This window comes from Hemibagrus wyckioides, linkage group LG17 (assembly GCF_019097595.1).
Source record: "Hemibagrus wyckioides isolate EC202008001 linkage group LG17, SWU_Hwy_1.0, whole genome shotgun sequence".
Taxonomy (NCBI): domain Eukaryota; kingdom Metazoa; phylum Chordata; class Actinopteri; order Siluriformes; family Bagridae; genus Hemibagrus; species Hemibagrus wyckioides.
This window is the reverse complement of record NC_080726.1, coordinates 16,874,590-17,162,947: the sequence shown is the minus strand read 5'-3', so window position 1 is coordinate 17,162,947 and position 288,358 is coordinate 16,874,590. Positions and strand designations below refer to the sequence as shown.

At 40.7% G+C, this 288,358-nt stretch overlaps 16 protein-coding genes and 1 long non-coding RNA gene across 27 annotated transcripts; 11 read left to right on the top strand and 6 right to left on the bottom strand.

Moving 5' to 3' along the window:
• Positions 1-3,568: 3,568 nt before the first annotated feature.
• On the top strand, positions 3,569-11,222 carry slc5a2 (solute carrier family 5 member 2). Its single transcript, XM_058413073.1, has 15 exons — positions 3,569-3,913; positions 4,006-4,077; positions 4,330-4,434; positions 5,033-5,092; positions 5,195-5,299; positions 6,295-6,400; positions 7,362-7,442; positions 7,607-7,836; positions 8,028-8,163; positions 8,257-8,364; positions 8,864-9,014; positions 9,260-9,428; positions 9,824-10,039; positions 10,142-10,277; positions 10,697-11,222. Exons 1-15 carry the CDS (start codon positions 3,806-3,808, stop codon positions 10,909-10,911), a joined length of 1,998 nt encoding a protein of 665 aa, XP_058269056.1. The 5' UTR covers positions 3,569-3,805; the 3' UTR covers positions 10,912-11,222.
• Positions 11,223-11,288: 66 nt separating this feature from the next.
• On the bottom strand, positions 11,289-17,386 carry fbxo46 (F-box protein 46). The gene is made up of 2 exons (XM_058413070.1): positions 16,960-17,386; positions 11,289-14,269 (listed from the first exon to the last, which is right to left on the bottom strand). The coding sequence occupies exon 2, from the start codon at positions 14,161-14,163 to the stop codon at positions 12,133-12,135; it is 2,031 nt and encodes a 676-aa protein (XP_058269053.1). The 5' UTR covers positions 14,164-14,269; positions 16,960-17,386; the 3' UTR covers positions 11,289-12,132.
• Positions 17,387-18,753: 1,367 nt separating this feature from the next.
• coq8b (coenzyme Q8B) lies at positions 18,754-28,233 on the top strand. Its single transcript, XM_058414396.1, has 15 exons — positions 18,754-18,910; positions 21,600-21,778; positions 21,893-22,207; positions 22,778-22,844; positions 23,956-24,027; positions 24,119-24,238; positions 24,420-24,505; positions 25,187-25,327; positions 25,610-25,691; positions 25,787-25,880; positions 25,966-26,107; positions 26,688-26,795; positions 27,079-27,144; positions 27,316-27,402; positions 27,771-28,233. Exons 2-15 carry the CDS (start codon positions 21,602-21,604, stop codon positions 28,062-28,064), a joined length of 1,851 nt encoding a protein of 616 aa, XP_058270379.1. The 5' UTR covers positions 18,754-18,910; positions 21,600-21,601; the 3' UTR covers positions 28,065-28,233.
• Positions 28,234-30,597: 2,364 nt separating this feature from the next.
• On the top strand, positions 30,598-84,754 carry numbl (NUMB like endocytic adaptor protein). Of its 5 annotated transcripts, none has more exons than XM_058413951.1 (9): positions 30,598-30,864; positions 73,044-73,191; positions 75,449-75,523; positions 76,503-76,577; positions 78,128-78,268; positions 78,782-78,986; positions 79,306-79,572; positions 80,747-80,920; positions 81,651-84,754. In XM_058413951.1, the coding sequence occupies exons 2-9, from the start codon at positions 73,066-73,068 to the stop codon at positions 82,457-82,459; spliced, it is 1,872 nt and encodes a 623-aa protein (XP_058269934.1). In that variant the 5' UTR covers positions 30,598-30,864; positions 73,044-73,065; the 3' UTR covers positions 82,460-84,754. The 5 variants fall into 5 exon arrangements, with proteins under 5 accessions (XP_058269934.1, XP_058269933.1, XP_058269931.1 ...); XM_058413950.1 differs by having other exon boundaries at positions 73,041-73,191; XM_058413948.1 differs by lacking the exon at positions 30,598-30,864 and adding an exon at positions 50,210-50,344 and having other exon boundaries at positions 73,041-73,191.
• A 7,246-nt stretch (positions 84,755-92,000) lies between these two features.
• si:ch211-11n16.2 (zinc finger FYVE domain-containing protein 1) lies at positions 92,001-103,711 on the bottom strand. Its single transcript, XM_058413620.1, has 11 exons — positions 103,445-103,711; positions 97,896-98,400; positions 97,214-97,425; positions 96,486-96,592; positions 95,968-96,076; positions 95,781-95,878; positions 95,230-95,347; positions 94,780-94,950; positions 94,258-94,447; positions 93,955-94,053; positions 92,001-93,271 (listed from the first exon to the last, which is right to left on the bottom strand). The coding sequence occupies exons 1-11, from the start codon at positions 103,556-103,558 to the stop codon at positions 93,039-93,041; spliced, it is 1,956 nt and encodes a 651-aa protein (XP_058269603.1). The 5' UTR covers positions 103,559-103,711; the 3' UTR covers positions 92,001-93,038.
• Positions 103,712-106,098: 2,387 nt separating this feature from the next.
• dpf1 (double PHD fingers 1) lies at positions 106,099-146,620 on the top strand. Of its 2 annotated transcripts, XM_058413621.1 has the most exons (12): positions 106,099-106,220; positions 119,674-119,703; positions 123,023-123,183; positions 124,276-124,383; positions 124,570-124,697; positions 127,962-128,051; positions 129,665-129,743; positions 130,461-130,592; positions 141,287-141,406; positions 143,400-143,512; positions 143,607-143,688; positions 144,340-146,620. In XM_058413621.1, exons 1-12 carry the CDS (start codon positions 106,099-106,101, stop codon positions 144,408-144,410), a joined length of 1,236 nt encoding a protein of 411 aa, XP_058269604.1. In that variant the 3' UTR covers positions 144,411-146,620. The 2 variants fall into 2 exon arrangements, with proteins under 2 accessions (XP_058269604.1, XP_058269605.1); XM_058413622.1 differs by lacking the exon at positions 119,674-119,703 and having other exon boundaries at positions 106,109-106,220.
• An 8,988-nt stretch (positions 146,621-155,608) lies between these two features.
• Positions 155,609-157,183, top strand: si:dkey-243k1.3 (endonuclease domain-containing 1 protein-like). Its single transcript, XM_058413021.1, has 3 exons — positions 155,609-155,955; positions 156,165-156,321; positions 156,624-157,183. Exons 1-3 carry the CDS (start codon positions 155,659-155,661, stop codon positions 157,010-157,012), a joined length of 843 nt encoding a protein of 280 aa, XP_058269004.1. The 5' UTR covers positions 155,609-155,658; the 3' UTR covers positions 157,013-157,183.
• Positions 157,184-158,676: 1,493 nt separating this feature from the next.
• On the top strand, positions 158,677-172,928 carry pnkp (polynucleotide kinase 3'-phosphatase). Its single transcript, XM_058413015.1, has 18 exons — positions 158,677-158,802; positions 159,090-159,222; positions 160,410-160,456; positions 160,564-160,818; positions 160,920-161,180; positions 161,818-161,897; positions 161,986-162,043; positions 162,202-162,309; positions 162,426-162,497; positions 163,744-163,792; positions 164,097-164,167; positions 164,371-164,463; positions 164,651-164,747; positions 164,847-164,908; positions 165,539-165,648; positions 165,766-165,853; positions 171,401-171,468; positions 172,027-172,928. The coding sequence occupies exons 2-18, from the start codon at positions 159,102-159,104 to the stop codon at positions 172,145-172,147; spliced, it is 1,761 nt and encodes a 586-aa protein (XP_058268998.1). The 5' UTR covers positions 158,677-158,802; positions 159,090-159,101; the 3' UTR covers positions 172,148-172,928.
• A 137-nt stretch (positions 172,929-173,065) lies between these two features.
• On the bottom strand, positions 173,066-182,024 carry LOC131367613 (calcium-activated chloride channel regulator 1-like). Of its 2 annotated transcripts, none has more exons than XM_058413012.1 (14): positions 181,711-182,024; positions 178,364-178,501; positions 178,094-178,247; positions 177,842-177,947; positions 177,581-177,743; positions 177,246-177,476; positions 176,507-176,731; positions 176,167-176,347; positions 175,955-176,061; positions 175,669-175,875; positions 175,309-175,579; positions 175,036-175,200; positions 174,085-174,303; positions 173,066-173,650 (listed from the first exon to the last, which is right to left on the bottom strand). In XM_058413012.1, exons 1-14 carry the CDS (start codon positions 181,858-181,860, stop codon positions 173,109-173,111), a joined length of 2,859 nt encoding a protein of 952 aa, XP_058268995.1. In that variant the 5' UTR covers positions 181,861-182,024; the 3' UTR covers positions 173,066-173,108. The 2 variants fall into 2 exon arrangements, with proteins under 2 accessions (XP_058268995.1, XP_058268997.1); XM_058413014.1 differs by lacking the exon at positions 181,711-182,024 and adding an exon at positions 180,664-181,219.
• On the top strand, positions 179,632-187,684 carry LOC131367616 (bifunctional polynucleotide phosphatase/kinase-like). Of its 2 annotated transcripts, XM_058413020.1 has the most exons (9): positions 179,634-179,875; positions 184,822-184,870; positions 185,200-185,270; positions 185,474-185,566; positions 185,754-185,850; positions 185,942-186,003; positions 186,628-186,737; positions 186,855-186,942; positions 187,171-187,677. In XM_058413020.1, exons 1-9 carry the CDS (start codon positions 179,852-179,854, stop codon positions 187,225-187,227), a joined length of 651 nt encoding a protein of 216 aa, XP_058269003.1. In that variant the 5' UTR covers positions 179,634-179,851; the 3' UTR covers positions 187,228-187,677. The 2 variants fall into 2 exon arrangements, with proteins under 2 accessions (XP_058269002.1, XP_058269003.1); XM_058413019.1 differs by having other exon boundaries at positions 179,632-179,875; positions 186,855-187,684.
• Positions 187,685-189,029: 1,345 nt separating this feature from the next.
• LOC131367734 (calcium-activated chloride channel regulator 1-like) lies at positions 189,030-195,688 on the bottom strand. Its single transcript, XM_058413208.1, is given in 12 exon segments — positions 189,030-189,169; positions 189,172-189,231; positions 189,340-189,610; positions 189,708-189,764; positions 189,796-189,990; positions 190,150-190,374; positions 190,891-191,121; positions 191,225-191,387; positions 191,486-191,591; positions 191,738-191,891; positions 192,008-192,145; positions 195,355-195,688. Coding segments are annotated over 12 exon segments (1,890 nt in total). The 5' UTR covers positions 195,505-195,688.
• Positions 195,689-198,420: 2,732 nt separating this feature from the next.
• LOC131367615 (bifunctional polynucleotide phosphatase/kinase-like) lies at positions 198,421-212,365 on the top strand. Of its 3 annotated transcripts, none has more exons than XM_058413018.1 (10): positions 198,421-198,514; positions 198,847-198,917; positions 199,121-199,213; positions 199,401-199,497; positions 199,589-199,650; positions 200,276-200,385; positions 200,503-200,590; positions 200,819-203,269; positions 203,364-203,435; positions 211,861-212,363. In XM_058413018.1, exons 1-8 carry the CDS (start codon positions 198,436-198,438, stop codon positions 200,873-200,875), a joined length of 657 nt encoding a protein of 218 aa, XP_058269001.1. In that variant the 5' UTR covers positions 198,421-198,435; the 3' UTR covers positions 200,876-203,269; positions 203,364-203,435; positions 211,861-212,363. The 3 variants fall into 3 exon arrangements, with proteins under 3 accessions (XP_058269001.1, XP_058269000.1, XP_058268999.1); XM_058413017.1 differs by having other exon boundaries at positions 200,503-201,125; positions 201,859-203,269; XM_058413016.1 differs by having other exon boundaries at positions 200,503-203,269; positions 211,861-212,365.
• Positions 212,366-222,262: 9,897 nt separating this feature from the next.
• On the bottom strand, positions 222,263-226,197 carry LOC131367733 (calcium-activated chloride channel regulator 2-like). The gene is made up of 4 exons (XM_058413207.1): positions 226,123-226,197; positions 222,848-222,985; positions 222,578-222,731; positions 222,263-222,444 (listed from the first exon to the last, which is right to left on the bottom strand). Exons 1-4 carry the CDS (start codon positions 226,195-226,197, stop codon positions 222,263-222,265), a joined length of 549 nt encoding a protein of 182 aa, XP_058269190.1.
• A 10,739-nt stretch (positions 226,198-236,936) lies between these two features.
• Positions 236,937-242,110, top strand: trappc6bl (trafficking protein particle complex subunit 6B, like). Of its 2 annotated transcripts, none has more exons than XM_058414202.1 (7): positions 236,937-237,206; positions 238,769-238,876; positions 239,561-239,628; positions 239,879-239,996; positions 240,080-240,163; positions 240,251-240,344; positions 240,615-242,110. In XM_058414202.1, the coding sequence occupies exons 2-7, from the start codon at positions 238,784-238,786 to the stop codon at positions 240,644-240,646; spliced, it is 489 nt and encodes a 162-aa protein (XP_058270185.1). In that variant the 5' UTR covers positions 236,937-237,206; positions 238,769-238,783; the 3' UTR covers positions 240,647-242,110. The 2 variants fall into 2 exon arrangements, with proteins under 2 accessions (XP_058270185.1, XP_058270184.1); XM_058414201.1 differs by lacking the exon at positions 236,937-237,206 and adding an exon at positions 237,799-237,939 and having other exon boundaries at positions 240,615-241,884.
• Positions 242,111-242,709: 599 nt separating this feature from the next.
• LOC131368215 (uncharacterized) lies at positions 242,710-250,230 on the top strand. Its single transcript, XR_009207019.1, has 3 exons — positions 242,710-246,426; positions 246,675-246,758; positions 247,357-250,230. It is a non-coding gene; the product is annotated as an uncharacterized LOC131368215 (long non-coding RNA).
• A 3,114-nt stretch (positions 250,231-253,344) lies between these two features.
• zgc:114130 (uncharacterized protein LOC570332 homolog) lies at positions 253,345-255,989 on the top strand. The gene is made up of 2 exons (XM_058414200.1): positions 253,345-253,540; positions 254,220-255,989. The coding sequence occupies exons 1-2, from the start codon at positions 253,487-253,489 to the stop codon at positions 255,219-255,221; spliced, it is 1,056 nt and encodes a 351-aa protein (XP_058270183.1). The 5' UTR covers positions 253,345-253,486; the 3' UTR covers positions 255,222-255,989.
• A 14,027-nt stretch (positions 255,990-270,016) lies between these two features.
• zgc:162730 (uncharacterized protein LOC564559 homolog) lies at positions 270,017-272,298 on the bottom strand. The gene is made up of 2 exons (XM_058413845.1): positions 272,139-272,298; positions 270,017-271,926 (listed from the first exon to the last, which is right to left on the bottom strand). Exons 1-2 carry the CDS (start codon positions 272,166-272,168, stop codon positions 270,886-270,888), a joined length of 1,071 nt encoding a protein of 356 aa, XP_058269828.1. The 5' UTR covers positions 272,169-272,298; the 3' UTR covers positions 270,017-270,885.
• Between the last annotated feature and the right edge of the window lie 16,060 nt (positions 272,299-288,358).

Here is a 288,358-nt window from a genome sequence, read left to right as displayed (position 1 = left end):
AAGCAGAATCTCCTCCCTGAACCCCACCAGTAAATATTCTCTTCATCTGCTTTTATTCAGTGCATCAGCAGCACCAGGGAGTTATGCATCATCAAGCTTCTCTGAAAGTATAGGAACAGCGAGAGCAGATCTTCTGTTTTTCACTTCACACATCAGAAGACCATAAGACTTTGATAGAACACACAATTTTTGTAGGTGAGCAAAATTATTGGAACAGTCTCAATGTAATGAGACCAAGGATCATAAGCAGATCCTTCATTTCTCCTCACTTTGGCCGTGGTTCATCTCAGTTTCAGAACTTTTGTGGCTTTTCTCTGTACCTCCAGGTTGTGTCCAGTGCTTGTGTTATGTCTCTATTCATTTTTTTCCCCTTTACTCTCTGCTTGCAACGGAATTTAAAATCGCTTAACCTGGTTAAATATCAGGAAATGAAAGCTGGAATTCCGGTCTTCCTTCTTATATTTCATCTTTAGATCTTAAGAAATATCTATAGCCACAACAGAAGAATGGCCTTGCTGTTCCAATACTTCTGGATGGTCCTCTGTAACCCATGAAATCATGAAAGTATCAGACGGCTGATTTTCTGTATTTTCTTCTTATGTATATGAACATAACAGAGCACGTTTTACCAGAGCCAGAAGAATGAAAACTCCTCATCGAGAACAGGTCGCAAAATGGACCTGGTTTGTGATACAGTGAGCTTTTTTTGAATTGATTATATGCTACTTTGCATCACAATAAATCATTTTTACTGCAGGTTGATGTTGTGGCATCATTCAGCTTCATATTCAGAGCTAAAATGATCACTAACCTCATTTCATTGTAGTTTTCAGTAAACATCGTTAAGACCCAGTTGTCTATACTGGTGCCTTTAGGTATTTATTGAAGCAAACTAACGGCCCATTATAGTGAACGAGACACAAAAAAGAAGTGTCATGTTGGTTATATTGTGTTAATGTTAACTTGACCTCAGAGTTTTATCAGCACTCGGACCCTTCCCACGTCTGAAAGCGCACACATTCGATTAACTTTACACACTGTGAGTGTTTATCAGTAACCCTTTTATCTCCTAGTGATGGTAAAGACTGTGTAGAATTTTGATTGTCCAGTTAAGAAAGAAGTACACAAACAAACTCATTTCTGAGTGTATATTTCACAAGAGAGAAGTACCTGTACATTTCACTACACCTTTCCTTCCACTCTCTCCTGGAGTACAGACTGGGACCTGACTGTATTTCACACTTCACCACTAAAACACTCCAACGCTGTACCTGCATCTGGAAGATATTCAAGGCTCAGCATCCTGTCAGTGGCTAAATGATGTTAAGCGGCTAAGCTTCAACTCGACGCAAAACGTCCAAATGAACCTGTAAGAAACTACAGCTTTAATTTTTTAGGCCTATATGAATTAGGCCACAAAGATCAATTAAAAACCAGGAAAATCTAACGGCAATCATAAATGGTCCTGTAAATAAAAATGTGTGTATTGCATGTGTTTGTAATGTTTTCTGTCTTCTGTGGATAAAGGGGTGGGGCTAAATCCATTATATTTGCAAGTATTTTTCAGAGATTCCCTAACAAAGAAATAAAGATGTGGTGATGGACTAGGATGGCGGACCTCCTGACAGCAGTAAAGATACAAGACTGCCCAAAGCATCAATTAACCCCATCCATCATGTGTGGTGACAAGACCCAATCCCAAAGCGCTAATCAATGACCTACACTGAATCCATGTTCCAGTTGTGGTGAATTTGCCTAGTGGAATGGAGCCATAACCAGTGTGCATGAGGTGATGTCTTGATGACGGGCAATGTTCTCTGAGGGCTGAAGGACGACAACCTACTGCAGGGCTTCACTGCCCCTGGGCACCTGTCTGAGATGGGGGGGTGTAATCTGTGTAAAGGAAGTGATGTGATGCTTCAGGGCCAAAAGCATCAAAGGGGGGGACTGTAAGAAACTACAGACTGCCTCAACCCAGATACTACTCCTACACAGTACTTCATCAGAAAGAGCTCATTCCCAAAAAGGCTTACATATCATATAGAAATATGTTCAGTTCAATTCAGTTTATCTGTATAGTATTTTTATATTAGCTTAAAGCAGCCTTACCAAACATTTAGAACACTTAATCCAATCAATTATTAGTATGGGAGCGGCAGCAAGACATCAAGGGCCATCACTAAACAAAGGGTAAACGTGAGCGTGATTACCATTTAGTATCGCCTGATCATTTGGGTGATAACACCTGTAACAATACCAAGTCAAGGTGTACGTGACTGTAATTACCATTTAAAGACATCTGGCTAGACAGAGCATCAACTGGCCATTCGGGTGATACTCAGTTCTTACACTCAATTTACATTTAAAGTGAAACTCATTTAAATTACACATGGGAAACAGTGCATAAAATGTTTGAGCAGGATCTGTCCTATGTTCTTTTTGACTCTGATGAACCCAAAGTACTTCATGTACTATATGATTTTTGACATCCTCATCGTTTTATTTTCCTTACAAACCCCAGTGCTGGACCCAGTGACCTGCAGAGTTTGATGTTTTCCTCCTGTTGGAACACCTGATCCAGCTCATAAAGAGTGTGATAATTAGCTGATCAGGTTTATTTGTCAGTTGGGAATAATTTGCAAACTTCACTAATCAGCCAATCAATAAAAGGTTATAATGGCTTGTATTTTATAACACAAATCTACAGTATTTAGCTTTGATTGACAGAACTCTAGTTCTTGATCACTGATATGGCATCATGACCCACTGCCCCACTATCCTGCCCCACCACACCGTTCTGCCCCACCCCACCGTTCTGCCCCTTGAAACTGGGTTTGATCCTGAGTTTGGGTTACTGCTTGGAAGGAATTTCATATGTTCTGTGTTTCCTCCAACCTTTCAACCACATACATGGTAGATGGACTAAGTGTGTGTGTGTTTTGCCTTGTAATGAATTTGCTTCCCTTCCAGGGTGTGGAAGACCCAGTGCTCGATATGATCACCTCTGGATTTATCTGAGTTTAGATGAATTGATGAATGTGTGTGAAAGCTTGAGAAACAGAATGTATGTTTAGGAGTCTATACGTCTCTAAGTCTACAATTATAGTTTACTCAGAGATAAATCTGATGGTTTACACTGTGGCTTTATCACTGCAGTGTCTCTCACACTGACTACGCTCTGTCTGCTGGAATGGTTCAGATGATTAACTGAGTGTTCCAGTGATGACTGCAGTTGACTCATGTTCCTCACCTGACCTTTCCTCTCTACATTTCTCTAAGAGACTCCTATTAAATCATTAGTGAATCATGATGATTAACAAGATCAATGAAAAAGTGCAGGTTTTCCCCAGAAATTTCAAAATTAAGTTTTCTTCATAAAACCTAATCATAACCTTGTTCACTACTTCGTGAAAATGATTTATGGATCGAGAGTGATAAGAATTTGACAGGAATGTATGCGCTTCTGGATAAATGTACTTTGGAGCTCCTGTGCAGACCCTCATGCTTAACCCGTGACTTGTGTTGTGTTGCTTTGTGTTCTACTAATTAACTAAGAGCTAACGTATGTTGTCCTTCAGATTATTCCATAATAGTTACACACTTCACTAAACTGTTGCTCATCGCGATGGAAAATGTTAATTATTATTTTCACTAATATCCTTCTTTAGCCCAAAACGAAGGTCTTACCTTCCCAGCCTCAGATTTCGGCGCTGCTCCGGAGACGTCTGTATTTCGTGAAGCAACACTAAATTGGGATTCAGAAATAAGATTAGGTTTAATCTTATAATCTAATTGGGGGGGGAAAATGAATAAATCAGTTGAGAATTCAGGAAGACATGTCACCATCAACAACCCAGCAGACATCGTCGTAATTATTGCCTACTTTGTGATTGTGATTGGAGTTGGAATTTGGGTATGTGTTTCGTTTTTCATTTTAGTTTTTATATTAAATCATTTTAATAATCTAAACTCATTAATCTAATCATATTTCTTCTCTGTTTTCAGTCTATGTTTAGGACAAATCGTGGCACAGTAGGTGGCTACTTCCTCGCAGGGAGAACCATGGTGTGGTGGCCAGTAAGTTATTTATTTATTTCACTGATTCTTCAACTCTATTTAACTCTAGTCCTGGGGACCTGCTTTGCTAGGGTTTTTGTCTGAGTTTTCTACACCATTTGCACCATTTGTTAATCGATTGGTTCATGTGTTGGAATTAAAAACATCAGAAACTTGCTACATACTAGATGATCATCTTTGCTTCTATCCAGTATATAAAGTCTCAAAGTAAATGTTGTAGGTCTTAACCATTCTGCTAATCTAACATTACAGGTCGGAGCTTCTCTGTTTGCAAGTAACATAGGCAGTGGGCACTTTGTGGGTCTCGCAGGAACCGGTGCTGCCAGTGGGATTGCTGTCGGAAGTTTTGAATGGAACGTGAGTTGAAGCAGAAATGTTCTCTTTCTGTAATTCTGTCTGCAGTTTGAAGATTTGTTTGTCTCGATTCTCTGTTCTGGGATTAATCCTGTGTCCCATGCTCACTTAGATCTTCCCATCAAAAACAATTCTCCAGGTTCCTTAAAGGCAATAGCCGGAGCATTTTTTGTTGTTTTTGTTGTTCTGGGGCAAATCCGAAGCCAGGGTTCTAATGTGACACAGTTTCTGACCCCAAGGTAAACAGGAGCGAGTTAATAATGAACCACAAACAGCAAAAACTAATTTCATTACTGATAACTGACAGATCAATCAGTCTGAACCTTGATAGCTGCGTCTGATTTGGAAATACTGGAGGCCAATTTACAAACACTGAAAATGTAGAATCCAGTGTATTCATGTAAATATTCATGGACTCCCACATGGAATCATCTTCTGTTTGCTCTTTTAGAGTATGTGAAGCTCATGAAAAGCTACTTTAACTGGACACTTTCAGTAGCCTTTACTGGTTGTAGATGGAGAAATACAAGTTACAAATGGAACCCAGCGTTAATATGACCCGAAGTGTCAGCTCTGCTCTGATCAATTCTTCTTCTTTCAGGCTTTATTCATTGTGCTGCTGCTGGGATGGCTGTTTGTACCAGTGTATCTGACCGCTGGAGTGAGTTCCTTTTATACTGAATGAACTGTTAGAGAGCGTCTGAGTGACTGAACGCTGTAGATGTGCTTTTTGAGAAGTTATGTTGGATGATGTTATTAACAGGTGATCACTATGCCACAATACCTGAAGAAGAGATTTGGTGGGACTAGAATCAGTTTGTACCTGTCGGTCATCTCGCTTTTCCTCTACATCTTCACAAAGATCTCTGTAAGTACACATGCAAATCAAAGCGCTTTAGTGTTGCCGAAAATGTTTATAAACAGTGTATGAGCTTCGGTTGTGCAAAAGATTTTTTGAAATGTTCAGGGTCACTGGCATTTGGTCTTTTTTCATTAACATGTTTGTCTCTGGGCAGCACGGTGGCTTAGTGGTTAGCACTGTTGCCTCACAGAAAGAAGGTCCTGGGTCTGAATCCCGGGTTTGAACAGGCAGGGGCGTTTCTGTGTGGAGTTTGCATGTTCTCCCCGTGCCTGCGAGGGTTTAATCCAGGTACTCTGGTTAAAAACATGTTAAAGTCCAAATACATGTACATGAGGTTAATTCTAAATTACCCATAGGAGTGAGTGAGTGTGTGTGGTTGTCTGTCTATATGTGTGGCCCTGTGGACTGGTGACCTGTCCAGGGTGTACCCCTGCCTTTCGCCCAATGTGTTCTGAGCTCCAGCAGATCCCCGTGACCCTAATTTGGAATAAAGCAGGTATAGAAAATGGATGGATGGATGTTTGTCTCTGTTCATGATTTCCTATATTACCCACTTGACTTCTCAGGAGTTGGAATAGACTTAAATAGATCAATGCAGCAGCACTTTAGTCATTTAGTCTGTGCAGCTCTCTCACCTTCTCATCTCTGTACACTCTGCTCAGACAGATCAGCTTCCAAATCTTTCAAAGTAATACAGAAATCACTGGTATCACGCCCGTCATATTGTAGATGCGCTTTGTATCCAACATTTGCACTGCCTCTAATTCGTATTTCTCAATTTACAGGACATTAAACACAGTAAGTGAAAATAATTAATAAAAAATAACTTGCTTTAACAGAGAACAGTGAAACCTGTTTGTTCCTCATGAGATTTTTGTGAGACATTTTCTCCTGTTGAACTCCAGTGTAACTGTGTTAACCTAACCTACACACACACTGCGTCCTCCAGTCCAGCGCTTAACTCTGTACTGTTCTCTGTGTTTGCGAACCTCCTTGTTTAGGTGGATATGTTCTCAGGAGCAGTGTTCATACAGCAAGCCCTCGGATGGAACATCTACGTCGCGGTCATCGCTTTGCTTTCCATAACAGCTCTCTATACTGTGACAGGTGAAACTCATCAGTCACAGACAGGAGCTGAAAAACAGATCAGGAAACACAACATAGAAAGGATCTGAGGTCATAAAATGCACTACCATATGTGCAGATAAACAAATGATCTTTGTTATTATAAATCTATTTTTAATATTCATGAATGGAGTTCAACAGCTGCCAGTAGATTATAAGATGGTTCTGTATCATGTTCATTTGATTCTTACAGTACAGATCATGTGAAAATTGTTGCTTGCAGTAAAGACTCAGTGCTGTAAAGAATACAAAACACACTGAGTTAAGGAAAGGCACAGAAAATCACTCGATTAAGAGTGAAAGTCGTCAGATAAAAAAACAACAACATACTGGACTACTTACTCTGCAAATGACTTTTTATATGTCTACAGTTGACACTGTAACTAATCCAAAAAGATTCAGTCGCTGAGGAATGTATTTTGTCCACTACATTAGGAACACCTGCTTATTTCTGTAGTCCTCCAATGGGCCAATCACAGCACAATGTAAAGCATGCAGGTCAAGAGCTTCAGTTAATAATCAAACATTTGAAAATTCCAGCTCAAGATCAGCAGTTTCTCTATCCAGCCCATCCGACACCGGCATCCATGTGATGGTTAAAGTTACAGAAATAAGATTTTTTCTTCCTTTTGTTCGATGTGAACATTAACTGAAGCTCTTGATCTGTATCTGCTGGAAGTTATTAACTGTGATGCTGCATCATGGTTGGCTGATTAGATACCTGCATGAACGATGTACCTAATAAAATGACCAGAGTATGTTTCAGCAGCTTGCAAGGATTGTTAGCTGGCATATGTAAATGTATACATGTCTCTATCTAACTCACTAGCAAAGATGCCTCTTCATCCAGAGCTTAACCCTGTAGTAGCACAGATACATTTAACATGTTATACACTAGAGGTTTGGTTAAACGTATGAACGTGTAAACGTATCTGCTGTGTAGGAGGTTTGGCAGCTCTGATGTACACAGACACGGTCCAGACCTTTGTGATCATTGCTGGAGCCTTTGTCCTCATGGGATTCTGTAAGTTTGGGGTTATTCTTTTGGGGGCTAATGGAATTACATATTATATAAAATACATTACATGCAAACTGCAGCATCAAACCCGACACCTAACACCACTGTCATGTGATCCTAAACATCAGTATCTCAAATATTTGATTTCTTCTCTATTCTCCTTTTAACAGCCTTTTATGAGGTGGGAGGCTACAGTGCTTTAATAGAGGGATATAGCTCAGCTTTACCATCGATAAGCTCATCTCCTGACCTACAGCATCTTAATATCTCTGCACACTGTTACATGCCGCGCGAGGACGCCTTTCACCTGCTGAGGGATCCTGTGAGTGGAGACCTGCCCTGGCCTGGTGTGTTATTTGGCATTGCCATTGTAGGAGGATGGTACTGGTGCACTGACCAGGTGAGCTGTGACTCTTCAATCATTCCTTTTGTCCTCATTTTTCTGTCTTAATTTATGGATTTGTTTTAGACTGTTTTTTTTTTTTCATTAATAAACAAAAAGCTGGATTTCACCAGCTTTTCATTAAATTAGATAAATGAGGAGCAACATTCCTTCCTCACAGGCAACATCTCTCTCATTCTGTGGTGTAGGTGATTGTTCAGCGCTGCTTGGCTGCACGCAGTCTGACTCATGTCAAGGCTGGATGTATCTTGTGCGGCTATCTGAAACTGCTGCCGATGTTCCTCATGGTGTTCCCAGGCATGATCAGCCGAGTCCTGTACCCTGGTAAACGATTTCATATAAACCCTTTATTACGTGAGCACATTTGTCTAATTGTAAATGCAGCATAACGCAGTAAATTGTGGCTCTTCTTATTAGATGAGGTCGGGTGTGTGGTGCCACACGAATGTAAGCGAGTGTGTGGGACAGAAGTTGGCTGCTCTAACATCGCTTACCCCAAACTGGTGGTCTCTGTCATGCCCAATGGTGAGAGATACAGATTTGTACTTCTATTGCTCATTCAGCATTGCCATGACAACAGTATCACTTACAGGAGGTGCAGTTGCAGCCGTGTTGCATCATATTCGTGTAAAAAACTGAAATTATATTATTTACAGCACTGCATGTAAGAATAAGGCATGAGCTTCACGATGTGTAGACCAGTGACTCCAAATGATGGTCTGTGAATGTTTCAGTGGAAATAATCACAGATTATCAAAGTTATTATCTTTACTGGATTCCTGTAGTTATTGGTCATTTTGACACGTCAATTGAATTGGTTTAAGTCGGATTGAATAATGTCATCTTCAACCTTGGTGTAAATTTCCAGAATTGCAGACATCACAAAAACAAAATAAATAATGTCTAATAGAGAAAGCATAACAATGTTGACAGCTGATGCTCTAGATGATGTCTTTCAGTATCATAACCTTCTGTGCTGTTAATTTTGTCTTATATATTTTACTGATGCCACACTTCTCTTCAGGACTAAGGGGATTGATGCTTGCTGTCATGCTGGCAGCCCTCATGAGCTCTTTAGCCTCCATCTTTAACAGCAGCAGCACCTTGTTCACCATGGACATTTGGACACGCATCAGGCCTCAGGCTCGAGACCGAGAGCTGATGATAGTTGGCAGGTCTGGACCACTCTACCTCATCCCTCTGTTGTATTTATTTTAAAATCGATCATGAAGCCAGGTTTGTTTCATACATACAAACATAAATATATAATCCAGTACTGTTTATAACACACTTCTTGACATTCCATGTTATCTCACGTCTGGGTTATCCTTCACGTCATGGTTTCGGGTGGAGCCTCAGCTCTCATAATCCAATAAAATCTTCAATAAGTTTATTTTAGATGTTTTTGTTTCTCTAACAGGATTTGGGTGCTCTGCATTGTTGCAATCAGCATTTGCTGGATCCCTGTGGTCCAGGCCGCCCAAAGTGGTCAGTTATTCGACTATATCCAGTCAGTAACAAGTTACCTGGCCCCACCCATATCAGCTGTCTTCTTTCTGGCTATTTTTGTGAAGAGAGTTAATGAGCCGGTAATTTTTTCCTACATCCAATGTCATATTCACAAAGGAGCAACAAATTGCATATATGCTATATTTATTTTGCTGACTTGATTTGGGTCCACGACTGGAGTGGTCTAGTGTAGAATGGCCCTGTCCACACCAACAAAGCACAAGATCTGTTTGAATGGTTTGATAAAAAATAAAATTATGTGTATCTTATTCTACTGCCTTCACAGTCAGGTAATCGCAACCCAACTGAACCCTGAACATTACCACCATCAAAACACCAACTGATGGAATATCTTTTGGGGGAACAAGGCTAATGCCTCTGATCCAGTGCTAACTAGTTAGACAAGTAAATCTAGTCAGTCAGAACACAGGGAACTGATCATTCTGATCTTGACACTCTTTATTCCTTTTGTCAGGGGGCTTTCTGGGGCCTAATGGGTGGCCTGGCGATGGGTTTGTGCCGCATCGCTCCTGAATTCTACTTTGGATCAGGTAGCTGTCTCGTTCCTTCCAAATGCCCTCGACTTATTTGTGGGGTCCATTACCTGTACTTTGCAGTGCTGCTCTTTTTCTGCACTGGCATTCTAGTGCTCCTTGTAAGCTACTGCACACCACCTATAGACGACAAACACGTAAGTGGATCCTCAGCTCTAGACTGTTTATGATTTATATACTTGTTCTGCTCTAGTAACATTTATACTCACTTTCAATTCACACAATTCTCTTCCACCAAGCTTCATCGGCTTGTCTTTAGTATGCGATACTCAAAGGAAGAGAGGGTAGATCTGGACTGGGAGGAAGAGGAACGAGGAAGGAATGCTCGCAGAGAAGCAGAGGAAAAGAATAAAGCTGTTCGTGACACGGGCACAAGTAAGACATGCAATAAACACGTAGGTATATGAAGTAAAACACAGCAGGGCATGATGCTTCTCTTCAGCACCTGCCCAAGTGTTCTATGACTCTTATACTACAGAGGTTTGACTAGTGTCATGGTGTAAATTTATACTTACATTTAATGTACTGCAATGTGTGAAACAAGTTCCTGTTAACATTCATGACATCTTATGTTACTGAGGGTCTTTCATCCTACAGCTCCCTGAATACATTACTACAGACATGAGAACAAGCTTGATATTATAAACCCTGCATCCAGAACTACTGCACTGATATAGAAAATTCAGATTTGAGTATTCAAGAGCACTGTGGCAGTCAACAAAATCAGTAGCATACGAATCGTAGAAAACAAAAGACAAATAACCAAACTAAACCAAATCCGTTTCTTTCTGTAGCTGGAGATGGGAGTAAATCTGGATTTGCTCATTTAATTGCCTGGTTCTGTGGCTTAAGTGGCTCTCAGGCCCCTGAACCTACTGAAGAAGAAGTCAGAGAAGCATCAAAAGAACTTCCAGATATAAGCGAAGACCCAGTGTGGAAGCACTTTGTCAATGCTAATGCGCTGATTATGATGGCAGTGGCTGTCTATTTTTGGGGTTTCTATGCATGAGGGAAACTCGTTATGTAGCACTTTAACTGTTATGTAAAAACCATCTACATCAGCAAAATAAACAGGGGCAATTACAGGTTATACAAAGTAGTTATGTATACAGAAATGTAGGCAATACCTTATACTATGTGATTTTTGGTCAGTCTGAATTAATTCAGTACCATGGCCGAGTGCAGACTGTAGTTCTGTCATTATATTATTTATTATGACATTAAAAATCCCCATCAATCATCTCACACTGCATTAGAGCCCAGTGTACAGTCTCCTTTACCTACTTGCAAATCAATAAAATAATCTGACAAGTGGCTCTCTGGCACTGACGTTTGAAACATTTGCACTTGTTGAAAGGAAATGACAAAGGTAACTTGATACAGACACCAGTTTTAAATAACTTTTATTTACTTTAGAGGCAAAAATTCCCTAGAGCATATGCTGACTGCGAAACCTACAACGGTCTCCCAAACCAAAGGGCATCAGCATCAACATTTGATTCTGTTTGAAAGATTGTGGATGGAGTGAGCAGATGGAATGGGCTTAAGGCTGGAACCTGATGTGTTTTTTCACCAACAGAAAGCAAAGACAGGTTTTGAGTGACCGCGCTGGTGCAGGGGCACGACCGAGAAAAGAGCTGAACAAGAAATAGATTTCCATATTCATCTTAGTTTTTGCAAAACATTGAAACCCAAAAAGAAAGGAAAATAATTCACTCATTCACTCACACGCACAAGAAATTAAACAAACGAGAAAAAAACAAAGCAGTAGAACTGTTGATTACAAAGTGACATCAGGTATTTGTAAAGTGACATCATTTTCACCCCAGGGTCAGTAAAGAAAACATGGCATCCAACCTCAATACATTTAATGACTCTAGTAAGACAAGTCAATGCCTAGCCTGCAGGTTTGGCAAGGTTGGGTTTGGCTCCAGTGCTGGTTTTAAGAAAACACTGCCAAGCCAGAAATAATTTCTAACCAATTTACAAATACATGTAAAGATTTAGTCCCATGCAGCAGACATTAACCTCATTTAATCAGCGCCGGTATTCACACTCAGCATATTATGGCCGTAAGGAGTATGCTGCACTGCTAAGAACTGATACTGACATGATAGCAAGGTTAACAAGCTGAGGTGGGGAGGGAGGCTCAACCATAAATATTACACTGTCATGAGGTTTAGACAACATGAGAGTAAGAAAGGAACCCAGAATCACCCTACTCTCATCTTTACCTCCCATCTTCTCTCTTGGCGCGGGCCTGAACCATGTCACATGGTTGGACCCAGTTGTTGTCATGCAGTCCAACTCTACAGCCAGGCGTGTCCTTGTCCGTGCGCCGGCAGCACATCCAGTACGATCGTCCATAAGGCAGGTCGTGGTGGTAAGGTTTGGGGTGCCAGCGGCAAAGCGAGACGTCCCCCCGCTCGTACTGCCGCTTGCACTGCTTGCAGGGGTCATCGCGATACAGTGGGTCCTGGTTCCAGCGAGAGTCTGTGGCACGCACACCATAGGTCTCAATTAGGGCCTTAAAGTCATGGCAGGTGCACTTCAAGGCTGCAAGAGAGCGGGTGGGCAAGTAGCTGAAGATGTTCACCATGATGTGGTCAGGAAGCATGAGCATATACTGCCGTGGCTCCAGAAGTCGCTGGATCTGGAAACGGATCTCCAGAAAGTCATGGGAGACGTGACGGTAGAGGCGGCAGAGAGATTTATCAGCGCAGTCCTCTACGTTGGTGATCGGGCTGGCTGGTCTCTCCACTGCATTCCCCACAGAGCCATTTTTATTTGCACGATCCAAAGAGCAAATTCCGCTGGGGATCCCAGAATCACCTTCGTCTTCAGCAGACGGGCTTTGGAGAAAGAAAAGCTGGCCAGGTGGAGGCTCTTCTAAAACATCGGCTCGGTTAGCTCCACTAGGCACAGCTATGCAAACAGTCTCTTCTTGGACATTCTCTGTGCTGTCCTTACCATAGAAGACACACTGGTCCACAGCTCCTGTGACTACAACTTCAACATGGAAGCCAGTCACCCGCTCACGAGCCACAGCTTTTTTCTCTCCCGTGCAGTGGTCTGGGGTATGGTCTGTAGTTGTGGTGGGAGGCCGCTCAGTGATGTCTTCTCCTGTGGAATCTGATTTTGATGACCCAGCCAGGACAGTACTGGAGTCTCGAGATGAAGGGCTAACCAGCTGGTAAAGGTCACACGTGATCTTTTCTTTGGCCCTGGTTGCTGCCTGCCCTGCTCCAGTACCACAACTCATAAACATGCACCTGGGGCGACCTTCAGGCTCAGACTGGGATCGGGGATCCAAACTAGACACTCGAAACGCAATCCTAACTTCCCCTCGACCATGGCTTTGGCCGTTTGCCCCGGGCTCACCGGCACAATCCCGATCTTTACCAGAGTCATGTATCTGAGGCCGCAGTATTGTACTTTCAAGATTTTGCTGCTGAGACTCAAAGCGTGCTACTGCCTGAGCAACACGCCTGGATTCTTGCTGCTGCTGCCTTTCAAAGTCACTTTTTGAGGTTGGGGCAGGAGGAGAGGATTCTGAAAGAAATACAACAGGTGGAGAATCTGAAACAGAATTGTGGAGGACTGTATGCTGCTGGTTGCTTGAGGTCATTTGTCCTTGAGCTGCCATGCCTTGCAAGGCCATAGCTGTGCGCTGCTCAACAAGGGCCACCATCTCTGCCACAGACAGCAGATCGGTCTCGCTCACACCAACACTGTCCTCCAGGCAGCTGGGCTCTGATGGTAGCTCTGAGGTCACATTCTGAGCTCTTGTAGAAGGGTCATATGAAGAGCAGCGGCGACGGCGCTTAGCCTTGGTACAGTCAGTGCCCCAGTTTCCTTTCACCTTCATGGCACTAGGTCTCGGAATGCCTGCTCCTGTACACTGGTGAGCCACAAAAAAGGCAATTTTCTCCTTGGTATTGCCTGGTTTGATGACATACCATGTATCAAGCAACACCCTTCCATCTTCCATTTGTGGAGCAGTCGAGGGTGGTGCAGGGGGTGTGGGTGCCAGGAGGTTGGACGATGGGGCAGGAGGAGTGTTCTCAGTGCCCACATCCTCATCATGCTCCTCAGCAACTCCACTATCATCTATGGATGGACAGCCAGCAGTGTCGGCTTTACAGAGAGCAGATGACGTCCCACTGCCAATTGTGCCATTACTGTAAGGCTTGTTTTGCGTGTAGGTGCCAAACGGACGTGGGCACCACAGCCGGATGTGGGAAAAGGTGTCGCGGTTCATCGTGAGCCCATGGAGAGCATATCTGCCACTATGCCGGGCAGTTTTTTTGTTCTTCACCACTCATTGTCGTTGTTCACGGCCTGAAGTCTCCATCAAAAGTTTTAATCTGAGGAATAAGGGGAAAAAAAACAAATAATTTTATGATTAAATATTACATCTTGTATAGAACCCATATTAATATAACAACTAAATAAAACTTAAAATAACCTCATGTAATAATTTTGTCTGAACAGAGTTGTATTATTACATAATAACATGACAAAATTATTGCTAATTTGAGCGTCTGGCAAATCTGATGTTTAAAACGGTCAAAGCCCTATCCAAACAGGATTACATTTACATGAGGTCCTGTGGTCATTTCCTATTTTACAGCTCTACTGTGATTTTTTTTTCTATCTGGATCAGCCATGTCTATGATTTTGTCTGTCTTCCTAAGAGAAAATTACAGGTTGAATAATCTTCTGTAACTTTAGTCTTGAATCATAGGTCTGTGATTTTCTATGCACGTCACCTTGCATTTAGAAAAAAAATGTTCGCCTGCTGCTACCGCTACCTGCAATATTTAGTCCTGCAGCAAGGTTTTTTTTTTTTGAAGAACCTGTGTGTTTGTTTTTTGTTGTATTTTTAATGCTGAATGTTAGGTTCCCAACTGAAATAAATCCAGTGTCTATTCTCTACTCCAGCGCCTTTTCGACCGCTTGGACATCCTGTGGTGAATATGATCAGATGACCAAGCGACGCAAACATCCACATTCATAGGAAATACAGTTAGCTATAAACTCACTCCTTCTGTGATCATTTTGTCAGATGTGAGAGTTTTATCACAGAGGGGATGTGTAAGAATGCATTACAGATGACCTGCTGATAAACTAATTGAATCCAAATAGGGATGAAGACCACTTTCAAAAGGAGAAAAGAATTCCACACGTTAACTTTATGAAAATAATTCAGTTGTATGCGCAAACATTATTCTCATTAGCCACACTTCTGACATCATAAGTACACTATATTGCCAAAAGTTTTGGGACACCACTCCAAAATGACTGCATACCAGTGCACAAAGCAAGGTACATAAAGACATGGGTCCTGACCTCAACCTGATAGAACATCTTTGGGATGAATTAGAGCGGCGACTGTGAGCCAGGTGAAAACCGAGATGTCTGCCTTTACATGCACATGAATTTACTATGGATTTGGTCTGGCCTTTGCAGCTATAACAACTTCAACTCTTCTGGAAAGGCTTTCCACAAGGTTTAGGAGTGTGTTTATGGGAATGTCTGACCATTCCTCTAGAAGCGCATTTGTGAGGTTGGGCACTGATGCTGGATGAGAAGGCCTGGCTCGCAGTCTCCGCTCTAATTCATCCCAAAGGTGGTCTCATCTAGTTGAGGTCAGGACTCATCTCACTCATCCATGTCTTTATGGACCTTGCTTTGTGCACTGGTGTACAGTAATGTTAGAACAGGAAGGGGTCATCCCCAAACTGTTCCCACAAAATTGGGAGCATGAAAATGTCCAAAATGTCTTATGCTGAAGCATTAAGAGTTCCTTTTACTGGAACTAAGGGGCCAAGCCAAACCCCTGAAAGACAATACCTGAATTCAATGAGTTGGAGCAGTGTCCCAACACTTTTGGCAATACAGTGTATATATTTTTCCCACCTTCAGAACCAAAGACAGTTACACTGGATAATAATGAGGACATGGAACATATTAACCAATTTTCTGACTTAAATATGCAGTAAATTACGTGTGCACATACCAAAAACAAACATTTATAACAAAAATTGGAATAAAATATGTTCCAGACCCAACTGTGAAAACTGATCCCTCCGAGACACAACTGAACAACTCTAAATGGTCAAGTATTCAGTGTAAGAATTAAAAATTTATTGATCAGACGTGACAAAGAAGCGGACTATTTTATGGTTCTCTCACCACAGGAGTCATCTAGTCAGCTATTAACTAGCTAGCTAAGCTTAGGTAACTGCTAAAATTGCAGACAAACTACGGTCATTTACAGGCTCTTTGATCTACGGTCAGTCTGATGACTGCCGTGAACTGTAGATTAGATTATGAAATATCAAACACGCCGCAGAGACTTCACTGCACTGATAAACAGCTAGCGTTAGCTACGTGCTTCAAGTGGTTAAGCCAGGCACATTAGCTCTGACATGCTCATTTGTAACCTGTAGCACGCTGACAGTGTAAAAATCAAGTCGCCCGTTCACATTATATTATAGATAGATAATAGATTTTTCAGATTTACGGGTAATACACTTAAATCCCAACCAAAATAATGCACTGACTGCTAGCTAGCTAGCTAATTTTGTCCTAGCCTAGCCTAGCCTGTTCAGCAGCCTAAGAAGTAAAAGCATTTGACAATACTGCTTCGTAGGTTTTAGAAACACAACAGAGTTCACTTAGAATATAAATGAATTATTTTGTGTGTGAGTTAACAGTTCTGTTTAAAGTGTTTAAGCACAATCATGTCTTCCAAACTGCAGGATAAAACCAAGCGTTTGGGCCCAAATCGAGTTAGCTTGTCAATATTATTTAGTTAGCTAGTTAAATAACTAGATGAACAAACCAAGTTGGCTGAACACTTAAAGTGAGAGAGATATAAACCCCTCAAATCTCCAAGAGCACTTATTTTCATCGCATTCGCGTGGCCGTCATGAGCTCGAGCTGGCGCAGGGTTAGCCTGTTAGCATCATGGCTGTCTCGTTACCTTCACTGACTTGCTTCCAGCTAACGTTACATAAATGTTCCTCGCGCCGTACCTTCAGCTTCTTACCTTTCAAACAACGTGTTTGGGCTCCGACCAGCAGCTCTCCCAACAACAACAAGGACAAAAACTATCGACTAACGTCGACTAAAAACGTCTCTAAAAACATCCATTAAAAAAGAAAAAGGGAAAAAAAAAAACAAGGCCGGAGTGTCAGAGGTCTGCTACCTCAACATCAACATCAACATTAGCCTGTGACCTATAGTGTAGCTGGAGAGTCAGTGAAGCCGTCCTGCCTCACTCTCCTCCTCTTGCTCTGTTCTCGACAGCTACAGAATATCTTAATCGCGCTTTAACTCACTATAGTGCTGTAGTTGTATATCTTTTTAAAAAACAGTGACGTCGTATTAAAATAAATGCAGTTTCGTTGTCTTCGAAAGGCAATTGAGGAAGGCCATCTTGTTGACAGGCAGCTGCACAACGCCAGCAGCCAATCAGAGAAGCGAGCTGATGGCATGTCCATATATGGAAGCTCCAAACTGTCCTCTCAGAGCCCTGAGCAACAGAAACCATCTTCACACAACACTGCGCTTATAGCGTTTAAAGGAAAAGTCCAACCTCACACACATATATCATATTTTTATGTTGTGTTTGTGATGCATTTAGTGATTCTACTGTTACTTTTTGGTTGCTGCCGTATTTTCATTAATCCTATGAGATGTTTTTTTAATTAATTAATTAATTAATTATTTAATAATTATTTATTATAATTATTGAAAATAATTTAATTATTTATTATTTTGTTAACATGACATAGGAACCAAGAAAAAAAAAACAGGGATACAGGTATAGACAAAAATTCCACAGCATCTGTGACAATAAACAAAACAATGAAATTAACCACAAAATAAGTAAGCAATTAAATTAATTAATTAATAATTAAACAATAAATTAATAATACATAGATAATAAATACATACATACATACATACATACATACATATAAATTACATAAAAACATTAAATTGCGAGCATATTCTTTGTTTTGTCAGCTTTTCTGTTGCAGGAAGTGGACAAAGAGTTAATACAAATTCTAATATCTTTATGAAAGTGAGAGAAAGGGGGTGGGGTGACTTTTAATACCTTACATTTGTGGATAAAATATTTTGCTAATAAAATAATTAAGTCACAAAGAAAAAAAAAGCACTTTTATATCGCGTCTCAAAAATAAACAATCCAAACAAAATGTCTTTAAAATGACGTGTGATTTTAAAATGTTTTAAAATCCACCTCAACTCTGATCACTATAAAGCACTTAATGGAAATGAATGAGTATTCCCACATGTGGGTTCGTGGTCTAGGAGATTTAATAGTATGATGTGTTATTGGCGCAAGAGTCAGCCCTTTTGGACTGACATCTAATAACTTTTTCCTCTTCTTTTAGACGTAAGCAATAATGATTCATGCTTTCAACGAAACCTTGATTAATCAGCATACACAAACACAACAGCGTTAATGCAGCTAGGCTTACTCTATGCACTGTTGCAGTGCCTTGCTCATATAACATCTTAAATAGATTGTATAAAATGCAGTGCAAATTCATATTATTTCGTTCATTAGGTAGAGTAAGCTTTAGTAAAACAATTTCAGCCCCAAAAAGGACGATCGTTGACCAAAAGAACGCAAACTTATTGACTGTGAGTCGACTGACTATGAACTAAGAGTCGACTCCTCAATGTGACTCAGGTAAAAAGATCCGAAATGGCTTTTACAATAAGGTTGTTATTTTCACTTAATCCCGCCCCGTCTCGGAGCTCCACATTTAATTGCCCGCTCTGTTTCTAATATCATTGGTCAGTTGTTGTTGTTCTTTGTCGTCACGCGGATTCGTATGGATTTTATTGGCTATGGGGCACGTCCATCTCCACAGCCATTTCCGGGTCCGGTGGCTGTTATCGCACCCGTGGCGAGTCGGACTCGGGAGCGTTAGAAGGACGTCGCTTAATATTTATAAACAGCGGTAAGTCATTTTCTGTTATTTCTATTGTAGTTATTAATTGTTGTTGGTATGTTTGTGTAGTTGGTCAGTGTTATCTTTTGTAGAAAATCAGTAGGTGACGCGATGCACAGAAAGTTGTTTGCCGCTAAAAGCTAAAGGAGAAGAAGGCGAACTTTTGCCTTTTTGATAAACCAGATGTTATTAATGCACCATATTTCAGAATGACCACGAGATCACTCACAGATCTCCAACACAACATGTGGCCACACTCATATTTCTGTATTTCTCATACTCTGTGTGTAGCATGAATATTTCCCTAAGAGCTAAACCGTGATCCAGCATGACAATGTTCCTGTGCACAAAGCAGCTTCATGAAGACATGGTGTGTGAAGATTGGAGTGTCCTTCACAAAGCCCTGACTCTGACTCAATCTCAATCTCACTGAACACTGACTGAACCCCAGACCTCCTCTGTCTTACATCAGTGTCTGATCTCACTAATGCTCTTGTAGCTGAATGAATCACTAATCCCCACAGCCACACTCCAACATCTAGTAGAAAACCTTGTAGGAGATTGGAGCTCATTAGAACAGCAGAGGGAATCAATCTGGAGTGAGATGTTCAACATGCACATACAGTGAGGGGAAAAATTATTTGATCCCCTGCTGATTTTGTACGTTTGCCCACTGACAAAGAAATGATCGGTCTGTAATTTTAATGGTAGGTTTATCTGAACAGTGAGAGACAGAATAACAACAAAAAAGATCCATAAAAACACATTTCAAAAAAGTTATACATTGATTTGGATTTTATTGGGTGAAATAAGTATTTGATGCCTTTGCAAAACATGACTTAGTACTTGGTGGCAAACCCTTGTTGGCAATCACAGACGTCAGACATTTCTTGTAGTTGGCCACCAGGTTTGCACACATCTCGCATCTCAAGGAATTTGGGCCCACTCCTCTTTGCAGATCCTCTCCAAGTCATTAAGGTTTTGTGGATGACCCTTCAGCTCCCTCCACAGATTTTCTATGGGATTAAGGTCAGGAGACTGGCTAGGCCACTACAGGACCTTAATGTGCTTCTTTTTGAACCACTCCTTTGTTGCCTTGGCCGTGTGTTTTGGGTCATTGTCAGGCTGGAATATCCATCCACGACCCATTTTCAATGCCCTGGCTGAGGGAAAGAGGTTCTCATCCAAGATCTAAAGGTACATGGCCCCGTCCATCGTCCCTTTGATGCGGTGCAGTTGTCCTGTCACCTGGGGATGGTGTACTTGGGGTCATAGGCAGCATTCCTCCTCCTCCAAACACGGCGAGTTGAGTTGATGCCAAAGAGCTGGATTTTGGTCTCATTTGACCACGACACTTTCACCCAGTTCTCCTCTGAAGCATTCAGATGTTCACTGGCAAACTTCAGATGAGCCTGTACATGTGCTTTCTTTAACGGGGGACCTTGCGGGTGCTACTGGATTTCAGTCTTTCACAGCGTAGTGTGTTACCAATTGTTTTCTTGGTGACTATGGTCCCAGCTGCCTTTAGATCATTGACAAAATCCTCCAGTGTAATTCTGGGCTGATTCCTCGCCATTCTCATGATCATTGAAACGCCATAAGGTGAGATCTTGCATGGAGCCCCAGACCGAGGAAGACTGACCTTTTGTGTTTCTTCCATTTGGGAATAATCACACCAACTGTTGTCACCTTCTCACCAAGCTGCTTGGCGATGGTCTTGTAGCTCATTCCAGCCTTGTGTAGGTCTGCAATCTTGTCCCTGACATCCATGGACAGCTTTTTGGTCTTGACCATGATGGAGAGTTTGGAATCTGATAAATTGTTTCCTTCTGTGGACAGGTGTCTTTCATACAGGTAATGAGCTGAGATAAAGAGCACTCCCCGAGAGTGCTCCTACTGTAATCTCATCTCCTTACCTGTATAAAAGACACCTGGGAGCCAGAAATCTTTCTGATTGAAAGGGGATAAAATACTTATTTCACTCATTAAAATGCAAATCGATGTAAAACTTTTCTGAAATGTGTTTTTCTGGATTTTTTTGTTGTTATTCTGTCTCTCACTGTTCAAATAAACCTACCATTAAAATTACAGACTGATCATTTCTTTGTCAGTGGGCAAACGTACAAAATCAGCAGGGGATCAAACAAATTTTTCCCTCACTGTATGGGTGTGATGGTCAGGGGTGCACATACTTTTGACCGTATAGACTTATTTTTAGGCCTCACAGAGTGCTCTGGTAACTGCAGCTTGAAGTCTTTGCAGTAAATTTTCTGTTCTTTCTGAATAAACACACTGTAGATGTGTTGGGATTGTTTTATAGACATATAAGTTATTTTTAACTTATTCTTATATTTGTACTTATTGTCCAGGTTTTTCATTTACACCCGAAAGCTTTTGCTGGCTAAATTTATACTGTTAGTTCATGGATTTTTATCATACAACCATGTGCCTTTATTAGATTAGGTTAGATTCAACTTTATTTTCATTGCACATGGGTACAAGGTGATGAAATGCATCTAACCAGAAGTGCAAAGCAGTAGTAAAGTATAGACGTATGTAGAGATACATAAGTGAAGTATAAATGATTGTGGTTAAAGTTCTCCTTTCTCCATTGTGATTTGAAGCTTGCTCTCAAAGAACTTTTAATAAAAAGTTGACAGTTTACCCCATAGACCTTAACATTGTTTTCTCTTCACAGTGATGCTGTCAGAGGTGCTCCAGGTTGTGCGGGGTGCCGGCAGGGTCGGTGCCGCCTTCGCCACCACGCAGGCAGAGCAGCTGCGGTTGATCGCCTGCAACTCGACACTGGGAGCCGGAATCAAAGCTGCACAGGATGCAGTTGGGGCTTGGAGTGGCACCATGATAAAAGAGGACAAGGTGATTTTGACAGTATGCTCTTGTATTTGGATTTTTCTCTTGCTCTTTTGCTGTGGTCCAGTTCTGCCACACCATTTACTATACATCTCTTCATGTTGCTTGTATTTCTACCAGACAACCAAATCTGAGGAGTTCCCAGACATTGAAGGATGGGACCAGATGGAGGACCATGAGGCAGCTAAATGGGCCGTGGGCTCAGATCTCGCGCCGGATTTCTCGGGCAAGGAGGAGATTTACCCTCCAGCAGGAACACCCAAAGGAACACCAGCAGGGACCGGCAGGCCTGGGCAAAGCACTCGGTTCTTGCACGTTTTAGCACCTCATCACGTGAGGTTTGTTCATGACTCCGTTGTGGCCAGGCTGAGTCCAGAGGACATCAAAAAGGCCCGGGAAGTTAAACAGAGTGCCAGCCGGCCTGTTCGCCAGAAGGTGAGGAAAGATGTGTATAGTTCATAGTTTGTCAAGGTGAAATTAATTAATTGGTCCATATTTTACAAGTGAATTACAGCCTGTCACTTTCCTGTGAACCATGGTGATTAATTTTAGAAGTTTATCCACGTTATGTATATTTTTTTTCTCTCTAGCAAAATTAATTACATTAAGAGCACATTACCTAACTGACTGGAATTCAGCGTAGTCATTTTTATCCCTCTTTTATAATCCCATGCTAAGAATCAGTGCTGGATAAATGGAGCTTAGTAATTTACTGCTGAATCTAGCAAATGAAAACGTGATGAACTGTTAAGTCTGAGTTTATTTTTCTCTCCACTTTCTCTAGATAGGTTGCTGGAAAGGCAACATCAGTATTCGATCAGAAAATGAGACTACTTTTGTTTGATCCAGTTCTCAGACTGTTTAATTAGTGCCTGTAAGGTTATTTTGGATATAAAGAGAGCAGCTCTTCTTCACAATGTAAGGTTACATTAGAAATGCAGTCTTGCAGTAGAGTTAGGATGTTAGGATGTCGCCATTTCACTGAATTGTCTGATTTCCTTTCAGCTAAGTGAGCGAGCTAAAGAAAGGAAGGTTCCTGTCACACGGATTAGCAGACTTGCAAATTTTGGGGGTGAGTCGTCTAATTCAGGGTGGAGACGCTCTTGGTCTTGGAAGGTCTTGAACTGGAACTGTGGAAAAACAAAATTTTGCTAAGCTAATAGTTTTGTAAACATAAAAGATTGCGACTGATTTCAAGAGTGGGAAAAGCATAAGTTTTTTTTATCAAGACCACTGGGCTAGTCCCAGGGTTTGGTTGTCAGGCTACAAAGTGGTAGCTAGAATAAAGCAGTAGTTAAGCAGTTAACCAAATCCTAACCCTAACCCAGATTAAAGGAAAATAATATGATCATGTTTACGCTCATGTCAAAAAGTCAGCAAGTCGTTGGAAACTGTTTCAGTTTTGCTTGTAAGTTTGTTTATTTATTTTTTAATGTGTTTTTATATTTAACCACAAGTGCTTGCATGTTGTATTGATATGAGGATTATATGACCGCTTCATTTCCATAATAGACATAGCCTTTATTTGTCACACATACATTACATATCCCATATCCCAGCCTTGAAGGGTGGGGTCAGAGCGCAGGATCAGCCACGATGCAGCGCCCCGGAGCAGAGAGGGTTAAGGGCCCAACAGTGGCAACTTGGCGGTGCTGGGGCTTGACCCCCCGATCTTCCGATCAACGACCCAGAGCCTTAACCGCTTGAGCCACCGCTGCCCGGTTTTCGCATATCCCAGCTTATTAGGAAGTTGGAGTCAGAGCGCAGGGTCAGCAATAATACTGGGTCCCCTGGAGCAGCAAGGGTTAAGGGAATTGCTCAAGGACCCAACAGCAGTAGCTTGGCAGTACTGTGGTTTCTCAACTGTGCACACTGAATAAAAACTGTTCTGCTTTCAGCTAATGTGTGCGGTTCAGCAGGCTCAGGGTTCAGAAACGCACGTTATATTTAGAGTAGCGAGGCATTCAGCACCACAGTAAATCTACTGCACTTTCACGCAACCTGCTAAATGTCTGTTTTGCAGAAGTCAAAGTTTCTTCTAGTTATTAAGCTGAGTTAATACTCTAAATTCCTAAACATGAATGTGAAATTTGCCTGTTCTGGTCTGCTTCATCATCTGCTCCTATATTGTACAGTAGCCTTCGACCCCATACAGCCCCTGTACTCATTCTAGACTCTTGCAGGTTTAGCTGTTGGACTGGGAATTGGTGCCATTGCGGAGGTCGCAAAGCAGTCTTTTGGAGGCAAAAAATCAAGTATGTTTTTTTTTTTCTTCCACTCCTCTCTATAGTGCTTTTGTATTTTTGTTGTGCTGCGTTTTAAGATTTTGGATGGGATTTGTCTCAGATAGCGGTGCGGTGATGGATTCTCCGCTCCTCTCCGAGGCCAATGCTGAGCGGATTGTTAACACGCTGTGTAAGGTGCGAGGAGCAGCGCTGAAGATTGGACAGATGCTGAGCATTCAGGGTACGGCGGTCAGAACTCTTACTCACCTGCTCTTTTAACCTGAACTTGATCATGTATCGAGCTTGAATTTGTCCCAGTGTGATGGGGTTTTAAGCAGTTGGGGCCGCTGTGGTACAGTCAGCATTAGCAGCAGTCATGGTAGAAGGTCTAGTGCTAAAGCAAGCAATGTTTTGTTTTTTAGATAACAGCTTCATTAATCCACAACTACAGAAGATCTTTGAGAGGGTCAGACAAAGTGCGGACTTCATGCCGGCCTGGCAAACCACTGTAAGTTCCTTTCCTTAAGCTGGTGTTATACTGTACAGTTTAATGTAATAGAATTTCAAAGAATTGTTTTTGTTGGGAAATGAGGCACTGATTAATGCCACAGTCTATAAGACACTAACACGAGGACGGTGTACGATGATGGGCAGCTACAGATACGGTATCAGCAACAAAACCTGCTGAAACACAGGAAATAACCTTACTGCCTCACGTTCACTGTGTATTCATCTTAAAGCAGTGGAAATATTTGGAAAAAGAGCAAATTCATCTATTATCGTAAATCGGATGCTTCTAAATGCCGGTGTATATTTCACACTTTAATTATTGTTATTCTGTTGGCAGGTAACTTTGCTTCTTTCTAGAGATTTATGCGTAAACATGAAGGAATGATCTGCAACTAGAATGAGAGTATTTCGCTATGATGTCACTATTTCAGATTTATAAAACTCCTACACTCATGGCATGCATTTTTGTCTGTGCTGCAAAGGTTTTGACAAGACTACTATATGCAACTATTAATTCCATCTCCTCACCTCACCCTTACCTGCTGCAGCTCACTGAGGGTTTAATAATCAGTCTGATCAGGCGTGTCAGCAGAAGAGAAACCTGCAGTTCAGTTGTTCAGGTTTCTTTGTTTGGTGTTTCTGAGACTGAAGAGTGTTTTGTGTTCTGTCGTGTTTGTAGAAAGTATTGGAGGAGGAGTTGGGCCCTGGCTGGAGGGACATGCTCCTGTCATTTCAGGACAAACCCTTTGCAGCTGCCTCCATTGGTCAGGTGCATCTCGGAGCCCTGCCTGATGGAAGAGAAGTGGCTATGAAGATTCAGGTACAGAGCAGGAGAGAATGAGGAACTGTGTGTGAATTACACAACCTCATGTATTGCCACTACTGAATTCAGACGATATCAAAACTTAATCTTTTTTAATAGAGAGAAGGTCAAAGATTAACCCATGTGTTCTTACTCAAGTAATTACCATAACAAAATATTTTATGTGCACCCCTGCTTGCTTATTTCTAAAGAGTTTATATACATTAATAAGTGAATAAGTAAATGCTTTGAGATTATTGTAAATGACTAACCTGCAGACTCTGTCTGTCCTCTTGACAGTATCCAGGAGTTGCAGAGAGCATTAAAAGCGACGTGAACAACCTGATGTCCGTGTTGAAGATGAGTGTGCCGCTTCCTGAGGGTAAGAGAGGAAAACACTTTCACATCGAACATGACCGCGTGTTTCGCACAAACCTCAGTAAAGGATAGCTGTGTGATTGTGGCGACTTGCGTCAGGTTTATTCGCAGACAGCAGCCTGGAGGTCCTTCACAGGGAGCTCGCCTGGGAGTGCGACTACAAACGAGAGGCAACATGTGCCAAGCACTTCAAGTAAGCCCGGTGACGCAGAACAGCCCGTAATGTCTGCAGTAATCCAGCATTCAGGGCATTGAAACCTGTTATTTGCCTCCTACAGGGCCCTAATGGAAGGAGACCCGATATTTAAAGTACCTGAGGTCATCGATGAGCTCACCACCTCTCGCGTGATCACCATGGAGTTGATTAACGGAGTCCCACTGGACAGCTGTGTGGATCTGGATCAGGAGACCAGGAATAAGGTGAGAGTCCGTGTGGGAATTGAGCAGTGCAGCAGAAATAAAGGGTAGTTCATTATTTAATTATTTATTTTTATTTAGTCATGTAAGCCTGCTTTTTTTTTTTTTTTTTTTTTTTTTTAAATTATATTTGGTAAATAAGATTTTTTTCTCGTGCATACCCTCTTAGATTTTTTTTTTTTTTTTTGTACAAACATCTTGTACCTTGGCAAGAATCATACTTCATGTTTCTGCTATTTAAAAACAACAAAAAACATTATGCAGTTTGGGATTTTTGCACAGAGACAGAAGAGCAGATGTTTTCCCACCCACCGTTCTTGGGATCGGCTTCAGATGTTATTCCTGCATCGACTACAGTCTATTCACGTATATTAAGTTTAAAGTGTTTACATGCCCCTGTTAAAATGGCAGGATTAGTTAAATAAAACACAAATAACTAAATAAATCATCAGGGCATAAGTTTTATACTCGATGTACATGTCCAGTTCCTCTAAAGATCTTTGTGAATAAGGCTTAAAGATGAGGATCTCTCTACATCCTAGCGGCATTTTGATCCGAATTCTTCTGAACCGCTTCTCCACAGATATGCTTCAGCATCTTGCATTTGTGTCTGCGAGAACTTTTTGAGTTTCGCTTCATGCAGACGGATCCCAACTGGTCCAACTTCTACTATAATGCCGAGGAGGACAAGGTAAGCAGTTTACCAAAGAAAGATTGGTTTTTCTTTTGTCCTTCTGCCTCTTGTTGTTTATGCCTCTGCAGACTATGTTCGTCTCGTGTTTGGCTAAACACACAGATCTGGTCTTTGTTATGAGGAGAGCTCTTGCAGTGTCGACGTTCCTCTGGCTCAGTAATCATACGCAGTGTAATGATGCGACTCGTGATGTGCATGATGGCGTATTTCTTTACTCCACAGCAGTGTTATGCTACAGGAACATCAAATACTCAGTTAACAGTCGCTTCGTGTTTCACAGATTTACCTGTTAGACTTTGGAGCCTGTCGAGAATACCCAGAAGCCTTCACTGATGACTACATCGAGGTGATGTTTTTTTCCCCCCTCTTTACATCTGATTAAAATGATTTATTATTTTAGTAGGAAATCACAATATACATTGATTATTATAATTTTTTAATTAAACTATATTTTTATTATTCTCTCTTTGATTAAAATCTGTTCACTTGCATAAAACCTGTGTGTGTAAACCACTAGGTGGTGCACGCAGCCTCAGTAGGTGATCGGGCCAGAGTTCTCCAGAAATCCAAAGACCTGAAGTTCCTCACTGGCTACGAAGCCAAGGTCTGAGATCTCATTACATTCTCCTCACATGTTCAGACAGCAGCTGAGGACTGAATCCAGAAATTGGTTGCTAATAATGATACTGTGGAAGAAATCAAATAATATATAAACGTGTGACTGTGATAATGTGTGACATTATCTTTAACACATGAGTACCAGATGTGAATTTTTGCCAATTAGAAGAGGCATTCAGATACAGACAGACTGCCAGACACTGACCCAGAGACCAGGCTCACCTATTTTCCTTGTTTTAGTCTAACAGTAAATAGACAGAGTTCTAGCTTGTCCAGCAAACCCATATTGTTTCTGCAAGATTAGGATTTTAGTCTTAATCTATGTACACACCCTCTCACCTGTCTCCCTCGCAGGCGTTTGAGGAAGCTCACGTGGAGGCGGTGATGATCCTGGGAGAAGCATTCGCCTCTTCGGGCGCTTTCGACTTCAGCACTCAGAGCACGACGCGTCGGATCCACAATCTGATCCCGGTGATGCTCCGTCACCGTCTCGCTCCTCCTCCAGAAGAGACGTACTCGTTGCACCGCAAGATGGCCGGCTCCTTCCTCATTTGCTCCAAGCTACAGGCACAAATTCCCTGCCGCGAAATGTTCCTCAACATCTATAACGCTTATAAACAACGTCACCAGGGTGCAGGTGGAGAATAGACTCAGCCAAGGACCGTCTGGAGTCTGGGGAGATGAACTTGTTTAACGAGTAACGAGTTTTAGATGAACTTGAGTTTTCAGAACTGTGTGGTGTTTTTTTTTTGTTTGTTTGTTTTTTTACTGAGTGTCCTGACTGACCAAGTTTATTCACAAATAAAGAGAAATCATATCTGTGTGAAATGAAATTTTTTAATATTTTATATGTGGATTATATTCTGTAATATCTTGTTTCATTCATTACAGCTAAGATCAATTATCATATTCCCCTTTTCCATCTGTCCCTCTCTCTTCTCCCTTTCTGTTTTTGATTTTGTGATTTTTTTTTTTTCTTTTTTGCCACCTTTGCTTGTCTTTTTTAGTTCTTCTTACCTTTTCTCCTTTTTGAATTTTGTTTTATTAATTTGTTCTCTCTCTTTGCTGCTTTTTCATGTACTTATTTTTCCCATTCTTTTCTTTTACATTCCATCCCTTCTTCCTTTATCTCTTTTTCCTGTTCCTGTCTCTCACCACACACTGTGTATTTCATTCAGGAAGTATGAATCTAGTTTAACAGTGAGCTTGAGGTATCTGTGTGTGTCTCGCAGAACAAATGATGAGTTACTTTCAGCTGAATATCTGAGATGATGTTCAGAAGGATTGTTGAGTCTCAGTCTCATGGTTCTTCTTCTACTCATCTTCAGTAAGCTCTTATCCTTCTCAGACTCATGCTGTATCCGGAGCCTATCCCGGGAATGCTGTGTGTGAAGTCTGAATACACCCTGGACAGGACACACAACCATCTGAGCCATAACCCGAGAATTAGAGACTGGAGGATGTCCCTGTGAGATGACAACAGAAGTAAAATCCCGTCATTTACTTAATTTATAATTCTGTATGTCTAAGCATTAGTGCTCATATTCAGTTTTCAACCATATTCAAATTTTAACATGACAAAACCTTTAGCTGACCATTGTAAACAGTGTAAAGGTTCATGGTAGGTCTGACCTCCTGGTTACTCTTTACACCTGCTCTGCATTAGTCTGGTCCATGTGGTGGTATCACACACCTCTACATTATTCATCTCCTCAAACACAAACACACCTTGGCTTCATTGTAAATGGAAACCTGATCACACTCTCGTTTTTCTGTTCACTGATGATCAGCATATGACTCGGACCACCACTGCATTTTAAAAGCGTAGAGTTAAAATGTTAAATACACAATAAATCACTTTCCCTTCTGTTAAAACAGTAAGGAGGAGACGGGAATTCTATCTATGAGATTTTGGTATTGTCCTGCAGCCAGATGGTTCACTACGAGTGGAAATAAGTGATGTTTATCATGTTTAATACACATCCGAGAACTTAATAAGAAAATTGTGCTTAGTCGTAAGTGTCATTAGTGAGCGATGCACTCTTGTGACAGAAAGATGAAGACTATTAAGATAAAGATTGCAGCATTTTATATTCAGTATTGGAGATGGTGTGAAGAATAACTTACTTGCTCCTTAGGGGGTTAAAATTAGTATGTATTTATAGTGTACACTTGACTTTTTTTCTGCTGAAACCTGCATGTGGATGTAGATTTATTGATATGCTGACGCTCCCTGAGACGACAAAAAACCTTGAATCAGATTTAAATCATTCTCCTCTGGTCTAGACTGGATAGTGGGATTAGAAAGCAGACAGAACTGCACTGAGATAAACACAAGACAGATGTTATGATTACAGCAGCAGATCTGCAAAATCCAGGTGAGACTTGAGAGTAAAGTGTTTTGGGTGTCTCTGTGGACAACAGCAGATGTTGAGTTAAAAAATCCATTCATTGACTCATCGTTGAATCTGATTTTACTCCTTTTTTTTGAGCTTTTAATAATGGACATTGTGACTAAGCAGCTTTACAGATATCCAGATCTAGATTGAACAAGCCTGATGTTATCTATTGTACTGCTGACACATTATTAACAGATTATATGTATGAATGAGGGGGCAGCACGGTGCCTCACAGCAAGAAGATCCTGGGTTCGAATCCCGGGTTCGAACGGACAGGGGCCTTTCTGTGTGGAGTTTGCGTGTTCTCCCCGTGCCTGCGTGGGTTTACTCCGGTTTTCTCCCACAGTCCAAAAACATGCACATTAGGTTGATTGGTAATTCTAAATTGCCCATAGGAGTGTGTGTGAGTGTGTGTGGTTGTCTGTCTATATATGTGGCTCTGTGATGGACTGGTGACCTGTCCAGGGTGCACCCCTGCCTTTCACCCAATGTGTGCTGGGATAGGCTTCAGCAGATCCCCGTGACCCTAATTAGGAATAAAGTGGGTATAGAAAATGGATGGATGGATGAATGAGCAGGTGTACGGGTGTTCCTAATAAAGTGGACGTCGGGTGTAAGTGTGGTTATTCTCTAGCGCAATCATTATTATGTCCACTAGGTGGCAGTGTGCTGAGCTTGCCGTGAACCACCACACGGGATCAAAGGGAAGAGGTTAATTTGCATGGGAGTGTTTCTAAGCCAATGGGGTTGCGAGGAGGGTGGGGTTTGGCGGTAGGCGGAGCCTCTGCCGGAGCCTAGATTCTGCGCCAGTGGCCGCTTCAGCAAAATAACAAAAGCCGTTGAATCGAAATCGGAGAAAAAACAAATCAGCCGGTTTATTATTTTTTTTTATTTTAAGTTATTATCAGATGTGTTTAAGTCAGCAAGTCTCGTTAACTCGGTTTATGTTCACTCCAATCTGATCTAGATGTGCTGAAATCATCTCTCCTTTGGATTACACAAAAGGCAGTGTGTGTGTGTGTGTGTGTGTGGAGTACCCTTCAGTTCGGGTAAGTCTTCTGGACTGCAGTACACATTGACCTATCATTGTGCATGTGATTTGTGCTGTGTGACATTAGGCTGAAGGTTTGAGGAAGTGCAGGTGTGTGTGTGTGTGTGTGTGTGTGATGGAGGAAACACTGCATCCCATTCAGGAGCTCGTGCATCAGTAGATTTCCTTCAGGGAGCATCAGCATCACTGCAGCAAGTGCACTTGACTGTGATGCTTTTAATGCTGAGCGATCTTGCTGGGAATGCAGTGCCTAATCTATAATGTGTAGATGAATAGTGTGCCATCATCATCATCATCATCATCTAACACACTGTTTGTAGTCTGCTCTCTTCCTGTGTTCCTCTACAGAACTTTTCAGAACTGATCGTGGAGACATGATGCTTTTTATTGTTAGTTTTTAAACCTGTAACAACAGATACATCACACTTTAATAACCACTTTGTTAACAGTATGTTCATTGTGGTGGATCCTGAGCTGATCCCAGGAAACATTAGGAATGAGGAGGGAATACACCTTGGATGGGACACCGGTCCATCACAGGACACTATTCAATCACCCAGCAGACATCTAGAGACACTTTTTAGGAAATGTTTTTGGGAGGTTGGAGGAAAGCCACACTGACATGGGGAGGATGCAGAACTTATATTAACAAGATTATATTTGCAAGTATGGATTTTTTTTTGAGTATTTAAGCCAGAAAGTGAAAGAGAGAGAGAGAGAGAGAGAGAGAGAGAGAATGGAAAAAATACCGAATAAGAAAAAATACAAAAAGAAAAATTTGGGAAAATAATGCAACGTGACGATATGGAATATAAATATATATAAGTAAATATGAGAAATAAAATGAGTATTAAATATAAAACGAGTGTGTTTCCCCATTAACGATCCAACAGGAAGTGTGAAATATAATCTGTGGTGAAATGCAGTAGACGATGCAGTAGCAAATATTCAGTGGTGTACGTTACATGCCATGTGTAGATCCAACAGCGTCTGATCATCAGCGCTGAACCTCCGAAAGGAAAGCTGGCGTGTAAAGTTCATGAGGATCTACACAAACTCCTGGCACTTTATCTGAGACGAAACAGTAAGCTGTGTGTCGTCGTCTTTCACTGGGGTCTGAAGTCTTTGTTCGTCTGTGGAGAACGCTAGAGGACGTAGCAGCTGGAGCCACAAAAGCTCGGGGTCAAAGGGCAAGCAGGCAGTGGAGGAAGATGTCGCTCCCTTTGTAGCAATCTGGGTGTGACCTTCAGGAATGAGCAGTTGGCTGAACCATATTGCATCCTGACCTAAACCACAGCAAAGGAAAACTGAGGTGATGGTTGCTTAGTTGTGTCAGAAGTTAACGGTTTTGTATCACTGTGATGTCACCGAGTGGAAATGTTATAGTTAGTGTCAATGTCGGCAGTCTCTAATAGAAGAGATAACAGTCAGGTTTTACTGTCTGCGCCTAAAAACAAGAGAGTGAGAGAAATAAGAAGTCCGATGTCTAAGTAATGGACACTCAGTGTGTATATAGAGCACAGTTCCACTGTGTTAATGACTGGCGAGTGAGCTGGAGGTAACGAGCAAGATGCTGCTGAGGGTTGTATTAGTGTGAAGGTTGCTAAACTCTGGAAGCTGATCTGTTGGTCAGAGTATATAGATGAGGAAGTGAGAGAAGTGGACTTTAGCTAGAGATGAATTGTGGACTGATGCCGTGTTCATCTCCGGATCTTCTACTTCCCACCTGATAGCGTTCGCATAGACTCAGCCATCTGAAATCAGGCGTAAAATGAGTACTGGAGATAAAGTGGAATTAAAGTGTGGATTGATTAGAGCTTCATTTATTTGTAAAGCGTGGAAGATGTGGAAATACACCGATCAGGCCAAACATTATGAGCACTGACAGGTGAAGTGAATAAGACTGATGATCTCCTCATCATGGCACCTGTTAGTGGGTGGGATATATTAGGCAGCAAGTGAACATTTTGTCCTCAAAGTTGATGTGTTAGAAGCAGGAAAAATGGACAAGCGTAAGGATTTGAGCGAGTTTGACAAGGACCAAATTGTGATGGCTAGACAACTGGATCAGAGCATCTCCAAAACTGCAGCTCTTGTGGGGTGTTCCCGGTCTGCAGTGGTCAGTATCTGTCAAAAGTGGTCCAAGGAAGGAACAGTGGTGAACTGGTGACAGGGTTATGGGCGGCCAAGGCTCACTGATGCACGTGGGGAGTGAAGGCTGGCCCGTGTGATCTGATCCAACAGACAAGCTACTATTGATCAAACTGCTGAAGAAGTTAATGCTGGTTCTGATAGAAAGGTGTCAGAATACACAGTGCATGATGGGTCAGGGCTGTTTTGGCAGCAAAAAGGGGGACTGACACAATATTAGGCGGGTGGTCATAATGTAATGCCTGATTGGCGTATTTGCTGTTTATTGAGCTGAAAGTACTTTGATTAAAAAAAAATCCAATTAAAATAGACAGAAAGTCAAGACTGCTTTAAAAAATAAATCTGTGATGCCACTGAAGATCACGTGTTCATTTTAAAGATTAATCTTATTAGTCATTCAGGGAGGATTTTTCCTTTAATATGAATAACCAGACACAGTGAGAAGCAGATGTTCTTCATTATTCAGTTATCTTCTGGAAGCACTTCATCCTGGAGCTGTGGACCTGAGCTGGGAATGATCTGGGGCTTCTCCCTCATGCTTCTGTGCTGAATGCTGACTGATGAAAACCTTCTGCTTCCATATCTACACTTCCAGTACCGCTGAACAGCCCAGAGTTTTAATCTGTGCTTTCCTTTAATGAGCCGTTGAATCATTACTGCTAATAAGTGTCTATTTTTGTGCCTATTATCTGAGTCTATTTTTGTTCCTGCTGAAATTACAGCTTTATACTGTAGTAGTTACAGAGTTACAAAAAGAATTCAGAAATGTAAAATAAAGCTCTTGAAAAGGAACAAACAAAACCATGTTATGGAAACTAGCAGACCAATAGCTTAATTGGTTTATAAATACTTGCTAATATGCTAACACAGACATCATTTACCTTAACGGCTAATATGCTAACACAGACATCATTTACCTCAACGCTAATATGCTAACACAGACATCATTTACCTCAACAGCTAATATGCTAACACAGACTGCACTTTCCTCAACAACTAATATGCTAACACAGACTGCACTTTCCTCAACAACTAATATGCTAACACAGACTGCACTTACCTCAACAACTAATATGCTAACACAGACAACATTCATGTCTACAGCTAATATGCTAACACAGACAACATTCACCTCAACAGCTAATATGCTAACACAGACATCATTTACCTTAACGGCTAATATGCTAACACAGACATCATTTACCTCAACGCTAATATGCTAACACAGACATCATTTACCTCAACAGCTAATATGCTAACACAGACTGCACTTACCTCAACGGCTAATGTGCTAACACAGACAACACTCACCTCAGCAGCTAATATGCCAACACAGACTGTACTTACCTTAGAAGCTAATATGCTAACAAAGACAACACTTAACTCAAAAGCAAATCTGCTAACACAGACAACACTCACCTCAGAGGCTAATATGCTAACACAGACAACACTTAACTCAAAAGCAAATCTGCTAACACAGACAACACTCACCTCAGAGGCTAATATGCTAACACAGACATCACTCATCACAGCAGCTAAAATGCTAACATAGACATCATTTACCTCAACAGCTAATATGCTAACACAGACAGCACTTGCTTCAACAGCTAATATGCTAACACAGACAGCACTTGCTTCAATGACTAATATGCTAACACAAACAGCACTTGCTTCAACAGCTAATATGCTAACACAGACAGCACTTGCTTCAACAACTAATATGCTAACACAGACTGTACTTATCTCAACGGCTTATATGCTAACACAGACAGCACTTGCTTCAATGACTAATATGCTAACACAGACAGCACTTGCTTCAATGACTAATATGCTAACACAAACAGCACTTGCTTCAATGACTAATATGCTAACACAGACAGCACTTGCTTCATCAGCTAATATGCTAACACAGACAGCACTTGCTTCAACGACTAATATGCTAACACAGACAGCACTTGCTTCAACGACTAATATGCTAACACAGACAGCACTTGCTTCAATGACTAATATGCTAACACAGACAGCACTTGCTTCAACAACTAATATGGTAACACAGACTGTACTTATCTCAACGGCTAATATGCTAACACAGACAGCACTCACCTTAAAAGCTAATATGCTAACACAGACAAGACTTAACTCAGAAGCTAATATGCTAACACAGACAGCACTCACCTCAGCAGCTGAGACTCGAGACAATAAGCATTTCTACGTTTTGCTTCATTATGTGTTAGCTTGTTAGCGTATGTATGAGACCTCAGTGCTGACATTTTCATAAATATTGAGAGATGAGGGATATTTCACCGTGTGTATCACAGGAACACAAAACTTTCAGTGTTTCATGATTAAATTGTTGATGAAAACTATGTGATATTATTAGACCTGGCTGTGAAAATTTCGACCCAGCGCCAGAAATCCCACACATAAATAGACTCAAAGTGCTAGTGAATTATCTGTTTTATTTCCGTAAGTCATGTCAGGATGTACGTTATTTCAGTGTCTGTGTGGATTTCTGTCCCCTTCTCAGGGTTTCCTTCCAACCCAACAACATGTAGAATAAGGGGTTAAGCTTAGGGTTAGAGTTAATGTGTTTTGAAAGACTGGAGATTTTTCCTAAACCTGGCAACCCAACCCAGCTACTCCAAATGACTCTCTGTGTGAATGAATGTGTTTATGGTGTTCTGTGATGGACTGGGGTGTCATTCAATGATTCCCATCTTCCAGTCAGTATTCCAGGGATCCACCACGACCCTAAATAGGATAAAGTGCTTAATGATGATAAATAAATGAAAGCATGTAGAGACCATTTGACTTATTTGATGTCAGCAGACACAATAATGGAGATGAAGAAAGGAGCTGTAGTGATGTGTGTGTGTGTGTGTGTGTGTGTGTGTTGTGTATTTGGGCGTGTACAGTGCTGCTTCAGTTCAGAGGACACCATTTAAAAACAAGAGATTCCCAAGAGGGCCTAGTAAGCCTCTGATCACACTCGCAGCAGCACTTGGAGCTGTAGCTTTGTGTTCCATCCATCTGTCGTGTCACTGAACCACCCACTTTCATCTGACGTGTGGCCGCCGTACAGCCAAACTCTTCGTCTTCTCCGTTTAGCGAGCCGAACACTGAATGCACATGAACACAGTCTATTTAGGAAGGTTGAGGTGATGATTGTGGAGATGGAGATATATGTGCGTAGTTAAAGCTCGAGGTGTGGAAGTGAGTCATGGCTGTTCTCTCAGGATCATTTCCCGTTATCGATCGCCGTATCTGATCATAAGGTTTCTGAGAGTTCTTGCGCTGCGCTCTCGCTCCTCTCCTAATATGCAGGTCTGCTGGCCAGATGTGGTAAGAATGTGAGGAAAGTTGTAGAGGAAATGTGATGAATGGTAGATACTCAGATGGACAGATAATGTCCTGAATGAGAGAGAACTGATATCTCTTATGGCCTGATGTGACATTTGTTTGTTCTGCATCAGTGCCGCCCTTTTCTTATGTGTGATTACTCACTAACAAACAGATTCATTGTGTGTGTGTGTGTGTGTGTATGTGGTATGTCCGGGGTGATGAAGCTGTGACATCTCAGTACAATTAGAACTGATTTTTTACACAAAACACTTCACTTAGAGCCTCTATATAAACTGTACAGCATTTTAAAGCTATTTGTAATGTTATGTAGTTTTGTATAGCACAATATAGATAGAGCCAGGAAAACTGTATCATATTTGTTTACATTCCTCACTGTTCGGTCCCATCGTGCAAATCCATGATATAGTCCTCACATCATGCGTGAAAACCTGCTGCTAACTGCTTTATTATCATGATCAGATAAATATGGATGAATATCACTGTGCAGTAAAATATCCAGACTCCTCACTGGAGTCATTTAAGCTCTGTCTGTAATCCATATCTGATGAACGATTCATAATCTTAGTCTCGTGAGACTAAATTGATCACTTGATCCCTTTTACTCAAAGCTAAAGTCTCAGAATAGTTCTGCACCACCATGTAAAGTAGGTGACTAATTAGGTGCTTTTATGAACCGAATATACAGAAAATAAACGTACAGTAAAGTTTTCTGTTGAACTGTTTGTTTGCATGTTTCACATTTCAATCTTTGTGATTATCTAAAATCAACGCATGAGTTAGCAAACACAAGGTTAGCATAAGTATACATGGCTAGCATAACACAAAGCTAGCATGGCTCAAATTTTCCACAGGAATTTACTTCTGCATGAACTAGATTTTTCAATTTTGGTTGGTCTTACTTACATTTTTTTACACGGTAATGTAGTTTGCCGGTGGTGGTTCTGGGAAGGTGAATATTGAATTGCTATGTGATCACTTGAAGAAACACAAAGTTCACTTCTTTTTTCATTAAGACCATGATAGTCATCCATCTATCCATTTTCTAAACCCGCTTTATTCTTAATTAGGGTCACGAGGATCTGCTGGAGCCTATCCCAGCACATATTGGGGGAAAGGCAGGGGTACACCCTGGACAGGTCAGCATCCATCACAGGGCGAGGAAATACATGAAATGGTTATTTTACTAGAAATTTTTTTGTTTTTTTCTCCTAGCAGCACCAGACAGTCAACGGTTCAGGAAACGGCTCTAGGAATCTTCACGATTTTTTAAATGACGTCTCTATGATTTGACAATTTAAAAAAGTAACAGCTTACATCTGGACATTGCCGCAGCCCTACTCGGCTCTGCTCTCAAGGGATTCAGTGGTCATGAAAAGGTTTGCGTGAGAAGAGAAATCTACTGTGCAGTGGTAGAAGAGACGAGAGCGGCCTGGAGGAAGCTGCAGGCCTGATATGAAGACAATTTAAGAAAGAAGAGAGAGTTAGGATAAAAGCAGCTGCAGAGCTCTCAGGAGAATCTGACATTCTTCCCTTTCCTCGTCTGCATCCCGCCTCTTTCCCCCGCTCCCTCTGTTTACCCCACAATCAATACTTTTTTGTGAGCCGCTCGTCTCTGAGATGATCCTATCCATTTTTTCCCCTCCTTTTTTCTCTCCCAGAAAATGGAGGAATTTCTTTCCATGAAAAAGGAACCAGAACGTGAGAATGCTGGATATTGGAAACGTCCTGGAAAGTTTATCATTAACAGAGATGAAAGACACATTAAAATGGCTGTATGGAAACCGGATAAAGTCACTGACCGTGGATTTAATAGACAGTATCTGGTGTTACGTCCTCATTTACATTCCTAACAGATCATATGCTTAGGTTACTGACATACCACCGTGCAGTCTGTTTATACCACACACCATGATGAGGCCGCTTCGTATTAGCCTGCATATTTGTGGCCCAGACAGTCAAAATCTAATGAGTCAGTGAAGAAAATGAAGACAAAAAAAAAAAGACTGTTATGGCTGCCATCGGTGAAGCATTGTATCTGGAGGCTATGCTCTTTCTTTGTATGCAGACAGGTTACGCTTGATGAACGAGTGCAAATGAGTCCATTTTTTATTATCGGATTCATTTTCAGCACTTAGCTCTGTTCAGAAAAGAAAATGAGATTTGTGGTGATGTTCATGGCTCATGCTGTGTATTCATACTGCTGCTTGGAGCTTTGTGAACTTGTGACTCATCTTCTGCGCTTGTTTACGGTCTCACATGTATACCCTAAAGATTTCTAAAAACAGGTTTACAGGTGTCTCACCTCTGCCTCAGTGGATAATCTCATCTTGATACTGTATACAGCTGCTGCTGTAATCATAAACACTGTCCTGTGCTCATCCCAGGACCTGAACATCCTGTAACTCACTCCTGTAGAGGATTATTTGTTTTCTTGGCAACATTCAGGCTCATAAAAGTCCTGTAAAGAATAAACAGCTTTCTACAGCCTTTTGTTGATTAATGAAAAGTTTTAGGGTAACATCTGGTCAGGATTTGATTTGATTTCAGTCAATAATGTAAAATAATCTCTTCTATCAGGAGGTCCAAGTCTTCTTTTTCATGCTAATTGTAAATCATTATTGGTTCCTAATGGAGCAGAAATCGGGCATTTTAGCTGACTTTGGAGCTCTACTTGGAGCTCTATTGATCATATTTCCTGGTTCAAAGACTGTATGTATACAATTCAGTCAAAATTGTGAGTTATAAGTAAGATATAGTGAAGGTATAGTACCTATATTTACAGTATTAAACTTCTGTTCATAGTAGTTGATTTGTTTAGATTTTTACATACAGAAATGCACATTCTTGAGTATTTTCATTCCAGATTTAAAATTGAATTGAGCAGAAAGATTGTGAATCTGGTATCATGAATCAAATGGAATGGTGACTGGAGTGAACAGAGTGTTACTGTAGATATTATAGCACAGCCAGTGCTTTTTATATAATGGCCTTTTGCAGGCATTCCCATCCACTCACTCTGTAACCAAACACCCGATTATTTGTGTAACTTCACATCAGACTCCTTTGAGAGGTAATATGTTGGCGGATTAGTGTAAGTGCATAACAGTCATTTGAACGATTAAGTCGGTGGCCTCAGCAGTTGGTCTGTTCAGGCTGTGGACAGCTTGTAGTATAGAGAAGTTCCTGCTGTGAGATGATGACTCAAAGGTACGTGAGCTACACTCCGCATCGCACCATAAAGTCAGTACTCTCATGGATCTGACAACTGTTCAGCCACAAGCCAGACTCTTTTAAATACAGGAGTGTGTTTATGTTCCTCCTTATAAAGGATTGAATTCTTCTAGTTCAATGTAGGTGTGAACTCGCAAAGTGTCACTACTGTTGATATTAGAGTAGGAGCAGACCATGTTTAGCTCCCTTACTGCCACTGTTCAGAGCTCCTAAGCCTGAACACAGGGTAAAGTGATTGTGGCCTCCTCATGGCCTCCTCAGCGTCGCCTCTTTTATCTACAGCTGGCTGTGTTTAGCAGGAGGAGCAAGGGGAAAGAGGGTCAGTGGAAGCACAGCTGGTCTGACCTTCCCCAAACCAGCTGCCATAACAAAGGACCCCAGTGAGCCTTCGAAAATGATGGCTGACCGGAGCGTCTCTTTCTTTCTTTCCCATTTCCCCTCAGTCTGCCCTTCTCTCTGACTCCATTTTATCCCTGTAAATGTGCCCCAGCTGTTTAGGCACACACATAGGTACATGTGTATGTGCCAAGTGTCTATGTGCTACACCCTTTTATACAGGAGTGAAAGGATATGTATCAGGTTAAGGTCTTAAAAGAAAAATCCACTCAGAACAATTTGTATATTAATCTTTAGAATTAGTTTTAATGACATATTGGTTTCCTGTATTACCCACAATGCTGTTCAACTACCTGCTGGTAGTTTCCTAATGGTGGGTTTAGTCCTTGCTTTATCTCTACCTAAAAGAGAGATGCAGCTGAATCTGTAGGCTAATAGCCCCGTCAGTGCATTAGTGGAACTGAGTTCAACATTCGCTGTCTCTACTAATTGGATCTATGTTAGAATTTTTCATTAATGTGTCACTGCGGAAAAATGATGAGAGAGAAAATTCAGAATCAAGCATCAATCAGGCACCAGAATCATGAAGACATCACACACATTTCAAGAGAAACATATCTTCATGTGCTTCTGAGTGGGGTTTCCCTTTAAGACTACAGGATCCAGCGCAGGACCGCAGCTGAGGCAAATCTGGAATCACAAGAATCGTAGCATCATATCAGTCTGATTCCACATGGTCCCTTTCTGTCCTATTATTCCACCAGTCAGAAGCAGCACGTGCCTTACTATTCACAGTGACTGGGACATGGGGGAGTGATGGAGGGGTGGAGGGGTAGAAGGGTGGAGGGGCTAGACATGCCTTTGTGCTCCTTTCCATTATGGCCACCACACGCTCCTGCTTGACAGACACGCGTGCTGACAAAAGCGAGTGGAGCATACCATTGTCAATTATTTTCTGGGGGTTGGGTAGGGGGTTGGTGGGGGTTTGGTGGGGGTTTGGTGAAAAGATGAGATGCAGTCACCATCTGTGATTAATGCTTTAATCCCTTCACACCCACCCAACAACCTTCCCCTCCTTCAGTCTCTGCTTTTGTCTCGACACACTTTCTGGATCAGTGCCATTGTTTTGCTTGGCTGTCGAAATGTTCCTGAAAGTGCTCCCAGAGGGGTCCGGCCACTGCCCCTGCCCCTGCTCACCATATTCCACTCGTCTTTTACTGTTCCTTTTCATGCTTTTGTTTGCGAGGAAACTTTGGTGACCTCGGGAAGCCTCCTTGCCCTAGTCAATGATCCAGATTGTCTTTGAGTGCGGCATCTTTGTTTTAATGCGGCCCTGCTGAAACACTCGTGCTGAAAGTCGAGCCAGAAGGCCAGCACACATGCTCGTCTTTATGCCTGTTTAAATGTTACAGACAGCTGGCCTCCAAACGTCCGACGTCCATCACGGCTCTCCTGCTTTCTCTTTTAGTACGGATCAATAGGTCTCCAATATCTACAGCACGAAAAGGATCCATTAGACTGTACAGATAGAAGCTATCGTCATGTCCCAGTCAATCCGCCGCAAATAACCTCGCTTGTTCAGGTGTGTTAAAGCGCTCAGGGTGTTTGCTGTGGATTGATTATTATGTTGGATTTTGGTGGTTATTTCAAGGTGATGTGAACAGTAGAAGATTTTTGGCCATGTGAGCTGCTATAATGGCTTGCTGAGATATAAGTTGCTGTCAGACTGCACAATTACGGTAGATACTTCCTGGTGACTTGCAGGCTCTTTGGAAGTATCTTAAAAGCTCTATTGATTTTGCTGAACCTTTCTTGCCTCTCACATTGGATAGTAAATGGTGCCCATATTATAAGCTTATAAGGCGGGTTTGTATTTTCTGATTTACTGAAAACTTTTATGATGCTGTAACCCAAGTTGAAAGGCTAAGTAGTAAGTTTTTGAAGCATTACTGTGTAGCTCCACTCCAACGATTTTCTGCTTTCTGTAGCATAACGCAGCAGCAGCTAATCTGTAGACACAGAGTCATTCGTTTTTTAATGTTTTACGTTAATATTGTGTAGAACATGCAGGTGTAGTCAGGACATGGAGCCTGATCTGCTGCATTAGGGAAGGTTTGTTCAAATGCTTTGTACATGGAATAAGCAAAGTCTTTGTGGCACGAATACTGCCAGAGGTCGGGCTAGTAATCGGTTCAGCAGTTGTTTGTTGCGTCTCTGTCCTGCGTAGTGACGTTTACTGTGTCACCACATGGCCGAAAGCAGCTGTCCCCTTCCATTAGCATGACAAAGCTGTCCGCCCCTGCTGCTCGCACCGGACGTCACGACACATCAAGAAGGAGCCATGTGGCATGTCCCAGCAGTTCTGTGGGCCATCTGTGGGCTTGTACTCGTTTTCTCTCCCTCTCACGTGTAGTAATGCTGTGCTGCTGGAGTGTAGCTACAGGCGTCAGACAACAGAACAGAATCAGACCAGGACAGATTTGTACCTTTACCTGTTAATTACTCACATACTGCATGTATTGCAGTTACTGAGTAATACTGTATGCTTGACTATGGATAACTGAATAACACGCAGTGATATAACAGGTCAAACCCCTGTTGAGTCGTGTTAAGACGAGGGTGAAGAGTTAAAAACAAAGTTGTTGTAATTTGCATAGTTGTATTTTGCGTTTAAAATGTTATTTTACTGTTAGATTGATTCTGCTGTTCTGTTGGTGCTGTTCTGCAGAAAAGGGTTAACATGTCCAAGTTTATATCACTTAATATTAGACGTCTCAGGAACGGATCTTGATGACATTCCGTTCCAAAATACAGCCACCGTGTGGTAACATGTACTAAGCCCTTCTCAGGCCACATACTATAACGCTGTATGATTGCCGCTTTGTGAGTTAATGATGAATGAATTCATGAAGTTTGAAAGGTCTGAACTCAGAGGCATGAAGCAGTGACGCTGCACCAGTCGACGTCTCCTTCAACTGAGACACTCAGCCATAAAACCCCTGATAGCAGCGGTTGCTATGGGAGCTGGTTGCCATGCAGTGCACAGGAGGATGTGTGTGAGTGTGTGTGTGTGTGTGTGTGTGTGTGTGGTCTTTGGGGGTGGTTGTTGTTGACACCAAAGTGACAGACTTCCGATCCTGTTCACAGGACACAGGGCGAGTCCCAGAAAGAAGAATAATGGCAAGAGATAGCTGGATAGAGCTCATCAAATCACACTTCCACTCTTTTAGTTTTCATAATCATAATAATTCATACAACAGCTAGACTTACAGATGGAACGGGTGCTGTTCAGAATCTTATTCTCAGAAGAACAAATGAGCTTTCAGAAGAGTTTCGAAGATGTGTTAGATTCTCACCAGGATTGTGTAAATGTGAGACAGTCAGGCTGGACGGGTTGTCGGGAGGTCGTGTTTGTGCCGGTATGAGCTGGGAGTTTCCCTCCATGGTGAATGCAGACCTGAGAAGGAACGAGAGGTGATCAAGTTTTCATCGGGCTATCGGAGCACTCTCGCTCCACTCAGCACCACTGGCCAGAAAAACAGCAGAATGAAAGGACGATCTGTTCATGAATTCAAGTCAGAAGGAAGGACTTGTTATGACATAAATAGTGTGTGATAAAATGTATTGTTTGTACCACCAGAGCACAGCTGAATTCTCCAGTCTGAAGATGTCCATTAGTATTTTCTTCAAGCAGCAGCTGCCTCGGGTTTTAAAATAAATTATATGTTCATATTCATGCTTATCGTTCCTATAGTAACAGCTACATGAGGGCAGAAAGTCCACATAATTTAAGGCTAATAATAAACTAAGGTAACATGAAGTTGTGGATGTGGTGAGGTTCAGTTCATCAGGACAGGCTGTGTTCTCATTAAACATCTCCTGGTTCTTTGTGAAGTTCCTGATTCTTTTAACATTTGGTCTATAAGATATCCACCATACTGATCATCCTTCAGCTACATTTGTTCTGGAAGAAACTCTTGGGGTTTATATAATTTATAAACCTATTTTGTTAGAATAGTTTGTGTCATCATTTCAGTTTCAAGATTAATTTCAAGATTAAAACACAAACTTTTTAAACTCTGTACCAGTTGTGCCAGTTGTTCTGCGTCACATCACCTTGGACTTTGTCCAATCTAAACTGTTTAATTTTGGTGAGGCTGTGAGCTCAGATTCCTGTTCTTGGCAGACTGGAGTGGAATCTGATGTGTTCTTCTGCTCTTGTAGCTCATCAGCTTGAGAGTTTAATGTCTGCTGCATTATGAGATGCTTTTCTGCTCAGCACACTTGTAAAGAGTGATTGTTTGTATGACTTCAGCCTTCCTGTTCTATGATCCTCTCTGTCCGTTCACCTCTGACTCTCTCATCTACAAGGTGTTTCCACTCACATTAACTGCTTTCAATGAGATGATTAGTTTTGTGTTGATGATGGCCTGGGCACTTTCAAATTTATTTCCATTTTTTGTTTACTGTTGAGACCGGGCTAGTTTTCCTGACAACCTGTACTGCAAGCATTTCAATGTAATTGATGAGAATTTAGAGGAAATGACATCACATAGCAAGAGTTTTTGTCACAAATCCACCAACAATTTTTTTACAGTTTAATTTGGACCAGCTGTGGACAGTCCCTTTATTTTGGAATAATGTCAATGCTTACATGTGTGTGTGTGTGCGTGCGTGTGTGTGTGTGTTTGTGTGTGTGCACGGCTGTAATTGTGTTTATTTCATTCTTCCCTGGAACTGTCACAGCAGAAAAAAGGAGTAATAACTGGCAGAGATTTGTTTTAAGCTAAAAGACCTGTGTGTGTGTGTGTGTGAATGAGTGAGTGTGTGTAAGAGTGAGTGAGTGAGTGAGTGAATGAGTGAGTGTGTGTGTGTGTAGGAGTGAGTGAGTGTGTGTGTGTGTGTAGGAGTGAGTGAGTGAGTGTGTGTGTGTGTAGGAGTGAGTGAGTGAGTGTGTGTGTGTGTAGGAGTGAGTGTGTGTGTGTGTAGGAGTGAGTGTGTGTGTGTGTGTGTAGGAGTGAGTGAGTGTGTGTGTGTGTAGGAGTGAGTGAGTGTGTGTGTGTGTAGGAGTGAGTGAGTGAGTGAGTGTGTGTGTGTGTAGGAGTGAGTGAGTGTGTGTGTGTGTGTAGGAGTGAGTGAGTGAGTGAGTGAGTGAATGAGTGAGTGTGTGTGTGTAGGAGTGAGTGAGTGTGTGTGTGTGTGTGTGTGTGTAGGAGTGAGTGAGTGAGTGTGTGTGTGTGTAGGAGTGAGTGAGTGAGTGTGTGTGTGTAGGAGTGAGTGAGTGAGTGTGTGTGTGTGTAGGAGTGAGTGAGTGAGTGTGTGTGTGTGTAGGAGTGAGTGAGTGAGTGAGTGTGTGTGTGTGTAGGAGTGAGTGAGTGAGTGTGTGTGTGTGTAGGAGTGAGTGAGTGAGTGAATGAGTGAGTGTGTGTGTGTAGGAGTGAGTGAGTGTGTGTGTGTGTGTGTGTGTGTAGGAGTGAGTGAGTGAATGAGTGAGTGTGTGTGTGTAGGAGTGAGTGAGTGAGTGTGTGTGTAGGAGTGAGTGAGTGAGTGAATGAGTGAGGGTGTGTGTGTAGGAGTGAGTGAGTGAGTGTGTGTGTGTGTGTGTAGGAGTGAGTGAGTGAGTGAGTGAATGAGTGAGGGTGTGTGTGTAGGAGTGAGTGAGTGAGTGAGTGAGTGAATGAGTGAGTGAGTGTGTGTAGGAGTGAGTGAGTGAGTGAATGAGTGAGTGTGTGTGTGTAGGAGTGAGTGAGTGAGTGTTTGCGTGACTGAGTGAGTGAGTGTGTGTGTATAAGAGTGAGTGAGTGTGTGAGTGAATGAGTGAGTGTGTGTGTGTAGGAGTGAGTGAGTGAGTGTGTGTTTGCGTGACTGAGTGTGTGTGTGTGTGTATAAGAGTGAGTGAGTGTGTGAGTGAATGAGTGAGTGTGTGTGTGTAGGAGTGAGTGAGTGAGTGAATGAGTGAGTGTGTGTGTGTAGGAGTGAGTGAGTGAGTGAGTGAGTGTTTGCGTGACTGAGTGAGTGAGTGAGTGTGTGTGTATAAGAGTGAGTGAGTGTGTGAGTGAATGAGTGAGTGTGTGTGTGTAGGAGTGAGTGAGTGAATGAGTGAGTGTGTGTGTGTGTAGGAGTGAGTGAGTGTTTGCGTGACTGAGTGAGTGAGTGAGTGTGTGTGTATAAGAGTGAGTGAGTGTGTGAGTGAATGAGTGAGTGTGTGTGTGTAGGAGTGAGTGAGTGAGTGAATGAGTGAGTGTGTGTGTGTAGGAGTGAGTGAGTGAGTGTTTGCGTGACTGAGTGTGTGTGTGTGTATAAGAGTGAGTGAGTGTGTGAGTGAATGAGTGAGTGTGTGTGTGTAGGAGTGAGTGAGTGAGTGAGTGTTTACGTGACTGACTGAGTGAGTAAGTGAGTATATGAGTGAGTGAGTGAGTGAGTGAGTGAGTATATGAGTGAGTATATGAGTGAGTATATGAGTGAGTATATGAGTGAGTGAGTGTTTTTGTGAGTGAGTGAGTGAGTGAGTATATGAGTGAGTATATGAGTGAGTGAGTGTTTTTGTGAGTGAGTGAGTGAGTGAGTGAGTGAGTGAGTGAGTATATGAGTGAGTATATGAGTGAGTGAGTGTTTTTGTGAGTGAGTGAGTGAGTGAGTATATGAGTGAGTATATGAGTGAGTATATGAGTGAGTGAGTGTTTTTGTGAGTGAGTGAGTGAGTGAGTATATGAGTGAGTATATGAGTGAGTGAGTGTTTTTGTGAGTGAGTGAGTGAGTGAGTGAGTGAGTATATGAGTGAGTGAGTGTTTTTGTGAGTGAGTGAGTATATGAGTGAGTGAGTGTTTTTGTGAGTGAGTGAGTGAGTGAGTATATGAGTGAGTGTGTGTTTTTGTGAGTGAGTGAGTATATGAGTGAGTGAGTATATGAGTGAGTGAGTGTTTTTGTGAGTGAGTGAGTGAGTGAGTGAGTATATGAGTGAGTGAGTGTTTTTGTGAGTGAGTGAGTGAGTGAGTGAGTATATGAGTGAGTGAGTGAGTGTTTTTGTGAGTGAGTGAGTGAGTATATGAGTGAGTGTATGAGTGAGTGAGTGTATGAGTGAGTGAGTGTTTTTGTGAGTGAGTGAGTGAGTGAGTATATGAGTGAGTATATGAGTGAGTGTATGAGTGAGTGAGTGAGTGTATGAGTGAGTGAGTGAGTGAGTGTTTTTGTGAGTGAGTGTTTTTGTGAGTGAGTGTATGAGTGAGTGAGTGAGTGTATGAGTGAGTGAATGTATGAGTGAGTGAGTGTATGAGTGAGTGAGTATATGAGTGAATGTATGAGTGAGTGAGTGAGTGAGTGTATGAGTGAGTGAGTGTATGAGTGAGTGAGTATATGAGTGAATGTATGAGTGAGTGAGTGAGTGAGTATATGAGTGAGTGAGTGTTTTTGTGAGTGAGTGAGTGAGTGAGTATATGAGTGAGTGAGTGTTTTTGTGAGTGAGTGAGTATATGAGTGAGTGTATGAGTGAGTGAGTGAGTGAGTGAGTATATGAGTGAGTGTATGAGTGAGTGAGTGAGTGAGTGTATGAGTGAGTGAGTGTTTTTGTGAGTGAGTGTATGAGTGAGTGAGTGAGTGAGTGTATGAGTGAGTGAGTGTTTTTGTGAGTGAGTGTATGAGTGAGTGAGTGAGTATATGAGTGAGTGAGTGTATGAGTGAGTGAGTGAGTATATGAGTGAGTGAGTGTATGATTGAGTGAGTGAGTGTGTGAGTGAGTGAGTGAGTGAGTGTATGAGTGAGTGAGTGAGTATATGAGTGAGTGAGTGAGTGTATGAGTGAGTGAGTGAGTGAGTGAGTGAGTGTATGAGTGAGTGAGTGAGTGAGTGAGTGTATGAGTGAGTGAGTGAGTATATGAGTGAGTGTATGAGTGAGTGAGTGAGTGAGTGTATGAGTGAGTGTATGAGTGAGTGAGTGAGTGAGTGTATGAGTGAGTGAGTGAGTGAGTATATGAGTGAGTGTATGAGTGAGTGAGTGAGTGAGTATATGAGTGAGTGTATGAGTGAGTGAGTGAGTATATGAGTGAGTGTATGAGTGAGTGAGTGAGTGAGTGTATGAGTGAGTGAGTGAGTGAGTGAGTGTATGAGTGAGTGAGTGAGTGAGTGTATGAGTGAGTGAGTGTATGAGTGAGTGAGTGAGTGAGTGAGTATATGAGTGAGTGTATGAGTGAGTGAGTGAGTATATGAGTGAGTGTATGAGTGAGTGAGTGAGTGTATGAGTGAGTGAGTGAGTGAGTGAGTGTATGAGTGAGTGAGTATATGAGTGAGTGTATGAGTGAGTGAGTGAGTGAGTGAGTGTATGAGTGAGTGAGTATACGAGTGAGTGTATGAGTGAGTGAGTGAGTGTATGAGTGAGTGAGTGTTTTTGTGAGTGAGTGAGTGTGTGTGTGAGTGTATGAGTGAGTGTATGAGTGAGTGAGTGTATGAGTGAGTGAGTGTTTTTGTGAGTGAGTGTATGAGTGAGTGAGTGAGTGAGTGTATGAGTGAGTGAGTGTTTTTGTGAGTGAGTGTATGAGTGAGTGAGTGAGTGAGTGAGTATATGAGTGAGTGTATGAGTGAGTGAGTGAGTGTATGAGTGAGTGAGTGTTTTTGTGAGTGAGTGAGTGTGTGAGTGAGTGTATGAGTGAGTGAGTGAGTGTGTGTGTGAGTGTATGAGTGAGTGTATGAGTGAGTGTATGAGTGAGTGTGTGTGTGAGTATATGAGTGAGTGTATGAGTGAGTGTATGAGTGAGTGTATGAGTGAGTGAGTGACTGAGTGAGTGTATGAGTGAGTGAGTGTATGAGTGAGTGTGTGTAGACTATGTACCGTATGGGGTTGTGTGTGTGTGTATGTATCTAAGTCCCATCTGCTCACTGACTCTGGGCGATGAGGCATCGAGGACACAGTGAGTCTGGTTAATTGTCCATATGAACACAATAAAGCATCTCTGCTGGTGGCCTCGCATTTGGGTCAGGAGAAACTGGGACGGAACGCCGTCAATCCACTGCCTACACCGGTCCGTCTGGACGAGTTTCAATTAGCAAGATGATATGATCCTCCTCCCAGCGTGCTTCATCATAACTCACATGAAACTCCACATACACCTCTGTACCAGGTGCCTCGACTCTAAGTCAATATGAATTACTGAATAAAGTGAACATCTATTCATGATGGTTCATAAAATAAACAAAGCATTTAAACTTATCCATAAGATTCTATAAGATAAGTGTGAGCAGGATGGTTGTAAGGATTTCAGTTCTATAACTCTGTCATGGTGGTGCAGTGGGTAGTGTTTGTCCCTCTCAGCTCCAAGGTTCAGTCCTGAGCTCAGGTGTGGAGAGTTCTTGTTCCCCCACTGCAGGTTTCCTCTGGGTTCCTGGTTTCCTCCCACATGTCGTAGCAGTAGGTGTTTGCTGGTGTGAATAAATGTACTGCACTGAACTGGCAACCCGTCCAGGGTGTGTTCCAAACCTCACTCCCGAGTGTTGTCTGGGTAGGTCATCTATATGAGGTGTCCTCCTGCCCTACTCGCAGTATTCGAAGGATAGCTCCCATGTGGTGGACTGATGTCCAGTCCAGGATGTGTTGGCATGTATCCAGCATTCCTGGGATAGGCTTCTGATCTACGACAATCCTGAACAACCCAGGATAAATCCGTTGCTGAAACTGCATGAAGATTAATAGGCTTATGGTTGCTTGCATTAGCAATGCATCTTATCAGACTGCTCTGACGCCTGGTGATTTTTTATTTTTTTTGGTTTGTTGTTCGTTGCATTGCAACAGCGTCCCAATGCACATTTATCCATTAAATCCTCATATCAGAATTGTTTACTTCATTCGTCATGGCGTGTGTAGCATTTATGAGTGCGCTCCTGCAGCTGTGCTAAAGGAAACAGAGGGAATGTGAGACTCGGAGCTCAGCGCTCTGCCAGTCAGAGGCTGAGAGCTGGGTACGGCCCACTGTGCTGTCGCTCTGAGAGACGGACGGAGTGGAAGAAAGAGACGAGAACTGTGTCATTACTGTCCCCAGCTTTATCACCTTCACACTCCTCCCTCTCTCTCTCTCTCTCTCTCTCACACACACACACTCTCTCTCTCCACACGCTCACACCGGCTCTTAACACATACTTGTTATGAAGAAGCGAGCGGTTGATCCGTTCCCCTGAGGTGTGTGGGTGAGGACTCACGTGCTGATGGGGAGGAACACGTGTGTCTTTGTCGCCTCCTCAAAGTTAATCCCTCCAGAAGGGGCGTGGCCACGTCCATCTCTTCCAGGGAGTAGTGGAGTTGCAGCCATCGCTTCACCTCCAGCGTCTCGTCCACTCTTTTTGTTATGTCAGTCCATCCGTCTGTGTGTCTGGGATGAGTTTCAGCTGTGGCATGGATGAGGCAGGGGAGGGGAGGTGAGTGATCAGTCCAGGACGGAGCCACGGCACAGGCACAGGCTGATTTTCTGTTTGTTTTTTGCTTTTGCTGTTGTTCCGTAGTCGCTGTAGCAGGATGAAAATAAGTGACCGAGTTTGTGCTTCTGTCTGGAACTGATTAATGGCTAAGGTTTTATATCAAATCACTACATTAGTTAAGCTGAGGCAAAGCTGTGGAGTGAATATGGAAGATGTCAGTTGCAGATTTTATTTTGTTCCTAACCGAGTAACCTGAAGCTGGACTCTGTGTGCTTGATTTGTCGCTTTATTTGATAAACATTGATTTTGTATCGGTGAGTAGTGCAAGATGGGATATCAGGTTCGAGGAAATTGTTTCGTTCTGCCCTTTCGGTGACCCTCAGTGTGTCCTTAATTTAAAAAAGAATAATAATAATTGTGTTCAGAGCTCAGGGTGATGAGCAGCTCACAGGAGAATCCGATCTGCTGCATGACATCGCAGTGTTTTAGAATCTGATTTACTGCACAATATAAACTGCATAGTGTTTTACAGCTTCCTCACTTTTTGATGCTGTTTTCACTTCCTGCAATTCACAACATCCTTTAATACAGATTTCTCGTTTTTATCGAGTGCGTCACTAAGCTGTGGAGTCTTACAGATAGCTAAACAGCCCCAACTTATCTTATAGACCTGAATTACAAACCGTTCAGCCTGGACTAAAGAAAACTGAGACGGGATATTATATAAAATGTTGTTTTTTTTTTTAAAAATGCAGAAGTGTTTTATATCTAAACTCATATAAAATAAATGTTTACATTCTAAAAATATGTATTATTTTATGAAAGTAAAAAGGAGAATTTAAAATCTGTAGCAAATCAGCTGTTCAAGTCAGTAATTCACAATATCTCAGAAAATCATGTTGTGGCATCGTTTATAACAATGTGGATATCATCATATCACTCAGTGCTGTTTCAGAGAATGAACAAGAAATGAAATAAATTAATGTATCTTATACAATTGTCAAACAAACAAGTTTTTCTGTTTTAAATTTAGCCAGAGGTTTTCCTTTTTGTGCATTAAACTGAATTCTGGTAATGGACAACACAAAACAACATAACACAACACGGGACATCACAACACACCATGTCACAACAGATAACATCACATCACAACACAACACAACACATCACATTGCATCACAACACATCACAACACAACACATCACAACACAACACATCACAACAGATCACAACACAACACAACACATCACAACAGATCACATCACAACACATCACAACACAACACATCACAACACAACACAACACATCACAACACAACACATCACATCACATCACAACACAACACATCACAACAGATCACATCACAACACAACACATCACAACACAACACAACACAACACATCACAACACAACACAACACATCACAACAGATCACAACACAACACAACACAACACATCACAACAGATCACATCACAACACAACACATCACAACACAACACATCACAACACAACACAACACAACACAACACATCACAACACAACACATCACAACACAACAACACATCACAACACAACACAACACAACACAACACATCACAACACATCACAACACAACACAACACATCACATCACATCACATCATAACACAACACAACACATCACAACACATCACATCACAACAGATCACAACACAACACAACACATCACAACACAACACATCACAACACAACACAACACAACACATCACATCACATCATAACACAACACAACACATCACAACACATCACATCACAACAGATCACAACACAACACATCACAACACAACACAACACATCACAACACAACACAACACATCACAACACAACACAACACAACACAACACATCACATCATAACACAACACAACACATCACAACACATCACATCACAACAGATCACAACACAACACAACACAACACATCACAACAGATCACATCACAACACAACACATCACAACACATCACAACACAACACAACACATCACATCACAACACAACACATCACAACACAACACAACACAACACAACACATCACAACAGATCACATCACAACACATCACATCACATCATAACACAACACAACACAACACATCACAACACAACACATCACATCACAACACAACACAACACAACACAACACAACACATCACAACAGATCACATCACAACACATCACATCACAACACATCACATCACATCACATCACATCATAACACAACAGATCACAACACATCACATCACATCACATCATAACACAACACAACACAACACATCACATCACAACACATCACAACACATCACATCACAACACATCACATCACATCACATCACATCACATCACAACACATCACATCATAACACAACACAACACAACACAACACATCACATCACATCACATCACATCTCATCACAACACAACACAACAGATCACATCACAACACATCACATCACAACACATCACAACACATCACATCACATCACATAACATCACAACACAACACAACACAACACAACACATCACATCACATCACATCACATCACATCTCATCACAACACAACACAACAGATCACATCACAACACATCACATCACAACACATCACAACACATCACATCACATAACATCACAACACAACACAACACAACACAACACAACACATCACATCATAACACAACACAACACATCACATCACATCACATCTCATCACAACACAACACAACACATCACATCACAACACATCACATCACATCACAACACATCACAACACAACACAACACAACACATCACAACACATCACATCACATCACAACACAACACATCACAACACAACACATCACATCACAACACATCACATCACAACACATCACAACACAACACAACACAACACAACACAACACAACACATCATAACACAACACAACACAACAGATCACATCACATCTCATCACAACACAACACATCACATCACAACACATCACATCTCATCTCATCTCATCTCATCTCATCACAACACAACACAACACAACACATCACATCACAACACATCACATCACATCTCATCATAACACAACACAACACAACACATCACAACACAACACAACAGATCACATCACATCACAACACATCACATCACAACACATCACATCACATCACATCACATCACATCACAACACAACACAACACATCATAACACAACACAACACAACAGATCACATCACAACACATCACATCACAACACATCACATCACATCACATCACATCACATCACATCACATCACATCACATCTCATCACAACACAACACAACAGATCACATCACAACACATCACATCACAACACATCACAACACATCACATCACATAACATAACATCACAACACAACACATCACATCACATCACATCACAACACAACACATCACATCATATCATATCATAACACAACACATCACATCTCATCTCATCACAACACAACACAACACAACACAACAGATCACATCACAACACATCACATCACAACACATCACAACACAACACAACACATCACAACACATCACAACACATCACATCACATCACAACACAACACATCACAACACAACACAACACAACACAACACATCACATCACAACACATCACATCACATCACATCACAACACATCACAACACAACACAACACAACACATCATAACACAACACATCACATCACAACACAACACAACAGATCACATCACATCACATCACAACACATCACATCACATCACATCACATCACAACACATCACATCACATCACATCACATCACATCACATCACATCACAACACAACACAACACAACACATCATAACACAACACAACACAACAGATCACATCACATCACAACACATCACAACACATCACATCACATCACATCTCATCACAACACAACACAACAGATCACATCACAACACATCACATCACAACACATCACATCACATCACATAACATAACATCACAACACAACACAACACAACACAACACAACACAACACATCATATCATAACACAACACATCACATCTCATCTCATCACAACACAACACAACACAACAGATCACATCACAACACATCACATCACATCACAACACATCACAACACAACACAACACAACACATCACAACACATCACATCACAACACATCACAACACAACACAACACATCACAACACAACACAACACATCACATCACAACACATCACATCACATCACATCACAACACATCACAACACAACACAACACAACACAACACAACACAACACATCATAACACAACACAACACAACAGATCACATCACATCTCATCACAACACAACACATCACATCACATCACATCTCATCTCATCTCATCACAACACAACACAACACAACACATCACATCACATCACATCACATCACAACACATCACATCTCATCATAACACAACACAACACAACACAACACAACACAACACATCACAACACAACACAACACAACACAACAGATCACATCACATCACATCACAACACATCACATCACAACACATCACATCACATCACAACACAACACAACACAACACAACACAACACAACACAACACAACACAACACAACACAACACAACAGATCACATCACAACACATCACATCACAACACATCACATCACATCACATCACATCACATCACAACACAACACATCATAACACAACACAACACAACAGATCACATCACAACACATCACATCACATCTCATCACAACACAACACAACACAACACAACACAACACAACACAACAGATCACATCACATCACAACACATCACATCACAACACAACACATCACAACACATCACATCACAACACATCACAACACATCACAACACATCACATCACAACACATCACAACACATCACATCACAACACAACACATCACAACACAACACAACACAACACATCACATCACAACACATCACATCACATCACATCACAACACATCACAACACAACACAACACAACACAACACAACACATCATAACACAACACATCACATCACAACACAACACAACAGATCACATCACATCACAACACATCACATCACATCACATCACAACACATCACAACACATCACATCACATCACATCACAACACATCACAACACAACACAACACAACACATCACAACACATCACATCACATCACATCACAACACAACACAACACATCACATCACATCACATCACATCACAACACATCACAACACAACACATCACATCACATCACAACACAACACAACACAACACAACACATCACATCACATCACAACACAACACAACACAACACATCACAACACATCACAACACAACACATCACATCACAACACATCACAACACAACACAACACATCACAACACAACACAACACATCACAACACAACACAACAGATCACATCACATCACAACACATCACATCACAACACAACACATCACAACACATCACAACACAACACATCACATCACAACACAACACATCACATCACATCACAACACATCACAACACATCACAACACATCACATCACAACACATCACATCACAACACAACACAACACATCACATCACAACACATCACAACACATCACATCACATCACAACACATCACATCACAACACATCACAACACAACACAACACAACACATCACATCACAACACAACACAACACAACACAACACAACACAACACAACACAACACAACACATCACATCACAACACATCACATCACAACACATCACATCACATCTCATCTCATCTCATCTCATCTCATCTCATCACATCACAACACATCACAACACATCACATCACATCACATCACAACACAACACAACACATCACAACACATCACAACACATCACATCACATCACATCACAACACATCACATCACAACACATCACATCACAACACATCACAACACATCACATCACAACACATCACATCACATCACAACACAACACATCACATCACATCACAACACATCACAACACATCACATCACAACACAACACATCACATCACATCACATCACATCACAACACACCACAACACATCACATCACATCACATCACAACACATCACATCACATCACATCACATCACATCACAACACATCACATCACATCACAACACATCACATCACATCACAACACATCACATCACAACACATCACATCACATCACATCACAACACATCACATCACATCACATCACATCACAACACATGACAACACAACACATCACATCACATCACATCACATCACAACACATGACAACACATCACAACACATCACATCACATCACATCACATCACAACACATGACAACACATCACAACACATCACATCACAACACATCACATCACATCACAACACATGACAACACATCACATCACATCACATCACATCACAACACATGACAACACATCACATCACATCACATCACAACACATGACAACACATCACAACACATCACATCACATCACATCACATCACAACACATGACAACACATCACATCACATCACATCACAACACATGACAACACATCACAACACATCACATCACATCACATCACATCACAACACATGACAACACATCACAACACATCACATCACATCACATCACATCACAACACATCACATCACATCACATCACAACACATGACAACACATCACATCACATCACATCACAACACATCACATCACATCACATCACATCACATCACATCACAACACAACACATCACATCACATCACATCACAACACATCACATCACATCACAACACATCACATCACAACACATCACATCACATCACAACACATCACATCACATCACATCACAACACATCACAACACATCACATCACATCACAACACATCACATCACAACACATCACATCACATCACATCACAACACATCACATCACAACACATCACATCACAACACATCACAACACAACACAACACATCACATCACATCACAACACATCACATCACATCACATCACAACACATCACATCACAACACATCACATCACATCACAACACATCACATCACATCACATCACAACACATCACATCACAACACATCACATCACAACACAACACATCACAACACATCACATCACAACACATCACATCTCATCACAACACATCACATCACATCACATCACAACACATCACATCACATCGTCACGTCACGTCACGTCACATCACATCAAATCACATCACAACAAAACACAAGACAACACAACACAACACATCAAATCACAACACATCACAACAAAACACTACACAACACATCACAACACAACAAAACACAACATAACAAAACACTACACAACACATCACAACAAAACACTACACAACACATCACATCACAACACAACACATCACATCACATCACATCACATCACAACACATCACATTTACAACACAAGAAAACACAAGACAACACAACACATCAGAACACAACATTATGAGGTGCAGTGAGGAGACGTGGAGGTGTAGTGAGGAGACGTGGAGGTGCAGTGAGGAGACGTGGAGGTGCAGTGAGGAGACGTGGAGGTGTAGTGAGGAGATGTGGAGGTGTAGTGAGGATACGTGGAGATGCAGTGAGGAGACGTGGAGGTGTAGTGAGGAGACGTGGAGATGCAGTGAGGAGACGTGGAGGTGTAGTGAGGTGACGTGGAGGTGCAGTGAAGAGACGTGGAGGTGCAGTGAGATGATGTGGAGGTGCAGTGAGGAGATGTGGAGGTGCAGTGAGGAGATGTGGAGGTGCAGTGAGGTGATGTGGAGGTGCAGTGAGGAGATGTGGAGGTTGGAGGTGCAGTGAGGAGATGTGGAGGTGCAGTGAGGAGATGTGAAGGTGCAGCGAGGAGATGTGGAGGTTGGAGGTGCAGTGAGGAGATGTGGAGGTGCAGTGAGGAGATGTGAAGGTGCAGTGAGGAGATGTGGAGGTGCAGTGAGGAGATGTGGAGGTGCAGTGAGGAGACGTGAGGTTGGAGGTGCAGTGAGGAGACGTGGAGGTGCAGTGAGGAGACGTGAGGTTGGAGGTGCAGTGAGGAGACGTGGATGTGCAGTGAGGAGACGTGAGGTTGGAGGTGCAGTGAGGTGACGTGGAGGTGCAGTGAGGTGATGTGAAGGTGCAGTGAGGTGATGTGAAGGTGCAGTGAGGAGACATGAGGTTGGAGGTGCAGTGAGGTGATGTGAAGGTGCAGTGAGGAGACGTGAGGTTGGAGGTGCAGTGAGGTGATGTGAAGGTGCAGTGAGGTGATGTGAAGGTGCAGTGAGGAGACATGAGGTTGGAGGTGCAGTGAGGTGATGTGAAGGTGCAGTGAGGTGATGTGAGGTTGGAGGTGCAGTGAGGTGATGTGAAGGTGCAGTGAGGTGATGTGAAGGTGCAGTGAGGTGATGTGAAGGTGCAGTGAGATGTGAGGTTGGAGGTGCAGTGAGGTGATGTGAAGGTGCAGTGAGGTGATGTGAAGGTGCAGTGAGGAGATGTGAGGTTGGAGGTGCAGTGAGGTAATGTGAAGGTGCAGTGAGGTGATGTGAAGGTGCAGTGAGGTGATGTGAAGGTGCAGTGAGGTAATGTGAAGGTGCAGTGAGGTGATGTGAAGGTGCAGTGAGGTGATGTGAAGGTGCAGTGAGGAGATGTGAGGTTGGAGGTGCAGTGAGGTAATGTGAAGGTGCAGTGAGGTGATGTGAAGGTGCAGTGAGGTGATGTGAAGGTGCAGTGAGGTGATGTGAAGGTGCAGTGAGGTGATGTGAAGGTGCAGTGAGGAGATGTGAGGTTGGAGGTGCAGTGAGGTAATGTGAAGGTGCAGTGAGGTGATGTGAAGGTGCAGTGAGGTGATGTGAAGGTGCAGTGAGGTAATGTGAAGGTGCAGTGAGGTGATGTGAAGGTGCAGTGAGGTGATGTGAAGGTGCAGTGAGGAGATGTGAGGTTGGAGGTGCAGTGAGGTAATGTGAAGGTGCAGTGAGGTGATGTGAAGGTGCAGTGAGGTGATGTGAAGGTGCAGTGAGGTAATGTGAAGGTGCAGTGAGGTGATGTGAAGGTGCAGTGAGGTGATGTGAAGGTGCAGTGAGGTGATGTGAAGGTGCAGTGAGGTAATGTGAAGGTGCAGTGAGGTGATGTGAAGGTGCAGTGAGGTGATGTGAAGGTGCAGTGAGGAGATGTGAGGTTGGAGGTGCAGTGAGGTGATGTGAAGGTGCAGTGAGGTGATGTGAAGGTGCAGTGAGGAGATGTGAGGTTGGAGGTGCAGTGAGGTGATGTGAAGGTACAGTGAGGAGATGTGAGGTTGGAGGTGCAGTGAGGTGATGTGAAGGTGCAGTGAGGTGATGTGAAGGTGCAGTGAGGTGATGTGAAGGTGCTGATACTGACGTGAGAAAACACACAGAGAACACGCTGCTCCAGTGTCTGATTTCCACATTACAACCATCGTGTGTTTCCTGTTCTCTGACTCAGCTGTCTCTGTGTATTACTGCCTCCAGCCATGACCTTTAGCATCACACACACAAACACACACACACACAAACACACACACACACACGTTTACAAATACTCACACAGCATTACTGGCAGAATATCCGATAGGACTGCAATCACAGAAATAAAGATACACTCATGTTTACTGGGACTGACCTACATACTGTATTCATACACCAGCAGCGAGGGAATTAATTTCACAGTGTGGGGGTGGCGGTGGGTGGGGTAGGGGGGGTGAATCTGCCAAATAACTACATCACCAAGCGATCTATAGAGTTTGGGTGGATGTCAGAGCATAGAAGTAAAAGTCTTATTTAAAAATCGTCACATAAATACTGAAGGCGTGATTTAACCGTGTCTGATTTATGATTCCAGTAACATGTCGCAATAGAGAAATGATATCTGACTCACAGACCCACACTTCTCTCTCTCCTCCTGTAATCCCCTGATATCTTATATAACATGTATATAATCAGCTGTGTGTTGTGTTAATTTGAACCACCTAAAATACCCCTTTATGCCTCAAACTACACCTCAGTCACACACATGTGGAAAGAAATCTAACGCTGTTAGCACCTGCTGGTCACTCCCTTCTGTTTGTTGTGAGCAGACGAGTTGTGTTTGTGTGTACATGTGGGTTTTTTAAGCAAAAAGAAAAGTTTTTAGCCAAAAGCTTTCATGAGATTGTATTTGTAGATGCATTAATTTGCCGATTTAACAATTATGTCCAAGGAATGTCCTCACAAAGATAGTAAGACAAACGTGTGTGTGTGTGTGTGTGGTCTGATATCAAAGCTCAAGTTAGTTCTTGTCACAGAACCAAAAACTCCCTGTGGTGGAGCTGGAGCTGGAGCTGGAACTCCTTCTACACACCTAACTTCTACATCCAAACCAACACAACACCGTACAGCATGAAGCAACACCTTTAAAAACATGATCCAGCATTAACACTCTGAGATGTCTCCACTACCTGGACCTTAGGCTAGACTCTGCCCACTTAGGAAGTGCTGGATCAGGTCTGACTCAATCATGTGGACTTTTTGTTCTGCAGTGAGGGGAACACTGGGATCTCTGGGAATTGGGTTACTCACGGTGAACTGGTCGATTTCTGCACATCAGAGGCTTCGTCTGTACTCTCACCTACAGAGTCAGTAACAAATCTACTGACTTCAAACTCATCTGTTTAACAGAGAGAGTCTTATTCTTATCTTTTTTCTTCTTATTAGCACTTTAAGGCTCAGCGGAGGAGGTTAAAGCTCAGCTACAGCGTAATTCTCTTCCTGTCATGCTGATGAAAGCCACCATTACCCCCTTCACCCACAGTGCTGGTGTTAATGCTAACCTGCTCTGATTATACGGGCAGCAGACGTGAGCGTGAGGAGGCCAACTGAACGGCTAAATTGTCAGTAGAGGCTTTTACCAGCAGCTTGATATAAAAAGTGGATAGAATTGGATACGGTTAAGAGTTATTCCGGTTGGAGCTATCTGACTCAGGCTCCTTATTTAGAATCAGATGCTATCCTGCGCCTCATCCTCTCTCCCTCAATCTTTCTCTCTCTCTCCCTTCCACTCTATCTCCCTCCCTCTCTCCCTCCCTCTCTTTCTCCCTCCCTTATTCTGTATCACCCTCCCTCTCTCTCTCTCTCTCTCTCTCTCTCTCTATCTCTCTCTCGCTCTCTGTATCTCCCTCCCTCTCTTTCTCTCTCTGTCTCTCTCTCTCTGTATCTCCCTCCCTCTCTTTCTCTCTCCCTTTCCCTATCTCTCTCTCTCTCTCTCTCTCTCTCTCTCGGGCTTACATAACCCTTCTTCATCTAGTTCTCTCACTCTGTCTTTTTCTCTCTTTTGTCTTTCTTGCTTGTGTGTAGTTTCCTTTTTTACAGTCATGAGAATATTATGCGGTACAACTTACAACTTTCTTTTAACATTTTTGCTGTAAAAAAATTATATATATAATATAAATATATATAAACAATATTACAATTAGCTATAAATATGACCAAAGCTAATTACTCCAAGACAGAATATCCTACCTTTGGTCTAATTATTAAAGCAGATAATTAAAGCTGACTATACTCTGTACTCTCTTACCCTAACCTCAACCTCAGGGAAACTTTCAGGTCTGGATTTTGGATAAAAGCAGCAATTTTACATGCCAAATGTCCCCACAATGTCAGAACAGATATTTCTTCTCTCCAAACACACACACACACACACACAGATTGTCCTTCTTCATTATTTGTTTTGTCCAGGAGCTAGGGGCATGAGGTGTGTGTGTGTGTGTGTGTGAGTGTGTGTGAGTGAGCAGAATGTAGGGACAGATGGAAAAGTGAGCCAGCCAGAAAAACAGGTGGGAAGAGCCGTACTGCTACTTGATAGTTCACACATTACTGCACTCAGTGTAATACTTCCCCCAACAGTGTAGTGTAAAGATGTTCTGACTTGTGTAGTGTAAATCCGTTCTGTTCTGATTTGTGTAGTGTAACACTGTTCTGTTCTGAGTTGTGTAGTGTAACATTGTTCTGTTCTGAGTTGTGTAGTGTAACACTGTTCTGTTTTGATTTGTGTAGTGTAACACTGTTCTGGTCTGAGTTGTGTAGTGTAACACTGTTCTGTTCTGAGTTGTGTAGTGTAACACTGTTCTGTTCTGAGTTGTGTAGTGTAACACTGTTCTGTTCTGAGTTGTGTAGTGTAACATTGTTCTGTTCTGAGTTGTGTAGTGTAACATTGTTCTGTTCTGATTTGTGTAGTGTAACACTGTTTTGTTCTGAGTTGTGTAGTGTAACACTGTTCTGTTCTGAGTTGTGTAGTGTAACACTGTTGAGTTGTGTAGTGTAACACTGTTCTGTTCTGAGTTGTGTAGTGTAACACTGTTCTGTTCTGAGTTGTGTAGTGTAACACTGTTCTGTTCTGAGTGTGTAGTGTTACACTGTTGAGTTGTGTAGTGTAACATTGTTCTGTTCTGAGTTGTGTAGTGTAACACTGTTCTGTTCTGAGTTGTGTAGTGTAACACTGTTCTGTTCTGAGTTGTGTAGTGTAACATTGTTCTATTCTGAGTTGTGTAGTATAACACTGTTCTATAATGAGTTGTGTAGTGTAACATTGTTCTGTTCTGAGTTGTGTAGTGTAACAGTGTTCTATAATGTGTTGTGTAGTGTAACACTGTTCTGTTCTGATTTGTGTAGTGTAACACTGTTTTGTTCTGAGTTGTGTAGTGTAACACTGTTCTATAATGAGTTGTGTAGTGTAACACTGTTGAGTTGTGTAGTGTAACACTGTTCTGTTCTGAGTTGTGTAGTGTAACACTGTTCTGTTCTGAGTTGTGTAGTGTAACACTGTTCTGTTCTGAGTTGTGTAGTGTAACACTGTTCTGTTATGAGTTGTGTAGTGTAACACTTCTGTTCTGAGTTGTGTAGTGTAACACTGTTGAGTTGTGTAGTGTAACACTGTTCTGTTCTGAGTTGTGTAGTGTAATACTTCTGTTCTGAGTTGTGTAGTGTAACACTGTTCTGTTCTGAGTTGTGTAGTGTAACATTGTTCTGTTCTGAGTTGTGTAGTGTAACATTGTTCTATTCTGAGTTGTGTGGTGTAACATTGTTCTATTCTGAGTTGTGTAGTATAACACTGTTCTATAATGAGTTGTGTAGTGTAACATTGTTCTGTTCTGAGTTGTGTAGTGTAACACTGTTCTATAATGAGTTGTGTAGTGTAACACTGTTCTATAATGAGTTGTGTAGTGTAACATTGTTCTGTTCTGAGTTGTGTAGTGTAACACTGTTCTATAATGAGTTGTGTAGTGTAACACTGTTCTATAATGAGTTGTGTAGTGTAACACTGTTGAGTTGTGTAGTGTAACACTGTTCTGTTCTGAGTTGTGTAGTGTAACACTGTTCTGAGTTGTGTAGTGTAACACTGTTCTATAATGAGTTGTGTAGTGTAACACTGTTCTGTTCTGAGTTGTGTAATGTAACACTGTTCTATAATGAGTTGTGTAGTGTAACACTGTTCTATAATGAGTTGTGTAGTGTAACACTGTTGAGTTGTGTAGTGTAACACTGTTCTGTTCTGAGTTGTGTAGTGTAACACTGTTCTGTTCTGAGTTGTGTAGTGTAACACTGTTGAGTTGTGTAGTGTAACACTTCTGTTCTGAGGTGTGTAGTGTAACACTGTTCTGTTCTGAGTTGTGTAGTGTAACATTGTTCTATAATGAGTTGTGTAGTGTAACACTGTTCTGTTCTGAGTTGTGTAGTGTAACACTGTTCTATAATGAGTTGTGTAGTGTAACACTGTTCTGGTCTGAGTTGTGTAGTGTAACACTGTTCTGTTCTGAGTTGTGTAGTGTAACACTGTTCTGTTCTGAGTTGTGTAGTGTAATACTTCTGTTCTGAGTTGTGTAGTGTAACACTGTTCTGGTCTGAGTTGTGTAGTGTAACACTGTTCTGGTCTGATTTGTGTAGTGTAACACTGTTCTGTTCTGATTTGTGTAGTGTAACACTGTTTTGTTCTGAGTTGTGTAGTGTAACACTGTTCTGTTCTGAGTTGTGTCGTGTAACACTGTTCTATAATGAGTTGTGTAGTGTAACACTGTTCTGTTCTGAGTTGTGTAGTGTAACACTGTTCTGTTCTGAGTTGTGTAGTGTAACACTGTTCTGTTCTGAGTTGTGTAGTGTAACACTGTTCTGTTCTGAGTTGTGTAGTGTAACACTGTTCTGGTCTGAGTTGTGTAGTGTAACACTGTTCTGTTCTGAGTTGTGTAGTGTAACACTGTTCTGTTCTGAGTTGTGTAGTGTAATACTTCTGTTCTGAGTTGTGTAGTGTAACACTGTTCTGTTCTGAGTTGTGTAGTGTAACACTGTTCTGTTCTGAGTTGTGTAGTGTAATACTTCTGTTCTGAGTTGTGTAGTGTAACACTGTTCTGGTCTGAGTTGTGTAGTGTAACACTGTTCTGTTCTGATTTGTGTAGTGTAACACTGTTCTGTTCTGATTTGTGTAGTGTAACACTGTTTTGTTCTGAGTTGTGTAGTGTAACACTGTTCTGTTCTGAGTTGTGTAGTGTAACACTGTTCTATAATGAGTTGTGTAGTGTAACACTGTTCTACAATGAGTTGTGTAGTGTAACACTTCTATAATGAGTTGTGTAGTGTAACACTATTCTGGTCTGAGTTGTGTAGTGTAACACGTTGAGTTGTGTAGTGTAACACGTTGAGTTGTGTAGTGTAACACTGTTCTGTTCTGATTTGTGTAGTGTAACACTGTTCTGTTCTGATTTGTGTAGTGTAACACTGTTGAGGTGTGTAGTGTAACACTGTTCTGGTCTGAGTTGTGTAGTGTAACACTGTTCTGTTCTGAGTTGTGTAGTGTAACACTGTTCTATAATGAGTTGTGTAGTGTAACACTGTTCTGTTCTGATTTGTGTAGTGTAACACTGTTCTGTTCTGAGTTGTGTAGTGTAACATTGTTCTGTTCTGAGTTGTGTAGTGTAACACTGTTCTGTTCTGAGTTGTGTAGTGTAACACTGTTCTGTTCTGAGTTGTGTAGTGTAACACTGTTCTGTTCTGAGTTGTGTAGTGTAATACTTCTGTTCTGAGTTGTGTAGTGTAACACTGTTCTGTTCTGAGTTGTGTAGTGTAACATTGTTCTGTTCTGAGTTGTGTAGTGTAACACTGTTCTGTTCTGAGTTGTGTAGTGTAACATTGTTCTATTCTGAGTTGTGTAGTGTAACACTGTTCTGTTCTGAGTTGTGTAGTGTAACACTGTTCTGTTCTGAGTTGTGTAGTGTAACACTGTTCTGTTCTGAGTTGTGTAGTGTAACATTGTTCTGTTCTGAGTTGTGTAGTGTAACACTTTTCTGTTCTGAGTTGTGTAGTGTAACACTGTTCTGTTCTGAGTTGTGTAGTGTAACATTGTTCTGTTCTGAGTTGTGTAGTGTAACACTGTTCTGTTCTGAGTTGTGTAGTGTAACACTGTTCTGGTCTGAGTTGTGTAGTGTAACACTGTTCTGTTCTGAGTTGTGTAGTGTAACACTGTTCTGGTCTGAGTTGTGTAGTGTAACACTGTTCTGTTCTGAGTTGTGTAGTGTAACACTGTTCTGAGTTGTGTAGTGTAACACTGTTCTGTTCTGAGGTGTGTAGTGTAACACTGTTCTGTTCTGAGTTGTGTAGTGTAACACTGTTCTGTTCTGAGTTGTGTAGTGTAACACTGTTCTGTTCTGAGTTGTGTAGTGTAACACTGTTCTGAGTTGTGTAGTGTAACACTGTTCTGTTCTGAGGTGTGTAGTGTAACACTGTTCTGTTCTGAGTTGTGTAGTGTAACACTGTTCTGTTCTGAGGTGTGTAGTGTAACACTGTTCTGTTCTGAGTTGTGTAGTGTAATACTTCTGTTCTGAGTTGTGTAGTGTAACACTGTTCTGTTCTGAGTTGTGTAGTGTAACACTGTTCTGTTCTGAGTTGTGTAGTGTAATACTTCTGTTCTGAGTTGTGTAGTGTAACACTGTTCTGGTCTGATTTGTGTAGTGTAACACTGTTCTGTTCTGATTTGTGTAGTGTAACACTGTTTTGTTCTGAGTTGTGTAGTGTAACACTGTTCTGTTCTGAGTTGTGTAGTGTAACACTGTTCTATAATGAGTTGTGTAGTGTAACACTGTTCTACAATGAGTTGTGTAGTGTAACACTTCTATAATGAGTTGTGTAGTGTAACACTATTCTGGTATGAGTTGTGTAGTGTAACACGTTGAGTTGTGTAGTGTAACACGTTGAGTTGTGTAGTGTAACACTGTTCTGTTCTGATTTGTGTAGTGTAACACTGTTCTGTTCTGATTTGTGTAGTGTAACACTGTTGAGGTGTGTAGTGTAACACTGTTCTGTTCTGAGTTGTGTAGTGTAACACTGTTCTGTTCTGAGTTGTGTAGTGTAACACTGTTCTGTTCTGATTTGTGTAGTGTAACACTGTTCTGTTCTGAGTTGTGTAGTGTAACATTGTTCTGTTCTGAGTTGTGTAGTGTAACACTGTTCTGTTCTGAGTTGTGTAGTGTAACACTGTTCTGTTCTGAGTTGTGTAGTGTAACACTGTTCTGTTCTGAGTTGTGTAGTGTAATACTTCTGTTCTGAGTTGTGTAGTGTAACACTGTTCTGTTCTGAGTTGTGTACTGTAACATTGTTCTATTCTGAGTTGTGTAGTGTAACACTGTTCTGTTCTGAGTTGTGTAGTGTAACACTGTTCTGTTCTGAGTTGTGTAGTGTAACACTGTTCTGTTCTGAGTTGTGTAGTGTAACATTGTTCTGTTCTGAGTTGTGTAGTGTAACACTTTTCTGTTCTGAGTTGTGTAGTGTAACACTGTTCTGTTCTGAGTTGTGTAGTGTAACATTGTTCTGTTCTGAGTTGTGTAGTGTAACACTGTTCTGTTCTGAGTTGTGTAGTGTAACACTGTTCTGGTCTGAGTTGTGTAGTGTAACACTGTTCTGTTCTGAGTTGTGTAGTGTAACACTGTTCTGTTCTGAGTTGTGTAGTGTAACACTGTTCTGTTCTGAGGTGTGTAGTGTAACACTGTTCTGTTCTGAGTTGTGTAGTGTAACACTGTTCTGTTCTGAGTTGTGTAGTGTAACACATTTCTTTTGTTTTTTAGCTTTAGCATATCTCATTTCTTCTCATTCCCAGGATTACAGTGTAAAGCAGTTCTGCATTGTCTCACTTGTGTAGTGTAACATTGTTATTTCTGCTCTGTGTAGTGTAACGTTGTTATTTCTGCTCTGTGTAGTGTAACATTGTTATTTCTGCTCTGTGTAGTGTAACATTATTTCTGCTCTGTGTAGTGTAACGTTGTTATTTCTGCTCTGTGTAGTGTAACGTTGTTATTTCTGCTCTGTGTAGTGTAACATTGTTATTTCTGCTCTGTGTAGTGTAACGTTGTTATTTCTGCTCTGTGTAGTGTAACGTTGTTATTTCTGCTCTGTGTAGTGTAACATTGTTATTTCTGCTCTGTGTAGTGTAACGTTGTTATTTCTGCTCTGTGTAGTGTAACGTTGTTATTTCTGCTCTGTGTAGTGTAACGTTGTTATTTCTGCTCTGTGTAGTGTAACGTTGTTATTTCTGCTCTGTGTAGTGTAACGTTGTTATTTCTGCTCTGTGTAGTGTAACGTTGTTATTTCTGCTCTGTGTAGTGTAACATTGTTATTTCTGCTCTGTGTAGTGTAACGTTGTTATTTCTGCTCTGTGTAGTGTAACGTTGTTATTTCTGCTCTGTGTAGTGTAACGTTGTTATTTCTGCTCTGTGTAGTGTAACATTGTTATTTCTGCTCTGTGTAGTGTAACATTATTTCTGCTCTGTGTAGTGTAACGTTGTTATTTCTGCTCTGTGTAGTGTAACGTTGTTATTTCTGCTCTGTGTAGTGTAACGTTGTTATTTCTGCTCTGTGTAGTGTAACATTGTTATTTCTGCTCTGTGTAGTGTAACGTTGTTATTTCTGCTCTGTGTAGTGTAACGTTGTTATTTCTGCTCTGTGTAGTGTAACGTTGTTATTTCTGCTCTGTGTAGTGTAACGTTGTTATTTCTGCTCTGTGTAGTGTAACGTTGTTATTTCTGCTCTGTGTAGTGTAACATTGTTATTTCTGCTCTGTGTAGTGTAACGTTGTTATTTCTGCTCTGTGTAGTGTAACGTTGTTATTTCTGCTCTGTGTAGTGTAACGTTGTTATTTCTGCTCTGTGTAGTGTAACGTTGTTATTTCTGCTCTGTGTAGTGTAACGTTGCTCTTGAGTTGTGTAGAGTAACACTCTTCTTTGTCATCAGCTCTCTGCTGTCAGCATCTTGTTGTATTTTCCAGTAAGGGCTGTGAGGGACTTTCTCTGAATGAGGTCATCGTGACTAATGGCCCGGCTGCGTAATGCTGAGTTTATATTTTCTTGAAAATTCACTTGCTGATGCAAGAAATTGTTTGTCTTATTTTGTTCTCTTGAAGACATCAAGCAGTTCCCATGTCGAGAAACCTCTAGTGTTGAACATTTTACAGGCTCTGTGTGTGTGTGTGTGTGTATGTGTGTGTGTGTGTGTGTGTGTTGTTGAAATGAGCTGCGGTCGTTTTTCTCTCTCTTGTACTGCAGTAACTCGCTTCACTGATTCTGTGGAAGTTGTCAGAGTGAGAGTTCATTTACCCCTCCTACTATTGCGTGTGTGTGTGTTGTGTGTTTGTGTGTGTGTGAGAAAGAGAGAGAGAAAGAGTGATTATTTAAGTAACAACAGTGTTTTCTTGAGATTCAGTCCGTTGTAACCCACAGTGTGGCTGTCTTGGCCCGTATCCTCTCTTCCCTAGCCAGAGTCTTCACGGTAAACGTAAAGGATCATTCAAGTGATACTTACTAGAACCACAGCAGAGATAAACATCAGGTCATTACAGAGAGAGAGCGATCAATAACGGACTCTAACATATAGGATGTGACACAAATATAACTTGCTGCATCACTGTCATTTGAAGAGGAGATAAAACCCCAAGGAGCAGATTTACACACAGCTAATGGAGAGAGAACACGCAGTGAATCTCCACACTGTGAGCTGGAGCGGCTAATGTACAGGACACTTAGCTGAAGTGGTTTTACACGCCGCTAACACACGACACTGTGGAGAAAAAGGCACTGAATAAATAAATAAATGTGATGTGATGATGTATTGACGGATCTGCTCTGTACGCTGGATAACATCAAGATGAATAAAAATCGGAGACTGTCAGCTTAAATTTCAGGGTGCGTTTAGTTCACTATATATATATATATATATATATATATATATATATATATATATATATATATACCAGTGAACCGTCTAAGAAAAGTGATAGAAACTGAAATAAAATGGTCCTTCAAATCAAATAATCTGTTGCAGTTACATCTCAGCATGAGAGGAAGGAAATGTCAGTGTGGGTAAAGCGACTGTCCTCAGGCTACAGTGTCAGAGAATCGATTAGCTGTGTAAAAATCAGTTACTGAAGCAAAAACACCAGGAAGAGATATTCACGTAATCAATCACCGTAAAGCAAATCACTGTCTGATCCCATTCATTTCTGAGAAACAGGATTATCTGAGTGATTAATCATTGAATTTCTCAGCTAGAAAGGTTTGCTTGGCTGAAACTCGATGCCTGTCTCTGTCTCTGTGTTTAAACCCAAAGCGGGCGTGGCACAAATCTGATCATTTTATCAACTGTATTTCTTCAGGACTTTTTCTACAGAGAGACATCTCACGAGTTATTTCTAAGCACAAGCTGTAGCACAGCACTAGTACATTGTTTATTTAGTTTATTCATTATTTATTACAGTTTAGTGTAAATGTCATCTTATTATTTATGATTAATTGTCTCCTCTAGTTAATTTGGATTTTTTTGTTTTTGTCCAATGGGCAAGTGTAAGGATTTAAGCGAGTTTGACAGAGGGCCAAATTGTGATGGCTAGACCTCTGGATCAGAGCATCTCCAAAACTGCAGCTCTTGTGGGGTGTTCCCGGTCTGCAGTGGTCAGTATCTATCAAAAATGGTCCAAGGAAGGAACAGTGGTGAACTGGCGACAGGGTCATGGACGGCCAAGGCTCATTGATGCTCGTAGGGAACGAAGGCTGGCCCGTGTGATCCGATCCTACAGACGAGTTACTGTTGCTCAAACTGCTGAAGAAGTTAATGCTGGTTCTGATAGAAAGGTGTCAGAATACACAGTGCATGACGGGTCAGAACTTTTGGCAGCAAAAGGGGGTCTAACACAATATTAGGCAGGTGGTCATAATGTTATGCCTGGTCAGTGTATGTTATTATATGTGTCATCACACTTCTGCTGTGTTGATAAGAGGTTTATGAGTTGAGTATGTTAATCACAATTATGTTGAAGTTTTAGTGTACTGACGGCGCTTTATTGGGGGCTGTAGGGTTGTTACATTTGACATAAAACAACAACAAGCGGAGATAATTGAACAACAACCAATCAGTTGCTATCTGAAGGCTTGTGTATCTGGTCATTCAGCAGGATGTGAGTGTGTTCACAGAGACCAAATGAAGTGAAAACACTGTGTGTACATTTTGTTGTTGTCTCTGAGTGTACAGTCTGCTGTTGTGTAGTTTTTATATTCATTAGTAAAGACTGTTGGCTCTGGTGAAGGCGTGTGCTGTCTGTGCCTGAGAGATGTAAAGTTGTGTGATTGCCAGCTCTCATTCCTTCATCTGTTGTTTTGTGATTCTTCCCAGACTCCAGCTGGTTCCCATTTGGTGCTGAGCTCACGTCTTTGGGTGGCGCTGGTGAGCGCAGTGACGTGTTTTGAGCGAGTTTTCCTCCTCAGTGACTCACTCTAACAGTAAATAGCTAGTTTCTCATGAGATTTGCTTTTGGCTCCTGCTACTTTGCGTAGTCGATCCTGCACCCTGCCGCCTGACTCTAGCAGAGTGTGGAGATGTTTCACTCGTCGTTGATGAGGGTCTGGCATCACAGCAGAGAGCAGGCCAGGAATTGAGGAACAGTGACCTCAATCAGATCAGATGGACTGCTGCCCACTTCTCCTCCTGTCCTAATTTGTTTATTTATTCCCTCTCTCTTTTTCTTTCTTTCTTTTTCTTCTTCCTCTCTAGATCTCTCTTTCTTCAAGCCAACTCTGTGCTCAGCTCGTGTGTTAAAGTAGAGAGTGGGATTAGTACAGGAAGTGGTGTTTTAGTGTGAGTGTGAACACACTCCTCCACACGGCTTCACAGACATGCGCGTTGTGAGCTGAGTGTGTGCAGTAAGACTGCTGTAGTGCGGCTTTTCATCGAGGTTTATCAGCGTTTCCACAAACCTGTCGGAAAAGCTAATCTATTTCCTGGAATTTCTCAGAAAAAGAAACTTGGAATTCCGACTTGACAGGTCTCCCCATATGATGGGGTTAAATCTGTACCGCTGACTGTATTTTATTTAGTTCGTTGTTGTAAGGAAGTAAATACACATCGATCCTCACAGTTAGCTGCTGACATTTCTGCTAACAAAACTCGTAAATGAAATAAATTTTATCCCCTGTTTATTTATGTAGCTCAAACACAAAGAAGACAAAAATGCTGTAATTCCAAGTTCTGACTTCCCAGAGTTAATCCAGCTGGTAAAATCTGTTGGTGTGTGTGCGTGTGTGTGTGTATGTGATGCAGTCAGTGGGGTTCAGAATCCTGCCGCAGCGAGGTGCATTGCAGCAGTGTGTGAACCATACATGGAAACTTTAAAAAGAAAAAGTCGGATTTTTGTGTCCTGCATGTCCGATAAAAGCTTGGACACGATGGCTGCTGCTGCTGATTTTTCCGCTCATGCAGAAGTCTGATTTAAAAACAGATTTGTGATGGAAGTGGGACGCGTGTTGGTCTGTGTGCACGGGAGCATTTGCTGTAATTTTTACTACACAACAGTGTGTGTGTCCACTGAAGGAAGCCTGTGTATTTGGACTCAGAGTGTGGTGCAGTGTAAAAGCATACGAGCAAAAAAAAAAAACATTGAACAATGTGAGCAGACAATAACGACATCGCTAACATCAATGACACCAATTAGCATCGACTGCTTGTGACTGTGTTTTCTGTAAAAGTGTGTGTTTTGTTTGTCGTTTTTTCTTCATGTTTATGTGGCTTTGGTGCGGAAATCGCCTCAGTCAGCATTTTTTACAAGGAACTGTTTGGAATTTGTCGTGTTTTATTACACTTGAAATTACCAACACAAATGAAAGGACAGTATGAAAGGCCTAATTATAGTGTTTATATAGAAAGTGTTTTCTGATGGAAGGCACTGAGAGTGAGCAGCTAGCAGCTAAAATATCATACATGAGGTTGTAGAAACTTAGAATTGAACAAAGAGACAATAAAGTGTGAAGCGGCATAATGGGAGCAACAGACAAAACATTACAAACTCCATCTGATCATGAAGAAAGTCTTTTTTCCCCCCAAATACCATTCAGGGTTTGAAACAATAGGTGTGACAGGGTGTGACAATAACAATCATCAAACCCTCCATTTCCACCACTCCAGCACAGAATCATGAATTAATATCAATATGTGGTGCAGGAATTATGGCAGAAAAACATTGTACAACATGTTCAGGAAATTGTATGACTTGTGACCTAGGCTTAGAGACGAACATGACTAATCTCTCGCTCCGTTTCCCTCCGCAGCAGCAGGGAGCCTGAGAGTTTGGAGATGAATAAGCTGCGTCAGAGTTTGCGCAGAAAGAAGCCGACCTACGTGCCTGAGGCCAGCAGACCACACCAGTGGCAGGCCGACGAAGAAGCCGTGCGCAAGGGCAAATGCAGCTTCGCTGTCAGGGTAGGAACCTGAACCCTCCTTGTTTTTTCGGCTGACAGACTCGCTTTGCTGATGAACCCTGATAAAACACAATAATGTTATTGTTATCTAGCCTTCACTTCTCAGAGCGCTTCATTAGAGGAGAGGAAGTGCAGTGTAGGATAGTCGGATAGACAGAAGGACAGGAGAGTGATAATTTAATGGGCATGTCCATGAGGCTAAATGGCCTTGTGTTGAAGTAGGTCAGCTATAGTCTGTGCGGTAAAAGCTTTAAAAGTCAATAACATGCTTGCAGTGCTGGGACGAGGGCCAAAACCTCCACACGGCCAGAACTGTGCATACACCCATTTTAGTAATAGCTATAATAGCAAGCACTCATGCTTACAACCGGTTTCTTTATATTCTTTATGTATTTAAGACAGGTGCCAATATTTATGACACAAGCTGACACTTGAACATGGAATATGTGAAACAGAAAAAAGGAATCCAGAAGAGAAGCTGAGCTTCAGTACCATTAATGAAGGTCTCACTGTAGAGAGATAAACATAATTAAATTCAGCCTGGTTTTCATCAGTAGCTCGAGGCTTCGCGAGTCTCAGGGAGACACAGATGTAATTCTCTAATGGACCTTCTCCTCAGTGCTCACATCATCTCATAACATAAAACACACCTTTTCCAAATGAATTCTGCCCCTAAAGGTGCTTTGTTCCTCTCTCAGGTTAGACAGAGTTCTGTGTCTGAATCTGAGATTTATATTTTACTGTGTGGGTTTTTCTGCTCCTCACTTCAGGATGAATATTAGATTATTGTGTAATTGTGGTGCAGCACTAGGTCAGGGTCACTGAACAGAAGCTCAGGGGTTTAAGCTCCTGTATTTCCATAATTCCATAATTTCCACTGTGGAGCTGTTTCATTGCTGACCTCTGGCGCCTGACCCTGCGCTCTGACCGCAGCTTCGTAACAAGCTGGGATATCTTAAGAAAGGAATTTCACTGTGCTGTGACGTTTATGTGATAAAATAACAGCTTCTTCTTCTTCTGGTTATTATATAAGGCTAAAATATGCAAACATTTCACAAAACAACACTCTAAAATAACCCGAGGAGAAATCTACACCAGAGCACAGTTCACTCTACTCAATCCCCCAGGACCAGTCAGTACCTGGGAATGAATAAGTGTGAACACAAGCCAGAGTTGAAATCCTGGGAACATGTGTGGCTCATGGGATCATGGATCATGGGACCAGGGGCTGAGACATTCCTGGGAAAGATGTGCTGGGATGCGTTTACAGAGAGGAGGAAAGGCTAAGAAACTGAATATGAGAAGAAATGTCTGATTCAGCTCTTGGCCGTCTGTGCTGAAGAACTGATTTATTTTTGAAGAATTTATTCAGTCACTTAGAAGCAGACATGTTCTGTAGCTCTGCAAACGATCCTGCCTAGAAGTTCCTCCTTTTGTTTTACAAAAACATTTGAAGGTATGTGGTAGCTTAGTGGTTAAGTTGTTGGACTACTGATTGGAAGGTTGTGGTCCACCAAGCTGCCACTGCTTGGCCCTTGTACAAGGCCCTTAACCCTCAATTGTAAGTAAATTTTAAGTTGCTCTGGATAAGGATGTCTACCAAATGCCAGAAATGTAAATGCATAAAATATTGCAGGCTGCATAAATATTCAAGCCCCTTGAACCAGATCTAGAACCTTCTACCAGCTGTGCACATCTGGACCTTGTTATAATTGCTTATTCTTCATGCACTTACTCAACACTAATCTTCAGGTTCTTGATCAGACTGAGGTCTGGGCTTTGATCGATCTATTCTAACATGTTCTGAATCAGTGCAGTATAAATCTGTTGTCCTTCTGGAAGCTGGACATCTGCTGAAGAGTCTCTAGCAAACTTAAACTGGCTTTCTTCTCAGATTGTCCTGTATTTGGCTATATCCATCATGCCTTCAGTCCTGGCTAGTTGTCCAATCTCTGCTGAAAAAAAGTTTCTCCACCACATGATGCTCCCATCACCATGCTTCAGTGTTCTGTTCTCACCACAGCTCCCAAGGCGGAGCTGCCAACCTTCATGTCTTTTGCATCGGCTCACCATGTTTTATGATTAATAGGAAATCAAATCTGTCGGTGCTAACAAACTTGCACCAGTTTGACGTGTACCTGTTGCGTTCATCTGCCAGCTCCTGACACTGTAGATCTGTTGTTAAGTATTTCTACAGCAAATGATTCCTGCTATTTAGTGTCTCACTCTCTTCCTCCTGCTCGTTCTCTCCTCTGCAGTATCTGGGTTTGGTGGAGGTGGAGGAGTCCAGAGGGATGCATGTGTGTGAGGAGGCTGTGAAGAAACTGAAAGTGGTGAGTATTTTCCTTCCTCTTCCTTTTCAATATGACCAGATTCCAGATAACAGCTGCTGATGATCTGAGACCACTAGCCTTCCACCTGAAACCTCAAATACAGTCAATAAGATGAAATTAATACAGCAGGCTCTCAAGGACGTCTTTTTTTTGCTAGAGCTTACATTGGTGGAGCTACAGCTATGATGCAGGTTTCCAAATCTATTTACTAAAATAAAGCAACACATCAGTGAACAAGGCGTATGTGATAGTCTGCTCTGTTTTATTAAGAATTTGTTTGATGGTTGCAGAAAGTAATCCTCTGATCATGTACCAGATCTGCCTGAATATGTGGCATGCTGCAAACAGATTCCATGAAGACATGTTTTAACTTCTAGATTTGAGACTCTAGTTTACTAGGAACTAGAAATGTGCAGCTAATATTCAAAGAACTCAGGGAAAGTGTTATAGTGTGGTCTGGATCCTGTGTGTGTGTGTGTGTGTGTGGTCTCTTTCTTGTTTCAATCCCTCAGTCCTTTTGTCTTCAGTATCCCAGCTGAGTTCTCCAGCTGGTTCTAGTGGTTCCCTCCCCTCCTCAGTGTCCTGATTGTTCTCTCATTCTCGTAGTTTTACACTATAATTTCCTTTTCTGCTGCTGTAGTAGATTTGAAAAGTGGCTGGAATTCCTCTAGGTCCTTCTTCCCTATCTGTCTCCTCCATGATCCTCATTTCTTTTGCTGATTTACATACCGTTCCTCTTTTTCCTTTCACAGAGCCCCTCACCAGGTCCTGCTTTCTTCTTTTTAACCTTCTCATCACTTCATTACAGCTCAGCATCTGTGGGACGACTTCACTAATCAAAACCCATAGCAGACTAAATTTGTTTGTTTTGTACATGAACACAATCGTACACAATGCACTAAAAAACAGAATTAAGTGCTGAGGTGAGGTCAGAGAACTGCTCTGTAGCCTAATGCTGTTCTGTTGGTTTTCTTCTCAGAGCGGAAAAAAGACAGTAAAAGCCATGCTATGGGTGTCGGCTGACGGTCTCCGAGTCGTGGATGACAAAACCAAGGTAAGCATTTTATTGTCTTTGCATTTATTGTAATATTTGCCCAAACAGGAAATCAACAGGAAAACAGGGACCTCTTGAAAACTTTTCACTTGAATGGTCCATGCTGACAGTGTTGTGTCTTGGCCTGAGCATACAGACGAGGCTTTGAACACGAGGGAAACTGCAGAAAAAAGCACAGCAGGGGAAGATGGCAGCTCTCCAAAAGCCAAATCCCACGACTAACTTTACTTAATGTCCAGCTCGTGAAGCCGTCCCAGAAGCCATACATGGGTCTGGGAGCTGCTTGTTGGCAATGATGCCATATTTGTCATTGTGTAGATTCTTTCTTAATAAGATGTTTGTTATTTTATATCCTGGACTGGACCAAATGTCCTTACAAAGATAAAAATATCTGACAGTTTGTCTTTGTGTCACTTGTCTGCTCAGATATTCCTGTCCTTTTGGGACATTAGGTCCCCACCAGGGTATAAATACACACCCATAAACACATACGCACAGTCCTGAAAAGGTGATCAGGGGCCTCACTACATTACACTCGTCCTGTTCTCTTCCAGCCTGTGAAAAGCGAGTGGAAAGCACAAAGAACCCTCTTTTTTGTTGCCTGTAACCCCTCCCCCAACACAACCAGCCATCCATCGCTTCTGTCCTTCTCTCTCTCTCTCTCTCTCTCTCTCTCACACACACACACACACACACACACACACACACTTGCTTTCTCCCTGCCCTTCTGCTAATCCCTCTGCTTTGCTGTGAGTCAGCACAGAGGACTAATCCCCTTTTACCACTGTCCATATGGCTCCGGAGCATCCTGCTGCATGCAGACACTCTGATCTTGGACAAGTGTGTCTGGGGTCCCGCCCTGACATTTAACAAGCCTCATGGCCTCCTGTTTTCCCAGAAGTGTGAAGTGAGTCAGCGGCCCCTCCCCTTTCCTGACTGCTCCTGTCTTCCGGCTTTTTTCTTCCAGAACACAATTGGCCATTGAGCTGCCTCTCAGAGCGCTGGCCCACTCCAGCCCGTGAGGAGGCTCGAGATGAATGAGCTCCTCACCTGACACACCACACACTGTGAGAATCCACCACTTCTGTCCTCACCGGCTGATTTACGGCACAGTCATTGTGCCTTTAAACAGTGTCTTTAATAGTGTTAATGTGGTGCCTTTTGTCTTGGCCATTCTGGGAATGTGACTCTGAATGAGATCAAGGTCTGTGCTTCCAGAAGTAAGCGGGTCTCAGTGCTCAGTGCTTGCAGGATTGAAGTGCTCTCAGCAGTGTTTCTGCATGCTTGTCTTACTGAGTTATGGCACCTTGTGGTTAATGTGCACTGATACTGCTTCATGCGCTCAAGTCAGCCACCATCATACTTTTTTATTAAAGCTTTTGGGGTTCTGTATTTAAAACTTGCAGTCACGTCTGAAATCTATAATTGTAGTTAGAGCAAAAGGCTTCAAATTGACAAAACACTTTAGAGACTATGGGAAAACAGTTGTAATTTCTGTTGTAGCTGAAACGTTTGAACATATTCCCTTCCTGTCTTGTTTCACCTTGTAGGACCTCATCGTTGATCAGACCATTGAGAAGGTGTCGTTCTGTGCACCGGACCGCAACTATGACAAGGCCTTCTCCTACATCTGCCGGGACGGAACCACTCGCCGCTGGATGTGCCACTGCTTCATGGCTCTGAAGGACTCGGTGAGAGCAGCTTGCATTTTACATTCATCCTGTAATTCCAGTAAAGCAGGAACGTGATAAGGACTGTGCTGCAGTTCTCTCAACTGGAACAAGCCGCCTGCTGCATGCTGCTGTACTTGAGGCACTTGAGGAAATGAGTTATGATGTTAGAGAGCAATCTGACAGTCACAAGGACAATCTTTGGTTAGAGTGTTTAATCATTCTCTTGAAGATCTTAAACCCTGATTAGAATTAGCGCTAATCTACCATACTTGTCTCTAATATCTGATGGTTTTCTCACAAATCATATTTTTAAGAGGATTGGAAATAAACGTGTTCTTCACTTATTGGTAGTATTATGCATATACAATATGCACATTTGGGTGCTGCTGAAAGACTTTATTAGCTGGATAATGCCTAGGATTATCCAGGCTGTGCCGTTTCCTGTTCTTTAATAAAATAATAAAAGCCTATACTTACAGGCACCGCGATTTGGTGTGACATTTTTGACATTCAGAGTTTTGTCCATGGCAGGGTGAGCGTCTGAGTCACGCAGTAGGATGTGCATTTGCTGCGTGTTTGGAGCGAAAGCAGCGGCGGGAGAAGGAGTGCGGCGTCACAGCGTCGTTTGATGCCACCCGCACCTCATTCGTCCGCGAAGGCTCGTTCCGCGTCTCCTCGGCCGGTCAGCAGGGTGAGAGGGAAGACATCATGAAGCAGCAGCAGGATAAAAAGAAAGGTCACTAAACCAGTACACTGCAGACTCCATTCTCTTCCAGAAACTTCCATAAGGAGAATATTACAGAGAACAACCAGGGCTCATGAGGCTCAGTCATATGGTTATATGGTATTGTGTTAAATTGCAGTCTTGAAGAAGTAATAAAAAACATTTCATCCAGAAGCAATATAAAAAAAAACTTGTGCATCATGAAAATAGGACAAGATAATAAAAAGAGAGCATGTAGATATATTCAGATTTATTCAATTTCACATATTTTAATATGTGCTGCATTTTATGAATTGGCCCTACATAATGTTAATGTCATTCCTCTGTGCAGAAGTCTGCTCCGTCCCTGCAGTGCCACCAGGTAACGCCTCACCTCCAGAAGGTGCAGCCACACAGGCAGAACGAGCCGAGGGCGGAGGGCCACACGTCATCCCTCGCCGCCATGCGCCCCTCGAGCAGCTTGTACGCCAGGGCTCATTCCGTGGTTTCCCTGCGCTCAGCCAGAAAAACTCGCCTTTTAAACGCCAGCTGTCTTTGCGCCTGAACGAGCTGCCATCCACCCTGCAGCGCAAAACAGACTTTCAGAGCAAGAACCCAGGTCAGTGTTATGCGCACACACACAACACACACACAAATACAACACAAAACACAACTCTCAGCAGAATCCATCACCAATTTCACCACCAGAGAAATTCCATTCTACTTCTACTTGTGCTATCTTAATTATATTCAACAAGGCATTACTTACTCAATAATAATAATTATATTATATAATTATAATAACACACAGTATAATAATAATAATAATAAGAAGAAGAAGAAGAAGAAGAAGAAGAAGAAGTCAGAGATGCTCTAAATATGACTGAGAACTAGGCAGAACCTTTAACCTGATATAAATGGGATTTGTTTGTCATTAATAAAATCTTAATACTTATTTCATATTTTTGTGCAGTTTACTATAAAATACATTTGTGAAACAGTTTACCAAATGTGAACTGCACATATACTCTGAAACAAACTTTTCACATAAATCCTCCTACATGTTTATGCTCTGCTATTTAATATTTCTACAATTCTTTTTTTTCTTTCTTATTTTTTTTACTATCCCAGGCCTTTTATGTATTTATAGAAAGCTGCTGTGGCTCTGCTGGTGTGACCCTGCTGGTTCTCCTGCTGTGTTTCCCTGCAGTTACATGTATTTTCAAAAAACTCTATCTCCAGAGAATCTCAGAGGGCGAAAGAGAGAGAGAGAGAGAGAGAGAGAGAAATAGGCAGCCCTTACTGTTCTCTGCTTTAATCCCTCAGGTCAGATTTGACACTGATAAGAGAATTATGGATAGTGTGCTATTTGTAGCATCAAGACAGGTCAAGGATTTCCTAAGTTTGTTGTTTCAGTGGCATAAGAACTCAGTGTTGACTAAACTGGTGGCTTATTACTGTAATCTTCATGTCCATGATATGCTAATGAAGGACTGAGCAATGCTTTACATGCCATCTGGAATGTTTCTCACATTTTATAGTGCTATTAGGTTTCTCAAGGCTTAAATTCACTCCCTGTTCAGTTCAGTAGTATGATAAAGAAACAGGACATTCTATATCGACACTAAAAAAAGTTCAATTTAAACATGCAGTCATGCGTCCCAGACCAATTCCACAAGCTCCACTGGACACAGATTATTTTATTCCACTCTGCCATGTACACGGTCTCTGTGGTCCCTCTGCGTGACTTTTGCTTTGCGTCATTGACCTGCTCCATTGATCCTCTCCCCCAGTTCCTGAGATGGACCTGTCGGTGGCTGCTGAAGCAGACAGCATCAATGCTCTGTGCAGCCAAATCAACAGCTCATTCACCAAACCCTCGGAGGACCTCAGTGGCCAAGCCACCAGCAACGGCATGCCAGCATGCAGTGTTCCTCCTGCCATCCCGCCTCCACCTGCGCCTCAAGGTAGAGGTAACACACAGAATCAAAGTAGTACAGAAAGTTGGTTAAACATACAGACAGGCAGCTGAGGTAAGTCAGGCAAACTGCAAAAACATGAAATTCAAGAAACTGGATAATCAAGATAATAGTAATGTAATAAAACACATGTATCTGTGATCTGAACTGGACGTGAGACGTAATCAAGGGCTAATACAGGACCAGTTGTTGGTACAGAAACTGGAACTGGATCTAATTAGGTCCGAGATTAGAACAGAATCATGAACTGAGTTTGGAATCAGATCTGAGACTGAGCCAGCATCTAGGACAGCCAGAAACTGGAATTGGCTTTGACAGAATCAGGGGCTGGAACAGTGCCTGCAGTAATTACTGGAGCTGATACAAGGACTGTACCTGGATCCAGGGAAGGGGGGAGGACCAGTGCTGAGACTGAGCCAGTGGCTGACATGGGAGTTGAAGTGGCATTACAGACTGACCTGGGTAGCAGCAGTACACAGGGACTGAGAATGGATCTGGAGAAGGCACATCATTAAGAATTAGGCTAGAAGAAGCAAAGCACATATTTAGGACCTGCAGAGGCAGGAATGGCTGGTCACATTCTCAAGGATGTCAGATGGCTCGCACTATTGTTACATGCTACACGATGGTTCAGTGACATAGAAGTGTTTTTTGCCCACTTAAAATAAAATAACCTGATTATAAATACTCAACAGGTGTTTTTTTTTGCATTTTGCAGGTACCAGCTCGTGGGTCCAGACAGAGCCCCCTGTTCAGTCTCCACCTTCAACTGGCCACAGGCGCACTCCATCGGAAGCTGAACGCTGGCTGGAGGAAGTCTCCAAGGCAGTGAAAGCCCAGCAGCAGACTCCACCCATCCTGCCACCACCATCCACCCAGCAGCCCCCACCAGTACCCACCGTACCCCTCGCTCCAGGCTCTCTGCCCACGTCCATGCAGCCCTTCCCTATGGCTTTTGACACCACTCCAGCACCGGTGGGCATGTATGGCCAGGTGCCTCTACAGCCCGCCTATGTGCCTATGCAGCCCTACATGCCTGCCATAGCTAACAGCATGACGTACCCCAACGCCAGCATGCCTGTGGTGGGTATCACACCCTCGCAGATGGTAGCAAATGTCTTCTGCAGTGCCACTGGTTCTGCAGGCGGAAGCACTATGGGGGTTGGCATGGGGTCCAAGACTAGCACACTCAGCGGCGGTTCTTCGGCTTTTCCCAGCCTGGCCGGGAGCTTTGCTAGCTCTGCGTTCATCAACCAACCAGCCTCCCATGGGCTTGCACAAAACTCACTCCCCTCCACCACCAGTGTGGCTTCCAGCAGCGTTACACAAAACGGCACCATGACAAGTGGGAGTGGCAGCACCACCAACTGGCCAATGGAGAGTCTGCAGCAGTCCAGTCTCCCAGCTGATGCCCAGGAAGCAGAGCGCTTTGAGGCCAAGTGGGCAGCTCTGGAGTCCAAATCACAACCCAAGGCACCCAACCCTTTCTCCAACGATTTACAAAAGACCTTTGAAATAGAGCTCTAATTGCATTCATATGGGCATTGATTTAGAACCTGACATGAGAAATGAAATCCTGTTGCTTTTGGCTTGTTTTTTTTCAACTCTTTCATTCCTTTAATTCTTGCACTTGCTCTTCAGGGTCACTCCTACCCTGTAGGCAAGTGTCCACTTTTGCATTTTGTGTCATTCCAAATGCAGGCATAAAACTGTTGACCTGGGAACATGACCGTATCCCTGAACCCAACAAACATAGTCACTTAATATTGAAGACTGGAACAACTTCTGGGTTTGAGGTTGCTGTTGCTGCGAAGGCCCAGTCAAGTCAATCACGTGACCTCCAATAAAAACCTGCAAAGGGAGCAAAACATTCGTTATGATGCGGCCAAAATGTTTATTTATTACTTCATTTGTTTGCGGAAAAGATTTTGAATCTAATTTGTGCTCATTGAATTAGTTGTTTCTCTGTATTTTTTTAACATTAACCCTCTGTGGCAGAAGATCACGTATAATTTGGGAGTAATCAAGACGCTCTGACTCAATAGACGAGAACTGAGGCTGCATGATTGGAGACTTACTAATGGAACTGCTAGCAAACGAGAGTGTAAATAGCATGTTTTTTTCCTCACCTCTTATTTATCACGCTGTTTGTGGATGTTCATTATTATTCAAGCCCTGTGAGTCACAGCTGAAGCGTCATATCGGCACCTCGCCAGCAACACATGGACATCACACTGGGAGGCTGATTATGCTGATAAATCTCTTAGCACAAAGAGCTACAGAGCTAATTTCAAACTGACACCAGAGCCCCGGCAGTGTAGTAGGAGACGAGTCTAGAAGCTGTAATGTAAATGATGCAAAAACAGAGAAGGTAAAAACGTGCCTGATTAGACCTGAGCCTGATTCCCAGTCAGGACTCAGTCACAGTCTGTAGCTACACAAAAGCCTGGTGTTGTTAATGATACAGTCAGTTTGGATATTTTAACACAGAAAATATGTGAACAAGATCATGGTGGTTAGTGCTAATAGGCGTAACACTAAAAGGTGAATGAAATGTCATTTCTCCTGCAATTGCATTTGGAGAGTTTGGTTTGAAAACGTTGGTAACGAGGTCAAATTCAGAGTGCACTGTGTAGTGAAGTGAGGAAGTAAACGGAAAATGTACGTGGAAATAATCATTTCTAAGCATGCTGGAGAGCAACTTTGTGACTGATTGTGTCGAGGTGTTTACAGAAAGCTTGGAATGTGACGGACTGGACTTGGATTAGAAATCCTGGAACGTCGTGAACATCGTCACTTACCATGAAGGTCGCTTGTTCAAAATATGTTCTTTGGATTCTGTTATCGTAATAAGAACACGCTTATGTTTCCTGGCTTTTTAACTTTCAGTTTAAACTCTTTAACCATCCTGGAGAATAACTAAACTAATAATCATATATCGAAGGCTACAGTATATTCAGGCGCGTACATACTCTGGTTTCAGTGCCGGTTCTGCCCCAGACCTTTATCTTTCCAGGGAATTCTTCATTCCAGTGCATCATACGTGTTTTAATTATAGCGATGGAGTTCTCACTCTGCAATAATGCTCCATGCTTTCTGGTCATTTTATTTTTCTGAAGTGATATAAATGAACGTGCTGAGTGACTGGATTTGATCTGACTCTGGGGTCTGGAGTTTCTCAGTGAACAGGATAAAAGCTAGATATTCAAAGCCAGACTGCACACTGTGCTTTACAGAATGCCCAAGGTAATAATAATAATAATAATAATAATAATAATAATAGGCACAATAGATTTACATATTGCTTGACAGAGACCACACAGTTTTTCACATCACAAATCTGCTGATTTTCATCCAGTCTGTCGATCACCAACCACTAATCTCTAACGTACAGGGTTAACCGAGCCTGTCGAGGCTGCACAACGGAATCTGTTTCAGTTTCTTTTTCCCAAAGCGACTGTGTTTTTAACGTGGCCGAGCTGCAGGCCTCGCAGGGGAAACGTCCCCTCTACACGAGCGTATCCGTTCTCGGTGCTCTGTGTCTCACGTGTAAAGAAGCCAGGTTGAAGAGATACACACTGACTAACCTGCGCTCCAGGCCACACGTCCCCACACAAATGTAGATCTCTTTTTGAAAACAAGGAAACTAAATTACCTCATAAACTTGATTGTAAACTGTAATCTAGCGATAAACGAAACAAAATGAAAAAAAAAAGACGGTGGAGTTTATTTTTAATCTTTATTTACAGAGTTTTGTATTTAAACCTGCATATTTGTATTGTAATTACATTGTACAAAGACAAATAAATAATATAATATTAAGAGCCATTTGTTTGTCTCCTGTGTGTAATAAAAGAAGAGATAAAAACAGATGGATTGTTTGGTCCAATTGTGGAATTAATAAAGGGAAATATATCAGTCCAAGGTGTGGCATTATGACAAAACCAAACGGAGCAATAGCTAAGGTTGAAGAGGAAAGATAAGTGAGAATACAGTGCACCGGGTCATGCTATTGTAGGAAAATAAAAATGTTGTTTTCTGATACCACTGACTAACGAATGTATTAAATGAATGACACAGCAAACCTTTAAAAATATATTACAGACGCCATTTTTTCTCTTTTAAAGTTAATAGACTATCTCACAGTGTACTGACACTGGAGACTCCTTCCATAAATGATAAATACATGTCCATTTACATTCATCTGTTTACAAAGCGTCCAGCATACACGCCCCTGTGAACGAGCTGTTACTCCAGAAACCATAACATTTTAGAAACAGCTGGATTAATAACTGAAGTGTGAATTGCTGCTAATATGAGCTGCATGTAATTAATGAATCAACCAATCAGGATTGAGGATTCAGTAAGACAGAATTTTTTGAGAATTATTTGTCCCTGATTTGAAACAATGATCTACTGACCACGGGAAATCTTCTGCCTAATCTTCTTCCGTCTTTTAATAGAGCTGTTAGAAACCGAGGCAGGAAGCAATGTTTTCATCTGATCATATATTTACACAGTTAATTCTCCAGATATTCAGCATTTAGAACCAAAAAAATCCCCCCCTAAAACCCCCAGATAAACAGTGTAGAGAATTTAAAAAATGGTGGGATAAATAACTGGAACTTATTTTCACCAGTGTGTGTCTCTGGCATGGTCTAACTGCTGCTCAGAACAGTCAGGTTTATGTAATCAGAGTAAACCAGGAACAATATGTTTAAACCACGAGGCACAGACCACATTTGTGACTAATCTGCCTGGATGCCGTCACAGAGCTTTTCTTTCTGTGGGGTTTGTGGGAAGCTGCAGATGAAGTGAGGACAGCAGTCACGTCATGGTCCTCTTCCACATCCATCACACTGCAGCTGGAGAGGTTCTTATTTTCTCTCATATTAAATCTCCCAGAATGCAACTGGTTTAATTCATCAGCTGAGGATGCAGTGCTTCAGGAGTTCATCCTGTATGTTGCTATAATACTAATAATAATAATAATAATAATAATAATAATAATAATAATAATAATAATAATAATAATAATAATAATAATAATATATACCTGGTAAGCTATCTGTTGAGTACAAGTTTACAGTCATCTCAAATCCCACAGTTTACTACAAACTGATGTATACATCTGTGTTGTTCTCGTTTATTTTCTGTTTCATGAAAATCTGTACATTAATGTTCGTCTCATTTTTAGTTATCTGTACGTTTTCATTTTAGTTCATCAGGCAAGAAAAGCAGCTAAAGGTGAAAATAAGGAAACAGAAATGAACCAGAATCAATTGGATTTTCAGGCAGAACTTCCTCTTAAAAATCAGATATTAATACCTCATAGGTCCTTTTTTATTTGTCTCATATGTGTTAGCAGGAGCTTGTGAAAGCATTAAGCATTGCCTACTAGCTAGTATAAATCTTGCTAACTAGTGATGTCAAATCTTTAAAACAGGAAATGGGATGGGGGTAGTTCAAGTGGCTAAGGCTCTGGGTCATTGACCGGAAGATCAGGGTTCAAGCCCCAGCACCTCCAAGCTGCTGCAGTTGGGTCCTTGAGCAAGGCCTCCAATCCACCCTGCTCCCGGGGCGCTGCATCATGGCTGACCCTGTGTTCTGACCCCAACCCCTAAGGATGGGATATGTGAAGAAAGTTGTGCAGTAATGTGTATGTGACAAATAAAGACAACTTAACTTCTCATAACTGAAATGAAACCATCAGTGGAGTTCTCAGTAATAAATTCCATTTGTTCAATTTATCCAATAATAGAATGTTCCATCATGGTTTATTACAGACACATTCAATGATCAAATAACAAAAGAGTATTTTACCGGTAGCAGGATTACTGCTGTCCCTGAAGTTAATATAAAGGAGGTTTTCATTTTCCAAAAAATGTCAGTTTATTGAAAACATACAACTTTATTTAATAAAAGCCGATATATTTATTGGATATTGCTTTCCAGTTTTCAGATCACAGCATCACCACAGCTATGGGTCACCATGTGGTCAGAGAGGGCTGAGTCCTACATCGAACAATATTTTGGATTTGTCTGACATCTAGTGGTGATTCAGCCTCATCACTGTTCTGACTCAAAGCTGTGCAAAATATAAACGGGTAACAGGAGCAGGGTTATGAGTTCTGTCTTTTTAATTTATTTTTTAAATCAGCATAATAATAATAATAATAATAATAATAATAATAATAATAATAATAATAATAATAATAATTCTTCTTCTTCTTCTTCTTCTTCTTCTTATTATTATTTATCCTTATTATCTTGTTCTTTTTTATAGACTACATGTTGTCTTCCCTACTTAAACAGGAACATCTGTGTGGTTGATGAGTTCCTTCACCTGCCTCTGAAGCCTCAGGCACATTTAAAGCTCATGAAGTGTGCAGACAGAGGAGAATTGAACTGATTAATAGGAAACATACACTATGTTGCCAAAGGTTTTGGGACACCCCTCCAAATCATTGAATTCAGGCTTCCATGGCTACTGGTGTATAAAATCAAGCACCTAGGTATGCTAGGTATTTTATAGACTGCTTTTACAAATATTTGTGAAAGAATAGGTTGCTTTCAGGAGCTCCTTGAATTCACCTGCACAATAAGTCCATTCATGAAATTTCAACTGTTAGTGGTATTACAACAAAGTGGAAGCAACTGGGAACAACAGCAACTTGACCACGTAAAATCACAAAGAGGGATCAGCGCATGCTGAGGCACACAATGCCCAGAAGTCTCCAATTTTTGGCAGAGTCAATACATTGACATTTGGGCATACCAAGACATTTTGGACAATTTCATTCTCTGAAATTTGTGGGAACAGTTTGGGGATGACCCCTTCCTGTTCCAACATGACTGCACACCAGTGCACAAAGAAAGAATGATATGGAAAAAAACAAACAAACACTTGGATGAGTGAGTTTGGTGTAGAGGATCTGGACTGGCCTGCACAGAGTCCTGACCTCAGGTGATAGAACACCTTGAATGAATTATATTAGATGGGATGAATTAGAGTGGAGACTGCAAACCAGACCTTCTCCTCCAACATCAGTGCCTGTCCTCACCTCACTTCTAGAGGAATGGTCAAAAATTCCCAGTAACACATTCCTAAATCTTGTGGAAACCTTCCCAGAAGAGTTGAAGCTGTTATAGCTGCAAAGGGCAGGCCTATGCCATATTAAATTAATGTGCATGTAAAGGCAGACGTCCCAAAACCTTTGGCAATATACTGTACCTGTAGTCATGCCATGTCCAGCTGCAGCAGTTGTGTACTATAAACACTGAGCTCCGCCCAGTACAGTAGGTGTGCAGGATGAGAGAGGAGCCTATAAACATCAGCGTGACCCACAAAAAAATCCTTTCTGTGACTTGATTTGCAAAAGCTCCCACAATTCCAAGTAATTAGTACTCAGTGGTGTCAGTGATTTCCCCTATTCATCAAAGTTGCCTAGAAACGAGCGCAGAGTCGAGGGGCAAGTGATGACACATGAACAAATTCGTGTTTGATTCCTGCTCAATGATCTGAGAATGAAGGAAGCAGGCGGTTCATCTGTCCACGATTTCACAAAACTGTCCATGCAGCCTGTACAAATCTGTTCCAGCTGTTCCACTGAGTGACCAATGAGCTGAGTTCAGTTATACTGGAGAAGCACATCTATCTATCTATCTATCTATCTATCTATCTATCTATCTATCTATCTATCTATCTATCTATCTATCTAGTCAGTTATTTTTGGTCTAAGAAAATGGTTGAATATTAACAGTGCAGTTATTAAAGACTCTTGAGCAGTGTAAGCTGGTTAGTGTGTGAAATTTCTGCCTCAGTGTTTAATCTAAACAGATGAGACTCGTATGTAAAAAACAATTTAATTAGTAAATGTAGAAAAGGCCAGCAGATTTTCCCAGGGTCTCGACACATCCTTGCAAAAGTGTGAAATTCTAAGTCAGATATAATGGCTTCACTAATTAGCACAGGTGCAGGCTTTGTGGGGCAAAGAGGCAAGAGACAGGCGGTATCTGTCTGTGTGTTAAATTCTCTCATGTTCTGAGGATCATGTTTTGAAAAATATGAGTGTTCCATCTCTCTTTATTTATTCACACTCAGACATTTCGTCTCCTTCACACGTAGCCTGTCGGTGTAAAACAAAGGGCACGATCCTCACTGTTCCTCACTGACCGTATCAAAGCTGTGCTAAACAGAATTCTGACCTTTCATTAGTGCGGCAGAGGCAGGCGTCTCCTCTGGCATTTCAACTGTCCACTTTAATAACCAGTGTAATTTCCAATTCCATCACAAGCCTTCGGAACGCTCTTTTGTAGAAGAGCATCTTTCCTCTGATGAAAATCTAAACACAGATGGACAAACCACAGGCCTAGATTTATTTTACATGAGCAGCCTAGGGACAGGGACACGTTCTCTCCGAGCGAGACACAGCAGAGAAAACCTGCTTAAGGAGGTGTAATGCTATAAGCTGAGGAAATGCACAAGGTCTTTAATCAGATTCTGGACTCCTAGAACATCTACACCATCTTTCTCCAGCTCTTGATTAGACGCTGGCTTTCTACATGATCCTTCACTCTGTTCCCAGTAAGAACTGATCAGATTCTCAAGGAACATAATTTTAAAGGCAACAATAAATAAAAAAAGGATCTTTTACTGCATCGTTCGTTCAAAAGACTCGTATTGTAACTTTACAGCATTACATAAGCAGTTGATGAAAGGAACGCGTTAGTACAGCCTCCAATTCCCTCTGGTTCCAAAAGTATTGGAACAACACCTTCCCTTCAGTTCTAGGTTGTTTTGTTGTTTGTTTGTTTTGTTTTTTTTTTTGTTTTTTTATTAATCAGGGCCTAAACAACACCTCAACTTCTATTAAACAAAATAAACTCAGATAACATTCTCTTCTGTTTCTATAGTTCTGTAAAGCTGCTTTGAGACAATGTCTGTTGTTAAAAGCGCTGTACAAATAAATTGAATTGAACTGATAACAAAACACCACAGATTTTATTTTCCTTCATGTGGCCATTTTTTTCCCCAAAACGCAAACCAACATTCAGAAACCAGGGAAAGAATAAGTTATATATAATTATACACACTATAATTCAGTAGGATGTAGAAGCAACGATAGCAGCAGTAACTGGAAGGAGATGTTTTCTGTAGAAGTTGAAATCAGCTGCTCACATCATGTTGTAGATTTTCTGCCACTGAACTGAACGGTGCTCAGGAGAAAATGAAAGTTGGTGATGTTGACAAATTTACGCGTTTATAACAAGTGAATAGTGTGAGCTAACGACCAAATCTTTAGTTATAAACAGTTATAACACATTGTTTTTGTTAATAAATGTAAAAATTGTTGCAAAAGTTAACAAATTGCTGTGGTATAGGAGGAATAAATTAAAAGGTTAAACACACACACACGCGACAGCTGCATAAATAAAGACAGGTCGTCTTATTCGATTTCATCGTATTCTTTAATATTCTGAAAAGTTGAAAGGATTATAAAACAGGATTATTAATACATGACCACCAACAGAATTATTTGGTTAAATTACTTCATAAAAGTCCAGTAGGATTTGTTCCAGTCCACAGGTTGGAAACTAAAAAAAAAAAAAAACCCAAAAGTCTCAAATATTCCCTCATAAACTGCTTGAACAGATAAAGTGCTACAAGTCAGCTGAATGAAGACCATTTCAAACAAGTCCAGAAGGTCTAGAGACATTCTGTAATCACTCTTCTCATGAAATCCACTCACTCTGGTACTTTGGTGTTGGTCAGTAAAAAAATCAGCCACAAGTGTGTGAGAATCTCCAAAGCAGCTGATGGCTTGTGGAGAGGATGCACCCTGTTACTGAAGGAGTAACTGACCGCTTTTACTGAATTATTATTTGTTATATGATTGCTGATTGCTTCATACTATGCTTTTATGTTTATGACATTTCGCTCTATAATGGCGGAAAAGATTAAATATCTAGATAAAGTGCAATATATTGATAGAGATATAGATTGAGAGCTTAGATCATAAAATAAATTTATTTAATGCAAACTTCCGCTCGAGCTCTGGATCATGTGGTCGACACGTTATAGATCCAGGAGATGATCCAAACATCTAAACAAGATCCACCTTTCACACACACACACACACACACGCAGTAAGTGGGTACGGTCAATACCTTAACTTATAAAAATAGCAGGACATCAAAAGCTACTTTTTACGTTATTTGTGTGAACCTAGCATTAATATATTATCAATATGACTAATTATGAGAACACGTCTACTTTCCTGTACTAGCCGCTAAGCAAACCTCAGCTAAATGAAGTATCTTGATACACACGCTCTTATTGAAACATCTTCAGGTGGTGTGGTGTGATAAGTTATCCCTCCTCTACAGTCACCTGGTTTAGTGTGTTTGTTGGTGATTGGCTGCTGATCTAAATAGAGGGCTATGAAAACATGTCTTTGCGATTAATCCGCTTACAGACACAAAAGAGAAATGTAACCTTTAACTGAACACATCTAAAAGTGTCACAATTATTGTATATAATTTTGGAAATTCTACCCCGCACCCTTGGCTTAGAGCAAGCGCTCCTGCTCCGTGTGTTGCGTGTGAGGTTGAGCTAATTAACCACAAAGGCATTCTCATAACTCATTTTTCCCCCAAAGGTGCTGATAATTCTTAAGACTGTATGCCCACTGAGGCAGAGAGATGTACAGACCCTCATTCTGATTAGAATCACAGATCATCAGAATCATTAAGAATTCCCTACACGCTCATTAATAAAGCAGATCCATGGGCTGTTTGACTGCATGAAAGCTTCCACGTCATTGTCCGAGTGTGATATATGATAACGGATATAAAGACCCTAAACGATGTCTGCAGGAGACCCTGATGGAGCAGACGTGATCTCATGCACCTCATATTAAAAAATTAAAAAAAGCAAGGCAGCTGTATTAATTGTCTGTTTTTAATGGTTGCATAACTCGAATGTGGGCTCGGGGACAGCACTGCTATATCGCACTCAAGCACCAATAAACTAACAGATCTTTTTTTTTTTTCCAGTAGTAATCAAGCACGCCGACTTGAACGGCTCTTTGACTCGACACCTTTCTGCTCTGTAGGTCTGATTACATTTCAGAGAATTTACAGAACAGTGTTCAGCAAAATGTAAACAACAACAACAGCAAGAAAAACACAGAGACACTCCGTTAAATCTGATTTCTGCGGATACACTGACTGGGTTAATGTTAGGATGTTCTGAACAGTCCTGCAACTGTGAAGTGGAATACAGTCAATAAATCACTTCTCTATATTTTCAGTGGCGTTTCGTATAAACACAGTTAACTGATGACTAGATACTTGACAAGCGAGTTAAACTGCACCGGATTAAATTTGATTCATTTCACATTAATGAAACGAAAACGTTCTCCAGTCTCCAAACGTTCACCATGACAGAAAGTGATGCTGCATATTTTAAAACGAGAGATTACTCCTTTGACATGATGGGGAAGGGGGCGGGGCTTCTAGGAGGGCGGGTCATTCTGGAGAATTTAAAACACCCACACATAAAGACGCAGCCAGATCTGCAATCAGTGCATTTTTTTTTTTTTGCTTATTAAATGTTGACACGTTTGCATGATGCAGAAACTAGCAGATTTGTTAGTCATAAGTACCTGATTTCAGTGTGAAGAGCCTCCATGTGACACTTTTCTCTGAAGTGCCACACTCGCCATCTAATAAACCTTACTACATGTTCACAGTGGGAACTTTCCTGCCCTGGATTCCCCTGAAAATGTTCTTTATTGAACACTAAACTACAAGCTGTAGTGCTGAGAGAGTAATAAACATCGCGCTGTAGGACGATACAGGAGGGGAGGCACCGGAGAAGCTCAGGAGATAAAAATCTGTCCCAAACTCTGTCTGTCGTTTTGTTTGCTAGTGTCATTCAAAAGCTGCTGATTAATTCAGCGTTCATCGATGACATTCTTCTGACTGATGTTTTAGGTTAATGCCATCAGATAAGATACACTGGAAAAATGGCAGAATTCTGGGAGCCACTCCTCCTTGTGTTTCAGAGCCACTGGGTTTGAGTGTGTCGCTATTTCCGGATTCACTGGGAGTCTAACTGAGTGGCGCAGTCATCACACACCCTCACCGGGTGATCCCAGCCGCGAGAGGGCACGGGGCGGCACTGAGACGAGCACACACCACACACACCCTGGCCACATGCGCGGCAGTGGTGCTTGGCCACGCTCGAGCTGAACGCCTTGGTACACTGGTGGCACTGCGTGATCTCGTGGTCTGGAACCCAGTAGTCAGGTCTGGCCACGCCTTTTACAAAACCTGCAGCGACAAGCAAACAACAGGACAGATGTCAAGAATGAGATTGCTTTGAGTTACACAGATTCAATTTCTATGCAAAAGGTTTGGGAATATACAACAAAACTGGAATAATGAGGGGATAAGACTTCACGCTTCTAAAAAACATTTCCTACATATCTGGTTGTTTTTCATATTCATAATTATTAATAACCCAGATACAGGATTTTTATACATTTTAATTAGTATATTAAATATATAAAATATCACTGGGAGTTACATATTTTTTGGTGTGTATTTGTCATGCATTTAGTTTAACTTTTGCACAGATTATGTTCAGTTTGCTCCAGGCCTCATGTTAAATAATCCTACCATCATTACATAACTTCCACACTGCAGTCCTGTTACACAACTTCATACACATCAGGATGAATTATACGGACAGTAAGTTATTGTTTAAAATAATAAAAAGCAGCGGGCTTCAGATGAGAAGTTACACCAGCGTGCCGTCTACTCGCACATTTATAAAGCAAAAAGAGCTGTGGAGGGAACTTCTTAAAAAGAAAACATGAAAAGATGGAGCTGCAGTGTTGCAGTAACTGGGCGACAATTACAGGTTTCAGAATTCTAAACCTCTAACGTTCATATTTTGTATGATGGAAGTAAAAAACGTGATCGTGGTCGTGTTGTGTATTCAGCACACTCACAAAGAGAGTAGTCTACTGCAGTGGAGACCATGTCCAGAGTAGACTGTGCCACCTCTGTCACTTTGCGGGCCACCAGTGCCTTGGGCTCCGTCTGTGCCACTGCAGGAAACAAAAGCAGTAATCATTTCAGCAAATGCAAAAACATTTACAATAATATATGCAAAAGTGTGTAAAAGCAAGCGTAGATTACAAAAGTGAGCGTTAAAAGCTGCTGCAGTTCATCATCCATCCAACGGAGATGTTACTAAACATCCCTCTAATATCAGTATGAGGCTCGATATGCGTATGAGTTCGTGTTCGTACCCTGGACGGTTTGTGGAGCCGATCCTCGACGGTGGCAGGCGTCACAAACTCGCACCGGGTTCTGGCCCCAGCCTCTCTCAGGCACAGGCATGCTGCGGGTGGAGCAGGCCTGACAGAAACCCTCACCACAAGCACGGCAGTGATGCTTCCTCTCCACCTCCTCGAACAGCCGCTTACAGCCATGGCACTCCTTCAGAGCAGGAAAGTTAAGACTGAGGATAAGCCTGATCTAAATCTCATAAATACTCCCTGAGGACTCTTCCTCATACAGATCTAAATGAAAAAAGGTGTGTACTAAACTGCAGTTAGGGCTAATGGCTCTATTAGCTGGCTAATTTTAAATCCAGGTTTTTATGCACCTTGTGTAAGTGTGTAAATGTAAAGTCTATTAAAGATACACAAATTCATTCCTTTAATTACAGATAAATCAGAAAAGTCACTGCTCTCGGGACAACAAGAGTATCATCAGGGAACGTTACACTTTACACAGATTCAGATCAGCTCTGATGCTGTTGAACTTACCGTAATTTCAGCATTTGGTCTCCAGTAAGGTGGAGCCACCTGATCTGTGATCCAGGCTGTGACTGCTTTAGTGGGACCAGAGCTATACTCTGAGACAGACTGGAGGACGTAGTTAACCCCATCTAGCACTCGCTGAGCCGCGTTCTGATGGTCTGCCTGGAATGCTTCCGACTGCAGAGAGAGAGAGAGAGAGAGAGAGAGAGAAAGAGAGAGAGAGAGAACATGAGCGTGTCTTTAATGTAATCCTTTTACTACTTAGCAACATTTACCCATCACATCAGTTGAGATTTTATATCAGTATAACACCTTTATATCAGCATAAGCCACAACAGTAAGGCGTTCACTCTGTTGCTAGGAAACTCCAAGTTTGAATTGTGATGATGCCAGAGCCGTCAGTGTGCTGGTTTCCCCGGCAACCACAAAAATACGAATAAGAGGAAAGGAACTAACCCCCTGCCAGACGTGCTTGACTTCAGTGCGCACCACGGTGCTCTCGGGGTCTTGATTCCCCATCCAGTACTGCCTGCTCCGGTAGATGATGCCACAGAATGGACACTCCAGCACGTACCTGTACAGAGAGAGCGCCGAAGTGTCTCAGGTTTCTCTAGTCAAAGTGACTGAGGACAACTTTCAAAGACGGAAAGAAAGGGCATGTGGTGCATCTTTCAAGCACGTAAATCTGAGACGATATAACGTGAAAAGAGGAAGGTGCGGGGCTTCCAATATCAGAAAGTATAAAACACTGGCGCACTTGTTAATCATTCCAGATTCATATACTGATTGGTTCAAAAACAGAAAACAGCTTTTTCGGTGTGTATAAGGAGTGATAAATCATACTTGAATACGATGATGTTAAAATTCACTGTTCCTACACCAAATGAGAAAAGCACAGATTTGTTCACTTGGGTCATAAAAATAATCCCTTAGTATGTCCCAAGACAATATAATTAATCCGGTGAACCTGATGATCTGCTGGATGTTTCCCAATCTATCGCACTTACCCGGACCAGGCGTACTTTGCCAGACCAAACCAGGGGTTATCAGTGGAGGCTGACGTTTTGGGCACAACGATCACTTCCTTTCCACCTTCATAGCATTTCTGTAGGCAGTAAAGCGCACTCATCTGTCAGTTTACTTTTGGACAGCAATCAATCATGCAGTAAGTAAGTAAGTATGTTATGATGTTACCTTGCATATGAGAACCTTGTTGTTGTACTGATGAGCGTACTGACACAATCCATCCGCCATGTGAGGCACTCGGTCTTTCTGGTGATTCATGCCATTCTTGCAACGAATGCTAAATCCGCAAAAAAAAAAAAAAAAAAAAAAGGTCAGTAAGTTCCGTCTTTATCAACTCAACACCACACTATAACACACTGAGGAGAATTTTCATTTATTTGATGACATTTTCTGTGACTCTCATATCAGAGCAGCAGTATAGATATATATATATTTTGGAGTTTCGACCCATCTTACCCTCATTTCTGCTCACTTACAGCGTGTGCATCAGACCTCTAAAACACTGAGTCATCTCATAAAAGTCCGAACGCTGATTAAAAATAGTTCATGATGTAAGCTTGTGAAACCGGCACCGTGAAATTGCGCTACAGCACGGATATTTTAGCCGACACACCCCCACAAACCCTGCACGCTTTCAATCCAACGCACTTCCACTGACGCAGCAGCGTTAAAACATGCACACTTACCTGCAGCTGAGGCAGACAGAAGGGCAGGTGAAATACTCATCAGGGAAGAAGGTGTACATGCTAATTTTGTCATCGGAGATATCTCCACAGAATCGATCACTCAAGGCCTGACCGGGGGAATAATAATAAAAAAACAAAAACAGTGTCAAGGGTCTGTGTTTATCTACAACAAGACCATCACTGATCTGAGTGACAGTCCATCAGCACAGCGGTGACTCTGAAGGGCTTCTAGGTTAGGGTTAGGGTTCTACCTGACACAATATTTCTCATACAGCAGATCGCAAACACATTTTCATTTAAAACACTGAGTGTAACTGAGTAATACTTAAGCTGTCTAGAAGTATTTAAGGATTTAAGACACAGCACTTTGGGTAGTGTTTTGCAGATATCACATCACCCCCCACTGTTTATGTTAGTAGCATTGCTCCATATCCAACAGATTGTGAACATCTAAATGACCATCATGTGGTTGTGTGGAATGAATGCAGGATGTGCAGAGCATTTGCCTACTTTATTACACACAACTACGGTACAATTAGAATCTGTAGCTCACTTTGTCATGAACACTTTGGGGTGCCAGATGCATTTTTTTTTCTGCAAGATGTTCCCATAGAAAGTGTTAAGCAGTAGATTTATCATAACACCTTATTATATGCTTTCTAGTTAGTGTTACCTAGCAACAGTAATCAACCCAACGCTGCGTGATCCCCGATGTGAGGACGTGTTACCTGCAGTGCGCTGAAGACGATGTTCGGCTGGCGCGGGGCTCGTGACGCCGTGCTCTTCACCTGCTTTGTGATGATCTCCTTTAGCTGAGAGAAGTCTGTAGGAGGTGTGATGGTCTGCGTGCCCACATACTGCACCGAGCTGAAGGCTTCTGTGCTTAGGCCCAGGTCATGGAAGCGCTTCTGAAGCACGATGTCTGCTGGGACTGTGGTGTCTGTGGGAGAGCACAAACACATGTTAAAAAATATCACTCCAGACACAGGCTGATGTAGAGGATGAAGCGAACTACAGACCCATTTTCACCGAGTTTCACTGCGCAGGATAATAAGCTGTCTTCCTAATGACTGGCACAATGCTTTAAAACCTGGAGCTGTAAATTATTTTCATAATTAGCTTTTTTTTTCTCTTGAGAAATTTCTTAATTCCTTTTTTCCTGTCATTTTCTTCTGAATGTTTGCTTTTGGGTGGGAAGAAATTCTGGTTAAGAGCCAATCAGAAAAAAACATTTGCTTACATCATGTATGTTTTTTCCCCCTCTCCACTACACAGCTTTATATCTCTGAGCATCATGAAGTAAAACTCAGAATAATGTCAGACACTGGGCATTGCCTGTGGGCACTGAGATTGTGACCTTTGTGTGCTGATTAATATCTTCTGTTTTGTGTGTGTGTGTACATTGCTCACCGTGACCCAGCAGCTGAGTTCGTGAGGTCTCCTGGAACACCACCACCGCTGGCCCAAGGTTGGAGAGCGGGACATCAAGCCCACAGCGGTTGGAAAGAGCACGCAGCTGAGGTGTAAAGTACTTCAGATACGCAGATGAAGCGCTTCCTAAAAAGTGAAACATGTCGTTGTGCAGACGCTCGGCACGCGTGCGGTACATGGCTACGTCGGACACGGCCAGCACTTTCAACAACAGCCGCATTCTCTGGTTCTGGTGCGTGGCCGCTCCGAGCAGACCCTCAGTGTCCAGCACGATCAGGCCCAGATGAGGCTCGTAGGAGGCCCACACTCCAATAGTGCACGAGGCGGGAGAGGGAGACGTGGCGAACACATCCTCGCCGTCAAACAGCACGTGGTTGAGCGTGTGGGATTTGCCGTCGCCGGTGTTGCCGAAGATGGAGAGCACCTTGACTCCTTCAGCCGCGCTGCAGCCCAGTTTCCTCAGGAAGTGGCACTCATCTTCCACCTGTGAACGTCACACAAACAGACTGATACTTCTAGATGGTACTAGTGTTTATTAGAACATTGATTAAGGGCCAATAATAATAATTCTTTGTGATAAAAGAACAGCTAATACAACGACTCCGTTCTGCATGATGCTGTGTAACGTTCACTTTTCTCTTAGTACCGTTTGGTTATTTTAACTATTTTATTCCACTGCTTCAGAACCACAGGGATTCACTGAGCTGCTGGGAATTTATTTAAACTCATTTGTTCACTCCTGCATGCCTGAGGACTGCTTTAGGGTACACTGTGGAGGTCTGGAGGAGTTCAGGGCTTTATCTGGAACATGAGCAAATACACCAACAGCAGAGTGGCTGGAAGTCTGAGGTATTTTCTTCTCTGTGGTCATGTGGCGGTACTCCGACCTGCGCTGATGAACAATACGACTCATACAGATCCTACAAAGCAGCGTGCTTCTTCCTTTAATACGAGAGTGAGTGTGTATTGTAAAGATACACAATAGCAACACCTTTAAACAAACAGCTCAGTAAGTGGATCAGTGAAAGGTTTATACATGTGCTGTTCATGAAGAATCCATCAGGCTTATTATCACTGGGATGAGTCAGAATAACAGCACGTGTGTTATCATTGTGGGACTTTCCACTGACACACAACAACTTAAAGGAAAAAAAGCAAACATTAAACTCGGTAATGAACCTGACCTGCAGCTAAATTCTGGGCGTCTAATGAAATCAGAGGCTTCTTGTGTTCCTCATAATGCTGTTCGACTACCTGCTGATAGCAGTGCAGTGGGATTTAGACTTTGCTTCAACTGTATCTAATGTAGCTGCACTTTAGTCCTTTAATCTATCTATCATCTGTGCAGCCTGTTCACTCAGAGCAGCTTACAAAACATCAGCTCTTTATACTAATAGCAACCACCAACACAGCACCACCACCAACACAGCACCACCACCAACACAGTCAACACATCAACACCACCAACACAGTCAACACATCAACACCACCAACACAGTCAACACATCAACACCACAGTCAACACATCAACACCACAGTCAACACATCAACACCACCAACACAGTCAACACATCAACACCACCAACACAGTCAACACAGTCAACACAGTCAACACATCAACACAGTCAACACATCAACACAGTCAACACATCAACACCACCAACACAGTCAACACATCAACACCACCAACACAGTCAACACATCAACACCACCAACACAGTCAACACATCAACACCACCAACACAGTCAACACATCAACACCACCAACACAGTCAACACATCAACACCACCAACACAGTCAACACATCAACACCACCAACACATCAACACAGTCAACACAGTCAACACATCAACACAGTCAACACATCAACACCACCAACACAGTCAACACCACCAACACAGTCAACACATCAACACCACCAACACAGTCAACACATCAACACCACCAACACAGTCAACACCACCAACACAGTCAACACATCAACACCACCAACACAGTCAACACATCAACACCACCAACACAGTCAACACATCAACACCACCAACACAGTCAACACATCAACACAGTCAACACATCAACACCACCAACACAGTCAACACATCAACACCACCAACACAGTCAACACATCAACACCACCAACACAGTCAACACATCAACACCACAGTCAACACATCAACACCACCAACACAGTCAACACATCAACACAGTCAACACATCAACACCACCAACACAGTCAACACATCAACACCACCAACACAGTCAACACAGTCAACACATCAACACCACCAACACGACATCAGTTTCTTATTGAACTTCTGATCAATAAGAAACTGAATGTCACTGTCACATGGTAAAGTTTTCTAGTTAAGCTGATGATCAGTTTAGGTCACACCTCGTCTAGTTAATCCTCAGACTAGACAAGACTAACATCATCTGAACAGATAACCAATACTGAAAACAGATGACAATATGACCAATATATCCTGCTTATATCCCAAAATATAGATCACATATTCTGTTTGCTGTTCCACACTGATGCAAGATGGTTAGGAGTCTCTCTCTCTTTCTGTCAGAGGGTAAAGTGTAATATGATCTCAGTATGAAAAGCATTTAAACACACAGATTCAGTTCAGTTTCAGACACAATGATGAGAAGGAGAAACCCAGTACAGTGTGGTATAAAGCTATAAAACACACGTCATTCAGTTACAGGAAAATAAAGCAGATAAAGCAGCAGCAGGACGGTGTGATGCAGCCTTTAACCAGTAGCTGAAGTGTAGAAGTAAAAGTCTATGAGACAAACTTCTTCCTGTTCTAACCCCTGCACACCGGGAGCACCTCTTCACACCACCTCCTCACAACACCTCACACCTCGTCACACCTCCTCACAACACCTCAAAACTCGTCACACCACCTCACAACACCTCAAAACTCGTCACACCTCCTCACAACACCTCACACCTCGTCACACCTCCTCACAACACCTCACACCTCGTCACGCCTCTTCACACCACCTCCTCACAACACCTCAAAACTCGTCACACCACCTCACAACACCTCAAAACTCGTCACACCTCCTCACAACACCTCACACCTCCTCACAACACCTCACACCACCTCACAACACCTCCTCAAAACTCGTCACACCTCTTCACACCACCTCAAAACTCGTCACACCTCCTCACAACACCTCACACCTCGTCACGCCTCTTCACACCACCTCCTCACAACACCTCAAAACTCGTCACACCACCTCACACCTCCTCACAACACCTCAAAACTCGTCACACCTCCTCACAACACCTCAAAACTCATCACACCTCCTCACACCACCTCACAACACCTCAAAACTCGTCACACCTCCTCACACCACCTCACACCTCCTCACAACACCTCAAAACTCGTCACACCTCCTCACAACACCTCACACCTCGTCACGCCTCTTCACACCACCTCCTCACAACACCTCAAAACTTGTCACAACACCTCAAAACTTGTCACACCACCTCACAACCCCACACACCACCTCACAACCCCACACAACAGCACACACCACCTCACAACTTCTAAAAACTCGTCACAACCCCTCACAATCCCTCACCACACACTTCCTCACAACACCTCAAAACTCGTCACACCTCCTCACAACACCTCACACCTCGTCACACCTCTTCACACAACAGCACACACCACCTCACAACCCCACACAACAGCACACACCACCTCACAACCCCACACAACAGCACACACCACCTCACAACCCCACACAACAGCACACACCACCTCACAACCCCACACAACAGCACACACCACCTCACAACCCCACACAACAGCACACACCACCTCACAACCCCACACAACAGCACACACCACCTCACAACCCCACACAACAGCACACACCACCTCACAACCCCACACAACACCACACACCACCTCACAACCCCACACAACAGCACACACCACCTCACAACTTCTAAAAACTCGTCACAACCCCTCACAACCCCTCACCACACACCACCTCACAACCCCTCACCACCTCACAACCCCTCACCACACACCACCTCACAACCCCTCACAACACCACACACCACCTCACAACCCCTCACCACACACCACCTCACAACCCCTCACCACACACCACCTCACAACCCCTCACCACACACCACCTCACAACCCCTCACCATACACCACCTCACAACCCCTCACCACACACCACCTCACAACCTCACAACCCCTCACCACACACCACCTCACAACCCCTCACCACCTCACAACCCCTCACCACACACCACCTCACAACCCCTCACAACACCACACACCCCCTCACAACACCACACAACCCCTCACAACCCCTCACCACCTCACAACCCCTCACCACACACCACCTCACAACCCCTCACCACACACCACCTCACAACCCCTCACCACACACCACCTCACAACCCCTCACCACACACCACCTCACCACACCCTCACCACACACCACCTCACAACCCCTCACCACACACCACACACCACCTCACAACCCCTCACAACACCACACACCCCCTCACAACCCCTCACCACACACCACCTCACAACCCCTCACCACACACCACCTCACCACACACCACCTCACAACCTCACCACACACCACCTCACCACACACCACCTCACAACCCCTCACAACACACCACACACCACCTCACAACCCCTCACCACACACCACCTCACAACCCCTCACAACACCACACACCCCCTCACAACACCACACAACCCCTCACAACATCACACAACACCACACACCACCTCACAAACCTTCACAACACCACACACCACCTCACAACACCACACAACACCTCACAAACCCTCACAACACCACACACCACCTCACAACACCACACACCACCACCTCTTCAGCTCTTGCCAAATTCTTTTTTTTTTACACTCGCCCATTTTCCCTGTTTCCAATACAACTTCGAGATCGGACTGTTCACGTGCTGTCTAATCAACAAACTGCTGATCAGAAAAATCTAGTCCAGTATTGATCCAGACAAAATCCCTACTTCATTTTTGCCTTCAAGTTAAAATTACAGACAAGTGTAGTTCCGCACTATTCTGTAGTGTACAGCTAACAGTTAACTAACACAACATGGCAGCTTGTTTAGTTCCAGACATCAGACTGCGCTAAGAGGTGGTAGCTCAAGTGGTTAGAGCTCTGGGTCATCGACCGGGGTTCAAGCCCCAGCACCGTTGGGCCCTTGACCCCCAACCCACCCTGCTCCTGGGGTGCTGTATCATGTATCATGGCTGACCCTGCGCTCTCACCCCAACTCTCAAGCACAGGATATGCGAAGAAAGAATTTCACTGTGCAGTAATGTTTATGTGACAAATAAAGACGACTAAACACACTGCATTTAGCCACCTGTGTCTGGATCACCAAGCGCTGGCGGTGTAATAATAATAATAATAATAATAATAATAATAATAATAATGTCGGCTAGCTCTGAGGCTAACACTACACTACACCTCACATGACAGTGTTTACCTGCAGACTTTCATTTTCATCAATCAGGAGGAAACTCCGTCTGCGCTCCTTCTCTTCTTCCTTCGACTGACTAAGAGACACTTCTTCCATCTCCTTCAGTAACATCTCCGACATCTTTTTGACAGAATTGAAACCATTATAGATTAAACAGCATGTTTGTTGTCAGTTAGTGAAAATGCGCTGGATCTAAACACTTTACAGCACTTCCGGGTCCGAGGCCTGGCTGAGGCTCCTCGTTTTCTTCTTCTTCTTCTTTAGTTAGACAGCAGTAACAAAACAACAGCTTGGTGCATTACCGCCACCTATCGGGCTGCAGTGTAACTGGGTTAGTTTTTCCTTGAAATTTCATGCATTATTGCTTATAAAACGCATGCAGTTTTAATTTCATTAGTTTATTCATTTATTTATTTTTAAATAAACACGGTTTAGTGGTGTCTGCTTTGTAATTGTTCAGAACTGTTCATTTGTGAATGATGACCACATTTTACATATCAGTGCAGGCAAACTCACTATTCTGGAATATTTATTCTTTTACACACGTTACATCAGTCATTTTGGAATAATAATGATGATAATAATAATAATAATAATAATAATAATAATAATAATAATAATAATAATAATAATAATAATAATAATAATAATAATGAATTCACAATTATGTTATCAAAGTGTTGTTACACTGTAACGGGGCTCATAGCTGCAGAATTCACACCAGTTCATCACTGGACACTGCCTGACGAGCCCAGACCTTTTTGTCACTAATTTGTATACCTGAGATACCCACAGGAAGGAAGTTATTTTGAACCCAACTATATTTCAGATGCACTTGACCTTCAGTTCATCTTCTGGTTTGACTGATCATTCTGAATAAATCCTACAATCATCTAAAGACTGAAAATGTCTTGATTTACAAGCATCTCGGATGGATGAATGGATGGATGGATGGACAGGTGGATGGATGGATGGACATTTCAAAAACATGATGTGCTAAGATTACTTTACAACTTTCTTTGTTGGCTTGTGTTATTTGTGTGTTTTCACATTTGTTCCTCTTTAAATGAACAGGAGAAAGTCTTTCAGTCTATTATGCCACTGCATTCCACTTCCCCTTTGACCCTTGTTCCCATTGAGACCAATAAATGCAAGGATTTTTGAGTAACTGACTGATCTAAGTTCTGTCAGAATTAGTCTTTTGCTTGCTCTCACCTCGTCTCATTTACCTGAACTCGTTATTTTGTTTTATCAAGGTGTTATACAGAGGTTCAGTTTTAGAATCTCTTCCTTCCTCCACTGCCATTTGTGAGCTCATCTCAGGTGAACCATCAGATGAACGATACAACTAATTATCAACACATCTCAAACCAGGAGGAAAACCCACATGGACAGAGAGAACAAGCACAGAACCTTCACCTCAGGACCTGGACCTGGGAGGTTACAGCACCATGAAACATTAACACAACACCAGGAACACAGTAATATACTGCTACAGCAGGATGTAGACTTGGTGTGTTAATTACAACTCGGCCGTCAGTCTGAAGTGATAAACCCCCGTGTTGGCATCTCATGCTACTCCAGATGTCTGCTCCAGGTGGTGCCACAGAATCCAGCAAGTTAATGTGGACTCAGTACACTGCACTACACACAGAGACAAAAGCACAAACCGTGCATAGACACACACACACACACACACACACAGGCTACGGTAGATTTTTACAGTACAAATATAGCAAAAAAATATACTTCTCTTTAAACACACACACACATACACACACAAAGGATACACAAGTATATACAAGGATACACACATACAAAGTTCACATGCACACACACACACACACACACACACACACAAATATATGATAATAATCCAACACACAGATAAATAATAGAACAATATTACAGGAACTACAAATATGTCAGAAAATGTAACAATCCATAAAAAGACGTTCTTATGTTTAACAGTCAAGTGACTGTATACGTGTGTGTGTGTGTTCCTGACTGAAAGCTGTCAGTGCATGTGCATGCTAATTAATCTGACTAATAAAAACAGTTCAAGCTTCAACGTGATCGCTCACTCACACACACACACACACAAACACACAAGGGCTACTGTAGATTTATACAGTACAAATACAGCATACAATATAATTATCTTTAACCACACACACACACAAACACACAAAAAGGATACACAAGTATATACACACATACAAAGTTCACAAGCACACACACAAGGACTACTTTAGACAAGTATACACATACACATACAAAGTTCACATGCAGACAAAAACACATGCACACACACACACACACAAATGCACATACACAGATCAATAATACAACAATATTACAGGAACTACAAATATGTCAGAAAATGTAACAATCCATAAGAAGACACACACACACAGAGAGAGAGAGAGAGAGAGAGAGAGAGGCCGGCCAGCGCAATCCAACCTTGACTTTACAGTAAGATGTTTTCTCTGAGGCGGGACTGTTACACTGTGCCCACTAATACATGCCGGTTGTTGTAGTATGCGCTCGTGCCACCCTTCAAGAGAGCCTCCTGTAGAAACTCCATTTCCCATGAGCCTCTGCTCGGAGATCCTGCACTCCTATTGGCTGGCTGCTGCCCCCGCAGCCCCAGAGAATGAATGAAATTGAAATTGCTGCTTACATTAGGACCTTCATGTACAATACCGGGGATCTGCAGCTCTCACACATTCTATCATTCCGTGTCAAAAATGGCCACAGCAGTCCAGAACCCTCCGAAATCGTAAGTAAAACCTTATTTAATTTTTTTGTTGTAAAAATCCGGATTTTCGGAAGCACAGGACAGTCATTGACATGCTTGTAAATGATTCGCTAAACATCATTTAAAAATAATAATAAAAATAATAATAAAAAGTAAAGCCGGGTATTGTTAGGTGTAAAAATAGCATGAAGGAATTCGTGGCACGAGCCCGGGTTATTCTGGGATGGCGCACCGGCGATGCTGCGGTTCTGCGGTTCTCATGTGCGCATTTATGAGCGATATGCTGGAATGTTAAAGTGAGAAATTACGTGACCCGGAGGCTCGGTGTGTGTCACTGATGGACGTGAACTTGAGGGAGGAGGGATCAGGGAGCTTCAGCCGGCTCGCACCGTCTGAGAACTGACATGATAAAGCAGGCGTTGGGATTTTGTTCTGGGGTTTGTTCAGGGAAATGAATTGGTATGCCGAATGTAACCGGGGAAACTGGCGCGGCGCTTCATGTTCACGCGCTCGGTGATGGGGCGAATAAAAAAAAAAGAATAATGAAGTCTCACTGTGGATGAATCTGAAAGAGAGAGAGAAAGAGAGAGAGAAACAGTGCACTTGTTATTGCTGCTTTAATTTCCGAGACCGTTTTATGCTTAGCACCGAAAACGCAGCGCGCTCGAGCATCAGTTCACATTCCGTCAAGTTTCCCCTCAAATCCTTTGTGCAGAGAGAGATAGAGAGAGAGAGTGTGTGTGTATGTGTGTGTGTGTGTGTGTGTGTGTGTGAGAGAGAGATAGAGGGACAGAGTGTGATTTTCCGTGGGATCACCGCCAAGCCAAGTGCCATCGCTTGCTTTCTGTGCGTCCGGAGGCTGAGGAACCTTCAGCGCTATTTGTTTTTCTTTCTATGCATAGGTATTCCTTAAAAAAGAAAGAAAGACTCAAGCCTCTTCTCTTACAAAGGAACTGTAAACGAACACACGCCATGCATTCTCAGAAATCACCTGTACTTTTCCTTATTATATGTACACTACAGGGGTTAAAAGTATGTGCACCCCTGACCATCACACCCAGATGTGCATGCTGAACATCTCACTCCAGATTGATTCCCTCTGCTGTTCTAATGAGCTCCACTTCTCTGGAAGGTTTTCCACAAGATGTTGGAGTGTGGCTGTGGAGATTAGTGATCATTCAGCTACAAGAGCAATAGTGAGATCAGACACTGATGTTGTCAGAGTGAGGAGGTCTGGGGTTCAGTCGGTGTTCAGTGGGGTTGAGTCAGAGTCAGGACACTCGAGTTCTTCACTCCAGCCTTCACACACCATGTCTTCATGGAGCTGCTTTGTGCACAGGGACACTGTCAGGCTGGATCACGGTTTGGACTTAGGGAATCTATGAAGCTTCACACACAGAGACGTTCTGTACAACAGTGTGACTTCGCTGCAATAAACCCATATATGAGTGTGATGGTCAGGTGTCCGGAAACTTTTGGCCAAATAGTGTACCTTAAAAGCACAAAAGTAAGGAACACACAAAGGTCAGCACAAAGGTAAGGAACACTTTAGTGCCTTTTTAATTTGTAAGGCACTTTTGTGATTAGATTTAGAATCGTTAGGAATGAATACAAACTAGAGTTACTAGAGTTATAGGATATCTACTGTAATCTACTGCTTTGGATTTATATAGTATATATATATATATAATTTATATATATAGTATATATATATATATATAAACTCTCAAAAAACCAGCACCTTTTCTTGTTGCTGTGGTAGTAGCCTCAACGGTATACCTTTTGTACCTTGTGCTATATATACAGTATACACAATATGGCCAAAAGTATTTGCACCCCTGAGCACCACACCCATATGTGTCTCTTCCCCAAACTGTGTCCACAAAGAAGGAAGCACACAGTTGTACTATTATTTGGTGATTATTATTATTATTATTATTATTATTATTATTATTATTATTATTATTATTATTATTATTATTAATAATAATAATAATAGTAATAATAATAATTTTACACAATTTGGCTAAAAGTCTCTGGGCATCTGACCATCACATTTATAAATGGGTCTATTGCAGCACACACAGCTGAAGTCTGAAGCACACAGCTGTACAGAACATCTGTGTGTGTGTGTGTAGCTTTACAGTTTCCCTAAGAAGTAAGAGTCCAAACTGTGTTCCAGCATGACAATGTCCCTGTGCACAAAGCAGCTTCATTAAGACATGGTGAGTTGGAGTTAAGAACTCGTTTTGGGATTAACTGGAACACAGACCTTCAGAATATTTATTATAACAGCAGAGGGAATAAATCTGGATGTTCAACAAGGACATATAGGTGTGTTGGTCAGGGGTACACATACTTTTAGCAATAAAGGAAAGGTGGATAGAGTGTACTATTAAAATGGCTTAAGGCACAGGTTTTTCTCCTGTTCTGGAGTACCTCTTGTCCTGCATGTTTAGTGCGTTCACTGCTCTAACTCTAGATTCATCTAACCAGCTACTCAACTTCAGGCGTCTCCAGGTTTTACTCCTTTTATCTCCTGCTTTTCTCAGTTGAAATGTTGACCATTTGTTTTAAAACCATAGCTGGTGTACAGATACATTTTGCCTACTTGTTAGAAATCAGGCCTGAAAAACCTGAACGAAATGCACCACATCGCCCTACTTTCATGAACTCGTGTGTTTTTCTCTAATATAGAAGCGTTCAGAATGCTTACGAAATGAATGCAGGATGATGTGAAGCTGTACGTCTGGTGTGTGATAGAATGATAGATTTGGATGTTTTGGAAGATTGAGATGAAATGATTCCTGAGAGGATGTCTGATGATGCATTAACAGACATGTCTCCCTAAAATTGACAGCTTTTTAGAAGGATTTTCCACTGGATTAGTTGTCCTTTAATCTCTTTCCTTCCTTCCTTTGCTTTTCACTCATTCTCATTCTCAGACTCGAACGCTCTTGTGTTACGTTTTTTTTTTGCTGTTTGAATGGTGTAATGGTGTTTCTCCTGACTGGTTCTGATGTTGGTTATGTCCTACTCACATATCATTTAATCTGAAGCAGTTTTATCAGCTGATGGCTCTGATGCTTATATGTTTTGCATTAGTGTATCAGAGTAAGGAAAAGTATTTCTATATTCTGTAACTCCATAAAAGGGCATCGAGTCTCTCATGCCTGTGTCCACAGCCCCATATTTCTATTAACCATCGTCTTCATCTGCCCCCCTTTCCTTATTTATTTGCATAACATCATCTGGAATTTCTTTCAGAGGCTGGTGGGCCGTCCAATCCATCAGTTCGTTTTATTTCCCAGACAGATATTCTTTGTCTTCGTAATGAAGAAAGAGAGAGAGAGAGAGAGAGAGGTATTTTTAGCTCAATGACCTATTTCTCCAAAGCTACCTACCTAACTGACTGTCACTCATTGCACTGGTGTGAAGGTACCTCATGGAGAACCTTCCTCGTCAGTAGGCCACACACACAGCTTAAGTTCCAGCGCAGTGTCTCTGAGCAACTGCAGCGTGCCATGTTGCTGAAACTTCACTCAGGTTTGATTTCTCATGAAAACACAGTGAGAATGCGACAAAGACACACGATTTGTTGAATGCTAAGTTACAGAGGGAGGTGCAGTGCTAGTTCCTGGTGGTTCAGTGGAAATCAGTCTGACATGATTTTTAAAACCACTGGCAATTTGGAGCAGGAATATAGACAGTGACGTCTGGCCAGGATTTTAAACGCTATCTATCAGGAGCTTGAGGATGAAATTATAAGGGTTAAGTAATGAACTGTATCACAAGGTTGATGTAATGACATAATAAGAATGATGAACACACACACACACACACACACACTAATTTTAAAGTCTTTCTCTACTGAGCTCATGCTATATTTCTAACTAGCCAAACATAGTAAACAAACAAACAAACAAATAAACACTAAATGTACATTTCTGTCTGTTGTTTTACGTAATCTGTACTTTGACTGGACGAGGTGTGCTATTAGTGTCTCCCCCAAAGGGATTTTGATGGAAAAAAAAGACTTATAGTGTAAATAATCCACCTCGGTAGCATTTCTGACATGTGACCTGTCAGTGACCTGGGCTGGAAAATATCAGCTCACATGGAGCTCAAATCTGTCACTTTGTTTAATCACCTGACACCAGTGACACTGATAGATGATGGATCTAAAATGTGGGCTGGAAAGAAATCAGCCCCAGCCTTGCTCCTTACTACTTCATACCAGTCTCTTTTATGCAACCATCAGTGGTCCACAATAATCCACTTTAAGGTGTTTGTAAGGTCCAAACAATCTGGTTGGTGGTTGGTAAAAACCCCATACTGATATCTTTGGGTCGTTGAAAGCTAGCACATGTACACCAGCCTCATCTGGAGGTAAACAGTCTGCGTTGGTTATCAGGCTGTTTTTGTGTCAGGACTGGAGGTTGAACATTGCTTAGACTTTAGTGCAGACTGATGAACTGAACAGAGGCTACTCAATATTATGACTTAAAAAAAGAGAGAAACAGCTCTCCATTGGCTATTTAATCTGAACAGTTTAACAGCTGCTCCTTCTATTCTCTCAGCCGCAGCCTAAAGACAATATGTTCCTTATTATGCACCTGCACTCCACATTTTCACTATCATGGCCTTCTCTGTTTGAGTGTGTTACTGCGACGTATGGCGCGTGCGTGTGTGTGTTAGTCTGAATCAGACTGTGCATTCGGAGCTGTACAGCATTGCGCAGCACTGTGTGCGGGTCCATCAGGAGATTTATGGCTTCTTCACTTTGGCTGTTATTACGATGGACCCTCTCCCCAGGCCTTCATTATTAAACTGCCGAAGGAAGAAATATTCATCTCGCCTCTGACGAAGCAGTCCCACCGGCCATTTTCACGGGGGATCAGTAAGCATGGCCTTAAAAGAGGCCAGAAATGGCTGGGGAGAGACTGAGACCGGCCCGAATGAAAAGACGACGTGACATCATCAGAGGAAACGGACCTCTGAAGGGTGTTATACGGAGATGGGTTCAGGTGTTTGAGTCAGACATGAGAGGGAAGGCTGTGGTACAGTCAAACTTCACTCCCATTATTTTAGCTGTTTATTAATGGGGCATTTTATTTCTACACAGAAAACATTTCTTTAAATAAACCTGTCAGTGGATTCAATCTGACATCTTTCATGGTTTTGCTTTAAACCTGTTAAATTCAAGTGACCGATCACTCTGTAGTACAAAATCAATAGATCAAATATATATAGTACAAAATAAATAAATACAAAATAAACTTTAATAAGGATGTTGTGATTTACACCACATTAACACAATGAATCAATGAATCTGCAACACCAGCATGCGGTCCAGAGAAGCAGAAGATTACTAAAGTAAATCAGTGTGTGATGAGGAATCAAGTTATTGTCTGCAATGTGTGTTCTGTGTGTTTTAAATGATAGAGATGCCTCAGAGTTTCTGAGGCATTCTCTAAGAGTGAGTGAAATCGCAGAACAACAAACAGCACATATCATCATATTTCAGGACATTTTTTATAATAAATGATACTGTATGTATAAGAACGTTTAATGATACTTATTTAATGATGAAAAATAAAAATATAACATTAAATTGTTAAAAATTAAAAAAGAAAAAAAAAGATCACGATACTGTGATGTTATCTCGAAAGGGGACATAATTTATCATATCTCTAGCTCTAGTGGCCTTTAAATCCTGCAAGATTCCATTTTGCCTTGTGACGCAGGAGGATTTGATTGTAACTCAGATGTCCAGCAAGGTTTCAGACATCCTTAGACAGACTGACTGCTTTCACCACCACATTGATTAAACTTAAGAATAAAACATCTCTGTGTTGGGTTTGAGGCGTCAAAGTGTGTCATGGGTAGAACTGGATTTCTGTAATCACTATAGAAACTAGAAACTATGGCAACTACTTAACAATTTCCACCATAAATAAAAGGTTGAAGCTGTAAAGTGGAGATTTGGGCTCAGAGCGTCATCAGTCGGAGATCATTCCCATATAATTTGCAGATGTTCAGGTACAATCTGTGGTACTGCATGTCGTGTGGTTGCAGTGCTGGAGCTCGGATGACTGATTGAAACAAATCATGATTCAGCTCATTTTAATAGCGAATTGTTGGGACGTCATAACAAAGCAGCTTTAAGGAAACCCGGGTGTAGATTTAAATTCCTAATGAGAAGGCCAGAGGTGACACTGGTGAGGAAAACCCCCTGAGACAACATAAAGAAGAAACCTTGAGAAGAACCAGAGGAGCACAGGAGCACTGTGTACATTAGTGGGTTAATGTAGTGTACACTGATGATAAACTGTGTGTTTGTATGTGTGTGTGTGGGGGGGCATGTTTTAATATCCTGGTTATGGACCAAACGTCTTAAAAATACTATCCACCGTGTTATATTAATAAGATCTGCACAGAGAGGCGCTTTCTGCATGCGAAAGAGAGAAATGGAAAAGAAGTGAAAGGATCTGATTTGGCCGGGTATCTGAGGCGAGGGAGGGGTGGAGGTGATGGGCGAAGAATAGAGGGAGTGTAGGAGAAATGCAAAGGGCAGTGTTCAGTATAGATGGGGGATGGGGTGCACTGTGCCCTTCTGAGTACTAGCAATGTTATAGAAAAGCTCTGGAGGCCATCAGCCTTTACTAAAACCACAGCTGGATTGAACACATTCGCCTTCAGCCTTACCCTCGCTGACTTTGGTGCACGAGTCGTTTGAAAATGTTCAGGGTTTATTGTCAGGTCCAGTGTACAGTGTGTGGTGAAATTCATGTCAATATTACAACAACTGATAAACATATGAAATATCAAAATGAGTTATGAGTGAGTGCCAGGGTATTAAGGCTAGCCTTCTAATTGTCTGAGCTTAAAATGACCCTTTGGACTGGGTGATTTGATGACGTGTCATCTCCTGTCCGTCAGTCAGCTCTCCCCATCTCCCCATACTATCTAAAACTCTCAGTTACAGCGAAACAGGACGACGTAACTCCTATTAAAGCGCAGTCTGCCCTCTTCCACATACCTGAGCTTCTGATTGGCTAGTTGTCTCTGTGATTGACAGGTGAGAGAAAGTACACCATCCGTCAGAGAACTCCAGAGAACATGACCACCTCTGTTCCAGTGACTCCTGCGATTTGTGCTGGTGGTCTTTCTGTGACCTCAGAAAACAGGGAGTGAGAAACACCTACATGTGACTAGACAGGAAAAATACATCTGAGTGTCTATTCTACTATGGCATGTGGTATTAATAACAGACGAGTTGTTTAAAATAAAATAATGAGTAGTGTTACTGCATGTCTGTAGGAAAACATTGTAGATCTAAATTCTTCTTCACCTGGACATCAGTGTCATCTGTCCTCTTTATGTGAATTTGGGTTTCCTTGAGTTTTCTGGTTTCTTCCCAAATACATTCTGGTAGATGGCTTCACTAAACTGCGCATGAATGTGTACAACCTTCCTGGAACATGCAGAACCAGTATCACTGCGACCCTGACTATAATAATGTGCATAGTGAAGAGGAAATGCATGAATGAATGAATGAATGAATGAATATGAACAGATCTCCACTGTGAAGTGTGCAGTTAAACACACACACTGAACACTGTACTGAAAGTGTTTTTTTGTTTTTTTGTTTGGTAATAGACATGCTGGATTTTCCTGATGCAGACTTCTGGTCATTTTTCCGAATAATGACATCTTTGTCTTACTGCTAGCTGATGAATATCTCACACCTTCTGTGATTTTTATTGTCCTTCCGAAGTGAAAGAGCTCCGTGTAGTTCATCAAAGAGACGTATGGTCTTCTCTGGTGATGATTCATCTCCTCTAGAGGGAGCCCTCTAATTCTGTTAGGGAGAAAAATGTGTTAATTGAGACTAATTGCTGGTGAGGTTGTTGGGTGTCAGTCAGTTTATTAGAGCTTTGTATCGGTGTTCATATTCAGCTGCACTTCAACCTCCGTCCTCTTCAACAGCCCACAAGTACTAGGGTAGAGGAGACTGGTATCTCTCTCTATTCTTCTCTCTCTCTCTCTCTCTCTCTCTCTCTCTCTCTCTGTGTCTGTGTGTGTGTGTGTGTGTGTGGAGGATCTGACTTCTGCCTGGTAAGAGCTCAGTTTTTTATCCAAACCCAGCCCCTCATTTTTCCATGCGTAGTTTTTTCTGTTTTTATTTATTTATTTTTTTCTTTAGGCCATAGCAGTGCACCTGAACCTCCCTTTGTTTATGTCTGTTTTGTTAGAACAGGTGGGATTTTATTATCATCAGTTTTGAAATGTGATTCACACAAAAAGAAACAGGCTAATCAGAACTTGGCACTAAGTAGATCACTTTGACTCTATAGCCATATGAAAAATGGAATAATAATAATAATAATAATAATAATAATAATAATAATTATTATTATTATTATTATTATTATTATTATTATACATCCATTTCTCTGCCACTTATCTTAGACAGGGTCACAGGGGGACATGGAGCCTGTCCCGGGAGACTTAGGGCACAGGGCTACACACACACACACACACACACTATGCAGACATTTTTTTAGAGATGCCAATCAGCATCTCTAAACCACATGCCTGAAGGAAGAAACCAGAGTATCTGTAAATAATAATTATAATAATAATGTAGTTAATAGTATGTTTACATTATAGGTCGAACCTTTGAATCTGAACTGTGTGGGGTTGCACTGCAGTCATTTTCCTCCAGGTTTCCTTCAGGTTCTCCGGTTACTAAACACATGGCAGTAGGTGACTTGGCTGCTCTCCTCGGTGTGTGTGAGTGCTTGTGGTGCTACCGGTGTCCTGTTCGGGATGGATTCTCACCTCGTGCTCAGTGAGATCCACTGTAACCCTGACTGAAGATGAATGCATGAAGTTCATAAATTATATGAAGGAAAAAAAATTGTTTGCATTTTTTTTTCCAGTGTAAGTTTAAGCAAATGATTGACTTTTTCATAACCTTTTGTTTAAACCAATCTATATTTAGAGTCTGGAAATAACTCTATCTATTTAATATTCTATGCGTTTCGCAGCCTGATCATTTAATACTCACTAGTAATCAGTCTTTAAAGTGTGAGGAGGTCATGTGATATCCTGATATACTGAATATGAACAGGTTAGTTGATATAATTCCAGGTTAATATAAGGTTACGTATCGTTTCACCTGTAATGATATGATGGATATGATATAATGAACTCAGAGCACAAGCTCATTGGCTGAAGACGTTCACTGATATGTTTAAAGGTGCTCTTTTCTGGCTGAATTTAGCGCCGGCTCACTTTTCTGTTCGGAGTGACCTAAAGGAGGAAGTGGTTTCTGTGCTTTACCATGATGTTCTGTACAGAAAGAGAGAGCAAACAGAGAGAGCTGATGAGGTAATGTTAAATATGTCGTCTGATGAATCTGCTGCTTCTGTTTCCAGTGACTCTGGCCTATTTCCCCTGCCTTCTCCATTAAGCTATCCTCCATCATCCTCTGGAAAAGAGCTTTCAAGGGCGTGTGGCTATGGCGTAATGTAATGAGATTGTGCAGAGAAGCAACCAAACTGAGAGCGGCCATTTTCTACAGCTGTCAAAGTATTATTGAGAGCCGACTTGTGCCGATTGCGCTCTGAGTGCTGGAATGGAGGAGGGCAGGAGCGATGGGGTTTCCATTCAGATTGGGATGGGGAGAAGAGGGAGGGGCTTCGGGAGGAGCCTCACCACCACAGGGCTTTTTTTGTGTGTTGTGGCTTTCAACTTGCTGCTTTTTTTTCCACACGACACAACCTGCAACACAGAAAGACTTTTGTGTTTGTGCGTGATAAGAGTTGAAAGATGGAGAGTTTTCTGAATTCACACTTTCCATAATCAAACACTGCATTTACAGAGCCATCAGAACTCACGACTGGTTAGAAACCTCTTTAATTCTCTCACATTCCATGTATTCCATGCTTTTTCATGAAACTGTAGTTTAAGATTTCTTTAAGGCAAGACACTGTAGGCAATTCAGGATAAACTGCGTGTATAACGTCTTCCAAAATTCAACAAAACAATATTTATCTCAGTGGATTTCCTCAGAGCTGCTCATGAAAACTTTCAGCTCAGCACAATTACATCATCTCACATATCCTGTGTGGTGATTTAAAACACTGTGTGTCATTTCACTCAGAAACAATTTTATTTTCTATTTTCAGAACCAAAAAATATCCCTTTACAGATGATTCAGGAAATTTTAGATTTGTATTCAAATAAAAATCACTAGCGAAGGATATTGTAAAATGTCATATATTGTTGGACAGATGTTAGATTTTATACTGAAAACATCTGAAAACGTCTTAAAGGACAAAACATTTTTATGCTTAAAGACAGAAACACAGAAATGATTTTCCAACTAATTGCTCTGTAGACGTTTCTGAATATAAAATAAACTTTAAATTAATCATAAAAAATCAGACAAATAGTAGAATTATGGTTTTAATATGGATGCAAATTTAAAGATATTTTATGTAATTATCCAAGGCCTCATTTACATACATAAATGTCAATTTTTGATATTGATTGGATAAAGATTTTCTTGTTTTATTATCATTATATATTATTATATTTTTGGCATATTGTTGATAAATATTGTTATTATTAAAAATATTATTATTATTATTTTATTTTATTTTTTATTTATTATTATTATTATTTTTAAATGACCATATTCACCTGCAGGTTTTTTTTTTTGCCTTACGTGAACTAGTACCAGCTCTTATGTATCTCTGTGTGTCTGCGTGTGTGTCTGCGTGTGTGTGTGTGGTCTGGTTCTCAGCTCCCTGTACTGTTTTTCTGCTTTACCTTTTCAACACTCTGGATAAAAGCACCTCTGCCAAATAAACAAATCTAAATGTAACAGATGAACTGAAATAAATTTTATAATGTGCTGATGCCGTGTTTGGATATTTGATAGTGAGGGTGGATTGTGCTAGAGTGCTGGATTCTGCAAGACTGCACAAATAATCATTTTCACGTAATAAAGATTTTTAGCTTCATTGATCCAAATATGGAATAAAACACTAACAGTACTGTAGGAGCCGTGACAAAGCAGAGGGACATTTTACCCTCCCAAAGCTGCTTAATTCCCATTCCAACACAACCGGAAGTGTTTTAATCCTCATACACTGCAGCAACGTGTCAAAGAGCACAACCTTTAATTTATTATAGAATGACATGGAGAGATTTTCAAATCAATTCAACACTTTATAGATACATGCTTATGTTCTAAACAGCGATTCTCTCAGCACTCTTTCTCTCTGTCTGTCTCTCTCTCTCTTTCTCTCTCTCTCTCTCTGCTCCCCCCCTTTAATCTGTTGTTGAGGAAAAAATCACAGCTTGTTTCTGTGAAACAAGTCTTTTGTCTGGAAAACTTGGGCTGCGTCTCAATCAGCCCCTTAGCTCTCTAGGTGGTGAATGAGTATGTAGTGTACACGAGTTCAGGCGCTGGTGAGATTCCTGGCTTGCTACACACTGGGACACTGATGACTCAATTTTCTGCGACAAGGCGACATCCTCGTGCTGTAAACCCTCACGTTTATCTACAACACACAGGACACATATTTATCTGATGTTATTTTCTAACATTGGTTGAGGGTTTGCCCTTTTTTTTTGGAGTTGATGATGTCCAGATTTTCAGTAAGGGAACATAGTGAGCATTGATGCACCCTGGGTTTTGTGTTCCTTTGTTGGATTTTTTAGGGAGCAAATGTCGTTGTGCATTGGAAGGATTTTGCAGTTGAGAGAGAGAGAGAGAGAGAGAGAGAGGGCCCTTAAAATGGCCGTCTCCTGATCAGTGCCCTAACTGGTGAACTAGGGAGCTGATTGAGATGCAGCTTTACTGACTGTTTTTCGAGACACTGACATCTTACAGCACCAGAAAGAGTGATTTTCATTCTTTCTTGTAATGTACATGCTCAAATCACATGTTCACACACACACACACACACACACACCATTGTGTGTCCTATGAGTCCATGTGAACAAGCTTTTACTATAGAAACAAAAACATAAGTGCATTAATATACACCTTGCGGCCAGCTCTAGTCTCTGAGGTTCTGTTATAGAAAATGAATCAACACCTTGACTAATCAGATTGGAGAATTCAGCAGTGCTGTGATCAGGCATAACATTATGACCACCTGCCTAATATTGTGTTGGTCCCCCTTTTGCTGCCTTAACCTGTGCCTGACCCGTCATGCACTGTGTATTCTGACACCTTTCTGTCAGAACCAGCATTAACTTCTTTGGCAATTTGAGCAACAGTAGCTCGTCTGTTGGATCGGATCACACTGACCAGCCTTCACTCCCCACATGCATCAGTGAGCCTTGGCCACCCATGACCCTGTCACCAGTTCACAACTGTTCCTTCCTTGTACCATTTTTGATAGATACTGACCACTGCAGACCGGGAACACCCCACAAGAGCTGCAGTTTTGGAGATGCTCTGATCCAGTCGTCTAGCCATCACAATTTGGCCCTTGTCAAACTCGCTCAAATCCTTACGCTTGCCCATTTTCCTGCTTCTTACACATCAACTGGCTGATTGGTGTATATTTCCACCTAAAATACTGAGGAGATTTTTATTGAATCTGGATCGTTTATTTATTTATTACTTATTTGCTGTTTATGTGGTGAATGATTGTCTTTAAATTTAATTTATGTGAGTAAAGTTAAATTAATGCAGACTTGTGAAAGAATAATGATGATCTGATAAAATTTGCTGAAGTAATTCCCCAGGTCTACATAAATGTGCTTAAAAATCCTGATTTCGTGATGATAATTTTAGTCAGGATCATATGCAGTTCTGGTGTATTGGCATGCTTTTAAACTGTGTCCAAAAAACCCCCACAAAAAAAAAACAGTTGAGCCATCATTTTAAATACTCTCTCTAGCAGTTAACTCTATATTGCTTTTAGCAAACTGGACCCCAGACAGTAGTTTAAGCTTGTTATGGGTCTCGTCCTGTATTGCTACAGCAGTGAAATAAAAACCAAATCACAAGGTTCAATACCACTGGTCAACTGTTAAAAACCAGCACACGCATGCATTTACATGCCGCAGCCCAGTGTTCAGGCTCTCCACTCCGAGCACATGCGTAAGGAGGAGAATTAACACTCCAGTGTGCACACAACACGCACGCACACACACACACACACACACACACTAAATTTACTCTGGGCTTCAGTTCTCTCTTGTTCCTCTCTTACCTGCATTCTTACTCTTTTCTCACAGAAACACCACAAACACCAACGCAGTCTGGCATTTTCTTATAGAAATTACTTTAAGGTATTTCAGTGGAATGTCATTAGCGACGTCTATAACAGCAGCTGAATGTCTGACTTCACGAATCACAGCACAAATTTTTTCAAGAGCAATTATTTTTTTCTTCTTCTCAATCTCTTATCATGTTTCTGTCTGATTTTCCTTCCAGGCAGTCGAGTGGAACAGTCATAAAGAACAGGTACGCTTATTACACTGCATGCACAGATACTAGCTAGTGACACTGCTATGCATCAGAGCAGCCTAGCGTTAGCAGCCACACTAGCTATGTCAACGGGGTGGACAAATCATAAATCCAGTGTGCAAGTGCCAGTGTGCTCAGTCTCATTCTTGAGGGAATGTTAATGACTCGGTTAAAGAGTGATAGATCATATAATGTAATAACAGACAGAAAGCTAGCTAAGTGCAGTTAAGTGCATTAAGACCAGTATATCACATAGCACTCTGACAACAAGTCAACATGGATCTCTTCATACGTTTAACAGTCAAGTGACTGTATACGTGTGTGTGTGTGTGTTCCTGACTGAAAGCTGTCAGTGCATGTGCATGCTAATTAATCTGACCAATAAAAACAGTTCAATCTTCAACGTGATTGCTCACTCACACACACACACAGCAGTAACACTATCAGCACTGTGAAGTGAGTGTTTCGGTTTGTGTAGTGATTTTAACAATAGACATTTTCACTGCAGCTTTACTGCATGATTGTATAATTAGATCCCTAAAGAGTGAGAGAAGAGAAGTGTCTAGAAAAACTCCCTGAGACAACATCAGAAAGGACCTGGTCTCTAAAGAGAACTTCTGGGTGATGGCTCATGGGATTATAAATCATTACGGTGTTACAGCTGTAGACTCAGAGCAGTAAAAGTGTTGAAAAGAAATGAACAAGTTATCAGTTTCCCCTGAAGTCAGAGTGAGACAAATAAACTGTTTATGTTGTGCAGATCTTTAGGGTCTCCATGTGGGACTATCCACAACAGCAGAAGTGCAGAAGCTCCAAGCAGAAGTGCAGCAACAGGATGAATCACTCAGGCGTTATATTTAAAGAGAATGAAATACAGGATGAAAACTTCTGCTCTGTGAAAGTCAATAAGGAATAAGGATTGGGGCTTTTCCTGTTTTTATTTAGTTGTTGAAACTCTGACAACCAAACTGTCTGGACATGAAATCTGCTCGTCTTGGGATGATTTTTTTTGTTGTTGTTAAACTAAAGTACTCAAGAGAGTCAGGTGGAAACAGTGGAATGGTGAGGTGGGTGTGTAATGAGTTTCAGGGTTTTCTGGAGATGTCACTGCAGGAGACAAAAAAATACCACACGAATAATACTCTTGTAAAAGCTGAAGTTTTTCAGCAAACAAGAAAGATTCACAAAAGAAGAAGAGGCACATTGTCAGATTTACAAGAGTCATAAACACTGATTTTCTTCGTATTTGTGTATATATAAGTGTCATAAACGCCAGTCGGCTGTAAATTACTGGGTGTGTGCACGCAAGAGCTTGACTTACCCTTGGTGACGCCAACAAAAAATTTGAGTGAAAAACACAAAATGACTCCTGAGCAGATAAAAAAAGAGGCAGAAGTTGAAGAACTTTTGACTCACATCCAGGAAAATAATAAAAAATGATATTGCTGTGCATCCAGTAAAGTCACAGCACCAGAAAAGGCCAAAATATGGAGAGAACATACACTGTGTTGAATTCAGAGTTAATGTCCTGTGGGTGTAGATGAGGTCAAAAGAGAGTCAAAAAGTGTTATTGCTAATCAACATAGTTTCTCTGTAACTGGAGACCAAACCATGACAAAGCTTGCCATGACAAAGCGAATAATTAGGCAGCTTCATCCATCAAAGAAAAACCAGTCTTGAGATATCCGTTTCCTCCTGAGGGCATCATGACCACCACACATCCTCATTCTCTACCTCACCATTTCACCGTAATGGCGTTTTAACCTCATGTCATTTATACTGTACATGTTGCTTTGCTTCACTAATCCTGATTTAGTTTCTCTGTATTTGGCTTTTCACTCATAATAAAATAAATCTGCTCTTGCTTCCACCTCCTCCACAAATCCCTGACAGTGAGGAAACCGAAAGACTTGACAACACGCTCAGTTTAGAGTCGCAGGTCGTCTCCTGTCGACTCTCCTTATCAGCTCACATACAGGGTTTCAGTAGGGTTCAATTCAGGGGTCTGTGAGCATTGAACCTTTTTTTGGATTTGTAAGTTTTGTCCATACATATGAATTTTGGACCGTTGTCCTTCTAGAAGATCCAACTGTGACCCAATTGTAGGTTCTTGGCAAATGCTGCCAAAGTTTCACTTAAAGTCCCTGGTGCCTTTGGGGCTTCTGGAGGAAAAACAACCGCAACATCACAGATCAGCCACCATACTTAACCATGGTGATTATCTTCTCATGTAAAACCATTCTTCTTTTCACTCCAAGCCCAGTGCTTGTTGCCAAAAAGTTCTATTTATGTCTCATTTGACCACAGAACCCAGTTCCAGTATCGTCTAGCAAACTGCAGACACTTATGTTTGTGTTTAGATAGAAGATTTTTTTTTCCTCACACACCTTCCAAATAGTTTGTTTCTGTGGAGGTGGTGTCTAACTCTAGATTTCAAGACTTGTTGACCCCAAAATGCTGCCATCTTCTGCACATCTTCAACTGTAAACCTTGGAGCAATTCTTCTCTCTAACCGTCCTCCTCGCTTGTGGGTGCAGTTCCCTCAGAATCATGTTACACAACTTTATTTTTGTATGAAAACGTTTCAGTTTCTGCAACCCACAACTTTTACTAAAGCATATGATGCCGTATGTTGGTGGAGAAGGTTCTTTAAATGAACCCCGTATTCTAATGTTACTGCTGTAAATACTTGATTTGTGGAAGAGTTAAGCTTAGCTTCAATCTTCAAAATTAATCTCATAAAATTAACTTAATGGTTTAGGATTGGATTAAATTAACCTTCATTTGGCTGATGATATTTTACACTTCAAGTGGGTTTAACTGGCTAGCTAATGGAACCTGTATTCAAGTAGGTAATTTTAAAATATGTGAGTCTCACACACTAATTGGAAAGCTCTTCCATAGCTGGAACCCTCTTCTATAGTCTTCATTACTGTAGGTACTCATAAAGAGCCTGCACATTTTAATCAAAGCAGCTGTGGAGGCTCATAAAAGACCAAAATTTTCACTCTTATTCTGTGGTGCGAGACCATTTAGTGTTACAGGTAATTAGTTGTGTTTTATGGTCATTGCAACATTTTACTAGAAGCCAAAGAAATGTGGATGTGAACAGACATTTGGTTATGGTAAGGACTCTGGATACTGTTTTATGAACTAGAGCTTATTCACAAAAAATAAACAATCAAATAAATAAATAAATAAATAAATAAATAAATAAATAAGGGTCTTAAGCTCCTGACTCTCATGAACAATCAGTATTAACCAAGATTAAATCATGTTTATTAAATCATGTCTTCACCCTTGTGTTTCTCTCTAGCCTGGGTGAGGAGTTTTATCGTGAGGCGATTGAACATTGTCGAAGCTACAACGCTCGTCTGTGTGCTGAGCGCTCCATGCGTCTGCCCTTCCTGGACTCACAGACTGGCGTGGCACAGAGCAACTGTTACATATGGATGGAGAAGAACCACCGAGGCCCGGGTGAGTGTCTGCATGCTGGTGCCTCTTAAAGAGACATGAACTGGGTATTAGACACCCGGACAAGAGAAGTACTTCTTGAAAGCTTTGAGTTTGCTGAAATTCTAAGTATCCTGGTCAGGGTCTTGGTGGACTCAGGAACATTCTCAGGAATATTAGGTATGAGGCAGGAAAGCCCTGAGAAATTTGTGAACTCATTCACATCAGGAAGAACTTGGACAACCCAGAGAAGCCCATTTTTAATGCTATGAATTATCATTAAATAGCTATATAACTAACAGTCCTAGCAAGCACCCAAAAGCATTTAAATTAGGTAGGTAGCTAACGTTACCTTTTTCTTATCATCTTATCATTTTCTTCATCGTTGTTTAGAAATGCATTCTGATTAATGTATTAATTCTGTCAACTGTAGACATATAAAAAGTGTGAACTCAAGCAGCTTTTCACCAGATGACTTATTTACTCTTACTTAAGTTCTTTACTTGACTTGAGTGAATGATTATTTTAGCAGCAGTGCTTTCACTCAAGTCCCCGTGTTTTGTTCTCCTTCCTCACTGTCAGCCATCAGAGAAATTCATTCTGTAGTCATTTCTTCTGAAAAAAGTGTCAAAATCCGACCACTGCTTTTCAAATAAGATGCGTTCGGGATATTAATTGATGGCTTTTGGTGGCAGTTTGACATCATCAAACAAAGTGCTGTACTTTTTCTGGACACAATCATTTCTTTTAAAGCTTCCTGTAAAATCTGTCGAGTTGCACAGTACTGGCATGAGAGTAGAATCATTTTCTCTGCTTAGTTGTACTTAATGGATTATAGAATATATATATTCATTCAAATTGGGACTGAAGCGCAGGTTCATTTGTTCGATCCTGAGCTTGTGCTCCAGTCTGTCTGGGTTTCATCGGGGTTCTTTTCGGTTTTCCTCTCACCTTCACAAACACATGCACATCGACTGAAGCACTTCACTGAAGATGACTGGATAAAAATGTTTTTACATGTAGCTTTGTTTTGTATTTTCTATACTCCAGGAAGAAACTGGAGTTCTCTGAAGACTTCTGATTAGTAATTGGTGTGTTTTTGTGTCTGGGCTTCAGGTGTGTCTCCAGGGCAGCTGTACACGTATCCAGCTCGCTGCTGGCGTAAGAAAAAACGGTTAAACATCCTGGACGATCCACGTCTGGGACCCATCGAGTTTAAGATAGGTAAGAGACGGACCCTGTCTGCCTGATAAAGAGAATGTGGTTTAGTGGCTGCAATGATTTTGTAGAAGAGGATAATTTAATGAGCGACTGCAGGGACATACAGCGAAAGACACATTACTGAAAAGCTGTTTGCATGTGCTTAAAGTAATTGTGGGAGTATTGATGTGTGTGTGTGTGTGTGATCAGACTACGAGTCTGCCCTGAAGAAGGAGGGAGGTGTTCCTGAGGGTCCCGTCCTTGAGTCTCTGCTCAGTGGAGAGCCTTTAGATAAGAAAGTGGAGACGAAGGAGGAGGAGGCCATGAGCGAGTGTCAGGTGAGAGAAACAAAGCCTTTTTTTGGAGGACATTAGAGGAGACAGCACCTCAATATCAGAAAAAAACGACTAGGAATGAATTAAATGTGAGCTAAAAAATATGAGTGCTTGTTCAATCTATTCTAATGTTTTTTTTTTTTTTACAAGGACACAAAATTAACAAAAACATTCTGACTAATCAAAATATTTAATTAAATGCACAATTAAAACAGATTATATACACATACACACATTATGATTCCATCACCTCCATTTAGTTTCTTTTGGCTTCACTGAGCTGTGTGTAAGATTATCAGGAAATATAACTAAAAATAATAATCAGGTGCTGGATCAGGTGCTATTTTCTCAGCTGTTAGATAATGAAGCTGGAATCTGCACTGTTAAATTATACCAGATTTTCAGTCAATACTGCAAAAGTTCCACAAAGACCAATACATACAGTTAGTTGCATTCTCTATTATATATCTTTCTGTTTTATTAGTCATTTTTAAAAATGTCTCTTGCTTTAATGTTACATCATACAGTACGATGGTTAAAAGCTAAAAATGTATTTCCTATCCCAGACTAGATGTGAATTGCAGTGTGTTTAGCGGTGGTGGTCTTTTGAAAGCACTATCTTGAATTCTTAGATTCAGTATTTGAGTAAACTCCAGGCAGGTGAACTACATGCAGGTGATTTAAATAATCTGAATGATGCACCTAAAAAATCATCTTAAGCAGATGCAGAACCTGAGTGAATAGGAGCAATATTTTCATCTCAATATTGATAAAACCTTTGGACTTAAGTCACGGCTCTGAATGCGAGCCCATGTGCTTATCTTTTCTCTCTCTCTCTCCCTCTCTCTCTCTCTCTCTCTCTCTCTCTCTCTCAGCCACCTTTAGCAGATTAAACCCTGCATCATTCAGACCTGCAGATGTTTTAACAGACCGCACACTTTTGCACTAGCTATGAAAGTTACACAGCATGTGATGTAAATAAATCCTATATACAGTGTATGTGGTGGACTGGAGGATTCAGGCAACTGAATTTGTTCTCATTCCGGTCTTTTCTATAATTATGACATATTCTCAGTGTCATGGCCAAAAGCTGCATTATTTCTTACCCTCTGCAATTTCCAGACATTTTCAGCTCTATGTTGTTTTCTTGATTTTTTTTTCCCTTCTGTTTTTTCTTCACTAATGTTAGCGTAACTATGGTTTAGATGTTTATCGGTTTCTATTAACACGCGAGCCTTCTTCTGACTCGTCCTGCCTCACCTCCTCTGGTGACTGCAGCTTTCCAGGATTTAAACTTTGTTGTGAATTTACACACTTCATTCAGATAAATTATGATTCAATTTCAGGGTAAGAGTGCAAAAGGAATGAATCAATTATAGTAAAATAAAAAAAAAAAAAAAAATAACAATAAAATGCTTACTGCAGATGAATGCCAAAATTATTATTATTATTATTATTATTATTATTATTATTATTATTATTATAGACAACACTTTATATTATCTCTCTATAGTATGTATATATCTATATGGCATTACCACAGTTCCTCAGATCAACTATGATCCCCAACCCTTTGTGTGTGTGTGTGTGTGTGTGTGTGTGCGCTTGAACAAGAATTGTATTGACAGCTTGGAGACACTGCAAGTGGGCACACATTTCATGTGCATATTGTGAGTGTGTGTATGTGTGTGTGCAAGTCATCACTCAGCACAGCCTTGCCTTGTTCCTTACACACATAGCTGCATGCAGACACACACACACACACCAGACATGACATCTATCCCATGGGTCGACAATTAGCCAATTTGCACCTCAATTAAGAGGCACTCTGCAGACCGCAGGCTGATCTGGAAGAGGACCTATGATCCTACATCTTGTCTCTCTGCAGGAAGGAAACTCTTGTGAGCGTCTCTTCCCCTGCAGGCTCTGCTTTTCTCTCAGGACTCCGGTCCTGCTCAGACTCATGCTGCCTCTATGCTTTAATAAGGGCTGAGCGATTTCATTTAACTTCCATTGAACTGCGAGTTACACAAGATGTGTCATAATTATTACATAACAGACTGAACACAAATATTTGGAATGGTTAAAATTACTATGTGTTTATTTCATTTGGCAGACACGCTTAACCAGAGCAACTTACATTTAGCTTATTTATACAACTGACCATTAATTTCTTTGCTTAGGGGCCCAGCAGTGGCAGCTTAGTGGTCCTGGGACTCAAGCTCACAACCTTCTGACCAGTAGTTCAACACATTAACCATTGAGTTACCACATGATTATGAGTCCAACCACATTCTCCATCTGAATAATCAGTCAAAATTAATTAATTAATTAATTAATTAATTAATTAATAATTATTCATTCATTCATTCATTGATCTTCAGTAAATTTTTTGTCCTGGTCAGGGATCCACAGTCTATCAGGAACTTTTATTAGACTTACTGATCCTCCTTTTGGGGCTTTTGGAGGAAACCAGAGATCCCAGAGGAAACACACACACACACACACACACAGGATGAAGATGTGAAAAAGGAAGTGCTGAGTTTAGTCTTGGGAGTAATATTTCATCACTTAATCCTTTTAGACTCAGAACCTCTTTAATTGTGGAACAAATCACAGGCTCCACTGGTACACTTTATTTAACAAAAACAGTTTACAAATATTAAATAATATTACAGATAAAATAATATTTTATTAAAGCTGATGTTTTTTATTATTATTTCTGAGCTTTGCACTGAAGGCAGACTTTTTTTTTTAATATTAAACTTCATCAGAAAATCATTAGATTCCAGTTAGCATTGTTTAATTAATAATGTTTTTTTCAATTTCTTTAACAATTTAGTTGAAGCGAGCTGTAAGTGTAGCACAACTCTGGATTATAAACACCTGAGCAATTAAAAAAAAACCTGTCAGTCACATGACCCAGCTGTTCCAGGTGTTTAACACATCAGGATGTAAATATGAGAAGTTCCCATCTGTCTTCTCATGTTCATCCTGGGGTTGATCTCAAACCCAAATGTCTTCGGTGTAGAGCAGAAACAACAGAATTAGCCTCGCTGTTCCAATACTTTTGGATGGGGGGTTGTATGTGCTGGTGCAGTTAGATAAATGTCACCTTTTGACTAATAAGCTTCTAATAAAGGAGAAACATCTGCTGTGTTTAAATAACAAGGAGTCATTTTTACTCAGGTCTATATTTTTACTGAGACAAACAGAAGATTACTGTGTGATCATGCGCTTTTTGTGTGTGTGTGTGTGTGTTTGCAGAAGCTGCTGGTGGGAGACTTTCCGCATGAGCTGGACGTGGAAGAAATGGAGGAGGACATGCCTAAGCGCAAGAACCGCACCAAAGCACGGGTACATCGCAAACAAACATACAAACAAACAATCAAACAAACAAACACAACACAGTGACACTCGGCGCTGCGCTTGTCGTGCCACACGTGAGGCACACACTTTCTCAGTCAGGCAGTAATCCACAGAGCTGATAGTTTATTAAGTCTGTTCTCTCGTATGTGCGAGGGCACAGAAAGTGAAGCATGGTGTGTTTAGTCCCAGAGCTGGAGATACTTTCTGTTGTTGATGTTGATTTGACTTAACCCCGGTTTCAGAGTAAGGAGACTGTCACATAATCGTGTTCATCTGCAGTTAGCGGTCCACACACACACACAGACACACACACACCCAATGATCCATAAGTTTGCCTGAAGAACAAAGAAAGCTGTGCAGCTGCGACTAGAGGAAGATCTCCGAAAGCGTCAGCAATTTGTGTGAGAATTTCACACTTTTACTGCTGTTAACTGGGAAGAGCTCCTGCTCTCAGGCGTTACACCTACCGTAAGCTGTGAAAGGTTCTGGGTATGTCTGTGTGTGTGTGTGTGTGTGTGTTTCCCAGATGTTAGGAACTCAAGACATTGTGGGGACATTTTGCTTCTCCTTAAGTGAAACAATCATTCAATGCATTCAATTAGCTTGTAGTTGATTAAATTAAAGTTCAGTTTTATGTGGAGTCTTAAGCTGTGTGTGTGTGTGTGTATTGCTCTGTGCTGAGAGAAGCTTTCTATTTGTTTTTACACTAAATGATTTTATATAAAAAAGAGAGAGAAAAGCTAGTTCTGGGAATAAAACCCATCACATGTTGCTGTGATCAGGATTTTTGACTATAAAGTATTTTTACGTATTCAGAACCAAATGGAGAATCTGACTGCTTTTGGAGTAGTGCCTCAGCACTCCATAAACCTCATGTAAACTCTCACTAACTGAATGAAATTTCCTCACTAGCTGAATGTTGCTCATTTTGGAAACAGGTTTAATCCATTTTTAATAAGATATCTGCTGTCCCCCCCCCCCCTTTTTCTTTCACCTTTTCCAGGTAACACATATTTAAAATGCTTGAACTGCTAGTTTTGTTATTTCTAGTTAAGAGACATCCAAAATCTTTCAGTTGAGGAAAGTCAGAAGGTTTCAGAACTATATGTAGTAGAAAACTTCCCCGTGTGAAGGCTTTTCCTCGGCCTCTTACACAAAAGTGCGTGTAGGGGTGGTGGTGGTGGTGGTGGGGGACGACAAAAAAACACTTTTCATATTCATATGTATTTACAAGTATATCTTTAAACGCTGAACATACTGAAACGTAGAAACTAAAGGGTGATTAATTGGCATGTTAACGTTTGTGCAGTATTTAAAAAGCATCATGTCCAGCAGTGTCTGAGTTCTTTTTAACATTTAAGTAAACTTCAGCACATGACCATTTACACACTGAAACAGATAATTGATGAGAACGTTAAAAAGCATTTCAGTTCTGATGTATCGTACACAAATCATTTTAAAGTAGACTTTTCTGTTACTAAGCTAGATCCAGTACTGCACTGAACCTGTATTCAGTTGAATTGATTTTTTCACATTAGTTTATGGCATTGAGAAGCCAAACCCCAGAATGTGAGAAAAGATTTTTTTTTTTGTCTCCACAGGCTTGTGGTGTAGGAGGAATGAGGAAGAGACAGGAACCGGCCTCCATAGAGGACAGAGACAAGCCATATGTCTGTGACAGTGCGTATCACTGCGCCGCCGTCTGTCTGCTGTGTTATAAATGAATTTAACGTTTTTATCCTCTTACGGTTACGGTGACTGTTTATTATCTCCCAGTGCGTCTGAGCTCTCTGTGATTGATCAGAAGGTGATTAATTTTCTATCACAGCAGATCAGACCGCAGAACACCAGCTCCAGTTTTAATATTATAGTTAACTTGTTTTTTTTATATTTTTTTATCATTATTGTTACTATAGTAACAGTTCATTCTCAGTGACTTGTGTGGCAGATGAGGAGTTGGTGAGGTGAAGTGTTTTTTTTTTGTAAGGAGTTATTTATTTCATGTTTATGGAAGGAGTCTTTTTTTATCTGAGGTAAAGCTATTTCTCTGTAACGTGACATTAGATGGAAGTCAGAGAGGCTGGAGAGAGGAAACTGACATTTATAGCTGACTAGAACATACCAATTAACAAGTAACTCAGCTCTAAAGCAGGCGTGGTTCTTAAATAAATTGTTAGGAATTGTTGGCCAATTGCTGTGGTGTAAGAGGAATAAAACACACACATCACAGCATGTATTTTTCTATAACAGTTCACCTCGTAGAGTTTTATTCTGACTAGCCTGATCGACAAAATTATAACAAGGTTATAAATGGTTCATTGGTCTGTGGTTTTGAACTTTATTAATATCATTTGTCTGCATTGTTCATGTGTGTGTGTGTGTGTGTGTGTGTCGTAGTCTGCGGTAAACGCTACAAGAACCGCCCGGGTTTGAGTTACCACTACACTCACACACACCTGGCAGATGAAGAGGGTGAAGAAGACTCGGAGCGCCACACGCTACCCTTTCAACGCAAGAACAACCACAAGCGTATGTGTTACACACACACACACACACACAAAAACACATGTACCACAAAGTATAGACACTTGTCTAGTGTAGGGTTACTAGAGTTCATTTAGACTGTAGAGGAATTTCTCATATTGTAATACTGAAGCATGTTTCTGATGCAGCGCTGCCTTGTGTGACCTCAATGCAGTGTCCTTGTGCATGCACACATTTACCTCCTAGAGTTAATTGGCTGAGCACCAGGGTGAAAGTGTGTGTGTGTGTGTGTGTGTGTGTTTAAAACAGTTGGCACTTGTTGTGGTTGTCTGAAACAAAGTAATATGCAGTGTGTTTATAAAGGTGTGTGTGTGTGTGTGTGTCTGTGTGTGTGTAAGAGGACACACATTCTGCTGCCCTCCCAACCTCCCAATCTCCCAGGTTATGCACACACTCCTCATCCACAGCACACCAGGAGCGATATCATTAATAAGAGGAAGTTTTAATGAAACCTCAGCCATACATTATTCATGCAATATTTCAAGGAAAAAAAAAGAAGAAAAAAAAAAAGAAACGTCTAGACACGAACATGATGCCTAGACACGATTCGAGCTGCACGATGAAATATTGGAGCAGGACCAAATCCACATTCTCATTCTTTTTTTTTCTCTCTGTCTTTATTTCGTTTTCTCCAGCGCCTCGCCTCACCCTCTCGCACTTCTCTCCTTTTTCAATCAGTTTGATAAATGACAGATTATTCTGCCAAGAGATGAGATTTTGGCTCTCCCATTTTCTCTCTCCTCCTCTCCATCTTCCTCGCTGTCTCCTTTCCTGTCTTCTTCTTTCCTCCCAATATGTTCCATTCATTCCCCTTCTTCTGTTGGTTTTTTTCCCCTCTCTCCTTTTCTCAGACTCATCTCTTTCTCTTTTCTGCCACTCCTCTTAAATCTCTCTCGATTTCTCCTTCTCTGTCTGTCTGCTGCTGTCAATCTCTCCCTCTCTCTCTCCCTCTCCAATCCTCTTTCGCTCCATCATCTCTCTTTGCTTTTGATTTAAGATTCATCTATCCGTTATCTGTATTCTGTCTTTTTTCCCTACTTTTTATTTATTTCCATGGATGAAATGAAACCGGTCGACTGGAGATGAGAAACTGCATTAAAATTCATGTCTGCTCATATTCTTTTTCCTATGAGGCGCTGAGGCTTTGGAGTGTGTGTGTGTGTGTGTGTGTGTGTGCGTGTGTGTTTCGGGGGTGGTTTGGGTGGGCATTGATGTGGAGGGATGGGGGAGGGGGAGGGGAGGTTGGTGTTTGCTTTAGAGGTCGCCCCTCTAGATGTGCACCTGAAAATTGGATTTTGTGACTCGGGGAGATCTAGTTAAGAACCTAACCCTTCCCCCAACACTCACGCCCTGACACACACACACACACACACACACACAGCACCCCACGATGGCAAAAGGTGTAGATTGAGACTTGGGTTGTGGCTTATGGAGAAAACCATACAGACAGAGAGAGAGAGAGAGAGAAAGACTCTCAGCTTATTTCTGTATTGTTATAATTATTTATTCAGTCTCCGTCTCCTCCCTTTCGTCTCTTCCTTTCTATCTTATTTCACTCTCTTTTCCCTTTTCCGTTCTGAAAAACATATATTTACGATCTTCTGCATCACTCGACTCTGTTTTCGTGGCTGATTGTGTCGTACTACAGACGCTGATAAACAAACAGCACCGAAAACTCAAAATGGCTCCCACACGCTCACACACAGCAAGTGAGAGGAATAATAGAGCTCCATGATTGCAGGTCTGTTTCTCAGCTCTGATGGTAATGACACAGAAACACACCTGATTGGAACAGTTAAAGGCATAACAGCATCTGTTCCTCGAGTAAAACTCTAGCCTGAAACACTTACAGAAATATTTGTGTTGTGTTTTGCAATTCTGATGCTAATTTGTAGGTTGATGCTGTATTTTCATTGTTATTGTCATAAGGTAGTGTTTCTGAGTGTTCATAGTCTCGACTCAAACTAGTTAGCGGTCTACCTGACGGTGTTTTGACGACGGGATTAGCATGAAAGTTTGGAAGGTTTGGAAGCTGATCTGTTTGTGAGTAGATGAGAAGGTAAGAGAACTGGACAGACTAAAGGAATAAAGTACCGTTGCGTCGCTCTCTTGATGTAGAGATGAAGCGAGGGATAAACCCAGTCAGTGAAAACAGAGCGACATGGTGATGAAAGATTAAATAAAATTTATTGAACATCAACAAAATATTTATATTCCTTAGAAATATATTAATAAGCACGGTGCTCAGACTGGGTTTTTCCGTTAAGTGTGTAATGGACATGAGACTGCAGTGAGTTAAATTTCAGGCCTGATGCCATTTCACCTGCCAGTCAGGTATAAAGTGAAATTCTGAAGTGTTTACAGAATTACAAATCTCACATTTTCAAGTGTTTGTATGTGATCTTGACGTAACTCACGCTCTTAAAACAGAAGTGTTAAACCCAACGCATGTTCTAGTTCTAGTTTATCACATTGAGTTGTAGATGAACGTAGTGTAAATGAAGTTACGTCTCTGTTCATGTCACATGTCACCAGTGTGTCACTTAAACACGTTTAATGCTGTAGCGTGTTGTTTAAGAAGGTTTTAGTAGAAATCAGATGCGGTGGTGAGAATAAAGTCTGAAGGTTGGAGAAACAGCTTTTTAAGGAAGTGTTTATAGAGCTACATAACATCTGCTTAGGCTCTTTAGGACAGCTGACGTAAGCATGTTGTACATAAAGCTTTATAAAGGCTTCTCTGTGTTGGTTTTGATGTGGAAATTGACGTGAACCCCACAGCCAGTCAGTGTATGTTAACGTAATGCTCCAGTTATTGACATAACGTCCAGTCACTTAATATATGTGGACATGAGGTTATGACATTTTATGGCTCATCTCACTTTGGAGCTCAGTGTGCTTCTGGTTTGCAGCCTTTCTTTCAGCTGAAGCTTATTTGAATGAGCCTTTATGGATGTTTATGTAGATTGATGCCAGTTGCTATGAAGGGTTTGTATAAAGCCCAGTAGTTTTCTAACATTATCTTTTTAAGTCTTTGAGAGTTGTTAGAGTTCACTGAGGCCATTTTTACCTTCTCTATTAAAAAACAACAACAAAACAAAACAAAAAAAAAAACAGATTGCATAGAGAACCTACCCAAACACTGGACTTGCTGTAATTATCACTTGCGGATGCTTGATGCTCATTAGCTCCCGGATATAAGCAGGGTACATTTGGGACGTGGCCCGAGCCATGAGCTGCTGAGCTTCTGCTGCTGCCAGCTCCTTCCTCACACTCCTTTACACACCCATACGCAACAAAGCGGCGAGAGCAGCGGCCGTTGCCTAGCGATGGTGTTGCCATGGCTACCGGCCAGCTAGCCAACTCCCGGTATAAAGAATACATTGTTATATGTACATCAAGTTCAGGGAAAAGAGAGGGGAGGCCACAGAGTTTTAACTTCAAGCTTCAAGGAGTGTATGTTTGTGTGTGTGTGTGTGTGTGTGTGTGTGTGTGTGTGTGTGTGTGTGAAATAAACATGAAAGATAGAGAGAGAATGAAAATTCTCTTTATGATTTTCCATATGTATGAGGCCAGGGAGTACAGGGGGTGAATGATATTGCAGTCTGGCTCATTTGCTATTCCGTATTAAGAGCAAGACGGAGGGCTGGGGGGTTGCAGCACTGGGAATGGATTCTGAAAGTAATTTGAGCTATATCAGAATAACCTCGCCACCCCCATCCAACATACTGTCTCCCTCTGTCTTTTGTCTCTGCCTTTCTCTCTCCCCACACACACATTGCTCAGTGACAGCAGGAAAAACAAGGCATTCCAAAGAAACAGCTCCTGTATCGAGGCAGGATTGTTGTGAAGTCCTCTCAGGACAGCTTCTGTGTAATAAAGGCCTTCAGATGACAAAGGCATGGCTGCACACTTCGAATGATAACAATAAGGGATAATTCAGTGAGGTTCAGCCATATACAGAGATACACATTCATCATGAGCTTCAGGTGTTTCATATAAATTTTAATCTGAACTTTACATGAAATTTGTTTTATTTTGCTGCTGATCAGCTGTATGGCACTACATCATGTCTTATAGGTATGTACCCTTTTAGGTTGTGTGTTTGTGTGTCTGTGTGTGTGTGTGTGTGTGTGTGCAGAGCATGGATCGGTTTTTATTAAACACAAAAAGCTCTTCATTTTGTCCCTTTGCAGTGTCGCTCTGCTCAAGGCCCAGTGTAATGTGACATAGAGGCATACAGAATATGGAAAAAAAAACAGGAAATGCAGCAGTCTGAAAAAAGGTTATTATGCAAAATTGCACTGGCAATAAATCTGTGTCCAGGGTACTGATGGTGTGGTGTGTGTGTGTGTGTGTGTGAGAGAGAGAGAGAGAGAGAGAGAAATATTGTGTGATTGTTCGCATTTTTGTCTGAATTTGTCTGCATGGCTGCATCTGTTAATGTGTTGCAGTGGGTGCCCTGTTTCAATGCCAATATGTTCTATACACATTTCTGTGGGAGGTTTTATTGAGACTGCAGTAGCGTATGTGTGAAGGAACGCTTAGATATTAAAGTGGAAGTGTGTTTCGCTGACAAGTAAGTGACAGATTTCTTCTCCCCACACAATTTCTACACTATTTACACTTACACAACCCGATCTGGGTTATAGATCTGCCTATTATTATTAACATCTCTACTCAACCCCGTACCCCTTCATCAAATTATCCAAGCAGCCAATCATATGGCAGCAGTGCAGTGTGTACATTTTTTTTTTTTTTTTTACAGATAGAGGTCAAGGGTTTCAAGTTCACAAACATCAGAATGAGGAAAATGGTTGTTGGTGTCAGACACTGCCGAGAAAAACAGTCTGTACACATAGTGTACACAAAAACCTGGTGAAAAACATACAAGTGAGCAGCAGTTCTGCTCGAAGCAGCCTGGCCATTTTCCACTGAACTCTCTCATCAGCAAGGCTTTTCTACCCACAGACAGACTGCTCACTAAATGTCTTTTTATTTACTATACTATACTGTATAGTATACTGTAATATAATATAATACATGTAGACAGAGAGCGAGAGACCGAAAGAAAGAGAGATTGCTATACATGCTGTGTATTTTAGTAATAAATGTATATAAATGTTAAAGTAGTAATGTGGTCGTTTCCAGAGAAACAGAACGTCCTTCATTAGCTGTTTAAGTGTGAGATGTAGGAGGTCTGTATATGTAACTGTTAGAGCCCATGAGTTTCATAACTCCACTTTACTGTTTTGTGTCTTAATCATGCATTTCTGTCACAGGATTTCAGAAAACACTTGATTGTGAGCACACACAAGCACACACACACACACACACACACACATACACACATACACATACACACATTCATGTTGGAAGAATGCAGTAGATAATTGCCTCTGCTTGTTGTCTGTGGCACTGTAACGATGCACTGAAACGATGCTCGGTTTTAAGTGTGCCATGAAAACATTCCCACACCTTCAGACCATCATCATCAACCTGAACCTGATGACACAAGCCAGCTGGGTTAGTGGACTCGTGTCACATAACCGAATCATTTCATCTTCCATCTAACCAAAATATTAAGCGTACCTAATCCAAAGAATTCTGTAAAATTCATGACTTCATTTAAAAATCACGAGTTGAAGCAATAACCTGTGTGAATAAATTCCTGAACATCACATGATGAGCTCTAAAACGAAACAATTGAAACCAGGCTTCAGGTGCATGAAGAGGAAGACTGTGACTGCTGCTGTAATTTCTCCAGGTTCAGGTTGCTTCATTGTGGGTTGTGGGTCTCGTGGTACACTTCAGATAGAGAGCAGTGCTGCACTGTGGTGTTTTTGTTGGTCTTGGTTAATGGCCGCAGTGCGACTGTGTGTGCGTTTATATTGAGTATAAGGCATGAGGCTGTGGAACAGGTGGTTGTGGGTAATTCCTGTGGAAGTGCTAATTCAATAAGACCTTATCGACCAGCTAGGGACGGCCCGATCTGACCAGAATCTGATTTAGTTCCTCTGGATCCATATGAAAAAAGAGATGCGGAAGGCTGACAGAGAGACAGAAAGAAGCGAAAGAGAGAGAGAGAGTTGGGGTGGAAGGAGGGGGTGTTTTACCAATGTATTTCACCGTCTCTGTTTTTTTTTTTTTTTAAGTCCCATGGGGTTGCAGACACACTTGAAAGCTATGAAGTGTGCTGTTCTGCCTGTGTTCTCCCTGTAATTGGACAAGTGCAGCACTGGGATGTGGAGAGAAACAGAGATGGGAAGGATCATGGACTACAGAAACTCATAGAATCTGTTTGTACCTCTCTCCTGTTTTACCTTTCAGACAAAGCCAAATACATTTATCCATTAAAGAGTGAATCAGTTAGGTAGAACAAAGGAGAGTTTAGATATGTGCTGCATACTACAGTGTGTGTGTATATATATATATATATATATATATATATATATATATATATATATATATATATATATATATATATATATATATATATATATATATATATATATGCATTGATGACATATGAGCTGCTGAATCATTTTGCAAGACTTTGTCATGCTGTAGAAAAAAGCAGCGAGAGAATCTGGGCATGTGTGCATGCACTCCTGCTCCGTGGGGAATAGTGAGCAGAGTCTGCAGTTGAAATAAATGACAGCAAGACAAAAGAGCAGATTTCCACATGCTCTTCTTTTCCATGAAAATTGCTACTAGATTGACAAGAAATTGTGTTTTTGCTTTCGAGGAATTCGAGCATGTGTGTTCAACAATGCAGTTTTGTGCATGCATCTCCTGCACATGTTCCTTTGTTTTGGGTGTAACGTTGTTTTTATGGCGTTTTAATGTTAGATTGCGTGTTATATAATACTGTAATACTAGAGATGATGCAGTTATCATCTTATTACTGCTCAGTGAGAGTGAAAGCGGAAGAGATCCATAGCGCTGTACACTTTTTAGCCTGATACTGTACATGGGTGTAGAAATACAGTACATAGGTTTACGATAATTCAGCATTCAGCACTTGCCTGCTGCTCTAATTATAGACATTAGATGCTCTGCTCTCAGCGAGAGTGCCATGGAGATTTGCTCACTTTCTTATTTACCGTGTGCTGCACCCCGGCTCTGTCTCTCGTTGCTTCACTTCTCTTCTGTTCTCTTCACTTCTCTTCTCTTTTCTCTACATACTTTCCATATCCTCCGAACCTGCTTCCTGCCTCCTGCTCACCAGCAGCTCACTTTATGAATCATCGAGCTTTAAATACAGCCTTCCTGTGCTGTTCAGATTGTATTGAATGTCGGTGTATATTGTCAGTAATAAATACATACTGTATGCACCATTTACATTACAGACCAAGCTTTTCCTTCTAAACACACTGCCAGAAAGCTCAGCTCCACTGTCTTATGCATGCAGGTTTTTTCACCGTTGTGCAGAATGCAAATATCTGTCAAATTTATTGAATTCTATCTATCTATCTATCTATCTATCTATCTATCTATCTATCTATCTATCTATCTATCTATCTATCTATCTATCTATCTATCTATCTATCTATCTATCTATCTATCTATCTATCTATCAGCCTGTCTAACATCAGCATTGTTTTATTACTTTGCAGGATCTCAGATAGCAGCATCCTCATTACGTGCTGAAATAAAAGAAATAATACAAAATACACATTTGAGTCACTTCTCTGCAGTAATGGAACAGTTTATCTTAGTTTATTAAAGTATCTCTTACTGATAGTGGCTTGACTCTTTCCTCCACGGGATCTGCTTCACTATTCAGAGTTTGCAGGTAAAGTTGCTTGGATTCAGGTCTGGGTTGCACCGGTGCCTAAGTGTTTTTTCTGGAAGCACCATTCAGATTATGCAAATTACCTTCCAGATTTTTTTTCCAGCAGAAGCTTCAGGGACAGGCTTTTTCAATAGCGCTGAGCTCACTGACTTTAATCACATGCAGTTGCCTTTGAACCTGAAAAAAAAAAAAATCAGGAATCCAAAATGTGGTCTGAAGACAGAAATTGCATTTTCCTCCATTTTCTATAAAATGCAACACAGTGTAAGATGAAAGCAAGAGACAATTTAAAAAGGAGAAAATTATAGAAAAAAGAGTAATATGATGGGTGTATGAATGGGTTTGTTAATACAGCAAGCAGAGAAATAAACGTCTAATAAATGGAGTCTGCTATACCGCCAATATATTGATGGATGAACATCTTAATTCTGAATATTTATCACTGCAAATGTAGTTAAATTTAACAATAATTCTTATATCCACATTAATCAGTGGCATATAAAACAGCACTCGATCTAGCACATCCTAATATTTTACATTTTTTCACGACTCAGTGCGGCTGTGAGATACAGAGCTAACTCCAGGTCAGAAGATGAATGATTTTATACTTTCAGATTGCAATTTTGAACTTTCACATGAATAAAATAGTGCTGATGTTTTTGTTCATTGGATATGTTGTGCTGTAATGAAAACATGACCATGGTTTGAAGGATAAGCTGACCGTGCACTCATCTGCTACACAAACAGCTATCTATCAGTACATTCATAACTTTATCCATAACAGAATGATCCTTGAGATAAACAATGTCTCTGTGTAAGATTAACATCCTCCATGTGTCCTGGACTTTAAAGAGACGACATTGTTAATTAACAGTGTATAATAGTCAACAGTGCTACGTTTATTTATCATTGGCTTGGAATGGCATTGCATAGTTTTTAGAGTGCATTAACAGCCCAAAACATACATATTACCATGGCAGCTGTCAGATAGTCAGATAGAGCTGATATCATGCAAGAAAGGTCCATAGTCAGAATTATGTGTATAACATATGACACACTTCTGTCACAGCTTCACTTATATCAATGGTGTGAATACCAGCATGTGCAATTACAGTATTAAAGGTGTTTTAAGGTAAGATTAGATCTCTAAAGTATGTTAGGTGGGTTTGACATTTGAATGATTCCTGATCATGTTCATGAAGTTCCACCTCGAAGATCTTTTACTAGGTGAGCTGTAAAATGTCTGACATCCAAACACAAACAGGCATTCCAGACCAATCAGCTTTCCAAACAGATTTTTCTCAGTGGCTTAATACATTTTTTCTAAATTTAGCTAAAGGTTTTCTTTCATATTCCACATATTTAAATGGAATTTGTATAAGTAGGGAATAAAAAGCACTTTTAAATCTTTGTGCTCTTATCTTAATTCTGAATACAGCCCATAGTATGAAGAGTTTCAGGACCCTGGACAGCACCACGTTCTCTCCTGCACCACTGTGCTGCTGCAGGTTTGTGATGTGAACCACAGTGTTGTGTAGAAACTCCACTGTTTGTAGAGTGTGGGGCCCATGCAGCACATATGGATCACAGCTTTTTAATATTGCACTGAATAGTGCTGTCTTCCTTTTATCCTGATCAGAGGTTCTCTCTCTCTCCCTCTCTCTCTCTCTCTCTCTCTCTCTCTCTCTCTATGTCTCACTCTCTGGGGATTAGTGAGCAGAACAGACCCATGGAATCTTAAAAAAGAAACACTGCAACAGTCCCCCCACCTCTCTAACATACACACCCACACACACACACACACACACACACTTCACACCGATGTTAGAATCTCAGGGGATGGGGGTGGATTAATGACCTCACTGGAGAGAACCCAAGCTCTCCAAATCATCCGGCTGTGTGTGTGTGTGTGTGTATGTGTGTGTGTGTGAGCTGATGTCTGAACATTAGCTATTCTCTGGAGGAGCACAGCAATCCCATCCACATATTATCTATTAGTGCACCTAAGCGTTTTTTTTTGTTCTCATATTTAGCCGCTTTAAGCCAATCTTACGTCGCTCCACACTTCCCCCTTTGGGAGTCAGACTGAAGCGTTTGGCTGTGATCATGTGAAACCAGTGTGTAAGTAGCTGGGTGTGAAAGCTGCCAGCTAACTTGTCTTCCTTGTTAATGATATAACGTAGTAACCTCCTGTGGCGTACCTGTCTCTCAGTTCCCAGCATCCCCTCTGTTCCTGTGACAATATTTAACAGAGCCGCGGGCCTCCTGGTGAAGAGTCTCCTCCTCCCCCAGTACACACTCGTACAGTCAGAGAAGGTCTCTGCTGCAGGTCTCAGTAATGAACACTAGCACACGAGAGAAAACTCATTACTCAGCTCCTCTCTTGTTGTCTTTTTTTCCTTTATATCTTTACATTAAGCATTTGTAAAAGTTCAATACGTTGCCCAGGATGTGCTGTTTGCTTCTTCCACACTGACCTGGGATTTTTTTGTCTTTTTTAAATATAGTTGTAAAATAGACAATATATCTTATTAGCAGGATAAAGACATCTCTATTAAAAGAGAAAGAGACGCTTTCCACAGCAGAAGCCTGATGGCAGAGGAATGGAAATGACAGATGGAGGGAATGTGACAGCAGCTCTTTTTTTTCGTGTTGTTGTTTGTTTCACATGTTTCTAAAGACTAGCCATTCTTTAACTTACATTTCACCCGTAATGGTGCAGCAGGAATCTTTATCATATAAATATACACCCTGTAATACACTCATTACAGATACAGATTTAGGCACAACCATGAAAATGCATGTTTTAGACCCAAACAGACATGAGGACTGAGGCTGACCTCTTGTGTACTAATTTTTGCCCCCCTTTTCTGTTGTGCCACAGCCAAAAAAGCAGCAGATGGCTCGGTCATCCCCAACGGCTACTGTGACTTCTGCCTCGGAGGCTCGAAGAAGACGGGTTGCCCAGAGGATCTAATCTCCTGCGCAGACTGCGGACGATCGGGTGTGAAGACAAACTCTCTTACAAAAACTCTAACATAAAACCCATATAAGTGTGTGTGTGAGTGTGTGTGTGTGTGTGTTTGTGTGTGTTTGTGGAAAAAAACATTAAATGTTTAAAGATGTATTCATTGTCTGCTCTCAGATTCTTCTGGGACTCTAAATGAGTGGTTTGTTAAGCAGATCCTGTAAGACTGTAAGTTAATGGAAGGAGTCTGAGATTAAACAGCGTTACTGTCCACTGGAAGACGCATTTACGCCTCTAATTAGAGCGATTCAAGCCGGCATTTTCCACTTACATTCACAAAGATGTTCTAATTCTTGACTACTTTTCTTAAATCTAATCTCTGAAGTTTTCACAAACTTTTAACTGTATATAGACTATCTGGCCAAAAGTATGTGCACCCCTGACCATCACACCCATATGTGCTTCTTCCCAAACTGTTTGTACAAAATTGTATAATTGTAATGTCCCTGTGAGTCCAAAACCATGTTCCAGCATGACAATGTCCCTGTGCACAAAGCAGCTCCTTGAAAACATGGTGTGTGAAGGTTGAAGTGAAGAACTCAAGTGTCCTGCACAGAGCTCAGACTCTGACTTAACCTCTCTGAACACTGACTGAACCCCAGACCTCCTTATTCTTACAACGTCAGTGTCTGATCTCACTAATGCTGTTGTAGCTGAATGATCACTAATCCCCAGAGCCACACTCCAACATCTAGTGGAAAACCTTCCAGAAGAGTGGATCTCATTAGAACAACAGAGGGAATCAATCTGGAATGAGATGTTTAACATGCACATATGGTCAGGGGTGCACATACCTTTGGGCATATAGTGTATGTGAATATAATATACAGTATGTGTGTATTATATTGCCCTTCAGAATTATTGGAACCCTTAATAATAAGAATGAGCAAAACGAGTTTGTGCAAAAGAAGCATGCCAGTGAATGTACATATAAACGAAGCAGTACAGTAACTTGTTAAGTGACTTGAAATCCTGATCCTCTGTGTGTGAGAGGAGAAGAAGTTAGACTTATTTCATAATAAAAAGTTTGACAAAATTGGAAATTGCGAGGAGGACGACACACTGCCCCCACACAGCGAGGAGAAGAAGGTGGTAGTGAAGGAGCATGAAGTGAAATAAGCATAGAGATCACAGTAGAATTGCAGAGTTTATTTGATTCTTCTAAAGATTTAAAATCAGCTGTTAAACTGCACCTTCATGCCTGAAGGCATCTCCCAACATCAGGAGGCTGAACTTCACCATGTCATTAGATCTACAACTGGGCATCACAAGCTGCTGTCAGAGGAACCAAAATCAAACTTTTTGGTCATATGATGGTGACTGCAGAGAAGACCACCCCAATCTCCAGATTTGAACCCTACTGAAATCTTCTTGTCTGAATTGAAAGAGAAATCTTTTTCACCCTGTGTGTAATTCATTTTATACAAGAAATTTGATGATGTTCATGAAGGGTGCCAATAATTCTGTAAAGCACTTGCATGTGTTTGTGTAGGTATTTCACAACGATCTTCATATATAGCTGTGTGTAGGAAATAAACACATTAAAGTTTCTGGCATGTGAAGAGTTTCAGAGCAGCTTCATTTGTTCAGCCAGACTGTGCATGGGGTCCAGGCTGCAGAACCGTTTGACTGAAGGTGGTGGAGAAGCAGAAGACCTTTTTTAAACTCTGCTCAGTCCACATAGACCACACAGCCTGGATCATATGTACTACAACGTATAAACATGCAACAACTGAACAAATATTAACGTAATGAAATAAAGCACAAAGCTCATCTACAATTTGTGGAGCTTGTAAAAAGGAAGGTGACAATTGAAACGGAAAGCCTTTAAAGCATAAATGGCCTTTACTAAGTTCACTACAAACAACCAGAACAGATTCAATGCACCTCGGCTTTGTTCCTACAGGCTGTGGAACTGCACCCAAGAGATCCTCTGAAACACTTTGTTTGGATTTTTTTGTCTGTCCAGGACACCCGTCCTGCCTGCAGTTCACAGTCAACATGACGGCAGCCGTGAGGACGTACCGCTGGCAGTGCATCGAGTGCAAGTCCTGCAGCCTGTGTGGCACCTCCGAGAATGACGTTAGTTACCGTTTTATTTCCTCTTCACACGTCCAGGTGGCTTGACACATCAAGAATATTGATTCTGTTTCTATCTGTGTTCTCCTGGCTGTAGGATCAGCTTTTATTCTGTGATGATTGTGATCGAGGATATCACATGTACTGTCTAAGTCCACCGATGGCAGAACCACCAGAGGGTATGCAGTCCTAAAGCTCTAATATCCATTATAAAGGATGAGAATACTGTGATCAGTCTGGAGTAAGGTTGCATCAACGGCATAGTTTTCAGACTGAGTATAAGTACAAGCGCATGTTTTTTATTCATTAAAACCGACACTAATGTTGAAACAGAAATGAGTAACCTAATGCTGTGTGCTGGTAGTAATCAACTTCTTTATGTTGTAATGATGTTCTGGTGTGTAAATAGTAAGCAAACGTTCAGACATGAGTCAGTGCTCAGTGCTGGCAGAGCTGAAGTGCTCACTCGCTTCAGTGTGTTTGTGTGAACACAGTGCTCTCATTTTAATGACCACGCTTACTGATACTGCTCTGTGCTCTCACATGAGCTGCCCTCGCAGTCTCTGTTTGAGATTCCAATTAAATGCTATAAAAAGATGTGAAATACATCCAGGTCCATATCATTTATGTTGTCTTTTCTTTACAACGTACACCAGGTTCACATCACATCGTACCAAGCAGTATAGTAAAGTGTGAAGATGCTGTGTCAGTAACGATGCATTTCTTATTCTATAGACGACTGTTTTTTGTCTACAGCACAGTGCAGAGCTGTACAATGTTGTTCAGCAGTATGCAGTGTAAAGTTATGTACTGTGACCTCTCCTCCACAGGGAGCTGGAGTTGTCACCTGTGTCTGCGGCAGCTGAAGGAAAAAGCCTCTGCTTACATCATGCTGAATTAATCTTCATCGTTAGGTCGGGTTGCAGCCGTCCGGCCTCTGCCTCCACAGCCTCCTCATGACAAACCGACACGGCAGATTGAAAAAGACGGTCAATTCGCATTGAAAGAAAAATACCATACGCTGCACCAGTCCTGCAGGGAATTAGCAACCATCCACTTCATGGAGAGAACAGGTTCCTCCTTCATTTCTGGTGCACAGCAGACGTGCCTGCTCTTTATTCAGCCCTGAACACACTCTCCCACGTCTCCCTAATCATTGTCTCCAGCTATAAGACTAGGGAGGGATTTCTATTGATGCACACGTTTATTTGGCGCTGCTTAGTTGAGAGGCGCCAAGCGCCTCATCACTGAAGAGTCAGTTTTAACGTGTGGCTCAAGAGGGCACTTGAATGGCAAGAGACTCTGAGTGTTCTCGTTGGAAAAACACATTGACTGCTGATGAGGAAAACGCCACGAGATCTCCCGGTTTCCATAGTGGCTTTTGGATCACGAAGCACCGCTAATACTCTTTTTCAGCTATGGTGCCGCCCACTCTCTGCAGCCCACTGTGAGAGGTAGACACCAGCAGGCTACAGGACCGTACCCAAACACCAGGACTAGAAAGAGAAGAGCTCATTACAGCTCCAGAGAGAGAAATGAATCAATGTATTATTCAGCTCCTTCTGAGGTGGAGCTCAACACATCACCCCCAGATCCAATGTTGATCAGAAGAAATCTGATGGCCTGCAGTCTTAAGAGACTTGGATTTGGATTTACCTGAGAATACCTGTTTTTAACACACAAACTTTGGTGTTGCGAGATGTTGTGAACGGATTCCCTTTAAGCTCAAGGAGGTCTGAGGTGCATGTCGTTCAGCTCGGGTGGTACTTTACGTCAAAAAAGATCAAACTTTCTGCTGTCATTATCCTAAACCCCAATACCCCCCCTCCAGACACACACACACACACACACCCCTGCTTTTATTTCCTTCTGAAAAAGCCAATATAAGATATTCTCTCTGTGTGTTTGTCAGGGTGTATAGTAATGAATTATGTCCAGCCTTGTTTTAAAAACAGGGCCTTAATGTTTGTTCTTTTTTATATTATTACTTTGGATGCATGTTGTGATACTGTTTTAAAAATTAACCTTTTAACGGGCGGGAAAAAAAACCTACGAAAGCACACTTAATTTGCAATAATGTGTTTGTGACCCTCTCGGGGGACGTTGCGTCTGTGTGTATGTACGTGTGACACTTTTTGTGGAACCGTGAATCTAGGCATCGTATTGGAAAGGCGCAGGGTTTTGGAGCTCGAGCTTATCCATGAAGGCACCGTATTTCCTTTCACTTCTTTTTTCCCCTTTTTACTATTTTCTGGACAAACCGAAAGCCAGTTCCGAGACAAACTGTAGCGCCTCGTTTTTGTACAATGAGCTCTTTCCTATCTGTGAGTCTGCTTTGTGTTCTGGGACTTTGTAATTGCAGTGTGCTTTAAAAAAAAAGTAAATAACTCCAGTAGAGTGTTACTGGGATGCCAGCATGTATATGTGACTTTGTGCTGAGGCGATTTTGAACCCAAAGTCCCGTCCATCTGTGGCCTACCTGAAAGAACTGTCTGCTTTTTTTTTGTTTCAGCCCACAAGCTTTAAGTTGGGAGACACTTGCTGTAAATAAATTTTTGCTCTCTTATTTTCGAATGGAACGTACTTGCCATATGACTCCTGGAAAATGTTATGACTTCATTAAAAATGTGAAAACTAAGCTTCCTGGATTATAAAATCTGTCGGGTCATTTCTATTTTTGTATTTTCCAGAACTGTGGTTCGAGCCATTAGATGGTCATTGCTTACTATGAAGAGTAGAAGTGTTTCATGTTTATCCAGAAGGCTGAGCTTTTCTCCATCAGTATGGTTACTTTTCCCGACCCTTTTTTTTTAGTACTGCAATCTTTTGAGTACTTGAGTACTTTTGTGCACTTGTTTAAATATTTTGCACTGAGTGTGACTCTTTTCGACTTGATGACAAAAGCAATGAAAATACAGCCAAACCTGCATGTTGTGATGCCTTAGTTTACAGCAGAATTACAGACAGAATGTAGTTTTTCTTTCCCTTTCACACATTACACAAAACACTCTAAGGCCACATCCACATGTGTACAGATGTTTTTGAAAACCTGTTTCATTTTCTGAGTTCACACAAAAAAAAAGGTCACTGCCTTTATATATATATATATATATATATATATATATATATATATATATATATATATATATATATATATATATATATATATATATATATATATATATACATATATAAATCAGTTTAATTGAACATGCTGACATGGCAGCAGCATCCTCTGCACAGACACTGCCTGTGTTAGGAGCTCTGTTTATCACGACCTCAGACCAGGGTGTTACCTTGGGGTCTGTAATTTGTTTGCAGTTTAATTTCAGATTGTTTTATTTATTGCATACAGGACCGACACATAGTCATATACTTCATGTTTGTCATGAGTGTCTCCAGCACTCAGTGTGTGTGTGTGTGTGTGTGCTGTTAATATTATCCTTAAGTTGTTTAACACAACTTTTGATGACATGCTATTGCCATGCAGTGATTTTTTTTTGGAAATAAGAAGGGTTAAAACTGTTTTGCGGTTTTCAAAAAGTTCCTCATACGTGTGAACGTGGCCTCAGTATTTGAGCAGAAAGGACGTGAAGGATGTTCCCTGCTTAAAATATACAGTAAAACAGTAAAGGTGCATTTTCTCTGCGGCTGCTGCCTTCCAGAAGGGTCTGTGATTAGTCTAAATGAAACTTGTTAGTTTGTTGGCCTTTACTGTAGGGGTCGGTCATGTGATCTGATTGTATTCATATCTTGAATGAAGTAACGTGTTTGAGTGAGTAAATGTACAGTAGAAGGTGTTTACCGGCTGCTTTTCGGCCCTGCTGTGTCCGAGAGTTGCTTTGAAAGTTCCACAAAAACTTCAGTAATTAAAGTGTATGTCTTGGGCTAGAAAATATCTCAAATAAATATTTTTAAATTGGTAAATCATAAATATAGTCCATATAGTCTCTCTCTCTCTCTCTCTCTCTCTTTAACACACACACACACACACACACACACATCCCCGGTGGTCAGTGGAAGTCAGAGACAGACTTTTTGTCTTTCTGTTTTTCCTGTTCCTTGTTGTGCTGTGATCTTTGCTTGCATCTTATTTTACCCAAAGAGATGTTTCTTTCGAGGAGAGTGTGAACGGATTCATTCCATGTCAATGTTCAGAAAAAAAGTGAAAGTAATAAACACCACAGATAAAAGGAATGAGCTTCAGCTCAGGCTATTGTCATTTTTCACTGAATCATTCATGTTTAACAAACTGATGCATTGATTTTAAGTGAAATGTAGTTGGCAAGTAGTGTGTTCTTGGTGTCACATGTTTCTCTCTTTTAAATAATCAAATCCCCTTTTTTATTTCTGTCATTAAAAAATACAGATGTGTCATCAGTCCTGCTGTTATTATTCCTGCACGAGGCTGTGAAAGGATGTGGAAATGTCTCACAAAATCTCAGCAAGGTGAGGTGTTTATTATAATGGCTTTTACAGGTTATCATCATCTGTACTGCAAAATACACTCATATATGAAGACCTGTGAATTTATCATTTAAAACATGCCTTTAATCCTTTAGTATGTGTCGTTATACCTTTAGAAATAATTTATGGTACATCATTGACCTGATGAATCTTTAACACTTCAGTCTTCTGTGTTTAGTTCACATCCATCTTTAAAGATACTGAAGGTAATGAAGATGGTTTCCAGGAAATGTCCATACTGCTGTCTTTATTTGTGTGTGAGTGTGTCTTGTAAATAATTCCATTCCAGTTCTGTAGTAACAAAAATTATTTTGGGCATAAACCATTTCATTGCTTAAATATTTCTGGTTTTGTGAATTCTTCCATTTCTGGACTCAAAAATCCTCACACCCCGGTCCCAGCAGTCCCCAATATCTCACTTCCCAACACACACACACACACACACACTCCTACATGCACCAAAATCAGATCATTACCTTGGGCGCAATCTCACACTGTATATGTCTCTGGCTGCCTGGAATCATGGCAACTCGTTTGTGTGTGTGTGTGTGTGTAAACACACGTGTGTCTGTGTGTATGTTGAAGCGTGATTGGAGACCCCAAGCCAATTACCACATCCAGCAGACAGGCTCCGACTCCCAGCCAATAGGAGCGGAGCTAGGCCCGAGGCGGTTGCCATGGTAACTCGGCGGGCCTGCTTGCATGGCGGATGATGCCGGGGTGATAGATTACTGTAAGTGGATGGGGTGTGTGGAGGGAGGGTGGGGGCGGTCATGCATAAATATAATGTATGAATAAATTTGGAATGCGTTGACTTTATATATCCACAGCACGAGGAAAGAGGAGTTTAAGTGATCCAGTTCAGTCTTTTTTTCACACAGCGTCTGAGTGTCTGGATCGGAGCAGTCCAACCATCTCAGCAGGGTATTTTGGCACACCTTTTGTTTTGAGGTGTTCCATGTTGAACCATATTCTCCATGTAACTGAGAAATGTGCAGTTGCAACCAGCTTCAACTTCACTGTGAGACGCGACAAGAACATAGAAAGACCAACAATTATAACGTTTGTGTTCTTCAAGTAGAATCACACAGAGAAACGTCATTTTCCATTCCAATACCTGAAGTGTTACATTTCTGCATCCTATATGCTGAAGCCAGACCAAAAAAGAGAGAAAAAACTCGGAATGTAAACAAACATAACATTGATACCACCACCAGCAGCAGCAAACACCAATACCACCACCACCACCAGCAAACACCAATAACATCAACATCAATAACACCACCAACACCAATAACACCAGCAGCAGCAGCAAACACCAATACCACCACCACTACCAGCAAACACCAATAACATCAACATCAATAACACCACCAACACCAATAACACCAGCAGCAGCAGCAAACACCAATACCACCACCACCACCAGCAAACACCAATAACATCAACATCAATAACACCACCAACACCAATAACACCAGCAGCAGCAGCAAACAGCAATAACACCACCACTGCCAGCAAACACCAATAATATCAACACCAATAACACCAGCAGCAGCAAACACCAATAACAGCACCACCAACAAACACCAATAACATCAACGCCAATAACACCACCACCAGCAGCAGCAAACACTAATAACACCACCACCAGCAGCAGCAAACACTAATAACACCACCACCAGCAGCAGCAAACACTAATAACACCACCACCAGCAGCAGCAAACACTAATAACACCACCACCAGCAGCAGCAAACACTAATAACACCACCACCAGCAGCAGCAAACACTAATAACACCACCACCAGCAAACACCAATAACACCAACACCACCACCAGCAGCAGCAAACACTAATAACACCACCACCAGCAAACACCAATAACACCAACACCACCACCAGCAGCAGCAAACACCAAAAACACCAATAACACCACCACCACCAACAACAACAACAATAATAACAACTGTTGTGTTTAATAACTCTGTGAGATTAAGGAATTAAACATTTCCTTGTAAAATCATTTTGACATAAAGAATATCTTCTGCTAATATATTGCCATCACTGACACTGTCACCTCTTATTCTTCACAAAATGTTTCTTCACAAAATGTTTGCTTAAATGTTTACTGTATGACCTAAGATCAGTTTTTCTTCTCGTCTCTATTACAGTCCAGTCAGAGTGCAGAGCCCTGGTCCTTAACTCTCTTACTGACGTTCTTCTACTCTTCTGCCATCTAGTGGTCACTCTCTAGCATGAACCCTAAGGAGTGTTAATCTTAAAAATCTGAGATGTTCTATTCCAATATTATAAATACCGTCATATATTCCTGTATAACTCTTCAGTACTGTAGTTGTTAATAAGGCACGATCACAATGATAAGCATGAACCTTTTTTGGGGGTTTTAAAAGAAAGGATGGAGCTGTAGTCAAAGCATGCATGTCTAAACCCATGACTCAGTCTCAAGACTTCTCACAAAATAATTAGCACGTCATGTGTTATAGCAAACCACTCGTGAAGTGTGATTTAATCACGTAAATCTGAATCCAGCATCTTTTATCCTCATAATATCAGCAACTTCTGCTGCTTTAAGTCTTCATTTGCTCTTAAGGCAAAGTCAGACTTTTGCCATGTCCACTGATGATGTCGCGGAAGTGGAAGTCTATGTGGTGAACACACAGACAAGTGGAGCATTACACAGTCGCATGTCTCAGTGCAGTGTAAGGAAATATAAGCTGTCTTGGAAAGCTGCTCAGCTCAGACTCACATCAGTGGACCACAATTGTCTGTTGCTATAAAGACCCAGAGAACATGAAACCTTGAGAACATCATAGGAAGAAGGCTCTTTGCCCAAATCTTGATGCCCTTCTGTCGTCTCTGGCCGATTGCTTTCCTTACAACAATGTGATGATTTGGTATTGAGCAACATTCAGGACTGCTCTTTATGGAGGGAACAGCTGAAGAACATCTTCTCACCCAAGTAGCTTCAGCATCTCCAAGTCTCAAAAATTAAGTCTGCATTCACATCAAATCTGTGACATGGAGTTGACTTGCAGCATATACATGAATCAAGAACTGTTTTCGGCACTTCCTGTTCATCAGGTTAGAGTAGTGCTCTCACAGGGTTCTCCAACTAAAGTGTGTGTGCAGACCGCAGTGATTACTCTGAGAAATCCTAATACACAGGAACATTGTGAAGGTGGAATTAGTGATTAGCTCAGAAGCATACACAGATACAAAATCTGGGTTTTTGTGTTAAGAATAAATTGGACAACTGTAACAACATCTTTAAGAACTCTAGTACTCCATAGAGATCCTTCCACAATACGAGCTCTGGCTCCATGGGATCCTCAATGAAACGCCAGGTTAGCTGTGTAGAGTTGCCATGGTGACCGACCCTGCTGAAAAATCCTGCTTTGCAATCCCGATGTTCCTCAGGACTGAGGTAAGACCAGAACACAGTGCAGGGTGTAAAAACTGCAGCTCAGAGGTGAACAGCGTGACTAATCACCACAGGAGTGTTACAGAAAAGGACACACACAAAGGAAAAAATGTCTTCATCTAGTGACCAAAACAAAGAAATGCAGGTTGAGTGTTTCAGTGACGGAATAGAAAGAGGACATCAGAATGGAATAAAATGCCGCGGAGGAATAATTTAGAAGAGATCAGAAAATATGATATCAGAACAGAACAGGTGACATCATAATACAGCACGTCAGAAGAGAATAATCTTTATAATAACCATTATTATAGACCAGGGGACAGTAGAGCAGAGACATGGCAATATAATTATAGAGATACATCAGGATAAAATGGGTCATGTAATAATATTAGACATTAGAACAGAACCAGAAGACAAGAATGAAAAGATATCTGAATAGAACAGGGGAATTATGAAAGAAAACATCCTGCAGATGACATTAGAAAGGAATAGAAATAGAACAGGTGACATCATAAGTAGACAAAAAGAAAAAGGTGACATCATCAGAAATGTAAATGATGTAGCGTAAATGACATCACGCTAAAACAGGGGGTATAAATATATAGAAGACTTCAGAGTAAAACAGAAGAGATCACAGGAGAAGACTTTTGAATAGAATTGTAAAGTCTGGGTGCCCCCACCCAGTGCAGGGCTCGAACCTGGAGCTCCCTGGTCGCCATGTGTGCCCGCACGCCATGGAGTCAGACTCATATGTGGTATTCAAACAAGCACTGTTTTATTAACAAAAACACAATAAATGTGGCAGACTAACCTGGTAACTAAGACATGACAGTGAATAACAGAAACAGAAACAATGACAGACAAAGACAGGTACAACAGGATCCCTCTATATAGGGCAGAACATTAGGGCTAATGAGGAACAGGTGACACGGTGGGAATAAGAACAATGGGGAAGGCGTGGCACAAAATATACACAACAACGCAGGCTCCAGGGATTCGCCTGCCAGCACCCTCACAAGGCCTGGCAGGGAACTGTTTAGCTGTTCCTGACATAATCCCCCCTCTAAGGCATGGCTCCTGAAGCGCCTCCAGCATAGCTGAGGGATGCTCCAGGGATAAGTGGGAGATGTAGTCCAACATAGAGGGGAGACGCAAGGTGAGATGTAGTCCATAAGTGCAATCTACAGTGATGCCCCAGAACCTGGGGGCAAGGTGACATCCGACACGGGCAGGAGGCGGAAGGGAAGCGTCCTCCACCTGAATTGCCAAGCGGCGTCCTCCACGGAACCCCATTGTAGAGTGGCGTCCTCGGCTGGCAGGATGGTGGAACTATGCTTCCATAGGGTCTGATAAAAAGGGAGTGTCCCCCACAAGACATGGGATCGAGTGGCGCCCTCTATGAAACTCCATTGTGGAGCAGCATCCTTGACCTGGACAAAGATGGGGGGACCTCCCTGGGGAAACAGTCCACCTGCTTGAAACAAAAGGGCTTCCCAGGCAGGTGGGCTGCCAGATGTCATCCACTGGTAGTCCAGGGCCCTTGCTAACAGACTGCAGATCCTTGCCGGAGACAGGAGCTCACTGGAGAATATCACTGGATCTTCTAAAGCGGTTGGTCATTCTGTAATGTCCAGGCATCCCCGCCCAGTGCAGGGCTCAAACCCGGTGCTCCCTGGCCACCATGTGGGCCTGCACGCCATGGAGTCATACCCATATGCTGGATTCAAACAAGCACTGCTTTATTAACATAAACACAAGACATGACAGCGAACAGAAACAATGATTGACAAAGACAGGTACAACAGGATCCATATATATATATATATATATATATACGTATATATATATAGGGCAGAACATTAGGGCTAATGAGAAACAGGTGACACGGCAGGAATGAGAACAATGGGGAAGGCATGGCACAAAATACACACAACAACGCAGGCTCCAAAGATTCGCCTGCCAGCACCCCCTCCAGGTCTGGCAGGGAACTGTCAAGCTGTTCCTGACATAACCCCCCCTCTAATGCTCGGCTCCTGAAGCACCTCCAGCGTAGCTGAGGGACGCCCCAGGGATAAGTGGGACATGTAGTCCAACATAGAGGGGAGACGCAAGGAGAGATGTAGTCCATAAGTGCAGTCTACAGCAATGCCCCAGGTCCTGGGGACACGGTGACATCCAACACGGGCAGAAGGCGGGAGGGAAGCATCCTCCAACTGGATTGCCGAGCGGCATCCTCCACGGAACTTCATCGTGGAGCGGCATCCTCAACCTGGACAAAGATGGGGGCACTTCCCTGGGGAAATGGGGAAGGAGTCCACCTGCTCAAAACAAAACAGCTTCCGAGGCAGGTGGGCCACGGGATGTCATCCACTGGTAGTCCAAGGCTCTCACTAGCAGACTGCAGATCCTTGCTGGAGACAGGAAGTTACTGGAGAAACCCTCTGGGTCTTCAAAAGCGGTTGATCATTCTGTATCGTCCAGGCACCCCCACCCAGTGCGGGGCTCAAACCCGGAGCTCCCTGGTTGCCGCGTGCACCCACACTCCAGGGAGTCAGACCCATACGAAGTATTCAAACAAGCACTACTTCATTAACATAAACACAAGACATGGGGCCGACAAAGACAGGTACAACAGGATCCCTATATAAATAGGGCAGAACATTAGGGCTAATGAGAAACAGTTGACACGGCGGGAATGAGAACAATGGGGAAGGCATGGCACAAAATACACACAACGGCAACTCTACAGATTCGCTTGCCAGCACCCCCTCCAGGTCTGGTAGGGAACTGTCCAGTTGTTTCTGACAAGAATAATATACGTGAGGCCGGATTAGAATAGTTCAGATGACCACAAAATAAAATTGGTGACATTATAATAGACATTACACCACAAGAATTTAAAGAACATCAGAGGGTAATAGGAGACATCTTAATAAGTGATACACATCAGGATAAAGTAATGCAGATGAATCGGAATAGAACAGAAAGCATTCTATTAGAATACTGTATAAAATACAGTATCAGTGCTGAATAGCACAGATGGCTTTAACATCTATTAGTAATTAATTAGCTCAGCTAATCTGATCTGATGACACATGTATCATTGTGATATCACCTGTTCTGTTCTGATGTCATCTCTCCAGGTTTATTCTCACATCCTTTATTATTGAATCAATTTTACCACCTAATCAGTTATATATTAGTTCAAGTGATAAATCCATATCAACTTTAAAAACATCCCATCCCTTGTTCTTGTAGAAAGCTAGAAACCAGGTCCTAAACTTCTGAACATGAACATGTATGTAAAATCTCAGAAAAACAAAGAGGAAGGAAGCTATTGAAGGAAAATTGCTGTGACCTCCAGAATGTGGATGCTTTAAAACAAATCATTCCAAATCAAGTCCAAATATTTGAGTCAATCTTCAGTCCAATTAGTCCAATTCAGTCCAATCCTACAATACTGCTAGATGCACTGTGCTACATCAAACTCTCAGATGGGGCTAAACTTAACACTGCTCTTTGTGAGCTGATGGATTTCATGTATTACTGTTGCATCATTTAAACATGTTAAACCTGTCTACATTCATCTGTCCATGTTGTGTCCATCATTCACCTCCAACTATCCAAACATTTGATCAAATGTAAACCAAACAAAGGCAGATGAACCCACAAGAATAAACATTTTCTTCTCAACTCTTCTTGTCTAGTTCACATTAAGTTGCTGAAATGTTATGGTTTTTCTGCAGTGTGTACTAAGAGTGACCTGAGGTCAGGTTTGTGGAGCTTTGGATATAGAATCCTGGGAAAGTATCACATGGCAGAATATTTGTGTAACCTTTGTGTGATCTGATAAAGTTTGTCAGAAGGCCATTGATCAGGTCCTTCGCATGAGTCACATGAAATATTGTTTCTATTGTAACCACCATGTTTATCATCTTCAGTTGTTACTAAAACACTTATATCCTTTATATTTCTAGGACAATGGAGTTATTATAATTTTGTTCGATTGTATACTATGTACAATATTGCTACAATGTCATGTGACCATAGTTTATTTATTTAGCCACATCTGAATGTTTGCTCTGTTGTCTTGCCAAAACTTTGATAATGCTAAAAATAATGAAAAAAAAAAACTAGCCCTGTAGATAAGGAGGTTGCTATAAAAAGAGCAAAAAGTGTAGATAGTTTGCACAAATTCCTGACAGACTCACTAGACTGTGAGTGTTTAAACCGTTCATTCATGTTGTCTGGTGGTTTTCTGTGTGTTCTTGTAGGCTCCTTGCTGGGACTAAGCCACAGTGATGTGGTGTCTGACTTTAGCGATGAGCCTGAGTGTATAAAGTACTTCTACAAAGGGAAGGTGCCTCAGTGGGGGTCGGACACACCCGGCGCTACCCATCTCTGCCAGCGCTTCCAGAACCGGTTTCATTTTGCCACGCTGTATGACACACACCATCGCATTGCTGTCTACTCGGCATACATTTTTGAGCCCAGCAGCGGTGGAGGCAGAGAGAAGCGCTGGTTTGTGGAGCCCCAGGTGAGGGCTGGAGGCTGACAGATTCAGGATGTGTACGGGAACACATCTTTCCTTCTTAAACTCTCTTATAAGACTGCATATTTCTGACAAAATTCTTTTTGTCCTCGGAAGAGTGGAATTGAATGTTTACTACATGTCAGTTTTTACACTGGAATCTGTCTTGTGTATATTGTGTACCCTTCATGTTTTACACTTGTGTTTTGTTTCAGTTGGTGAATCAGAACTGGGCAGGGGAAATGAGAGAGGGATACTGGCTTGGACAGGACAATCCTGGTGTCTACTTGGGCGAGAGACAGGCTCTGAATGAGGATTTCACGCACTCAGGGTTTGATCGTGGTCACCTCAATCCTAATGGACACCATGCAGGTCTGTACTGATTACAGCTGACTGCTGAATGCTGATGAAGTGGTTTCAATACATTATTTATATCAACACACATGTAAGAGTACTTCAAAAGAAAATATGAAAGCTTAATTTTTTTTATATTATTTGCACTTAACCCAAATATCCCTGAATATCCTGCCCCATTATTACCCTTTTGTCATATTTATTGACTCCTCCCTTTTGTTTTGTTCATGGTTTTAGTCATTTAATCAATGTCATGCTTGTTATATCAGTGGTAATGTAGTCTATGTTAATTTAGTGACCTTACCCTCTTGTCAACCCAGTGCCGAGCCGTAATGCTACGTTCACCCTCACAAACGTGGTGCCTCAGAACCCAAAACTGAACCAGAAATCTTGGGCCAATCATGAGTCCACGCTGGCGAAGATGTTCAGCACTCAGTGTGACAAGGCCTACGTGCTGGTCGGTGCCATTCCCTCTGCTGACAACTGGATCATCAAGAATAATGTTAAACGTGTCAATATCCCAGAATACATGTGGAATGCTTACTGCTGCATTGATAGCAATGGCTCTCCCGTTCGCAGTGGAGCTGCATTCGCCCTCAACACTGAGCAGAACCTCGTTGAGCAGTGCACGCTGAGTGAAATGGTTAGCTTCCTCCAGCAATACTCCAACACACCAGTAGGAGAGCTGTTCCAAAATCAATGCCAGTAACAGCTTCCCATACTGCTTATTCACTTTTACAGCTTGACATGGGATAGCCAGCAGAAATCCATCTAAATTGTATATCTGTTTACCGGTTTTGGTATTTTTGGTGAGCCACAACTAAACCTTGATCCTCCCTGTCCAGTAAAAACAATATTAAAAATAATCATACAGACACAAGTCATGAGTGTCCGTTAATGTTCACATCAATCATCAGATTAGAGGAAAAATTAATGGCTTTAACTGTGGCGTGGTTGTTGGTATCATATGAGCTGGTTTGAGTATTTCAGAAAATGCTGATCTCCTAGAATTTTCATACAACAGTCTCTAGAGTTTATTCATATTGGTGTGAAAAACAAACAAACAAAAAAAAAACCACTGCGTGAGACACTATACAGCTGTGATGAGCAGAAAAGCATCACCATGTAACATTAGAGGCAGGAAACAGGAACAGGAATCTGAGGCTCCACTCAGCACAGACTGACCCAAAGTGGACAGCTGAAAATTTAAAAAAAGACCAGATGGTTGTTCCAGTCATTGCTCACTGTACAGTTTTTTTGATATTGTGTCTCATATCTCCATTCTTATGTTCCATAGCAACATGTTTAAATGTAACATCTATGAGAATACATGAAAACATACTAACTTTTTATACTACCTTTCCACAAATTCCAGAGAGTCTAGTGAGGAAACAGCTCTTTATAGTGTCTGTAAAATGAACTAACCTGTTTTCTGGACATTCTACAATCAATAAACTAATCGAATTGTTGACACATTGCTGTGTTATAAGAGGAATAAAACACTCTGGGACTTGTTGTTATTGGAATATATCCTTGTGGTAGTAAGTGGAACTCTATTCTACGTCATGCAACATTACACACACTGTTGTTGCATTCCTATAGAATTTACACGCCAATGAAGCCACTGGTTTAGATGGAAATCTCAAGAGTGTAATTTTGCTGTATGACTGAAACTTCTATTTATATCACTGGTACTGTTACTGACATTTTTTGATCAAAGATTTAAAAACGTAAAATCAAATGAATTGTTGGGTGCTGTGTGATCACTCTCTGTGGCTCTTTCTACTACAGAGAGGATCTCTCAAGAAATAAAACAGAATATGATTTAAAAAATACATTTATTATTATTATTATTATTATTATTATTATTATTATTGTTGTTGTTGTTATTATTATAAATGTCTTATGTCAGTCCAGACCTCTGTGTGGATTGGACATACAACAATTTTAATAAATCACAATTCCAAAATTTGTCGCTTGAAATATTTTTGTTTTTAAATCAATGTACTGAGTATACAATGTCAATTACTTACTCATGATTTCAATGAAACATTCACAGTCTCCACCTGCTGGTGTAAATGTGTAATGCACGGAAAGAGTCACCGAACGAGTCAGTGAATGAATCTGAATGAATCTTTTTGGCGAACAGAATCAAACGATTCAAAAGAGCCACGGAGATGTCTCGAATTTACCGCCTCTTAGTTTCCCACATCTACACAATCTTAAGCAGGTGGTTTTAATGTTATGGTTGATCGGTGGGTACATGCTATATGTGTATACGCCAACAGAGCAAACAGAATCCCGCCTCCTGTCAGAGGATTGGCTGAAACAAATAAAACGATCCCGCCTCCTGTGAACGGATTGGATGACATGCGCAAAGAGTCAAATGATTGGTCAGTGTAGTATGCGGTAGCGTGCAGTTTTGGACACAGACTCGGACAAAGTGAGGTCTAAGAAGTTCATAAGGAGGTTTAGCTAAACATTTCACTGATTGCCTGCGTGAGTGTGATTATAATTCTTACACATGCTTATCTTGGTTTTATTGCATAAACGGAGATACGATAATACACTGAGATGTCGTCTGTTGTGGTATCTACTTGAGCTGATTTGTATGTAGCTACCGTCTCGCGCTAGCTGTGTTTATTCATAACAATGCTTTAACTACAGAAGAGGTCAGGCGGATAGAACAATAACGCAAGCGATTATGTTAGCAAAACATAAACAGGTTTAGGTGTGGTTGTAAAGGTGAACCTTTTAATAAATCCTCACCTGTCTGATGTGAGCAGTGTGCAGTGAGCATGCAGTGTGTGCTGGTGAGTGCAGCAGGAGCCCGGATACAGCTCCCTGACGCACGTGCCCTGATTTTGGGTCGAAGTCCTGAGTCCGGAGTGAAGGATAAGAAATGTTCAAGACACCAAGGTAATCTATCTATGGCTAAGAATGGAATAACACACTTCTGTTATCTGTACCTATCACCTACTAAAGTGTTCAAGAGGAAGAAAACAAATGGGGATCATTGATTGGTTATTGGGAACACTGGGAGCCTCCATCATTAATAACCAGGTCAAAGTCACTGAAATTATTCACAATTCTCAAACTCTTGGCCTTTACCTGTGTGATTGTGATGTACACTTTGTGTTGCTTCCACTTGATGGGCTGATTAGATAATTGCATGAATTGACAGGTGCACAGGTGTTAAAATGGCTAGTGAGTGTATAAATACAAGTCTACAAAAAAGATCGGTGGCCGAGAAGTGCAAAACACAAAAAATCAGAAAACAAAATGACAAATCAGAAAGCAAAATAACAAATCCAAAAACACAACACAATTTTCTTTTTTTATTCTTTTCCTTTTTCTCAGTTGCTATGTTTGCTTGTTCAGTTGTTGTGCGCTATTTTCTGTATTCTGTTTCCGAACAATAAAAAACAAACAAAAAAAACACAACACAATTTAAACAAACCGGAAAGGTTAAGGATAGTTTGCGAAAGGAATTCTTACCGCTGATTGGAAGAGACGTCTGTCACTCAGAATATACAGGAAGTCCAGCAGTAGAAAGTTGATTTGTGTGTGTATATGAACACAGCTCTGCTCTTATAACGCTCCTTACGTTGTTTAATCTGGAATTGTTTGGTGTTCGAAACATACCTGCGTTCTTTAGGTGTTTTTACACATCACATCTCGCATCAGATGACATTTTAGACATCTTTATGCCATGATGTGCTGTGAGTATATCCAAAATCATGGCATATGAATGTCCATTTCCAAAGTAGCAATGAATAAATTCTATTTTCTTAATACATGTACAAGAAATAGTTATATACACAATTTCCAGCTTCTTGTATATCTTAAGTGATAGATGTCTCATCCAATCAGCGGTAAGAATTTCATTTGCAAACTATACCTACCTTTCCTGTTTGTCTGAATTGTTGTTGTGTTTTTGGATTTGTTATTTTGTTTTTCGAGACTTATTTTGTTTTGCACTTCTCAGCCACTGTAAAAAGGCCTTAGTTTTGACAGAGTTTAGTACAGTAATAAGCACTTTTAGGTGCAGCTGTAAATTTGCTAGCTGATTGTTAACTCCTTTATTTTGCTTTTCTCTTTTGTAGTCAAACTTGTAGCTGACTATGCTAATCAAGAGGTTCTTGTGACCCAGGTAATAATAAATAATTTTATACTGTTAAAATCATGAATAGGTAAAGTATCTTTTGATTTTCAATCCACACATCTAACATGACCCCCATTTTTTTATTTACTATCCAGCTTGGTCCAAACCCATCTTCAGTGGACGGGCAGGCTCTGGGTCGTGGCCAGTCTGGACACCTGAGTGTAAACAGCACACTGTACCTAGTAAACCAGAGTTACCCCTTCACTGTGCAGTTTTCTGACTCAGCTGACAAGAAGACGGGAAAAGGAACAGATGATAAGGAGAGAACAGAGAAAGCCTTGGATAGTAATGTTATGAATGTTCAGCAGAAGAGGAACATCCAGGATTTCTTTGTTTCTTCACCTAAGAAGGTACCTATGAATCTATTATAGTTTCAGATAAAAAAGAAATACATTGTACAGAATAAAAGAATGCACTATTATGTTGTGTATGCTCTATAATATTTCCTAAGTCAACAAAAAGAACGCTTGATTCTGAAGATGATGCATCTGATGCTAAACGTGGACGCACATCGGAGAAATCCGGTGAGGATGAAGAGAACCTGTTGGAGGAGAAACTCAGACAGCTGCAGCAGTTTGCACAAAGCACAAGCACACAACAGTCACCATCACAGCCCTCTGGCACTGCGCCTTCTGCCTGCTTGAAGAGTCACTGGCAGCAGATCGGCAATCTCCTGCTCTACACTGCGGCAGGAGTTGCTGGAAGCTCCAAGGTGAGAATCAGTGAGGAGGCTATCAGAGTTACTAATCCCCGAAACATCCAATTTATGTTCAACAACTTAATGATCATTATCAGATTTGTGGTGATATTTTTAATAGTAATATATCGAGTGACTCACAAAGCTCATAGATTTTGGGCAAATAGTTAAGCTTGAATCAGCATCTTTTTATGTTGGTTAATTAGTCCCTCTAAATCTCTCCTCTGCTTTGGTGCTACTTCGTAAGTGAGGATTAAAACACAATGCGATTTATTCAAATGTTACATGAAAATAATCAGTGCTTGGTGTGATGTTTCAGCATTACCTCAAGTCTTCTGTTCCGCTTTTACAACAGCACTTGAGTATACTAGAGTACATCTAGAGCCTGAATATAATCCTGATTTGCCTTGCGGCTGTGCTACTGTCAGAGATGCTGTTAAACAATTAATCAACACCTTCTGACCAATCAGGTTTGAGAACTCAACATTGCTGTGGTATAAATGTGCATATCTTATCCTGACTGCTTATTAAAGCAATGAACTAAGAAAGGTGACAGTACTGAGGAAGTATAAGTGACTGTATGTGTTTGTTAACTTGCTGCTTGATCTTATATTGAAATTCACACTCTAGCGTCATATTCGTTCTAACTCAGATAGCAGGGTTCGACATTGATGGCTGCATTATTACTACAAAGTCAGGGAAGGTCTTTCCCACCGGCCCGGATGACTGGAAGTAAGTCTGATTTGTATAAAATGTTGGAATCTCCTCATACAGTGCTTGGTATTGTACTGTTACATTTCTGCACTTTGATTTTCTTTAGGATCCTTTTCCCAGAGATTAAACCCAAACTGAGCGCTCTGTTAAAGGAAGGGTTCAAGGTGTGTTAAGTTCAATTAAGTTATTGCTGCACACAGAACAAATTTTTATGCATCACATTCACAGCCATAGACAGTAGGACACACAAGTAAAAAGGTTGTTAACAGTCTGTATCAGGGAAAATCTGTGTGTGTAAATATGAATGTTTGTCACTGTGTAGGTGGTGTTTTTTACCAATCAAATGGGAATTGCTCGAGGAAAACTCAGACCAGAAGTGTTCAAGTCTAAAGTTGAGGATATTCTTGAGACACTGAAATTACCTGTGCAGGTTTGTGAGGAATATAAATCATAATACTGTATTTTAGAGGCTTAAACAGATCCAAATAAGGTTAAATAGCTCTCCTGTATATGGTGTGAATGTAACACATGCATGATGTATTTCAGGTGTTTGTCGCAGCAGGTCCAGGAATTTACAGAAAACCAGTCACAGGAATGTGGGAGCACTTATGTGAGAAGGTGAGTTTATTTTTGGAGAAATTTCATATTTCGCTACTCAAAGTGCAAAGAATTCACAGCTTCTCTGTGTACCTGTCTAATGCTGAGTTTACACTGCACGACTTTTCAGTCGCCGACTAGTTTTGCAAAGTCACAGACTAGTTCTGCAAAATCAATGCAAAGTGGAACTTGTGCACACGAGTGAATCGCGCAGTGTGAATAATCAAAAACTCTATCTGAGTGAGTCGCCGATGAGTTGTGCAGTGTGAAGGGAGTTCTGACTGAAAAATACCTCAGCGATGACCTACAGCCAATGAGAGAGAAAGATACAGGGCAGCGGGCGGTTCTGGGAGGAGTTATAGACCACAATATCAGCAAGCATGGCTTCAGCTGGAGCACAATATTATAGTTTAATAGAGTTTATAGGTTTTTCTCAGAAAAAATGCCTTAAATATAGTTATCAGTATAAATAAAAAGCTTTACAATAGCACCAAACAGAAATAAAGCAAAAACATTTGCTTGACCAGCCACAGCAGCACATTGCAAAATGATTTATTTGTTTAATTATGCAGAACGCACAATCCTTGTTCCCTGCACTGACCATTTGGATCACGAACGGTACCGTTTCCAGTCTTGCGCGAGAATCCTGATCTCACGTGTGAATTTGCGTTATTTCCTTATTATTTCTCCCATATGTTTGGTTGTGAAACGCAGTTTGTGGACCAGCCGGAGTTGTAGGTGATTCTTCCTATTGTGAAGTCATACAGTGTGAAAGTTCCTGTCGCCGATCAGTTGTGCAGTGTGAACACAGCAGTGACTGAATGCTACCCTAAATAGTCATGCAGTGTGAAAGCAACAGTGATCCGATGACTTGAAAATTGCACAGTGTGAACTCGGCATTAATTATCAAGAAAGACGACAAAGAAAAGTCACGCTGATTAACATGGTGAACTCAATACCAAGCTTCCATTCTAAACCAGTAAACTAGTACTGTTCATCAGTCTAATGACTGTGTCCTGCATTTTTGAACACTACTAAATTCAAGACAAATTGATTTTCTTATATGCAACTACTGTATATGCTGTTTTATATAATTTTTGATATTTATATAAAAGGTGAAATTATTCATGAGGAAAATGTTGAAAAAGCAGATTCTTTTTTTTTTATGACCAGATTTGACTGTATATGTTACTCTGATGAATAAAGGCCTGTGGGGTGAAGTTTCTGACATTTGCAAATGATCTATAATATACACTGTGTTTTCCAGGCAAACAATGGAATAATTGTGAATAAATCCCAGAGTGTTTATGTTGGAGGTGAGTGTCTGTGGAAGGAAGTGTTTTGTAAATGCCTGGTTCCAGTGAAGCTCGTTTTAATCTTAATTTCTTAAGAAAAACAGAGAATTAAATGAATCCGCAAAAATAATTTTTGAAAGATTTTCTGTGATTTAACCCCTCATCCTGAACTGCCCAAAAATAAAGGCTTATTATTCAGACTTTTTGATAGCTTATACTGATGCATTCAGGGTTTTTAAAAGGGGAATTTGAAGACCTGATACTGGACCCAGCTATTTAAAGTAAATTAGTAAATGATTTGCTCTTCACGGTTTTTTTGGACTAGATGCAGCAGGTCGTCCTGTAAATTGGGCTCCAGGGAAGAAGAAGAAGGACTTCTCCTGTAGTGACCGGCTGGTGAGATGCAGCCCATGGCCACTACTTGCTTACAGTAGTGATGAACATAAAGTAGCACATTTTACTGCTTACTTTGTATAAGATATTAACACAAATGTGTTCTTAAAAGTTGATGCACATTATTTATTGTTCACTTTCCTGAGGACTTCTTTTATCCTGAGGATAAAATTTTAAATGGCATATTTCTTTCATTTTGTTTCTAGTTTGCTCTGAACATTGGTATACAGTTTCACACTCCAGAGGAGTTCTTCCTTGGTTGGAAAGCTGCTCCCTATGATTTGCCATCATTTGATCCGGTGAGCTGTGGAATTGCTTGTCTGTGTTTGCCTCTGTACAGATTTACTCAGTGTATTTATGCTTAGTTGAACTGGATCTTAGCTGATTGGACCTGAATGGACCACATGACACTGTGATACTGTGTTCACATTTACATGACACTGTGAATTAGTATAATTATTCACTGTAGAATTTTATAACCTGCAGAGAGGTTTAGACCCAAAGGGACGTCTGTATGACCCTCCTACTGCCTCGCTCACTTCTACCTGCCAGGAAATCATTGTTGCTGTTGGATTCCCTGGTTGTAAGTTTTTTTTTTTTTTTTGTGAAAGGTTTCTTAAATGCTTTTGTAGCTTGACAAAAATCCTATTAAATGACCTTACCCTTGTGTTTACTTTTGCAGCTGGCAAATCCACTTTTTTTCAAACCCACATCATTCCTAAGGGATACGTGTACATAAACAGGGTGAGTATATGAGGGGTCATGCCACCTCAACACTCCTGAGGTGGTGTATTTAGTGCTAGATTCTTTTCAGAAGTCCAGATTAAAAGCTTGTTTATTTAAAAAGGTATGCACATAGTGTCAGCCTGTCTATAACTGCAGTTTTAAAATAAGAACACTATTAAAATGATGTGAAGTTAAATCTATATTTTAACAGCTCTGGTATAAAAAGCTCTAATTCTTTCACACAATAGATCTGTACTGATTTTCATTACTTGCCTAAAATTTAAAGAGTTGGAGTTTTTTTTTTTTTCTCAATTTTACATTGGAAAGGGAAACATCTGGGTTAGACTAATGAATTACACACCTATCCAAATATTGAGAAACAGTGAGAGATTCTTTTACACCATGGGTGTCCAATCATATCCACAAAGGGCCGGTGTGGATGCAGGTTTTCATACCAATCCAGCAAAAGTCACACCTGATTCCACCTATTTAATCAATTGATCTTGGCTTTCAGTAGACTCAGGTGTGGCTTCTTCATGGACTAAATGAAAACCTGCACCCACACCGATCCTATCCAGGTAAGATTGGACACTCCTCTTCTAGATAATAATGATGATAACGATGATGATGATGAGGTATTCTTGCTAGGACACACTGGGGTCATGGCAGCACTGTGTGTCAGCATGTGAACGTGCACTGAAGGAAGGACACAGTGTGGCTGTGGACAACACTAATCCTGACCTCGAGTCTCGAAAGCGGTGCATATTTTAGTTTCTTTACTGATCAGTGTTTTTTTTAAGCTATTGCTATAGATTATACTCTCAAAGTTCATGGCACTAAGGAAGATCTGACCTGCTCCATGCTTCCCTTCACAGGTATTTGGATGTCAGTAAGAGTGCTGGAGTTCCCTGCCGATGCTTTAACTTCGCTGCCTCTCTGGAACAAGCCAAGCACAATAACAGGGTGGGCAGAGTCTTCTCTGTCATGTGGTGTTGCTGCAGGTTACACCACATGATTTGCTTGACTTATTAACCTGCCTGTACATTTGACTTTATTAATGTGGCTTCTACATTTTGGTCACAGATTCATGGTGAAAGTGTTAAAGTAAACTGCAAATTTAAGAGAGTGCTAAAATGATCAGTAATTTTCTTAAAATATTTCAGGCAAATGTTATTTTTACGTATGCTCTCTATCCCAGTGTAACATCTTCAGTGGTGCGTCCCGCTCTCTGGTGAATCCAGCAGAGTTTTCTCATCTTCAGGCCCATTTTACATACCAGGAAAAACTACTGGCAATCTATCATCAGCAGTTCACCCAGCTACAGGTCACGAATGAGCAACTAACTAATTCCGTTACAGTACTGAGATCTGAGCTCACCATGATGGCACTCCCAGATAAGTTTGATGGTTCATCGGATAAGTGTAGAGAATTTTCATGCCAATGCAACATTTATATCATTCACCACCCTGAATGTTACTCAAATGAGGGTGACTACATGTGCGTTAATAATGTCTACTCTTACGATTAAGGCATTGGAATAGGCATCAGCGGTGTGGGATTCTGACCCCCGAATCTGGAGCTTGTTCATCTTCTTTTCCCAACAGATTCGGGGGTTTTTTGAATACCCTGCAGGGGGTATGGACGTTTCACTTTAGCTACTTCAATTAAATCAAGGTACATACACAGCAGCTGATTACGCCATCCACCTCCGTACCTTAGCTGCACAGTAGGTGGAACGATATTGCTTTGATAGATATCTTCAGGAAAGGACTCAATCATCGCCTGCAAGCGGAGCTAGCCTCATTTACTATATCACAGTTCATTAACCTGAGCATATGATTGGACAATATGTTGTGCAACCAGTCATCTAAAGCGGCCTCCCAAGCTTACCTCTCCTTTGATGAAACCACACACTCTGCATCCTCCACAACAGCAGAACCCATGCAGCTAGGAGAGACCCAAGTCACAGCAGAGGAACGACAGAGGCGCATGCTCCCATATCTGTGCCTATATTGCAGACAACCAGGATACCACTGTGCTAACTACCCAAACAAAGCTGCTACAGTAAGTTCTACTCCTTGCCCTTATAACTTTTGTTTACCTGCTCAAGTGGGCCTAGCTCCTCTTATTGAGCCCTGGTGGACTCTAGCTTTGCAATAAACCTCATTGACCACCAAATTGTTCAGGAACTGGACATTCCTATTGTGCCATGTACCATGTAAATCAAGATCATAGCCAACCCATTGGGGCGGCTATATTACCCATCAGACCGTCCCACTAGAGCTTCAAATTTCATACAGAAACTATTACACTATTCATCACCTCCTCTCCAGCAAGCCCCATAATTTTGGGGCACTTCCTTTGTGAAAAGCCCAGAAATCGATAAGGCTTTTATGGTTCCCACTGAGGTCCTCCTGTCCAACACTTCTCCACCTAAGAGAAAAGCCCCTATCCATCCCGGAATGCCAGGCCATGGAGGACTACATTGAGGAAGCCCTAGCCTTCAGGTTTATTCGACCCTCTACCTTCCCCGCAGCGGCAGGCTTTTTTGTGGAAAAGAAGGATGCGGCCTACCTCCCTGAATAGACTAGCGGGGGCTTAATGCTATAACCGCCAAACACTCTTATCTGCTACCCTCAGCACTGGAGCAGCCAAGCTGTTCACCAAACTTGACCAGAGAAGTTCCTACAACCTTGTTTGAATCAGAGAGGCGGATGAGTGGAAAATGCCGTTTATCACTGAGGGGTCACTATGAATATGGTGATGGTGATGCCGTATGGCTTGACCAACACACCAGGAGTCGTTCAATCATTTATCAATGAACTGTTTCGTGACCTAATCACTGTCATAGTCTACAAATTGATGAAATACTTATATATTCTGAGTCCAGAGAACATGTTGGTCATGTAAGAAAAGTCCTTCTCTGCCTCCTGCAACACAGTCTGTTTGTCAATTTGTGAAGGTGGAATGTGAATTCCACCATACCATTTATATCCTTCTTGGTATATTACTGTCCATCTCCAGTGTGAAGATGGATCCATGCAAAGCACAGGCATTGACGAAATGGCCAAGGGCCACAGTGATCAAGGAGCTGCAAAAGTTCCATGGTATGGCAGCCAAGTTGTACCCCTGTGCTTATTATTCACAAAAATTTATCCCAGCATAACTCAGCTGTGACATAGGAATGGGAGTTGCTGTCGATTAAAGCCGCTCGAGAATAATGGAGGCATTGGCTTGAGTGGGCACACTGTGCAATTCAAGTAATTTCAGATCACAAGGATCTAGAATACCTCAAGGGGGTCAAGAGATGGTCAAGGAGAACCCATGCCAAGCCCTCTTCTTCACAAGGTTTAATTTCACATTCACATACTGGCCATGTACAAAAAATAGCAAGGCTGATGCATTGTCTCAACAACATGACCCCCTCCAGCCTTGCCACCGATCCTGAGTGTTTCGGGTGTATGGTCTCCCGGAGTACATTGTGTCAGATGGGGGGTCCAATTTACATCCTGTGTCTGGAGCATTCTGTTCCAGATTGAACATTAACATCAGCTTTACATCGGGGTACCATCCACAGTCTAATGGCCAAGTGGAGTGGCTTAATCAGGAGATTGGTGGCACCTCCTACTGTAGTTGAGAGCAAAATTGGTGGAGCAAGTTTATTCCTTGGACTGAGTATGCACAAAACTCATTGACTGACTCCTCCACAGGATTAACCCCCTTCCAATGCATCCTAGGGTTTGAACCACCCTGGTCAGGGGAACCTTCACATGTTCCAGCAGTAGATGACTGGTTCAGATGCAGCAGAAATATCTGGGAAGATGCTCATTTTCGGCTGCAGGGGGCAGTCAGGCACCAACGCATACAGGCTGATCAATGCCAGCTCCCACATCTTGATTACCAACATGGCCATCTAGTGTGGTTATCGACCAAGAACTTCAAGCTTCAGCTCCCATGTAAGAAATAAAGCCCGCATCTGCATTACATTCCATTTAAGGTTTTATGACAAGTGAGCCCAGTCACATACCAACGTGAACTCCCACCATCATATCAAATATCCCCATCTTTCAATGTGTCTCTGCTTAAACCTGCCAACAAAAACCCCAACCAAAATGCCCAAGTCGCTGTCTCTCCACCCCCACTGGACATAGAAGGCTCCCAACATACATAATCGGGGAGATTCTCAACTCCAGACGAAGAGGGGGTCGACTTCAGTATCTAGTGGACTGGGAGGGCTACAGCCCAGAGGAGAGATCATGGGTGGACAGGCGAGACATCCTTGACACAGGACTTGCCCCCCATCTGGGGAACACCTTAGTAGAACACTAGGAAGTGTGTACCTTCAGTTGTACCTCCTGCTCTTCACCACCAGAGGAAACCCTCACCTGAATACTGACACTTCCGGGTCATTCAGTTTACTTCCTGTGTTTTAGCCATTTAAGCCATGCTTAGGCTAAGCTAGGTGCGAAGTATCATCACTTATCCTGCATTACCAAGCCATGATTCATTGTTCGTGTTTGCTTTCCAAGTTATGACCTAGTTTCCGGTTTTGCGCTTTTGGATTTCTGTATTGGATTTGTCTGCCATGTGTATTACTGTCTTTGGGAAATTTGAACCCTGCCTGTTTCTGGTTTTTGCCTTTGCCTCATGTATTGGATTGTTTGCTATTGTTCACCATTAAACTCTACACATGGATTCTTCTACTCCTGTCTTAGCAAATACATTACAACCAGGAGGTGAAGGCATCATATTTTCAGGTTGTCTGTATTTCCTATAAATCTGTTCCAAACAGGATGAAGGTTTTTCGATTTTACAAATATCTTTAAAATTGTGATTAAGCTCATTGAGAATAATAAAAGGTTGTTCTGTACAGCTGTGGCCAAAAGTTTTGAGAAGGACACAAATATTAATTTGTCTGCTGCTTCAGTATTTTTAGATCTTTTTGTTAGATGTTACTATGGTATACTGAAGTATAATTACAAGCATTTCCTAAGTGTCAAAGGATTTTATTGACAATTACATTAAGTTTATGCAAAGAGTCAATATTTGCAGTGTTGACCCTTCTTTTTCAAGACCTCTGCAGTTTGCCCTGGCATGCTGTCAATCAACTTCTGGGCCACATCCTGACTGATGGCAGCCCATTCTTGCATAATCAATGCTTGTCATGCTCGAGTTTGTCAGAATTTGTGGGTTTTTGTTTGTCCACCCACCTCTTGAGGATTGACCACAAGTTCTCAATGGAATTAATGTCTGGGGAGTTTCCTTGCCATTGACCTGGAATTTTGATGTTTTGTTTCCCAAGCCACTTAATCACTTTTGCCTTATGGCAAGGTGCTCCATCATGCTGGAAAAGGCCTTGTTCGTCATCGAACTGTTCTTGGATGGTTGGTAGAAGTTGCTCTCGTGGTATGTTTTTGTACCATTCTTTATTCATGGCTGTGTTCCTAGGCAAAATTACTTCCTTGGCTGAGACGCAACCCCACACATCAATGGTCTCAGGATGCAGGACTGTTGGTAGCACTCACCCTTTCTTCTGCAGACAAGCTTTTTTCCAGATGCCCCACACAATTTGGAAAGGGGATTTTTCAGAGAAAATGACTTTACCCCAGTCCTCAGCAGTCCAATCCCTGTACCTTTTGCAGCATATCAGTCTGTCCCTGATGTTTTCCCTAGAGAAAAGTGTCTTCTTTGCTGCCATTCTTGACACCAGGCTGTCCTCCAAAAGTCTTCTCCTCACTGTGCATGCAGATCCAGTCACACCTGCCTGCTGCCCTTCCTGAGCAAGCACTGGTGGTGCCCCGATCCCACAGCTGAATCAACTTTAGGAGACAGTCCTGGCACTTGCTGGACTTATTTGGCCGCCTTGAAGCCTTCTTCACAACAATTGAACCTCTCTCCTTCAGTTCTTGATCAGATAAATGGTTGATTTGGGTGCAATCTTACTAGCAGCAATATCTTTGCCTGTGAATCCCTTTTTGTGCAAACCAATGATGACTGCACTTGTTTCCTTGCAGGAAACCATGGTTAACAGAGGAAGAACAATGATTTCAAGCACCACTGTCCTTTTAAAGCTTCTAATCTGTTATTCTAACTCAATCAGCAGGACAGAGTGATCTCCAGCCTCTTCATCACCCTTGTTAACGAGAGAACCATTGACATGACAGCTGGTCCTTTTATGGCAGGGCTGAAATGCAGTGGAAATGTTTTTTTCGGATTAAGTTCAATTTCATGGCAAAGAGGGACTTCATCTGATTACTCTTCATAACATTCTGGAGTATATGCAACTTGCCATCTTAAAAACTGAGGCAGCAGACTTTGTGAAAATTAACACTGTGTCATCCTCAAAAGGTTTAGCCACAGCTGTACAATACAATACAACACAGGAATTAAATGCTATAGTGATTACAGATCAAATCTGTGCAGCAGGAATCACATGGAGGGATCCTAAAGGTCCAGGACTTCAACTGTGTCTTATGTAATGTGCTCATTTCTCATTTTTCACTATTCCAGTTTAGAGAGATGGTTCCTTCAGCCACCAAGCACGCTCCTGTCAATGACATGGTCTTCCACAGCTACAAGTGAGTGAACACTGCAGTAAATGCAATTCTGCCTTTAACACTTCGTCCAAGTAATGCCCCACGTACCAGGACCAGTCCGATACACGGTCAAATCCGGCCCAACTAATGAATTTTGAATCCATTTTCTAAATTGGAATAGGGGAAAAATCTGAAAGATTAGAATAACTAATGGAGGAGTTTCACTGAAAAGACCATCAATACTTACCCAGTCACAACTTACATTTTAATTTATAAATATTTTCCAAACTCTACTGATTTCCCCATTTAAAGAGATTCATGATCATTCATAACCCCAGTTCAGATGGAGGGAACATGGAGTGTGTAAGCCACTGTGTATATAGTAAAGACCAGAATTTGGAGGTTTTTTCTTAATGAATTAATTTTCTAAATGTATTCTGTAGTGTTGCTAATATATATTTATTTTGCCTGTGCATTCAGAATGTGCCTTTCACATAAATCAACATATTTATAACTTGTTCTTGATGTTACTGGTCACCTAGCTTTACACTGGGCACAGTGAATTGTGGATAACCCCTGATTGTTTGTGTGTGTGTGTAGGAAGAAATATGTGGCTCCTGCTCTATCAGAGGGCTTCTCTGAAATTCTGCAGATCCACTTTGTTCCCAGTTTTCCTGATCATCGGTCTGAGGAGCTTTTCAGGCAGTTCTCTGAGGGCTGAACAGAGAAAGTGACCACAGGATGGACACCAAAATGCAAAGAATCTCTAGTATCAGTACAGTTCTGCAACATTAATGCTGAGTTCTTGAGTTCTGCTGTTTTATCTACTGATGTGTGTCTGCGTCATTCCCTTGTGTGTCTTCATTTTGAAAAAATCTACAACAAACACATCTGCTGCTTTTTTAAAGTGACAGAACATCTAATGCTAAGTTTATTCTGGGATTGCAAAAAAGAGACATGATTTATAGGTTTACAGGAAAAGAAAAAATTTTACCATTTAGTTTGAAAGCAATTCTTTTATTAAACAATGAATAAAACAGAATGAATAGACTGTTTGGCTACTTAAGATTATTTTATTATACTGATTGATTTGATAAGTTTAATTTTTGCACAATACACTGACTTGTGAGCATGTGGAGTAGTTTGCACAACAAATACATGATATGATCAGTTAAGCAATGTAGAACATGAAACTGTTAAAAGAATGACAGTTTTACAGTTTCACCAAAAACAAATAGAGCTGATGGGTTGATGTTAGTTCCCCAGAGCAAATCATTAGATGAGCAAAAAACGTACAGCAATAAAGTGATTTTCTTAGAGTAAATGAAGCAGTTTCACTACAGAGCTGATCGCATTACATGGATATATGATCATTTCTCCACTCATACACCTTTAACATACTTATTTGCAAACACTGTGTTCATACTGCAGTGAAATGTGTCCTGGATCCGATGTGTTTTATATGTGACACAGATAATAATAAAAAAAAATCTTATTTTTAACTTTGACTTTCAGCTTACTTTTACTAAATCAGTTACGTGACTGATATGTGACAGTCTGAAGATTTGAATTATTAGATTTTTGTCTTTTTTATTGTTTATCACAATATTAAAATTCATATATCAGCGATAAGTAATCTTGGGTTCACACTAGTCTCATAATGTGAAATGTGAAAAAACAAATCAGATTGGAGCAATACAGTCAAATTCTTTAGGCTTGTATTGTTCTATTAATGACATTTCACTTGTTCTTGTTCTGTTAATAATATAATGTGTTCTCCGCTTCAGTACCCATGTGATGACCACAGCTATAAGACACACTACGATGGTCATCACACCGAGTGAAAAGATAATAGCAGTCAGGTTCAGGCCTGGAATTGAGCTGGGTGTTGGAGGTGGTAGGTTCAGGCCTGGATTTGAGCTGTGTGCTTGAGGTGGTAGGTTCAGGTCTGGCTTTGAGCTTGGTGGGGGTCTATGAGTTGGGACATACTTGGTTACTCGAGCAATGTTGGATATCTCAGACTTTGCTGCTTGTTGGTCCACTGACTGAATAGCAATGAACAGCGTAGTGTGATGTTGAAGTGTGATACTGGGCTGGAAAGTATGTTTTTCAGGTGAGCCGAAGGTTTGAGGGACGAGTCCAGAAGTGTTGACCAGATTAGTGCTGCTGAAGCTGTATTGGATTGTCTTAAAATCTTCACTCCACCTGATTTCATAGGATTTGGCTTGAAAGAAGAAGCATTTAAAGTGTCAGAGATTCTTATTTATACTCAGTAAATTCTCTAAGGCTATGATCGATTGTGCATGGAGAACATCTCTCATATGTACACTAAGGGTTGGAAATGTTGGAATCTATCTATCTATCTATCTATCTATCTATCTATCTATCTATCTATCTATCTATCTATCTATCTATCTATCTATCTATCTATCTATCTAATCACACACACACAGGTAGATAAATAGATAGATATATATATTTGCATGGTATTATATATACATTATATACAACCACATCTGAAAATCTAAAGAAAGTTTTTTGTATCAATAACAAATTAGTTTAATTGTATGACTACTTCAGACTTTCAGTCAAAGACATTGAAATAGTGTCAAATGTGATGGATCGTAAAGAGTCTGTGTAAGCGTGCACTTGACTCACCTCTTCCCAGATCATAATCCTCACCAGGAGCCGTCCATGTGAGAATCACGGTGTCCTCCTGCAGTTCTGCAATCAGATCTGTGATCATATTCGGAGGGAAGTTTATAGAAATATCTTTTTCCACTACAAAACTCTGCCCAGTTACTGTTCTAATGAAGCTGCCCACATCAACTGGCTTCAGGTTTATTGGTGGCTCAGGAGGGTTTAATTTCACTTCACCTGCAAAGAGAATGTAGATGTCAGTTATTGCTGTATTTGTTTTTTTATTCATTTAGTTGATTGTTAATTTAGTTTTATTTTGGACACATACAGCTAAACCTGTGAGATCGAACTCAGTATTGTTCTGTTTCCACGTTAGAGCTCTTGGATTATACAGATATTGTTCACAATTCGCCTGAACTCTGCCTTTTTCCTGTTTCTGAGGGTGATTTTTCTGGTTGTTTCTTAAACAAAACTCTTGACCATATTTACATGTGCCCCAGCCTCCACACCCTAACTGACTGATAATACACATCACATACAGTCATGTGTCTAATAAACACAAACAGGTCCTTTGGAGAACAAACTAGATGCAAGTAGACAAATTACACATTCACAAACAAATGACACAAAGGGACAGATGACAGAAACGTAATTTTATTCTCTGTTGTTTTCCAGAAATAACTGTCTATAGGTAAACAAGACTTTTTTTGCAACTGGATAGAAGAAACACAGCATAGCCTTGAAACACTTGTGGTTGCCCATTTGTCTTTCGTTCCTTTGTGTATGCATAATAGTTTTCTAAGACCTCATGCTACACGTCTCATCCATCATGTTTTATTAAAGTATAGTGAAAGTCATAACGTGCAGTATGTTCATGTAGTCTTAATGAAATGCAGGAATTCTGGCTATTTTTCCTTGACTGCTGGACTGGTCAGTTCTGACTGAGTGATAATAGAAGGCAGTGGTTACCATCATCAACATATCCAGGGATGTAGAGGGCACCGCTGTGTCTGTAGGGAGGAAACTGAACTTCTGTGTGTTGATTTTCCACTCTCACTTTTAGACTGTATTTTCCACGTAATATTTTAGTTAAATATCTGGAATAGGTGCCATCACCTTTGAAAGAATCAGCTCCTGTAAAAATATCCAGCATGGAAATGGTGCTATTTAGCAAATGTTGTGTCATGAATCATTTCCACAGTTATTAGGATATAATGCACTTCTACATTCTACCAGTATTACCTGCGCCGTTATCAAGGAGCTGCAGACTGACCGATTGTCCTTCATCTGACTCAAGTGTTGCAGAAACGCTGGCCCCCAGAACAGGGTTATAATTCTGAGCGACCTCAGCCAACACCAGCAAAGGTTTGGTGTCATCACTGGTCTCCTGGATCATTCTGACTGTAACTGTGACTGGATAAACATCTTCATGAGCTGCTTGACTAATTACTATTAAACTAATTGCCTGAGCAGCTGTGCCTTCACTGAGGAACATGTACTTCCAATCACCTGGCTGCAGGAAAGGTGATGAAACAGTGTGCATTATTTAAAACTGTTTGTTTTTTATTGTCTTTATTCAAAATCACAGTAAACAAGGTTTACCTCTGCAGTTCCTGGAACAGTAAGAGTAATGGTGTTGGCAATGTCGGAGGTGTTTCTCTGGTCGTAAACCAAACCACTGGGTGACTGTAAGTACACAGTGGGTGCACTAGTTTCATAAGTGACAATAAAGGTGGTCTGGTTTCCTACAGTCCGGTCGATGGGAACTGTTCCATTCAACCAAACGTCAACCTTTTCAGTGCTTTCCAGCTGTTTAGAAACAAGTAACAACATTAGATGAATAGACTGACTGATACTGAGACACTCCCAGTGTGTGTGTATCACTTACCTGAATGGGCTGTGTCATGGGATTTCCATCGAACAGTGTCAATGAGGAAAAGACATTCACAAGCTTGTAGGAATATTTAGAATCTGGCACTACATAAAACTTTCCCCCTGCAGTATATGAACAATAATCAAAATCCAAAGCAACACTGGTGAACTAGAGCTGAAACAATCAACTATGTGACATTATGTAATATTACACACGTGAAATCTCACCTGTTTGATCTGCCATGATCTTCAGTACACTGTCTGCTTTTGGGCCAAATGATATGGTGTGAATGATTGAGCCACTTTGAACAGCTTCCTGTAAACACTCTTGAATATTATCAGTTGCTTCTCCATCTGTGAGAAATATTATTTCATCTCCGATTGTTTTATTATCATCCTTTCGAAGAACCTGAAATAAAAATAGAAAGAAACTGGCATTAATCAGTACAGACTGATTATCTTTCAGTTAATTCTTAATTCTAGACCAAAGAGAAGTTTAACATTTAACATTATGAAGATGGAATTTTAGTCAAAGAGTGTAGGAGGAGTCTTTACACGAGTCTCTTACCTTAAAGCCTTCTCTGAGTCCTTCACAGATATTTGTTGATCCTTGTGCGTTTGTTGGCAACATATGTATTAGTTTGTCTCTTGTGGCTTGTCCATCTATTAACGTCAGTGGGCTGAGTACTTTAGCTTTGGTGCTAAAAGTCACAAGAGCCACAAACTGCTGTTCTTGTATGCCATGGTTTAAAAAAACTGATGCAGATTGTTGTTGTTGTTTTATTCTTGCGTTCTTTAAAGGGGAAAAAAATATGAGATATTTTCTATAAATTAATTGTTTTTTTTAAATATCTGCAATGCACTGATGGTTTTCATTTGATTTATAAGGTGTACGTTTTTATGGAAATATGCTAAAGAAGATATACTTGAAGTGAGCTGTTATTGTATCAGATGACTGCTGTTTAGCTAAACTTTCAAACTTGAAAGAGCATTCATTTATGCACAGCTCTCTTAAGATCCCATCACACCATCTCAGTGGGATTCAGCTCTGGAGTTTCACATGTCTATTCCAGTACCTGTTTATTCCAGTACCATTCAGATGACTTAGAGAAGACACAAATTCAGACCATTTGGTTTCTTTTGGTTATTTTTTGGAAAGCATGACTACATATTGAAATTTGTTTTTTGTGGTCTTCAAGTAGTTACAGTAATCTGTTGTTTGTAAATAAGGACAAAAATCTGCTACATTCCACTAGTTTTAGCCAGCACTTTTGCTTTGGAGGGCTATTTTATGTGAATTAATATACCGCCATGCTTCCTGAGACATCAAGCACGAGGCAGACGACCCGAGTTCCCCTCTGTAGGACTCTGAATGTTGGAGCTGGCGGTGGAGATGGAAGAGGCTTTAGATTGTGAAGGGCATCTTTGTCTACGGATTCCTGAAAGATCACTGTACGTGTTGAGAGCTTTTTACACTTTGAATTCTGTTCATTGGGGGCTTCAGCGTTATGTTCCTCTTCGTTACAAAATGCTCTTACCTACAAATAAATCACAGTGTATATGATGAAGGCATCAAGCAAAAATGAAAAAACTATTAAATTAAAATGGATTGGAAACTATGTTGAACAGTAGCCTTACTCACTGAATCCATGCTGGGCGAGTACATTATTGAGACATTTGTAATTTGCTTTACATTTGGAAAGAATTTACAGCTGGATGTGGGAAGGCCAGTCATATGAAACCAGCAAGATTGAGTACTTTGATTAATAACTTGTAATGTCTCTCCTAAAATTTTATCACTACACCTGAAAAAAACAACACAACACATTACTGACAATTACTGCTATAATATACATTTATGTTTAATAATTTTTGCTCTTCTATAGGGAGGTGAATATAGGACCTTGTTGGTTTATTCTGACCAGCAGACAGGTAAAAGGGCTCATTCTTATTATATTCATCAAATACCCCCCATCTGAGGTGAGCCCATTCATGCACAAAAACTCTTCCTAAAAGTAAAACATGTATAATATTATATTTTGTTGCTACAGAGGAAGTTAGAAATAATACATTTCTATGAGTTGATGCCTCTTGATTGTTTTTAATGTGTGTGTGTGTGTGTGTGTGTTTGTTTTAAACACAGGTTAGTTCTCACCTTTAGGTCCGTATACATTTTTGTACAGATCTTTGTCTAACAGATACTTTGGGGTGAAATGAATGTATTGAGCCTCAGTTCCACAGCCTGTGACTTGGGGAGTGTATGGCTCATCACCAAATGCAGAATTTGCGTTATCAATTCTTATTCTGCCCTAAAAACAAAATGTTTAGAATATTTTGTACATATTATATTAATAATACACACAGTTTCTTGAATAAATGAGAGACGTGTCAATAAATGATCCTCAGCACTGAATGAAGGTTGTACCTTGTCAAAGCATTCTGTTGTTGCTCGCTCATACTTTCCTGTAGTCCAGTTTGGTGGTACTAATATCTTCACCTCCTTGAAGTACAGCTTGTGGTCTAAAGCTTCAAACAGAAATTCTGATCCACTGACAATCATTTCCTGTGGAGACAGAAGAGTGGAATGTTTATGTACAGTATGTGTGTAAATTAATGTAAGTAATCAGACTTTACTGAGCATTTCAATGCACATGAAGCCACAGTTTTTCTCAGGTACACTATTTCACTTAGCCCTAGAAGAAACCTGGATCATTGCTCATCCTGACTCAAGCAAAATGTTTGTATGCACTCACTGTCCACGTTATTAGGAACACCCTCATGCTCATTCATGTAGTTACGTAATCAGCTAATTATTTGGCAGCAACACAATGTATAAAATCAGGCTCAAAATGTATGAAACCAGAATTTTCAGAGTTTCAGTTACTGTTCAAATCAAACATCAGAATCAAGAATAAAATCTGATCTGAGACTTTAACCGTGGTGTGGTTCTTGGTGTCAGATGGGCTGGTCTGCCTAGGGTTAGGTTTTATCTCTTCACAGATATCCTTCATTGGACAATAAGATCTAGAGGCACAAGCAACTGCACAAGCGGTTATGTTTCCTAACAATGACCATAATGATGTCAGTAGAATAAATGTCAGATGATTTAAACACCACTTGACTAATATTTGTTCAGAGTTGCTGATGAAATTCAGTCTTTCTGTTAGATAAACCTGGTGTTTTTACTGGCCACTTAGACATTATAAAGGTTTATCTGCCGTTATCCATCTGGAGTGTGTCAGCGCTCTTCACCGGTCTAATGTAGTCAAGTGAAGGACCATCGTAGACCATCTGAGATTCAATATCTGATTCAAATTTACATTTACATTTCTGGCATTTGGCAGACGCTCTTATCCAGAGCAATGTACAAGAGTACTTTGAAGTCTATATCAATGAATACATTAACACTGGTTCAACAGGTTACAGACTTAGGATACCATCAGCCTAAAAACTATGTTGGGAATTTTTTCAAATCAACATACATAAAACAAACAGGGAAAACTACACCAGGTTATGTATGTAACCCGGTTCCCTGAGAAGGGAACGAGATGCTGCGTTATGGCTGACACTATGCATTGGAGAATCACCTCCTACACGTGAGAGAGGAGGCTCCTCCTGACGTGAATCTCCCAAGGAGCACCACCCAGAAGGGAAAAGAGAAAGCCACAGGGGACAGTGGGACGAACATAGCCACTTCTGTCTGGCCAAAAATTGCCATATGCATTCCACCACCTTCATGGACATGCCACTCCCCAGGTCTCAGCCTGCTTCTCGATCATGTGTTCTGGAGTGTAAATCGCTCTCAGTGAGAGTAATCTGGCATCTACCTAGGGACAGATCTGGTCCACCAACCTGAACAGACTGCCCTAATGTTTGTTGATGCTAGATGAGCTACGACTGAAGAAAGAAAGACATGTACGTCTTGGATGACAAGGGGGTGAGTAAATTATTTGTAGATTTTTGTTCTTGGAGTGAACTTCTCCTTTAAGTGATTCCACAGCCATGCAGTACCTCATTATTCAGGTTAATATTACAGTTGAATATCACAAATAAAAGTCATGACATTCTGTTTTACAGCAATCAAGTTATTTGTGTGATTTTTTTTTTTTTACATTTTACTGTTGTTAATATTCAAGGTGGAATTACTGTCCGTTTCCCATCATTAATGTTTCCTAATATTAGTTAACAATAAGTACAAGTAATTGTATTGCTATTTTCAATGTATTATAATAAATTAATTAAATTAATATTTAATGTATATTACAATTTTATATTTTAATAAATTTTTTTGTATTTCTATTTTTAACTATTTTTATTCTACTTTTATGACACAGGCACTTCGCCTGTATATTCTACTGTGTACAGTTGTGAATGGGGCACAAGTAAAAATGTGACTGTTCATTGGATCAAAAACAACTTTGGACAGTTTAACATTCACAAACATTTTTCACTCTAAATTGCATATTCACACCGATTCTGGAAGATATTATGAGTCCAATATAACAGGGGTTCCCAAACTTTTCCCACGACCCCCAAAATAACGGTGCCAGTGATCGCGACCCCCACTATCCTCGGAGATGGTTAAAATATACAAACGTTGCGCGCAACGGCGCACACGCACCAATGATCCAATCCAAACACGAGACAACACTAAAAAGCACAACAGCCTAACAGCCATATCATTTTTATTGTAATTTACTCGTTAAATTTCAATATTAACCTCACCATCTGTACACACACCGATGCACTCGCTCCAAGACAGTCCATCTTCTTTTAGTTTGTGGTCAAATGTCCTCAACTGTGCATGTTCCCTCCAGCGGGGTGCAAAACAGAAAGTCCTCGTTAAGTTTTCCGGTTAAAACTGTATCTGACGAATACAAGCAGCTGGGCAGTTTGATACATCTCTGGATTCATCTAACTGTAAAGCGTATTTCCCTTTCTTCACTCTCTCCCCCAGCTGACACGTTATATCCTGGGCCATGTCGGAGATGCGCTGGGCAATAGTCCCGCTAGACAGCGGCACCGATTCTAGCTCACGGGCCAGTTTATCCCCATGCATAGCCCGACTTATAGCTATAGCAGTGACAGTGGTGCTTCTCCGCTGGTCTCTCCGCTGGCCTCCCTGTGTTGTCTTTGGTCGATATTAACCAACGTTTCATTTTAACAAAAATCTCCTAAGCCTAAAAAAGATGGTGCTGTAAAGTGATCTGAAATAAGATGGTGCTGTAAATTGATCTGAAATAAGATGGTGCTGTAAAGTGATCTGAAATAAGATGGTGCTGTAAATTGATCTGAAATAAGATGGTGCTGTAAATTGATCTGAAATAAGATGGTGCTGTAAAGTGATCTGAAAAAAGATGGTGCTGTAAATTGATCTGAAATAAGATGGTGCTGTAAATTGATCTGAAATATGATGGTGCTGTAAAGTGATCTGCTGCAACTGACACTATTGCTGTGTCTTTAACCTGTTAATCACCTCAGGGGTGACCCCCACTTTGGGAACCACTGCAATATAATAAGACATTTAGAAATATGAGAGAATATTTGACATCCTTTGAGGTGATCTGGTTTAATTTCTCTGCAGGGTGGTACAACACATTCCTGCTGTCTGTACAATAATCAGACTTTTCTAATAATGTTATATGGCATTTTTGAGGGAGATGCCTGTTGAACCGCATCAGAGAACTCATTAAAATATCTTCTTTAAATCAGTTCATGGAGGTCTTAAGAGTAAGCAAGCAAATAAATAAATAAATAAATAAATAAAAATACCTTGATTTGGTTTATAATGTCTTCATTCTCTGGCACACTGGGGCTGATGACGATCAGAATATCGGTGTAGCCGTTTCCATCCAGTCTGATTGTTGTAACTGGTCCCAGTCCACTGAGAAACAGCAAAACCACTGCTAACATCTTTACCATGTTTGTCTAACTTTCACCTTCATAACAAGAAATCTAAAATGTGCAAATTTCTAGGTCAGTAAAAACAGGGCAAAAGTGTTCTTTTTACGAGTTCAGAAACACGAAAGGTGTACTTCACAATGAGGACAAAACACACAATGATTGAAAATTATACAGAAATTATCATGGAAATGAAAGCATTTAACAGGGAGTTAAGTATAGGTGGAGACAGGACATGAATCAGAACAAAAACACACCAGAAAGGAAATGTCTCACATCATGAAGTTGGATAAGGTTTTACGTGGATGGAAATCAGATTGAATGTATTAATTTAGAAAGACATTCAGGTCATGGCAACCACATACATTTACAAAAGCATTTACAAAAGGAAGCAGTGAAACTGAAAAGGTTACTTGCTTTTAAATATTATAAATATAGAAGATTATTTGTACAGATGTTTATATTTGACTCCACATACAGGGGACTAATATAGAATATGAGTGGGTTTAATATGTGAAATTGGTTTTAAAAGGATTTTACAGAAAATTCTTATACAATAAACATGCACCTTATGCTTAGTTACATTTATGGCTAAAATCACAATTTTACTGTTAGCCCTTAACATATTGGGTGGTATTCAGCAAGTAAAGCTATTTTAAAAATTAAATTAAATTAAAGTTTTTAATCGTCTTCCTAATATTATTTTCCTATTAACTATTAATGTAACAGGGTTGAGAATAGTGTGATGGGGTTGAAGATTGTAACAGGGTTTAACAGGGTTGAAGGGACACTTTACTTGTAATTTTAATTTAAAGGTATGTCTTCAGCCTAATTGAATATGGACTTTTTGAGAAGTCCAGTTCGCACTGCTGCCACTGCCTCTGAGCTGATCATGCAATATCTCTGAACAACTCCTTGATCTCCCCTTTGGCCACTGCTCACAACCTTGGGATAACCATGGACAATCAACTGTCCTTTTCCTTCCATGTTACTAATGTCACACGTTCATGCCAGTTTCTTCTGTACGACATCAGAAGGATTTGGCCATTTTTATCCACACAGGCTGCTCAAGTGCTTGTTCAGTCTCTTGTCATTTCAAGACTGGACTACTGCAACTCTCTACTTTCAGGTCTACTTTAGAATGCAATTCGTCGGCTGGAAATTATACACATTGCAGCTGTGTGACTTGTCTTTAATCCTCCTAAGTTCTCCCACACCACCTCACTGATGCGTTCCCTCTATTGGCTTCCAGTAGCTGCGTGCATCAGATTTAAAACACTGATGCTTGCCTACAAAGCCAAGAATCCCTCTGATACCTCTGCACCTCACTCCCTCTGATCTATTAGCACTGCTCGACTGGTCCCACCATCTCTCAGGGTACAAAATAGGTAAACATAAACTCTTCTCTGATCTGGCACTGAGGTGGTGGAATGAATTTCCCATACAATTTCATGTTTTTGTACTGCTGAGTCACTGACCGTCTACCTGTTTCTGAATCACTTAAACTAGCTCTTATTTTCCCTGTTTGTTTTATGTATTGTTGTATGTTGTATGTGGATGTTGATTTCAGGAAAAAAAAATAATAGCAAAAGAACCACACAGAGTTAGGGTTTGTGGAGAAATGCTTTTTTAGAGTTTATTGAGACAGATTACAATTTATACAAACCAAAGATGTGGTCTTTGTCATTATCTACTGTACTGTACAGTAAAAGGCATTATCCATGGGTAACAAAAGGAGTTCAACATTGAGAACAATGATTCAGTGATTATACTTTTTTTTCTTAAATGTTTTATATCAAATAACAAACTAGGCACATGAAGAATGAAGATTTTCAGAAGAAGTCAGGATTTATCGCGATGGAAAATAAGATCTAATTTATTTCTTACAAAATACGCAGAAAAAAGAAGCAGTGAAAGTGAAACATTTCAGGTTACATGCTTTTATTAATGATAGATATTTCCAGTGAGAGATTTTAAAGCAGTAGATTGTAAAGTAATCTAAAGTTCATGCTCCAGATCAGCAGGCAATGGTAATGCTCAACAAGTTTTTTGAAAAACCGAGGAAGAAGGAGAAGGAGCAGAGGAAGGAGCGATGAACTAGGCCGATTCTGTTGAGCTGTTAAGCTAGTAAGCTAGCATGCCGGGTAGTTATTACATGTAATTACACAGCGTGTGCATTTAAAAAATAGTTTATATTTCTTCACATATGCTTATCTTGGTATCATAACAGGCATACGTTAATACACTGAGCTATTGTCTTTTGTGATATCTACTAGAGCTGTTTTGTATGTAACTACCGTTTTGTACTAGTTATGTTTATTTAAAATAATGCTTATTAGTTAAAAGTAACTATAGATGAGGACAGAGGTCAGGTGGATAGATCAGTCCTGGAGGGACTGATAGCGAACATAAACAGGTTCAGGTGAGGTGAAACTGTCTGAGGTAAGCAGTGTGCTGTGAGCATGCAGTGTGTGGCAATGCTACTGATTACTGACTGGTTGTTGGGAACAGTGGGAACCTCCATCATCAATAACTATGTCAAAGTCACTGAGTGACTCAGCATTAATTATCAAGAAAGCAGTAGTGACGACAAAGAAAAGTCACGCTGATTAACATGGTGAACTCAATACCAAGCTTCCATTCTAAACCAGTAAACTAGTACTGTTCATCAGTCTAACCCTGAAAGAGATTAACCAAACACTGTAAAACAGATGTAATGGATTAATGACTGTGTCCTGCATATTTGAATACTACTAAATTCAAGACAAATTGATTTTCTTATATGCAACTACTGTATATGCTGTTTTATATAATTTTTGATATTTATATAAAAATGAAATAATTCATGAAGAAAATGTTAAAAAAGAAGATTCTTTTTTTATGACCAGATTTGACTGTATACATTACTCTGATGAATAAAGGCCTGTGGGGTGAAGTTTCTGACATTTGCAAATGATCTACAATATACACTGTGTTTTCCAGGCAAACAATGGAATAATTGTGAATAAATCCCAGAGTGTTTATGCTGGAGGTGAGTTGGAGGTCTGTGCTGGGTCTGCAGGAAGAGATAAGGAAGGAAATGTTTTGTAAATGCCTGGTTCCAGTGAAGCTCGTTTTAATCTTAATTTCTTAAGAAAAACCGAGAATTAAATGAATCCGCAAAAATAATTTTTGAAAAATTTTCTGTGATTTAACCCCTCATCCTGAACTGCCCAAAAATAAAGGCTTATTATTCAGATTATTCAGCTTATACTGATGCATTCAGGGTTTTTAAAAGGGGAATCTGAAGACCTGATACTGGACCCAGCTATTTAAAGTAAATTAGTAAATGATTTGCTCTTCACGGTTTTTTTGGACTAGATGCAGCAGGTCGTCCTGTAAATTGGGCTCCAGGGAAGAAGAAGAAGGACTTCTCCTGTAGTGACCGGCTGGTGAGATGCAGCCCATGGCCACTACTTGCTTACAGTAGTGATGAACATAAAGTAGCACATTTTACTGCTTACTTTGTATAAGATATTAACACAAATGTGTTCTTAAACGTTGATGCACATTATTTATTGTTCACTTTCCTGAGGACTTCTTTTATCCTGAGGATAAAATTTTAAATGGCATATTTCTTTCATTTTGTTTCTAGTTTGCTCTGAACATTGGTATACAGTTTCACACTCCAGAGGAGTTCTTCCTTGGTTGGAAAGCTGCTCCCTATGATTTGCCATCATTTGATCCGGTGAGCTGTGGAATTGCTTGTCTGTGTTTGCCTCTGTACAGATTTACTCAGTGTATTTATGCTTAGTTGAACTGGATCTTAGCTGATTGGACCTGAATGGACCACATGACACTGTGATACTGTGTTCACATTTACATGACACTGTGAATTAGTATAATTATTCACTGTAGAATTTTATAACCTGCAGAGAGGTTTAGACCCAAAGGGACGTCTGTATGACCCTCCTACTGCCTCGCTCACTTCTACCTGCCAGGAAATCATTGTTGCTGTTGGATTCCCTGGTTGTAAGTTTTTTTTTTGTGAAAGGTTTCTTAAATGCTTTTGTAGCTTGACAAAAATCCTATTAAATGACCTTACCCTTGTTTACTTTTGCAGCTGGCAAATCCACTTTTTTTCAAACCCACATCATTCCTAAGGGATATGCGTACATAAACAGGGTGAGTATATGAGGGGTCATGCCACCTCAACACTCCTGAGGTGGTGTATTTAGTGCTAGATTCTTTTCAGAAGTCCAGATTAAAAGCTTGTTTATTTAAAAAGGTATGCACATAGTGTCAGCCTGTCTATAACTGCAGTTTTAAAATAAGAACACTATTAAAATGATGTGAAGTTAAATCTATATTTTAACAGCTCTGGTATAAAAAGCTCTAATTCTTTCACACAATAGATCTGTACTGATTTTCATTACTTGCCTAAAATTTAAAGAGTTGGAGGTTTTTTTTTTTCAATTTTACATTGGAAAGGGAAACATCTGGGTTAGACTAATGAATTACACACCTATCCAAATATTGAGAAACAGTGAGAGATTCTTTTACACCAGGGGTGTCCAATCATATCCACAAAGGGCCGGTGTGGATGCAGGTTTTCATACCAATCCAGCAAAAGTCACACCTGATTCCACCTATTTAATCAATTGATCTTGGCTTTCAGTAGACTCAGGTGTGGCTTCTTCATGGACTAAATGAAAACCTGCACCCACACCGATCCTATCCAGGTAAGATTGGACACTCCTCTTCTAGATAATAATGATGATAACGATGATGATGAGGTATTCTTGCTAGGACACACTGGGGTCATGGCAGCACTGTGTGTCAGCATGTGAATGTGCACTGAAGGAAGGACACAGCGTGGCTGTGGACAACACTAATCCTGACCTCGAGTCTCGAAAGCGGTGCATATTTTAGTTTCTTTACTGATCAGTGTTTTTTTTAAGCTATTGCTATACATTATACTCTCAAAGTTCATGGCACTAAGGAAGATCTGACCTGCTCCATGCTTCCCTTCACAGGTATTTGGATGTCAGTAAGAGTGCTGGAGTTCCCTGCCGATGCTTTAACTTCGCTGCCTCTCTGGAACAAGCCAAGCACAATAACAGGGTGGGCAGAGTCTTCTCTGTCATGTGGTGTTGCTGCAGGTTACACCACATGATTTGCTTGACTTATTAACCTGCCTGTACATTTGACTTTATTAATGTGGCTTCTACATTCAGATTTATGGTGAAAAGTTAAAAAGTAAACTACAAATTCGAAACAGTGCTAAATGATCAGGGACGTTCTTAAAACATTTCAGCGAAATGTTATTTTTATGTATGCTCTCTATCCCAGTGTAACATCTTCAGTGGTGCCTCCCACTCTCCACCACCAGAGGGAACCCTTTGGTGAATCCAGCGGAGTTTTCTCATCTTCAGGCCCATTTTACATACCAGGAAAAACTACTGGCAACATATCATCAGCAGATAACCCACCTACAGGTCACGAATGAGAAACTAACTAATTCTAAGTACTGAGATCTGAGCTCACCATGATGGCACTCCCAGATAAGTTTGATGGTTCATCGGATAAAGGCCTGGTCACACCACAAGACTGTAACCGCCGGCAGATCGCGTTGCTGTTCAGAGTACATGACTTCACTGTATGTCTTTATGTCTTTTTGTTCTTTGTTGCGGTGTTCACACTACGCAACGCTTTGTAAATGATCCACAAGAGGGGGTCGCACACCCCACGATCTGACAACAACTCTTGTCACCCAACTCCATCCCCAAACCACGTTTTGTCACGAAAACACACGCGACAGGTGCATCCGGAAATGACGCGAGACTTTCGGTAGAGGTTTGTTTTGAAAATGGACGTCGGCAGGAGTCTCGCTCTAAATAAATGTTAATTTATTAAAATAAATGTTGTGTCCACATTATTTTTGAAGCCATGTTGCTGCTGCTGCTTTTCTTCTGGTGACCTCAACTCTGTTGACTTGCTCTCTCATTGGCTGAAGGTTGTAGCTACAATTGACACCACGTGATGTCGAGTCGGCCGACCGTCCCAGATATTTAACATGCCAGATATATGGATTTTGTCTGCGAGGTGTCAGCGAGCCTCTTTGATGCATTGTTGAGTAGATCACACATAAAGATTGCCGAGCGCTGATCACCCACTGATTTTCCCACGATCACAGACCAATCTGTCGGCGAGCTCGTTAATTTGCAAATCAGGCTTAAATTGGTCTTAAAATCCTGTAGTGTGAACTAGGCTTAAGTGTAGAGAATTTTCATGCCAATTCAGCATTTATATCATTCGCCACCCTGAATGTTACTCAAATGAGGCGAGTACATATGCGTCAATAATGTCTCTGTCTCTGATGTTTTCCCTAGAGAGAAGTGGCTTCTTTGCTGCCATTCTTGACACCAGGCTGTCCTCCAAAAGTCTTCTCCTCACTGTGCGTGCAGATGCAGTCACACCTGCCTGCTGCCCTTCCTGAGCAAGCACTGGTGGTGCCCCGATCCCACAGCTGAGTCAACTTTAGGAGACAGTCCTGGCACTTGCTGGACTTATTTGGCCGCCCTGAAACCTTCTTCACAACAATTGAACCTCTCTCCTTCAGTTCTTGATGATCAGATAAATGGTTGACTTGGGTGCAATCTTACTAGCAGCAATATCTTTGCCTGTGAATCCCTTTTTGTGCAAACCAATGATGACTGCACTTGTTTCCTTGCAGGAAACCATGTTAACCATTGGTTCTGTATTATCAGATACATAATATCAGATTATGTATCTGATAATACACATCACATACAGTCATGTGTCTAATAAACACAAACAGGTCCTTTGGAGAACAAACTAGATGCAAGTAGACAAATTACACATTCAGTCAACATACAAATGGCATGAAGAGACAGATGACAGAAACGCAACTTTAGTCTCTGTTGTTTTCAAGAAATAACTGTCTATAGGTAAACATCACATTTTTTGTCATTGGATGGAGGAAACACAGCATGGACTTGAAACACTTGTGGTTGCTCATTTGTCTTTCGTTCCTTTGTGTATGCATAATAGTTTTCTAAGACCTCATGCTACACGTCTCATCCATCATGTTTTATTAAAGTATAGTGAAAGTCATAACGTGCAGTATGTTCATGTAGTCTTAATGAAATGCGGGAATTCTGGCTATTTTTCCTTGACTGCTGGACTGGTCAGTTCTGACTGAGTGATAATAGAAGGCAGTGGTTACCATCATCAACATATCCAGGGATGTAGAGGGCACCGCTGTGTCTGTAGGGAGGAAACTGAACTTCTGTGTGTTGATATTCCACTCTCACTTTTAGACTGTATTTCCACGTAATATTTTAGTTAAATATCTGGAATAGGTGCCATCACCTTTGAAAGAATCAGCTCCTGTAAAAATATCCAGCATGGAAATGGTGCTATTTAGCAAACGTTGTGTCATGAATCATTTCCACAGTTATTAGGATATAATGCACTTCTACATTCTACCAGTATTACCTGCGCCGTTATCAAGGAGTTGCAGACTGACCGATTGTCCTTCATCTGACTCAAGTGTTGCAGAAACGCTGGCCCCCAGCACAGGGTTATAATTCTGAGCGACCTCAGCCAACACCAGCAAAGGTTTGGTGTCATCACTGGTCTCCTGGATCATTCTGACTGTAACTGTGACTGGATAAACATCTTCATGAGCTGCTTGACTAATTACTATTAAACTAATTGCCTGAGCAGCTGTGCCTTCACTGAGGAACATGTACTTCCAATCACCTGGCTGCAGGAAAGGTAATGAAACAGTGTGCATTATTTAAAACTGTGTTTGTTTTTTATTGTCTTTAAAAATTGTCAAAATCACAGTAAACAAGGTTTACCTCTGCAGTTCCTGGAACAGTAAGAGTAATGGTGTTGGCAATGTCGGAGGTGTTTCTCTGGTCGTAAACCAAACCACTGGGTAAGTACACGTGAAATCTCACCTGTTTGATCTGCCATGATCTTCAGTACACTGTCTGCTTTTGGGCCAAATGATATGGTGTGAATGATTGAGCCACTTTGAACAGCTTCCTGTAAACACTCTTGAATATTATCAGTTGCTTCTCCATCTGTGAGAAATATTATTTCATCTCCGATTGTTTTATCATCATCCTTTCAAAGAACCTGAAATAAAAATAGAAAGAAACTGGCATTAATCACCACAGACTGATTATCTTTCAGTTAATTCTTAATTCTAGACCAAAGAGAAGTTTAACATTTAACATTATGAAGATGGAATTTTAGTCAAAGAGTGTAGGAGGAGTCTTTACACGAGTCTCTTACCTTAAAGCCTTCTCTGAGTCCTTCACAGATATTTGTTGATCCTTGTGCGTTTGTTGGCAACATATGTATTAGTTTGTCTCTTGTGGCATGTCCATCTATTAACGTCAGTGGGCTGAGTACTTTAGCTTTGGTGCTAAAAGTCACAAGAGCCACAAACTGCTGTTCTTGTATGCCATGGTTTAAAAAAACTGATGCAGATTGTTGTTGTTGTTTTATTCTTGCGTTCTTTAAAGGGGAAAAAAATATGAGATATTTTCTATAAATGAATTTTTTTTTTTTTAAATATCTGCAATGCACTGATGGTTTTCATTTGATTTATAAGGTGTACGTTTTTATGGAAATATGCTAAAGAAGATATACTTGAAGTGAGCTGTTATTGTATCAGATGACTGCTGTTTAGCTAAACTTTCAAACTTGAAAGAGCATTCATTTATGCACAGCTCCCTTAAGATCCCATCACACCATCTCAGTGGGATTCAGCTCTGGAGTTTCACATGTCTATTCCAGTACCTGTTTATTCCAGTACCATTCAGATGACTTAGAGAAGACACAAATTCAGACCATTTGGTTTCTTTTGGTTATTTTTTGGAAAGCATGACTACATATTGAAATTTGTTTTTTGTGGTCTTCAAGTAGTTACAGTAATCTGTTGTTTGTAAATAAGGACAAAAATCTGCTACATTCCACTAGTTTTAGCCAGCACTTTTGCTTTGGAGGGCTATTTTATGTGAATTAATATACCGCCATGCTTCCTGAGACATCAAGCACGAGGCAGACGACCCGAGTTCCCCTCTGTAGGACTCTGAATGTTGGAGCTGGCGGTGGACATGGAAGAGGCTTTAGATTGTGAAGGGCATCTTTGTCTACGGATTCCTGAAAGATCACTGTACGTGTTGAGAGCTTTTTACACTTTGAATTCTGTTCATTGGGGGCTTCAGCGTTATGTTCCTCTTCGTTACAAAATGCTCTTACCTACAAAAAAAATCATCAAAAAAAAAAGAAAAATTTAATTAAATTTAATTAAAAATTAAATTAAAATGGATTGGAAACTATGTTGAACAGTAGCCTTACTCACTGAATCCATGCTGGGCGAGTACATTATTGAGACATTTGTAATTTGCTTTACATTTGGAAAGAATTTACAGCTGGATGTGGGAAGGCCAGTCATATGAAACCAGCAAGATTGAGTACTTTGATTAATAACTTGTAATGTCTCTCCTAAAATTTTATCACTACACCTGAAAAAAACAACACAACACATTACTGACAATTACTGCTATAATATACATTTATGTTTAATAATTTTTGCTCTTCTATAGGGAGGTGAATATAGGACCTTGTTGGTTTATTCTGACCAGCAGACAGGTAAAAGGGCTCATTCTTATTATATTCATCAAATACCCCCCATCTGAGGTGAGCCCATTCATGCACAAAAACTCTTCCTAAAAGTAAAACATGTATAATATTATATTTTGTTGCTACAGAGGAAGTTAGAAATAATACATTTCTATGAGTTGATGCCTCTTGATTGTTTTTAATGTGTGTGTGTGTGTGTGTGTGTTTGTTTTAAACACAGGTTAGTTCTCACCTTTAGGTCCGTATACATTTTTGTACAGATCTTTGTCTAACAGATACTTTGGGGTGAAATGAATGTATTGAGCCTCAGTTCCACAGCCTGTGACTTGGGGAGTGTATGGCTCATCACCAAATGCAGAATTTGCGTTATCAATTCTTATTCTGCCCTAAAAACAAAATGTTTAGAATATTTTGTACATATTATATTAATAATACACACAGTTTCTTGAATAAATGAGAGACGTGTCAATAAATGATCCTCAGCACTGAATGAAGGTTGTACCTTGTCAAAGCATTCTGTTGTTGCTCGCTCATACTTTCCTGTAGTCCAGTTTGGTGGTACTAATATCTTCACCTCCTTGAAGTACAGCTTGTGGTCTAAAGCTTCAAACAGAAATTCTGATCCACTGACAATCATTTCCTGTGGAGACAGAAGAGTGGAATGTTTATGTACAGTATGTGTGTAAATTAATGTAAGTAATCAGACTTTACTGAGCATTTCAATGCACATGAAGCCACAGTTTTTCTCAGGTACACTATTTCACTTAGCCCTAGAAGAAACCTGGATCATTGCTCATCCTGACTCAAGCAAAATGTTTGTATGCACTCACTGTCCACGTTATTAGGAACACCCTCATGCTCATTCATGTAGTTACGTAATCAGCTAATTATTTGGCAGCAACACAATGTATAAAATCAGGCTCAAAATGTATGAAACCAGAATTTTCAGAGTTTCAGTTACTGTTCAAATCAAACATCAGAATCAAGAATAAAATCTGATCTGAGACTTTAACCGTGGTGTGGTTCTTGGTGTCAGATGGGCTGGTCTGCCTAGGGTTAGGTTTTATCTCTTCACAGATATCCTTCATTGGACAATAAGATCTAGAGGCACAAGCAACTGCACAAGCGGTTATGTTTCCTAACAATGACCATAATGATGTCAGTAGAATAAATGTCAGATGATTTAAACACCACTTGACTAATATTTGTTCAGAGTTGCTGATGAAATTCAGTCTTTCTGTTAGATAAACCTGGTGTTTTTACTGGCCACTTAGACATTATAAAGGTTTATCTGCCGTTATCCATCTGGAGTGTGTCAGCGCTCTTCACCGGTCTAATGTAGTCAAGTGAAGGACCATCGTAGACCATCTGAGATTCAATATCTGATTCAAATTTACATTTACATTTCTGGCATTTGGCAGACGCTCTTATCCAGAGCAATGTACAAGAGTACTTTGAAGTCTATATCAATGAATACATTAACACTGGTTCAACAGGTTACAGACTTAGGATACCATCAGCCTAAAAACTATGTTGGGAATTTTTTCAAATCAACATACATAAAACAAACAGGGAAAACTACACCAGGTTATGTATGTAACCCGGTTCCCTGAGAAGGGAACGAGATGCTGCGTTATGGCTGACACTATGCATTGGAGAATCACCTCCTACACGTGAGAGAGGAGGCTCCTCCTGACGTGAATCTCCCAAGGAGCACCACCCAGAAGGGAAAAGAGAAAGCCACAGGGGACAGTGGGACGAACATAGCCACTTCTGTCTGGCCAAAAATTGCCATATGCATTCCACCACCTTCATGGACATGCCACTCCCCAGGTCTCAGCCTGCTTCTCGATCATGTGTTCTGGAGTGTAAATCGCTCTCAGTGAGAGTAATCTGGCATCTACCTAGGGACAGATCTGGTCCACCAACCTGAACAGACTGCCCTAATGTTTGTTGATGCTAGATGAGCTACGACTGAAGAAAGAAAGACATGTACGTCTTGGATGACAAGGGGGTGAGTAAATTATTTGTAGATTTTTGTTCTTGGAGTGAACTTCTCCTTTAAGTGATTCCACAGCCATGCAGTACCTCATTATTCAGGTTAATATTACAGTTGAATATCACAAATAAAAGTCATGACATTCTGTTTTACAGCAATCAAGTTATTTGTGTGATTTTTTTTTTTTTACATTTTACTGTTGTTAATATTCAAGGTGGAATTACTGTCCGTTTCCCATCATTAATGTTTCCTAATATTAGTTAACAATAAGTACAAGTAATTGTATTGCTATTTTCAATGTATTATAATAAATTAATTAAATTAATATTTAATGTATATTACAATTTTATATTTTAATAAATTTTTTTGTATTTCTATTTTTAACTATTTTTATTCTACTTTTATGACACAGGCACTTCGCCTGTATATTCTACTGTGTACAGTTGTGAATGGGGCACAAGTAAAAATGTGACTGTTCATTGGATCAAAAACAACTTTGGACAGTTTAACATTCACAAACATTTTTCACTCTAAATTGCATATTCACACCGATTCTGGAAGATATTATGAGTCCAATATAACAGGGGTTCCCAAACTTTTCCCACGACCCCCAAAATAACGGTGCCAGTGATCGCGACCCCCACTATCCTCGGAGATGGTTAAAATATACAAACGTTGCGCGCAACGGCGCACACGCACCAATGATCCAATCCAAACACGAGACAACACTAAAAAGCACAACAGCCTAACAGCCATATCATTTTTATTGTAATTTACTCGTTAAATTTCAATATTAACCTCACCATCTGTACACACACCGATGCACTCGCTCCAAGACAGTCCATCTTCTTTTAGTTTGTGGTCAAATGTCCTCAACTGTGCATGTTCCCTCCAGCGGGGTGCAAAACAGAAAGTCCTCGTTAAGTTTTCCGGTTAAAACTGTATCTGACGAATACAAGCAGCTGGGCAGTTTGATACATCTCTGGATTCATCTAACTGTAAAGCGTATTTCCCTTTCTTCACTCTCTCCCCCAGCTGACACGTTATATCCTGGGCCATGTCGGAGATGCGCTGGGCAATAGTCCCGCTAGACAGCGGCACCGATTCTAGCTCACGGGCCAGTTTATCCCCATGCATAGCCCGACTTATAGCTATAGCAGTGACAGTGGTGCTTCTCCGCTGGTCTCTCCGCTGGCCTCCCTGTGTTGTCTTTGGTCGATATTAACCAACGTTTCATTTTAACAAAAATCTCCTAAGCCTAAAAAAGATGGTGCTGTAAAGTGATCTGAAATAAGATGGTGCTGTAAATTGATCTGAAATAAGATGGTGCTGTAAATTGATCTGAAATAAGATGGTGCTGTAAAGTGATCTGAAATAAGATGGTGCTGTAAAGTGATCTGAAATAAGATGGTGCTGTAAATTGATCTGAAAAAAGATGGTGCTGTAAATTGATCTGAAATAAGATGGTGCTGTAAATTGATCTGAAATATGATGGTGCTGTAAAGTGATCTGCTGCAACTGACACTATTGCTGTGTCTTTAACCTGTTAATCACCTCAGGGGTGACCCCCACTTTGGGAACCACTGCAATATAATAAGACATTTAGAAATATGAGAGAATATTTGACATCCTTTGAGGTGATCTGGTTTAATTTCTCTGCAGGGTGGTACAACACATTCCTGCTGTCTGTACAATAATCAGACTTTTCTAATAATGTTATATGGCATTTTTGAGGGAGATGCCTGTTGAACCGCATCAGAGAACTCATTAAAATATCTTCTTTAAATCAGTTCATGGAGGTCTTAAGAGTAAGCAAGCAAATAAATAAATAAATAAATAAATAAAAATACCTTGATTTGGTTTATAATGTCTTCATTCTCTGGCACACTGGGGCTGATGACGATCAGAATATCGGTGTAGCCGTTTCCATCCAGTCTGATTGTTGTAACTGGTCCCAGTCCACTGAGAAACAGCAAAACCACTGCTAACATCTTTACCATGTTTGTCTAACTTTCACCTTCATAACAAGAAATCTAAAATGTGCAAATTTCTAGGTCAGTAAAAACAGGGCAAAAGTGTTCTTTTTACGAGTTCAGAAACACGAAAGGTGTACTTCACAATGAGGACAAAACACACAATGATTGAAAATTATACAGAAATTATCATGGAAATGAAAGCATTTAACAGGGAGTTAAGTATAGGTGGAGACAGGACATGAATCAGAACAAAAACACACCAGAAAGGAAATGTCTCACATCATGAAGTTGGATAAGGTTTTACATGGATGGAAATCAGATTGAATGTATTAATTTAGAAAGACATTCAGGTCATGGCAACCACATACATTTACAAAAGCATTTACAAAAGGAAGCAGTGAAACTGAAAAGGTTACTTGCTTTTAAATATTATAAATATAGAAGATTATTTGTACAGATGTTTATATTTGACTCCACATACAGGGGACTAATATAGAATATGAGTGGGTTTAATATGTGAAATTGGTTTTAAAAGGATTTTACAGAAAATTCTTATACAATAAACATGCACCTTATGCTTAGTTACATTTATGGCTAAAATCACAATTTTACTGTTAGCCCTTAACATATTGGGTGGTATTCAGCAAGTAAAGCTATGTTAAAAATTAAATTAAATTAAAGTTTTTAATCGTCTTCCTAATATTATTTTCCTATTAACTATTAATGTAACAGGGTTGAGAATAGTGTGATGGGGTTGAAGATTGTAACAGGGTTTAACAGGGTTGAAGGGACACTTTACTTGTAATTTTAATTTAAAGGTATGTCTTCAGCCTAATTGAATATGGACTTTTTGAGAAGTCCAGTTCGCACTGCTGCCACTGCCTCTGAGCTGATCATGCAATATCTCTGAACAACTCCTTGATCTCCCCTTTGGCCACTGCTCACAACCTTGGGATAACCATGGACAATCAACTGTCCTTTTCCTTCCATGTTACTAATGTCACACGTTCATGCCAGTTTCTTCTGTACGACATCAGAAGGATTTGGCCATTTTTATCCACACAGGCTGCTCAAGTGCTTGTTCAGTCTCTTGTCATTTCAAGACTGGACTACTGCAACTCTCTACTTTCAGGTCTACTTTAGAATGCAATTCGTCAGCTGGAAATTATACACATTGCAGCTGTGTGACTTGTCTTTAATCCTCCTAAGTTCTCCCACACCACCTCACTGATGCGTTCCCTCTATTGGCTTCCAGTAGCTGCGTGCATCAGATTTAAAACACTGATGCTTGCCTACAAAGCCAAGAATCCCTCTGATACCTCTGCACCTCACTCCCTCTGATCTATTAGCACTGCTCGACTGGTCCCACCATCTCTCAGGGTACAAAATAGGTAAACATAAACTCTTCTCTGATCTGGCACTGAGGTGGTGGAATGAATTTCCCATACAATTTCATGTTTTTGTACTGCTGAGTCACTGACCGTCTACCTGTTTCTGAATCACTTAAACTAGCTCTTATTTTCCCTGTTTGTTTTATGTATTGTTGTATGTTGTATGTGGATGTTGATTTCAGGAAAAAAAAATAATAGCAAAAGAACCACACAGAGTTAGGGTTTGTGGAGAAATGCTTTTTTAGAGTTTATTGAGACAGATTACAATTTATACAAACCAAAGATGTGGTCTTTGTCATTATCTACTGTACTGTACAGTAAAAGGCATTATCCATGGGTAACAAAAGGAGTTCAACATTGAGAACAATGATTCAATGATTATACTTTTTTTTCTTAAATGTTTTATATCAAATAACAAACTAGGCACATGAAGAATGAAGATTTTCAGAAGAAGTCAGGATTTATCGCGATGGAAAATAAGATCTAATTTATTTCTTACAAAATACGCAGAAAAAAGAAGCAGTGAAAGTGAAACATTTCAGGTTACATGCTTTTATTAATGATAGATATTTCCAGTGAGAGATTTTAAAGCAGTAGATTGTAAAGTAATCTAAAGTTCATGCTCCAGATCAGCAGGCAATGGTAATGCTCAACAAGTTTTTTGAAAAACCGAGGAAGAAGGAGAAGGAGCAGAGGAAGGAGCGATGAACTAGGCCGATTCTGTTGAGCTGTTAAGCTAGTAAGCTAGCATGCCGGGTAGTTATTACATGTAATTACACAGCGTGTGCATTTAAAAAATAGTTTATATTTCTTCACATATGCTTATCTTGGTATCATAACAGGCATACGTTAATACACTGAGCTATTGTCTTTTGTGATATCTACTAGAGCTGTTTTGTATGTAACTACCGTTTTGTACTAGTTATGTTTATTTAAAATAATGCTTATTAGTTAAAAGTAACTATAGATGAGGACAGAGGTCAGGTGGATAGATCAGTCCTGGAGGGACTGATAGCGAACATAAACAGGTTCAGGTGAGGTGAAACTGTCTGAGGTAAGCAGTGTGCTGTGAGCATGCAGTGTGTGGCAATGCTACTGATTACTGACTGGTTGTTGGGAACAGTGGGAACCTCCATCATCAATAACTATGTCAAAGTCACTGAGTGACTCAGCATTAATTATCAAGAAAGCAGTAGTGACGACAAAGAAAAGTCACGCTGATTAACATGGTGAACTCAATACCAAGCTTCCATTCTAAACCAGTAAACTAGTACTGTTCATCAGTCTAACCCTGAAAGAGATTAACCAAACACTGTAAAACAGATGTAATGGATTAATGACTGTGTCCTGCATATTTGAATACTACTAAATTCAAGACAAATTGATTTTCTTATATGCAACTACTGTATATGCTGTTTTATATAATTTTTGATATTTATATAAAAATGAAATAATTCATGAGGAAAATGTTAAAAAAGAAGATTCTTTTTTTATGACCAGATTTGACTGTATACATTACTCTGATGAATAAAGGCCTGTGGGGTGAAGTTTCTGACATTTGCAAATGATCTACAATATACACTGTGTTTTCCAGGCAAACAATGGAATAATTGTGAATAAATCCCAGAGTGTTTATGCTGGAGGTGAGTTGGAGGTCTGTGCTGGGTCTGCAGGAAGAGATAAGGAAGGAAGTGTTTTGTAAATGCCTGGTTCCAGTGAAGCTCGTTTTAATCTTAATTTCTTAAGAAAAACCGAGAATTAAATGAATCCGCAAAAATAATTTTTGAAAAATTTTCTGTGATTTAACCCCTCATCCTGAACTGCCCAAAAATAAAGGCTTATTATTCAGACTTTTTGATAGCTTATACTGATGCATTCAGGGTTTTTAAAAGGGGAATCTGAAGACCTGATACTGGACCCAGCTATTTAAAGTAAATTAGTAAATGATTTGCTCTTCACGGTTTTTTTGGACTAGATGCAGCAGGTCGTCCTGTAAATTGGGCTCCAGGGAAGAAGAAGAAGGACTTCTCCTGTAGTGACCGGCTGGTGAGATGCAGCCCATGGCCACTACTTGCTTACAGTAGTGATGAACATAAAGTAGCACATTTTACTGCTTACTTTGTATAAGATATTAACACAAATGTGTTCTTAAACGTTGATGCACATTATTTATTGTTCACTTTCCTGAGGACTTCTTTTATCCTGAGGATAAAATTTTAAATGGCATATTTCTTTCATTTTGTTTCTAGTTTGCTCTGAACATTGGTATACAGTTTCACACTCCAGAGGAGTTCTTCCTTGGTTGGAAAGCTGCTCCCTATGATTTGCCATCATTTGATCCGGTGAGCTGTGGAATTGCTTGTCTGTGTTTGCCTCTGTACAGATTTACTCAGTGTATTTATGCTTAGTTGAACTGGATCTTAGCTGATTGGACCTGAATGGACCACATGACACTGTGATACTGTGTTCACATTTACATGACACTGTGAATTAGTATAATTATTCACTGTAGAATTTTATAACCTGCAGAGAGGTTTAGACCCAAAGGGACGTCTGTATGACCCTCCTACTGCCTCGCTCACTTCTACCTGCCAGGAAATCATTGTTGCTGTTGGATTCCCTGGTTGTAAGTTTTTTTTTTGTGAAAGGTTTCTTAAATGCTTTTGTAGCTTGACAAAAATCCTATTAAATGACCTTACCCTTGTTTACTTTTGCAGCTGGCAAATCCACTTTTTTTCAAACCCACATCATTCCTAAGGGATATGCGTACATAAACAGGGTGAGTATATGAGGGGTCATGCCACCTCAACACTCCTGAGGTGGTGTATTTAGTGCTAGATTCTTTTCAGAAGTCCAGATTAAAAGCTTGTTTATTTAAAAAGGTATGCACATAGTGTCAGCCTGTCTATAACTGCAGTTTTAAAATAAGAACACTATTAAAATGATGTGAAGTTAAATCTATATTTTAACAGCTCTGGTATAAAAAGCTCTAATTCTTTCACACAATAGATCTGTACTGATTTTCATTACTTGCCAAAAATTTAAAGAGTTGGAGGGTTTTTTTTTTTCAATTTTACATTGGAAAGGGAAACATCTGGGTTAGACTAATGAATTACACACCTATCCAAATATTGAGAAACAGTGAGAGATTCTTTTACACCAGGGGTGTCCAATCATATCCACAAAGGGCCGGTGTGGATGCAGGTTTTCATACCAATCCAGCAAAAGTCACACCTGATTCCACCTATTTAATCAATTGATCTTGGCTTTCAGTAGACTCAGGTGTGGCTTCTTCATGGACTAAATGAAAACCTGCACCCACACCGATCCTATCCAGGTAAGATTGGACACTCCTCTTCTAGATAATAATGATGATAACGATGATGATGAGGTATTCTTGCTAGGACACACTGGGGTCATGGCAGCACTGTGTGTCAGCATGTGAATGTGCACTGAAGGAAGGACACAGCGTGGCTGTGGACAACACTAATCCTGACCTCGAGTCTCGAAAGCGGTGCATATTTTAGTTTCTTTACTGATCAGTGTTTTTTTTAAGCTATTGCTATACATTATACTCTCAAAGTTCATGGCACTAAGGAAGATCTGACCTGCTCCATGCTTCCCTTCACAGGTATTTGGATGTCAGTAAGAGTGCTGGAGTTCCCTGCCGATGCTTTAACTTCGCTGCCTCTCTGGAACAAGCCAAGCACAATAACAGGGTGGGCAGAGTCTTCTCTGTCATGTGGTGTTGCTGCAGGTTACACCACATGATTTGCTTGACTTATTAACCTGCCTGTACATTTGACTTTATTAATGTGGCTTCTACATTCAGATTTATGGTGAAAAGTTAAAAAGTAAACTACAAATTCGAAACAGTGCTAAATGATCAGGGACGTTCTTAAAACATTTCAGCGAAATGTTATTTTTATGTATGCTCTCTATCCCAGTGTAACATCTTCAGTGGTGCCTCCCACTCTCCACCACCAGAGGGAACCCTTTGGTGAATCCAGCGGAGTTTTCTCATCTTCAGGCCCATTTTACATACCAGGAAAAACTACTGGCAACATATCATCAGCAGATAACCCACCTACAGGTCACGAATGAGAAACTAACTAATTCTAAGTACTGAGATCTGAGCTCACCATGATGGCACTCCCAGATAAGTTTGATGGTTCATCGGATAAAGGCCTGGTCACACCACAAGACTGTAACCGCCGGCAGATCGCGTTGCTGTTCAGAGTACATGACTTCACTGTATGTCTTTATGTCTTTTTGTTCTTTGTTGCGGTGTTCACACTACGCAACGCTTTGTAAATGATCCACAAGAGGGGGTCGCACACCCCACGATCTGACAACAACTCTTGTCACCCAACTCCATCCCCAAACCACGTTTTGTCACGAAAACACACGCGACAGGTGCATCCGGAAATGACGCGAGACTTTCGGTAGAGGTTTGTTTTGAAAATGGACGTCGGCAGGAGTCTCGCTCTAAATAAATGTTAATTTATTAAAATAAATGTTGTGTCCACATTATTTTTGAAGCCATGTTGCTGCTGCTGCTTTTCTTCCGGTGACCTCAACTCTGTTGACTTGCTCTCTCATTGGCTGAAGGTTGTAGCTACAATTGACACCACGTGATGTCGAGTCGGCCGACCGTCCCAGATATTTAACATGCCAGATATATGGATTTTGTCTGCGAGGTGTCAGCGAGCCTCTTTGATGCATTGTTGAGTAGATCACACATAAAGATTGCCGAGCGCTGATCACCCACTGATTTTCCCACGATCACAGACCAATCTGTCGGCGAGCTCGTTAATTTGCAAATCAGGCTTAAATTGGTCTTAAAATCCTGTAGTGTGAACTAGGCTTAAGTGTAGAGAATTTTCATGCCAATTCAGCATTTATATCATTCGCCACCCTGAATGTTACTCAAATGAGGCGAGTACATATGCGTCAATAATGTCTCTGTCTCTGATGTTTTCCCTAGAGAGAAGTGGCTTCTTTGCTGCCATTCTTGACACCAGGCTGTCCTCCAAAAGTCTTCTCCTCACTGTGCGTGCAGATGCAGTCACACCTGCCTGCTGCCCTTCCTGAGCAAGCACTGGTGGTGCCCCGATCCCACAGCTGAGTCAACTTTAGGAGACAGTCCTGGCACTTGCTGGACTTATTTGGCCGCCCTGAAACCTTCTTCACAACAATTGAACCTCTCTCCTTCAGTTCTTGATGATCAGATAAATGGTTGACTTGGGTGCAATCTTACTAGCAGCAATATCTTTGCCTGTGAATCCCTTTTTGTGCAAACCAATGATGACTGCACTTGTTTCCTTGCAGGAAACCATGTTAACCATTGGTTCTGTATTATCAGATACATAATATCAGATTATGTATCTGATAATACACATCACATACAGTCATGTGTCTAATAAACACAAACAGGTCCTTTGGAGAACAAACTAGATGCAAGTAGACAAATTACACATTCAGTCAACATACAAATGGCATGAAGAGACAGATGACAGAAACGCAACTTTAGTCTCTGTTGTTTTCAAGAAATAACTGTCTATAGGTAAACATCACATTTTTTGTCATTGGATGGAGGAAACACAGCATGGACTTGAAACACTTGTGGTTGCTCATTTGTCTTTCGTTCCTTTGTGTATGCATAATAGTTTTCTAAGACCTCATGCTACACGTCTCATCCATCATGTTTTATTAAAGTATAGTGAAAGTCATAACGTGCAGTATGTTCATGTAGTCTTAATGAAATGCGGGAATTCTGGCTATTTTTCCTTGACTGCTGGACTGGTCAGTTCTGACTGAGTGATAATAGAAGGCAGTGGTTACCATCATCAACATATCCAGGGATGTAGAGGGCACCGCTGTGTCTGTAGGGAGGAAACTGAACTTCTGTGTGTTGATATTCCACTCTCACTTTTAGACTGTATTTCCACGTAATATTTTAGTTAAATATCTGGAATAGGTGCCGTCACCTTTGAAAGAATCAGCTCCTGTAAAAATATCCAGCATGGAAATGGTGCTATTTAGCAAACGTTGTGTCATGAATCATTTCCACAGTTATTAGGATATAATGCACTTCTACATTCTACCAGTATTACCTGCGCCGTTATCAAGGAGTTGCAGACTGACCGATTGTCCTTTATCTGACTCAAGTGTTGCAGAAACGCTGGCCCCCAGCACAGGGTTATAATTCTGAGCGACCTCAGCCAACACCAGCAAAGGTTTGGTGTCATCACTGGTCTCCTGGATCATTCTGACTGTAACTGTGACTGGATAAACATCTTCATGAGCTGCTTGACTAATTACTATTAAACTAATTGCCTGAGCAGCTGTGCCTTCACTGAGGAACATGTACTTCCAATCACCTGGCTGCAGGAAAGGTAATGAAACAGTGTGCATTATTTAAAACTGTGTTTGTTTTTTATTGTCTTTAAAAATTGTCAAAATCACAGTAAACAAGGTTTACCTCTGCAGTTCCTGGAACAGTAAGAGTAATGGTGTTGGCAATGTCGGAGGTGTTTCTCTGGTCGTAAACCAAACCACTGGGTAAGTACACGTGAAATCTCACCTGTTTGATCTGCCATGATCTTCAGTACACTGTCTGCTTTTGGGCCAAATGATATGGTGTGAATGATTGAGCCACTTTGAACAGCTTCCTGTAAACACTCTTGAATATTATCAGTTGCTTCTCCATCTGTGAGAAATATTATTTCATCTCCGATTGTTTTATCATCATCCTTTCAAAGAACCTGAAATAAAAATAGAAAGAAACTGGCATTAATCACCACAGACTGATTATCTTTCAGTTAATTCTTAATTCTAGACCAAAGAGAAGTTTAACATTTAACATTATGAAGATGGAATTTTAGTCAAAGAGTGTAGGAGGAGTCTTTACACGAGTCTCTTACCTTAAAGCCTTCTCTGAGTCCTTCACAGATATTTGTTGATCCTTGTGCGTTTGTTGGCAACATATGTATTAGTTTGTCTCTTGTGGCATGTCCATCTATTAACGTCAGTGGGCTGAGTACTTTAGCTTTGGTGCTAAAAGTCACAAGAGCCACAAACTGCTGTTCTTGTATACCATGGTTTAAAAAAACTGATGCAGATTGTTGTTGTTGTTTTATTCTTGCGTTCTTTAAAGGGGAAAAAAATATGAGATATTTTCTATAAATGAATTTTTTTTTTTTAAATATCTGCAATGCACTGATGGTTTTCATTTGATTTATAAGGTGTACGTTTTTATGGAAATATGCTAAAGAAGATATACTTGAAGTGAGCTGTTATTGTATCAGATGACTGCTGTTTAGCTAAACTTTCAAACTTGAAAGAGCATTCATTTATGCACAGCTCCCTTAAGATCCCATCACACCATCTCAGTGGGATTCAGCTCTGGAGTTTCACATGTTTATTCCAGTACCTGTTTATTCCAGTACCATTCAGATGACTTAGAGAAGACACAAATTCAGACCATTTGGTTTCTTTTGGTTATTTTTTGGAAAGCATGACTACATATTGAAATTTGTTTTTTGTGGTCTTCAAGTAGTTACAGTAATCTGTTGTTTGTAAATAAGGACAAAAATCTGCTACATTCCACTAGTTTTAGCCAGCACTTTTGCTTTGGAGGGCTATTTTATGTGAATTAATATACCGCCATGCTTCCTGAGACATCAAGCACGAGGCAGACGACCCGAGTTCCCCTCTGTAGGACTCTGAATGTTGGAGCTGGCGGTGGACATGGAAGAGGCTTTAGATTGTGAAGGGCATCTTTGTCTACGGATTCCTGAAAGATCACTGTACGTGTTGAGAGCTTTTTACACTTTGAATTCTGTTCATTGGGGGCTTCAGCGTTATGTTCCTCTTCGTTACAAAATGCTCTTACCTACAAAAAAAATCATCAAAAAAAAAAGAAAAATTTAATTAAATTTAATTAAAAATTAAATTAAAATGGATTGGAAACTATGTTGAACAGTAGCCTTACTCACTGAATCCATGCTGGGTGAGTACATTATTGAGACATTTGTATTTTGCTTTACATTTGGAAAGAATTTACAGCTGGATGTGGGAAGGCCAGTCATATGAAACCAGCAAGATTGAGTACTTTGATTAATAACTTGTAATGTCTCTCCTAAAATTTTATCACTACACCTGAAAAAAACAACACAACACATTACTGACAATTACTGCTATAATATACATTTATGTATAATTATTTTTGCTCTTCTATAGAGAAGTGAATATAGGACCTTGTTGGTTTATTCTGACCAGCAGACAGGTAAAAGGGCTCATTCTTATTATATTCATCAAATACCCCCCATCTGAGGTGAGCCCATTCATGCACAAAAACTCTTCCTAAAAGTAAAACATGTATAATATTATATTTTGTTGCTACAGAGGAAGTTAGAAATAATACATTTCTATGAGTTGATGCCTCTTGATCATTGTTTTTAATGTGTGTGTTTGTTTTAAACACAGGTTAGTTCTCACCTTTAGGTCCGTATACATTTTTGTACAGATCTTTGTCTAACAGATACTTTGGGGTGAAATGAATGTATTGAGCCTCAGTTCCACAGCCTGTGACTTGGGGAGTGTATGGCTCATCACCAAATGCAGAATTTGCGTTATCAATTCTTATTCTGCCCTAAAAACAAAATGTTTAGAATATTTTGTACATATTATATTAATAATACACACAGTTTCTTGAATAAATGAGAGACGTGTCAATAAATGATCCTCAGCACTGAATGAAGGTTGTACCTTGTCAAAGCATTGTGTTGTTGCTCGCTCATACTTTCCTGTAGTCCAGTTTGGTGGTACTAATATCTTCACCTCCTTGAAGTACAGCTTGTGGTCTAAAGCTTCAAACAGAAATTCTGATCCACTGACAATCATTTCCTGTGGAGACAGAAGAGTGGAATGTTTATGTACAGTATGTGTGTAATTTAATGTAAGTAATCAGACTTTACTGAGCATTTCAATGCACATGAAGCCACAGTTTTTCTCAGGTACACTATTTCACTTAGCCCTAGAAGACACCTGGAGCACTGCTCAACCTGACCCAAGCAAAATGTTTGTATACACTCACCATCCACTTTATTTGGAACCAATCAATTAGCCAATCATGTGGCAGCAGCACAATGCATAAAATCATGCAGTGAGATCAGAAGTTTCAGTTACTGTTCAAATCAAACATCAGAATCAAGAATAATGTCTAATCTCTGAGACTTTAACCGTGGTGTGGTTCTTGGTGTTAGATGGGCTGGTCTGCCTAGGGTTAGGCATTATCTCTTTACATATGTCCTTCAGTGGACAATAAGATCTAGAGACACAAGCAACTGCACAAGCGGCTATGTTTCCTAACAATGACCATAATGATGTCAGTAGAATAAATGTCAGATGATTTAAACAAACACCACTTGACTAATATTTGTTCAGAGTTGCTGATGAAATTCAGTCTTTCTGTTAGATAAACCTGGTGTTTTTACTGGCCACTTAGACATTATAAAGGTTTATCTGCCGTTATCCATCCAGAGTGTGTCAGTGCTCTTCTCTGGTCTGATGAAGTCAAGTGAAGGACTATTGCAGACCATCTGAGATTCAATATCTGATTCAAATTAAGTGTGATAGGCCCTCAAAGAGTACAGTACTGTACTAACAGGGCAGTGAAATAGATCCTTACAATGTCGATTACACCAGAGGCGAAAGTTCAAAACAGTCTCCACAACCTCGATTGGGAGAACAGAGTCTAGGAGCTGGTCCCCCTCAGAGGTTCAGAGGACCAGAGATTCTAAATCTCAGAGTGGGGGCCTGAGACAGATCTGGTGCACCAACCTTAACAGAGGGCTCAAACACAGACCGCCCTAATGATTGATGAAGTGGACCACCAAAGGTAGCCCGTAAGTTTCAGGAGAAAGTGTTTCAGCACTGGAAACACAACCCCATCTTCAGGCAATCTGTGTGCCATGAGAGACTGGATCCCTCCCAAATGGCATGGGTAGGACGGGCGTCTAGGGCCGCTCCCTAACCCGAGAGGTGGGCATCTGTCGAAAGAGTCTTGCAACAATGACACACCCATAGAGTGGGACCCAAGGTGAGAAACAGGGGTCTGTCCACATAAGAAGGGTATGAAGTTCATGAGGCGTGACCTTGTGACCCTGGAAAGGGTGTCTGCAGAGGTGAAAAACCCTGCTCCTGAGCCAAACCCAAAGGAATAGCTTTGGCCACTACAGTTATGAGCCAAGCACCCTCTAAGTCTGGGAGGCAGAGAGGCACTGGCCTAGTCAAATTTTAAAGTCAGACCTTTACGGCAGAAAGGATGGAATCCCCCCAAGCGGGAGACAGACATGCCTGCATCGTGGCTGAATCCCAAACTATCCCCCAGAAGGTGGTTCTGAGACAGGGAGAAAGCACACACTTCACTAGGTTGAAGCTTAGGGATCTTATGTGTTTGCAAGCACAGCATTCAGTGCCTGGCTGCCACTTCACTCGCCTGAGTCAAGATAAGCTAGTCATCTGGATAATTGATTACATGGATGCCCTGGGGTGCCATGATGGCAGAGCAGCCTCTATGCATCAGCTCATTGCAAGTGCAAAGCTGCCATTGTGTGCAGCACCGCACCGGCTCCACTATCTCAACCTGCAAGGCCTATGATCTAAGTTGCGGTGCTGCCTCAACAGCAGACCCGAGGCATGAGGCTCAGGCGTTTGGCTGGAGAAAACAGCCAAGTGAGAGTGGAGTTTACGGAGAGGAAATATTACGCAGTGCACACGGCCGGCTTCCTCGAGAGCCGAGAGTGCATGCTCCTCTATCAAAGAAACAACACAGAAAAAGTGCAAGTCGTCCCATTTTAAGGTAGTGGGGCACGGATGCACGCAATTTCTAAGCTTGCCATCTTTCCTAATCTTTTATATAAGTATATCTTCTTTTTCCATAGTTTAGACAGACAGGACAAACAATTGACACGAACAGCTTCTGGGAGACAAAGATGCTGGAGTAATGTGACGTAGATGCCCTTTTATGGTCTTGCTGGCAAGCTCTGCGTCGTCACATGACTTACCAGAGCTGATGAATTGGTGTGATTTCACACGGAGCTTCGGACACAATTTCCACATAGAAGCGTTCCCATAGCGTCAGCCATGATGCAGTGTCAAGTTCCCTTGAAAGGGAACAAAAGATAGTTTAAGTGCTTCAGGAACAGGTAGGTCTTCATCCGGCATTTGAAGACAGTCAGTAACTTAGCTGTACGGACATCTAGGGAAAGTTCATTCCATCACCATAAATTAAATTAAAATATTGGGTGGTATTCAGCGAGTAATGCTTTAGTTTTTGTCTTCCCAATTTTATTTTCCTATTAACTATTAATGTAACAGGGCTGAGAATATTGTGATAGGGATGAAGATTGTAACAGGGTTTAACAGGGTTGAAGGGACACTTTACTTGTAATTTTACTTTAAAGCTATGTCTTCAGCCTTATTGAATATGAGGCTGCAAATGAAATATACAGGTGATAGAATTTTCTTTTGGGTTCACTTTTTGAGAAGTCCAGTTCGCACTGCTGCCACTGCCTCTGAGCTAATCTTGCAATATCTCTGAACAACTCTTTGATCTCCCCTTTGGCCACTGCTCACAACCTTGGGATAACCATGGACAATTTTTTTTTCCTCCAATGTTACTAATGTCACACGTTCATGCCAGTTTCTTCTGTACAACATCAGAAGAATTTGGCCATTTTTATCCACACAGGCTGCTCAAGTGCTTGTTCAGTCTCTTGTCATTTCGAGGCTGGACTACTACAACTCTCTACTGGCAGGTCTACCTCTGAATGCAATTCATCCTCTGCAAATGATCCAAAATGCAGCTGTGTGACTTGTTTTTAATTCTCCTAAGTTCTCCCACACCACCCTACTGCTTTGTTCCCTCCACTGGTGTCCAGTAGCTTCACGCATCAGGTATACTTTTAGACGATACATCCCTGTTCTGGCACCAAGGCGGTGGAATGAAATTCCCATGTTCTTACAGCTGAGTCACTGACAGTCTTCAAACCTGTTCATAAAGCACTTAAACTAGCTCTTATTTTTCCTGTTTTATGTATTGTTGTATGTTGTATGTTGATGTTGATATCAGGAAAAAGTAACAGCAAAAGATCCACACAGAGTGGTGGTTTGTGTATCAATGCTTTTTCAGAGTTTATTGAGACAGACAAGGAGTATTTATACAAACCAAAGATGTGGTCTTTGTCATTATATACTATATGTGCAGTAAAAGGCATTATCCATAGGTAACAAAAGGAGTTCAACATTAGTCATCAAAGGGGTCAACAGAGATGGCAGCAAATATCTCTACATGTAGGCTAACAACGAAGTGTCTGCTCAACACATTCTTTATTAAATCAAAGAAAAGGTTCTATGAAAAGGTCATATACAAAAGATGGCATGAAATCAGCACAGAGCAGGGAAAAAAACAGGAACTTAAAACAGGACATAAATTAGAACAAAACACACAAAGAACAATGATTATACTTTTTTTTCTTAAATGTTTTATATCAAATAAACTAGGTACATGAAGAAGCACGCAGCTACCACGGAGGTCTGGGTTTGAGCCCCGCATAGGGCAGGGGTGTCCGGACGTGACACCAGCTTGGTCCAAACCGATCTTCAGTGGATGGGCAAGCTCTGGGTCGCACCAGCTTGGTCCAAACTGATCTTCAGTGGATGGGCAAGCTCTGGGTTGCAGCCAGGCTGGACACCTGAGTGTAAACAGCACACTGTACCTAGTAAACCAGACTTACCCCTTCAGTTCAGTGCAGTTTTATGGCTCAGCCGATCAGAAGACAGGAAAAGGAACAGATGATTAGGGAGAACGGAGAAAGTCTTGGAAAGTTATGAAGGTTCATCCCAAGAGGAACGTACAGGATTTCTTTGTTTCTTCACCTAAAAAGGTACCTATGAATCAGAATCAGAATCACTTTTATTGCCAAGTACTGTAGGATTTACATATACAAGGAATTTGTCTTAGTGTGCTGGTGCATAGTAAATAAATAAGTAATAAGGAAGAAGAAGCATAATTTTACACACAAACTAGAAGCTATAAGGCTATGTATAAACGTCGAGATATAGCAACAGTTTAGAAACCAAGAAAATTAAAATAAGAATAACAACACTAACAGTATATTAGTGCAGGATGTGCAAAAAGACCAGTGCAAATGCTACATACTGTGAAATTGGGACAATAACTGTACAATAGTGTAGGATATACCGAGTGAACCAATGCAAATGTTCACAGTATGAAGTAGTAATGTGTAGTATATCAGTCTGAGTAACGTAACAACAGAAAAGTGAAGTTGTTTGTTATTGTTCAGAGTGGCGAGTAAGTGACCATGTAGGGCCCTGGTTGTTGTTAATGAGGCCAGTAATGGATGGAAAGAAACTGTTTTTGTGGCGTGAAGTTTTAGTCTTGATGGACCGCAGTCTTCTGCCAGAGGGGAGTGCCTCAAAAAGATTGTGTCCAGGGTGAGAGGGGTCGGCCACAATCTTAACTGCCCGCTTCAGGGTCCTGGAAGTGTATAGGTCCTGGAGAGGAGGCAGACTGCAGCCAATCACCTTCTCAGCAGAGCGAATGACCCTCTGCAGTCTACTTTTGTCCTTAGCAGTGGAAGCAGTGTACCAAATGGTGATGAAGGAGGTGAGTGTAGACTCAGTAATGCTGGTGTAGAAGTGCACCATCATTGTCCTTGGAAGGTTAAACTTCTTTAACTGTCTCAGGAAGTACATCCACTGTTGAGATTTTTTAATCAGTGTGTTGATGTGTAACTCCCACTTGAGGTCCCAGGTGATGATGGTTCCCAGGAAGCGGAAGGAGTCAACAGTACTGACTGGTGAGTCACACAGGATGATAGGGGTGAGTGGGGCAGGGTTCTTCCTGAAGTCTCCTAGTCTCACCTGCTGCCTCCTGTCAGTCAGGAAGTCTGTGATCCATCTGCAGGTGGAGTCAGGAACACTAAGCTGGGAGAGTTTGTCCTGAAGCAGGGACGGAATGATCGTGTTAAATGCAGAGCTGAAATCCACACACAAGATCCTAACATAGGTGCCTGAGAAATCCAGATGCTGAAGGATGAAGTGAAGGGCCATGTTAATTGCATCATCAACAGACCTGTTGGCTCTGTAGGCAAACTGCAGGGGGTCTAGTAGCGGGTCTGTGATGGATTTGAGGTGGGTCGGCATGATGCGCTCGAAGGACTTCATGACCCATGTCAGGGCAACAGGTCTGTAGTCATTAAGTCCTGTGATCCGGGGTTTTTTTGGGACTGGGATGATGATGGAGGTCTTAAAGCAGGCTGGCACATGGCATATCTCCAGCGAGGTGTTAAAGATGTCTGTGAATACTTGAGATAGCTGATCAGCGCAGTGCTTCAAGATAGATGGAGTGACTGAGTCTGGTCCTGCTGCTTTGCGTGGGTTCTGTCTCTTCAAGACGTCACTCTCTAGGATGGAGAGAGTCGTTCTTGGGGTGGAGGAGGAGGGGGAGAAGGCCGTTGAGGTGTGTATTTGTGAGGTCCCTACTGTGGAGGGGGTGATCAGGCTGTGTTGGAGCTGATGGCTGTTGTCCTGGGGGGTGGTGACGCCAGGACTGTCCCATTGTCTTTCAAAGCGACAGTAAAACTCGTTCAAGCTGTTGGCAAGATGCAGGTCATTAGCAGAGTGGGGGGCTTTGGTTTTACAGTTTGTGATCTGTCTGAGCCCTTTCCAGACAGAGACAGAGTCGTTAGCTGAGAACTGCTGTTGTAGTTTCTCAGAGTACAGCTGTTTAGCTTCTCTCACCGCCTTGCTAAACTTGTACTTTGATTCTTTATATAATTATATATATAATTATTGTTTCAAGTAAAGAAAAATTATACAGAATAAAAGAATGCATTATTATATTGTGCATGCTCTATAATATTTCCTAAGTCAACAAAATGATCTCTTGATTCTGAAGATGACGCATCCAATGAGGATGAAGAGAACCTGTTGGAGGAGAAGCTCAGGCAGTTGCAGCAGTTTGTACAAAGCACAAGCACACAGCAGTCACCATCACAGCCCTCTGGCACTGCGCCTTCTGCCTGCTTGAAGAGTCACTGGCAGCAGATCGGCAATCTCCTGCTTCACACTGCAACAGGAGTTGCTGGAAGCTCCAAGGTGAGAATCAGTGAGGAGGCTATCAGAGTTACTAAATCTCCATTTCATGTTCAACAACTTCTTAATGACTGTTATCAGACATTTGTGCTGACATTTTTAATAGTAATCTGAGAAACTCAAGCGATTCACAAAGCTCATAGATTTTCGGCAAATACTTAAGCTTGAATCAGAGTCTTTTTATGTTGGTTAATTAGTCCCTCTTAATCTCTTGTCTGCTTCAATGCCACTTCCTACGTGAGGATTAAAACACAATGCGATGCATTTAGATGTTATATGAAAATAATCAGTGATGGTGCGATGTTTCTTCATTACCTCAAGTTTACTGTTCCGCTTTTACAACAGCACTTGAATATACTAGAGCACATCTAGAGCCTGAATATAATCCTGATTTGCCTTGCAGCTGTGTGTAACGTCCGGACGCCCCCGCCCTGTGCGGGGCTCAAACCCGGACCTCTGTGGTGCTGCGTGCGCCGGCATGCCATGGAGATAGACCCATATGCAGGATTCAAATAATCGCGGCTTTATTAACATAAACACGAGACTGGGGGGAAACTAATGTGAACACCAGACATGACACTAATCAAAGGAAACCTGAAACATGAAACAATAGCCGACAAAGACAGGTACAAAAGTATCCCTATTTATAGGGCAAAACACTATAAAACCTGACACTGTGCTACTGTCAGAGCTGCTGTTATAAACAATTAATCAACACCTTCTGACCAATCAGGTTTGAGAACTCAACATTGCTGTGGTATAAATGTGCATAGCTCCTTAACTGCTTGATTGTCTATTTAAATTCACACTTTTCATACTATTCGTTCTAACTTAGATAGCAGGGTTCGGAAGTGATGGCTGCATTATTACTACAAAGCCAGGAAAGGTCTTTCCCACCGGCCCAGATGACTGGAGATAAGTCTCTAGAGACAAGCACTAGCTCTGGGATGTGTGTCCACGACACTGTGTACTACGTAATCACGTTGAAAGGTCACGCGTGACGTAGGTGGAACTACAGACTCAGTGTTTACAAAGCGAACATGCAAAGACCAAGGAAGTGCAAATAAGTCAAACGCTCTTTACTAACAAAAAGGTAGAAGAAGAATGTATGGGTGTGTTGATATCAAGATGCAGAGCGAGCAACCACAGCTTCAACTACAAAAAAAGATGAAGAAATAATAGGTAAATTAAAGTAAATTAAAAGAGAGTAACTGAAACAAGCTGCTGCACGCTCAACAAAGCTAAACAAAAAACTGACACAAAGACATATAACTTTGTGTCATTCCACACGCAACAACTTCAAAATGGTCTTCCTTCTCCACACTAGTAAACACTGGGTCTGTAGTTGCAGCCACAGCTTCAATCACTCAGGATTTTTTAAAGGATTTTTTTGAGCAGTCAATTCCAAGTGGACGTTTTAGGTTTAAAACAATTTCCACTTCCAGGGTACACACACAAACAGACCATTTTAAACAAAAAACTGACACAAAGACATACAACTTTTTGTTATTCCTCAGCATCTTCGGAGCGGTCTTCTTCTTCTTGAGATTTATTGGCGGTTGACAAAAACAACAAAATGGTGTATTTCCACCACCAACTCTTATGGAGTGCAGATTAAATTACTTACTCCCTTTCTTATTTATTTATTTATTTATTTATTATTATACTGAAAAATAAAAATAAAACATTAATTTAGTAAGTATAACTTCGGAGGGATCCTCCTTCTCCACACTAGTAAACACTGGGTCAAACATCTGGCCTCCCTAAATTTGTCCCCCAAACATCCAACATGAGCTGCCACTCTAATGTATTCGTTCCTAATCCTGTCCAACCTTGTCACTCCCAAAGAGAACCTCAACATCTTCAGCTCTGCTACCTCCCGCTCTGACTCCTGTCTCTTCCTCAGTGACACTGTCTCTAAACCATACAGCATGGCTGGTCTCACCACTGTCTTGTACACCTTCCCCTTGATTCTCGCCGATATTTTTCTATCACACAGAACTCCCGACACCTTTCTCCACCCATTCCAACCTGCCTGCACTCGCTTCTTTACCTCTTTCCCACACTCTCCATTACTTTGGACTGTTGACCCCAAGTACTTAAACTCCTGTACCTTCTTCATCTCTTCACCCTGTAATCTGACTTTCATTCCTCTTCTCCCCAGCGCAAACCTCCACCTCTCCAGGATTTCCTCCATCTGCTCCCTCCTCTCACTACAGATCACAATGTCACCTGCAAACATCATTTTCCATGGAAACTTCTGTCTGACCTCCTCTGACAACTGGTCCATCACCATAGCAAACAGGAATGTGCTCAGAGCCGAACCCTGATGCAGTGCCACCTCCACTTTGAACTCCCCTGTCTGACCTACAGCACACCTCACCACTGTCCTGCTCCTCTCATATATGTCCTGCACCACTCTGACACACAGTGCAACTCTCTCTGACCATCCCTATACTAAATTGCATCTGTTGTGCTCTTTCTGGGCATGAAGCCATACTGCTGTTCACAAATTTCCACTACCTTCCTTGATGTAGCATTCACCACACTTTCCCACTTTCCCTTTTTCTTAGCTTCATTGTATGGCTCATCAACCTTACCCCCACATAGTTGCTGCAGCTCTGAACGTCACCCTTATTCTTAAAGATATATACACTATTACACTTCTTCTCCATTCCTTAGGCATCTTCTCACTCTCTAAAACCCTGTTAAACAAACTAGTTAAAAATTCCACTGCTGCCTCCTAGACACTTCCAGACCTCAATCTCTAACTTCAGACTCATCACCCTATCTGACACTCTCTTCACCTCCAGAACACCTCCTCACAAACTCCTCCTTCAGGACCACACCTACCCCAATTCTCTTACTATCCACACCATAATAAAACAGCTTGAATCCTGCTCCTATACTACGAGCCTTGCTACCTTTCCACCTGGTCTCCTGTACACATTGTATATCCACCTTCCTTCTCTCCATCATATCAGCCAGCTCTATACCTTTCCCTGTCATAGAATAAAACTTCCTTTAATAAAACAAAAACATTAATTTTCGAGTTATTCTCGAGTTGTTTTGTAAAATATCTCCCGGTGTCATGGAAGTCAAGCGTGATGTAGGCAGAACTATAGACCCAGTGTTTACTAGTGTGGAGAAGGAGGGCCCCTCTGAAGTTATACAGAGAGATATTTTACAAAATAACTCGAGAAATTAATGGGGTTTTTTTTATTCTTCAGTATCTTAAAAGAACTTATCACTGGGAGAGGATTTAAAAAATAAATAAATAAATAAATGAATGAATAAATAAATATATAAGGAAGGGAGTAAGTCGTTTAATCCATTCTCCATACCAGTTGGTGGCGGAAATACACCATTTTGTTGTTTTTGTCAAAGTTATATGTCTTTGTGTCAGTTTTTTTGTTTAAAATGGTCCATTCGTGTGTGTATACAATGGCAAGAAAAAGTATGTGAACCTTTCAGAATTTCTTGGTTTTCTGCATAAATTTATCATACAATGTGATCTGATCTTAATCTAAGTCAAGAGTATTGACAGTTATAATGTGACTAAATAACAACACAAAAAAATTCTGATATTTCATGTCTTTGTTGAGATCAACCATAAAAACTTTTGAGTTAATGACCTCAAAAAAGCTAATTGGAGTCAGGTGTTAGCATACCTGGAGTCTTGTTAAGAAAATAAGTTAGGAGGTATGGACTAGAGCTACTTTGACTGACACTCAAAATGCTGTTTAGAGGATGTACGGTCAAGAATTGTTGATGGACATAAAGCTGGAAAGGTTTACAAAGTGATTTCAAAGACTTTTAATTCACCAGTCTACAGTTAGGCAAACAATTTACAAATGAAGACACTTTGGGACTGTGGCTACTTTACCAAGAAGTGGGTGCCCAGTCAAAATGACCCCAAGACCACAACGAAGACTTATCTATGAGGTAAAGAAACAACGCTGAGTGCCAGTCAAAGATATGAAGGCATCATTGGAACTGGCTAACATCTGTGTTCATGAGTCTACAGTATGTAAAACATTGAAGAGGCAGGGTGTCTATGGCAGGACTAAAAAGAACATTGTTGTGTGTGCGAAAGAGCACATTGACACTCCACAGAAGTATTGGCAAAATGTTTTGTGGACTGATGAAACTAAGATTGAACTATTTGGAAAGAACATGCAGCACTACATGTGGTGTAAAAAGGGCACTGCATATAATCATGAAAACATCATCCCAACTGTAAAGTATGGTGGAGGAAACATCATGATTTGGCCCTGCTTTGCTGCATCAGGGCCTGGCCAGCTTGCAGTCATTGAGGGGAAGATGAATTCCCAAGTGTATCAAGGATACGCTTCAGGATAATGTGAGAATGTCTGTACATCAGCTGAAACTCTGTAGAAGTTGGGTGATTCACTGGTGAAACACTGGAGCAAGCCCATAACAGAATGGCTTCAGAAAAACAAAATCTGTCTTTTTAGTCAAAGCCCAAACCTCAACTCAACAGAAATGCTATGGATTGACTTGAAGAGAGCCATACACATGAGACATCTGTAATGGAAGTTTAACAGAAACAGAAGACTTTTATGTATGATCAAATGTATTTACTCAAAAGACAGGCCACAGGCAGTACGGGAGGGCAACCATGTGTCACCATCACTCACCATCAGCACTGGAGACCCCAGGGTTGTGTTAGGAGCCCCCTGCTGTACTCACTGTACACCTAAGACTTTGTGCTGGACCAAGACCAGGAAGATAATGAAGGACCTCAGCCATCCCAACAATTGACTCCTCTCTCTGTTGTGGTCAAGGAAATGTTTCCGCTCCTTGAAGGCATACAAAGAGAGAATGAGGAGGAGCTGCTTCCCGCAGGCCATTCAGGCCCTCAACCAGAATACCTAGACCTGGACATTCTGGGCTTTTTCTCTGGACTTCCTCACACATCACATTCTACCTCAGGAGATTGTTGCACACACATAACTGCAATACTCTGCACAGGTCACACTTGCAAATACTGCATGATCTTGGGTTATTTTGATGTGTTATCATTTCCTTTAAATATACACTCTAAATAACAATAGTTATATTTTGAATTTAGTAGAAATATTGTCAGCAGTTCACAAAAAATTAAACAAAACTGTTCATCTCACCAATACATGCACCTGTTATTTTGCAGCTGTATATACATATATATATATATATATATATATATACACACTATATTGCCAAAAGTATTCGCTCACCTGCCTTGACTCGCATATGAACTTAAGTGACATCCCATTCCTAATCCATAGGGTTCAATATGACGTCGGTCCACCCTTTGCAGCTATAACAGCTTCAACTCTTCTGGGAAGGCTGTCCACAAGGTTTAGGAGTGTGTTTATGGGAATTTTTGACCATTCTTCCAGAAGCGCATTTGTGAGGTCACACACTGATGTTGGACGAGAAGGTCTGGCTCTCAGTCTCCGCTCTAATTCATCCCAAAGGTGTTCTATCGGGTTGAGGTCAGGACTCTGTGCAGGCCAGTCAAGTTCATCCACACCAGACTCTGTCATCCATGTCTTTATGGACCTTGCTTTGGTCACTGGTGCACAGTCATGTTTGAAGAGGAAGGGGCCAGCTCCAAACTGTTCCCACAAAGTTGGGAGCATGGAATTGTCCAAAATGTCTTGGTATGCTGAAGTATTCAGAGTTCCTTTCACTGGAACTAAGGGGCCAAGCCCAGCTCCTGAAAAACAACCCCACACCATAATCCCCCCTCCACCAAACTTTACACTTGGCACAATGCAGTCAGACAAGTACCGTTCACCTGGCAGCCGCCAAACCCAGACTCGTCCATCAGATTGCTCAGATTGCTCAGATTGCTATCAGATTGATATAGTGTATCTCTAAGGAGTACAGCCTGTACAAGGTCACTTCCACAGAAACTCACTTACTGAATACAGGATTATAAATCCAAATTCTAATTTTATTTCTCACGTACAAAATCATACATAGTACGAAATGCTTTTTTTGACTGTCCTTGTTCCAAGAGAAAGATACATAAGATTTTAAGATAAATAGAAATATAAAAACTAACTAACTAAGTAATAAAAATATTAAAAGAATATGATAAATTAACGAAAATCCAATGAGATATAGGATATTGGATATGCATATACAAATATCTATCTATCTATCTATCTATCTATCTATCTATCTATCTATCTATCTATCTATCTATATATACACTATATTGCCAAAAGTATTCGCTCACCCATCCAAATAATCAGAATCAGGTGTTCCAATCACTTCCATGGCCACAGGTGTATAAAATCAAGCACCTAGGCATGCAGACTGTTTTTACAAACATTTGTGAAAGAATGGGTCGCTCTCAGGAGCTCAGTGAATTCCAGCGTGGAACTGTGATAGGATGCCACCTGTGCAACAAATCCAGTCGTGAAATTTCCTCGCTCCTAGATATTCCACAGTCAACTGTCAGCTGTATTATAAGAACGTGGAAGTGTTTGGGAACGACAGCAACTCAGCCACGAAGTGGTAGGCCACGTAAACTGACGGAGCGGGGTCAGCGGATGCTGAGGCGCATAGTGCGAAGAGGTCGCCAACTTTCTGCAGAGTCAATCGCTACAGACCTCCAAACTTCATGTGGCCTTCAGATTAGCTCAAGAACAGTGCGCAGAGAGCTTCATGGAATGGGTTTCCATGGCCAAGCAGCTGCATCCAAGCCATACATCACCAAGTGCAATGCAAAGCGTCCGATGCAGTGGTGTAAAGCACGCCGCCACTGGACTCTAGAGCAGTGGAGACGCGTTCTCTGGAGTGACGAATCGCGCTTCTCCATCTGGCAATCTGATGGACGAGTCTGGGTTTGGCGGTTGCCAGGAGAACGGTACTTGTCTGACTGCATTGTGCCAAGTGTAAAGTTTGGTGGAGGGGGGATTATGGTGTGGGGTTGTTTTTCAGGAGCTGGGCTTGGCCCCTTAGTCCCAGTGAAAGGAACTCTGAATGCTTCAGCATACCAAGACATTTTGGACAATTCCATGCTCCCAACTTTGTGGGAACAGTTTGGAGCTGGCCCCTTTCTCTTCCAACATGACTGTGCACCAGTGCACAAAGCAAGGTCCATAAAGACATGGATGACAGAGTCTGGTGTGGATGAACTTGACTGGCCTGCACAGAGTCCTGACCTCAACCCGATAGAACACCTTTGGGATGAATTAGAGCGGAGACTGAGAGCCAGACCTTCTTGTCCAACATCAGTGTGTGACCTCACAAATGCGCTTCTGGAAGAATGGTCAAAAATTCCCATAAACACACTCCTAAACCTTGTGGACAGCCTTCCCAGAAGAGTTGAAGCTGTTATAGCTGCAAAGGGTGGACCGACGTCATATTGAACCCTATGGGTTAGGAACGGGATGTCACTTAAGTTCATATGCGAGTCAAGGCAGGTGAGCGAATACTTTTGGCAATATAGTCTATCTATCTATCTATCTATCTATCTATCTATCTATCTATCTATCTATCTATCTATCTATCTATCTATCTATCTATCTATCTATCTATCTATCTATCTATCTATCTATCTATCTATCTATCTATCTATCTATCTAGTGTGTGTGTATCACTTACCTGAATGGGCTGTGTCATGGGATTTCCATCGAACAGTGTCAATGAGGAAAAGACATTCACAAGCTTGTAGGAATATTTAGAATCTGGCACTACATAAAACTTTCCCCCTGCAGTATATGAACAATAATCAAAATCCAAAGCAACACTGGTGAACTAGAGCTGAAACAATCAACTATGTGACATTATGTAATATTACACACGTGAAATCTCACCTGTTTGATCTGCCATGATCTTCAGTACACTGTCTGCTTTTGGGCCAAATGATATGGTGTGAATGATTGAGCCACTTTGAACAGCTTCCTGTAAACACTCTTGAATATTATCAGTTGCTTCTCCATCTGTGAGAAATATTATTTCATCTCCGATTGTTTTATCATCATCCTTTCGAAGAACCTGAAATAAAAATAGAAAGAAACTGGCATTAATCACAACAGACTGATTATCTTTCAGTTAATTCTTAATTCTAGACCAAAGAGAAGTTTCATCATTTAACACTATGAAGGTGGAATTTTAGTCAAAGAGTGTAGGAGGAGTCTTTACACGAGTCTCTTACCTTAAAGCCTTCTCTGAGTCCTTCACAGATATTTGTTGTTCCATTTGCCTTTGTTGGCAACATATATATTAATTTGTCTCTTGTGGTTTGTCCATCTATTGATGTCAGTGGGCTGAGTACTTTAGCTTTGGTGGTAAAAGTCACAAGAGCCGAGAGTTCTTCTATCCCCTGGTTTAAAAAACCCCCAAAAAAAACAAACAAAAAAAACAAAACAATAATAATAGTTTTAGGTATTTTCTATAAACAGATCATTTTTAAATATCTGCGATGCACTGATGGCTTTCACTTGGTTTCTATGTTATTATTTATCATGGAAAAATGATAACGATCTTTTCTTTAAATTGAGCTGTTATCAGATGAGTGCTGCTTAGCTAAACTTTTGAACCCTGGCCATCTTTCTACAGGATAGAGCTTTAAATGTCCAAAAATCATTATTTTATTAATTTGATTGTTTACAAAGAGTAAATCATCTACAGCGTGGTGAATTAAATTTTTCACACACAGTATGATTTTGTGACATTGATTTTATTATCTCATGCAAATAATTTAAATCTGAACTTTTAATATTAAATTTTGCCACATTTCCAGTGATTAATTTGGTAACTACAAACCATTTTCTTAATTTTTTTTATTTAACTTAAATTTTCATTCAAGTAGTGTTCCAAAAAGTAAAGTAACATGACAATAACTGCACCCTGTATTTCATTAAGATGTAGAACCAACTTCAGTAACAAGAACTGAGCAAATTATTTCTGTGGGAATATATCTGTATCTCAGATCATTCGGGCAAGGGAGGATCGGGTGGGGCAAAGACATGTGCAAACACAAAATGTAAACAGAAGCACATGGGAACATAGCATAAAAAAATATCTGCAAGACCACCCTCTGCTGGCAGGGAACTGTCCAACAGTCTATGACAAATATTTGTATTAGTGTTTTCCTCATTTTTGTGAGAAGGAGCCACCACCCACATGCAACCAAGAAACGCTCATCACATGACTGCTGCCCAAGTGTGTGGTGTTATGGACAGAAAAGAAGCACATGGCTGCACGGCAGGAAGGCAGAAGTTCACACTGCTGGCAGTTAATGAGTGCGGCAATGGGTCTTCACCCTCCAGCAGAAGCCAGGGGATAGAAGGGCACATAAAAGGACACACACACACATGCCCTCACGATGCTCCCCAGTCATGCTGCACCCCACAGAGCTCCCCGAGTCCTGCCTTGTCACTGCTCAGCCCCAATCGAGTGGCCATCACCAAGAAACCCACTATGACAACACACCTCACCTCCAGTTTACTCTCAATTCTTTCACTATACTTTTCATCATGAATCCTGAAATAAAAGAACACTTTTTCCCTGCCTCAGTCTCCTGTGTGTATGTTTTCCTCACACTGCAGATTCAAGTAGCTTCAGTACTGTTCTTTTTAAATAAGGACAAAAATCTGCTACATTTCCCTGGTTGTAGCCAGCACTTTTAATTTGGTGGGCTGTTTTATGTGAATTAATATACCATCATGCTTTGTGAGACATCAAGCACGAGGCAGACGACCTGAGTTCCCCTCTGTAGGACTCTGAATGTTGGAGCTGGCGGTGGAGATGGAAGAGGCTTTAGATTGTGAAGGGCATCTTTGTCTACGGATTCCTGAAAGATCACTGTACGTGTTGCTTTTTTACACTTTGAATTCTGTTCATTGGGGGCTTCAGCGTTATGTTCCTCTTCGTTACAAAATGCTCTTACCTACAAATAAATCACAGTGTATATGATGAAGGCATCAAGCAAAAATGAAAAAACTATTAAATTAAAATGGATTGGAAACTATGTTGAACAGTAGCCTTACTCACTGAATCCATGCTGGGCGAGTACATTATTGAGACATTTGTATTTTGCTTTACATTTGGAAAGAATTTACAGCTGGATGTGGGAAGGCCAGTCATATGAAACCAGCAAGATTGAGTACTTTGATTAATAACTTGTAATGTCTCTCCTAAAATTTTATCACTACACCTGAAAAAAACAACACAACACATTACTGACAATTACTGCTATAATATACATTTATGTTTAATAATTTTTGCTCTTCTATAGAGAAGTGAATATAGGCCCTTGTTGGTTTACTCTGACCAGCAGACAGGTAAAAGGGCTCATTCTTATTATATTCATCAAATACCCCCCATCTGAGGTGAGCCCATTCATGCACAAAAACTCTTCCTAAAAGTAAAACATGTATAATATTATATTTTGTTGCTACAGAGGAAGTTAGAAATAATACATTTCTATGAGTTGATGCCTCTTGATCATTGTTTTTAATGTGTGTGTGTTTTAAACACAGGTTAGTTCTCACCTTTAGGTCCGTATACATTTTTGTACAGATCTTTGTCTAACAGATACTTTGGGGTGAAATGAATGTATTGAGCCTCAGTTCCACAGCCTGTGACTTGGGGAGTGTATGGCTCATCACCAAATGCAGAATTTGTGTTATCAATTCTTATTCTGCCCTAAAAACAAAATGTATAGAAGATTTTGTACATATTATATTAATAATACACACAGTTTCTTGAATAAATGAGAGACGTGTCAATAAATGATCCTCAGCACTGAATGAAGGTTGTACCTTGTCAAAGCATTCTGTTGTTGCTCGCTCATACTTTCCTGTAGTCCAGTTTGGTGGTACTAATATCTTCACCTCCTTGAAGTACAGCTTGTGGTCTAAAGCTTCAAACAGAAATTCTGATCCACTGACAATCATTTCCTGTGGAGACAGAAGAGTGGAATGTTTATGTACAGCATGTGTGTAATTTAATGTAAGTAATCAGACTTTACTGAGCATTTCAATGCACATTCTCAGGCACAGTATTCCACCCAACCCTGTCAGAAACCTGGAGCATTGCTCATACTGACTCAAGCCAAACATTTGTATACACTCACCGTCCACTTTATTAGGAACACCATCATGCTCATTCATGTAGTTACATAATCAACTAATGTGGCAGCAGCACAATGTATAAAATCAGTTTCACAATCTATAAAATCAGGAGTTTCAGTTACTGTTCACATCAAACATCAGAATCAAGAACAACGTCTGATCTGTGAGATTTTAGCCATGGCGTGGTTGTTGGTGTCAGATGGGCTAGGTTTTATCTCTTCACAGATGTCCTTCAGTAGACAATAAGAGTGGTTACGTCTCCAGTCCGATGACGTTAACTGAATGACAATCGCAGACCATCTGAGATTAATCAATTTCAATTCAATTTATTTGTATAGTGCTTGTAACAATTGACATTGTCTCAAAGCAGCTTTACAGAAGTATAGAAACATAGACAAAAAATTATAAAGCTTAAAGTTAAGTTACTATTTATCCCTAACATTTATACCTAATGAGCAAGCCTGAGCCAACTGTGGCAAGGAAAAAATCCCTGATATGATATGAGGAAGAAACCTTGAGAGGAACCAGGCTGAGAAGGGAACCCATCCTCATTTTGGTGACACTGGACAGTAAATAATGTAAATGTTAATAATGTCCTTTCTTCAACAGTTTATAGTCATGAAGAATTGTGCATCCAAGAGCTCTTAAGAAACTAAAAGGTCAGTGTAGCTTCTGAGTTCATTATAGATTTAACACTAATTCCTTCTTGCAGAAAGCTGACTGATGCAACAGCAGTTCAAAGACAGTGTGATAGTCTCCAAGTGGTTCTATCCACAGCTGTCCCCTGGGTTCTATCCATAGCAGTCCCTTGGGTCACAGGCTGTCCACGCTGGTCTATCCCCAGCACTGAGCACCAGTAAGTGGCAAGACTCCAGCCAGCAGTAGAGCATCTGGATGGATCAGGCAGAAGAAATAAGAAGTGATCAGACTGGAAACTCAGTAGTGGCATAAATAAATATTAGTTATTCTTGTGATCATGTGATGTTAAAAGACAATATAGATTATGTAATTATTATGATTAAGTGCAGGCAGGGACTCCGACAAGACTAGCTATGACACCGTAACTAAAAGGGAGAGCCAGAAGGTGACACAGACATGAAGGCTTCCTGGGACATAACGCATCCAACCATTTAACACTGAACAAACCTGAGCAACTTGTGAGGGTGGTAAGGCGAAAGCATCCAAACATCCCAGTACACCAAACACTCTATACCCATGAAACTTCCAGATCTATTCCTTTACCTAAGAAACACTATCCATTGAAAGCTTGACTAAACAAATGTGTTTTCAGCCTAGACTTAAACACTGAGACTATGTCTGAATCCCGAACACTAATAGGAAGGCTGTTCCATAACTGTGGGGCTTTGTAAGAAAAAGCACTGCCCTCTGCTGTAGCCTCTGCCACAGCTGTTTGTGGTCCTATTATGAGCACTTCTGTCTTGTCAGAGTTAAGCAGGAGGAAGTTAGTGAGCATCCAAATGTCCTTTACATATCATTCAATCTTACAGTTTTTCTCAGTTGCTTTGGAGCTTTTCTCGATTCATCCTTAATATTTGCAAACCAGTAAGTGCATTCTCAAAACAATTTGTACAAACAGCACAACACATTGGATTTCTCGCAAAAGCATGTACTTTACTCAAAATCCTTAGGTATTCTCTCAAAAGTAAGTTTTTGTGTCAATGAAAATGTCATCGCCAACAGAATGACAAGTGCTTTTGTCATTGTTTATATACGGTATAGTCAAAATGTTTCGTCATGTTGTCAGAATGACAGTGCATGGTTTCAGGATTTCCTGATATAAACTATGGTTTGGATTACAGTGATTGACAATGCAAAAGGCTGAATTTCTTCTGTATGGGATCTATGAATTTCAACTGCACAAATTTACACATTACTGTATGTGGGATATTGATTGTAAGAGACCGAACAGGATTCACACTTTTATTGTACTTTACTAGGGGACTGAAAAAAAGAATTACAATATAACATCATATAATGTCGTTGTGATAGAAAAGAAAAGGACACAAAAGCACAATGGAGAAAAATATAAAACTACAAAAGGTAAACATAGGAAACACCTCTTAGGCAAAACTGTGCATGCCGTTGTCTGTCTATACCCCCTGACGTCCCAGTCTGTCAGGCCACAGATTTTCATCCACATCACAACAGATATCATCCCTTGCAATACAGCGTGGAAAAAATCTTCTGGAATGTCAAATCCAGCCTCTGCAGGCTTCCACTGTGATATCCTCACATGCTGCATCCATGGCAGCCAGAAGGGTCATCTGAGTATGTGGCTGGCAATCATAGACCTTCCATCTCCATGCTGAATAAAAACTCCTCAAGTGGGTTAAGAAATGGGCAATAGGGTGGGAGGAATTGCATCAACATTCTGTTATGGGTCAAAAACCATTGCCTGATGATGTTTGAGTGATGAAAACTCATCACTCAAACATTTAAACACTTATCCCAAAGTATCACATATTTTGGCAAATCATCTTCAAATGGACCCCTCTCATCATCAGGGATGAGAGCCCTATAGAGGGTTTCTAGGAAGGTGAGGAGATGCTGTGTGTTGTATGGGCCTATAAGGGGAATATGAGTTAGCACACCCTGTTCTGAAATAGCAGCACACGTAGCTCTGTGGCCGATGACATTTTGACCATGTCTTCTGCTTCTGTTCAGACTGAAGCCTGCCTCATCCACGTATATGAAGGTGTAAGGTGGTTCACTTGACTCCAATTCCATTATAGGCTACAACCCAGAAGATACCCAATTAGTTATGCATTTTCATTTCATTTCACAAGATACAGTTATATCAAATGTACACACATATTGCGTGTTATTTTCCTAAAGCTATAGCAAATGTATATAGGTCACACATACTGTAATATATATATATAAGTCAATATAAGAAGTTTATGTAAATTAGTTACTGTATGCACATACAGTAGATGTTTTACCTGTACATACTGGTACCGTAGCTCCTTCACTCTGTCCCCATTCCTTTCAAATGGTACGTGGTACAGCTGTTTCATGGTCATGTGGTGTCTTTTCAATACCCTGTCAATAGCAATAGCAATGATGTGCGCAAGTGACTAAATGATGTGGCGGTTGAACAGGTAGTTTTGAGAATTTCATTTCTGATCTGAGAAATGCTCCAAAGCAACTGAGAAAAACTGTAATAAGCTGGTGTCTCTCATCTGACTTAAATAAATACTTAGAGCTGTGTGTCATCAGCATAACAGTGGAAGCTAATACCATGTTTACAAATAATTGCACCAAGGGGTAGCATATATAAGGAGAAATGCAGTGGACCTAAGACAGAACATTGTGGAACATAACATTGGTATGAATAGAAAAGTCACAATTTAGATCTACAAACTGATAGCGATCAGTCAGATAAGACCTGAGCCAGGAGAGGGCTGTCCTCTTAACACCAACAAAATTTTCTAGCCTATCAAGTATAATAGTGTGGTCAATGTTGAGAACTGCACTAAGATCGAGTAACACCAGGAAGGACACAACCTTCCAGTAACAGGTTGTCACTTTAGGCAGTGCTGTGTCTGTTCTATGATGAGGCCTAAATCATGACTGATACATTTCATGAATGTTATTCCTATGTAGGTCTGAGCATGACTGCTGTGCTACAACATTTTCTAGGATCTTCAAGATTAAGGGGAGTTTTGATATTGGCCTATAATTGGACAGCGGACAGGGGTTTAGGTCAGGATTTTTAACCAGGGGTTTGATAACCACTAGTTTAGAAGATTTAGGCACACAGCCAGTGCTAAGGGAAGGATTTATAATTTTTAATAGGGGTTCGTTAGCTACTGGTATTATTTGTTTAAAGAAATGTGGGTAAGAGAGCTAGTATGCAGGTTGATAGATTTGAAGAAGAAATTAATCAAATTAATTTGGGCTCTTGGGGGCGGGGTTAAAACATTCAAAGCTCTAGTCAGAAATAGTAATATTATCTATAGGATTATTTATCAAATTATTTGGTTTTAAATGAATAGTCTGAGTTTTCTGCCAAATATTAATTTTTCCGTTGAAATAATTCATGAAGTCATTGCTGCTGCATATAGATGGTGTGTGCTTTTCTGCAGTGGTTTTACTCCTAGTTAATTTTGCTATAGTACTAAATAAAAATTAAGGATTATTTTTGTTATTTTCAGTTAGGGTGGAAAGATATGCTGATCTATCAGTACAAAGAACCTTGGCTTTGCGACTATGCCGCCAGGTCATCACCCTTCTGCCCCGCTGTGAGGGCTCTAATGATGTAGTTGCTCTCACAATCGCTAACCCTCTCTAGCACCTGGATGCTCACCTCTAAAGCTACAAAAGAAGAATTACTAAACATCCTGCAGCCCACACACTGGACGTCTGCCATATTTAATGATTACATAATGAATTTTGGCTGAAAATTGAAAACATCCAAAATAGTTTTCCTCCAATTGTTGTTTGAAGGCAGAAAAACAAAAAGCTTTTCCTGAAAAAAAAAAAAACTGTAACAGGCAAGTAAAAAATTTGACAAATGATTGTGACAGCATAGAAATATTGGGGCAAAAGAGAACATTAGACGGTATAAATTCAAATGCAGACACAACACTTTCCTACACTGTTTTAGCTTCTGTCCATTTCCTTATGGCATCTGTCTTATCAACACCTATTTTCAGCCTAACATTACACTGAATCAGCAGAGGATTAAACATCTATAGGCACACTGACTACTTCACTTCACTAAGGCATACTTCACAATGATGACAAAACACATGATGAACACGTGAAAGATCATTAACGAAACTAAAAGCAAGTGAACTCCACTAGGAACCATACACAAATCCTTTGAATACAGGCAAAGACAGGACATGAAGCAGAACAACAACACACAAGAACAATAAGTCACTTTTCTTTGATAACATTTTCATATCAAATTACAAACTAACCACACAAGAAAGGAATTGTTTCAGTTGGCATAAAATACAATAAGGTTTTATTTGGATGGAATAGATAAGATTAAATCTATGGCAACCACAAACATTTAAAAAATATGCAGACAAAGGGAAGCAGTGAAATTGTTACTTGCATTAAATAATTATAAATATAGATTATTTGTACAGATGTTTATATTTGACTCCACATACAGGGGACTAATATATAGAATATGAGAAGGTTTATATATGAAATTGGTTTTAAAAGATTTTACACAAGAATTGTTATAAAATATCATCTATGTTCAATAACATCTATGTTCAGTTACATTTATGGCTAAAATCACAATTTTGCCATAAAATGTTGGGTGGTATTCAGCAAGAAAGCCTTTAGTTTTTAATTGTCTTACCAATTTTATTTTTCTATTAACGATTATTATAACAAGGTTATGAATAGTTTAATGGGATTGAAGATTGTAACAGGGTTTAACAGAGTTAAAGGGACACTTTGCTTTTTAATTTGAAAGGCACATCTGCAGCTTTAGCAAAGATAAGGGAAACAGCAAAGTAAATATACAGGAAAAAACAGGAAACAGGAACTTACTGTAACGGGCACGCCGGCCCCAGCAACACGTTTCCGCTCTCAAGCACCGGAATACTAATCACGTCACCTGCACTCAATCATCTCGGTGCCTATTTAAAGCCCCCTCTCGCTAGCGTCAGCGGTGAGTATTAAGACTGTTTAGGTGTATGTGCCGTAAGTGCATGCTCCGTTTGTCAGCTTACCTGCCTTTTCTGATTTATCTGAGTTACGTTTTGCCTACCTGCCCGTTTGCCTTTTTGAGTTACGCTTTTCCTTCTCCTGCCTGAGTTTATTAAAGCACGTTTGGATTCTCTCTCTGCCTCCTGAGTCCTGTCCTTACACTTACCTTCCCTATTAACCATTAGGGAATTAAATACAGGTGGAGACAGGACATAAAGTAGAACAAAAGTACACAAAGAACAATGATACAATGATTATACTTTTATTTCTTAAATGTTTATCATATTACAAACTAGGCACATGAAGAAGGTAATAAAATAGAGTTTTATCTGGATGGGGAATAATTTATTTATTATTTCAGACTAAAGAAAGCAGTGAAAGTGAAACAGATAATTGCTTTTAATAATTATAAAATATAGACGATTATTTTTACAGATGTTTATATTTGACTCCACATACAGGGGACTAATATATGAAATTGGTTTAAAAAGGATTTTACACAAAAATTTGTAGCACTGTTTCCCCTCAATCTAAAAGATTTAAAGAAAATGCCCTGTGTTTTACATCAACAAATCTTATAACCTTATAATCTGTTACACATTTGGTTTCCTTACCTTTAACTTCCTACAATTTAAACAAACTAATACACTAGGAACATTGTTCCCTGTATCAAATTAATTACTTTACTATATGTAACCCCTTTCCTATCCCTTCAGACCCAACTCACTGAAATAAAAGGTATTCACAGATAACAATATACTTTAACAAAAATTCAAATAAAACATTCAAAGAATTATATTACTGTCCATACTCAACATATTAAACATTTCAGTTTCACTAACAAATAATTAAATAAAAAATACTTCCAGTGGTGTTCAATTCTGTATTTGGGGAAAATTGGAAATGGAAACTGTTCACCATGAGCGACAGACGAGGTGATGCACTGTGCTACTCAGGAACGTGCACGCACACACTCCTGGCTTTTGAGTGTTATAAGAAATTTCGGTTGGAAAGAATCTTTCTCTCACATATTCATCAATATAAATTAGCTGTCTTTCTAGCTGAAATGATGCTAATTCACACATCTGCTCAATACATCAGGTCTAGTTTTTTCCCTCATAGCCCGCTCCACCACTCATGCTCGTTTCCATGCTCCCACTCCTCTCTTTGTTTTCCTGCACTTCCACTCTGACTCCTCCCCTTACCCTATGACCTCTACATGTGACTGGATAATGATTGAATAAATGAACCCCAAAAATAAGTAATAAATTAAACCCTTAAATAAGTACTTGGCAGTGGCAAGTAAACACCCCAGAATATGCATTTTAACATAACGCATTATAACATAATATGGAACATAAACAAAATATAATATAATAAACATATTATAACAAAATGGAAAACAATCAAAATCCCAGCTATCTCACTGGGTTACTGGAGGAGCCTAGGAACTGTATGGATGTCCTCATTAAACCTTTAACCCTGCTCATGAACAAGTAACTGAGCATATAACTATAATACTATTCTTCATGGCTTAAAATCACTCTACCCTACCTTAATTATAATGCCTCTGTGCACTGTAGTGATAGGATGATCATTAGCTTTTCCTGGCTCATCCTAAGTAAGTTTGATAACAGACTTGACTTTTCTCTTACTGCTAGACCTTTGAAGAGGATCCCTCACCATTTTCTCTGTTGATCTCTGTTGCCTACAGGTACAAAATTCAGGCTCCAACTCTTAATGTCTGATATTACTTCAGAATCACTGCTATCTTCATTCAGACTATCTGATATTCCCTCATCACCTACCTCACCTTCATCAGTAGTCTGAATAGCCAACTCTTTCTTGCGACATGCTATGTTTCAATAACTGATCAATGTATGGTTGGGTTTGTCCTTCCTGCTTGGACTCAGAAGAAGGCTCCACTAACTCAGCTGTGTGCTCTCTTGCCCCTTTTCTTTTCATCATCAACCATGCTCTCACCCCTTTTGGGGATTCTACCCTACTGGTATTCTCAGGTAGTCCTACCCATTGTCCACTGTGCAACAAACTTTCACAGTGCAGAGTTCTTACCCCACAATTACCTTGTTCAGGTTTCACCTTAAACACTGGCGAATTCGGCATCTTTCCCACAACAATATTCAACAATGCAACAACCCTGAAACTTGTGTTTTCCACTTAATCCCAGATTTCAGAGTAACACTGTCTCCAGTGTCCAACACCTGAAACCTCACTTTACTGTATTAAAGCCTCTTATTCCGTTAATGCACTTCATCAGCAACTTTAGAAGCTAACCAATAGGTTACGTTCAAATCATCTTTCAACTTTAGCACATATTGAGAATTCTGTTGTTCTTCATGTTTATCAGGAGAAATGGGAAACACAAATAAACTGTTATAAAAGCATTTATACATATACATATATTTATACATATATTTATACATATAAAAGCAAATATTTATACATTTATACATATAAAATGCATATTTATGCATTTATACATATAAAAGCAAATAAACATATAAAAGCATTTTTTTAAGCATTCAAGACTGAAAACTACTTACTTCCTACCAAACAATCCAATGTCTCATCCACATAAGGGGTAGTGTACTGATCAGGAACTGTTTGGCTATTCAGAGTGCAATAATCGGTACACATCCAGACACTCTAGTTCTTTTTATGCGCTATCACTGTTGGAGAGGCAAAGGACTTTGGAATTCCTTTACAATCCTGACCTTTAGAAACTCCTGGATATGCTTTAGTATGTTGTCAATATCAGCTTGCGCTAACTGCTGGGAAGTCTGAAGTCTGTAATCTGAATATGATGGCTTACCCCCTTGGTGAGACCAACATCCCACTCGTGCAATGAAAAGACCCCCGCTGTCTCCGTCAACTTCTGACGCAAACTGTCCTACCAAAACTCTGAAAATTGCCAGGAAATTACCTACATTGTTACTCTTAGGCATCACAGTGGGTTGGAGTAATACCCCAACCTCATTTTCCTCTGCCTCTGAAAACTCCACTATACAGATGGCACAACAATCTTCTTCTGCAGATAAGTTCAAAGAACCAGGACCGTACCATATTAACCTACCCACATCTCCATCATGGCTTTAATAGGCAAACTGGGTGAGACACAATTTTATCAGTCACCTCATCATTTCCAACTGTGATGCCCCAGGCCTGTGAAATATCCATCACAGCACTGTTGTTGCACAACTGCACTAACCATTTGAACAAATTAGCATTTGTGCCCAATATAACTGGGGTCTGGTCTGGACTGCATGGCCCCTGGCAGATCACAGCTAAAACCGAGATAGTATCCTTGGACACATTAACCTTCTCTGGAAGCTCAAAGTCCACCATCACATAGCCTATATAGGGGTAACTGGACTCACTTAAACCCCAGATGGCTAACCCAGTTACAGGATTGATTCTGAGATCTGATAAATAGCATCAATACCAGTCTTCAAAAATTATGGTAACTTGCGAGCCACTGTCCAGTAAGGCATCACATAAATTCCCAAAGACCTTTGTTGATATCACAGAAGTTGGACCTACTAGGCCTTTGGAAAGCAGTTTCGTTCTCTGTACTGCCACTGCACTTCTTAGCTTAACTAGCACTTAGTTAGCTTCCCTGGGCTAGCCTCCCTAGATGACGAGTCCCTACTTTTTGCCTTCTGCAGAGATTGGATCAATCTGACTGGAAATCCCTGGATTCGTACATTTGGACGAGAAGTGCCCGCCCTCCCCACAGCAGTAGCAATACTGCTCTTCAGCTATTGTTTTAGGTTTGGAATATTTAGCTGACATCTACATGGATTTAGGGGCCTTAACCAGCAGAACTGTCACAGGAGTACTTAATGCTCAGGCTGTCGCTCTCTGCTGCAGCCTTCTCACCTGTTTCTGTAGACTCATTATCTCACGATTTGCCCTTGCTTCAGGCTGAGTAGAGTTTTAGGTTATTTGTTTATTTTCTACAAGGGTACATTTAGGGATAACTATTGCCACAAACCTTGCTTTTAACTCTTTGATCTCCTCCCACAGTACTTGAAAATCATATTGTTGTCAGAATCTGTACACACACAGGTTGTGTTAACTGATTAGTTTAGTTTAACCCTAGAGGCCCTCAGGCATTTGTAGAAGGTGATGTCGGTTCCTTACACAGGTCTTACCATTAGATTGGACGATATAGCTGTTGGGTTGGAGGGCCTTTCCAGAAACCATGGCCAGTTTGTCAAACCCATGGCTCATTTCCATCCTCACTGTCTGCCCAAACTGTCTGAGTGCAAACAATGCTGCCTGAACATTAATCTCAACTCTCTGTGTGAGCTGGGATGGTACCATGGGGATCAGAGACCTGGTGCATCGGGACAGTAAACGTTGTGCTGGAGAAAGCAGTCTGTCCCCAGGTGTCTTGCGCAAATTAAGCAAGGCCGCATAAATGTCGGACCCATCATGTGCACACTTCTCAAGAAGATGATTTGCTGACCACTCTGCCAAACCATTGGATCTAGGATAATTGGGACTGCTTGTGACATGCTGAAAATCCCACAGATAGGCAAAGTTCTTGAATTTCCTACTTGAAAATGATGTGGCATTGTCAGTCATCAGCTGGTGTGGTATCCCATGAACAGTGTTACTGGAAAGATTCAGAAGAACAGAAAACTCCCACTAACCAGAGTATGAGTCCACCAAGACGAGGTAATGCTTGTCTGACCACTTGATTATGTCAGCTGCCGTGATAGACCATGGTCGGGCTAGACACCTTTGTCTATGAGAAGGTGGCCCACATATTGCACCTCTGACACCCTGAAATAACATTATGTTGGGTTCTGCTGCATATTGATGGCTCTGATACGGCCTAACAATTTGAGGCGTCTGTCATGATCAAGATGTCATCCACGACTATTTCACAAGGCTACCCAGATAATTGCTGTTCCATGCATCTCTGAAAAACCTCACTTCATTAATTCTGTGCAGGTTCCTTTCACTAGTTCCACTAGATGGAGCCATTTGCCCACCTGTATTTTGAGGCTTGGCAAAGTGATTCCACTTGTTGCACGAGTTGCAGCATTTGTTTAAAGCCGGGCATTTGTTGTGCTCCATAGCGTGTTCACCCCCACAATTTTTACAGCACCTTTCGTACTGCTGCACCGCACACACTTCAGTCTCTCTTTTGACCTCCTTAGTACCACTTTCAGCATGCTCAAACAGCATACATATTCTTTCAAATTCAAATTCAAAAATTCAAATTCAAATTCAAATTCAATTCTTATTGCTGATTCTAATGTCAAGTCATTTTCCCTTAATAGCTGAGCATGAACTGCATCATTGTAGATACCACAGCCAAATTGGTCTGCTAGCAGTCTCAATGTGACCACATAGGTTTGAATTCATTCATCAGGTTTTTGCACTGTGATATTCAATGCATATCTATCCATTATCATGTTCCGTTCTGGCAAGCATATCTCATCAAATTTTTTTATTAACACATCAGGATCCTCTTTGTCCTCACCCTCTTGAAAGTGAAATGACTCATATTTATCTAGTGCATCTGAACTGGCTAAGTTGAGGAGGATGTAGGCTTGCACCTTTTTTGACTTGTCCGACAGTCCTGCTTTTCTTCACACGTCCCATTCCCTCTTGAGCTTCAGCCAGTTGTTGCTGCGTTGATGCAATGATGTCATCATCAGATATGAGCGGTTCTATGCATCGTAGATTTTGAGCCATGATTTGTCAGCTATCTCCCTTCTGTCACCATGTGGATGTGCACAAGAACAAGGGAGTCCCGTGTTTTCTTGATAATTTCCGTTTGATGAATGTTTTCATTATGTCCATTTCCAAATATGCAGCTCACATAAACATACATACACTATATTGCCAAAAGTATTCGCTCACCTGCCTTGACTCGCATATGAACTTAAGTGACATCCCATTCCTAATCCATAGGGTTCAATATGACGTCGGTCCTCCCTTTACAGCTATAACAGCTTCAACTCTTCTGGGAAGGCTGTCCACAAGGTTTAGGAGTGTGTTTATGGGAATTTTTGACCATTCTTCCAGAAGCGCATTTGTGAGGTCACACACTGATGTTGGACAAGAAGGCCTGGCTCTCAGTCTCCGCTCTAATTCATCCCAAAGGTGTTCCATCGGGTTGAGGTCAGGACTCTGTGCAGGCCAGTCAAGTTCATCCACACCAGACTCTGTCATCCATGTCTTTATGAACCTTGTTTTGTGCACTGGTGCACAGTCATGTTGGAAGAGGAAGGGGCCAGCTCCAAACTGTTCCCACAAAGTTGGGAGCATGGAATTGTCCAAAATGTCTTGGTATGCTGAAGCATTCAGAGTTCCTTTCACTGGAACTAAGGGGCCAAGCCCAGCTCCTGAAAAACAACCCCACACCATAATCCCCCCTCCACCAAACTTTACACTTGGCACAATGCAGTCAGACAAGTACCGTTCTCCTGGCAACCGCCAAACCCAGACTCGTCCATCAGATTGCCAGATGGAGAAGCGCGATTCGTCCCTCCAGAGAACGCGTCTCCACTGCTCTAGAGTCCAGTGGCGGCGTGCTTTCACCACTGCATCCGACGCTTTGCATTGCACTTGGTGATGTATGGCTTGGATACAGCTGCTCGGCCATGGAAACCCATTCCATGAAGCTCTCTGCGCACTGTTCTTGAGCTAATCTGAAGGCCACATGAAGTTTGGAGGTCTGTAGCGATTGACTCTGCAGAAAGTTGGCGACCTCTTCGCACTATGCATCCGCTGACCCCGCTCCGTCAGTTTACGTGGCCTACCACTTCGTGGCTGAGTTGCTGTCGTTCCCAAACACTTCCACGTTCTTATAATACAGCTGACAGTTGACTGTGGAATATTTAGGAGCGAGGAAATTTCACGACTGGATTTGTTGCACAGGCGGCATCCTATCACAGTTCCACGCTGGAATTCACTGAGCTCCTGAGAGCGACCCATTCTTTCACAAATGTTTGTAAAAACAGTCTGCATGCCTAGGTGCTTGATTTTATACACCTGTGGCCATGGAAGTGATTGGAACACCTGATTCTGATTATTTGGATGGGTGAGCGAATACTTTTGGCAATATAGTGTATATGTGCAACACAGACATAATCTACAGACTTGATTGGTGTTTACAGTCTCTCTGAACTCACACAACACCACTAAACCACCTAGCTTATGGTTGTACATCCTTCCACAAAACAAAAAGCCTTAAAAAGAATATGCATTTTAACATAATGCATTGCAACATATAAACAAAATCTGGTCCAAGCTTCTTGATTCTCTTCTTTTCTTCAAATGCTTTGTGAAAGGGTATTTTTGTAAAGATATAACATTAATCAGTACATGTCCATTAAAGGAGAAGTTCACTACCAGAACAAAAATTTACAAATGATTTATTCACTCCCTTGTCATCCAAGATGTCTTTCAGGATTTTTCTCCATATAGTGCATTTCAATGGTGCCAGTGAGTTTTAACTTCCAAAATGCAGTTTAAATGTAGCTTCAAAGAGCTCTAAAACTCTTATCTAGCGAAATGATCTTTCATTTTCTTAGAAAAATAAAAAATTGTATTCTTTTTAAGTATGTGCAAACACCAAGGAAGTGCAAATAAGTCAAATGCTTTTTACTAACAAAAAGGTACAAGGAGAATGTATGGGTGTGTTGATATCCAGGTACAGGCCACAGTTTCAATTGCTCAGGATTTTTTAAAGGAAATTTTTGAACAATCACGTTATTTCCAAGTGGACGTAATCTTTCAGGTTTAAAACGATTTCCACATCCAGGGTACACATGCGAACAGGCCATTTTAAACAAAAAAATGTGTGTGTGCTACACACACACCCCTCTCCCACAGATTAGTTCTTTTAAGATACTGAAAAATAAAAATAAAACATTTCTCGAGTTATTTTGTAAAATATCTCTCTGTATAACTTCGGAGCGGTCCTCCTTCTCCACACTAGTAGACTGACTGGGTCTAGACTGGGTCTGTAGTTCCGCCTACGTCATGCGTGACCTTTCGACATGATTACGTAGTACGTAGTGTCGCGGACGCGCCTCCCAGAGCTAGTGCTAGACGAGCTTTTGTGGTTAAAAAGTATACTTTCTTTTTTTCTAAGAAAATGACTGATCATTTTGCTAGATAAGACCCTTCTTCCTCAGTTGGGATTGTTTAGAGCTCTTTGAAGCTGCATTTAAACTGCATTTTGGAAGTTCAAACTCACGGGCACCACTGAAGTCCACTATATGGAGAAAAATGCTTTCCTCGAAAAACGTAATATCTTTATGACTGAAGAAAGAAAGACATGAACATCTTGGATGACAAGGGGGTGAGTAAATCATTTTTCATTAAATTTTTGTTCTGGAAGTGAACTCCTTTAATTGCTGAGCGGTTATGAGACTCGTTGAGAATGGTCCAATCACATGAGGCCAAATATCTAAAAAACAATATTGATTCGCTAACAACAAAAGTCCCCCAAGGACAATTTGAAACAAGCCAATCAGCCTCAAATCACGTGCTTTTCAAAAGTTTACAGAGCTACATACACACTCGTGTGTCCAGCGCCCTGCACATACATATGAACAAAATACAGTTTTTTATTTTATTTTAAATAATTGATAATATGACTAACAGTGAAATAGTATGACTAAATTTTATTTTGTTGTTATTAAAATATAAAATTACTGTTAACGTGTAGCATTCTTCTCTGGCCAACTTTAAACCTTTTTTTTAAATTACAAATTAGGAACACGAAGAAGGAAAATTTTCACTTTATGTAATGAAATCAGGTTTTATCTGGATGGGAAATAAGATATAATTATTTCAGACAAGAACAAGAAGTTGAAACTGAAAAGGTTAGTTGCTTTTATTCATGATGAATATTTTTCAGTGAGTAGATTGTAAACTGATTTAAAGTTCACGCTCCACATCAGCAGGTGGCGGCAATGCTCAACGAGAGATTTGCCAACCGCCGATAAACACCGCAGAAGAAGCGGAAGACGTTCTGTTGAGCTGTTAAGCTAGCAAGTTAGCATGCCAGCTAATTAGTTACTACATGTATAGTAAGTACAGCGCGTGCGATTTTTAAAAAATAGTTTGTATTTCTTGATATATAACCCTATTAACACTATTGCCCTGAAAAGGTGTTTGGATCATTTGACACATTTAGGGCTTGGATATGTGTAAGCAGTTGTTTGCGGAGTAGGAGAAGGAGCAGTTTAGCTCTGGTCCTGTGTCCATCCTGTCCGTGTCCCAGTGACTTTTTCTCCCTCTGTAGGGTCACTACCGAGGACCTAAATCAACAATCACTTATTACACCTCCGTTTTTACTTTACGCCTGGATGTGAGGGTGTTGTACATTTCAGCATTTTTCACTTTTCAGTGAATATTACCGTATTACACCGTGTTACAGTGAATAATACGGTAATACTTAGCCTTCGTGTCTTAAAACTTTTCGGTAATATTCACTGAAAAGTGAAAAGTAGAAATGTGACAGTCACAGTTTTCAAGAAAGTGTAATAAACCCCACCTGGGACAAATCTTCAGTTAAATGACATGTTTAATATTTCATGAATGTCTATTAATACTTACATTATTTTTTTTTTATGTAAAAGTGTTTTATTAAAGTAATAAGTTTGTCACATGTAAACGGGAGAAGTGAACTCTCTGTATCCTTTCTGTAACGTGAAAAACCCCACGCGGATGCAGTATTTTGTTCTTGTGTTAATAGGAAAAAACAATGACTGAATTTCTGGATTAACGCTAAAGGTTTTCAATTGTTCCCCTGAGTGAGTCATTAAGGGTATGATGATGATGATGATGATGATGATGATGATGATGGTTGAAATCCACCCTAACACTCTTTCCTCTGTAATAATCTCCTTCCTGCAGCGCTGCAGCTGAATCATGGCAGCAGACGATATTCTGTTTGAGTTTCTTCACATGGAGATGGTGTCTCATATTTACACAGAACAGGCGACTCGGGAAGATCTAGAAAAGGTACAGTTTATTAGCTGACTGTCCACTCAGAGTTTAGTACAAACGTTTTTATACACCATGGAGGGTAGAAACAAAAAGATTCAGAATTTTCAAATGAAATTAAATATTGCTGTAAGCTTCACAAAGACAACAATCCAAACCACTAGGACCAAAACAACAGCAAAATGCTCTTCTGGCTTACAGACAGACAGACAGACAGATAGATAGATAGATAGATAGATAGATAGATAGATAGATAGATAGATAAACAAGACTTTGTCATTGCAAAGTACAGGTACATAGCAATGAAATGACGTTTAGCATCTACCAGACGTGCAGAAAGTGTGCAAATGAACAAGTGCGGATAAATATGCAAATATGTACATCAGTAAATAAGGCTGTGTCAGTATGTACATAGAGAAGTATGTGCAAGTTGTATTTACAGCATATAAAGTGTTGTGTGATCTGATCTGAACTCAAATGGTCCTCAAGCTGAATTGACATTGTGTAGATCTTTATTTTTATTATAAGATAATAATATATTTGACACTTGGTGTTATTTGTGGTAATAAAAGGTCATTCTATTTGTGTAAGCACCATGCTTTTTATTTGGTTGTAATCAGTAATGATGGACTTGCTCAAATTTCCTGTTATTTCTTTCTTTTTTTTTTTTTTTTACATTTCTTTTATTTATTATTTTTAAAGGAGAGAGTAACGTGTGTGTCTGTGTTGGAGGGAATGGGCTTCAGAGTAGGACAAGGCCTAATCGAGAGGTAAGAAACACGTGCTATTTTTCTGTTGGTAAACATTTTAACATATGAACATTTTGTCCAGTGGGTGGCGTCATGACATAAGAACGAGCCCCAGCCTGCATGGAGCTCCTGTTTCTTTACTAGATAAGGGTTTGTTTATAGGAAATAAATTAGTGTCCTATTAGACAGATTAGGTTTATCAGGAGAAATACATCATTGTTTTGTTTTGTTTTTTTCTTCACTGAATGATGTTTGACTGTTTGTCAAAAAGGTTTACAAAAGATTGCCCCACCTTTAAAGATGACTTGGACGTTATGAAGTTCCTTTGTAAAGACTTCTGGAATGGTATCTTCAGGAAGCAAATTGACAATCTGAGGACCAACCATCAGGTCTGACATCCAACATGATGAGGAATGAAACGCATATGTGTGTGTGTGAGTTGTTCTTTAATCGAGTGTGTGTGTGTGTACAGGGTACGTATGTCCTCCAGGACAACAAGTTTGCTCTGCTGACTCAAGTTTCCTGCAGAAAGCAGCAGCTGGAAGAATCCTCTAAAGTGAGTGTAAAAGTGTAGCATACAGGAAACTGAAAAGGAGGAAATTTATGTAATAAATAAATTTATATAATAATTTTTCCCCTTCAGTATTTGGCCTACACGTGTGGTTTAATAAGAGGAGCATTATCCAACCTGGGCTTGGAGAGTGTGGTGACTGCTGAAGTTTCCTTAATGCCATCATGTGAGCATCAACCTCATGTTTTTAATAATTATAATCATTAAAACTAAATACTAACATGTTCTATTGTAATTTATTGGTTCCAATTTCTCTGTAAATACAATATAATCCTTTAATAACAAACTGTTTTTAATTAAATTGTATTTGCTCTCTTATGTCACATATATTCTGTATTCCAGATGTTACTATAGTTATTTAGTATATTACAGTATTATTATTCATGCTTTGATTTGAATTGTATTTCACCATGTTGCTGTTTATTTTGGCTTTCAGGCAAATTTCAGGTTGTGATCCAGAAACCTTGAGATGGAGGGAAACCCTGATCCCCTCTGTTCAGATGCTCTGAATGTAATAACGTCGGTCCTTAATGTTTACAACGAAGTAGATGTTTACAGCACATTCCAGCAGATGCTCTGAGAGGCGCAGGGAGAGACGTACGGCTGCTTATCAGCTGACAACTCGGCAGAACCAAGAGAGAATGAAACGTCCTCCTCAGATACAGAACTGGCCTAAAGGTGCAGGAAGTCACACCGCAGACGCAAGAGCTACTGTTATGTAGCTGCTGTTCAGAGATCATACCGTCTGCCATGTTCACCTCAACACCATAATCCAGCAACTTTCTTTCTCTACATAACCTTTAGAATGATGGCAAATTGTCAGATCCTATTAAAAATAGGTTACACCATTTATTTCTTCTTTTTTGAGTGATGTAGAATTTCTGAACGCAGTTTCGACTCTGATTTCTGACTCTTCAGTAAATACAGCAATTCTGCATTTAAAAGACGATTCTTGCTTTTCCACCAGCGGAGAAATTGTTCCAGCTACCTTCATTACTTTTACTTTTATCTTTTCTAATTGGCAAAAACAAAATGCACTGTTTGAATGTACTGTACTCTGAAGCTTCATTAACTTTATTAGTTTATACTAGTTTCAAACTCTTCACTGTTTATAATAAGCGTGTGCTGTGTTAGATTAATGTTTGTTCATGTGTGTCAGTGTGTAAAATGTGTGTTGGATTGTTGTAGTTGTGGACTTTAGCAGTCCACTCTGCATCTATGCAACTGTGATGTAATGAAAATGATTTTTATGTTATGAGAGTAAACAAGAGCAGTTTGGGATTTGCTCTTTATTTAAACATACATGACTATCACAGCTCTTCATTCTCCACGGGACACACAGTACAAACAAATATATGAATATTTACTGGTTTGTTTTTTTTTGTTGTTTATTTTTAAATAATGTTATCATCTTTAACTCCCAGTCATGACTCTGGCTCTCGTGTGCAGGGTTGTGTTTAATGTGCACAGTCATGCTAATGATTGATAGTGAAGTGATGAAGCCTCCATTTTTCAGTCCTTGTCTCAGCTATCTGCTGCTCAAGATAGACTCCAGCGATCTGTTGAATGATGTCGCCGGTGTGTTTGGGGTACAGGCACGGAACAGTTACCACTTTAACTCTGAACAGCATTAGCTGTATAGTTTAGAAACCCTTTTTTGCCATTTCTGACTGATCCTCATATAATGTTTTTATTAATCTATAAATATAATACAATAATAATACTAATGAAGGTAGTCTACATGTTTTTATTCTTTTCAAAGTGTTAAATTGATCACGTTTTCAGTTCTCGGTTAGATCTGATTCACTGCCTGCTTTTCACCTGGGTTTAACATTAACATTGACTTTACTATACTGACATTTCACCTGTTAAACCTGAAGCTTGAAGTTTACGCAGCTCGGGATGAACAGCACACCTTTCACAAGTTTTATTGTTAATGCTAAACAGAACAGAGCATATAGGTTCTTAAGGGGGGGGTGGGGGTATCTGAAACTTTATTTGGCCTAAAGTGTATTTAAATTAAACTAAATGTTTAGCAAAAGTTAGATATTTTTAGAAATAATCCCCTGTAGCTATGGGCTGGACCAAAAGGGGCTTGCTGTAGACACCTGACTCTCCAGTCACCGGAAAACTTTATAACAAATTAAACAAGACTCCAGTACTGCGTATCTTCCCCGCTGTAGAGAAATGACACTGAAACTTTGCTTTGGATGTTAGGACAAAGTTCCACATCCTATTCTGATAAACCCCTCCGCTACCACGTCCTTCATGACCCCACACTGCCCTCTCCCTCTCTCATTTCTGTAGCTTCGGAGCAGATTAATGGACCTACGTTGAACTGGAGGCACAGACGAGCTGCAGCTGGTCAATCAATGCCGTGAACAGGACTTCAAATCCCCTCCATCACAACCCCCTGGGCTGAATGCAGCAGGTTTACTGTGCTGTGGCTTCACACACTTACTCCTTCAGCTTTCTTGAGTGCACCAGCGTCACAACTAATCTAATCCAGTAAGGGAGTTCCTATTAAGTTTTTCACCTTATATACTCATTTTAAGTGCAATTGCTATAAGATTTTTGTCATCGTAGATGTTTGTGTCTTTTACATACTGCGGAATCTTTCACAAATTTCAATTACCAGACTTTACTCTTCAGTCTGGATGTTGATATAATCAGTGAAAACACTACACAGCTACACACAGGCTTCTGCTGTCTTGCAAAACTGAGATGAAGTCAGTGCCACATCACGTAAATTATTTTTATATATTTTTTTTAAAAATATTTTTTATATTTATCTATATTTTTATATGTATTCTCTACATTGGTATGTTCAGAAAAATTGTTGCAGGAATTTTTTTTACAGACATTTGGCACATGCAGGGACAGAAGCAGGTGGCACCAAAGCTTTGTAGACGTAGATGAGTGGAACAATTTACTCTGATTTTTAAAAAATTATTATAAAACTGGAGGATGGTGAAACTAAGTGATACAGTTTTAAATGCAAACACTTGTCACACCAAATAATGGTCTTTATTTATCAATTGTTCAGTAAATATGTACATAAATATTTTACTAGGCCAACCTGAAAGCCTGTATAAGTTTTGTTAAATTTTCTGTCTATTCAAAATGACGTCTAAACAGTCTCGGAGCACTTCCTAAACGCAGCATGTGCTCCTTTCATAGGGTACCATTTCTTTTGTCCTAATTAAATTGATTGAATTATGGATTTATTTTGGATTGCCATGTCTTAGATCATAACTAAGCGTTTTGGCACAGCAGCGTAATCCATATATTTATAAAAACCCAAGTATTGGAACATTTCTCCAAACTAACCGAATATACCAGTTTACTTATACCAGTTTAATCTAAAGACTTGTAAGACTGTGTAACTAAACCGTGTGATGTTTTTGGACATGTTTCTGCAGGGTAAGTGAGGAAGTGTGGCAGATTTCCACATCAATTGTAAGATGTTTAGCAGAAAAGACGGAGACTAGGACCTGTGTGGAGGCGGGCAGGTAACATTGTAGCTCAGAGCAGATACAATAACTTCTGATGTGCCACTCTTATTTCAAAAGAGCCAGTCTCTTTGTTAGAGAGCGAGAGTGCACTGCAAATGCAGGATGTCTGTGGACTTTTGTGCAGCCAGTGAAAGGATTAAGAATTTGAAAAGGAGTTGGGGAAATACCAAAGACTTGTAGCTAATCACTTCCCCTGTTAATGCCTGTTCTTGATTAAAAGAAGGAGAAAGACTATAGAGGGATATGGTAGGATTTGAGAGTTAGAGTCTGTTCGGAGTGGATTGTGTTAGTGCTAGCTCTAATAAAGTTCAGTCTCCTGAGTTGTCACTTCTGTAATATTTGACTCATGGCTGTGTGTAATAACATTAAATCCTCTGAATGCATATTCACTTCCTCCGAAGTTTCCCAAAAAACATGTACAGAATTTTAGTCAGATGTTCAAGGAAAGTCCCAGTTCTCAAAATACACATGACCTCTGCATGAAAGGACAGCATAAGTAAGTCTTGCTTTATCTGTCGCTGTTTACCTGCTGAAATGCTTACATTCACACTCATTCCAGTGTCTCGCAGCTGATTCACATTATGTCACCACCACTGCAGGCTAATGGACTTCATAGGGGGAAAAAAAACTTTCTTTGTTCAGCTCCTTAGTCACTGCAGACCCCCATCCTCCCTTCCCCTCCTCCACCTACTCTTTTCTTCCCTTTTCTCCCCCTCTTGTCCCATTTGGCATCTCCATGGCAATAGGACATTTGTATAGTGATGGACAGTGTCCTGTCCCTCCTTTTGCCTCATCTTCGCTTTCTCCTGCTTCTGCTCAAACCATCCTGGAGCTCGCGACCTTTTGTGTGTCCTTCTCCAATTCTAAGTGAACCAACAGGCTCGCTGTTAGTGAGAGCGTAAGATCGGCAGGGTCTGACAGAGGGCAGGGGGGGAGTAGTGACCTATGACCCTGCTGCGTTACCTGCTGGGTATGACCCATGTGTCTCCAGCCCTCGGAGGAGCTTGACTGAATCACAAGTTGTGTTTTTAATGGATCCCAGCTGGATCTAAGGAGGAGAAGCTGATCTATCTGTGAACCAATTACAGCAGAGAACACAGAGAACACTTTGTTCTTCCAGCTATTATTTCACATCACCTCATCTCAACCATGCAGAAAGTGTAGAGATCAAGGCTTAGAGCCAACTGGACTCTCTTTACTTACTTACAGGAGTTTGTACACAACCTCTAGGTTTAATTATCATCTTATGCCTCAAGAATGCTTACTGTACATTTTTTCCAAAAAAAAAAAAAAAAAAAAATTCATTTTCAGTAAACCTGCTTTCTTCTACCAGTGTGTCAAAAGCAAGAGTGATAGAGCGAGTCCAGAGTTTCCAGCAGCACTGAAGATAAAACTGACACTTGTACAAATAGGATATGGTCTAAGAAAGAAACAAAACCTCTCGTATAGGTATTCGATTTATGTCAGAGTAATGTGTAACGTGCAGTGAAGGTTGATCCTGGACCAAAATTTGGTTCTGATCTAAATAATTAAGGTTTAAAATATTTCAGGATTGTGCTCTAACAGATAAATAATCCAGGTGGTGGTGGTGATGGGAAGCTGTGAAGCAGGAAGTTTTCAGGTCACAGTTATTCCTCTTATTTGCAAGCAGTTTTTCCCAGAATGACTACAGGGTTTCATTTATTACCATGTGGTGTTTTTATCAGTTTAGAGTTACATTTCATGTTACAGAAATTCCACAAGACAAGTTAATTCTTGTGATCATTAATGCTCTAGCAAAAGAAACCCAGTCTTCCTTCACGACCTTCTCCTAGTTCTCTCTTTCTGAATGTCATGAGAACGATAAAGGAGCTTGTCATGTTCCCATGGTGGAAAACAGACTGTTGCACAATTGCTGACACTGAAGTCCCCTTGCCTATATGCTGAATAAACATCTATCATGTGTATGTTAATTTTTTTTTATAAATAATTAATACATTTTACATTTATTTTTAGTGTTAGATTATACCTCAAGTCCTATAGAATCGCTTGTTATTATAGGAATGATAAGAAATTAGAATGAGAACATTACTATAAACTTTAATAAAAACCTAAATCATTTGAATTAAAGAAAATTCTAGGAAAAATAATTAACGTCTTCTGACCAAACAGATTGGAGGATTCCACAGCAACTGTTATGTGTATGCCATGGCAGTGTTTTAGTTTCAGCTGAGTTTCTGTTTCTCAGGAGTTGTCTGCTGTTTCTGAAGTTTCACAGATTGTTCTGCAGTTACATGATACCTCACCTCTGAAAAATTATTTTATATGCAGCAGTACAGTATCTTAGCAGCTGTGAGATTTGCTCCCTTGATAAGATGCTTTTAAAGTATAAAAAGTGCTTGTAGACCATAGGCAGACTGAGAGAAATTGACATTACTGCAGATAGGAAGCAGTGTAGAGAAATGGAAAGCAAAGTCAGCAGTAGCACATAAACATGTCCATATGTGCCAGCCGTAGCTCCTCTACCTCCACTCTTGCTGAGGGGCAACTGGAGGTTTCTGATGAACTGTTGCCCTGATAGTTCACCCAGCCCCCACCTGCTTCTTTCCCCTCAGGAGTCACAAATCAGAGCAATATCCAGACTGTCGAGTCTCCTTGAGGAGGAATAAACAACATGATGATAAGGCTGTGTAACCTGGACCTGGTTTGGAGTCAGAAGTCATCTGCAGGCTAGGCTGTTGAAGTGACGTGGTGGTGAGGAAACATCCTGAAGAGACAATCATTTCATAGTAAATAATGCCAGAGAAGGAGAGAGCTAATATTGTTAAGCACCTGATAGTGAACATCTGATTATTCCTGCTTTCTTTCTGAATCATGTCTTCTCCTGGACTCTCCTGTATTTCTCCAGTTTCATCACCCAAAGCTTCTCTATAGATTAGGCTTGTTTTTTTATTTCCTAAATGTTGTCAACCTGACATCTAAAAGTTTTTTAATACCTTCAGGTTCTCCAGTGTTCTCCTGCTTTCCAACTACATGTGGTGGACTGGTGATGCTGGAATGTGTGTGTGTGTGTATAACCCTAAAAGGTGATGAATGAATGAATGTATTAGTTATCTGCATTTATGATTTGAGATACTTGTCAGTTTCTAAATATCTTAGATGAAATATGTGGAATATGTTCAATTTAATGTTAAATATAATCACATTTTAATGCATACTTTGTTTTTTGTTATTTACTGTTTCACTGAAAGTCTTCACCTTCAAGACTTCTTGAATGGGAAGTGTTCCTTTGTTAATCATTCAGCTGTTGTTGTTGTTTTCTTCTTCTTTTGAGGTAAACAGTGGTTAGGTTTTGTATTTATAGTAATCTGATGTGTTCTGAATGTGATGTTCTTGTACTCACATGTGAATTGGGAAACTGCACTAGTAAGCTAAGCTAAATTCCCAAAATATGGCAAGATACTTTAATGAGCTTTCTGGATTATTTCCACTGTCTCTTTGTAAAAGAGAGAGAGAGAGAGAGAGAGAGAGAGAGAGTGCTGCGTATTTTTGTGCTGTGAATGAATCTAGTTCTGTATAAACAAGTTTTCTATTTATCTACAGGCTCACACTGCTTTTAGCAGGAAATGTAATGCATCAATTAAAACATACATCTGTGTTCTTTTCCATGTTTCTTTAATCCAGATTCAAAAGAGTTGCCCTGCAGTTCAAACCCACCCTTTATGAGAGAGTCTGCAGGAGGAAAGCTGTGCTGGCTTTGTTCAGCAGTGAAAAAAAACAACAAAAAACAACAATGCTGGAGCTCAGGCAGGCACTGGAAGCCAGATCTCCTGCACTGACCCCATATCTCATTAGAGGAGATTCTGAAGTTTATTAAGAGTGGACGGCCCTGGTGGACATGAAGGAGAGCTTGGAGAGAGCTCTACAAGTTGGGGGGTTCCGTGTGTGTGTGTGTGTGTGTGTGTGTGTGTGTGTTGGATGGTGGTGGGGGTAGTTCTCCATTCCTTTACAGCAAGCAGATGTTCTGCTAGGACCAAGCAGCTCCAGGCACTAAGTGGGGCATTAAATGTTGCAGTTCTCAAATACACCCTCAGTGAGACTCCACACATGAGATGAGGAACGTGGAGGTTTATTCCTGCTATTCTACTGCACCCACCCCCACCGACCCCCCTACACCCAACCTACCCCCACTTACCCAATATAAGTATGTATCCATGTTTCTGAATAGCCATTAAAGACCCAGCTATAAAGGGGGCCAGCAAAGAGTGGGCTTTGAAAGGAAATCTGTACGATTCAGGAGAAGGTTGGACCTTCAGTATGGAGCCTGACATCAGCACACAGTCTGCTGCCCTAATAAACTTCCTGTGGGGCTTTAAATGTAAAAAAAATAAATAAAAAAATTCCCCCTGGTTGAATTCACAGGTCTTCCAGCTATATTAGGCAAAGTCAGTCTAGTCTTTTCAGGGTTTAGTCTCAGCTAGGATACATACAGCATTTGAGGCACTTAATTAAAAGGTTTTCATCTCAGATTCAGCTGCAGTCTTATTTAATGATTAAAGTTGTGTGGAATGAAATGCATTACTGCTTCATACCACAACATTGTCGAATTCTTGACTGATTGAAACTCTTGCTGGACTGGCAGAAGTTTCGGAGGTAAATCAAACCACCAGTTTATGTTAAAGTGCCCTTTCTAATAGCTACTTTTTCACAGGGACTGGTATGGCAGATGTGCCACATAATCTACAGATAATAATAAACCGATTAAAAAGCCTGTAAAGCTCAGCGATTTTTCCACCACAGGAAAATCTTCAGGGCAGACCAGTTTTTTTTTATGTTTGGCACAAACCTCTTGCTAACATCACAAGCCACAATTCTTTGTCTTATTAACTTCCAGAGAACGAGATTAAAAGCGAAGGCCATGGCTGTTTATAACTGCTATAATGTAAGCAATAGCAGGAATTAACTCGTGTTCTTCCACAACATTAGATAAGTAACTGTAAATAATTAAAAAGCTCATTCATCATTAAAAGAATGTATATAATTATGAGTAAATCTATTATTAAATTAAAAATCCTCAGCTAATTGCTGTGGTGCAAGTCATGAACACAGTTAAAGAATGATTTGTTTACTTTATAAAAGGTGAGGGTGCCCTGAAGCTGTTATTTGATTTTATAGTTTATTTCCATCTTTACTCAGAGTTTCCATTTTATTAATTTTGTTTAATTCTGTCCACACAAACACTCGCTGTGTGACTTTCCTGTCTTCAGTGTTGCCTTGAGATCATTGTGTCTCATTGTTCTGAAGTCCCTGTGTAAAGCTGTGCCAGGACAATGTGGGTAACATGTGTTGAGTTTATTTATCCTGGTTTTAGTGACAGATTCTCCACAGCATTGCAGAAGGATACTAGAAGGTGTGCGCTGCACCTACATGATTGTTTTGTGAGAACTCGCCCTGGTCTTTGGATGCCTTGTTTCCTTTAAGGTAACTAGACACCTGTTGCCCCTAGGACCTGGATTGCTGGCCCCTATCTCCTAAACACACGCTCTCAATCTTCGAACACAAACACACACACTTAGGCACTTAACCTCAGGCAAAGGCATAACAATGTGGAAGGTTTACCTTTCAGCTTGTCATGAGTTCAGATCGTTTTGACTTGTCTAAGTGCGGCTGCATGGTCTGCTCCTAGCTGTGTCAGGACCTGTACGATTGATGCTTCTGCTCCACACCAGAAGGTTAAACAGAAAATATCACTGCCCTCTCAGAGAAGGTTGGTGCTGAGGGTGACACAGTGCCTCCTTGTGGAACACACTAACAATGTTTAATTATTCTAGTAAATTAAATACTCTGTAATGAAGTAACATGGTGGCTACAACTGCCTTAAAGAATGCTGTGTGTAAATGATAAATCTATACATTTATTAGGGCTTAAAATCAACAGTTAAAATTCCATAAGTTCAGTTCAGATGCAGTGGCAATAAATGCTGTGTTCATGACACCTCATAAGTGCTACATTAACGGATTATAATGACAACACAAAAAACACAAAAAACAACACAGACACTTCAACTGAAGTTTTGAGCTTTAAATAAAAGGTAACACATCATTTTAACACGACTGAGCTAAAAAAATGTTTAAACTGTGAAATACATCCATAAGGCCATGATCACTTTTATTTTCATTTATTTGATTAAGATCAGTGAGGTTTTTTAAAAAAGGTAATAAAAGTAACACTTATTTAATGTTTTACTGTCCAAATGTTTTACTGTAAAAGTAGAAGCATGAAGAAAAGGGAAAAGAGAACACGTGTGTTGTATGTAAACCGGAAGCTGTGTCTAAATCTGGAGCTCTGATTATTCCATAAACATCATCTCTGTGCTCTTTCAGTAACTAACCATAATTCAGGACCTTGTTTGATTTACTGCCAGAAAGTGGGTTAAATATGATGAAGGCCATATTATTCTGGCTGGTATTTTATTCTTGACTGCATGTGAATGTACTGCATGTATTCCAGATAATAGCGGATTTCCTTTTAGTAAATAAAAAACTAATACAATAAAAAACGTACTTGATTTTTCAAAAGTCACGTGTTTCTAAACAATATACAGTAGCTTGATGTCATTTCATATATAAATAGCGTTTTTTTGTGCATTCAGAACCTCAGAAGGTGAACATTAGCAGCAGTACCATTTGATTTGATTTGATTTGATGAGGTTTTCAACACTGATATTAAAATAACTGTAAACAGGAAACCAAGGACGTTTAACAGAGGAAACTGGTGTGAGTGAAAGATTGCGGTTGATTTTCTGGGGGACAGGGAATCCACTTTCTTGGTGAGATGTTCTTCCATCATAGCTTTTTCTCAAAATATATGGAACAGATTACTGGAGCATCATATCAGTGTGCTCAGGGAATAGAAGACAAAATCATTTGACAACTCAGGTCAGTGAATGTCACCAGCTACATGAATCATATGCGTAAGTCTTCCTTTTTTTTAAACTCTATATACAGGGTGCATAATGGCTGTTGAAAAGCCTTTTGTCACAGCACACATGTGCCTTTCTTACATCGGTTCCCTGCACTCTCAATTAGCATAAGAAGAGTTGTGTGAGTCGAGTGTGAAATATCCTTTTCATGTTGTGTTATGGTTCGAGCTCAGCAGCTCTGACTCCACTGCACGCCGGTGAGGGACAGGGTTTTAAAACCTAACGTCCGGAAGTGGTTTCCTGCAGCAAGCCCCGGACCCTGCAGCTGCAGTAAGCATTAAAAGATCATTTGCGGTGGAATGTCAGAGTGCTGGACGTGTGAATGGTTCAGATGGTGTGTGAAGGCACTTGATCATATTGTCTCATTCAAATGTTGAGAAAGAAGAACAGCATGAACTGAACATCATATAGTGTGATTGGCATTTTATGACATGTCTCATAACAAGACAATGATCCATAATACTGTATCCTTTTTAAGATTGTAATGTTGGCCTGACAGGCATTCCTAAACACCCACGTGCAAATAAAAGAGTGACGGCACTCTGGGGTTTGTCTGCACACTCATTTAGGATGAGTGATTTTGGGAGTGGGGGTGTATTTTAGGGCAGCATTCCTTTTTGCCCCATGACACTGTTGTGATTAAGGATTAGAGCAGAGAGGGCCTTCAGCCATCTTTGCTCTTTCCTAAACAACCCCCCTATCTACCCCATACCCCCCTCCTAACTAAAAACCCCTGAGCACTCACCCTCAGGTGGGGGGTGGGAGCTTTTTGTTAGCTCAAGAACTTTTTACTCATTATGTTCTAATACCCTTTTGCTCAATCAGTGGAGAAGAAGGCAGAGCTCTCCCATGCCCTTACACGCACACACACACACACACACACACATACAAGCCCTCACCCCTGCCTCCTTTACCATAATCACACATTCTGCACTCGCCTTGTCTGGTTAGAAACACTCTGGTATCCTGTGCTGTAGTGAAGAATGCAGTCTGTACCCAAAACAAACTACATGTGAAATAAATGCTGAAAGTTACTTTACCTGTACATACGGTCTGTGAGGTAAGGCTTTATGGGATTTAAAACAAGCAAGTAAACAAACAAATGTAATACAGGCACATATTTTACTTGGCTGTGTAAGATTTTGTGAATGTGTGTAACAGTACAGCATCATCCCTGATCACAGTGAGGTAAATAAATCCACCTTGAATTCTGAGGGTTCAGTTTCTCAGATTGTTAAAGAAACCCCACACCATGTAAGCCAGCTGTTAAAGATCACTGTTAGTATCACATCACATTTGCTGTTCTTCGTATACAGCATTAAGTTTAAGTTTTTCTCATCCTCATCTGAGATCCAGTTACAGAGGTTTGGGAGGTAGACTGGATGTGGTTTAGCTGCTTCACAAATACAACAACCCTTATGTTTCAACATGCCCTTGGTAAGCTGACATCTTGGCCTGGACTAACCCTCTTGCTTTTGTCTGGTTTGGGGAACAATGGAGAGAACATTGTTAGTGTGGAACACTTCAATGCAAGAGGGTAAAATTACAGTCTCCTCTCTCTCTTTGTGTGTGTGTGTGTGTGTGAGAGAGAGAGAGAAAGTAAATAATGACTTTAAGTAAGTTATAACTCATCTTTCAGTGCATACTGGCACAGCGGCTTCCTTTAAGTTCTGTGAGCTGTAACGTACACTGCCCGAGGTGTTGGCTTTAGACAAGGATTCACACGCTGGTTTTCTCTGCATTAACATGACCCCACCATGTGTCCATGGGCCACTTGTCGTACCTGGTGCTTAATGGTGTTGTACAGTCAGTGGCGTGGACACTGAAAGACAACCTCGTCTCCTGTCTCAGTGGGACCACAGCGGCTTTGTCTGCTGTCACCATGATGAGGGATATAAAATGCCTTTAATGTCAGTCCTTTAACCAGTCGGTGAAACTTTCAACACCTTCAGCTGGTCGTATCAAAGACGCTCTGGGGTTTTCTCGGCTCTGGGCTTTGACAGTCGCGCCTTGCTAAGCAATCGGGGGGTGATTTATCTGATTCTGATCAGGCAGCACGCAGACTCACACACAGTTCCAGTTTTGTAAAGAAGATGGAAAATCAGACAAAGATTAGAACTGATGAGAACATTTTGGCTGAAGGGAGGAGAAAAATGAATCAGTATATGATGTTTAGAACTGTGAAATACATGCTTTCATTTTACTAACAACAACAACAACAACAATAATAATAATAATAATGATGATGATGACTGGGCTGAGTGACTGAAATCAGAAACACTAAGTCAGTGTGCTTTAGTTCTCATTATTAACACTTATACTTATTACTGCTTTTATAGCTATTAACCTGACAACTCTGTGTAATGAGCTCCAATAAACAGATAAAACATTAATGCAAATATTTAAATAATTGTTCATAAAATAAATCTGTATTGAAATTGACCGTAAAAACATGCAAGAAAGACACACACACACACACACACCGAGTTTTCATCCCGGGTTTGTGTTCTACGTCACACTTCGTCTCAAACTTGTGTATGAAGTGCACTAGGCAGGCTGCTTTCCTTTAAGGAGATCATTCCATCCTTGAATATCGTAGTGTCCTACTCAGGGCAGGAGAAGACATTTGGAATAAAACCTTTTTGTGGTGGTGATGGGCGGAGCGGAGGCGTGGCGGTGTGCAGCGCACGAGCTTAAAAAATCGTGGTGTCTGAACTGAAATAAGTTTTGAGGCCAGAGAAAGAGTCAGAGAGAGAGAGAAAGAGAGAGAGAGAGAGAGGTATAGTAAAACACCCGTTTGGACGAAAGACATCGCCTCGGGCTCAGAGAAACATGCCATCTTACGCCTTCAATCAGTTTATTGACCGAGATGACATCCTGTGCAAGGTAAAACGCCTCATTTGTCGCGTGCAGCTTTTGCTGTCGTTGTGTGTTTGCGAGTTTGGAGTCTGTACACGATTCCTGTGACGTTTCCGTCATGTGATAATGAAAAGCAGAGTTTGCAGAAATGGAAAAAATGTGCAAACTTGATCAGCAGTGTTGTGTTCTCATGTCCTCTTAGACTCCCCGTGTGTTAATGTAGGAATGTGTTAAAGTGCTTTGCATTGCGAGCGGGGACATGGGCCACAAGCTCTCAGTCCTGAAGCGAATTAACCTGGTTTCTAAAGTTAAAGACGATTGTAATCTGTTATGTGCGCGTTTATTTGCACTGTAAAACTCGATTAATTATAATTACTAACATCAGCATTAAACCTGCACTGGAGTTTGAATGTAAACAGTTTTAGAGACGCAACACACACGCGCGCGCGCGCGCACACACACACACACACACACACACACACACACACACACCAATGTTTGCTAGACATTTTTTTTTTGTCTAACTAAAAACTAAGCTACAGTGATGATTAGCTAAACGGTTGCCTGTTTAATAAAACTGTTTATTCTGGATTATGATGTGCGCATGTGCACACTGTTCAACTTCACATCCTTTATTTTTATTTATTTTTATTTATTTATTTATTTTTTACCAGATTATTAACGTATGTATTTACTTTGCTTCCAGCAACTGTTAAAACTAGACTTGGGTGATCCACAAAAGATGCCTGCACCTCCATCATCTGCTGTTGGATATCAAAAGCCCAGATCAATAACTTCTAGCCACTGGGCACAAACCAAAGAAACCTCTTTGCCATCGCAATGGAATAAGATAGGCTTTTGGTCAGAACGTGCGGTCAGTATGGTGGAGGGGGAGACCGGAGGTCTGGGCTGGGCATGTGACAAGCCGGGGTCTGTGTTAAGCTCTGAGTTGTTCTCCAGCTCCACGTCCTCTGTGTCTTCCGGCTCCACTTCTTCACGCTACAAGACTGAACTATGTCGCACCTTTACAGAAAGAGGCACCTGCAAATACGGGAGCAAGTGCCAGTTCGCCCACGGAGCCGAGGAGCTACGCGGCATCAACCGCCACCCCAAGTACAAGACTGAACCGTGTCGCACTTTCCATTCCATCGGCTTCTGTCCATATGGCATCCGCTGCCACTTTGTGCACAACAACGATGACGATGCCCACCCTCGCTCTCAACAGCCCTCTCTTCCTATGAGCACACAGCGCCCACCTCTTCTAAAACAGAGCTTTAGCTTTGCTGGATTTCCTTCTAACCCCACACTGCTCGATCCTACCTTTTCTCAGTCGTCCTTCCTTGGCGTGTCATCTGCCTCACCACCTTCCTCAGGCACCGTCTCTGACCTCCTAGCCATGGCGTTCCCCGAGTTCCTGCCGTCACACGACTCTGGCTGCTGTAGCAGCGAGACTACACCTACCACCTCACCCTCCCAGATGGCACCGGGGGTACCTGACCAGACCTTCAGCGCCTCGTTGGGCACACGGAGTCTGTCACTCACCTCGCTTTCCGACCACGAGGGACGCTGCAGCAGCTCAGCCAGCAGCTTGAGCGGCTCTGACCTGTCTTCAGCTCTGGACAGTGCTGCCAAGAGGCTGCCCATCTTCAGCCAGCTGTCTGTCCCTGATGGCTTCTGCACTGAAGGCAGCTCCAGTTTCTTCCTTTAGAGCCAGCATTCTCGTTCTCACTCCTAATCATAGATTTATACGACCTGTGTTTGACTCTGTATATGAGCTTGATTTGAAGAATTCTACATGTGGCGGCGTAAAGAAAGAAGTGGAGGACTGCAGGGTGTTTTCTCCCCCTGTTATAATTTGTGATCACAATGTGACTCTTTTCAGAGAGCGAAGTTGTCGGTTTGGAGTGAAATACTGTGCGGGATCAGTATTTAAATTGGCTGCCGGTTAAAAAGATTATATTTTTAAAAAAAAAAAAAAAGCCAAAGAATTTCTGACTCTTTAACTTTTTTGTATAAATGTTCCATAGGCTCAGTGTTCCTCTTCCGATACAGAGATGTGCAGAAGAACGTGTTTCTAGAATGTTCTGCAGTTAAAGCAGCAGAACATTATCAAAGCTTTGTTCCTTCTCACTTTGTTTATTTTCAGACTAAAGTCAGTATTGTGATTCTGTATGTTGTTTTTTTTTTTTTTTTTTTTTTAAAACTTGTTAGCTCAGATGTAGGTGTATTTGTGTGAGACTCCATTGACACCCCTTCTTTTTTTTTTTTTTCTTCTTTTTTTTTTGGAACATGGTTCTTATGGTTTTCCAGGTTTCCATGTTACATGTAGAGTTGATGAATTTCCAGCAGCTTGATTTTTTTTAATTTATTTTATTGTATTTATAGAAAATGTTTCATGTTTACTGTTAAGTTTAATATATATTTTTTTTCTCTCCAGGTTTGTACTGAAAATAAAACTTTTTTACAAGGATCCTGAGCTCTTGTTGAGTTACTTTTTTTTGTGCAAAAAAATTATTAATATTTAATCAAACGTTGTTTTCTGCCTGTTTGCAGGCGAGTGTGTTGTGTTTTTGTTGTATCGAGGATTTTAATGGTGTGTCTGGGCTCGGAGCCTGAGCGACACCCTTCTGTGAGGTTGATGTGGATGCCTTTTGTTATTCTGAAGGCGGTGTTGGGGGTTGTGCTGTTGGCCAAATCTAATCTTGTATGGAAATGATGGAGCTTTTGTGTCATCAAAGTTTCTCTCTGTCCTACTTCTTTTCACTGATGTATACAGTGATTCCTTGCCTCAAGTCGACGGAGTCATTCACACGTTTTCTTTACTATATGAAGGTTGTTTCTTAACGGTGCTGAACATTTTAGTTACAATTCTTTTGACTCCTAACCACAAAAATAAATGTAGTAGCTATTTCCCAGCACGTGTCTCCCAGTTCCCCTAACCGCAGTGTTTCAGGGATCATACATCAGCTTCCTAGCCCCAAATTTAATGAACTGATAAAGTAACATCTTCTGCAAAACATGTTGCAGTGTCTCAGACAGACCACGAAAAACTCTGCTCTGAGCTGAAACTAAATTCTCAGGAGTTCTGTCCTGTTCAGTAACGAGCGATTGACTCAGTTCATCACTGACTTGTCAGGAGAAACAATTCCTTTGCTAAGGCTTTGCCTTTTAAAAAAAGGTAGGACAGCAAAAGGGTTAAATGGCTATACTGTTCCCTATTGTGCAGGAGGAAGATTCTCCCACATTGCCTAGTGAGTCTGCACAAAGGCCGGCCGCATTCTCACACAGGACCCAGATCATGTGGAATCCCGAGCAGATGGCAGCATTCACCGAGACTTCAGGTCAAACATATGCTCTCCAGCCTCGCGGATACAATGGAATCTCTGAGTCTAGTGTGTGTGTGTGTGTTGGGGGTGGAGACCTTTTGGTACTGTACAGCAAAAAGAAACATGAAAGAACATTGTCTCTGTAAAACATAATTCCTGTATAAAGTCTCAGCTTCTCACAGAGGAGTGGTTCATGGAGTCTGAGGACCATAAAAACTCAACAAGAAAGTCCCTGTGAGATAAGAATCAATATGGAAGTGTTTAGGTTAGTGATCTCTGCTGATTGTGATCTAAAACACCAAGTGTGAACTTTTGAAGGAACTGATTATCGATTAATTTAATTTGGAATTGATTATTCAACTCATACTCAGTGATTTCTCTCAGCAGGCTTTCTGTGGGCTGTGACCAACATTACTTATGACTTGCATTGTTTACGACTAGCATTACTTATGACTAGCGTTGTTTATGACTAGCATTGCTGCCTCGCAGTTCCAGGATTCCTGTCTAAAAACATGCAGGTAGGTGGGTTAGCTTAGCTGAATTCCCTGTAGGAGTGAATGAGTGTGTGTAAGGTCCCCTGTGATGGACTGCCTTCCTGTTTGGGGTGAATTGTGACTAGGATAAAACTGTAACTGCAAATAAATGAATGAATGAAGGACAATGCTGTTGAACCCTTGCTGTGAACTTTGTCGTAGTTAGGTGTGTTTACCACCAGAGGGCAGCACAGTCTTAATCGTAAAGGACAAAAACTGCACCATAAAATCAAGACTTCAAAACTTTGTAGCCAGATTAGTTTGTGGATTTCTGTACAATATTGTGCAGTTTAGGGAATAATCTTAAATACCAATCTTATTGTAAGAAAAAAAAAGGTTTAGTAAGCACTTTCTCCTGGTCAGGGTGGATTTTTAGGAACACTGGGTGTGAACACTGGACTTGATGGCAGTCCATCACACACACCTAGGAACAGGTCAGATCAGCACTGATCTAACTGCTGGCAGATTCTGGAAGTGTGAGAAACCTGTAGAACCTTGAGGAAACCCACACAGGCATTCAGCTTCAGACCCTTGAGCTGTGAGACAGAACAAAACCCACAGCACTGCTTATTTATCATAAAATGAATTCTACTGCTACTAAAAATAATAATAAGAATAACATAACCGCCTCTGCTAGTGTACTTCTCTGATGTTGTGATGTTCTCTCCAGCTAGTCACTGGCAGCATGGCTATCTATTGCTTCTTGTGAAAGTTGAGGAATTAAGCAGCATGTAAATGACTTTGTGTTCATTTCACTTCACTCTCCTGAACTTTAAGCAAACAGGTTTTTTTTAAAATTTTTTTTAGAGGAAATGATCAGTGTTCAACCCCAGTGTCAGTAGTTAAGACCTCACCCAGTGACATTTCACGTGATTGGCAGGTTGAAATGCTTCACATAAGGAGCTGTAATGAACTTTTTTTTTTTTAATTCAAACTCCTCCCATGAGCAGAAATTGACCAATTGTAGCCTAGCAACTGTTGCTAGGCATGGGAACTTCTGAATAGCTTTCAGGACTTTACAACATGCTGCTCTGGTTGTGTGTGTGGTGCAGAAGCGGAAGGTTTGAGGCTGACTTGAAGGTTTACACACAGGAACTGAGGTGTAGGAATGAAACTGTAAACTATAAAGAACATCATCAGTTAAACCTGTCAATCACACAGAGTATAAAAGTCTGATCTAAATGCCGAAGATAGACTGACATTAAATGACACTTGATACGTTCTACTACTCTGTTTTATAAATCTGATGGAAACATGAAAATACTGTGTGTTTGATTCAGTCATCTCCTGAAATATACTTCGGGTTCCTCTGTCAAGCTTGAAAGAATTTCAAAACATTTAATTGTTCATTCATCTTTAGTAAATCCTGCTCAGGGTCATGGTTCCAGGTAAACAGGGTGTGAGGTGAGAACACACACACACACACACACAGTGTGCTGAGCTCAGGATGGAGGCAGGGACCATGAAGCTGTCAGGTGACAGTTACTCAGTACATCTGCTTCTTTTTGATACATTGGAATGTTTCCTCCATTAACACTCACATTGACACTCAGAATACTAACACTAACATTAACACTCACCCTAACACTCACATTAACGCTCAGAACACTAACACTCACATTAACGCTCAGAACACTAACACTCACATTAACGCTCAGAACACTAACACTCACATTAACGCTCAGAACACTAACACTCACATTAACGCTCAGAACACTAACACTCACATTAACACTCAGAACACTAACACTCACATTAACACTCAGAACACTATCACAGCATATACTTGGCCAAGGTGGAGATAAGAGTGAAAATTTTCATAAAGTGACCAAAGTACAAGATAAAGGCTCGTAAAATCATCAACACTATGGTATAGGTGGCATCAGAGTGCCACCTCAGCATTAGGCCAAACTAAAATGTTTGTTTGCAGAGTTTCCTTTTTAAGCCACAAGTGACCAGTTTCACTTCCTTTCCCTGAATTTCCTCCTTTGCACTCATGTACAGCAGCAGCCCTTAAAGAGGAAGTTCTAACCTTTATAGCACACTGCTACCTCTCCTCCCCAGCTTAGATCATTATCATCATCATCATCATCATCATTTTTTTCTTATTAGTTTGTCTTCTGGCAGGGTTTCAGATGGGGTTTGGGAAAGTTTCATGTTTAATAAAAGCCAGGAACAGAGCTGTTACTGAGGTTCAGACTGCTCCACTGCTTCACAATGCCTCTACTTGGCGTCTGAGGCTCAGGAACAGATCTGACGTATCTTCATGCTTGTATGCTCAGTGTTCCTGTAGTTTTAGAAGAGTGTGTGCTGGAAATCCCAGGAAATCACAGATAACACACAAAGACATGTGTTTCAAATGAAATGATCCTTAGATGGAACTGGACTTCAGATTGTCCTGACACTCAACACAGCCCACTGTTTACTTTACTTCAGTTTATTTTAATAGCTTCATGTTTAATAGGTCACTCCTGTCAGAGTTTTTTGTAGTGCCATGGAGCTGATTTAACAAGAGTTATACAGTACATTGCGTTCTTGCTAAATAATGCCGATGAATCAATTCTAAAAAAGAACGCAGGGTTTGCCTGGAATTTGCTCTGTTAAGTTTGAGAAACTGCGCAATGCTTCCTCGATGACGTTTTACTCTGTACTTTTCACGAGACATCTCTTCCCTCCTCTTTGGGCCCGAAAATGGACAGAATGCAGAAGAAAGCTGTTCCTCCTCACTCCATCTGTGCTCGAAATCCAGCAATAAAACCATAAGCAATATTAATGTCTACTAAATTTAGCTACAGAGACAATACACATATTCAGATTACTGTTCCAAATTGTTCATTTTTTATTTTTTATTTTTCTGAGAGGAAGTGGGTGTACAGATGGAGGGGACAGGAAGGTGGAGGAGGCCAAGGCAGGCGGGTGGGCGGAGGGGTTTGGTTTCAGATCCTGTTGGAGCTGAAAGGCAACCTTTGTGTTTCTCACACAGCGCCTCCACTTCCCGCATATGTCTCAGATCCAACGTATCCCCTCCCTAGAGGAAGGAAAGAGGGAGTGGCCGTGATTTCTGGCTCTTCCACACGGTTCCTCTTCTGTCTGCATGTGCAGATTTGTCCAGAAGCCTGGGGCATTCAGAAAAGCACACAGAGGAATTGCACAACTGTGTTCCCTAAACACAGAACGGGGAAAAACAGGGCTTTCATAATGAGCACATGGCGTCTCAGCGTTAAATCTGCTTACCTTTTGGCCTTTCTGTATACACATTTATATACATGTTGGGAGAGAGAGGGAGAGGGAGGGAGAGAAAGAGAGAGAGAGAGAGGGAGGGAGAGAAAGAGAGAGAGAGAGAGGACATTCTTTACTACTCAGCAATGTAAACACAAGCCAGAGCTCTGTGGAGCTGCTCAGCTGACAGAGCAGAATTCAGTATTTGGGCATTTGGACTTCTGACATCTTTATGTCCATTAGATCAGGATTCCACTTTTTGGGAAAATCCTTTCTTACATTATTCACATTATTAATACTCTTACTGTGAGCATAAATAATACAAGATCCTGTATGCTGTCATTTCTTCGATTGTGTCAAAACCAGAATGTGTGAGACACCAGAGGTTGTGTGATTATTAGCGGATTATCCCGGGATTAGTGAATTAATTCAGCCGGTTTGTATTGTGTTGTAGCTCCAAGACATCCATAGCAACAAGAAAACACAGAGCACAGACTCTCTGAAGGATTAGCTTCCAGTTTAATTTCATGCTGCAACACTGAAGATTAAAATAACTTTTTTTTTGTTCTGTTGTTAACGATAACTTTATACACAATAAACTCACTGTGAGAAAAACGTTACAATATAAACTAAATATTTGTTCATTTTTCTGGCTTTTTATTGACCCTAAAATCCTTTCACAACCCTGGAATCTTAAAAGACTCTGAAAGCAGGGACGGCCTGTTTTTTTTCCCTTGGGGAAATTGCATAAGCGTTTGAAATTGTGATGCAAGCGCGATCTTGCTGCTTAGCAATAGTAGCGATGTGGAGGCTATGTTTTGACTGACTCTGTAAACATGAAGGCAGAAGTGCGACTTTTCACCTGATGTCAGCAAAGATGTGGCCTTTCTGACGTGGACTGTGAGGACAGCACACAATCCAACAGACTCAGTGATTTTTTTTACCGTTTGTCTTTTCTTGTGGGAAAATAAGAGTGAAAACGGTCCTGAAGTGAGTGTGTATGCTTTTGCTGTGTACATTTTGCTCATTCTGTCTTTGACGTTATTCGCGTATTTACGTAACCTTTGATTAGTGAAATCAGGAGTGATCTTTTCAAGGGGTTGTTCCTTTGGAAAAAAAAACAAAGCGAAGACTGAGTACTGTGGTCTGGGCTACAAAATGTGGCTTTCTTGTGTATTTTCCATTTCCTCGTGTTTCATGTGTTTGTCTCTGCCTCTCTATATGTTGTGTGTGTGGGGGGGTGTGTCTCTGGGCATGGCACTCTGCTTCACGCCTCTTCCTAATTGATCAGTGAACACACCTGTTTTCCAGATCCTCCTGTGTTTCAGCTCCTCATTAGACAGCAGCGGATATAAAGCTGATTCAAACCTCACGCACCTACACCTACACTACATTAAAACTCAGCTTAACACTCACTAAAACAACTTTATTTCAAACTGTCAAAACTTTGTAAACTTAAACTTAAAAATGTGGCAAAATTATTTACATCCTTGAAGCATATTTAAGATATAATGCCGTCTTGTTTGATGCTAAAGCCGTGTTGCATATATATATGAACTATTTCCTTAGAGTGGCAGTAATTCTAGTGTTGACTCCACTTTCAGTTTCAGACATTAGAGCATTGTGTGAACATATGAGCAGTAGCTATTTATGTATTTTGGACCACAGCTTCATGTTGCGACTGCACGAATGATATTGGATTAAAAGCCTCGCTTGAGCACAAACACTTCATCCTCAAGTCAGTTCTTGAGTTAACCTCGTTCTTCCATTCCAGTGGATTAAAGCAGAAACTTGTTAAACTACTGATTTCATGGAAAATCACTAGTCAGTGTTACAAATTCTAATTATATCATGATTTGTGCGCTTCAGTAGGAAGCAGTTACAGAGAGAGACTAAAAATATACGCCCAGTTCCTTCTGCGTGGCTGCTGTTCCTTCTGATGGTGTTCTGTCTGTTCCTGAACACTGTCATTGAGCCCATACTCATTTATTAGTTTAAAACTGATTGAGTAAAATGAAGTGAATAGTGTTCGGATCAGACTTCTGCCTTGCATTATAGTTTCCTGTGTGGTGATAGAGGTGGATATTGGAGTGGAATGCTTCTGCTGCACTCAGATGGAAACACATGAGCCGAGCAGTGCTGCAGTGGTTAGAGAAGTGGTTAGAGCCATGCAGCAACTCAACTCCATCATGGAACAGTGTGTTCAGCTCAAATAAGAGTTGTTGTTTACGCTGTAGTGAGAGCTCTGATGGAAATAGAGGTACGAGTAAGAATATCATTTGCTAGTGATTATTTCCCTTTATTTTTCCACTGACCTCAAAGCTTCATTGACTCCTTAAGACCTTTATAATAGATATGTTTCTTTTAAACAATATTACCGCATTCTCATAATAAAGTATCAGTTTATTCTCATCATTTTACAGATTTCCTGTGAAGATTCAAGTGTATTTGACATAGTATTCAAAGAAAGAAATCCTCAGTATAAAGTATTTATGCTTTTTTTTAAGTGAAAAATGTAATAGACATGCAGCAACAAACTATTAGCTATTTAAAAAACAAAACAAAACTGTTCCAGTGTAAAATTGTGGTTAAACAGTTTCTTGCTGTCCATCTATCTAATCTGTGTGATGAGTGCTGAGCCACAAACATCATTAGCAGCTACTTCAATAATGTTGTAATAATCCGAGAAGTTAAGCAACTTTAAATTCAGTCTAAATCTAAACCAAAGCTGTTTTCTTTTCTTGAGTGTTTGAATCTTGTATGTCATATGTCGTGTTACACTGTACTCAATAGTTCAGATTCATGTGTCTTTTTCTTTTAAAGGAAAAGTTGTTTTCCATTCAAGACATGAAAAATGTGCTAACACAGATTTCCAAAAATGCCTGCTAGATCTGGGGAGGAGGTCTTAGCGGTCTATTCAAACCACACTTCTATTCGTACTTCCCTCTCAAAATTCACACACCTGTTCAAATATCCAGCTCGACCACACGGGTCTTAAAAGAGGGATTGTTACCTGCTGTACACGCTGCTGTGCCATGTGCAGTGTTTCAAAACACCTCAGTCACAGATGACTTCAGACTCAACAAAAACAGAATTATAACAAGGTGTCTGAAGCCTGGCATGTGGCACTGTTCTGAAAGCTCGGCCCTCTCAGGCGGGGCCCAGTGCGCTGTTTCTGTGTGTGAGGCCGAGCCGAGGGAATGTACGTGATAAGCTACTGGATCAAACAGAACAAATACACAACCTATAGCAAATTTAGAATGAATAGTTAAACACTAAAGGACCTCAGGTGCTAAAGCTGTTTCCGTGGAGTTATCTCTGTAATGCTGCACACTTCCTGCCTTGAATGTTTCAGTGTGTTGAGTTTTCCTGTGTGTCGAGTCCCACGGTGTGACAGAGTGAATACGCTCGCTACTGCACTGCTTAAAAACCTCCAGATAACAGCAAAAGCAGCATTAAACAGTGTGCACATGGGAAATTAAAAAGAGACTGATAATTAAAATGACTTCACAGCTCTGTCACAACCTTAAATAGTAAATAAATGTGTATCTGCTATTGATTTAGAAATATGAAGAGCTTATGTAGAACTGCAAATGGCTTCAATAAAGAAAACTTAAAGGCTCAGAGTATAAGACTGAACAGGTTCATACATGACTTGAGAACTGAGGCCCATAGACACCATGTATTTCCTCCAATATTTAATATTATGTAACTTTATCTCACTTAAACATCAGAAAGTACAGACACAGGCTTGAGGAATCGGACGCAGTAACCTCAGGTCTTCTCTCACCAAAGACTGTCTGTGAAACAGAGATTAAACCCATACTTGGCCTTATTTCCCCTCGCAAAAAAAGACCCATCTTCCCATCTGGAAGAGCAGCAACAATGAAAATCAGGCTCTTCATGTCGTTGCTGGTTTCCATCATCTTGTACTGGTGTGGGATTGGACGCCCACGGCCAAGGCTGAGAAGTGAATTGAGTAAGTGATACAGGAAGCTCCTGCACAATTTGTAAAAAAAAACTTCTACTTCAGTCAGCTCATCACCAGCCATGAAGGCAAACAAGAACCCCCTCCTTAGCATCATCATGTGCCACATGCTTGCCTTGTGTGGTGGTATAACCAGTCATAGCTCTCTGGTGAAGAAGATTCTCCAGGAAATAGTAGAGGGAGAGCAGTACAGGGTCACAGTGCAAATCCTCTCTGGACAATAGCAAAGACCAGATTAGACCCTGTCAGATTATACCAACCTTCTCATCAACAAGACATCTCTGCTCACATTAGCCCCTGCTCATTAGATGATTCAGTGAAAGAGGGTGTAAAAATCCATCAACAACCACACCAAAGTAACTGAGATCTCCTATCTCTGAAGATAGATAGATATAGATAGATATCTTGAACTGTATCTGTATGATTAGACCCGTATCTGTGGGATTAGACCCATGTGCTGCCACCTGATTGAACAGTTGCATGAATGAGCAGGTGTACAGGTGTTCCTGTTAATGACTGTGTGTGTGTGTGTGTGTGAACACTATAAGGTTTATGGTTGTGAGCTAACATCAGCTGGTTCTGATACTGACTCATGTTTTCGTTGCTGTTATTTAGCTACTGGATATATTAAGATAACATACCATGGAGGTGGAACAAAGTTTGGACTCTTAGATCTTAGGGAAAGTGTAAAGCTCCACACACAGATACGTTCTGTACAACTGTGTGATTCAGTTTGGGAAACGGTTTGGGAAAGAAGCTCATATGAGTGTTTTGGCCAATACAGTGTATGTTTATATATCATATATAAATATATAAATAGCTTCTGTATAACTGTACCGAAATTAACCCAACATCACCCTCACGAATTGATTTCCTTTTAAAGGAAAGAATAAAAGAAATAAAGATACTTCACTACACTGTTTAATGTAATTATATATAAATGGAACAGCATGTGCAAAAGAAGAAGGAAGAAGCAATGTCCATTTCTCAGTGCAGGGCAGCAGAAAAAAGGAAATAGTTTGCCTCTGACGTCAAAAGCTTAGCAGTGGAAGTAATTTCCTTTTATAGCCACGCTTACACCGTGGTGCATTTTTTCCTCCAGCGGGACTTGTCGTAGCAGGCTGGGATATAGCAGCGGCCTCCCTGACAGTGACGCAAGCACTCTGAGAGAGAGAGAGAGAGAGAGAAAGAGAGAGATAGCCAAGGGGAAGAAAGAAAAATCCCCTAATAAAACCTCAAACTATTACTTTTATTCTGAAAAGGAAAAGTTCGAAAAATGTCCTGAGTTTACACGAGAGAAGAGGCTTGATCTGTGGTCCCGCCTTTGACAGGAAAAAGGAGAAAAATTGTAAAATGCTGTTACATAATTATCAGGGAAAATTCAGGAATGAAGGCCATGATGTAAACAAATACTTATTCACAGCCTGGGAGTTAGAGTAAGCATCTGCTATGGACTACTATATAGTGAAAATCATGTGACTGACAAGCAACTCTCCCTAAAATAGGTCAAATTTTACAGGAAGTTTAAATGGGAATGTAACCTTTGGATGGAGACCGCCTTCTTCCCCACACTGAGAATACTTCACCACACATGCAATGCATTTGGAAGCACTAGACTCTTATTTAAGCCGTCTCCCCCTACTTTTCTCATACTTTTGACCGCATCGTCCTCCACATTCTCTGGGGTTGTGTTGTTCTTGGCAGTCGAGCACTTTGACAGGCCTTAACAGCACCTTGCGCAGGCAGAACAGAAAGCAGACATGTTTCCATGACGCTGTGTTCTTTGCGCAATTCTCCTTTATGCCCCTTAAGCATGAGACCTACTTCCACTTTTCTGCCCTTTACTTCAGTGGAACAAAAAGTATTTGACGAAGTAAAACTTTAGAGAAGCAAAATATTTCTTAAATTGGACCAAATATAAGTTCCCACAGATTCTGTTTCTTCCTCTTTCAGCCCTGCTGCTCATTGCAGTATCACAGCAGGCAGGTTGGATATATTAATCACTGGAGTTGTTTGCTTTCTAGTGTGTGTAGATAAAGGTTTATGAACAGACAAGTGAGGTTAAAGTGCAGCAACAGACAGTTAAACATTAATAACAAAATTATTGGAGAACAGCAGACTGACCACTGAAGCGGAATTTATCTCAGGGTGGATTAAAAAAAAAAAAAGAAGCTGTGTCACGTGTGGTTCAGCCTTCATGTAGCATGTGATGGGGATGAAGTGGTCAATGCTACTACAATAAACAGAGCAATATAAAGACACTGTTTTAATTGCTTTAAAAAACTAATACAGACATTTCTATAGATGGTTTATGCTGTGTCTAATCTAAGATTGTGTGATGGAAGTGACCTGATGGCTGTGGTGTTGTTCTCCACCGACTCACACGTTTACTACAGTTTAGTTCAGTGTTAGATTAGAGTTTAGTTTAATTTTAGATTAAACTTTAACTCCTGTCAGACTGGCAAATAGCACACTTTTGGCAAGAAAGATATTTTCCTTTTATACAAGAAAACAAGAAGTACACGTGTATATGATTCGGACAATTTAAAGGCCTGACTGCTCTTAGCAGGTGTGTTATCAAGACAAGTACAGCTCATGAATCAGAGCAGTTTGGTATTTCAGGGTCTCTACACCAAAGGGAGGTGGATTTGCACTGTATAGAGAGGCAAAATACAGTCAGCTCTATGGTCAGCTCACTCGCTGTTGCTGTTATTATGTCTTTAAGGAACCATAAAGCAGCTGTGTGTTTACCCTGTCAGGCACAATAAGAGCCCTTGTCCACTGAAGCAGAATACATCCAGTGGCTACTTATTTGCTTTAACTGGACTGCTCTGTTGTTATGGTAACACGTCCGGTGTGCCTGTTGGCATAGAAGAAAAAGAACTAACTGGGCTATGTGTGTTTTAACTCTTTTTCGGCATCACAAGGACAAAAGAGAGGTTTAATACCTTTTTTGGGGAGAAAAAAGACTGGTCAGATCTTTTCTGGCTTTATTATAGTGTAACATGACTGGAGCTTTCATGTTGTAGCTGTTCATTTAGATATGTTGTAGTTCAGTCTCAGGACATTTTCATACTGGAACTGATCTCTGACCTGCTGCAGGGAAACTCGGACACTAAGTACTACCATGCAGGAAAGCAACTTGTCTCATGACTTTCTAGTTCAGAAAAACGTAAATTCAACTCAGTTCAGTTCAATTTATTTGTATTAGTGCTTTTATGGACATTGTCTCAAAGACAGTGGCAAGAAAAACTCCCTGAGATGATATGAGCATACATATATGAGCATATATATACACTATATTGCCAAAAGTATTCGCTCACCTGCCTTGACTCGTATATGAACTTAAGTGACATCCCATTCCTAATCCATAGGGTTCAATATGACGTCGGTCCACCCTTTGCAGCTATAACAGCTTCAACTCTTCTGGGAAGGCTGTCCACAAGGTTTAGGAGAGTGTTTATGGGAATTTTTGACCATTCTTCCAGAAGCGCATTTGTGAGGTCACACACTGATGTTGGACGAGAAGGCCTGGCTCTCAGTCTCCGCTCTAATTCATCCCAAAGGTGTTCTATCGGGTTGAGGTCAGGACTCTGTGCAGGCCAGTCAAGTTCATCCACACCAGACTCTGTCATCCATGTCTTTATGGACCTTGCTTTGTGCACTGGTGCACAGTCATGTTGGAAGAGGAAGGGGCCAGCTCCAAACTGTTCCCACAAAGTTGGGAGCATGGAATTGTCCAAAATGTCTTGGTATGCTGAAGCATTCAGAGTTCCTTTCACTGGAACTAAGGGGCCAAGCCCAGCTCCTGAAAAACAACCCCACACCATAATCCCCCCTCCACCAAACTTTACACTTGGCACAATGCAGTCAGACAAGTACCGTTCTCCTGGCAACCGCCAAACCCAGACTTGTCCATCAGATTGCCAGATGGAGAAGCGCAATTCGTCACTCCAGAGAACGCGTCTCCACTGCTCTAGAGTCCAGTGGTGGCGTGCTTTACACCACTGCATCCGACGCTTTGCATTGCACTTGGTGATGTATGGCTTGGATGCAGCTGCTCGGCCATGGAAACCCATTCCATGAAGCTCTCTGCGCACTGTTCTTGAGCTAATCTGAAGGCCACATGAAGTTTGGAGGTCTGTAGCGATTGACTCTGCAGAAAGTTGGCGACCTCTTCGCACTATGCGCCTCAGCATCCGCTGACCCCGCTCCGTCAGTTTACGTGGCCTACCACTTCGTGGCTGAGTTGCTGTCGTTCCCAAACACTTCCACGTTCTTATAATACAGCTGACAGTTGACTGTGGAATATTTAGGAGCGAGGAAATTTCACGACTGGATTTGTTGCACAGGCGGCATCCTATCACAGTTCCACGCTGGAATTCACTGAGCTCCTGAGAGCGACCCATTCTTTCACAAATGTTTGTAAAAACAGTCTGCATGCCTAGGTGCTTGATTTTATACACCTGTGGCCATGGAAGTGATTGGAACACCTGATTCTGATTATTTGGATGGGTGAGCGAATACTTTTGGCAATATAGTGTATATATATATATATATATATATATATATATGCCCTTTCTTCAACAGTTTATAGTCACATTAATGAGCACAGTGAGCTCCTGAAAATAGATCAGCATCATTTCTGAGTTCATTATAGACTTAACACTGATTACTTCCTGCTGAAGTTTTCCAATGAAGAAGGGAAATAAAGAAGGGAAGTTCTTAAGTGACTATGAAATGGTAAAAAATGCGACAGGTGACGCAGGCAAGCCTGAGGCAAGACATGTGGGCTGCTCCGAAAAAAACGTATATGGGACCTTCCACACCTACCCCACATCTACCCCACTCATAAATCACATCACACCACACCTACCCCACTCATACCTTACATCACCCCGCTACTACCCCACTCACTTCACATCACCCCACACCTACTCCACTCATACCTTACATCACCCCGCTACTACCCCACTCACTTCACATCACCCCACACCTACTCCACTCATACCTTACATCACCCCGCTACTACCCCACTCACTTCACATCACCCCACACCTACTCCACTCATACCTTACATCACCCCGCTACTACCCCACTCACTTCACATCACCCCACACCTACTCCACTCATACCTTACATCACCCTGCTACTACCCCACTCATACCTCTCATCACTCTTCTCCTACCCCACATCACCCTTCTCCTACCCCATACCTACCCCACTTCACCCGTTTGTATCTTAGCTCCAGGTTCAACATATAATTATAACATCATAACAATATATAACATGTGCAATCTATCTGACAATCAATTGTTGTTTTCAAAGTATACTTTGCTGTGATTTTCATACAGTGTGTTGGATTTTGGCTGCTGAGTGTTGAGTCAGCAAAAGAAGACAAACATGAAACACAAATAACCAAAAGAGACAAAAATAGTTACCATTCCACATCATTTATTTAATAGATCTTTGGGAAATTATTGTGGAATCCATCATTTTGTGGGAAAACTTTTCATACCCCAACATGTGTTTAGATAAATAAGTAAAAAATACATTGCTGTTGCTTTAATAAATACTTAATAAATACATTGGTTAAATCTATACAATTACAAAACAATGCAAATGAAGGCATCCTAAACTAGAGAAATACTGTAATGTTACAGTCCCTGATAAAAAACACAAGACAGGTCTTGTTTCGAAAAAAAAAACAAAAAAACAAAAAAACAAACAAACAAAAAACCCCCCCATGGTTTTACATTTTTGTTGTGTGTAAATTAGAACAGAGGGAGTTTTTCTTTTTCTTTTTTTTTTTTACCAAAAGGCTTCCAAGATCCAAGCCAAACACAATAGATTGGCATACTAGATCATAATGCTTTGGTTAAATGCTACATATCTCCCTGTAGAGGTAAAGTGCATTTCTTAGTGAGTACATGTAATAGCTATCATTTCAGGTTTGTCACATTGCTGGTTGAGTTAGCCTAGAAATCTGATCTCTGATTGTTAGGAATGGGCACAGACACCAGCTCTGCTTACGTCAGGTCATTAGCGATTATACAGCACCTGATGATTTTGAACAAATGTCTGTGGTAAAATCTGTCTTTAGCAAAGCAAGCAAGTGGAAGACACAATGGTAGAAAAGTACAAACGCAATAAAAATACATAGCTTTAGACTGCAAGTGTGTATCAAAATTAATTTCCTATAGCCAGTAATGAAAGTAAATAAATAAACACTATTAAGTCATATAATTATGTCATATCAAAGAATCTTTGGAAAAGAATATGTCCATATTTTTGGAAAAAAAAAAATTACTCAGAAACAGACATTCGAGCAAAAACAGTGAGGCGTTTACTGGCTGCATTTTCAAAGGTGGGAGACTCTGAGCCACTGGAACTCCCTGTGCTGCTGTAGCTCTCGTGGTCTGAGAGAGACTCGTCAGAGGCGAAGCGCTGCATGCTGGTATGGCTGAAACCGAATGCACTGCTTCGGTTCTCCTTCCCCACACATTTGTTTGCCAGCGGCTCAAAGTTTGTTCCTTGGCCCCAGTGCGAGGACTTCTGAGGCTCAATGAGCAGAGGGTGGTTATGGACATCGCTCTCACCTCTGATCTGTGGAAATGGAAACATTTCACGGCTTGTGTCGTTTAACACAGGGGACAAGATGTCGGTGGGTGGAGGAGAAACCGAGGGCGCACGGCTGAAGCCCATGGATTCGTAGGGAATTGGTGGAGAGATACTGCGAGAGCCGAGGAATCCAGCGAAGCTCACACTCTGGCGCAGAACCCGTGCTTGCTGGCTGGCAGGTGCTTGGCTCTTCTGGTTGAGTGTTTGAGGAGAAGACAGTTTCTCCTCGTGGATAAAGTGGCAGCGGCTTCCGTAGGGACAGTATCCAAAGTTGTAGAATGTGCGACATGCCTCTGTTTTGTACTTCGGGTGGCGGTAAAGGCCTCGAAGCTCGCTCTCACCGTGTGCAAACTGACACTTGTTGCCATATTTACAGCTGCCATTCTCTTGGAAACTTCTACACAGCTCAGTCTTGTACCGATTTGAAGCATGAGGAGCTAAGGGTGGGAATCCAGGTGGTGGAGGAAGATCAAGAGACTTCATCTTGTTGTTGAAGTTGGGGAGATAGTTGTCGGTCAGACTCATAGATCGGTCAGCCCTGAACGGATACTGTGGTTTCTTCGGCATGTTCTCACTCCATATGTCAAATGGCCAGCTGAAGGTGTCCTCGCTGAGCTTCTCCTCGCTGAGGCTTTTCGGCGAGAAGCAGGAAGATAACTGACGAGCCACTGCTGGCTTTGTGTGTTGCTTTGGAAAATCATCTTTCAGGCCAATCTGAAATAGGTTCTGTGGAGAAAAGAGGAAAGGAATGTGAATAAAACGGTTTTCACGTCAACACAAGCAACATCAGCAAATCTGCCACGTAGGTCAATGAGCTAAACTAAACAGCAGAGCATGAGGGACGAAGTGACACTTCACTCCGAGTTTGCTCTTCAGCTCGACGGGAAAGCAGACATTAAAGTCTTTGGAAAAATAACAACAACAAAAAAGTAACTTACGCGAATAAGTTCGTCGTATTTGTCCGACATATTTCAGTACAGAGTCGTCCTAGTCGGTGTGAAAGCGTCGCCAAGCAGTGCAGGCTGTGTATGTGAGTGTGACAGAGTGTGTGTGAGTGTGTGTATTTATGCGCCCCGGTCGGGTAGTTTACACACTCCACCCCATCGACGTAGACACTACCACGTGTGTGCGCGCGCGCGCGCCCGCGTGAGCGGGCGAAAGAGAGAGAGAGAGAGAGAGAGAGAGAGAGCTTGTACACGTTTGGTTGACAGGAAAACATTTACATTTCAGTTTCGGCGAGCTGTTTTAATGACCTTAAAGCTCCTTCGCGTGCGTTTACCGTAAGCGCCACTGTAAGTTTACCGTAGCACATGTGTCAAGAGAAACTGCTCGATTACGTGTAGAAGAAATTATATTACTGTTCTGACCACAAACTCAGCTTTTAACGCAATGGATTTTTAAAAACAGTATTTTTGGGATTTATAAAATTGAAACCAAAAAGAAAATGATCAGAATATTACCACCTTTCATGCAAAAATGACATACTTACTATGCCAGTGAAATTCACACTCATACATTTAAGATAAAAAAAGATAAAAAATAAATAAATAAATAAATAAATAAATAAATAAATAAATAAATAAACAAACTAACTCTTTTCAGCTTGAGTGATAAACCTGACCAGGGGCGTTTCTAGGATTTGAAAACATCAGGGGCTAATTAGGGAGAGGGGGTAAGCAAGAATAACACGTTTTGTAAGGGCATTTTTATTATTAATATTGTTTAATAATAAACACAAATGAACACGAACAGTATGCAACTTTAGAAAATTTCATTCAATCTTCTTTTCTGACTCCTCCCATCATTTCAGAGTCTTGCTACTAAAAAAGGAGTTCATTAAATTCATTACATTTTCTCTCTCACAGGTATGCCATGCAATATTATCTCTTTTACAGCTTGTGTGTGAAGCAGTGCCATGTAGATCCTTTATTATTATTATTATTATTATTATTATTATTATTATTATTATTATTATTTTACAATAATCTATATTATACTGGACCTATTATTTTATTCCTGATTTATGCTGCCACTACTGTATGTATTATTCTTTATTTTTTATTTTTTACAGCCTCTCTTCTCTTATTGTTCTCTCATCTCATTCCCTCATCTGTCTTGCTGCTTGTATCTTGTCTACTTCATGCTCTTGGTGACTTTTCTATCCTATTTCTTTGAGGGTGGGATCATCAGAGAGTATCTCTGAGACTGGACTCGAGCAAAATGGTCAATTACCATACTATTTATAGTGCTGAGAATTCCTTTTTTCAATAGACAGAACAGCCGAATGATGGAGTCTGTTCTGGCCCATTGTTCACCTAAACCATGTCTGTATTGTAACTTAAATACTGCATTAGGTGAATAATAGAAAGTCATGATGTTCAGACTGTAATGTCTAAGTGCTCTAACAGTTTATATTTTATTTAGATCTATTTTTAGGCTTATTTAATTTAAGACTTTTGTACGTCTTGGGTATGGAATAATAATCAAAAGGGCCCTATGTGTCAGGGGCTTTCAGAATCAAAGAGAGTGGGCCTCCTTTTTGACACAACATACATTTGTTAGCCGACTTTTATCGGCTGTGTTAACATTTAATATTAGAAGTTAGACTTTTATCTGAGTAATAAGATTGTTATGTTTTCTGACATTTTTATTGCTGTCCTGCTCAAGGGCTGTAAGGTATTTTAGTGGTGTGAAAGACCGACAGGTGTAGGACATTAAAGTATCGCGAGAGCGGTTCTACAACATATTGCAGCGCACACTCTCACGGTATGTGTGTGTGTGTGTGCGCGCGTGCGGAGAGAGATATCAGTTAAAATCGTGTACAGTAAACAGCAAAAGTGCTCTACTAAACCGATCAGCATTTCATTAATTCCTCTACACTCCGGTGGCACAATGCGGGATAAAACATTCGGGGCTAGATTAAAATCATCTGGGGCTCGAGCCCTGAATGATTGGCCCTAGCGACGCCCCTGAACCTGACCATACTGCAAGAGCCACGGCCCTCAGAGAGCTTACAGAGTATCAACAGACACACACTGTTCAAAGGTATCACTCAGGAGAGGGCTACAGTACCATCTCCGAGGCTTTAGATGTACCCTGGAACACGGTGAAGCCACATCGACAAGTAGAGAAAATATGGAACAACAGCGACATTAGTGATGAGAAGACAAAGGGAAAAGATTTCAGTAAGTCTGGCAGGAGTTATGGGGTACGTATCAGGATCAAGGGCTTAGGGCCAAAGTGCTAAGCCATGAGCCTTTTCTGACAAAATAACACATACACTGCTGGGTTGACTTTGCAAAAACATAAATCGAAAAGAAGAACAGAAAATCGGCTGTGAGACCTGAAGACGGCAGTGCACAGGAAATGAACTCATCAACTGACAGATCTGGAACATTTTTGCAAAAAAACGTGTAAATATATTCCCATGTCAAGATATGCCAAGTTGATAGACTCAAATCCAAACAGACTGAGTGCTGAGAGAAAATCAGAGGCTGCTTCAACTCAGAATTAATTCAGGGCTGTACAAACTTATGCAATTAGGTTATTTTAAATGTAGTTTTTCTCTGAAATGTGTCAATTCAGTTTTCAGTGGCATTGTACAGGTTATGCTTTTTACATGAAGGTGGAAATATGATATGATTTCTGAAGTGATGAATCTTTTTTCCCATTTTACATCAGAAAAACCTGCTGTTTTATCAAAGGTGTGTGAACTTTTAATATCTGTGGAAATCTGTAGAAGTGAATCTAAATCAGAGCTGTACACTTTAAGCTGAGCAAGCAAACCATTTCTACATGTTTTCTACACATATTGTAGTGTGAAACCTTGTAATGATCTTACACACACACACACATACACACACACACACACACAAAGTCTTGTGGATCTTCCATTGGAACCAAAGTTAATTATTAAATACTACATTTAATATTAAATGTACTTGAAAAGCAAAGTGGAAAATAAAGTGAAACTGTGGATTTTTTTTTTTTACTTATTTATTTTTTTAAGTGATCCTTGGGTAGTGACTAATTTACTTTTGCAGAAACGGCAACATCCTTTGTGTGTTTAACTTCACTTGGTAAAAACCGTATTGCTTCTCGAGCAGCTGACTTCTTCGGTTGATTCTGCATCATTGGTTCTGTTGCAAGTGCAAATGCTTCTTGGTTTCTGCAAACCAGTAAAGAGATGGTTTCAGCCGTGACAAACATCAGGAAAGAACATGTGACATGAATTCAGGGGAAAAAAGCTTAATGGCAGAAACATGAGTCTTGAACCTTTACTTTATTATTAGCAGTAAATTTGTTAGAAGTTTAAATCTGATGATTTATTATACTGTGTTATGTGTTTATTCAGTGCTTTGTTGTTATTTCATGCTAAATTGCAGAGTCATAATTGCACTTAGACATGCAGATGAGTCATGGTATCTAAATGGATTGATGAGACAGGCTTATAGAAAGCGTATCATAAACAAAATTTCCCCGATTACACCATGCTGTCCAGACCGTAAATTTTCAGGCACGTGACTTAGCTAGTCACGGCTCTGCCAATCTGCCTGCCTGTACGGTAAGTCTGACCTGAGAGCTAAAAACAGACACACCTTCTCATGTTCAGTTGTTAATAGCCTCTGGAAATGAACTTTTTTTCTTTTCATATATAAGGCATTAGCCATTTAGAAAATTTCCCTCGTGTCATTTCAATAGCTCTTGGCTCCTGAGCACACCTCTTTCTTTTTTGGGAGCAGTCTCAGGAGGATGGAAACTCTTGCTCATGACTCACCGAAAGCCTGTGTGTGCTCTCTTTCACAGAATGTAATAAACAAAACAAAATAAAAAAAAGAATATCAAAGGCATTAAGAAGGTAACAATGGTGTTGTGTTAATGTTCTGCAGGTTGTTCAACACAAAGGTTTGTTTAGGAGATATATATATATATTTTTTTACATACATTTCCATGTATGTGCTATACGAATATTTCTCCAGATTACAGTCATTACATTAAAACCCTTTTCTCCTAATATTCATTCAACATTCAATTAAATGGTTAAATTATACGCCCTACTTGATTTCTTTGCTGCAGAAGTGTAGACTCTTGTTGATTTTCTATATTGAATCCCACTCAGTGGTATGACTGATTATTATATCAAATTATGATACTAGAAACCAAAAATGTTTTTTTTTTTACATTAAACTGAACTAATGTAAATTTTATTTACATTAAACTGAAATCATTTCACTGGCATACAACTTGATATGCTGTTACATAACCTGTCACTAAACCTCATAACACATCTTTCCATTCTGGTTCAGCTGCATGAATCTCCACCTTCAGTTTCCCTTCTGGGCGAAGGATAAATTCTCGTAATGTGTCTCCTTCCCTGAGCTCCACAGAGAGTTTCATAAGTTATAGGAACAGCTGTTAAATCCATCACTCTTCTGAGAAGGTGAACAGTAAACCAGAAAAGAAACTCTTTATCTCTATATCTCACATTATTGTGTGGGTTGTTTTTTTTTTATCCTGTAAGAAATTTCTTAAACAATTTAGCACCAGAATCACTAAAACCATGCAATAAAAACATAGTTCATGTGTTTTAATGTGGAAACCATTAAACTCCATTATGCCTTTACATTTCTATCCAGCTATTTCACCCCTGCTCCTATCATAGCAGATGCTGCTCATATGACTTTTATACTTACAGTAAATTTTAACAAAAAGTTTTTAATCCATGCTGTTTGTCCTCATTTCTCCAGCATGGAGACTGTGTCAGCTCAGGGATGGTGTGTGTGTTTAAGACTTAGCTGTCATGTTGTGTACTCTGCCTGTAGGATGACCTCATGAACACAGCTCAGTCCTGACTCAGCAGCAGTGGGTGGTGTTCTTGGGCATGAGCCCATATTTACAAGTCCTGCAAGAGGGAAAGTACCTGCCTTTCCTTAGCCACATATAACTCACAGTGTCCCAATACAGACTTTCTACTTATTGAAAATATTCTCGTTCATCTTTTGATTACAAAAAAAAACTCTGCACACTGAGGAAAACCACATATGGGTCACTGTTCAGGAAAAAAAAACATCACGTTTAATAAAAGTGGAACATCAAGAGGTTAGTAGCTGAAGAGAGAGAAGTGTCCTGAGTTTATTTAGAAGTTTATTAATTAAAGGTTAACTCTCAGCTTCTCAGAAAGATACTCAGGGTCTGAGCCACAGCTTCACCACAGCTCTGTATACTGCACCCAGGTTTCTGGAAAGATAAAATAAATAGTCAGAATACGTCAAGAATGAAGAGTTAATAAAATAAATCTATCCAGAGTTTTTTTTTTATTATTTCTTTCCTTTTTTTTACTTATCTATTTTTAAGTGATTGCTGATTTAACCGTCTGTGTATTGGCTAATTTACTTTTATAGCAACACTATCCTTGGTGTAGTTGTATGTTTCTCTTGTTCCAGTCTTCAGGTAGAATCTATATTTGCTGCTTCGGTTGATTTTGTCTTATTTGTAAGTTGTTTTGGATCAAATTGCTCGGCAAATAAATTAATGTAAATTCATTCATTCACTAAGAAATCGCAGAAGCCATGGCAAACACACTGAGAGAGTTCTTCCTGTGCTCAAGTCCTAAAGGCACTGTTGTGTCGGGTTTACCAGCATAAAAGATTTGCACACATGGCCTTATGTCCGTGGGAACATTTGGACCCGGGCCTCACAGACAAGCGTGGTATGAGAATCAAGGCTGGGTGCAAAATCTACCAGCCAAGAGTGAGGTCCACTGTGATCAACACTCATCTTTATACTCCGCCTCTCTGTCTCTCTTCCTCTTGGTCACACACACACACACTGAAAAAATAAACTATAAAGACAAGCATAGATGCTGAAGAAAATCATACTCTGCTTCTTTTAGGGTGGATATCATGTATTCATAAACAAAAAATCTGCTTACGTATGATGACACTTGAAAGTGAAAATGAATTAAACATGGGGCTGTGGTTAAAATGTGAAGTATTAATACTTTTATGAAGGTCATTACAACATTAGAGTTATCATGCAAAACACTGCTATTTGTCCTTTACATAATCATCTGTACTGTGTGTGTGTGTGTGTGTGTGTGTGTGACAGTCAGCCTGCAGTAATTTGAGATCAGATGCATTTGGAACTGAAATATTTTTTTTTACTTTTCAGAGGAATTGAAATGTGGAGTCATTTCCTTTCCAGCAGCGCCGCACGCACCACCCTTTCTTGTATTTTTCTTCTGGATGCAGGAAGTGAGTTGAGGGGAGGTATGAAGGGGGAAGCCACAGAAAAGAATGAGGAGGAGAGTGGGAAAGAGAGAAAGAATGAAAAAACAAGACATTTTGTTCTTTTACAAACTGTTCTGCAATTTCAAAATTTTGCCTTAGGACAAATAAAGAGACTGATAGAGATCAGACATCAAGGCTGTGAAAGCTTTTCAGGGACATGGGAAAACATCTGTACATATAAACCATGGCATGAAGCATGACACGGTCCAATGAGGATGAAGTGTTGAAATATAAAAACGTATTTTCTCCCCATGGAATCAGGAGATTATGAGAAAGAAAGAGAGTAAAAGAGGGAAAGACAGATTGAAGTTCATGATGATAAGAGAGGTGTGGGAATCTGCTGTGCGTCACTGCTGGCCTCATCGTTTCATCGATGTGTGTCTCTTATCTCGGGTCTATTCAGTCTGTCAGCATTCTCGTGGCCTCTGATAACACTGCGCTCTGCTCACTGCTCCCATAACACTGGCTTTCTCCTTTACACAGAAACTGAGCTCTGAAAATACGACAGCTGAAATTGGCCAAAGCCTAAAGGAGAAATAAGAGAGGAACTTGTCTAATGATTACGTTGCAATACTTTATTAACATCCTGTATATATATTTCGCCTGTCTGATATCAACTTTCAATTGACTTGTACTGAAATTTACAGTATAAACCCCAGACATACCAGTGAAACTAAAAACAAACATAACAATAATCATATTCCTCACATTTGATTTTCTATAATTGCATAATAAACCCTTCCACTCAGCTCATCAGCTTATTTCCTGTCTATCTAAAAAAAACAAAACGCTTCCTCTTTTCTCAAGCACTGTTGATCCTCCCAGGAAGAGCTGCTGATGTCTGCCACTCTCGCACGTACCCTCTGTATTTGGCACCAGCTTTCTGTTCACACTCACACAGAATGAAGCGCCGTAGTGAAAAATGTATACGTGTGGAACCTTCAAAACCATCACAACCATCACAACCTTCACAAGCATGACAACCTTCACAACCACCACAACCATGACAACCATCACAACCTTCACAACCATCACAACCATGACAACCATCACAACCTTCACAAACATCACAACCATAACAACCTTCATAACCATACAACCATCACAACCATAACAACCTTCACAAACATCACAACCATAACAACCTTCATAACCATACAACCATCACAACCATAACAACCTTCATAACCATACAACCATCACAACCATAACAACCTTCACAAACATCACAACCATAACAACCTTCATAACCATACAACCATCACAACCATAACAACCTTCACAACCATCACAACCACAACAACCTTCATAACCATCACAACCATGACAACCATAACAACCTTCATAACCATACAACCATCACAACCATAACAACCTTCACAAACATCACAACCATAACAACCTTCATAACCATACAACCATCACAACCTTCACAACCTTCACAACCATCACAACCACAACAACCTTCATAACCATCACAACCATAACAACCTTCACAACCACCACAACCATGACAACCATCACAACCTTCACAACCATCACAACCATGACAACCATCACAACCTTCACAACCATCACAACCATGACAACCATCACAACCTTCACAAACATCACAACCATAACAACCTTCATAACCATACAACCATCACAACCATAACAACCTTCACAAACATCACAACCATAACAACCTTCATAACCATACAACCATCACAACCATAACAACCTTCACAACCATCACAACCACAACAACCTTCATAACCATCACAACCATGACAACCTTCACAACCATCACAACCATCACAACCTTCACAACCATCACAACCATACAACCTTCACAACCATCACAACCACAACAACCTTCATAACCATCACAACCATGACAACCATCACAACCATCACAACCATACAACCTTCACAACCTTCATAACCATCACAACCATGACAACCATAACAACCTTCACAAACATCACAACCATGACAACCATGACAACCTTCACAACCTTCACAACCATCACAACCATACAACCTTCACAACCATACAACCATCAAAACCATAACAACCTTCACAACCATCACAACCACAACAACCTTCATAACCATCACAACCATCACAACCACAACAACCTTCATAACCATCACAACCATGACAACCATGACAACCTTCACAACCTTCACAACCATCACAACCATACAACCTTCACAACCATCACAACCACAACAACCTTCATAACCATCACAACCATGACAACCATCACAACCTTCACAAACATCACAACCATAACAACCTTCATAACCATACAACCATCACAACCATGACAACCATCACAACCTTCACAAACATCACAACCATCACAACCACAACAACCTTCATAACCATACAACCATCACAACCATAACAACCTTCATAACCATCACAACCATGACAACCATCACAACCTTCACAACCATCACAACCATCACAACCACAACAACCTTAATAACCATACAAATTTCACAACCATAACAACCTTATAACCATACAACCTTCAAAACCATCACAACCATCACAACCATACAACCTTCACAACCATCACAACACACCATGCAGGGCATGAAACACACCAACAGACTGTGGGACAAAAATGGACCCAAATACAGATCTGATCTTAATTTCTGTAATTAGGGAGAAGACTAAAATGTTTTGGCTGAAATATATTTGTAATTTTTTTAATTGTTATTTATTTTTAGATTTGAGCTTTAACCCAATCTGAGCTCATGAACCTTATGTCAGCTAGAAATGATCACGGCCAAGCTGCACAAGAATATTTGGCTGTTTACAAAGGAACAGAGTAAACGTGTGACATGTAAGAAGCAGGTCAAACTTCCCCTGGTGTAACCGGCCCTCTGACTCAGATCAGAGGCAGACACGTGTGTCCTTCACTCAGCATGTGACTGCTCACAGTCTTAAACACAGAGAATTGTAGAGTTTTCTAGAGTTTTGTAGAATAACTCTCTCTTTCTGTCACTTGATCCTCTTTGGTCAGCTTCACTCCTGTCTTGTGGTCTGATGGTGCAGTGAGATTAATATCAAACTCAAGTGACATAGTTTTGTGTAAAAAAAGGCCTTCGGTCAGCAGATACTTACATGTGGGCTTCCTGGCTGTTTCACATGGTGTCACGGCCCATCAGCTAACCACTGGGTAAATATGCGCTTAATGACACCCAGCTGCTGGCTTTCTTTCAGATCATAGCTTTGGTACACGTAGCTTGATATCTTACAGAACACTTGTGGAACACTGATGCTGTGGCTCAGAGAACTGATTTATTATCTGTAGAGTTTTTAAATACTGTAGGTGGATTAATATTTTCTGTCAGGTATCCAATTCTGTCTCCTGCAAAATTCCTACAAATTGCAATCGTCATATTTTGTAGAATTATATTTAATCTTTATCTACAACATAAGAACATTCTGTGTCCTCAGTGTACGGAATCAAAATATTTTGGTTCTGCTTTTATGGTGTAAAACTGAGTTCCTGCACAGTTAAAGGTGTTTTACGAAGGAGTTATTTCCTCCTTTATTAAAACACACATGACATTTGAATATTTGTCAAAAAAGCCTGACCACTGAGTATATCTGTTACGAACTTTAGGACTTTTAAAAGAATTAATGTGCAGTCTATGTCAGTTGATACTGAAATAAAAAAGTCTGCATCTAAAAAATTAACTTTAACCCTAAAGCGTCCTGCTGTTCCTCACTGAAAGGTTTATGGTCACAATTAAACTGGAACTGGCCTCATGATGGGAAAAGACCCTGAAATGGTCACCAGTTCCATCACAATGCATCAACACATTGCCACTTAGAGAAAGTTTGAGTTGTAAGATGTGTGAGGAAGCCGGGAGAACCATGAGGAAACCCTCACAGACACGAGGAGAACATGTGAAACTCCACACTGACAAAAACCTGAGAAACTCAGAAAAAACTCTACCTGCTGAGCTCACTGTCAAACATTTCTCCTTTTTTAGGCAAATGTGTAGCTCGACAGAGCAAGACAGATTCTCCAGTCCTGAAATGCTGCTCTTCTCATTTGGTTATTTGTTAATCAGTGTTGTTAAAAAACATTATGTTGAAGTTATTCTTTGAAAACTTTTTTTTAATATATCAACTTCACGGTCTCGCTCTTTGTTTGTATAACAACATTAAAAAGATTTAAGGTTAGTGATTTTCCTCTTTCCAGGTCACTGCTTGTCCTGACCACAGTCAAATGCACCATCAGATAGTTTGGTTTTTGAATTGTTTCATAAAAGTCCTTAAACAAGGCTCACATTGACTCTGAGAGCAGCTTTACCTCAGTATTTCTACTAGACTTGCTCCATGGTGCTTAAATCAACAGCATTCCTCTCACTCTGGGTGTGTCCTGCATTGTGTAAGCAGAGCTGTCAGGTAGTTAATCTACCTATGCATCATAGTGACAACTAACAGGTCAGTCCAGTTTCTGATTCTTGATTAAACATCCCACTGTCACTGGGATACGTGTCTCTCATCTACAGCTCGTCATCTAGATTCAGCTGGCAGTTTCAAAATCACGCGGTGTCCAATCAGCCAATAACTTTTGTTAAACTTGTGTATAAATAGTAATAGGGTCTGATTCTGCTGTCAGTTGTGTTTTTATACACTCACTGCCCATATTTACTGCTATGAAAAGTACATGAGGTTTAGATTTCATCCAGGTACAAATGAAACAGGCCAACAGACTACCATGAAAACACGAAAAGGCCGAATCACTTCGTTACTCGTATCACTGCTGATTAGTCCTACACTCAAACATTTAGACCTGATTGTGTTCTTTATATTAAAGGTGTGTGTGTGTGTGTGTGTGTGTGTGAGATGTATATATCATGTATGCATTTTAGAAACAGCTGATGAGTCAGGGGAAACGGTGTGGAATTTCCTGACCAGCTGAAAGAGAGACAAGGTCTTTTGAATATTCACTTTTTTATGTTGTCAACAAAACTGGACCTGGTTTTTCCTTCCTTCTTAATGAGCATAAATTAGTATGTAAATTACGGTATTTGTGTAGCTGAATGCTACAAAGCAGTGTATCATTTAACAATTAATGACTTTATGAGTGATATATCACGTGTCTTTAATTTGTTTTTGTTGACGACACACTGAACATAATCTGATCCTATTACCATTTAAAGTAGTGTTTAACTCTGTTGCTTTAACCCATCTTTCATCCCACTTTTTATATTTTTTTGCTATTAAACTATCTAAAGTTTCAGAATTATGAAGACCTTCATATGTGGGGACCAGGGACGATGTTTTGTTTGAAGCAACAGATGCCCAAGATTACACAAGCAGTAGTCAGAGTTAGAATAAAGTCAAAAGAGGCAGTGTGAGTCACGCTGACTTATCTCCACATTGCCGAGTCTGATGAAGTCCAGAGCTCTGAATCCTAAAGCCAACACGATTACTGCAACGTGGTCCTGCAGGAATGCACACGGATTCCACATCCAGCATTCAGAAGATGTTCCTTATCTAGTAATGCTTTCAATCACTTGGTCCTGTGGTGTAACCCAGTGCCATACAGTGTTCAGGGGAGATCATATAAATGTTGGAACTGCTCTGATCACCGTTGTTATTCCAGTCCACCACAGTGACATAGAATCAGTGATCTAAACTAAAACCATCCTGTGGACTGCAACTGAGTTAAAAAGTCTAAGAATTAGATAGAAACAGCTGATGTTTGATATTAACATTAACTGAGGATGTTTTTATTAATTCATGGCCATAAACTCAGCTTCTGACAAATTGTACTAATGTTATAATATTTCATATAGAGTTTATAATGACTGCAATAATTGTCCACATCCATGTTTCTTTTCAGAAGAAATGTTCTGTCTTCATGTTTCCATAAAGGTCTAGATTTTTAATCTTTTTGATTCTGAATTCAGATTGGCAGCTTTGTGTGTCTCTGAGGTTCACCCTAACCTTCATTGCCTGGAATGCAGAGGTTTTATCACCACATGTTCCTTGTTTCTGCAGGGAATTTCTTGGACTGCTGTCATCTGCAATTCCTTTTCATCTGTCAGTGAATTATAAGTCACAGGCTGTGGGTGAGCAGATGCGAAAGGAATTCTGTTTATCTAAACACAAAGTACTTTAATGAGCGGCTGCTAAGCCATTTAAAAACCTGTCGAGTTTCATTTATTTCTGTAAAGATGAAGGTAGCCACTTATAAAATAAATGGAGGAGCTTTGATAAAAAACCCCTCATGTTCATGTGAATGTGTCATACACTTTCTGTGGAACAGATGCTTGATATAATGCACATCATTTCTAGGATATCATGTGCAGCTCTACAGGCCAGATGAATTGTGTATAGTTTTGTTCGCTTTACAAGAACTGTGCTTTTTCCATAGCAGTGAATAATTTTCCTACAACATAATCTCTAAAATGAAAGCTCATTAGCAATCTTGAGTCAAACCTGACTCACCTGCATTAGAGATGTTTGTTTCAAACGTTTTATTAGAAATCCAGACTTTAATCAGGTATCTGATTTTTACACAATGCCGATAGAAACTTTAATCAATAAGATCGCCTCCTTTAACACATGTACAATCCGATCATTAAACTTCTCATGTTTATTACTGTGATGCTCTCAATATACTATATACTAACATTTTGTGAGTATATTTTGTCAGTTCTCTTTATGAAATGAATCATTAGTTCTCATTATTGTTATTTTTTACCTTGCTGTGTTTTCTCTTGACGGAATTTCCTGCATTCAGTAATTATGTGATGAATCAGCTAATTCAGAGTAATAACTAGTGAGTAATGCTAGTTGGTTAGTTAACTTGCAGTTTGCTGATAATAGCCGAGTGAGCAATCAAACATTAATATTCAGTTATTTCAGTGTGTATGAAAATCACACTTTAACCGAGATCAGATTTTTCCTCATTCTGATGTTTGATATTAACATTAGCTGAGGATATATATTCACTAATGGTTTTTTTACTTGTGTGTTTTTGGATTGCTGCTGTTCCCTGTGCAACAACAATAAAGAATTTAATCAACAATCTGATCAATATTTGTCTTTATGAACCATCTTTGTAATTAGATAGTATCTATTTCACTGTTGGAAAATAAGGATTAATGTTTTTTACAGTCTGTGACAATATGAGGATGAATGTAGCTATTAGTTTATTAAAATGTGCTAAAACTGTGACCAGGAAGCAAGTGTACAGAAGAAAATGTAAGGAAAGGCAGTGAGCTTTATGAATTCAGGTCTATAAATAGTGCAGGTATATTTACATGTTGTGTGTAGAGCAGGTGTGATAATTCAGGTCAGTTGTGTCCGGCTTGTGTGATCTGGATAGCTTCAGCATTGAACAGGGTTCAGCTCACATGTTTGTTACTGAGGCCTTTGTGGCTTGAATTTAGTGTTAGACTAGAGAAATGACTAAGTTGTGACTCACTTGCCTGCGCCCTTTGTGCTACTCATGAACGTGCAGCATGGTGTGTAACCTGTCAATGGTATTTTTAAAAAGAAAATCTGCACTAATAACTGCTGTATTCCACTCCTGTGTCTAGTTGCACTACATTCCTCTTATCACTTAACACTGTAAATGTGTCTATATGCTGTCACGCAAACCTTTTAAACTGTGTGACTTTTAGCTGAAATCTTAGAAACAAAGGGAAAGGATCTAAATAGCAAGCATGGGGGGATTCTGTACAGTCAGAATTGTGGAAACATCTCTATAGTCATGTCACAGAAGAAAGAGTGCTTATGTGACATTTCAATTTCCATATAGTCATCCAAATTTTCTGTAATAAAAATAAATAAATTAATAAGTCAGCATGTAACTTTGCGTCATGTCAAATTGTCTGTACATTTTATAGTCATGGCATGTAGTTTCATCCAGTAGAAAAATCTGGACTTGCCACAGAAGCTGGTGGTTAGAATAATTTTATATTATGTTCAACAAATCAAAATTAAACAGTTAAAAAAAGAACACAGCCAACATGCAGCAAAAACTTGTATTTAACGTGTTTCTGTGGTTCTGTGATCTCTGCTGTCGCATATCTGTAGCCTATTTACAAAGCCTCGGTGACACACAATCACATGATGTGAACACGGAAGTGCACACACCACAAGGTAGAGTTTAAACATCTCACAAAAACACAAAAACAGCCAACTACGTGACGTGTGGTTAGTATATAGGGAAATGCTTTGAGGAAATGCTAAGAACTGACATGTGACATTAATATGCATGTATGACCACTGAACAGTTAGCTTACAGCTAATGTTAGGCTTTTTTTTTTGACCTTTAGTCTGAAGGCAGTAAAAGTAAAAGCTGCTGTGGTTAAAACCGTCCCAAATATTTGCTTTGCTGTGTTTGCTGGAGCTGCCTGTGAACTATGCTTGTTATTTTAGTCATATCTAAGTGCCATCTTACTAAAAAAGGAGAACTTGTGCAGAAAGGTTAGAGAATATTAACATATTCAAAATGAAATGTGGAAATAGCTAAACTTAAACCTGAAGCTCAATCTCCTCCCTAATCAACTTTCTATAAATTCCCATTTCTCTCTTTTTTTTATTGTGACAAACTTTCCACATGACATGGCTCTTTGCTGACCACATCAATGTAAACACTTCCAATCTATAGATCAGACAAAGAACATTTCAGCTTTGACTCAGCTTCTGAGTTTGATATTTTTACACCAATCTTTCTGTTTGCAGTAAACAGCTTCTGCTCTTTTCCCGGCTCTTTCACCGGGACATGTTCTGAAGTACCACAGCTTGTGTTCATTCAGCTGCTTCCCAACTGAAAGTCTGAAGGACGAGAGAATCCCCTTGATTCTTCTAGAAATGAAAAGCCTGTGATGGAGAGATGACACGGACCCTGACACCATCGCTTCAACTAATAATGTCCCCTCAGATTTCTGAAGTTGGAAAAACCATCATCTTTCCAGATAACAAAGAATCACTTTCTACATACACTAGCTTCTCCAGAAAGGGCATGATGTGCCGAGAGCCCTATAGCTCAATGAACACCACTAATGAAATCCACCTCTCGCGTCTGCCCACTTTTCTCCTTATTCTCCAGAAGTCTTCTGACCTTCACCTCAGAAAATACATCTTTTTATTCTTAAGCCTCACTCTTCATTATGTCAAAGCTCTTCTGTTAGTTATTATGCTCAGGTTTAGTGAGTTTTTGCAAAACCTACAGTCTCTCAGTTTCTCATACCAGATCTTCTTTGGCTTTTCTGCAGCCCTTTTGTTCTCTCAAAACCTGCAGCCCCTTCTCATCTCACAACACTCCCCCGCCCCTCTATAAGACTGTAAAGACAGCAGTCTCATCACCTTTATCCATTCACTTCATCCTGGGCTTCTCAGCTAAATCCACTTCCACCTTTTCCTTAATGTCATGTTGTTAATGTCATGTCTCCTTTTGCTACCCAGTCGAAGTCATTCTACCAGACTGTGCCTCTGTGAGCTGCTGAAATCCCCCACTGACACGTCAGACCAGCTTTTACCCCATGGGAACAGTGCTTCATTATACTCGATGCCCTTTGAGGATGTTAACAGACAGGTGGAGCATCAGGAATAAACTGATCATTAATTGTTCATATTTGTTACTTTGGATGCCCAGATTTGTACCATGATCCCATTCTGTCACTACTGCACGAGTCTCAGGTTTCATACTTCCACTCCACATGTCTATCTATTAACCTCTTCAAAATGGTGTTTAATTGAGTCACTTCATGCCTCCCTTCAAGGATATTCTGCCGACATCTCCAACGCCTCCGTGTTTCACACTAAAACCACATCCAAACCATTCTGACTGCTGCAACACTTTACATTTCTATACACATTTAGCGGTCAA

Coding starts and splice junctions, on each gene's coding strand:
- LOC131367616 (XM_058413019.1), top strand. CDS start 179,852: ATGTACGTCTTGGATGACAAGGGG. Junction 179,876..184,821: donor ACGTCTTGGATGACAAGGGG/GTGAGTAAATTA, acceptor TGTGTTTTCCAG/GCAAACAATGGAATAATTGT. Junction 186,738..186,854: donor GACCTCGAGTCTCGAAAGCG/GTGCATATTTTA, acceptor TTCCCTTCACAG/GTATTTGGATGTCAGTAAGA.
- LOC131367733 (XM_058413207.1), bottom strand. CDS start 226,197: ATGAAACAGCTGTACCACGTACCATTTGAAAGGAATGGGGACAGAGTG. Junction 222,986..226,122: donor TACGGTACCAGTATGTACAG/GTAAAACATCTA, acceptor CTGTCTCCACAG/GAAATGATTGTCAGTGGATC. Junction 222,445..222,577: donor AAATGTATACGGACCTAAAG/GTGAGAACTAAC, acceptor TTTTACTTTTAG/GAAGAGTTTTTGTGCATGAA.
- zgc:162730 (XM_058413845.1), bottom strand. CDS start 272,168: ATGTCGGACAAATACGACGAACTTATTCGC. Junction 271,927..272,138: donor AATACGACGAACTTATTCGC/GTAAGTTACTTT, acceptor TTTTCTCCACAG/AACCTATTTCAGATTGGCCT.
- trappc6bl (XM_058414202.1), top strand. CDS start 238,784: ATGGCAGCAGACGATATTCTGTTTGAGTTTCTTCACATGGAGATGGTG. Junction 239,997..240,079: donor ATCTGAGGACCAACCATCAG/GTCTGACATCCA, acceptor GTGTGTGTACAG/GGTACGTATGTCCTCCAGGA. Junction 240,164..240,250: donor AGCTGGAAGAATCCTCTAAA/GTGAGTGTAAAA, acceptor TTTCCCCTTCAG/TATTTGGCCTACACGTGTGG.
- fbxo46 (XM_058413070.1), bottom strand. CDS start 14,163: ATGAACCGCGACACCTTTTCCCACATCCGGCTGTGGTGCCCACGTCCG.
- coq8b (XM_058414396.1), top strand. CDS start 21,602: ATGCTGTCAGAGGTGCTCCAGGTTGTGCGGGGTGCCGGCAGGGTCGGT. Junction 21,779..21,892: donor CCATGATAAAAGAGGACAAG/GTGATTTTGACA, acceptor TATTTCTACCAG/ACAACCAAATCTGAGGAGTT. Junction 22,845..23,955: donor CAGACTTGCAAATTTTGGGG/GTGAGTCGTCTA, acceptor AGACTCTTGCAG/GTTTAGCTGTTGGACTGGGA.
- si:ch211-11n16.2 (XM_058413620.1), bottom strand. CDS start 103,558: ATGTCGGAGATGTTACTGAAGGAGATGGAAGAAGTGTCTCTTAGTCAG. Junction 94,951..95,229: donor TCAAGCACGTCTGGCAGGGG/GTTAGTTCCTTT, acceptor CTCTCTCTGCAG/TCGGAAGCATTCCAGGCAGA. Junction 93,272..93,954: donor TGCAGTAGACTACTCTCTTT/GTGAGTGTGCTG, acceptor TTGTCGCTGCAG/GTTTTGTAAAAGGCGTGGCC.
- slc5a2 (XM_058413073.1), top strand. CDS start 3,806: ATGAATAAATCAGTTGAGAATTCAGGAAGACATGTCACCATCAACAAC. Junction 7,443..7,606: donor CTTTGTCCTCATGGGATTCT/GTAAGTTTGGGG, acceptor TCCTTTTAACAG/CCTTTTATGAGGTGGGAGGC. Junction 10,040..10,141: donor CACCTATAGACGACAAACAC/GTAAGTGGATCC, acceptor TCTTCCACCAAG/CTTCATCGGCTTGTCTTTAG.
- LOC131367615 (XM_058413016.1), top strand. CDS start 198,436: ATGATCTACAATATACACTGTGTTTTCCAGGCAAACAATGGAATAATT. Junction 199,498..199,588: donor TGCTGTTGGATTCCCTGGTT/GTAAGTTTTTTT, acceptor TTACTTTTGCAG/CTGGCAAATCCACTTTTTTT. Junction 200,386..200,502: donor GACCTCGAGTCTCGAAAGCG/GTGCATATTTTA, acceptor TTCCCTTCACAG/GTATTTGGATGTCAGTAAGA.
- numbl (XM_058413948.1), top strand. CDS start 50,304: ATGAGTTTCAGCTGTGGCATGGATGAGGCAGGGGAGGGGAG. Junction 50,345..73,040: donor GATGAGGCAGGGGAGGGGAG/GTGAGTGATCAG, acceptor TTCCCTCCGCAG/CAGCAGGGAGCCTGAGAGTT. Junction 78,269..78,781: donor TCATGGCTCTGAAGGACTCG/GTGAGAGCAGCT, acceptor TGTCCATGGCAG/GGTGAGCGTCTGAGTCACGC.
- pnkp (XM_058413015.1), top strand. CDS start 159,102: ATGCAGTGTGTGCTGGTGAGTGCAGCAGGAGCCCGGATACAGCTCCCT. Junction 164,168..164,370: donor TCTCCTGTAGTGACCGGCTG/GTGAGATGCAGC, acceptor TTTTGTTTCTAG/TTTGCTCTGAACATTGGTAT. Junction 164,464..164,650: donor ATTTGCCATCATTTGATCCG/GTGAGCTGTGGA, acceptor TATAACCTGCAG/AGAGGTTTAGACCCAAAGGG.
- zgc:114130 (XM_058414200.1), top strand. CDS start 253,487: ATGCCATCTTACGCCTTCAATCAGTTTATTGACCGAGATGACATCCTG. Junction 253,541..254,219: donor GAGATGACATCCTGTGCAAG/GTAAAACGCCTC, acceptor CTTTGCTTCCAG/CAACTGTTAAAACTAGACTT.
- LOC131367613 (XM_058413012.1), bottom strand. CDS start 181,860: ATGGTAAAGATGTTAGCAGTGGTTTTGCTGTTTCTCAGTGGACTGGGA. Junction 176,062..176,166: donor GATCATGGCAGATCAAACAG/GTGAGATTTCAC, acceptor CATATACTGCAG/GGGGAAAGTTTTATGTAGTG. Junction 175,876..175,954: donor CCATGACACAGCCCATTCAG/GTAAGTGATACA, acceptor GTTTCTAAACAG/CTGGAAAGCACTGAAAAGGT.
- dpf1 (XM_058413621.1), top strand. CDS start 106,099: ATGAAATTGAAATTGCTGCTTACATTAGGACCTTCATGTACAATACCG. Junction 123,184..124,275: donor GAAGAACCACCGAGGCCCGG/GTGAGTGTCTGC, acceptor TCTGGGCTTCAG/GTGTGTCTCCAGGGCAGCTG. Junction 124,698..127,961: donor AGGCCATGAGCGAGTGTCAG/GTGAGAGAAACA, acceptor GTGTGTTTGCAG/AAGCTGCTGGTGGGAGACTT.
- si:dkey-243k1.3 (XM_058413021.1), top strand. CDS start 155,659: ATGTTGTCTGGTGGTTTTCTGTGTGTTCTTGTAGGCTCCTTGCTGGGA. Junction 155,956..156,164: donor GCTGGTTTGTGGAGCCCCAG/GTGAGGGCTGGA, acceptor GTTTTGTTTCAG/TTGGTGAATCAGAACTGGGC. Junction 156,322..156,623: donor TCCTAATGGACACCATGCAG/GTCTGTACTGAT, acceptor TTGTCAACCCAG/TGCCGAGCCGTAATGCTACG.